General features: G+C 49.5%; 15 protein-coding genes, 1 long non-coding RNA gene and 2 other non-coding genes across 47 annotated transcripts; 8 read left to right on the top strand and 10 right to left on the bottom strand.

The window, feature by feature from the left end:
* Positions 1 to 1,981: 1,981 nt before the first annotated feature.
* On the bottom strand, positions 1,982 to 11,923 carry LOC104008612 (cystatin-A). Its single transcript, XM_087757439.1, has 4 exons — positions 11,013 to 11,923; positions 7,057 to 7,273; positions 4,509 to 4,610; positions 1,982 to 2,204 (listed from the first exon to the last, which is right to left on the bottom strand). Exons 2-4 carry the CDS (start codon positions 7,264 to 7,266, stop codon positions 2,076 to 2,078), a joined length of 441 nt encoding a protein of 146 aa, XP_087613565.1. The 5' UTR covers positions 7,267 to 7,273; positions 11,013 to 11,923; the 3' UTR covers positions 1,982 to 2,075.
* A 1,109-nt stretch (positions 11,924 to 13,032) lies between these two features.
* MIX23 (mitochondrial matrix import factor 23) lies at positions 13,033 to 22,379 on the bottom strand. Of its 7 annotated transcripts, none has more exons than XR_015704707.1 (6): positions 22,020 to 22,379; positions 21,189 to 21,314; positions 20,497 to 20,643; positions 16,868 to 16,987; positions 13,473 to 16,177; positions 13,033 to 13,326 (listed from the first exon to the last, which is right to left on the bottom strand). XR_015704707.1 is itself a non-coding variant. In XM_087757433.1 (5 exons), the coding sequence occupies exons 1-4, from the start codon at positions 22,377 to 22,379 to the stop codon at positions 16,907 to 16,909; spliced, it is 714 nt and encodes a 237-aa protein (XP_087613559.1). In that variant the 3' UTR covers positions 13,033 to 13,326; positions 16,868 to 16,906. The 7 variants fall into 7 exon arrangements, 3 of the variants coding, with proteins under 3 accessions (XP_087613559.1, XP_087613558.1, XP_087613560.1); XR_015704708.1 differs by having other exon boundaries at positions 13,473 to 13,645; XR_015704709.1 differs by lacking the exon at positions 13,473 to 16,177 and having other exon boundaries at positions 16,826 to 16,987.
* On the top strand, positions 22,260 to 31,051 carry FAM162A (family with sequence similarity 162 member A). Its single transcript, XM_087757438.1, has 5 exons — positions 22,260 to 22,393; positions 23,488 to 23,613; positions 25,955 to 26,063; positions 28,935 to 29,043; positions 30,793 to 31,051. Exons 1-5 carry the CDS (start codon positions 22,378 to 22,380, stop codon positions 30,886 to 30,888), a joined length of 456 nt encoding a protein of 151 aa, XP_087613564.1. The 5' UTR covers positions 22,260 to 22,377; the 3' UTR covers positions 30,889 to 31,051.
* A 5,140-nt stretch (positions 31,052 to 36,191) lies between these two features.
* Positions 36,192 to 90,792, bottom strand: KPNA1 (karyopherin subunit alpha 1). Of its 3 annotated transcripts, none has more exons than XM_087757429.1 (14): positions 90,702 to 90,792; positions 77,356 to 77,489; positions 74,328 to 74,435; positions 72,400 to 72,499; positions 71,725 to 71,819; positions 67,617 to 67,748; positions 59,466 to 59,554; positions 58,496 to 58,595; positions 57,789 to 57,952; positions 56,564 to 56,642; positions 53,348 to 53,473; positions 41,017 to 41,144; positions 40,159 to 40,337; positions 36,192 to 38,709 (listed from the first exon to the last, which is right to left on the bottom strand). In XM_087757429.1, exons 2-14 carry the CDS (start codon positions 77,482 to 77,484, stop codon positions 38,522 to 38,524), a joined length of 1,617 nt encoding a protein of 538 aa, XP_087613555.1. In that variant the 5' UTR covers positions 77,485 to 77,489; positions 90,702 to 90,792; the 3' UTR covers positions 36,192 to 38,521. The 3 variants fall into 3 exon arrangements, with proteins under 3 accessions (XP_087613555.1, XP_087613556.1, XP_087613557.1); XM_087757430.1 differs by lacking the exon at positions 90,702 to 90,792 and adding an exon at positions 82,859 to 83,003; XM_087757431.1 differs by lacking the exon at positions 74,328 to 74,435.
* A 5,408-nt stretch (positions 90,793 to 96,200) lies between these two features.
* Positions 96,201 to 109,227, top strand: FBXO40 (F-box protein 40). 2 transcript variants are annotated; one of them, XM_009461741.2, is made up of 4 exons: positions 96,201 to 96,324; positions 96,444 to 96,530; positions 103,702 to 105,600; positions 107,680 to 108,084. In XM_009461741.2, the coding sequence occupies exons 2-4, from the start codon at positions 96,522 to 96,524 to the stop codon at positions 107,875 to 107,877; spliced, it is 2,106 nt and encodes a 701-aa protein (XP_009460016.2). In that variant the 5' UTR covers positions 96,201 to 96,324; positions 96,444 to 96,521; the 3' UTR covers positions 107,878 to 108,084. The 2 variants fall into 2 exon arrangements, 1 of the variants encoding a protein (XP_009460016.2); XR_015704991.1 differs by lacking the exon at positions 96,201 to 96,324 and adding an exon at positions 109,118 to 109,227 and having other exon boundaries at positions 96,399 to 96,530; positions 107,680 to 108,181.
* A 6,905-nt stretch (positions 109,228 to 116,132) lies between these two features.
* Positions 116,133 to 121,670, top strand: TAPBPL (TAP binding protein like). The gene is made up of 7 exons (XM_087758618.1): positions 116,133 to 116,461; positions 116,729 to 116,977; positions 118,942 to 119,223; positions 119,680 to 120,021; positions 120,207 to 120,530; positions 121,219 to 121,308; positions 121,533 to 121,670. Exons 1-7 carry the CDS (start codon positions 116,395 to 116,397, stop codon positions 121,571 to 121,573), a joined length of 1,395 nt encoding a protein of 464 aa, XP_087614744.1. The 5' UTR covers positions 116,133 to 116,394; the 3' UTR covers positions 121,574 to 121,670.
* A 2,052-nt stretch (positions 121,671 to 123,722) lies between these two features.
* Positions 123,723 to 135,827, bottom strand: LOC148055605 (uncharacterized). Its single transcript, XR_015704992.1, has 9 exons — positions 135,695 to 135,827; positions 134,297 to 134,373; positions 134,026 to 134,130; positions 133,740 to 133,815; positions 132,459 to 132,513; positions 132,256 to 132,363; positions 129,770 to 131,122; positions 125,245 to 128,511; positions 123,723 to 123,857 (listed from the first exon to the last, which is right to left on the bottom strand). It is a non-coding gene; the product is annotated as an uncharacterized LOC148055605 (long non-coding RNA).
* On the top strand, positions 134,758 to 142,538 carry SCNN1A (sodium channel epithelial 1 subunit alpha). 5 transcript variants are annotated; one of them, XM_087758616.1, is made up of 14 exons: positions 135,182 to 135,363; positions 135,572 to 135,789; positions 135,901 to 135,945; positions 136,344 to 136,599; positions 137,486 to 137,673; positions 138,462 to 138,562; positions 139,240 to 139,403; positions 139,734 to 139,832; positions 140,002 to 140,119; positions 140,365 to 140,443; positions 140,752 to 140,809; positions 140,935 to 140,990; positions 141,558 to 141,633; positions 141,838 to 142,538. In XM_087758616.1, exons 2-14 carry the CDS (start codon positions 135,596 to 135,598, stop codon positions 142,162 to 142,164), a joined length of 1,761 nt encoding a protein of 586 aa, XP_087614742.1. In that variant the 5' UTR covers positions 135,182 to 135,363; positions 135,572 to 135,595; the 3' UTR covers positions 142,165 to 142,538. The 5 variants fall into 5 exon arrangements, with proteins under 5 accessions (XP_087614740.1, XP_087614743.1, XP_087614742.1 ...); XM_087758614.1 differs by lacking the exon at positions 135,182 to 135,363 and adding an exon at positions 134,758 to 134,882 and having other exon boundaries at positions 135,572 to 135,945; XM_087758617.1 differs by lacking the exon at positions 135,182 to 135,363 and adding an exon at positions 134,984 to 135,090 and having other exon boundaries at positions 135,572 to 135,945.
* A 5,649-nt stretch (positions 142,539 to 148,187) lies between these two features.
* Positions 148,188 to 153,468, bottom strand: VAMP1 (vesicle associated membrane protein 1). Its single transcript, XM_087758619.1, has 5 exons — positions 153,385 to 153,468; positions 152,684 to 152,813; positions 151,731 to 151,889; positions 151,428 to 151,479; positions 148,188 to 148,416 (listed from the first exon to the last, which is right to left on the bottom strand). Coding segments are annotated over exons 1-5 (357 nt in total). The 5' UTR covers positions 153,387 to 153,468; the 3' UTR covers positions 148,188 to 148,402.
* Positions 153,469 to 156,401: 2,933 nt separating this feature from the next.
* On the bottom strand, positions 156,402 to 157,126 carry MRPL51 (mitochondrial ribosomal protein L51). The gene is made up of 2 exons (XM_009461721.2): positions 156,803 to 157,126; positions 156,402 to 156,671 (listed from the first exon to the last, which is right to left on the bottom strand). The coding sequence occupies exons 1-2, from the start codon at positions 157,059 to 157,061 to the stop codon at positions 156,475 to 156,477; spliced, it is 456 nt and encodes a 151-aa protein (XP_009459996.2). The 5' UTR covers positions 157,062 to 157,126; the 3' UTR covers positions 156,402 to 156,474.
* NCAPD2 (non-SMC condensin I complex subunit D2) lies at positions 156,630 to 181,988 on the top strand. Of its 2 annotated transcripts, XM_087757680.1 has the most exons (31): positions 157,284 to 157,489; positions 157,586 to 157,661; positions 157,810 to 157,868; positions 158,326 to 158,507; positions 158,981 to 159,120; positions 159,461 to 159,588; positions 159,673 to 159,796; positions 159,878 to 160,025; positions 160,549 to 160,746; positions 161,281 to 161,415; positions 161,959 to 162,043; positions 162,667 to 162,841; positions 163,108 to 163,229; positions 164,216 to 164,425; positions 166,389 to 166,563; positions 168,029 to 168,113; positions 168,256 to 168,389; positions 169,734 to 169,866; positions 171,423 to 171,507; positions 171,611 to 171,772; positions 172,018 to 172,235; positions 173,401 to 173,512; positions 173,825 to 173,948; positions 174,153 to 174,308; positions 174,529 to 174,706; positions 175,768 to 175,862; positions 178,603 to 178,683; positions 180,418 to 180,604; positions 181,255 to 181,381; positions 181,524 to 181,682; positions 181,856 to 181,988. In XM_087757680.1, exons 1-31 carry the CDS (start codon positions 157,366 to 157,368, stop codon positions 181,936 to 181,938), a joined length of 4,200 nt encoding a protein of 1,399 aa, XP_087613806.1. In that variant the 5' UTR covers positions 157,284 to 157,365; the 3' UTR covers positions 181,939 to 181,988. The 2 variants fall into 2 exon arrangements, with proteins under 2 accessions (XP_087613807.1, XP_087613806.1); XM_087757681.1 differs by lacking the exons at positions 157,284 to 157,489; positions 157,810 to 157,868 and adding an exon at positions 156,630 to 156,771.
* On the top strand, positions 157,929 to 158,252 carry LOC148055604 (small nucleolar RNA U85). Its single transcript, XR_015705227.1, has one exon. It is a non-coding gene; the product is annotated as a small nucleolar RNA U85 (small nucleolar RNA).
* A 3,337-nt stretch (positions 181,989 to 185,325) lies between the features above and the next one.
* On the top strand, positions 185,326 to 189,465 carry LOC104009435 (C-type natriuretic peptide 2-like). Its single transcript, XM_087757682.1, has 3 exons — positions 185,326 to 186,953; positions 188,411 to 188,701; positions 188,966 to 189,465. The coding sequence occupies exons 1-2, from the start codon at positions 186,855 to 186,857 to the stop codon at positions 188,681 to 188,683; spliced, it is 372 nt and encodes a 123-aa protein (XP_087613808.1). The 5' UTR covers positions 185,326 to 186,854; the 3' UTR covers positions 188,684 to 188,701; positions 188,966 to 189,465.
* A 1,394-nt stretch (positions 189,466 to 190,859) lies between these two features.
* On the top strand, positions 190,860 to 194,859 carry GAPDH (glyceraldehyde-3-phosphate dehydrogenase). Its single transcript, XM_087758350.1, has 12 exons — positions 190,860 to 190,974; positions 191,396 to 191,439; positions 191,978 to 192,077; positions 192,330 to 192,436; positions 192,522 to 192,612; positions 192,810 to 192,925; positions 193,044 to 193,125; positions 193,280 to 193,431; positions 193,549 to 193,627; positions 193,876 to 193,959; positions 194,099 to 194,196; positions 194,558 to 194,859. Exons 2-12 carry the CDS (start codon positions 191,417 to 191,419, stop codon positions 194,625 to 194,627), a joined length of 1,002 nt encoding a protein of 333 aa, XP_087614476.1. The 5' UTR covers positions 190,860 to 190,974; positions 191,396 to 191,416; the 3' UTR covers positions 194,628 to 194,859.
* An 8,992-nt stretch (positions 194,860 to 203,851) lies between these two features.
* Positions 203,852 to 216,776, bottom strand: IFFO1 (intermediate filament family orphan 1). 6 transcript variants are annotated; one of them, XR_015704972.1, is made up of 10 exons: positions 216,073 to 216,776; positions 211,038 to 211,098; positions 210,857 to 210,952; positions 210,464 to 210,604; positions 209,384 to 209,568; positions 208,777 to 208,897; positions 207,987 to 208,079; positions 207,661 to 207,791; positions 206,847 to 207,041; positions 203,852 to 203,969 (listed from the first exon to the last, which is right to left on the bottom strand). XR_015704972.1 is itself a non-coding variant. In XM_087758501.1 (9 exons), exons 1-9 carry the CDS (start codon positions 216,774 to 216,776, stop codon positions 206,939 to 206,941), a joined length of 1,635 nt encoding a protein of 544 aa, XP_087614627.1. In that variant the 3' UTR covers positions 206,270 to 206,938. The 6 variants fall into 6 exon arrangements, 4 of the variants coding, with proteins under 4 accessions (XP_087614627.1, XP_087614628.1, XP_087614629.1 ...); XR_015704971.1 differs by lacking the exon at positions 203,852 to 203,969 and adding an exon at positions 206,270 to 206,685; XM_087758501.1 differs by lacking the exon at positions 203,852 to 203,969 and having other exon boundaries at positions 206,270 to 207,041.
* Positions 216,777 to 224,283: 7,507 nt separating this feature from the next.
* On the bottom strand, positions 224,284 to 229,963 carry NOP2 (NOP2 nucleolar protein). The gene is made up of 16 exons (XM_087756050.1): positions 229,724 to 229,963; positions 229,595 to 229,640; positions 229,424 to 229,512; positions 228,595 to 228,863; positions 228,255 to 228,298; positions 227,932 to 228,089; positions 226,947 to 227,146; positions 226,755 to 226,844; positions 226,588 to 226,675; positions 226,351 to 226,491; positions 226,034 to 226,173; positions 225,672 to 225,761; positions 225,257 to 225,379; positions 225,075 to 225,172; positions 224,853 to 224,983; positions 224,284 to 224,742 (listed from the first exon to the last, which is right to left on the bottom strand). The coding sequence occupies exons 1-16, from the start codon at positions 229,827 to 229,829 to the stop codon at positions 224,489 to 224,491; spliced, it is 2,067 nt and encodes a 688-aa protein (XP_087612176.1). The 5' UTR covers positions 229,830 to 229,963; the 3' UTR covers positions 224,284 to 224,488.
* A 195-nt stretch (positions 229,964 to 230,158) lies between these two features.
* CHD4 (chromodomain helicase DNA binding protein 4) lies at positions 230,159 to 252,322 on the bottom strand. 11 transcript variants are annotated; one of them, XM_087756038.1, is made up of 40 exons: positions 252,192 to 252,322; positions 251,079 to 251,240; positions 248,937 to 249,064; positions 248,553 to 248,744; positions 248,038 to 248,156; positions 247,374 to 247,615; positions 247,160 to 247,287; positions 246,904 to 247,039; positions 246,281 to 246,462; positions 245,908 to 246,147; positions 244,749 to 244,952; positions 244,432 to 244,637; positions 244,061 to 244,192; positions 243,659 to 243,755; positions 243,091 to 243,282; positions 242,803 to 243,003; positions 241,676 to 241,813; positions 239,510 to 239,631; positions 239,234 to 239,407; positions 238,798 to 238,939; positions 238,175 to 238,306; positions 237,943 to 238,060; positions 237,611 to 237,735; positions 237,080 to 237,317; positions 236,738 to 236,910; positions 236,394 to 236,574; positions 236,207 to 236,317; positions 235,948 to 236,054; positions 235,729 to 235,862; positions 235,089 to 235,233; positions 234,734 to 234,899; positions 233,828 to 233,937; positions 233,453 to 233,588; positions 233,121 to 233,198; positions 232,867 to 233,004; positions 232,660 to 232,768; positions 232,201 to 232,333; positions 231,051 to 231,246; positions 230,767 to 230,942; positions 230,159 to 230,663 (listed from the first exon to the last, which is right to left on the bottom strand). In XM_087756038.1, the coding sequence occupies exons 2-40, from the start codon at positions 251,173 to 251,175 to the stop codon at positions 230,646 to 230,648; spliced, it is 5,796 nt and encodes a 1,931-aa protein (XP_087612164.1). In that variant the 5' UTR covers positions 251,176 to 251,240; positions 252,192 to 252,322; the 3' UTR covers positions 230,159 to 230,645. The 11 variants fall into 11 exon arrangements, with proteins under 11 accessions (XP_087612164.1, XP_087612165.1, XP_087612173.1 ...); XM_087756039.1 differs by having other exon boundaries at positions 233,453 to 233,585; XM_087756040.1 differs by having other exon boundaries at positions 230,160 to 230,663; positions 235,948 to 236,036.
* On the bottom strand, positions 234,567 to 234,706 carry LOC148055603 (small Cajal body-specific RNA 11). The gene has a single exon (XR_015705226.1).
* Positions 252,323 to 252,621: the final 299 nt, after the last annotated feature.

The following is a 252,621-nucleotide window of genomic DNA, read 5'->3' as shown; positions in this document are numbered from 1 at the left end:
GCGCCGCTGCGAGGCCACACTCGATACCCTGGGAAAGGCCGCGGGCATCAGGGGAGGTCCCCGAGGACTGGAAGAAAAACGTCACTCCTGTGAGACTCTGGAGCACTACAGGCTCATCAGCCTCGCCTCGGTCCCTGCAAAGGCGACGGAGCAAATAATCCTGGAGGCCGTTTCCAAACACGTTCAGGACAAGAAGGTGAGTGAAAGTGGTCAGCATGGATTTACAAAGGGGAAATCGTGCTTAATCGATGTGATTGATAGCCTGCGACGGTGAGGTGAATACCTCGGCGGAGGAGAGCAGAGCTGTGGCTGTTGTTTACCCTGACTTCAGTAAGGCTTTTGATACTGTCTTCCGTAACAACCTCGTAGATGTAGTCCAGCTGGAGGTCAGGCCCCAGCGGGTACCCTGGGGCAAGAGCGGGACCAACGCTGCGTAACAGCGGCCTTCATGCCCTGGATGATGGGACTGAGCGTGCCCGCGGGGGGGCTGCAGGTGAGACGAACCCCAGAGGAGTGGCCGAGAGCCCGGGTGGCTGTGCTGCTGCTCAGAGGGGAGCCAGCAGGCTGGGGAAAGGAGCGGACGGGCACCTCGCAACAAAGGGAGAGGCACAGCGCTGCACCTGGGACGGAATAACGGGTACCGCCCGCGCGGCGGGAAAGCAGCTCTGCGGCGAAGGCGGCCAGCAGCACCCGTGGGTTGCGCTGGGAGGAGCGCTGCCAGCAGGTCCCGAGGCCGTTCTTCCCCCCGCCACTCAGCACCGGCGAGACCGCAGCTGCCGCGCTGGCTCCCGGTACAAGGTAGACACAGATGTACCAGAGACCAGCAAGGGGCTGCTGGGGGAGCGCAGCGACGGGAGCACGGACCTAGAAGGAGAGGCTGGGACAGCTGGGCTTCTTCAGCCCAGTGAAGAGCCAGGCTTGTCTCAGTAGTGCTCAGCGCAGTGGGGGGCAAGAGGCAATAGCCACAAACTGGAATATGTGAATTCTGTGTAAATACAGGGGAAAAAAAAAACAACAACCCCTTTGTTTCCCTCTAACAAGGGTGGTCGAACAGGGGACCAGGTTGCCAGAGAGGTTGAGGAGGCTCCATCGGTGGAGAGCACCAAAATCCTGACTGCAGGCGGTCCTCAGCCACCTGTGTAATTGACCTTGCTTTGAGCAGCTACAAGCGGTCTGTGAGTTGGTTGGTTGTTTTTTTTAATTGGTGTATTTGTTTAAGTATTACTGTTTATGCCCGCTCAGGAAACTTTGTAGCCAAGCTCGGCAATTTGTGTAATTAATTTGGGAGCTGGACAGGGGTGGTTGTTGTGCTCTGAGCTGAGGGGGAACAGCCCCCTTCCAGCTGACACCGCTGCATGTCCTTGGCCACGGACGGCAGAAACACCACCCAGCTTTGAGAGGAGAGGGCATGGTGAACTTAGAAGACTGCTTCATTGCAGGTGGCTGATGCTGCCAAAAAAAAAAAAGGAACGAGCTCCACGGGCCTCCAGCAAAGCACCATCCCTGAGGCAGGCCAGTCGCTCCCTGCTCCAGGGGCTGAATGCTGGGATTCAGCCATCCCGGCTGCGGCAGGGCCCTGTCCTCCCGCGCCTTCTGTGCCTGCCCCCGCCCTTCTCCCGTCCAGTGACGCTGCACTTAGAGGGGGACGCAGTTTGGCTTCTCACCTCCCTGTGCCAGAAATGATCCATCGATCTCGGCCGCTTTCTGAGGAGGGGCCAATAGCTTGTATTTAATGCACGTAGAGCAAACCCAAGCAGCCACCTGCTCAAGTACGTAGCCTGTTAGGCCTGAAGTAGACTCAGGAGGCCCAAGTTTTTGTCTCCGATGCCCGACTGTTTTGGAAAGAGGAGCTGAAATGGGTGTGCTCTGTAAGCAGCTATAGTACCTCAGGTGGCAGAAACAGCCTTGAATAGCATAGCAGAGCCTACTCGCGTTTTAGCCGGGCCAAGGCACGACATGCAGTAGATGAACTTAAGCAAACAGCTTTCCAAACTTATTTTATTTTCATGCATTTACTGAGGCGGGGAGAATCCACACGCGACTTGGAGAAGCGAGGCACCGTTCCTCATCGTCTCTCAGAAGTAGGTCAGAGGATCATCTCTGGTTTTGCCAGTCTGAAAACTGACAAGGCTGGGTTGTTGGTCCTCCTGAGGAAGGCCCTTATACACCCTTAAGTGGACGTAGTCATCATTGCAAACTTGGACCTAGAAGCCAAAACAGCAGGAAAGAAACAACAAAAAAACCTTGATCATGGGTTCAAAGCAGGTTCAAACAAAAGGATGCTCTGTACATACTTGGAAAACCATTTTTGCTCAGGAGCTTAATTTTAGGCGTATCTCCATTTTTTACTTCAGCAGCTCTTAACCCAAGCCTGGATAGTAACCGGTGGCAGAAACTGTCTACACCTGAAGAGAACTGTAATATAAAGCTTCAGACTCATGCGAATGGAAAATGAGCAGGACTGCTTGGGTGCGGAAGCCGCAGGAGGCACAACAGGAGAGAGGAGATCCCAGCACATCAGCTTATTACAGCTTGGGACACTCAGCGTAGGAGACGAGAGACAAGGAGTGACTCTTAGTGGCTCGGGGGTGGGACAAGATGCAGAAACAGCGTCGGCTCCTGGAAGGTACAGACCGATCTATCCACAACCAGCACGTGGTCCTGCAAAGCGACGACACCCTGAAAGCCAGGACCCCTTGTCTTCAGACTTACTGCAAACACCTCAGTGCCTGAACAGAGAACTTGACACGTTTTGGTGCTTGTGGCAGTGAGTGCGAGTGGCTGAAATCATTTTTAGAATAAACCCGCCTCCCCCTCCAGAAAGTCCTCACATAAAGACTTGCTCCGAAGTTGTGCGTGATTTTGTACGTGCGGAGCCAAGCACCACAGGTGCTACACTGACGGCACGCGGTGCAGAGTATCGAGGGAAAGTTTAATGCCTTCGGCTCTAAGAGGTCTCTGTGTGCTTTCTGGTGGCTGCAACACGGCGCTGCGTTTGTCTTGGGCTGGGTTACATCTCGGCTATAACTCTGCTGGTAAAATACTGGGGATGTGGAAAATTCAGCAGTAGCAAAGAATGAATCTTGTGACAGAGCTCATTCCAGTTAATGCTAAAATGAGTAATTGTTTCCTGTCAACTGTTTCCTTGCAAGATTGGGAAAGAAGAGAGAAATCACCCGTTTTCAGTGTTATAAATGGATTTCTTCCGAGTTCGGTAACATGTCAGTCTTCCTTTCTGAGTAGTTTGCTCACAGGCAGCAGAGGAGTATTTTACATTGCCTAGGTCAGCAATAAGATGGCACTAAGGGAAGAAACGCAGCCGGGGAGGGCTTCTGGCGTTACTGCGGCCTTCCTGTAAACTGGTACTCTGTTACTCAGCACCTTGTCCACAAAGTGAAAGCACATCTCACGGGAGCAAGGGAAGGACAAACATCTTTCACCTAAGACAGACTCAGAGTAGCCTGGTGCCCACAGAGCAGACATAACCGTTGAGAGTTATCTTGAGGAAGGACCTGGGAAAGAAGGTTTGGCAGTGTCTTTTTCCTGGGATCAACTAAGTATGAGAAGCGTGGAGCAAACGCTCATAATGTCTCTCTGCAGAATTACTATCCCCCCAGCCCCAATTTCTTTAATAAAAAGCTCCTGCCCCTTGTCAAGGGAGCACATCCTACCAGGCATCCGTCTGCGCACCTACGGGGTTAAGATGCAGCAGCCGCGTGCAACGTTTGCTCCCCTTCCAGAAAGCCAGCCCGCCCCTACGCAACGCTTTCCGGCCTGCGCTTGCAAAATACGCTCGGCAATTTCTTACGCGTTACTTTACAGGAAGTTGCTCAAAGCCACGGGTAAGGTTTTCTGGTAGGGGATGACCGGTGCTATCAGAAGGCTCCAAATTCAGCATTACCCCTTTTTCCTCTGCAACAGGAAGGGGGGTTTGAAAATACAGCAGGCGGGCTGTACCCCTGCAGCACGACACAGAACCAAAGCATCAACACACGTGCTTGCATGCAAAACAAGTCAGCAGAGTATGAGATGCTCGCATTAAATTTTTTTAGATTTTATTTAAATTTTAATTTAGATTTAAATTAAATTCACACTCTAACTGTCCATCAGATCCTCAGGCTGACTTCGAATTCATCATCATAATCACAACTGGAGGACCCAGAGGGAACGGAAAGCTACTTTGCCTTGAAAGGAGACAGGAGAGCGGGGTTATGACTAGTTTAAATAATTTGAGCTGATAAGACAAGCTGTAGTCGTTGTGTGAGGCGATCCTAAGGAAGTTACCGTGCGCATCTGAAGGAGCACAGCGCGTGTTTTATAAGTTTTTGTATCCCTGTTTTAACAGTAGTGCCAAATGGAGGAATTTCACAAGCATCTGGAGATAGTCCCTAACTCTCTCAGTCACATCAGATGGTTTTCTACTACATTTGCTTTCTTGCTGTAAGCCACTACGCAGGTCACCTATATTGCTTAACTACAAAGCACTCCCTCCTATAGCGTATACAAACCTTAATAAAGTAGTTTATCCCATTAACCACCTGAGTCTTATATGTTATGGCTGTAAAGGTGCCATACGTCCTGTTTTCCTTGCTTTCAAATTGTGGCTTCACCTGTAAAAAGAAAGGGAAAAATGGTTGGCAGGTTCATCTGCAGGCTTTTCCTTCACATCTACCACTCCAATTTCCATCCTTCCAAACACACACCCTTCATGAAAAAAAAAAAAAAAAAAACCAACAACCCAGAACGCCCAAAATAATTCAATGTACCCCAAGCCCTCCAGCCCTCTTCCCCAGCGTTGCCTCCAGCATTAAAATCCCGTTGGAACCAGACTCCACAGCTGATTCCCCCCGCCCCAAAAGCCGCCCAGCAAACCATGTGCCACCCAAACAACTGTAACAGTTACAGTGGTCCAGGACTAAACTCTCTACTTCCATCTCCAAAACTGGAAGTATGACCTTTAAATCGGGAGTCAGAAATCAACCCCAGACCTGCGCAAACATCATCCGTCCTTCGCTGCGTAGCAGCTGCAGGTAACGTGGTTCCCAAAGAAACAACGCTCTGCGCTGACAGCATTCAACACGCGTTTATGCACAGTACCCAGCTTAAGCCCTGTGGATCTTAAAATATGCACGGTTCTGATATCTACAGACTTTTCACATACATATTTAAAAAGAGAAAAAAAAAAAAAAAAAAAAAAGGTGTAACAGTTTTTCCTGAAACACACAAAGTGTAGGGCAAGTTCTAAGCTCAGCAGCAATTCCAGCGGTGCTGTCTTCTCGGAGATGAAATAGTTGCGTGATTACTAGGCTGAAAGGCAGAGGAGTAGCGGGGGAGGCGGCTGTGAGCAGCAGTGGAAGCCTGGCCAGGTGCCTGCAGCATCGCCATTTAGGTACCGGTGTTTTACTGTAGTCGTTTGCACCCGATGACACGAATTCCCTACAGAAAGGCAACTGCAGCAAAGGCTCCTCATCATCTCATCTCTCACTCTGCTCTTCTTCCGAACAGCCTCCACGGGGCTTCTGTCCCCAGGACCCGACAGATACACTTTCCACTCGGGAGCTGCTAACTCTGGCAAACCAGGAAGGCTTTAATTTCCAACCCTCTTCCAGCTGGATGGATTTGAGGGCTCCTAGGATGCTCCTAAGTGGCAGCTTTTGGTACATATTATTCCCCTCCCGCAACAAAACAAAACAAAGCCAGTTCTCTCCAGTTTTATGATCTCTCCCAGCCTCTGACCACTCTTTGTTATTTATGGACAGAGCCGTCAGTAAAATCAGGCAGGCAGACAGCTCCTTAATCCTCAGATGGAAAAGTTTAACATTCCTGAGCCTTCATCTAACAGTTCCTTGAACCCCAAACATTCCTCCGTTTTAGGCAACAGCTATAAAACAAGGAGACTGAATAAATAACAACGTTCCCCAGCTCCCTCCGGATGACTACAGGCAAGGCACAGGGGTAAGTAAATAATTACGTCATCCCAAGAGCAGCTAGACCTTGGCCATCCCAGGTGAAGATGCTCTTTGCAACTTCACTCAAACCACATCAGTTGCTTCTCTGCTTAGCAGAGCATGAAATCCCACAGAATTGCATCACGAAAAGGGCAACACCGTTACCTGGCTGGAAGCAGCGCAGGATTGCCCCAGTGACAGGTTTGTCTCCACAAGAATATCTTCCTTAGAGAAAACGATACCAAAGCCTCTGCAGCGGAGTGTGAGCTTTTTCAAAGGACAAGGCAATACTTCCTATTTTTGTTTCCTCAAGCAGGGCCTAGGTTACGCTTTGTGTGGTTGCCAAAGGGGGACAAGCTCGTCTTTCAGAGCCGGGAGGGTGGGAACACAAGATGGGAGACACAAAAGGAGCTTTCCCATGCCATGTTGTTCCCCTCCGGCTCCTCAGGATGCGCTTTACACTCTTTGAAGAGCTGCTGCACTGCAGGGCGTTAGAGGAGCCGCAGAGGTGGTGTTCACACCTTGCTTCCATGACAAGACCACTGTAACCAACCACCACGGCAACTGGCCTCACCCTGCCCGCCCTGTGCCAGGCTCACCTCGCCCCACCGTCACCAGCAGCCCCTGCATCGCAGCCGTGACCCTAGAAAACACCAGATGCCAGCAGAGAACGTGCCGTTTATCTGTCGCCTGGTCCCGGACCTATCCTTTTTTAGCGCATACCACACGGTTTGTCCTATCCACGTCCTTCAGCGAGGAGCTAATTCACCAGGTACAATCTTCTCCCTTCACATACACCGCCTTGAATTTCAGACCAGCAGCCTCAGTGCTGGCACAGTAGAGCTGGCCTTGGAACTACAGGCAAACGTTAACTGAAGGCAGCCAGCGCTCTGCCTGGCTACGGACAAGGATGAGACAGAAAAGCGGTTTGTCTCGGTCTTACCGGTACGCTGCCTATGCAGACTGCTGAGGAAATACTGACTGGCCATCAAGGGGATTCCCATTTCCAGCACGAGCTTCTTCGGTTCAAACACCGGTTCAGTATCAGAGCTTCAAGACTGAGCCCTGTGCACCCAGAGACTTCATCTTTAGTTAAGTTGCAACTCACCTCATCAGCAATATGCTGGACTTCGGGAGTAGCAGGCTTGGCCTCAGATAAGCCCCCAGGCATCATAGTGGCAAGTGACTTCTCTGAAGTGACGAGTGGTTCTGAAGAGGGAAGTGCAGCGCGGTCTGAGCAGAGTCGCCAGGCATCTCGTATATATACATACACACGTGTCATGGAGTCACATGACTTGTAACATATGGAATCTACCATTACTGCACTGGAGGAGGAGAGAAATGGGGAAAACGGGGAAAAAGCAATGTAAAGCACCGATAATATTAATAGTAAACGTAAAAAGCACTTTAAAATCTTGTGTATATAGTCTCCACGTCAATAAGAAAAGCAAACAACAGCCTCCAGCCACCCGCATCTTAAGACAGTTGGTTTGGGCTGAAACTAGAACCTCTTGCCTCCCTGCCCATGTGCAGATGACTGGTCCTGCGCTTAGGAAAGGGATCAGAGTCACACCCAGTATTTCCCAACACCGGGCGAGATCAGAAGCAAGCATGCAGTCATTTCCTTGGTGCAGGTCCTGTTCAACTTGAAATTGCATTGTCTCAATAGCCTTTCCGAGTGGGAAACAGAAGCAGACAGCGTTTTAGTTTCAGTGACTTTACCTCCCTCTGCCTGACCAGAAAGGTGCCAAGGTAAACACCAGAAGGGGAAAAATTAAATCCTAGGTTCAAGTAAGTACTGCAAGTAAGTTATTTCTGCTTCTTTCCTATCAAACCTATAGTTGCACTCAGGCACTCATAGCAACAACCGAATATGCAGTACCATTGACATTTGTATGGAAACTCCAGTGCCAATTTCCCGGCAGACGAAGTACGATCCCTCTCATTCCAGCCGTTGTGTACGCACAGCAGCTGCTCTACTTTCAAGATACTTAAACTACAGGCACTGCTGCAATATGTAACGTGCGGAATATATCGTCAGAAGTATTCATTCTGCAGCTACAGTCATAAACACACGACATATAGTCTTATTCGTGACTATATATGAATGTACAAAGCTCGAAACACATGCAACCTGCGGAGGAAAGGCTAGCAGCCCTGCCTGGTAAGGGAGAGCTAACCCTTCAAGATCACAGAAAAACTTCTTGCCGTCGGTATTCCTGCCATCCCCTCTCCAGCAAATGGGAAGAATGTTGCTCCAGTGCGAGGACCAGGCAATTTTTAGTCCCTAGGGATGGGTTGATGGGAGGGGGTGAAGCGTGAATATGTGCTGCACACAGGCAATGGGCATTTCTGCCGGGATCAGTGTTAGGGAATTCGCTAGAAACAAGCCTGTTCGTGGCCGCAGCAACGGTGACGGTGTAGCACGGGCTTATCGGTGTCCTCACCAGCCTGCTGACCCTCCTCACAGACGGCGAGGGATGCAACAGACTGTAAACAAGTACTTCATATCTAACTTCAAGGCCTGTTCTTGGGATAAAGGACTCGAGATTGAGAAACTGGGGCTGTAAAGGCCCTAAACTCAACCGTACGTATATCAAGGCAAGAGCGTGTTACTGATAAGGGTGTTGCAGAATTCCCCAAACTTGAGCAGCAGTGTTATGGGAGCGGACGAAATGCATTTGAGGAAAAACAGTTGTCCTGAGACAACATCTTTCCGAACACGCAGAAGAATGTTCCCAGTTCTTGGGAATAAAGGGAACGGGAGGTGTTAAAGCTGGAAGTCTGCTATTTTCTCCAAATTCACCGCGCCAGATGAGCAGTTCCTTACAGCCCACTTCGTGGAGTTAATAACAATTCAAGATGATGAGCTCAAACTCCTCCTTCTGCACAAGACCCTGCTGATTCACTCAAACGCTGATACCATCTTCCACCATGCTGCTACCATGCATCTTAGTTAGCTCATCTGTCCCGCTGTGTGACTAACTGGAAGAGCCAGCTCACCTTCCCGAGGCCAGAACGCGTCAGTGCTAAACCAGGACATTTTATAAACGTCTCAGCTCACCAGGATGCAGGTCTCACCGGCTCCCTTGGGAAGCGATGTTGATAAGATCCCCAAGGCAGCACCACCCCTCTGGAGAAGCCTTGATTCTGATGAGTAAGAAATACACTGAGCACAAAGACTGGGAGGGTTAATTTATAATCTTGGGAAAACTCTAGGTGCGAAACTAAAGACGTTAAGGTTGTGTGGGAGTCATTCATTGGACTCCGTATTCCTGGGTTTGCTGGGTTTTGACTTCAAAGCATAAGAACGCTTTTTTTCCCCCAGATGCACACAGTTGTGCAGAAGGGAAGGAAAACCAACGCTAATTGTCAGCAACCTGATGCTAAAGTTTACGCAGGCAAATCAGCCTCTTTTCTTTCCCTGGGAGTGCTAATGGCCATCCCAAAATCCAGTGACGTTTCTAAAATTGGGATGCAGTGCTCATCCTGCACACGTAGTTCATGAAGTCACTTTGAAATGCTGACGTTTCACAGACCTGCTATCAAGGATGATCAGTGGCAACGGACTATCCCAGGCCACTCTCAGCTACGCCTCTCTCTATTAAGCTTTGGATGAAACAGCATTTGGAACATCGCCTTGAAAAGACCCGCCGTCCTGCTGCATCTCTTGCACAACACCACCAAGCTAGCGAGCATCTCCACTTCAGTACTGGAGACGTGTTTGATAGGACATACCGTCCCGGCCTACGCTCACCGTTGGCACAGATGGCAATTTCTCTTCACGTAACCGTACTGCTGTTAGCTTGCAGAATCTGTGCTGGGAGAACAGCACTAGGATTCTTTATAGTTTTAAAGCTGAGTAACATCTTGCACTAGGTGCTATTCCAATAACGAAGAAACAAATCTTTACAGCTTGCAGGCCGCTACTCTCTGGTCCTGTATAAGCCATTTGAAGAAGCAGAAGCTATAGTCAATAAACACACCGGTACAGTAACAAAACAAAGCAAACAAACAAAAAAACCCCAGACCCCAGGGTTATCTATTTATGAATTATTTTTAAACCAGAAATTAAGCCACCTCTGTGGAAATGATTGTGAAAGCTAAGTCAGCACGTCAGTCTTCTGTTTTCGCAGTGACAAGACACGTAACCGTGACTGGATGAAGTGACACATGATCTGCACCAACGTTTAAGAGCTGACAAAGGAAAGCAGCCCTCCATCCACCAACTGAGGATCTACTCGTCATCGTCACAGTAACAACAGCCTTGACTTTCACCATGCTGGCCTGCAAAGGTTTCCCCTCCCGCTGCCCACCCCGATTTCAAGACTTCAGCAGCACAAAGTCATCATATCCCCGCCTATGCTGAGCCTATGGTGCCAGTAAAGAGCCTCTTCCCCTCGGTCTGCTTCAAGACAACCAAATTCTTTCCTTAAAAAAATTCCGTAAAGAGATTACCTATTCCATCAGACTTGAGCGCCTACAGGCTGCAGAAGGCAACAGCAAGGAGCATCAGAAAAGACCACCTCTTTCTGCTTCACAGAAGGAAACAAGAAGCGCACGCTTGAGAGTGCTTTCCACGGAACCGGGATCTGCCCACCAGTATTCACCATTTCCAAGCAATGGGAAAGCCCCAGTAGAGGGGGAAGCCACCTGCAGGAGATCTGGACTCCGGGCAGGGGCATCAGTTGTGCTTTTTGTTCAAGTGTACTTGCAGAAATAAAGTTAGAACCAGGAAAAGGATGAAATCCTAGTATTTGTGGGGTCTGTTATTTGATTCACATACGACATCAAGCAGCCCAATAATTTGGTGACTACCTTGATGGCAAACTTGAAGCAGGATTCCATCGCAGACTAGGCATGATCCTAGAATGGAGAGGGGTCACGAGACACAGAGATGTTGCCTGCCTTTGGTTAGCACGGCCCACAGCTCCTACCACTGCCATTTACACACCACCACAAAACAGCCCACCTCACAGGCAGATCTTTAGTACTCAAAAAATAGCACAGCCTTTTGCTCCTTCCCTGTGCCCCAAAGCACGGCATGCAATTCCAGTTACTCACCTTAACGTTCCGCTTAAGTTCAACAACAAGATTCAAACAGCCTCCGATCCACGGGATTTGCCGTGTACTGTAAGAGAGATCCCTCTGTGCTCAGAGCAAACCGAACAGAGTAATTCACCTTCTCAGGGCAACCCTCTGTATACAAGCTGCAAACACCCGAAGAAGGGACGTTAGGGACTCAGAAGCCTTCTTGTGGTGTCAGAAGGTTTTCATAGGCAGGTTTGCATAGATCTACTTGTTTGGCCTTATATTCAAATGAAAAATAGTGCTGTGTTGGGGTTTTTTTACATAGTTTTCTCCTAACAAATGCTAAGCTGGGCTACTGCAAAAAAAAAAAAAAAAATAAAATCTGTGTCTGCATCCCATCCATTTCACAGGTCTTTTTTCACAGCATCTGCTTAAGCGAAGAAGTTTTCCCACAACAGCTGAGCAAACATCTGGATGGACAGAGGAGGACAATGATTAATTCTCATTACAATCTCCAGTTTCTACAGAAATACAATACGAGCTGAAATTTCAAGAGTATTGATGCCAACTCTATACACGCTGGCAGAAGTTTCTATCATACAACTGGCTTAAAAGGAGGATTTGTCCCCGCAGTTGTAGATCCAAGCCCTGGAGAGAACAAGTATTTTAGACACCTGTCTTGGAGGTCAGTATTAGAGTATCGACCGTAAAATCAAAACTAACTGTTCTCAACATCTCATTTGTGGACCATCTCCTGTGGAAACTGGGTTACTGGCAATTCGGCCCCCGCCGTTCTGAGCCCTATTTGATTTCCACTTTGAGGATAAACAATTACAAGACTTTAACAGCTGAAGAACGAGCAGGTTTTCTGCTTTCAGAGTCGCAGAAAAACAATGAGAATACTTCAAGAGCAAGACGAGCGCTCCAACTGGAGTAAAGTTCTGCCTAGAGCAGTTGCAGTACCTTGGGAGAAAAGGGGAAAAAAAACAAAGTTTGAACGTTAGGATTTACATCCTCAAAGACTTATACGATATTTCTGCCTCATTCTCAAAGAAAAGTGAGACTAAATGACTCCGCTGCCTAAAAATAGAGGCCACCAAGTGGTTCGAGTCTCTACTGGACAAACAACTACGAAACAGCTGATGCTGCACAGGTTTTTGCCAGCGTTCAGCAACACAGGTACATTCCTCCCTTTACCTCCCGCCCCCACATATGCACAGCTTTCAAGGATGTGCGAGTGCGGACTCGCTTCAGTGCTGTAACTGGAAGTGTTTGCAAGGTGGGGCCTATATTTTTAAGGCTCTGTTCAAGTTCAACAGTTCTTAAAGACTTATCGCTAAGTAATAAAAACAGCTGGCAACCAAGCGGACCTTGCCATTTGACCGTCAGCCAGTTAGAGTTAATAAAAAATAAAGGTATAATTACAGCAATTCTGCTTTCCTCATGCTTAGCCGCTTTTAAAAGCGGTGCTGCTGCAGGGGCGTCGCATTTAAAGCTTTCTAAACACACCATTGTGGTCAGAATCAACAGGATCCGGTACGCACAGCTACCTTCTCAGTTCAAATGCAAGTCACCTATAGAATTAACTTTAAAGGTTCAGAAGGAGGGAGAAAATAGGGTCACTGGATAGTTAACTATTCCTGAATGAGGTATATCTTCACCTCCAACCCAAAGCGGTTTTAATCGACACCACGTTCCCTATTTAAATCAAAAAAACCCCCCAGAACTCGGCAACACAGAGCAAAGGACAGCACGGGACAGATGCTGCCTGTCAGCCCTGGGGGAGCAACGCCAAACCCGTATCCACATGAACTCTGAACCAATGCTGCTCGCGGGGAGTAGTTCAGAACAACGCTTGCTGATCATTCTGCAATTTTTATTTCCTTTCGGATTTTAGTAGATCATTCGCACAAACACACCGTGTTCCCTGACAGTTTGGCCAGCGCCAGTTCAGGGAGAGACCTGTCCTCCCTGCGCAGAGCTGGTTTTTACTGTTTCTTCCCCTCTAGGACTGCTGGAGCTGTAGAAGTTCAAGAAAGATGCCAGTTTCGCATTCCATTTGAAAATCATTTTAATACTATAAAACTCATTTGTTCGCGTATTTTGTACAAAAGATGAGTTGTTTTCTCTTAATTACAGGAGAATCATTTCAACCTTGAGATTTCAGCTAAGTAGGTCCAAAACAAAACAAGACTGGGTTCTACTGGTTCTGGAGGGTCCCAATACAGCTCACCCAAGGTCTCTTTCCAGTTTGGCTCTCATGGTTATGGACCACCTTGACGGAAAATACCCCACATCATTGACTCTTCGGAGGCTTGTAGTGAATTCGGCAACGCTCATTAAATACCTGAGACACCAAAACAGAAGAGCAAAAGCAAATCAGCCCTCATCCAGGAGACGGTAAGGAGTTCAGAACTAGTTCAGACAACCATCTCTTCACGTGGCACCCCTCTTGAGCTGCCCAGCCCTGCTGTACCAATAAATGGTACTCACCAAGGCATCTGGCTCCATTCACCTTCTCTCCTGGCTGTAGTGAATCCAAAGTTTGCAGCCTGATGCTGGGGGGCTGGACAGCACTAAAAATGTTCTCCCTCAGATAAGGCAGGCTTATAATCCTGGCAGTCTGTTATCCTCAAAGATGATGATGCCCCCTTTTTTTTTTTTTTCTTTTTTTAAAGAAAGAGGGAAATTATCAGTGAAAGGTTCCTGACCGGCTGGGTTCTGTTAAATTCCATCTGACATTCCCATTTGGACACTGTATTCTTCTCTTCCCTAGGCAAATGGATTTTACTTTGTTGTGACAGCTAAAAAGAGGTGCAAGGGCTCTTGGAAGCCACGTTCACCCTTTTGGTTATCTGACCGCAGGCGCTGATGCTGCCAGCCCTCCTACTGCAAAGGGCACGCTGCTCTCGCCTCACTCACCTCCGGCACCTTCGCTGGGTAAAACTTAGCACACAGACCTAGCGACTGAAGGTCATGTTCACGTAGCTTGAACTGCAGGCCCTGCCAAGCAGGCTGCTTACCCTAAGGAGGGCCAATAAATGTGACTATTTAAAGTAAGGCAGCCTGACTCGAAAGCACAACACAGGCTCACACCAAAGTTACAGGTGCTCTCTACAAGCGATTTAGTTATTTATCATTTTGGCTCCAAACTGTGTCCGGTGCGCGTCCTGGAAAGCGACACGAGCACCACCTAGCACCAGGCTGCGGCACTGGCGGTTACTGGTTCCCCCACCAGCACCCCTGCAAGAGCACGTTTTGCCAAGCTGCCCAGAGACTTTTTAGATCCGGATGCCTGCGATCTGCAGGATGTCAAGTTTTGTGAACTCTCCCCCTGGCTTCACAGGCAAAGCGAGGGGTCTTGTAAGTTTGGGAAAGTTATGCATCGCATTTATATAAATACATTATTTCAAACCATATCTTCCTAGAATCTTCTACTTCTACAGCTGATCTCCTTATTCAGAGTTCAGAACCTACGGCAACTTCAGCAAAATGCGGCATGCATTAGTTTTAGCATTGATTCTTAACAATTTTTGAGTCATTTTCAACTTATTTTCCGATTTACTTTAAGAAACAGACACGTATTAGAAACTGCTTCATACTGCAGAAGATGATAGAAGTTGCGATGTAGTTTCCTTCACACGCACGCAGGCAGCCTGTCCCACTACCTCACCACATGCAACGGCCGCCTCTGGAAGAGCCAGGAGTGTGTAAAGGTCTGAGATCAGGTAAGTGACAGAAGGAAGCTGTAGAAATTAAGAGCCACAAAGGGTTCCCATTCAGAAGCATTTTAATGCTAAACAAATTCTGTCCGTTGTCTGTCAAAGACATTTTAAGGGCATATGTGCCTTAAAGGGTACTGGAAAGACGCTCTAGAACACTGTAAGGGTCTCTTGCATCAAACAACACATCAAAAAAAATCGCAGCTTCCAGCTTGCTATCACGCAAGCTTGTAAAGCCTCTTTAACAGTAACTCTGCAGCCCACGGAAGGAAGATCAACCCCACAATCTTCCTAACGCTGCCTCCCGCTTTTAGGATCATCCACCCGCGGATCTCAGCGTGTTACTCAGGCCAACTAACTCCACCGGTCTCCCTGCGAAGTGCTGTTCCCATTTTTCAGACGGGAAAGCGGTGCCTGAGAAACCTTAACGTTCACGTTACTGAGCAGAAGTTTGATTTTGCTGTCTTTTACGTATTAATGCAAACCACTCCAACGACAAGGTCCAGTGGGGAGGTGCTGCACAGAGACTAACGCAAGTGTCTGGTTTTGGAAGTCAACTCCTTGCTTGGTATCAGCCAAACAAAATTCTGCCGCATGCATTTCCATAAAGCAGCATCTTTCTGTACGCCACTATCGCTACAGCTACCCAGAGTAAGCGTTTGAAAAATAACTTTCTGTTTCCTAATCAGATTTTTCCAATCAGTTTTCAGTGGGTTAGGGTTAACGTAAATACGTAAGCGTACTTTCCAACTAAAAGCCTGCAGCAGTAAAAAAGAGCAGAGGGCCTCACCTGCAAACCAATAACCACTTCCAAGTAACAAATTGCATTTGATCCACAACTATGACTGGGTCTAACTCCTTCAGTGAAATACTTTAAAAAGGCAGCTAAATGAGACGTTTATGCCTATATTTAGATGGAGACAATAGCAGAGCTGGAGATAAAACCCAGAAATACTTTTCTCTTCAAGCCCTACTTTAAACACTGGCAGGCTAAGATATCCCTGTATCATGCGTACCTCTATTTATAAACGAAATGTTCTCCATCGTCAGGAAAAAATGGACATTCCTGTCACTAGCAGAAGTTTAATGCAGCTGCAGGAAATCGCTGGCATCGGTGCCAACTTTGGTGCCAACTCAGGGCTTCGGAAAAGAGAGAGCGTGGGGTGGGTCTGCCCCCCACCCCTTTTAAATAAAACTGACGGCAGAGTTGCCATAAAATGTTTGCCACCGGTGGCCTGCAGCATTTTGTTAAGGCTGTGGTGTTGCTTAGTCATATTGAGTTGGCTTTAAATTAATTAAGGGCGTGATTAGCTTTGTCAGAGCGTACAGAGGCAGTACTGACAGCAAAGCATACCTGGAAAAACGCGTAGATGCCCATCTAATCGGCCTGCGTTGAGCTGTATTGTGCTGACTAGACCTCCAAGAATACACAAGCTGTATTGCATTTATGCCGATGCAATCTAGAGGACTAAAATCCTGAAGTAGAGATTAAAAAGGGAGCTGCAGCTAGTACTGGCTACTTGCAAAAAGCCTTTTTTAGGGAGGGAAGGAGGTTCTCTATACAGTACTGAAAGCTCTGAAAAGCTACAACAAATGAGAAAAGGATGCTAGATGTGAAACGCTGCAGCAACAGAATACAGCCACCTCAGAAGTTAAGCTCAATGTTAAGATCGCTTTGTAACAAGACAGCGCCTGGGGCCATCAATCCAGAGGGATCTGCCCCCTCGGCGGACACAGGAGAGCAAGGGCAAGCCTGCCCTCCGCGCCGGCAGAAGCTCCATCAGGAGAAGGTTCAGCTTCTACCGCCCCACCCTCCCCTGGCCTCTGCTTGCTCAGAAGCGCGAGCAGTACCAAACACAGCCGGATTTGCAAGACTCATCCCACTGACATCCTTAGAGGCCCAGCAAAGCTTTTCAGACAGGCCACCATGGAAAAGTCTACAAAGCCCTTAGCCACTGGGCAAGGCGGAGAAAGGGATCTACAGAGGGAGAACTCCACAGTCCTTCCTCCCCCCTAAATCAGCCGCTTTGCTTTCCTTTGCAGTGCAACGGAAAAGCTTTGCTCTCTGCGCCCAGAACCAGGAAAATGACTGATCTGAAACATTTCCCCCAGCACCGCCCTCACCTATTTCTAATTAACCTGCCTCATCAGGCACCGGTCCCCCACCTCCAATGCAGGACTGTCCGTGGCGACAGAACATCACGGCTATTTTAAATGACTGAGTACCTTCCAGCTTCTGTCGTTTACCACTTCTTCAACATTCAGCTCCGACTGCATCAATTTCAACTGCGGAAAGTAACAGATAAAGAGGTTATTGTCAACCAGGCCTCCCCGCAGCCTTCGGTATTTACCACCATTGCAACTTGCCAGATCACAACCCCAGTACCAGGCGCGCGTCCCCTCCGATGGTGCACACTGAAGGCTGGGATGCGCAACCATCCCGAAAGTCCGGCCCTTCCGTTCAGCCAGCGCTCGGGGCAGGCTGAAGCCGGCAGGGCACGGTGAAGGCGGACTCGCAACGCAAGCCTGGCAGAAGTAGTCCCTGATCACTAATGCTCCGTTCTTAAATATCGCCCATCAAGATTTGCTAGCAATTAACTGATCAACGTTAATGGCTCCACAGGCAAAAATAACTATACCTAATTCAAGCTCTCGGCACAGGGAATGCTGAGGGTTGGCTCTGCAGCCTTGAGTTGGCATTCTTCCCTACACACGTTCCTAGAGTCATACAGGGAGCCGGCAGCAAAGATAGGACTGAACACACAGATCTCAGGTTCTGGATGTAGAATTAAGATGATAAAGAGATCCCCTCTGCTTCCTTTGCCGTCTGCTCTGTGCACTGACCAAAAAAAAAGGTTTACAAGCACAGATCACGTACGTTCACGCTATCTGAACCTGTAAAGATGTTATGTGATCACAGCAGGACAAATCAGGTTTACGCGGATGCCAACACTCTGGCAAGAACCACCACAACGCGCAGCTCTTGAGCACTCACTCGACCCGTGAGAAATGTAAGAATCTGGTTTGCACCCATTAGAAACTCCAAGAGGCACGTTGAGACAGTTGTGACACATCAGGTGTCCTGTGGTAATCTGACAGACATTACTGAAGCAACAGTAGGAGATGTAAGAACCATCTGCCATTTTTGCTTACGTTTAGGATGTATTTTTGTTGGAGTCTTTAACACAACAGGCTAAGGATCAGAGTTGATCCACTTTAAATCCGTGGTTCCAGTTGGAGAGCTGGTGAAGGGGTGCAAGCTAAGACAGCAATCCCACCAAACCTTCCAAGTAAGATGTCCAGACACACGCAGCTAACGCAGTTGTTGGATCAACTTCTACCTACAATAGGACCCCAAACTGTTTGAAAAAACAAGCCAGCATCAACAGGGTGACGAGATGACCAGGATTAGTCTCTATAAAATACCCACTCAGAAGATCTTTAGCAGCTCCAGGAAAGGTGTTTCCTGCTGGCGGATGTGAATAGATTGCCAGTCATCTGGACTGTCACATTAATGCCTGTGACTCCAAGCCTACGCAAAACTACTATTTTAGCCTTTTCCTTAGCGTTGCAGACCTGAACAGCAACAGAGCGTTACTCAACATGGCTATGCAGGGGCGTTTGTTGTTGTTGTTTTTAAAACATACTCTGATACTTTAGCAAGCCTTACTGATTTGCTTGATAAAGCTAATAATCATTATGCTGTATGTTTTGGACTTCCAGAATTTATTTGGTTGGACATTTTATGACACTTCATTCAAGTAAACTAAGATGATAACAAATTAATACAATAATCAAATGTTTTGGTGTAGGTGGACTAAAAGAATTGGCTGCTGGACTGACACTACTCCCAAGTTTTCTTACTCAGTGACCCAGAAGTCATAATTTTGGATAAAGTCCTCCCGTTTGTACCATTCGCAGGATGAGAGAAATACAAATAACAAGAGAAAACAGATCTGTATTGCAACCAAGGGAATATATATTTGAAATGCATAATCTTAAATATAGGGTATGTTCTCTCAAGATAGCTTATTTGAGTACTAGAAAAAACACAACTCTCACAGAGAACAAAAAAAAAAAAAAAAAAAGGCAGGGGGACACCACCTCATAAAGTACAAGTGCAAATTTGAGGTCAGCTCATGAAAAAGATTTCTGGGATGTTTCCAAATCATGGATTGCTTTTAACATTTGAAATCACCTCCAATGATTAAACATTATCATTGTGAAACTCCTAGCGAGTGATAGGTTTTGGGCTCACTAAGTAAACAGCTTAAAGAATTGGCTCCACAAACAAAACCTGTAGAAAGCACTAAGCTACCATTCTAGTTTTCCAAACTAATATGGATGCTCGTTAGCAGTTCCATAAGCAAGGCTTTAAGAATAAAACCACTCACCTGCCACCTGGTTCTTTAAACCTGAGCTCACGACAGAGCACTGCTCTGAAGAGCACATGAACAAACAGTTCACTCACTCAACGCCTGGGAAAAATCAGATGCTCGAGTTCAAAGCTTCTGCTGAGGAAGCCCTTTAACTGCAACTGCATCAGCATCCAGCTGCTCTTTGAAACAGGGGCTACAACAGGCTCCTCGTGGAAGTGCAGGGGCAAGTGGATTTTGAGGAAGTTCAGCACTGCAACAGGAAAATTCAGGACTGATCTCTTCAAGGCTTCCAGTATTGCAGCAGGGAAAGCTGCACCAGGATCTAGGACACCATATATATATATATATATATGATGACGGAACATCTGGCTGTTACGAGGAAGGCTCACTAAACTGCTGAACACAACAGACACACCTAGGCAGCGTATGCAAGAAACGCAATAAGCAAGCAGTCTTATTTGGTACGCGCTGCAAGCGTGTGGCGTGGGAGAAAACGCGAAGTGATCAGGAGCCATGCAGAGCAGGTCTGGAAGAGAAATCAATGGAAGAGTTCGCATCCCTGCGAGAGTTCGCATCCACTCCTAGAGCTACACATCCTCTCCCCGGCAAAGGAGGCTTTGGAAGGGGGGCAAGAACCTCAGCGGGGTTCCCTTCTCCACTTCTGACGCTCCTAGATCACTGCTGGGGAAGCACACTTTCCATCCAGAGGCCAGAAGGTTGAGAGGGCGTTTGCTCATTGAAATTCCTTACGCAAACCCAGAAGTCTCTCTCACACCATCGCAAGGTATTCAAAAAATTAATCCAAGAAATACTAAACAACAAAAATGTTGGTTAAGTGGAGTTCAAGGTTGCCTGGCAGCTCCTCGTAGAGGACAGGAACTCCAGTTAACACACCGAGTAAGAACGATGCTCCTCAGGGCAATGATGAAAGGGGACGGCTTTAAGGCTGCATAACCGTGTGGTGCGAGAGACACACACAAAAGCCGTATTTTGTTATCTTCTGGTGTTCGCATCTTGGCACCCGTACTCGCCGTTTGCATATATATTAGTTTTACAAGATCTCAAAAAGGCAAAATGAACCTTCAGGCACTTTGAAAGGACTAAGCAAGCTGCAGGTAAGTTGTACGCTAAGTGGTGTTAGTCAGCGATGGCCAGAGGCCACCGCGGGGAAGGACACCTTCTTCTACAGCATTTGTGCAATGGGATCTCAGAAAATGCTCCGCCTGCAGGATAGAAGTGGCTCTGTCTTGTGGGCTAGGGGAAATGGTTCTCACAAAACGAGCCAACAAGAACCCTGGAAAAGACAGCCTGAGCCACGACCCCCGTCAGGTTCTCTCCATCACACCGGTCTTTCCATTTGGGAAGGCTACCCTCTTCTTCCTCGCTACGTGATCTCTAAAAAGCTCCACCACTCACCTTTGTCTGCTCTTTCCTGAGTTGCTTTAATAACGCTACGTCATCCTGGGCCTTTTCCCTCTCTTCTCTGAGAGTTTTCACTATGCTGGAAGTCTGAGCGATGCAGTTTTTGATGATTCTCTCTCTGCTGGTGTGAGCATCCATCAACTAAGTGGGGAGAGAAAGAAAGTCACAACAACTAGTTCAGCAGAGAATAAAAGCCTCGGAGTTACAAGTTTAAGAAAGACTTTCCAAAGTCACGGTACTGCCATGCCTATAGAAATCCCTTCGACTCTATAATCCACGTGTTGGAAGCAACACTGCTTTGAGCAGCAGCTACCAACTTGATCAAAATCCAAAGATACACGCGAGCAGGGGGTGTACTTTGCATACTACTTTGCAAAGTAGCACAAAAGTGTGCTAGCACCCATTTTTAGAAGGAGACTGGGCTAACGCCATCCGCTGAAGCCTGAAGCGCACCCCGAAGGATGGGTACTGCAGAACAAACCGGTTCCCCGCGTGGTTTTAAACCAAAGCGGCCGTTACATGTGCGTGGTTTAGCTGCGTAGAGACGTTGAGCGTGCCAGTTATGGATACATAAAGCACGATATATCAAGGCAGTGGTTCACTTAGAAACTGAGGATGCTCTACTGGCCCCTGCACATAATAAAACATCAGGAAGCGAGCTGGAAGTGGAAGGAGCGCACACTCACAGACTGGTACAGCTCTTTACACGTCTGGCCAGCATCGATCTTCCCCACAAAGGAAGCTGTTGGAATCGTAGTGTTTAATTCATGGACGATTCTGTCATCGATTGTCCTCATCACCCTGAGCAACTCCTGGATTAAAAACAAAATAGAAGTCTTTGCTTATATCTCTGAGAAAAGCTCAGTGCAAAAAATATTGTAAGTCTTTTCATAGAAAGTTACATCGATTGCTTACAAGCAGCAAAAAAACCCCACCCAACAAATAACTTCTGCACGCAGGAGTATGTGCTGCAAACCAGAGAGTTTCCTTAGCAGCACAGGCCGGAGGGCGGGCGGGGGGGAAGCGGCCCAGGCCGGACCGGAGGGAGGGAGGGAAGCGGCCCAGGCCGGACCGGAGGGAGGGAGGGAAGCGGCACCCCGAAGGCCCCGGCCCTGCCCCGCTCCCCGCCGAGAGCCGCCCGCGCCGCGGACAGGCCGCAGGGCCCCATCCCCGCCTCACACCGTGGGGGCTCTCACCGAGCTCCCTCCGCCCCACGGGGGCGCCCACGCCGCCGGCTCCCCCCCCGCCCCGCGCCCCGGGAAGGGACCCCGAGGGGGATCCCCTGCCGCGCTCCCGCCGCTGGGGGCGAGGGGAAGGCCGGACCCTGCCCCCGCCGCCGCCGCATCCCGACCGTTGCGGGGAGGGGTGACCTCGCCGCTCCCCCCCCCCCCTCTCCCCGCGGCGCCCGCTCCCCCGGCGCCGCGCAGCGCTGCCCGGAGGTGGCGGGAGCGGGCCGGGTGCCGCCGCGGGGGAGCGGCGGGAGCGATCGCCGCCCGCCCCGGCCCCACGCGTGTCACCTGGAACTCGGCGAAGTCCTCGCAGCTCGCCGCTCCGCTGGGCGCCGCCATACTGGAAAGGCCGAGGGCCGCGGCGGCGGCCAATCCGGCGGGGAGGCGGGATGACGCGAGGGGCGGGGCGAGGCGGGCCCTGCCCGAGGGCGACCCCTGGCGGCGCGGCGCGGCGCGGGGAGGGCTCCGGGGGCGGGGCCGGGCGGTAGCGCGGCCGTCCCGGTCCCGGTCCCGGTCCCGACGCGGGGTCCGCGCCTTCCGCCGCGCTTCTCCAATCCCGGGGCCGGGGCGGGGCGCGGTCCCAGCGGTGACATTGAGGGGCGGCGGGCAGGGCCGAGGCAGCGCCGCCGGGGCGGGAGGCCGCGCCATGTGGGGCCGCGCCGGTGAGTGACCGCCCCGGCGGCGGGATGGGGTGGCGGGGGAGCCGCCCGGCCTCTGCCGGGGCCGCCGGCGGGTGGAAGCGGCGTTGTCAGCCCCGAGGCGGCGCGGCGGGGCCCCGGAGGCGCCGGGCCCTGCGGGTGGGGAGCGCGGAGCGGAGCGGGGGGCCCGGCCCGCGGGCGGCCCCGGGCCTGCGGCGGGGCCAGGCCGAGCCTCGGCGCCCGGGCCCGGCCGAGCCTCAGCGCCCGGGCCCGGCCTGCGGGCTGGCTTGGGAGAAGGGCGAGGGATGGACTTGCGCCTTTTTCCCCTTCTCTGAAGATCTCCAGAAGGCTTTGGTGTCGCTGAGGGGGGCCGCCTGTAAACGCACGTTTATGGTTTTTTTGCAGAGCTGGATTGTATTTTGCCTAGAAAATAAAGGGCGAGTGTTTCTCAGAGGAGAGACATTTTCAGCCAGCATAAAGAAGAAAAAAAGAACTCAATTTATATTTTTAAAAGCGCCCTTTCGCCTTTCAGAGATTCTTTCCCCCCCCTCAGAATTTTTTCGTTCTGTGAATTAAAGACTTAGCAGCTCTTGCTTGAGAGCGCGTTTTCCTACATAAGGTGCCCTGGCCTTTTTGAGCGCGCTGCAAAGTAGGCGTCTCAGTACTGCAAAATTCTGCTTTTTTTTTCTTGACGCTTGTCAAGCCTGTGCCTTGCTTTGGGGATGTGGCACGATGGGTGGGACGCTGGCGCGCGGTCCGTGGAATAGCACCGTCCAAAGTGTTGCCGAAGCACGCGAATAGGCTAGTTCCCTGACATCGCGACGGGCATCGCGTGCTGGAAATTGCTTGTAGGCTGTAGTTTTGCGTTCCCGTTTTTCTGCATAAGGTTAATGGGCAAGCTCAAGTCGTAGCTGACAGAGTCAAGCTGTAATTTCTTTGGGAGACTCTGTTACAACCTAAATCTGGTGTTTCTTGCATAGTATTAGATTTGTACCTATTGCTTTTCTTTCTTTTTTCTCTTGTGTTTAAAAAAAAAACACACTTAAAAGCTAGTATTCTCACTTTCTACTGTTCTGAATTCGATTTGGCTCCTTTCCTTCCTCTGCTTTCTCTTCCAGGTAGCGCTGTTAAACTGCTGGGAAGAAATATTCCCTCAATTCTGAGGATGCCTAAAGGAGCGGATCTGAAGATAAGCAGAAGGCTTTGCGTTAAACCCCAGGAAGAAAGTCAACTTCAGCCAAAAAGTAAGAGTTTTTGGTAACAATCACGTTATCTTTCATACCACGAAATATTTAGGTATCCAGGCTGCAATCATCTGAACAGGAATTTAGCTGACATAGATGCTAATGTCTCTGATTTTGTGAGAGGGAATTCCATTCTTCAGACTAAAAAAACTAAGCATTAAATTTAGCAATAGATTCTTGTTTTCTTACAAAGCCAGGGGTCAGTATTTCTTCTTGTGACAATAACACAGCTTTCAGTTTCTAGCAGGTCACCAGTATCTTCTCTGACGTGCAGTCCCCCATTGAGGCTCTCCAGCTGTGCTCCGGAACCCACTGTTCAACCCCCACGTCAACGGTCGCTGTTTAACACCACCGTACGAGCGAAAATACCTTTGCAGTTTTTCATAGTGCCACCAGCTCCAGCTGCTCGCAAAACTGAACGTGCCCTGCAGGAGAGAGTCGGTCTGAATCGTTGGCTTAGTTCATGCTTAAGGGTGGAGTCGTTCAGGTGAAGCTCAGGCCACGAAACATTTTTTCACTATATATAGTGAAATATATATGGGACAGTTAGGATGCTCTCATCAGACTCCCTGTGTAGCAGGTCCCCTTCATGGCCTACTGATGCTAGATAAAAGGAGCACACAGATGCGAAGCATTTTGGATAATTCTGTGTTAAAAACATAATGCAGCTGTGCTGGGTAAGACCAAAGTTCTCCTTAACAGTGTCACCTCTCCTGTAGTGGCCGGTCAAGGAGGTCCCGTACGTTTTTGTGGAGGCTAATAGGAACGGTGGCCGATAGCAAGGACCTAGGGAGGAGTGCGGAAACAGGGCAAACATCGCGTTTCTCCCTAGACTGCTGTCCCAGAGGTGGCATCTTTGCGTTTAACGGTCCTCGCTGGATTTTTCTTTCATGAATTTGCCCGATCTCCTGAAGCTGGATGTATTTTTAGCGTCCACATCCTCTGGGAAGGAATTCCTCAGCTGAAACATGCTGTGAGCAAACAAGTACAGTCCTGTGTTTGTTTTTGAACCTGGCGCGTGCTATTTTCCATCCGACGCTCCTTTATTCAATGCCCCTTCCAAACCAGGATCTGTTCGTTATAACCCATACTGAACATCGCTTACAATTCCGGCGCCCTCGGTTGCGCTGGAGGGAGCCTCAGTTACCGCTTTTCCAGGCCAGAGGTCTCAGTCTGTGATATTGTTTCTTATATGGTGGCCATTCCATACCTGGGCTCGTCCTTACTGATTTTCTCTGTACCTGTTCTATTCCAACGGTTTCTGAGATGAGGGATCAGTATTTCACACGCTTTTCAAAATGCCGGAGTCGTGGTTTTATACCATGGCATCGTAACGCTTTTGGGTTGCTCTGTGTTCCGAATCACTGCCAATAATGCCGTTTCCCTTTCTGACCGTTTTGCCAAAAACTCGGTGAAAGCCCGAGGACTTGCTCCGCAGCAGTAGCGGTAGGGTTGGCGTCCGTCTTCTCCCTGTGAACTGGAATTGCTTCCCGCTCCTACACACGGGGTTTCGCTGGCCGTCTCGCTGACTCGGGATTCCCAAGCCCCGTGGCTCTTCGCGCTTAGCCCCTCTTTATGTTTCTGAATAACGTGGTGTTGCCAGCACACCGTCGATCCGCCCTGCTTCCTAGGTAATTCATGAAGCCACGAGGCAGCACAGAGCCATACAGGATACCCCCCGCTGTTGGGCTGGTGTTTTGGGTTTTTTTTTTTTTGTTGAAAGGGAGGTGGGGGTGGGAAAGCTGTCGATCTCTGCGCTGTCTTTGCTAGATTTTAACGGTACGGTATGTATGGAAACCTTCCCGCGTTACATTCTGAATGCTTTATATGGAGTTTGAAAGACTGAGCTGAAAACGAAGGGCCTATGGTCATCTGTTTGTTTATACCTCCAGATAAGATAAAAATCTTACATTCCCTGGAAAAGTTATCATTCCGTGATGCAGTGGTGTGGCATTTTGTTTTTTCTGTACCAGTTCCATTTGATTTATTCTTTAAACTCATTTAAATGTAATAGGAAAACTATATAATATCACAGCAGCTTAGGAAGCTTAAATGCTGGAGCAGGTTCTGCAAATTTAGAGCTGCAAATACAGAGGTCTTGGGCAAGATTTGGCTTTCCTGACGTGGCCTCAGTTTAATCCATCTTCACAGGTTTGTTAATCTGACTGTGATACACTCTTTGTTCCCTAACCAACTCTAGCAGTCAGACTTCAAATCCCGCATTGCTCGCCCTAACTGGTTTCATTACAGCTGTGGCAATTCATCTTCTCCGACTGTTGGTTTTGGTGGGGCGTTGGTTGGTTGTGTGGTTGTTTGTCTGTTTGTTTGTTTGTTTTTTTAGGTCGGTCTCTTTTGAGGGTGCCTGGACACAAGCCTACAGACTGGGAGAAAAGATTTTTGTTGTGGGCAGGCCATTTCAAAAAACACGAGGATATACCAGAGACTGTCTCGTAAGTGCCGGTTTTGAAGCTGTAAGAGAGACATTGTCTACGCAGGAATAAGTTACTTGAATGCAACTCCAGAATAACTCTTCTTAAACGGAATGGGTTTTCACAGCTGAGAAATCTGACGCTGGCGTGTTTGGGGTATCGTCTTGTAGATGAGATGACCTGAGCAGTTCTGTCTTGCTGAGATAATACAGCCCTTCTGATTTTTTTCTGAAGGGATGACTGGCATCGATCAGTTGTTTCATTAGAAAAACATCACACCTCAGTTAATTTTTACTCTTCTCTCCCAATCAAAAAAGCTTTTTGCAAATATTAGCATGAGCTTTTTCTAGTGCTTTTCTTTGTATGTCAGCCATGATAAAAATAACTGAAACTCATTTATTAGTATTGAATGTCTGGAGGGCATGGGCCAACTTACTTTACTCTTGGAATTTAAACTAACAAACAGTGGAAAGGCTCCCGAACAAAAAAAAATATATATATATAGTCAAAATTTCCCTGTTGCTGGTGGAGTCCAAATGTCAATGCTTTGCCCTGTGTGAAAAGTAGAAAATAAAACTGGATGTTGTAGTTTGCCTGTCTCAAAGGAAGATCAAACTTAACAACAAAAGGCGATTATTAGTTTAAAAAACATTCCTGGTGGTAGTATGGTTATCTTGTAAAACGTGCTTGTAATGCTTTTAAATATATATGTATTTATTTAAATTAAAAAGGTACAGTAAATCTTGTACTGCTTGGGTAAGCAAACCCCGTAGCTGCCCTCGAGAGACAGATGCTCAGTTTGTTTGGATGCGCAGTATGGGAATTGAAAACCCACCCATGTATCTAAGTTTTTTCTAAATGTATCACAATGGATAAATATGGTTAATAGTTAATTCTTCTATTTTTGTATTGAATCATTTTTCTTAAAATTACATTTGAAATACATAAAGGTGTAAATTACTAAAACTTATTATGTCAGTTCATACATTTTTGCATACCAGGCACTTGTTATGAGCGTTTTTAAGAAAACAGAGTTAGCAGAGCGATTGAAGTCATTTCCATGGTTTATTGAAAGGACAAACCAACTCCTGATAAAAGCTGACCGTTTTTGCAAGTGCACAGGGAATTCTTGTTTTTATTTAGGCAAATAGTTCAGCCAAAGCCAAGACGACGACTGAGAACTATAAAAGCTAAGCTGAATTAAGAGTGGCTTGTAAGGGCTTGCGACAGAAGTCAGGAATCTTGCAAGATGCGGTGATCGGAAGTAACTCATTTATGAAACAAAGGTTAATCTTGGCCACTGAATCGATTTAAAATGCAAATTGCGTTCAGAGAACTACCTTTTCCTCTTGTGCATTCTAACACACCCAAGGTACTTCAAAAATTAACTAATAAAAAGTTTTTTAAGTCCTACTTCTGTGCATTTCAGCTTAATCGCAGCCTGCGCCCACATTGTTCATCGCAGATGATTAGCAAAAACAACCTGGAAGGAAAATTTAACTATTACTTTCACGGTAGATGGACGTGTTCCCTATGATCAGAAATCTTGTACTGGGATCAGTACTTTGAACAGTAATCAAATCACTCTTGCCCTCCTCTTCAAAACCAAGAACAAAACTCCCTTCAGTTCTCAGCTCCTGTGTGATTTACCACGTTGAACTATTGTGGATCCTTCCCTATCTTTTTTTCCTCCACGTATAAGGGTCAAAACGTGGCAAAAGATTCCACATCCACTCACGTTTGCGTACAGTGATAACTTCCCAATTCCGTTACTTTCGCTGTCCCTGTTGCTTTGGGGGTATAATTGCCTAGTTTGATGCCTTTATTCTTTCCTCACGTGATGTCGATGCTTCTCTAAGTCATCTGTCATTTTAGAATATGACAAATTTCATCAGTGAGACTATTAGATCTCCTTGAGAAGGGAGTCAACTGCTCTAAATTCTGCAAGGAGAGTTGAATATATAGGGTACAGCTCTCTGGTTATTGTGGAGAGCCCATCTAAAAGCATTATGCTTCGTTGGCCCTTCTGGCATCGATACCTCTAATATGAACTTTGAATTTGCTGCAACTGGGATGTCATTTGGGTAAAATGATCTCCAGAGTTTAACCTAACTTAAAATAAATGACTTTTTGTTTTAACTCGTCATATGTACAGCTGGAAGGATACAGTGATACTCTTCTTGTGGAAGATGGCTGGTTTTTAAAAGATAACAGTACACTAGGCAGCAGGTTTCCCGAAGGAGTGGTATAGCTACTGGTGCGGCTAGATAAGCCCCCTGCAATAAAAAAAATTTAAAAATTATAAGATTTAAAGGAGTCCTCTGCCCAAAGCTGATGTTGGAAAGCTTACAAGCGTCCATGCCTCCTTAGTTACTTCGGAAAACAGATTGCCTTAAGGCTATCAACTCTAGCAGGAGGGAAGTGGTAACCACTGGTCTTTTACCAAGTCCTATTCAGAATTTCTGCGGAGGACTGCGTTCAGGAGCCAGCGTGTGAGCTGTAGCACTATCAACGCCTGTAGTAGGGGATTATTAGTAAATGCATCCCTCTCCTTTTCCTGTTCTCCCCATAGCGAACGCACGTATTTCAGTACGGCAGCCTCCCATCTCTGCAGGTCTAGAAAGGCAGCACTGTCTCTTAACAATTAAATAACCAAAAGTTAAAAATGTTGGGTTGGTTTCCAACTTTGAGAGGAGCTCCTTGGTGACCAAGCACCTCCCAAGGTAGCGGGGGATCAGCCTTTCCCGTTCTTGTAAAACCTTTTTGTGAGAAGAGCCAAGTACGGTTGGCTTTATTCCAGATTACATAGCATGCCGGGAGAAATCAAACAATTAGCCAAATGGTTTATTTGGGTCTCTCATAAAGTCTGTTCTTTTATTATTATTTCTTGAGGATCGAAACAATCAGAGCAGCAAAGACCACACTGCGTGTGAAGTTCAGCTACGTAATGATTGCCTTGACGATACTGGGATGCATACTCATGGTGATTAAAGGGAAGCAGGTAAGCACGGATTTTTTGGCTGGTGAGCGCAAATCAATCTTCACATAAACTCCTCGGTTCTTCCGACGCATCGTTAGTACTGGTTTGAGTTTGTTTGGGGTTTTTTTCCCATTTTATCACTGAGCAAAAATTAAAAATAAGTCCTCCTAGTTCCCCAGAAGTGACCGTCACTGATGGATTTCCAAGTCAGAAAAGGGTGATGTGACTGTTGGACCGCCTAGGCTTCCTTTAAAAGGGGGAAAAGAAAAAAAAAAAGAGTCTTTTTTTCTCAGTGCCATACTTAATTTTAGCTTGCGCTGTTTTGAACTCTTTTAATTTTGCTGACGGGCTGAGAGAGTTTGAAAGGAAGGAGCACCTTGCGTTGCGAGGATCCGGTAGGCAGGTAAACGCTCCTTGGGCCGCCGGTGTATTACAAATGCCCCTCTACGCGCTGCAACACTCACAGGCTCCATATAATGGAAATAGCAAATGAGTACATTTCCCCCCAGACTTGAGAATTCTCAAAGTCTTTTTAAACAGTGAGGAGATGGTCAGTAGTAATTCTGTGCCCTTTAACTGCACTAGAAAAGAGTCTTCCTTTAGTGTGGATGGCACAACTTTTCTCAAATTATGAGTTTTTTGATTCAACAAACAATATTTCCTAGAAAAGCTCCCAAGTCCTGTCGATGCCGAGTATCCTTCACTTGCATAGAATTTGGCAAGGTATCGAAGAAGCTCAGCATATGGCAGAACTAGGTCTGCGATTTAATTTGCACCATCCAAAGTGAGGAAGCGTAAAGTTTAAGATGCCAAGTGCAGCGAAGGTTAGTCATGCCTTAATTTTACGTGCTTTTTAACGTAGCTGGTGAACTATTAACTTCATGGTATTTCTGTAAAGAAGCAAGGAGCGCTTTTTGTGCACCGAAGCCAAGCTAAAGCCTCTCCGCAGCATTAGTCTCAAAGTCAAGGAATGGGAATACAATCTGGGCAGCGTGTTGTCGCGTCGCTTTTGATAAAAAGCACGGTGGTAACAGAAACACAGTCACATTCTTTTAAGGATGACTGGAAGCAGAAAACCCTGAGCCTAAAGCATCTACATGGGCAGAACCTTATTTGTATGCGGCCTTTCTCTGAAGCAGTTCTTCTGATGACAACGTTCAGGTCTGGCTTCTGTAGACTACTAAGTGTTCTAGAGAAACCTTAAAACTAGGCACAGGGTGTCAACCCCAGCACTGTGAACTATGGAAGGGTCAAGTGACGTTTCTACTTGTCAGCATTCCCCTATCAAAATGAAAAGGATGCCGCACTCTGACACAGAACAGCGGAAAGGTTTTCCCCTGGCTTTAGCAGGAGAGATCAAACACTGACGGTTCCCAGAGCATCTTCCTCTTAGACTGGAGTAGTACGGATGCAAACACCAGAAGGAGAGGAGGACAGCAGCTGGAAGCTGTTATGTTTAACTTCTGATTTGCTTCCAGTACCTCTGACTTCTGAAGACCAGCAATTAGTATTAAATACTGACCAGAAGCACAGACTACATCTGCTAGTGCCTTAACAACAAGGTTTAATTTATTCCCAGAGAAATAATGAGTTTAAGCCAAAATAGTCTATGGATATTTTATTTTCACCCTCTCTCTGGCTGGCATTAAAGCTGACAGAACTGTGCCTTGGTAAGGACAGGCCAGCTGTTTTGTAAAGTACTGATTCAAGTTTCATCTCCGTGGTCCCTTAGGTGATACTTTCTGCTCTTGCTTTGTCATTATGTTGTAGGCTGTAAAAAGGCATGAATCTCTTACGAGCATGAACTTGGAGAAGAAAGCTCAATGGAGAGAGGAAGCTACTCAGAGTGCCTCTGCTAAACCTTAGAGGGGGAAATGAAGAGACCAAGGGCTGGGGAAGAAAAGCTGATGTCCTTTTCAGCACTGGAAGGAGGATGCAGTCACATCTTTCCTGCATGTTAATTCTGTACTCTCATGTTCAAGAAAGAATGAATACGTTATCCTGTAATTATTAAAACCAGAAATACCTATTTTCTTTTCCTAACACTCTCTCCTTTCCTGAAGCTGTCGTCTTCACAGTTAGTGCAACAGGACAAGTGAGCAAACTGCATAGACAGAAGAGTTGTTTCCCACCTGTGCTATGCACAAGACTAAGCATCTGTTTTAAAAGACTGCAGGAGCTGTACCTGCATTCGTGGTACCAATCTCCCTTACAACGTCTTCTGCCCGCTCTTACCACTTAGAAGATGACTGGGACAGGAAAGGACAGCCCATTCGGTTCCCACTTGCACAGCCATACTTGTACAAACAAAATACCTCTGCCGGGCAGTCATCTGCTATCGCTGACTATTTCAGGTCCCTTCATGAAGAATAGTGCCATAGGTATTCTATATTGTTACAGGCTGCCTAAAATATTCCGTACGTTCCTCTCTGTATAAGAGAGAACAATTATTAGGGGAGTCCTTGAGTCAGGAATAATTGTATGATCTGCATTAACATCATCCGAATGATCGTTAAGTTATTAGAAAGCCTGCTTACCTGTTGGAGGTCCAATATATTCTGGCTGCATCTGCTTAAGTAAGTGAAGGATTACTTTTTGTGAAGAACTGCCTCCTTTTGATAAAAACCTAATGGTTTTTACACCAGAGCTGGTAGTGACATGAGAGAATGTCCAAGCTAAGGGAAGAGAGATGAGTATTTCGGGGACTACTGAGCAACAGCTTCAACCTGAGCTATCAGATTTACTATTTAGAGACACGCGAGTACGAGAAAGTCAATCAGGTATCCCTGCTTTCTGCTGCTGAGCTCTTCTTTCCAAACCTCATTTGGATTTGCACGTTTCCCCCTTTAAATTGTCATCCGTGCTTTCCTGATACTAGCTCGCTTAAAGATCATCTGCCTCGAGTTTTAGAAGCAGCAGACGCAGTAATACCTGCGAAGAGCAACTCCCACCAGTCCTGTTTCTGGCATTCATCCCAGAAGAGTCACATACTGTTCGTGCTGAACAGCCCGCTGCAACTGGAGACCAGTATTTTTCCTTCTCCTTTCAGTTTGTTTGGAAGGAAATGTAGATTGGGACTGTCAGGACTGTCTGAAACTGGGTTACTTCCCAGGACTGCCTGCTAACTGGGGACGCCACGAACAGAAGAGGCAGATGTGTTTGGCAGATTTAGTCTGTGAACTTCCTGATAGTGGGAAGCAGGTTTTTTTCTTTAAAACTTTTTCCTGATTTTTTTTTTTTTTGTACTACTAAAAATTAGCGCTATTGCTGAAAAAGCATTAAAAGCCCTACTAAAAAATGCAGGGTAAATCGTGTCTTTGTACCTGGAAAAGAGAAGCAATAAGCTATCCAGTGCAGTCTTCTCTAGTACTTTGTCCTTTCCTCTAGAGCTAGAAAATAACTGCTGCAGTCCGCTTTTTTAGGAGTTGCATTTCTGGGTATCGCTTGCATTGATGAGCTGTAAGCAGTCAAAAAAGCTGTGCAGCCATTCCGCCACAGAAGCTATAAACTTCAGACGATGCCACGAGCTGTTACCAGATCCTCTGTAAGGCAGTTATCGCAAGTGCGCTGTCAAACAGCGCGGGCTTCCACAGATCTGTCCGCTCATTAGCGCTGAACCTAAGTCACGCTTCATTCCACTGCAGGTATGCGAGCAGATCTTTCGCGACGGCTCTGCTTCTTTCCCACACTAGTAAGCACACCGGCGGGAGCCAAAAAAGCTTCCCAGATTGTGTGCCTGTGCTCATTTATGTATTAAATGAGACCAGAAAGGAGAACATGCGCTTCAGACAGTATTTCGGGTTACCATGAAGAGAAACTTGTGATTTGATTTATGCTTTGTGACGGCAGAGCTTAAAACCCTGCATCTCTCAAAAATATCCCCCTTCCAGTAAGCACCTCTGAGAGCACTCTGTGACTAGAGCAGGCAGGTACCTCATCTCGTTTTGGAAATAAAACTACTTGGACCCAGGCAGCTGGTAAAGCATTTCTAATAAAAAACCCTGTAAAATAACACTTAGAAAGCAACACCCCTGAGCAGCAATGATCACCAGTTTTTCACTTTACTGACATTTCTATAATTCTTTTGAGTTTACTCAAAAACTGAACTCCAGTCCAGTGGTTTGACAGAAGCTCCATGCAGAAGTCCTTCCTTCTATCACTCCGGTACCTCCACCATTTCAGGACCTACCATAAAACCTGTGCATCGCTGCGCACATTTGTGTTTTCTTTCAGCTGCCACATCGGTTCCAGAGCCTCAAATAAGAGCTGGAGCCTTTGGGCTTTGTGCTGCCTCCAGCTTGCTCCCAAACATTTGCAAGTAGGTGGGTACTAGAAAAATGATGTAAGTCTTTCTCAGGGAGGCAATGAAAGAAACCACTTCTTTCCTAGTGCGACGGCTTCCAAGAAAGCACTTCTAAACACAGACAATGGTTACAAACCAGCACGCGTTTCTGGCCTAAGCAGCCAGCGTAGCCAACTGGAGAACTTAATACACCTATCATCGCCCGATTAGCTCATAGCTTTAGCCTACACCCTTTTAATAGTGCCTGATGGAGAAGAACATACCAAGCCCTTAGAACAGTTTTTAGTTTTCTTTCTCCCCTTTGGCTCGGTCTGCAACACCATTCACGTTTATTCAAAAAAGTCAAATTACCAATCCACATGCCATATTGCTGTACCTGTTCCAGAGGCAACAGGTACTTCCCAACGCAATGATCCATCTGCCAACTTGAACGCTGCCTCAAAAGAGCAGGCAAGAGCCCCATGGACATGGCCGCAGCAGTACATAAAAGAGGTCCTGTTTATTTTCCTACTAAAACTCAGGCAATCTGAAGAAAGACCTTCACGTCTACTGGCTAAAATTGGCATGGGAAAAGTACTGATGATGTCTTGTGCCAATCCCCGAAGCAAAGGAAGCGCACAAGAAGACATGGGGAATTACTTAAAGCTGGCACAGAGGTAAAACAGCCGTTCTGGAAATCCTCAGGGAAGCACAGAGGTGCATCACCAGGAGCACTGTCACATTTAGGACTGGGTGGTGGGATTTGCTTCCTAACAGTCTCGGCGCTGATAGTTACAGAAATGCAGGTTCAAGAACATGTAGGTTTTCCGCGGTCAGTGCCTTCCTCCCCTCCCTTAAGGCTTAAGTGAAGGGACTCTGACCACCAGTAGTTGGTTGGCATTAAGGAACCAAGACAGGAATTTAAGAACTGGCTGAAGTCTCTAGGCAGCAGTTCCCTGTCTGTGCTGTCTTCCCAGGAGCCCCAAGCACTGGTCCTGGCTTAGTGAGCCTTCAGTAACCTTCTGCCCCACCATCTGTCGCACCCTCCTGAATCCAAGAGCGACCCTGCCGGCCACGTTCCACTGGGAGCTTTGCCAACTGAAAGAACGATAGCTCCCGTTTGCTGCCTCAACAAATACGCAACACCCAAAAGGCATTACAGGTCTGTGAACAGGACGGCTAGATAACAACTCCTGGGAGTCCCACATCTTCCATTCTCTAATGTCCAGTATAAAATTAGACATTGTTAAAACCTTAGTGTAGTAGTTTCACGTCGTCACTGATGCTGCAAGAACTCAGAGGTCCCTGGTTCTCATTAATCTTTACACCTTACCAGCTTGTGGGGCTTTTGGAAGGTGCTCAGACTGGATCTCCACAAGCAGACAGAAACCAATGCATTAATTTCAATTTTCAGGATAAGGGAAGAAGAAAATATGTGAGGTCGCTTTTCTGGCACTACACACTACAGGGCAGAGGTAAGAGAAGAACCCAAGAACCCCAACAGCTCCTTGGCCTATCCTCTACACACGAGACCACGTTGCCTCCTACTTACACGCAAAACAAGAACAGATCATCCAAAACGCAGTGTGACCTTCACAAAAGTGGAAGCTAGAGGCGTTCTCCGAGATAGTTCCTGTTGGAGCAGCAGCACATCCTTCGGGAAAGCAGAGAATACTGGTTTCAACGTTTCTAGCAGGGGACATAACCCTTGTTACTATCACGTCAGCCTAAAAAAGTGCCTCGTCTCTCATCTGAATGGAACTTACAACCTTTTTACAGTCATTGCTGTTCCCAATTTTTTGGCATCCCTTTTTAACTGCTGATAGCAACACCGAGAGCATTCCTGTAAAAAAGGGTTTTCACCAATGCCCAATATAAAGTTAATATAAATTCCCCCCTTCTACTAAAGATTTCTTTTCGTACCTGTGAGCGTTACACTAGCCACACAGAATCGTGTTAGGGAGTAGCGTTCAAGCGATAACGTATAATGATCCTCATGCTCTTCCAGCGGCACTTTTCCTCCAAGACAGAGTCCTTCACCTGTGGCCTGAATGTTATTTATTAGATGGGTAACGTTACACTACACGTTTGGCTCTATTAAAACGCAAATAGTTTACTTGCTCTTGGCTTAACAAGTAATTCTGATCAGTCTGTATCAGCGAGCTGTTCTTCTCATAATTCACAAGTCTGATCTCCCTTCCGTACCCACATAATTTGCAGCCTTTGTCAGAAGTAGATTTTGTTCCTTTTCAACCTATTAGTAAGGCTAAGTAGAGCAAGGCCAAGAACTGGTTGCTGGAAGATCCTGATGGAAATACACTCAATTAAGCACCGTTTAAAATTAAATTGAGACCTATGAGTTAGCCACATTTTAATCCATTTAATGTGTGCCATGTTGATTTTTGTATTGTTTTAGTTCTCAGTCAAAATATTATGCAGTACCAGTCAAATGCCTTACACAGTCTAAGTATATATGACAACAATATTACCTGTGTCAACCAGGCCTGTCACTTCAAACAAACATACCAAGTTTAAAGATTTATACTTATCTGCTCTGAATTCACATATCCACGGCAAAAGTAACAAACACTGGCCAGGCTCCTTACACAGGAAGGCACACCATTCAGCTTAAATGGACTCTTTTTTTTTTTTTAATTCGCTCATTTAGAGGCAATTGTCATTATTTTCTTGGGGGGCAGGGGAGGGAAACGCCAATGCACCACATTGTTTTCACTAGCCTGGAAGAGAAAACACTTATATATATATAGATATATAGATATATAGATATGTATATATACACACACATACGCATGTGTGTATATATATACGTGTGTGTGTATATATGTATATATACACACTAGTGTATATATACACAGAATATACATATATGAATATACAGAATATATGCACACACACTTTGCTCAGATTTGTTTACAAAATATGTAGCATTTTTATACCATCCAATAAGAGGTACATGATTTTAAACAAATCTTATAGAAATGACATGTTATTGGAAATTTACACGTAAAAAAATCCAGCACAAAAAAATCCAAAAGCTAAAACAAGATTTTGCTACTGATCAGTGCTTCTATCACCCTTCAAGAAAAGAGAAACACAGTTATTTATATGTGATGTAAAGGCAACATTGAGGGGTTTTTTTTGCTTTTTTTAAATTAACCACCAAATTTAACCCCCTAAAATTACAAAGAATCGAAGTCCATTTACAGATCAAGTGCAGTAAACTAAATGTTCCTTCAGCACAAAGCAGCACTAGAGAAAGTAAGGGGGAGAGGGAAGGTGGAGGAGGCCAACTGGCTTAGCTAGGGCGGCAGCAGGTGGCTTCTGCGGCGGCCACACAGGTCAGAGTCTCCATCCTGAAGCACAGACAGAACCGAAGACTGTATTTAAATAACGGTCACACAGAGCTGATGTTCGGGCCTTTGCCGAGCTTCTTTCAGCAGTTTGCCGAGCGATTTATAGATTTGCATCATTCTGTATCCAATGGGCTGGTTTTGCTTTTGCAGTGGCTTGTCACCGAGAGGAGTCAGAAGGAGGATCTTGCAGACAGCTCTGCCACTAACGTTTACCACAGGTACGCGACACCGCAGTCGTCAGTGGCGATTTTGAAATGTTAACACTGGACAAACGCGTGTTCCGAGCGTCCAAAATGGCTTGAAAGAACACACGATGCAGGGGGGAGCGGACGGCCTGGAAATCCATTGCATTTACAGAAACGGAACTGCCGCTTTCAATCAGGCGGCACGTCCCCGGGCGCGTGAAGAGCTGGGTGTCGATGTCCGCTGAACTCGGTGAGGAGCGGCTGGCCTTCGCATCAGACGTCTGCGATCCAAGCAGGTTGCGGAGCCAAGAACATGCTGCTAGCAGAAGGGCAGTCCACAGCTGCGGATGACAGCTGTCATGCAGTCAGCGATGCCTTGTAGATGTCACCTGTAGGAACCATGCGTTCCATGCTAAGTCACCTGAAGTCCCGTAAACAGCGAAAGGAAAAAATGAAACGAAAGGGCCAGGCGGATCCGGGGGTACTATTACTATCCTTTGAACGTAGTGTCATTTTAGTTGTTAAATAAGGGGCTTGACCAAAAGGACTCCGTTTTATCAGGTGAGCTGGAGAGGAAGCTCTTGTCTTGCGAGAATGAAAAGGAGATCAAACGCTCCTTGTGCTAAGTTTTACAAATTAAGATTTCTGTATTCAGAAGGTAATTTTTCAGAAGATAAATCTGTTCAAGTCACGCTGTGTAAAAAGGTAAAGAGGCAGACAAGAATTTTTCAGCCGTAACTTTAATACCAAAGACCAGACTCTGGAGCATGAAGTCAGGAAGGGCTTGATTTTTAAGGAAGGCCCGGCTGGATCATACTGTGCTGGCAAGCAGAAGTGGGGGTAGTTTCTCCGTTCTAGAAGCTGGTTTGGAAAGTCATTTCTGGGGAGGTGGTAAGAGTGACCTATTCACAGGCTCTTTTTTTGTGGATGGAGAGGGAAGACTGGGAAGGTATACAAATCTCCACAGTGGTCTGCAATCCAGCTTGGGAGCTCGCTCAGTGTTGAGAAGGGATGGGGCCAGATGTGTTCAGTATCCTTAAGAACCAGGAAACACGTCCATTGCAGCCTGTTGTTGCAGGGGACAGAGAACTTACTCCATTCTTTCTGACATGTTCTGTATGCCAATGACCCCAGCTGGCACATACAGCAAAGGAGATACATTGCATGTGAAGATTGAACGCATCTCACAACCATCCAGAGAGGCACCCAGGGAAGAGCAGGGGGAATGGATTCAGCTACGTTCTCAGAAAGTCTGAACGTCTCCCTGGACTGCAGGCACACACTGCAGCAAATACATGAGAAAGGCAGCCTTATCTTGGATGCCAGGAGTGTGAGGGCTAGTGGAGGAGGGATTATTTTCCTCTAATAGGAGCAGAGAATATCTCAAAGTATAGAAAGGTGCCTCAACTCCACGAAGACGACAGTGGAGAGGTTCAGAATCTAGAGGAGAAGGGTGATTCTGGTGACCCCTTGCCAAGGAGGGGGCATCCTGCCATGGAGAGCCAAAAGTTTTCCAGACGTATGTAAGAGCATGTGCACAAGGCAAGCGAATGAGCGCAAACAGGGTTATGGAAAACACTGAGAGAATCACTCCACGGGTGGCTTGTGGCTCGACAACAGGATTGGTTAGGTAGAGGAGCACACAGCACAGGGGCACCTCAGAGCTGGAAGCCTTCCATGGGAGCCTCACACTGCTGGAAGATGTACTGTTGCTGGTTGAGATCCACCTGTGGGGCAATGCTGCTGTCTTCATCCTCTGTTCCAAAGTAGTGCTCAATCAGATCAAAGGCCTTCTGATAAATCTCTTGATTCTCATGGCTCTGCAGGAATTCAATCTTGTCCAGGCCTGCAGAGAAAAGAAGTATGTAAAAGTTACAGCTTGGTGAAAGCATATGACCGTGATCATTTTCAGTCTGTTGTGAACATCAAGTTCCACGACAATTCTCTCCCACCTTCAGAAAGAACAGGTCCCTCTGTGGAGGCCCTTACCCTCTTGTACTCTCCCCACCCAAGGAAAAACAGGTCGAACTACAGAGTTCCCTGTAACTGGGTGGTGTGTTTCATACTTTCTGTCTGCCTCTACCCTCTCACTCAAACAATGCAGTCACAAGCTTGAATGTCTAAAGAACAAGGCCTCAAAGCCTTTTTCTGAAGAGACTTTGAGGACCATGTTTCCTGAAAGTGTGTTCACAGTGCTTTGTTTACAAGGACCATGACTACAGAATCACATAACTGCAAGTTGGAAGGGACTTCTGGTAATCATCTAATCCAATCCGCAGCCCAGGCCAACACCGGATTAGGTCAGCTGTGTCTAGCCAAGTCTTCAAAACTTCCAAGGATGGAGACTCCATCAGCTCACGTGTATCGTGTGTATATACAATGCAGTTAAACTCATGCGACCAGTTTTGGGGCAGACATCAAGCAGGTGGGCAAACTCAGGCCTTGTAGTCAGAAACAAATGAAAATACAGCAAGCTAAACTATCTTTGATACCTAGGAATGATGCTGTAATGAAATCCAAGTCTTAGCCACTCTAGTAAATCTCTAATATTGGGAATTGTAGTGGCTTTCTTGTCTGCTCCTTTTACTATGTGTGAAGACTAGAGGAAACAATTCTCTGACAGTCTATAGACAATTCCTGCAACACTGACATGAAAAAGGAAGTTAAAACCTAGAACTAGGCAAGAAAAAATCCTGTTCTGATATAACTCTTCCCTGGAAGTCAAGGTAACCGTGAAGGGAACCACGGTTCAAGAAACCATGTTCAGTGATACTGACCTCTTCTACACTGCTCTTGATAACCCATTTTTATTTTTCTTAATAAGTACTTGCCAATCGACACGGAAACTAACCTTAAGAGCAGCAGTAGCTCCGAACTGGGATGAAATGATGCTGGTACCTGCCAGAACCTCAGCACAGCAAAGGCAAACAAGGAAGCTGCTGCTGCCATAATTCTACAGGGCAGCAGAGAGGGAAAGGAAAGGTTTGAAACCCTAGCGACAGAGCAGTGTGCCTGAACTCTTATCTGCTGTGGAGGGAAGATACTGAGGCTGAATGACACCCAGAAGGCTCCCTCAGGGTCAAAAGAAATTAGGAAGATCTGTGCACGCTGTCTCCAATCTACATACAAAGATAACGTAAAAGATGGAGTACATTGGTAAATGGAGACTTGTCAAAGAACAGTTAATTTTCAGATAATAGTGAGGAGGGAATGAATAGAATTTGGTCCGCTGAAACTCTAATGGGTTCGTGATCATTGCTTTAACCCCTGCCTTCCACAGACGATTTGCTCATACCATATGCTTCTTCAATAAGAGCGCAGTAAGGATTGATGCCGGTGCCACTGCGTTTGGATTCCTGCTCTCCAAGCCTCAGGATGTTCTCCAGCCCATTCAGTGCTACTTGCACAATCTTTGAGTCCATTACTGTAAGGAGGTCGCAGAGTGGTTTGATGCATCCCAGTTCTACTAAATACCTGAAAAACATCACATGGAACCCAGTAAATTGTCTGCAAAATTAGAACTGGTGTAGCCATTTAAGCACTTAGCGTGAAGGTCTAAGAACCGAAACAATCAGATAAAATATCAACTCGACTGCAGAAACTGGAGAAATTATATACATCTATAGATAGGAAATAATAATTTAATTTTGTAATGTAAATTTATCATTCTATAACTATAATTTATAAATATTTATTAATATAACCTATACTAATCTCATGTCTTTATAATTTTATTATTTTATTTTATACAAAATTGCATATAAGCACAATGTACCGGTATAAGTTAAACAGGAAAAACAACGCACACAACGCCCTTGTCTGAGGGGCTGAGCTATTCCTCTCCAGGCTGCTAATGCACTTTGTTACATTCTACAATGACCACTACGAAATGAGTTTAAAGGTTGCATTTAGTTTTTTCACGTTGAAAGCAATGGTTCAATTAACGAAATAAGTATTACAGCTGAAATACTTATGGGATCTCTCCCTAAAGGAATGAATGCCTCATTCGCAACTCAATACAAAGACGTGGTCTCTCTGGCTACAAACACTGGAAGCATACAGAAAGGTTTTCCAGTTTCTAGGTTATTAATTTGATTTCTTGCAAAAACACTGATTCACTCAATTGCACTGAAAGATTTGAACTATTTCGTACTTGATCTGTTCAGCAGAGCCTCCAGATGTTGCATTTGTGATTGCCCAAGCAGCTTCCTTCCTTGTCCGAAACTCAGCCGTTTGCAAAATATTTATAAGAGCTGGAAAGATATGGGCATCTATGACTGTCTGCAAAAAGAAATAACATGTCAGGGTTATAATAAAAATTAGAAATAACTTCCTTGTCCTGAGCTAGTTAATGTCTATGCTCAGGACAACACATTAAACAATGAGAAGTTAACTTATTGAGGGGCAAAAATCAGTTTTCAGCTTTATGTTCACACCCTAGATATTGCCGGGGTCTGTGCTTATCCCAAAAGAATTCAAAACACGGTCGGATGGAAGCGACCACCGTATCTAATGTGTTACTTAATCAGACCTTGACAGCAAAAGAATGCCATACTTCCCTTATTTTTCCAGGTAGCGAACCACTCAGCTATTCAGTCAGTAAACCACTAAGTCAGTAAGATCCCCTAAACAGAGAAAAAAAACTTCATAAGCCTGTGTGTCATACGACATTTCCACTGGGTGAGACAACAGAGGAAAGAGAGAACGGATTGGAAGAAGTCCTCAAAAAAAGCAAGCGCCGATATATTCTTTCCTGGTGAAAAAACAAAGCGGCGGATGGTTCGGTAGTATGGTTAACTGCTTCGCTCACCAAAGTGATGCAAGTCAAATGAGTATTGAGTCAGCAGCTCCAAGGTTCTAGTAACTTCCGCTGGAAAGAGTCTTTTGCAATAAGACACGAAACCAGTTTAGTTACAGGTGTACGACAAGGACCTGAAATGCTTTCAGAAGGATCATTCAAAGAAGCAAGAGCTTAGGATTACATTTTTAAACTACCATTTTACAAATATAAGTCATCACGGAACTGGTAAAGGCAAATTCAAAGAAAGTCAAAGAGATCCTTCTCAAGGAGCTCCGCAGAAGAAAACTACCAGGTTACATACAGCAAAAAGCTATAGTCGGTTCACGGTGTGGATGGTTCCCCAGTGAATTTAAAAAAAAAAAAACAAAAAAAAACCCCATTTGATACTTCTTTTACCCTTCCTGTTTGCCTGGGCATCCACACTGCACCTACTCTGTAAATCTATACCACCTATCAGTGGCATCAGAAGTCCCATGAACACTGTCTCCTTTACCACAGCATCGGCACTTCTAGTACAGCAATCCGGGGCCAAACCACCGCCATGTGATGTTAGGTTTGTACTTTGCAAAGAATATTTGGTTAAAAGTCCTTAACTAAAATTTTTGAACATGAATGTTGGAAGTGGTAGGTCATAAACAGGAGCCAGCTATTTAAAAAAAAAAAAAGACAAAAGATAAAAGAAAATATCTTCAAAAACCAGGATGCATTTTCCCCCCTGACATATTTTACTGGGACAAAACAATTTTTAAAAATATACAAAAGCAACATATTGTAAGGGTACGTGGAATGCGAGAGCATCTGCTTCATTAAGGTTATCAGATCAAGGACCTTTCCAGCTCAAAGGGAGATATATAAATAACAGGAGAGTAATAAGTAAAACACAGGGTGACACAAACCTGATAGACAAGGGATAAGAGAGGCAATCACAAAGAGAGAGTCTCCAGTCACTAATTAATGGGCCATTAAGAAACTACAGGCACGGCTTTGCAGGGAGCCAGCCTGGATTTTGTAACTGGTAAGACAGGGACAAGCGGGACTGTGCAAAACTTAATAACGAACCTTTTCTTAACTATCTTACCACCTAACCACCCTCTCTAGCCTGCAGGAGTGCTGTAAAGATGAGGTGCTAACAACCGAGACCAGCATGAGTGAATTTGGGCCAGGAACTAGATCAGACGTCAGGAGAAACCCCCGTGTCTGTGGGGCCAGCAACTGGAGCAGCTGGGGGTCTGGGCATCAGTAGCTGAGGAGCCACGGACTAGGGAGCATGTTCCTGGGGTGCCCAGAAAGGGTGAATTCGGGGCCAGCAACTGGTGTCAGACCTTGGGTGAAGGGGCCTCTGCAACCGGAGCAGGTGAGGGTCCCAGCATCAGCCAGCAGGGCAGGCTCAAAGCCCATAGGGCACCAGCTCCGTGGGGTGGGGGGATTTACATTTTCCCCAAATGCGGTGGTGGGAGCGGAGGAGCACGGTATGCGTAATTTGCTGGCAAACTTCAAGCCGGACTAGGTTGCGAGTAGGAGGCCCAGGATGCAGGCACGGACAGAGGGCGTGTGCCGATATTCAAGGGATCCGCAATTGTGAGGATGCTTGAGACAAATGCGTGCATCTGTCCGCTTGCAAGTAGCAAGCTGGACGAGACCCTGAGTAGGAGAGAAGTATGGTGAGTTAAGCTAGCTCAGGATCCAGGCGTGGACAGTAGATGGGCAGATATTAGAGAGATCTGTGTCTGCACGTGTGTGCTTGTGAACCTAGAGAGCGAGGGCACGCGTGTTTTCAGTAGTGAACTTCAGTCCCGAGCAGCTGGAGAGGGGAAAAGGGCCTTGGCAGTCGACACTTACATTTTGTCAGCCCAGGTAGTGCTATACAGGCGTGGAGGTTGAGGTGGAAGCCGTAGTAAGAACAGCGTGTTAGGGGATGTTAAGTATTCTCTACCAAAAGAGCTTGATACAGATCTGGGATAGGATATGTCAAAACAACAAGTCAAAAATATCATTATTGCTTCTTAAATCCTCTCCCCAAAAGAAAACTTTTACATGAGATTTATTTCCTTCGAAAGTGTCTTCTTAAAACCCACTTCTTTAGCAAGTACTAAAATCAGAGCACGATAACGTGCAACTAAGTCAGCACATCTTAGCTGACAGGCAGTAACATACTTTGAGCCTTCTTAATGCCAAAGAAAAAAAAAGGTACCTTAAAATGTTTCGATTTAAACTTGTAAAATACTAGGAGAATTCCAGAACAAAGGCAACTAGCAATGGGAGGACGGCAAGGGGGAGAATCACAAAAAGATTGTTGTTGTTTTCCTTCCGGCTCAATTTTGAACTCTTTGCTTCAGTGCAAGGACTGGTGGGTAAAACTACTCTTCTCCGAGCGGAGAAATGTGCATTTGAACCTTTTCAGAAGGAACTGAATCCAGATCTCGCATCTCTTGGGTGAGTGCTCTTATTTCTAATTCTACTTTTTTCTATTTATTTCTTATTTTGTTGGATAAAAGGCTATGGCCACCTTGTTTACTTTCTGCTCTACAGTGAAGCTGGCTATCTTGACCCAAGCAGAACAGGATAAAACAGCTTAAAACAGGTTAAAAGAAAGAATTGCAGCCTCTCATAAGGCGCTTCCCTGAAAGACTAGCTCGAGAGAGCAGCAGATTATCAGTCACTATATTTTTATGTTTCCTGCTGCCTGACATGCAACGCAAGCGTTGTCACCACCCTCGCGCGAGTCCCAGTTAAAGGGACTTACCTGCCCCTCTGTAGTACAAAGTTTTTCACCTAGCAGTCTGTTGACAGTTGAAAGTCTCAGAGCTTAGATTTTTTCTTTTTTTTTTTTAAAATACATTAACTAGGTCAGAAAATAGTTTGCTTGAACCTTAACACCTTCGCTAGATTCCAAAGTCCAGTTAAGCTCAACAAGGGTGGAAACAATAAAGCATTAATACAGAGAAAGTGCGAGCAGAACCTATTCTTTACACCCCACGTCCCGCAGCCTGGCCCACGGCAGCTGCTTCTGAAAGCAAACGGGAATGCCTACGGATTCCTAGCTGTATGACATTTTGCATGGGAACGGCAGTTATGGTGGAAACAGACCACGTTCCCCTTCCAATTAAATTCCTTCGAAGTGATAAAATAGGAAACTACTGAAATAGAATTTGGTTTTGTTTTGTTCTTGAGGAAAAGCAAACCTCAGGCAGAGCAAAACCCTGAAGGACTGTGGCAGGACGAGGTACCTAAAAAGCCTGAGGATTTAGAAAGTGTTAATTCAAACTACTTTACTTTGTTAGCATTACTATACTGTGTGCCTGACATGTGGAAGTGGGTTGAAGACTGAAGTAATGTAGTGCATATAAAAATGCTCAAGATAAGCACAGCTTTCAAACAAAATGAACACAGTTAAGGGGTTTCAGTTCAACAAGAGCTTTAAAAACGCGTGACAGAAATAAAAAAGAAATGAAAAAAAATCAAGTTGTAAAAATAAGGATTGACGTACAAACTACTGCAGACCTCACTCTGTCACCTGTTCGAATGCTCCACTACGCCTCGAAAAACAAAGTGCCTTGGTTTTTCATGAAAATAGTGGGCAACCGCCTCATACGTGCCATGAAGTAAAGGATGTTTAACCATTCTTTGAGCTGCGCTTGCATTTTTCTATGCCCTCTACGTGTGACTGGAATTTTTCAAGCAGCGCAACAGCAGGCCAACAGGGTAACCAAAACGTAAAGAAACACTCCAAAACCTGTATTGTTTTATATAGATTTTTCCAAGCCAAATTACTCTTGTGCTTGCATGTAAGAACAAAACATCCTAACATCCAGCTTCCAACAGCCATCAACATCAGACACACCGGGAAGGGTAAACTCTAGTCAGGTTTCTTTTTCTCCTTTTTAAGTATTCGCAGTTGCAGCAATGAGTTTCAGTTTGACTGCACCTGTATGAGAAGATACCTTCTCGTTTGTCCTAAACGCAGGACCCAGTAATTTCTGATGCCTCTTCCTTCAAGGATCTTGCTCAAAACCAAAGGTCATTCCTCGTTCGCCTTCTCAGATGCCAGTCGTGTTGCTACAGCACCCTGCCACATCTCCCTTCACTCCTCAAGTCTACGAAGTTGTTCCTCATACGGAATCCAGCTGACGTTTTATGCTCCCTCCTTGCCACCCACTCCTACCATATCCTCTGATCTGGATCCACATACAGGGCAACATTGAAGATTAATACTAGAACAAGAATAAGGATTCCTTTTTTGGATTTTTTTTTTATCCCTTTCCTGATGATTTCTAATATTCACATTGGTTTTAGGCTGCTACTACTAGGCACTGAGGTGCTACCTTCAAAATACATCAGAAATCTCTGTTCTGCATAATAGGTAACCCAGAGCCCATCCTTTACTACATGAAACTAACACTGACATTTTTGCCCAACTGCATCCATTTGCATCTGTTGGAACTGAACTCCATCGTGACATGTAACTACAAGTCTTTCAGAAAACTGAAACTGAATTTTAATTGAAATCTGAATTTTCAAATTTAATTTGAAATTGAACTGAATTGTAACGCTCAGTCCTTCGGCAAATCCGGCCCTGACTTTTGAAGGGTCAGCTTTTTTTGGTGGTTGGTTTGGTTTTTTTTAAATAGATGGTATCCCCGTGCAGTGGCCATCCAAGAGGGTTGCCTGTCTCGTGGAAACACTACATCCTTCTTCTTGATTTTAATCAAGCTTCTTCACTTTATAGTATTTGATTTTTAAAGAGTGAAGCTAGATAAAAGTGAATTTTCACAGTCTTATTACGTCTGCACGGATGTTGAATCTAAATACGTTGTAGTCATTGTTAGGGAGCAGGTCTTCAGCAGTAGTATATTAAGTTAGTGTTTTGAGCTGGTCAATACCAAGTGAATTTGCTTCTCCTCCTTTGGGTTCCTACAAATACATCACTTGCAGTATGCAAAAATACACATATACATTTAGTACGCAAGTGTTGGCATCATGTGTCTACATATGATTCATCACATAAATGTGAAAGCAACCAAGTCTTACAGCATGACTGTTTTCCTGCTCCTGTAAGGTCTCTCATTACCTTTAACGAATCGAGACTACAGTCACCACCCCAGCTGGCAGCAGTGAATACAGCCCTACCCCTATGGTCTCCTCCTCCTGGCTGGAAATTTCAGTTCATAGATGCTTCTCAGTTACTTGTCTTCCAATTACGTTGTTTACTGATTCAACTTCCAACTGCTTTTTAAGTAACATAGCAAATACTGGTAAGCCAAAGCTACTTAACATGATGGCATGAGTACAAAACCACAGCCATCTGAGAGTCAGGAAGGAAGCACTTCAGATGGCAGTTCTAATGAACTTTTATGTTGTTGACACAGACGCCTAAGCCTCTAAACTCCAGACTGTGTATAAAGCAAACTTCTAGCCAGTTTACACAAGGTTGCTACTGCTGTCAGAAGAACCTGCACTATAATGAACAGCACCTTGCGGAGGTGTCTCCAGCTTTTAGGGTCTGTCGCACAAAAAAAAAAAAAAAAAAAAAAAAAAGGCAAGCAATATATGCTGCTGAGGTTTTCAGACAGAATAAAGAAATTAAAGGTATTCTAGCTCTGGTGTACTCGATGTGGTATGATGTCACAGGATTCACCACATGTAGAAGCCTGAAAACAGATTTTGTACTTAAACCTGAAAATGATTAATCTTTGACTTTTGCTGGTCCTCAGACAAATATGACCTTGTCAGCGACGCCATATTTTCCTCCTAATTGAGACACTTTTTGAAGTCCTGCCACCACAAGCATGTGAAGATTTTAGACCACTTGTGCAAACTATGGCATAAACCAAACACATTCCCATTGAAGTAATTTGATACACAGTTTGCCCGTGTAAACCACAACTCTGTGTGAACCATGTCACTCCTTTTCCAAGTCCCCAGTGTTACTGTGGTCTTTTTTTGAGAAGGGCCTCTGACAAATTCTTAGCTTGTATCTTTACTCCAATTTATAAAGATGTTTTTCATTCCAGAGTTTTTAAAACTGACAGGCAATGTATCATGGGCTACACTTGCCCACGTCACATTTCAGTAAGGACAGGAAATCCTAAAGGAGGAAAAAATACGGCACAGATCCTGCTGCTACCATGCCTAGCCATACTCAGGTTTCCAGATGTTCTCGTGAGAATTTAAGGTACATTAGAAAAGAAGTGATAAGTTTCTTAACCTGTCGACAGGAGAGAACTCCTATGATGTCTTCACTGTCAGATATGGAAGATTGTGTCTGATGTATTGCCTTTCATAGCTTTTCAACGGGTGGCGAGGTTAGACACAGAACGTTTTCTGAGGGATGTGATAGCCTTTCATACCCTTCAGAAGGGTCGACAGTCAGGATTTAGCTTCAGTTGTGCAGCTCTCCTTCTGACTCCCAGGAAGATGTAGTTCCCCTTCTCCCTGACTGGGGAAGCTATCCACTGAAGCACAGCAAAGCTGTATACAAACTAGGAAATTAACAAACAAAAACTATACTTAGTGACAATCATGACTGCATCAGGATATACACATCCAACCCAAACCTTAAAAGCACAGAAATAAAGAGGGGAAAGACTGCCGTATTCCACCACACTTTTTTGTTGCCTCGGCACTGTTGATAACACACTCTGAAAGGCTTTCACTTCCACCTTTGGTGGGGAAAAAAACCCAAACCTCCTGTGCTTTAATATTAGCTACGAAAGAAAGTTCAGCGCTTACTTCCACACATTTCATGCATGTTAACTTATACTGCCCTAACACTAGAAGGAGTTTGCTTCATTGTGTTTGAGTGCAAATCTAATGGTGAGAGGCTGCTCTCTTCTCTTTTAGAAATGGCAGTGAAAGCCTTTGGAGCGTGCTACCAAACAGCGCTGTAGGCAGTATGAGAGTGGAAATGAATATAGGAGTCCTTCCCTCTAACTTTATATTTCTATACTTCAGAGTGGGCGGATGGAGGGAGTGTAACCCAATGCAATCTTAAACAACACTAAATATAGCTCTGTCTGTTAATATTGGTTAGGTAAAACACCTATTAGATTTACCAAAATATTTCATTTTCTTCTTGCTGTGCAGAAGGGATGGCTAGACTATGGCTTGAGCACTACCCAAAGTTTCCATAGTATTTGAGCATCCTGACTGCCCCGCAGCAACAACCCGCTAGTTAGGTCAGCTGGTAACTTGCAATAACGCCGTTTACTATGGCGGGCAGACATTTAGCCTTCAGGAAAAAAATTACCATGTGCTGAAATTATTCTTGTCTGCTTTCTGGCTAAAGATTGTGCATGTTCAAAATCCAATTAGTATGATAGAGACTGGAATAGATCTGGCTGCAGTCTATGACCCCTAGTAGGAACTATCAAGCAATTTGGAGGGACTGAGGAGAAAGGAAAATAAATTACTGAGTTTAGAGCTCCATCTAGTATTTTAGAATTCCTTCTGTAAGGAAGACCAGTTCTCAAGAAGTAATGTTTTAATTCATCACAATGGGAAATCAATTTAGAGAAAGGAAAAAAAAAAATCAACTCACAGATGAAATAGGTTCATCCATGAACTTAGTTAAACCAGATATACTTCCCAGATGGGAATTATCCTTTGTCCTCACAGCTACTGAAAACAGACTGGGCTTTTATTCTCCATTTTAACATATGACCATCTTCAAGAAACACTTCACCAAACAGCATTTTCGAACTTCAGAAATTATTTTAAAGTGTTTTTCAGCTCAAATGTCTACAATGATTTTGACACTGAGTAGGAGTTATCTGAAGTAATACCTCAGAGAAGGAGTTTTCTGAGAAAAGCAGATGCACCAGCTCTGGAGCTGAAAGGGGGTTTCATCACACCGTGTACCTCGCGTGACATTCTCTAGGGTGAGACTAGAAACTAAAGAATTAGAGCCTTTCTGGAATTTGTTACATGTCTCCGACGAGACTTTCCTCTCAACGTGAGATAATCATTGCAATTACATCTGCAATTGCCAATTTTACTTCCAAGAAACAGTGGCCTCGAGATCTCTAATCAAGCGTGTTGTAAGCATTCTCCAATTTCCTTTACTTCACCACTTCCCTCTAATGGGCCTCCTTCTGCATTTCCAAAAATCTGAGCCTCATAAGGGACATGATTTGCAATATGTCATAATGACCTGGATAGTTACCTCCTGCTCAGAATCAGAAACGCTATTTTTTTAATCTCATTTTTATAACTGTCAGTATAGATTAAATTGGGCATGCACTTAGGGCAGTCGGTGTTTGGCTGTATAGCTTGTTTGTGCTCGGAGTTCAGAGGCAGCTCAATTACTCTGAATGGGGCCTGAGGGATTCTTAAAAGAACTGTAGCTTTCACTTTTGAGAAGCTGCTTCTCACATCTTTTTCCCTAGACTTGAGTAACACATCAACAAGTTTCCACACTTTTCTGTGCCATATCCTAGAGCAGCTGCTTTAAGCTGGATTCTTTTAAATCTACATGCATTTTGGTGATTTGGTCGACACTGTTTTCTTCCTCATGCAAGAATCCCAAGAAAGCTTCTACCCACACAACCACAACCACTATTTTTCCGTGCAGAGTTAACGGGTTTTTTGTACTTCTAAAGAATCACCTGCTAGAAAGGAAGGCGCAATATTAACGGCTCATAGCATTAATTTCTCTCTCCCTGCCTGCCCACCTCACCTTTCCAAGCCACAACGCAATTCTAAGTTGTTCTCAGTAGAAAGGAGGCTGATCTAAACTGGTGATAAGACACCCCAAAACCTTTAAAAACTACTAAATACCCACATGCATAGATGTACCTAACAATTTTGTTTAGCTAGATTAGGCAAATTTTGTTTTAACAAAGGAGAGACTACTTTATCCTTACTTGTTTTCAGATAAAGATACGACAACAGTTTCGAAGACAGAAGATTACCAAGGGTGTAGTTAAGACTCCCCAGATAAAGCCTTACTTTTACATGTCTGAGTAGTGGATACCAGGAGTAAGAACACTGTGCAAACAAGGACAGGCACTTACTCCTTCACTTGAAGAGGACGACATGGTACAGCGGATACTTAGGTAGAAGTCACAGAAGTGAACACACTACTGAAATAGCTGCTGGTGCACTAGAACTTAAGTTACCTCTAGGACTCTTCACAACTGTATCTTCAGTAGATCAAGAATATGAAAACAGAGATCCTGAAGTTTCAAAAAAAATGCTCTAATAACAAACTTCACTCTCTATTGCCACTTCTGCTACTTATTTCATTATAGAATGACTTGTACGGATATCTGATTTTCTCAAGCTCTTCTTTTTCTTAAGTCTGCAACAATCCTATGTGATTGTGCATCCTGAAGCGACTCTCTGATAGACTTGGGAAAAAACACAAAGTTGAGAAAATGTATTGGGCTGGATTGTTCCCCAGAAAATAGTCTTAGATTTCCCAGGAAAAGCAAAAATGGCCTCCTAGAGAGAAAATACTGCTCCTCTCTGTTTCTAAGGTGGTAGCAGCATGGATAAAGCAGCCAACAGATTCTCCACTGCAAGAAAAGCAAAGGCAAAAACATTTTTACCTTAGCACAAGCAGTAGTAACTACCTTCTCTGCACTGTTAATTGCACAGCAATTGCAATTGCTGATGTAGGAAAAAACAGCGGTACCACTGCTGATTTTACACAGCGCTTTTTGTTAGAAATTCAGCTAATCCACAGATTAACACACAAGCCACAATAAAGGCAGAATCAAAATTCTTGGACCTCTACCAAGGTTAGATTAAGTAACCATATCATTCTCTATACCTGACAAAAAACATCATCTTCGGGGGTAAAAGTAAAATCTTGACTGACAAAGCCGGAGCGAATACAACTGTAGGAGGTTTCTTTGCTCACAGTTCCACTTCCATCTTAGTCACATCCTTATATCAGACAAGAAGGACCTACACAGCTTTCCACCTTCGTAACTTTTGTTTTCTTGCCTACTCATTTCCTAACGTAAGCATCTCCGAAGTTCGATGAGCATTCGCCCTTAGTTCCAGGAAGCTGAGCTGAGACTGAGTTACATTCCACACAAGTATTAGCTTCATTTCCTGTGCTTTCTGAGATGAAGATGAAGACCTCACTCGAGGCATTAAGGCTTTACGCCGCCCCTGCAGCAGCTGGATGTTCTCTGTAAGGGAGAACGTATAACCAAAAGATTGCGAGTGCCACCTGCAAAGGATATAATACGCTTTTTCCTCAGGAAAAACATGCAGCCTTTGTACAATCTCCTGCAAGCTTTCTGCAAAAAAGAGAAGTAATTCTGTCCCTTGGGCGAAGAGGGTTAACCACATCATGTTAATTCCGATGAATGATCCAGAGCCATCAGAGAGAAGACTAGCAAGTGTCAGGCTGCCTTCCAAGGAAAAGGATAAGGAGGAAGGAATTATTCCTTGGCCGCTTTTGCCAATGGGTTATGGGACTTGGTTTACTTTCTGTGCAAACACACATTGTTTCTGCCTGGTTACTAATGAACGAGACAAATACTTCTACTGTCTAATATTTCTGCTATTTACTTCTACTCCTCCAAGAACAGATATGTCCAACTGGACTTCCACACATCCTCCGCAATCTCTGAAAGTACTCCCTGAATCCAGCGAGGAAGAAGAGCATTGAGAAATGTAATGTCAGAAGAATTCAATTTGATTTACATGAGGAGACTTTCATTCAACTGCCTTGATGGGAACCTTGTATATTTAGCAGATAAAGCCTGGTTTCACTACAACCTGTTTTTCCATCACTTCTGAAAAAGAGAAGGCATGAGGCTTTGTCCTTGGAAGCCAAGCGAAGAATGTCCCTAGTACAGCTGTTCTGAAAAAACTCCATAGCCAGGGAAAACAAAAATATATTTAGCAGTTTCTTCTTTATCTAGTCAAAGACAAAATTCTCCCTGGGGAAGCGATGGCCAAGCTCTCATTTATACCATCTGGAGACGAGGCCTGGGAATTCTTCCTGATGGCTGACACTAAGTCCAGAGTCAGAACAAAGATGTGGCCTTTTGGAGGCCTAATTGTAAAGACTGACATAAGGGAGCAAGACTTTCATTTGCTTCTGCGTGCTATCGCTCAACGTGAAGGGATTACAAAACGTGGTATCATCAGAAAGGCGAATCCCAGTGCAACATATCAGATATCCTCCATTATTGTTCAGTTTAAGAAATAGCAATGTTAGATTTGGCTAAGCGCAACTGCCTTTATCAGGAATTATAAGAAAATATAAACAGGAATAAAGTAAGTATTTTACAATGTAGGTGTCCGTATCTGATGGTGAAATCAAGCAACATGTAAAGTTATTTGATTCTCAAAGTTCGTAGCTTACTTTCGTACTTGAGAATTTCTGTATCTTAGTGATCGTCAAAGGCATGAAGCAAATTACTGAAGACAAGGTCTTCCTGAGCTTAGCCTCATTTTGTCATTCTCTAGCATGACCGTCTGCCCCCCTTCTAATCTGTAGATGATTATAAAATTAATTTGAATTTGAGAGATGACTAGGCAATTGAAATATTCTAATTATGCACAGAGCCTATAATATACTTCTGCTTATAGGTAATTATAGATCTGTGACTGTGTATACATACAAATATGCACTTTATACAGGAAAAAACAGTGTACCACCTGATGTGTGTTTCTTCTAGCCTGCAAGACAAAGATTACTGATCATAGGTGAAAAGGTTACCTGGATCTGGGCTCTGTTTCCAGCTGTTATATTAGATATTGTCCAGCATGCTTCCTTTTTGATAGATTCTTTCGGGCTGCTTAGCAAGTGTAGTAAACTCTGCAGGGCTGAACAATTCAGAATCACCTGAATACAAAAAAAAAAAAAAAAAAGGCAAACAAACCATACCTTAGAGGAAATTTAGGATAAAGAATCACAGGAACAAGGAATACAATGTCTTCAAAATCTAAAAAGCATATCCCATCAGATGATCCCAAAAAAAACAAAAAACAAAAAACAAAAAACCCACCAAACAAACTAAAAATCCCCACAACCCAAACATAAACAAAACCAAAAAAAACAGCAAGAACTAAGAAATGTATGTTTCCAGGAAAGCTAATGAGGAAAAAAACTGAGTAATTCAGGTAAGAGATCATGCCTTCATTATGACTTCAGCGTGACCCAAACACAAGAAGATACTAAGCCCATTATGACCAAACAAAAATAAGATGACGGTATTTTCCTGTTGTCTTGTTTTCTGTACTTTTGTATACTTCAAAGCTCCAACTACTTCTGTTTTCTGCATCAGCTGGCACAGTGGAGCAGGCTGTTGCCAGTGTTGTGTCCAGTGACATTACGAATGGGCAATTTTTATTAAAAAAATTGTAAAAACCTGCGATTTTACAGAGCAGAAAAGTTGCAAGGAAGTCTGCATTTCCAAAATCAAAATTTTAAGCGCCCAAAGTACAAGAGAAAATGTCTCAGAACAGGGATGTTACAAGACAGAATATTTGATTATGTCACATGTGATAGCGAAGGGCTTTTTGAAAGGGCATAACAAGATTTAATGACTGAAAAATTAGAGTTTTTAATTAAATTCCAAGTTCTTACAAGTCAGTCAAAAATTGGAAGAGCCTACCAAGAAGCATGGCAGTTTTGCCTTGTATGGCGAAAGCAGGCAGCTTAGAAAGACAGCGTGGAACAGAACTTTATGAGAAATTCTTCAGTCTGTGAAGGTCAAAAGGATGAGAGATTCAAGCTGAATCATGGTGATGACTTCGGATCTTGGAATCTGTGGACTGAGAATATAAGGGCATCCTTGCTTATATCCCTGCTCCCTCCCCTGCCCCCCCTTCCTGAAAGCTTTCTATTCCAAATGAAGATTAAAAAAGCAAAGATGATGGTTCAGGATTGCCTCAGGTATCTGCTGCGACAAGAAAGATTTATGTCTTCTTCACGCACGGTACCTATGTCTTCAGCCATCTCCAAGCACTGGCAATTGTTAATAGTTGGAAATGAGATTAAAGTAAAAGCAGGTTTGTGCTCTGAGGTTCTACAGAGAAGTTTTCAGGCAACTCTCTTGCATGTTGCTCATATTCAGAAATGTATCAACTGTCAAAGCTGGGCTCTTCCTTCCGATTCAGGATTTTGACGTGCCTTCTGTACCCCTCTTCAGCGTACAGCATAAGCTACAGGCAGGACTATCAAGCTATCCTACTTAAACACTTCTCTAGAATTTTAGGAAAGCTTATTGGAGGCTCTTCTTAAAAAATTGCGCGCAACAAAAAAGTTGAAACATTTTCTTGAATTAAAATCTAAGATTTATGCAGTATTTAATAACCTGCATTACATGTGATTTAGTGAGCCCTGGTGGTTTTATTCTTCGTGAAACTACGAAATCACAAAACGCACCTCAATCATTCTTGCGACTGATCTGCAAAACAAAATGTCTTTGTGAAGAACTACAGCCCGTGGGAAGGACCCGCGCTGGAGCAGGGCAGAGTGTGAGGAGCCGTGGGGTGAACTGACCGCAACCCCCATTCCCCGTCCCCCTGCGCCGAGGAGGGAGAGAAATCGGGAATACACCCCCCTATGCAATTCAGCTACAGAAAAAAATTTGTAACAATCAAAAAATTATGTTAAAACTCCTCCAGCAGGAGCGATAAGATATTCAGTGTCCTGCTGCTGCTAACTCATCTTTATCTCTGATCTCACCGTCACAGAACTACATAATTCCAAAGGATGTATTTATACAAACCAAGAAAATAAGCACTGAAAGAAGCCTCAAGATTAGGAACTTGTATTTTAACTTTGGCATAATTCACATGGAAGGAGTAATTTAACACTTTGCATGGGGAATTGTAAGCTTTATGCATCTACACCTCGCTGAAAGCATCTTTCTTCAAACTCTCCATGTCATCTCGCGTCTCTAACTGCTACCTCCTGCCACCGTTTCACTGCCTGCGCTGCACGCACCTTCCCATTCGCAGCTACTACCACTTCTCGATCCCATTTCTGCCGTCAGTTTTAGTAGAGCCAACAGCCCAGCAAGCCTCTTCGGGCCTGCCACTTCAATCCAATCTGGCTGTGCATTTGTCAGACAGCTTTGCACCACGCAGGCAGGCTTTTCAGTTTGTGAACAAGAGATGGAGGCCAAGAGTCAGTAAAGTTTTAAGAGCAGTAGCCTACTTTGTACTTTTCTTCCTCATATTACCGATTGAGCCTCACAAAAGGGTGTCAGAATGCACAAAGAAGTGGGGAAAACCCCCTAACATAAGGTACAACAGCAGAAGGCCGTAACTGGAGCTTCTGCTCTACATGTAAAAAGAGATTGCCACCAGCCAGTGGATCACAAGTAACACATGTATGCAAGGCACGGACTCTCTGCTCCCAGAGATTTTAAAAACTGGTAGGAGCTGCTGCCTCTTGCAAAACCTACCAAGCAGCAGGATGACAACCAGGTGCCTCTCAAGCATCAGGTTTCCTGGCTCCCAGTTGAATTCCAATACGGTGGTGGGAGTCGCTGCCTCCTACCGATGCTTCTCCAAACACGTGCCAAGACGCAGCTACATCCCATCCAAAATCTGACCAGACACTCGGGTTTGGTATATTCATCAGACTGTCAACAGCCTCAAATGTGACAGGCCTTCAACGGCCCTACCACGGCACATCATTCAGCATAAAATTCAGCCCGAGAGGCAGACTTGCTTTAAACAAACCAGACAAAAACCCCCTGAAACTCGAAGGGTACTGCACAAATCCCAGGCACGGCTACGTAAGAATCACCAGCAGTTCAGGACTGAACAGAAAAACTATGAAAACCACCACATTTTGAGGCAACTAGCGTCATCACTCCATCACTTTCAGACTTCAAAAGGAAGAAGAGGAGGTGAATAGGTTACCACAACTAACAGAAAGATGAACTGCAGTACAACACAAGAGAAAGTGAATCCGTACCTGGGTCTGGATATCATCTCCGGTGACGATGTTCCCAACAGCTCGTAAGGCAGGAGATACAACTTTGTAGTCGTTGTGCCTAAAATTACCAAGGAAAGATCTAAGCGTTAACCATCCTGAAGCACCTCCATCTTTACATCCTCAAGGAAGGAACATCCATCAGGCAAGCGAAAACTTCCCTGCTAAACCTGATTTAACTCTCACCATCTGAATCACAACCCTTTATTTTAAACTAATGCTAAGTCTTTCTAGGGCTTCTAAATATTTAGGCCTTTAGATATCATTCAGCAGCATAAAAATAAAACGTGAGATTAAAAGAATACAAGTACTTCAGAGTACAGGCATCCTCGGGAGGGAAAAAGTAGTCAGCTTTAGCTATGAAACACACTTAATGTAGGCACACACAAAGGCAGAGAATGAGACAAAGGAACATGGATAGAAGCTGTGTGTTTCACCCATACAGCTGTTTGATCATCTCCTGTCATCACATGCATCCCCCCATCATCATTGTTAAATCAGGATTGGAATAGGAAGGGTGAAGTCAGGAATTTTTTTCTCCGATGAAAACACATCTTTATAAAAAGGTACCTTAGGTAATACAGTCTATTCATTAATCCAGCATCAGACTTGCTTCAATCTTAAAAGCCTTAATAGTCTTTTTTTTATATACATCACTGAAAACCATTACTTCTTGTTCTGACATAACTGAACGCTCCATGTCCTTCCCTGAGACCTGAAGAAACGGCTCCGAACAAGGCCAGTATCCCTGACCCCAGCTCCCACAGCTGCACCTCACTGACCAAAGTGTGTGTATACTCTTCTGCAGTAAGGGTTTAGGAAATTATTTACGTTTCAAGTCCCTGGTACTGTCAATTCTAGTAAATTTTACTATTTCTTACATTTCTATCTTTGTAATTATGACATGGACGTCAATGGCACAGAAAAAATTCCAGTATATATTATGGATTTTACAAAAATGCAGCTGTTAGGTGCAGGAAAAAGAATCTCTTAAGAAATAGCAAGACTAGTACAAGAAAAGTTCCATCGTTTCTGTTACTCATGGCAAATAGAGAAAACTGAAGACAGACAGGTAAAATTAAAACTCAAATCTTGCTTTTTGGAAATTACTACATTTCAAGACATATCTAATTAAACTTCCTATTGCTGGAACCTTGATTTTAGGGAAAAGAGTGGATAGTACATTTGCTCAGAACAAATTTCTTACATCAGCAATTCCACAAGTCTTCTGCAGACTCCTGCATCGATCACAGCCTGGATTTTATCATTGGGGCCGTCAGACAAATAGGACAAAGCCCAGCAGGCATCAGCCAATACATCTGTATCATTGACAAAGAGCAGCCAGGAAAGCACACTAAGACAAGGTGAAACCTGCAAGACATTAAGAGGAGATACATACGTTGTGCAATTAAAAGGACCAGAAGATCTCGTACCATGTCAATTGATTTTGTATGTGACATTACAGGACTGGGCACTGGCATCTCAAGGTTCAATACGCAGAAAGTTTCAGACCTAGGTAGCACTTCTGTGCAGGGCTGTAGCTACACAAGTACGAAGGAGCGTGTCAGCAGAAAAGCACGACAAGAATTCTTCAGCCTCTACAGTACAACGTCTGGCAACTTAAACTCATACTTGTCCGCTAAAATGGGTCATACTTTGCACTACAGCAGCCAAGAGGCACAGAGTGTTGTTCTGCTGTGGGACGGTCATCTCCAGTACAGGAACAGTAACAAAAAGCTAGAAGGCAGCTATATTAAAACAGTGGTTGTGAACGTCTGCCCAAAGGACTACATACATTCAAAACCTTCATCTATAAGAAGCCCATACCCTGTTTCATAGAAATTCTTAAATATCTCTGCTATTTAGTTTAAGTTTCACCACCTCACAACGCAGTTCATTTCAAACATCTCTTACCTTGGCAAAATCTGGAGGAGGATTTTTCCCTCTGCAGAGGTTGGACAGAGCCCATACAGCATTTCGGGTCATAGTGAGACGGTTCTGTTTTGAAAGCAATCTAAAACAAACCAACAAAAAAAATTCCAACCTTTGGTTTTTTAAAAATCAGAGCCAGGCAGCCCCGTAGGGTCAACTGCACGAATCATTAAAATAAACTCAGGCCTACATTTTAACATACACCAGGGCAAAACGTGCTAGATTTTTTTTTCTATAAAAATACATCCAGAGGAAAAGCGTGCTTGATGGCTGGATACTAACACACATGCTAGACACATGAATCCTAATATCCCAGCAAGAACAATAACCATTACACTAAAAGTGTGTTTAATTTAATTCATTTAATTGCTTAGATACTGATGCGGCAGATTAACAGTCAAAAGGTGCAGGAACAGTGACAAAATTACTCTAAGTAGAAGGATGTGCAGGTAGTTTTGGAGAGTACTCTCTTTGCTGAACTGCATAGAAACATAGAAAATTCTGAAAATTCTGATTTGGTATCAGAACATTGTTTTTCACCATGCCATGGCCAAATACTGCAACAGGTTGCCCCAGGTGGTTACGGAATCTACCTTTGATATTCCAAATCTGACTGGTTAAGTAGTTGAGCAATCTAATCTGATCTCACCTGCTATGAAGAAAGGCTTTGACTAGATGACCTCCAGAGCTGCCTTTCAACTTAAATTATTCTATGACTCTATAATAAGCCCAGGCATCCACCCACTCTGTAGAATAAAATAGTTCCAGCTTAGCTGCTCCTAAAACACATTTCCATTTTAGCTCCATTACAAAAGTAGTTCAGGAGCCCTCATTAAAAAGTCTGATTAGTCCACAATAAAAAATTCATTATTATTCTTCAAGGCAAAAAACAAACTTCACTCTTATCCAACACTCAAGCAAAATTCTGGAAAACACATTAAAACAGACTTACTGCAATAAAGGGGGCAGGATATTACAGTCCAATACGTAGTCTCTGCACATAGTGCTGTCCCCAGCGATGTTGCCGAGAGCCCATACTGCCTGCAACGAAAAACAGGATAGTAATTGCTTTTATTCTCACAATTCAACCGGTTTAGTGTACGTATTAGAGTGGGAGATACTCTGCTCTCACTGTTAGATCCTGGCTAATGTACAGAAAGGGAACACATTCTGGCTGAGTATTACATATATACACCCAAGCTCATTATATGATTCAGGAATGTTTACACAGATCTAAGAGGAATACCAAAACAGCCAACGTGTACAGCTCCAAAGACTTTGCAGGCAGACATAACCTTGCTCTGTCCACAATTTAAGAGATGAGCTTATCTCCTCAGGCTTAGTAACATACTAATTCTACCCTCCTCCTGCTTCAGAGCTGGTTCGAGTCCAGAGGTTCATAGCACAGGCCAAGCAAGTTCGTACCTACCCAAAAATGTGTGTGTGGAACAGCCCGTATTAGTATTTCCTAAGAAGCCATAAAAGCATGCGTTGTTTACACAGTCATATTAAGAACGCTGACACCAACTAAGATGAAAATGAGAATCTATATGCAAGATAAACCAATATTGAGAATCAAAGAGTTCCGATGGGCATTGGCATATCTTCTTTAAGAGAAAACTATACAAGACAGAACCAGTGTTGTCTGTTAAGACACATGCATGATATTTTCTCCCTTGGGCATCAGTTCTACTGTAACCCTTCATTTTGAGAAGAAAAAAATCTAAAATACCAGAAGACAATTAAAGAAGCATGAAATCCATATTCTGTAATATGATGAGAATAAAAGATTTAATTAGTTTTTAACTTATACATTTGGGTCAAGTGGTGTTTTTGATATCACTGTATGTGAGCTATAACTGAAAAAAAAAATTAAAAGTAGTCTACACAAAGTATAAAAGCCATTTTATGAATCCCATGCGATTTACAGACAATATTTTGTTACACAAGAAAGCGTACAAAACTCACATTTGCTATATATTTCCAGTTAGCAGAGGGCTAAGTGTCATATCAAAGAGATAAGTGGATCTGCTTGTTTGGTAAGACCCATACACAACCACTGGAAATACTCCCAGTACCGCACACAGGACAAAAGCAATCCCATTTGTCACGGACATCAGCCGCATGTCCTCCCCAAATTTCTCTTCAGTTGAAGCCCAGGTATTTATTTGCAGTACAGCGTGTTACAGCGCGTAACTATTTCTCCAACTGAACGTATGTAAGTTCCCCACACAAAATAAACATGTTTTTCTCTCCGTATCTCTACTTGAAATAAATTACTCCTCTAAAAAACTGACAGAACAGGCCAAATTTGTTACCTAAAGGAAATTCTCAGATAATCTGAAATAAACTTATTCATTCATTATCAATGTGATGTCAATTGATTTGTTGCATTAGATTTCTACTGTAATGTTTTTAAACAGTGGCAAAAAGATGCTACTTTTAAAACAGCCTCCAGCCTCTAGAGGCCCAAAACCACTAGCAAATCCTGCAAAAATTAATACAGCTAAAACCAGATGTATATACGAAATGTAGAGACGGACGTCAGCTTGCTAGATACAAAATAAAAGGATTCCTCCTCTGGACCAGTATTACCAGTAACACCATAGACAGAGCGATCGCAAGTCCCTAAACTGCAAGTTGTTAGGAGACTGGGAGACTGTTCCAGGGAAGGATTAGTTTGGTTTGTGTTCCTGCTGTTTTCCAGGCTTCTGCTGTCAGGCACAGTCAGAGACAGGGCACCAGGCTGTACTGACCCTTGCTGTGAAGCAGCACAGCCACTACTACACAATGTCCCCCCCAAATCTCATCTTCTGAAAACTTACTTTTCATTCCCATTCTTCTTATTTTACAACTCTCGTGACAACGGTTTGTCTGAAATAAGAGTATAACCTTGGGTCTGGGTGCCTCACGGACTCAAGGCAGAGAAGGCAGCTACTGGAAAAATTCAGCTTAAGGAACAGGACATATGCCACCTCCTGCGAAACGTCATTTGTATCAGAATAAGAAAGCACGCCCGTTGCTCGCTGCAATGCTTGTATTTCTGCAGCAATGAGAAGCCCAAGGAACGAATCAAAGATGGCAGCTGGTTTTCAATAAACTTGTGGATCTTCTAAAAAAAACTTTTAGGGGTGAAAAAAGTTAGAATTTGCAATGATTTCCTTTTATCGAACATGTGGGTAACTTAGTATGAAGACACAATCTCCTTGCCTGGACACCCTTACACATTTTAAAACACCCCTGGAAGCCGTATTTCACTTGTCTGTGGACTTTGTTTCTGCCATTGTAGCAATATCTATTTTTAGGGTTGACAACAGTGATAATCACTTAATCCAAGAATCCATTGACCCCAAATGACAGACTGGTTTTGCAACAGCAAATCTCACATCAAAAAGTCGGACCTGAGGAGTCAAATAGCATCTCTACTGCTTTCCCATCCTTGGTTTTTTATGGCAACGGGAGTCTGGCCAAGTAGTCTGGTATCACAGGACCTGGTAACAGAGGATGTTGCAAGAAATCCTTGTAATGCTAACGACTGATAGTACCCAGGATGCAAAGAAATTGAAATATCCTTAGAAAAGTACGCAAGGTTTCGTTCAACAAGGAGGATCTTTCCTTAAGGAATTACTTCAGCTCTTCAGATAAGCGAGGAACATAAGTCAAGCTCATTTAAACTCTTCTCGTCAGACACTGCTATAAATACAAAGCTCTGTCATGGTTCCCACAGACGACGTGAACAATGACAAGCGTCTTCAGGGTTGGTTTGTCCGAATGATGTTCAATGATTTCCATTGCTTCTTTTGTGCACTCCTCAAGACGCAAATGGCTTGCTTGCCGTAACATTTTGGCTTCACTCTACACATCCTAAATGTTTGTGTCTTCTTTTCTGGATAGTTGCAGAGGTGAAAGGATATTTAATTCCATTAAATTTCACAGTTTATTAAATCCAAACAATATTTGGCTCTTGAAAAAAATTCCATTTCAGTATTTTCCAATATCTACATCCAGACCTGAAGATGAAAAGAACCTGTAATTTTAAGATTTGTAGTCTGACTTTTAACCAACATCTTTGGTAGCAAAGTTGCGTGTAAACTGAAAATGCAAACGCTGCCTTGTCAACTGACAGCGTCTATTTTTATACACCTGTATAAATGTCCATTTATTGCTAATAGCGGAGTAAGGATTGCTGCAGGTCTCCAGTTTATCTTACTCGTTATTAAACTCCAGTGTTTTTTTCCTGCAGTGCTGGACAACTTCAGTAGTCAATAACAGTAAAGTGCAAGTTTTGTAGAGTACTGTTGAGCCATATGGTGCCTTCTGTGAATAATCCAAGTGCTTTCTGACAACCCTCCACTTTCCCCCGGGTTCTGAAGGCTCTCAGCCATTATTTCATTAGGCCTTCGGGTATTTAAACCAAGTGCTAAACCAACCACCAACAGCGTGTAGAGTCTGGGCCTCTTGGGAGAGAAGAAATACAGAGTGAGAATCAACACTTTCCCTACTTTTCGCTGCTGACGTGGGAAATAGATCTAGTGCTGCGATGAAGACGGTGAAGATCAGCTTGCATACAAGTGCGATGGGGTAAATGGATACAAGGAAGGATACCAGAAGGCCAGATTCCTAGGAGATGACTTCTACTATGCCCCAACACAGAAAACACCTTTCTTTCGGTGGCTGGGGTGGTCATAGCTCCTTATTTCTCACTTATTTCTCACTTATTTCTCACCCAAACAGAGAAAGCGGCTCATACTCATGCTTCAACTGCTTTTCCTGATTTTGATTACGAAGACCTAGTTAGTAGGACTGCTGATGTAAAAGCCAAACAGAACTCGGACACCAGACTCACAGGTCACCTCTGCCAAACAAACGGTGGTTACCAAAAAGAATAGCAATACCACTAGAAATGGAAAAATACTGAGGGAAAAACCACATGGGTTGCTTTAGCGGAAAACACAGATGTTGCCAAAGGAGAGGAGGGCGGCTGGGGATGCTCCTGCCACCAGCTGTCCAGCAGAGCACAATGACACGTATCTGTCACTGCGAGATGATCTCAGTCGTCTCAGGGAGAGCAATGCCTTGCGTGGTGGTTGAAGGAAATTCAACGTTCATCAAGGAAACCCAAGCTGACACCTGGGTTTGAAATACCTCAGCGAGGGCATTCGGGGAGGACTGCAGCTAAGGCACTGCTGAAGCCAGATCAACCTTAAGCATGTCTAAAGGGCTTTGATGGAGTCCTCCACTATCAATTTCAAGCTGACGTATCTAAACTTCTACTGTCTTTTGGCAGAAAAAATTGTGATAAGTGGAAGAAGGCTAGGACATATGCCACTGACTACATCTAAAAATCAGTTCACCAAAAACATAAACTGGGGGGGAACGAGATGCAGCCAAAGACTTTTTCATAAATAATGGAGACGTAGCTTCTGTAATAAACTCCGTTTCTTTGGTAGGAAAAATGGATGCCAAACGGTTTAACCACTGATCACAGGGAACATCTGAGAAAGACTGATATACAATGCAAACAATGAAAGAGTTAAAGGAGGGTAGGGTAATTAAACATCAGCCTGCGTAGCTTAATGAGAAACAGATCTTGTGAAAAGACAAGATAACTGTTTATTAAACAACATGTATCTTAATGAAATTATAATACATGCTGTTTAATAAACAGTCAAAGATTCCCTCACACTGATTTCTATAAAACCAGATTTAGAATCACACCAGACTCAGAAATGAGCATATGCAAAAGAAAGGGTGCAACACATTAGATTAAAATTGGCTTACAAGTATGAAAAATAACTGCTGGAAAAGTGATGATCGGGTAAGGTAAACTGGTATCTGTTCCTGAGCCACTGCTAAGGGAAGTTTGAAATAAAAGATAAACTCAATGGTCTAAGTCTGTAAGACAAAAACCGTGGATAATGATTAGCCAGTAGGCCAAATTAAAGTAATATTAAATATGAATTGGTTTTTTGTTTATGCTACGATACATATTCAAAATTATATTACCACTTACTTTTCTTTCTACAGAATTACCATCCCACTTAGCACAACGAATGGCTTACTAAACACAGCCTTCGCTATTCCTTTTTCTCTTCATCCTTTACTATATCATCGTTGGGCTAGCTTTTGGCTTATCTGCCCCGACCATGTAGTTATATTTTCTGTATTTTTGTCATTTGTTGCAAAGGTAGCAAGAGTTGCTTGCAAATAATAATCTTCACAGTACTACTGTGAGAGAAGATAAGAATCATCATTTTACAGGGGAGAAAATTATGGCCAAATACCTTCCAGTTTCAGAAATCCAGCCTGAGAAGCCCAGATCTACTCAAAACACAGACCTAGCTACAAAAGTCACTTGCGAAAGCGCCGAGTTGTCCTCAGCTACAAAACAAAATGCAAATATTTCACATTGAGCATTCACAGAACCGCAGAACTAGTATCTACTTACTGAAAACTGATATAAGCAAACCGTCCAGCATCAGACACCAAGCGGTAGATACGTTTATCTCGGAAAGCAGAAAGATTAAGGCAATTGCCTTAATCTAAGAATCTCTTCCCTCTTCTCTCCTTCATTCACTACCACGTGTTCCAACTTTAACAAACAAGGCCACAGTGTGACAAATAAAAGCCTCCTTTACTACCCACTGATTTGTTACCAGGGAACAACCTGTACATATACTAATCAAGACGAGAGTCATCTGGAAAAACGCTATGCAATTCTGTACTAATGCTACCCTGTAACGCAGAAATTCAACAGCTAACATTTAAGTGCTTAATGCTTTTTGTTTTAGTAGATATTATGGTGAAGTGTTTGGGTTATTTAAAAGCAGCCGGATAAAACAATTTCTTTCACGTTGGCCTGCCTTAAACCCGAAGTCAGCTGTGAGCAGGGCTGCAAGCTTTAGAGCTGCAGCACAGAAATCCACCGTGAAAAGGTGCAGGTAACACTTCGCAGTGGTACGTATTCCTTTCTTAGCACAGCTTTCTACAGAGTAATTTGTAAGTGGTATTTAAAGACTTACTGGTAACAGAGAGATCACGGATTCAGGACCTGAATTACATCAAAAAATATTTTCCAGTAATTATAACCCACTCCGCCTGCCTGCAATCTGAACTTCAACATGTCAGCAGTTTATTAGGAGGCAGAGGGGGAAGGAGACAGATAAACTACTTAACTGTGGCCCCTAAGCTCTTCTGTTAATTCACACATCTTAAGGCTGAAGGCTGCACAACTCATTCTAAACAGGTTCGCTCTTCCCACCTGCTCTCTCAACATCAGCACCGATGATAACAACAACCTAATAAAAAAAGCCAAGTTAGCTCTTGCACAGAAGATCATCAGGAGCAAAAAAAAATGGAGTAGTCCTTACCACACTCAAAGCACTGATCATACTGCAGGAACAGCACTCTCTAAGTGATGGTTGAATTTGGAAAGTAGTGCTACCCCAAAAAACTCAAACCCTAAAAATCATCATATAGCCAAGTCTGAATGGATTTTCACATGGGCAGAACACAGCATTTATCCGCCATTGTGGCAAGCTCCCTATCACATTTCTAGTTTCTACAACAACAAAGACTCATTTCCTCAAAGAAAGCTAAAAAACAGACAAAAAAAATACTTATTTCCTTTAATGTAAGTTTCTCAAGCACCTGAATTCAATTTCTCTTAAAAAACCTTTTCCAAAAGAATTCAGCCTGAGACAGACCATTGAAAATGGAAAGTTGCGGAGTGGAAGAACTAGAAAGCTATAAGCAACTGTGGAAAAATAGAAATCTGTCTGTCTTGTGGAAACTGTTAGGCACCTTTAGGTACAGGTGGTACATTCTGAGCCAGCTGTAAGAGAGAAAGGCGAGTTACACAAGGAGATCCAGTGCTTATGAGTCGGGGCTCCTCCAAACATGCATCTCAATACAGCCAAACGCAAGGTCAGACATCTAGGAACAGAGAATAGAGGTCACACTTACAGGATGGAGAACTGAACCCTGGGAGTCAGTGATTTTGACAAGAACAATGGATCATATCGGATAATCGGCTTAACCCGAGTTCCGGGCCAGCTTCTGTGGCAAAGAGTCCGCAAAGACATCTTGGATATTTACAGAGCAAAGTATCGAGTAGAAATTAAAATGAGGTACTACCTCTGCAAACAGCATTGCTGGAAGAGTGCTACTGGAATGTCCAGTGCTTGTAATTTCACCACCACAAAAAGTTATTGAAACAAAGAAACGTTCAGAAAAGGGTCACCCAAAACCAAACCACAGAAATACCCTCATAATGATAATTCAGAGCTTAATTTCATTTGCTCAAGAAAAGCTTAAGCTATGGTTTGTAAGTAGCTATAGGAAAAAACAGAGAGCTTACTAATGGAGTAGACAATGAAACAAAAGCAAATACCCGGACCCAAAGCTAGTCAAATTTGTACAGTAAAGGTACATACTTTCAAGTTAGGATTAAGATTAACTGAAACTCTCTTTGTTAACATGATTAATATTTCATCACCCTAAGTCTTCAAAGCGAGATTATGTGTCTGCAATACACCCTTGTTCAAACACAAGCTATGGACCTCACGCAGAAATTACTGAGCCAAATGTTTGGTCTGTGCTTTACACTGATCCCTTCGGGCCTTAAAGAATATTCGTCTACTCGGTAAGGAACATAGAGAACAAACCGTAATTTCCACTCATGCTTTATCTTCAGGAGAAACAAGCATGAACTTTCCATCTCTAAAGCAATTTTTTAAACAAGGCTTCTTGAATGCCTCAATACACAGAAAACTATTAACCCGTTAGAGATCAAAGTGCATTATCCCATTGGCTGTGGTTAAATATAGCATTGCCAGAAAAAGAAAAATACAATACTCTCTTAAGATATTTTAACACATACTAGGTAGAAAGGAACTGTTGTGCAAAACTGCCAAACACTACATTTCCTCTAAAGGCTTGCTTTCTTACAGGATAGCCTTGTTCCTTTCTGGGGAAGGGGGAAAAAAAGCAAACTAGAACAAACAATACAAACAAAAAAACCAAAAACAAACAAAAAACCCCACCAACCCCACAAACCACCACACGTACACACAAAAAACCCAACACCGTTCTTAATCTTTACCTGTTCCTGTACATCTTCAAACTCTGAACTAAGCAGCTCTATGAAGATGGGGACGGCGCCTGCTTGGATCACTATTCGAGTCTGAAGAGAATTTCCCGAGGCAATATTTGTCAGCACCCATGCAGCTTCAAACTGGAAAACAAAATACAAAAGAAAGCTTACCAGAAGCCTTCTGTGCCACACCAAGAATGAAGACTAAATGTCTTTTAAAGACAGAAAGACCTGGCATAGGGAAAGCATGAGATAGTATTAGTTAACACAGACAATTTGCAAAGTAAGAATCAGAATCATAGAGTTATCGATATCACTTGAACTCAAAATTTGCAGAAGTTCCTTGTGAAAACAAGATCAGGTTTGCTGTGGCTTTTCAAATACTATTTTTTGCTATGCAATTATATTACCTTTGGACTGTTCTACTGCCTTTTCCTACTGGCCAAGACCAATACACAAAAAAGGAGTCTCCCCACAGGACATGGGATACCTGCACTCACTGAATCAGCAATGATATTCCTGAAGATGCACGAAGAGAGACACTATCAACATTGTTTCACAAAACTTGATGGATATAAAGCAAATAAAAGCCATGGAAAAAACAAGCAGGAAAGGAGATTTCATTAAAAAAAAAAACAACAAAAACCCCTTTGTGATAACAACCTGGTAGCACTCTGCAACTACAGCAAACTACTCCTCTCCAGCTCTGGGGATCAGTATTGCTGCCCAGCGTTACTAGTGTGTGACGTTTTTATTCAAGACTTGAAGCAAAACTGAGATCCTGAATTAACGCTTTGCATCTTCTAAGTGTTTTTGTAATTTATTTTTATTTTAATCTCAGCTTGCGAAAGCATTAACTTTTTAAGCTGAAACGCAAATTTTAACACTACCTGATACAGACCTCAGAAAATACAGATCCTAGAAATCTAGATTTTGGTAGATTTCTGCACACTTTTCAGTCCAAAAATTGTTACGCTGCATTAGCAAATTTAAAACCTATCAGATACATTTAGAATCTAGAGAACGAAAAGACTGCTAAAAGTTGAAAAGGCAAAAATCAACGAACAATAAAAATGGAAATTGTATGCTATAACTGACCAATTTTGACATTCCTAAGGAATTTTATTAAACTGATGTTGATCCAGAAGTATCCAGTGAAAATCCTGACATGCTTTCCAAGACTAGCTATCTCTGAAGAGCAGCAAGGATTTACATGTAGGATTTAATCATAAAAGTAAATCCTTCTAAGGAGATGCACAGAATCCTGAAATGGGCCTGCAGTAAGAACTCAACAATTAAGCCTAGGCTTGTAAAGCTTTTAATTTTTAAGTGTTATTAATTATTAAAGACTTCAGGTTTAAAAATACAGTTAATTCTGCCCTCCTGACCAACTAAAGGAGAAATCATCTTCTGGTAAGATGTGATCAGAAGAAACAATTCCAAAATACATGGTTGTCATACCCAAAGAGCATGGGCTCCAATAAGGCAGAAACACACAATGTCAAAAGACTCGTCGTTAATGAACTAGAAGCAAAACGTTCTGGTCAGAGCTTAAGGCCAACATAAAATGTACTTGCTTTCCTGTAACTTTACTTTCTCTGGAGTGAGTATCCAGTGTTTCGTGACACAGTATAACAGGATTATTAGTCATCTTTCAACCACAGAGGTTTCTTACTCATATTTTAGAACTTGCCCTTTGGCTTCCTAACGGATCCACCAGGTCGAACTGTTCACAACTCAGACTCACTCTCTCACCAGTCAAACACCCATAACGGAGAAGAAACATGAGGTATAAACAGCTTAATCAAATTTAAGACCAAATAGCAGGTACTTCTTGCTCAAATCTGTACTTCAAATATTTATAAAATAAGTTTTGCTTATGAGCTAAGCATAAGATCTCCCCATCTTTTGTGGAATGAAGTTCCGTTAAACTGAGCTCTTCCCAACATCTAACTAGGACCAAGGGCAAATGAGATGATGCCCTTGTGCGAGCACCACTTAACGTTTCAGACGGCCTAAGTTACAGAAAGGTTAGCTGAGGGACAGCTTCCTCCTCCCTCTCCACTGCAGACACCCGATGCTCCAGGATGTATAAACTAAGGAACAGCCACATGCAAACAGCAAAGGACAGAAAACCAAAATACTTTATGATAATTGAAGTTAATTAAGTAGGAAGAGGAAGAAAACCTCATCCAAGGGATGATCTCGGTATCTGTGTGGTATTGTTCCTTTTTAAGATTTCCCTTTCCATCACAAAAAGATTTTGCACATGAGACAAATTTTCTTGTTCACGTATGGTTTAGGTGAGCATGGAGAAGAGGGAAGCTTTTTTAAGTCTCGAAATTGCCTGAGTAAAAACTGGACAGAGGAACTCCAAACCAATTAGGCCTTCCTACCACTGATACCAGAAACCCAGTTTTTACTGAATATTCTATTGACAACACAGAAGAAAAACGGAGCATAAAGTCACATCAGGTTCCAAGTTCATCAACATGGAAGAGTTTCCATATTCAATCCCCCATACAAGTACCTATAGTATCTGAGCAAAAAAATGTTGCAGTGTTTCCAGAATGAGTTGAAAATCCTTTCCTTTTACAGCCAGGCTAGAGTCAGGAATGCCTAGAACGGGAAGCCCAAAATCTACGCCCGTGCCAAGGAACACTCTTGGAAACACTGACAGAGTAAAAACTAATATTAAAAAGTGAGGTCAAGAGGAACTTCCTAACTGATCACAGCAAAAAGTTCTACCTGCAGACCCCGGGCTGCCAAGCGGGCAGACAGATTTGGCAAGATGAAGGAAAATTAGCCAGTTAGAACGGAATATCAAGAGCAATGTGCTCGGGTTTGTATTTTCAATGCTTTGTTACAAACTCTTTAGGACAAGCTTGGAAGTTTCAACTTGGACTGACTTTTGCTCTTTCCATGTAAAAAATCAATACAACACATGTTACACCAGTAAGCCCATCAGAATTTGACTCAGTGTACGATTGCTTTTGAAGGTTTTTTAAACTAGAGATGTATCTGCATTTGATGAAGTATCTTCTACCCTTATCTTCCCTTCCTATTCAAATATGTCCATCAAATACTAGGAACTCGTTTCACTTTATCTGCCTGTCTTAGGCTTCCACACCAGAGCCCTATAAGTAATAAAAGACATTCCATTTTTTTTAAAATATCAGACTTACAGATTTATCAGATTACAAACTTTCCACTGGAGTTGTAAACCAATAAACTAGGTCAAATCTGATACATACTCCTAGTTACTGTCCACAGCCTCCTCAAAGGCAGCTAACAGACCTTTGGAATTCTGTGGCTATCAATTTGAAAAGTAATTCCTATAAATGATACCTTTACCTCTAATGTGTAAGACAAGAGTATCAATTTTTTGCACATATCCACTCACCAAAATTTGGATTTCACATGGCATTAACAAACTTGTTGCCTTATACACTGTGAAAGAATATTGATTCTAACCTATATATTGTATTTAATGGTTACCTGTTAACATTTTTTTCTTTTACTAGATGATTCATTTTCTTTCATTTTCTACTAGCTCAGAAGAAAGAACTCTGACCAGAAAAAAGGACAGCTGGAAATGAGACAAAGCTCCGAGAAGCAAGTCCAAGGCAAATTAACCACCATTGTAGCAGACGCAAATTAGTTTTTCAAACCAAAACAAGTTTCAAGGTTTCTATGTTTATCCTTATGGATTGTAATTCAAATTCTAAACTTGTTTTAATTTAATCAAAAATTTAAGTCATAATTCTAAAGATTTACAACTGTCTTCAATTAGTACAAAAAAAGACAAACACTAAAGTTTAGTTTAATAGCTTTTCATCTGTTGAGGTCCAAATTTCAAACTCTGTTTTTGTTACATGACAAAGTGTAAAGACCCCATCGTAGCAATCACACAATGCAACTCGGACGTCTCTCTCTCCCTCCTGTCCCCAGGGGTCGTGCTAGAAACCCTGAAGATAAAACAGCTTTTTTAACCTAGGGAAGAAAAAGTGAGGAAGTACATCCAATTAAACAAATCACTGATTTTTTTTTTCTACCTAATTTGCATCACCAAATGCCTTCGTAATATAGGAAGACAGATATATTTGTATTTGTTTACCTGTAATGTACAGTTTTCTTTTCGTTTGAGGAACTCCACAAACCTGGCCACCACTCCTGGTGTGCTTATGACTTCATCTATTGGGGGATTTGGTTCTATTTAAAATAAAAAGCAGAGTTAGATACATTCATTTCTTTGTAGGGAAGTTCTCAAATTACCGCATCAAAATAATATCCAGTGACATACCGACTCCTCTTTTCTGAGAGCGTGTTCTTTTTCTACAATACTGCTTTACCTTTACTAAAAGGCAATGGATTACTATCTGTCACCGTAAGAAGACTCCAGCTTGAATTTGGAGGTAACGAGGTAACATGATTCAAAAGACGAATGTACTCAGTAATTCGGGCAGACCAACTTCACAGCAGCAGTCCTGTGCAGTCCCTCTGGCGTGCACACATGCAGAGGAACTTTGGTATGTCAGCATATTTGAGCCATAGAGACGCAGCCTACAATATTTAAACTTACTTTCAAGAGTAGACATCCCATCTGCGTCACGTAGTAGTTATACAGATTTCAAGAAAAGAAGTGACTATTACATACACCTAGCTGATGTTTTCCAAAACAGAGCTTCACCCAGAAATTTCTGTATGAAAAACTCAGTCCTTATTGCTGTCAAAGTAAAACCATGTGCCAGGGATGCTTCTACATTTTTCTCCAAGTAATTTCAGCCCTTACCTTTAGAAAGAAGCTTTCGGAATTTCTGGGTGGCTGAAAGCTGCTGTTCTGGACTATTGGAGAAAATCATCTCAATCATATCAGAGGTGATGACTGCACTCTAGGATTCAGGTGGAGGAGAGAGAATGAGAGTGACAGAGAGGAAGAGGGAGAAGAAAATCCGGGATTAGTGGTAAAAAGGATACAACATTTGCTAAACTGCTATCAATTTTATCTTTTATTGAGTAAAACCCAAATAAGACTAGTACGGGCAACAAATGCGTCATCATACATGTACATCTACATAAGCAGCATCATTCTGAAGTGTAGTCTGTCTTCTCTGGAAGCCAAAATTCAAATTTTACTTAAGCTATGGCACGAAAATTATTCTTCAGAACCTCTCACCGGTATTCTCTCCCCTTTTTTTTCCCCCTATCTCCCCTCCTCTAAAATAAATGTAAAATTGTCAGCTTGAGGAAAAGGTAGTTTAAATTGGAATAGCAATTACTGTTATGCAAGAACAGATTATGCTATCGTTTAGATTTCTGCAACATGTACATTTTGAGTCATTCTCTTACACCGAAATGGACAGGACCTGTCATTTTCACCAGAGTTGACAAACCTAATGCTTGTCATTGTAAGCAAATAGAGTATTAAATTTTCCATAACACTGACAGTTTCCACTAATACAGCTAAATTAAATCAGCAGCCTTTCTTATGCCAGGCAAAATCTGATATTCTGTTCATCACACATGTAAACCCATGTAAAGAAGCATAAGGAAAGTCAGATTTTTTTTCTTCCTCTTCTTCTGATCTAAATCCTTAGATAGATCTGATCCAAACCCTCAGACAGATACGGAGACAGATGACAGTGCTGAAAATACTTAAGCTTTGTCTGTAACAGCCAGCAGCTCCAACTCTTAAGACCCTGAAATTAACGATACTTAAAATAGTAAACTGTATAATGGTAGTATCTATCTCAATTATATAGGCTCCTTTCCTTACTTTTTACTATCTATTCATTTCATACAAGCTTCCATGCAAATGATTAAATGGTACTTACGACTTGTCTGACGTTTAAAGACTATTTTGAAGAGTAAAACAATACCTTCTATTAGTGCTCTGCCACATTGTTTATAGGCAACGCTCTTTTTCTCAGGAATTTTCAAGGCTGGTATAACATCCAGCAGAAACCAAGCCCAGCCTGATTTCTATGAAAACATCATTTGCCTACTCTGAATACAGACACAAGTGTGAAGATCAGTGGTCAGACTTTTAAGGGCTGCACTGTCCTTAAACCTCTCTGTTACAGCCCGAATCTCTTGCCATTTTTCTTTCCAGGGAGAAGACTGTGGTAAAGAAACAGGGAGAAAGCAGAAAAGTCTCATTTCCACTAAAAGGTTTTCCTGCCAGATGAAATTCCAGCTTGGAAAGGAGTTTAAGGACACATGCAGATAGATAAGCTAGGTCTAGCTGTGTTTCCAACACTGCCTAAAAACAGTGCCACCTGAAAGTCCTCTAACAAAGTCTTCCACTGAGCTCCTTTTTACTCTGTAAACTCCAATAACACATTGCCGGGTTTGTATTTTCATGTTTCAAGCATTATGAATTTCAGATTAAAAAAACCCAACAACTCTGTGCAACAGTTGATAAAATCAGCCGTAACGGTGAACATCAAAGCCAGGAAGTAATCAGCCTGCCTGGAACAACGACATTTTATTTCATTTTCTTGAAAGCATATCCACGGAGCAACCACTCACTCTATCCATAACTTTCTTCTCTCATGTCATCTGTTTCAGGGCAGTTCACCGAGAAAGGTGTTTAAGAGCTGTCCATAAGCTCTTTGAATGCCGTTTTCCACATTTTTCTGCAATTCCATTCCCCTCAAGTCACCGCATGACAGGCTTGCTCAGTTTCAACAAACACTGTATTCCTTTCTCATCACTTACAGAAGTCATCTCCATGTTGTTCATCTGAGCCTCATGGAAGCCACCATCTGACATGACTTCCTCCTCCGCTTCTTCCTCAGCTGTTGCAACATTTCGGCGTTTAAACAACTAAAGAGAGAAAGCATTTAATAGATATTATATAGCCAATATATACACAGCATGTCACGTTAGGCTGCAATAAAAGTGACGTACGCTGTCACCTGAAAGAAGCCAGTGCCCTGGTTTCAGCTGGGATAGAGTTAGTTTTCTTCTTAGGAGCTGGTATAGTGCTGTGGTTTGGATTTAGGATGAGAATAATGCTGCTAACACCCTGATGTTTTACTTGTTGCTAAGCAGCATTTATACTAGCCAAGGACTTTTCAGCTTCCCATGCCCTGCGCGGTGCATAAGGAGCTGGGAGGGGGCACAGCCAGCACAGCTGACCCAGACCGGCCCAAGGGCTACTGCATACCATATGACATCATGCCCAGTATATAAACTGGGGGAAGAAGAAGGAAGGAGGGGATGTTTGGAGCGATGGCGTTTGTCTTCCCAAGTCACCCTTATGCATGACGGAGCCCTGCTTTCCTGGGGATGGCTGAACACCTGCCCGCCGATGGGAAACAGTGAATGAGTTCCTTGCTTTGCTTGCGCGCGCAGCTTTTGCTTCACCTATTAAACTGTCTTTACCTCAACCCACGAGTTTTCTCACTTTTACTCTTCCAGTTCTCCCTCCCATCCCACCGGGGCGGGAGCGAGCGAGCGGCTGCACGGTGCTTAGTTGCTGGCTGGGGTTACACCACAACAGCTAGTGTGCTGGCTACAGGCCTCCTCCAGACAGTAAATGGAGAAAGTTTAGTTATGGAGTAAATGAAAACAGCGATGTGATAGAATACTGGCTCCCAACATTTCTGGAAAATCCTCACTGACATTCCCTTCTCTTCTCCATCGTCCCCCTCCAACCTACGAGCTCTCGCTAGCTTCCAGACAATTGCTTTCTTGCAAATGAGTGGCAGAGGACGCTGGGGCTCAAAGACCTGAAAAATTGCTGCGCATAACAGATCTCTGCAGAACACCTGCAGAGGCTGGGGTAATTGAGTTGCTGTGGCAGAGAGGGCTTTGGAGGATGATCACATGGGATTGGTCTAAAGAAACGACACTGGGATGAACAGAATTTGGTTGCTACCACTTAGAGAAGGTGCCCAGTTTGAGCTGTCACGAGGAGAGCTAGAGAGGCTACAGCTTCTCCCCTTAACCCAGCTGTCTCATTGGAAGAAGCATTAGCAATGACAAGATGGGTTTGGGGGTGCTGCTTGGCCTGTTGAGGTCAGGAAAGAAGACTCCAGCATCAAGCCATGTCCGATTTGCACCACTGCAGACAGGCAAGGCAGAGCCCTGGGGCAGACCTGCTGTTACTCTTTCTCTCCAGAGAAGATGGGGAGGAAACAACATGCAAAACTGCTGAGTCTACAGCAACCCTAGGTCAGTGACAGGCATCCTTGGGGAACGCTGTTCCTTCAAAGCTACTCTATGATGTGCCGAGTCAAGCTCAAACGTGCTCAAATACGATCTTAAACAAAAATTCATACGTTGGCAAGTTACGTGAAAATTCAGAGGCCTGAGGCTGGTTTTGTGGGGTTGTTCAGCTTAAAAAAAAAAAAACAAACAACACACCACAAAAACAAAAAACGGTATTTAAACAAACTTCAATGGCCTATGTGCCAAATACATAAAAGAGAAGAACCTGTGCAATGTCTGAAATTATAGAGTGGCAGATTCTGCTTGCAGCTCCACTTCTGTTCCACTGTCAGTCCAGTTAGGACTAACAATTTTCCTTCACAGAAGGAAATACTGCCATACACTTTATTGAGCCAACCTGTAGTAATCAGGTCCAACGGCAGTCAGAAGCACAGATAGGACAGAAAATGACTCATCGTTTTCCTCATTTAGTAACGGCTTTACAACTAAGACCGACGATGTTCTATGCTACCAGTAGTCTGCAAGTGCTACCTGCGGTTACTGAGCAAAATCCAGAAGTATTGCAATTCCTGACTTTCCTTGAAAGCATCTGACACCGTGAAAGCGACATGAAACAGAACAGATTACCCACCTGACCCACCCACAAGCATACTACTATCTTCCTTCTAACTCCAGAAACCTCAACACTGATGAGGAAAGCTTCATTACAACTTTGTTTGAAACTGAACCAATCCCTTAGAGCTTCCAATGAACACAACTAAGAACAAAAGGGAGAATTGTTCAGTGCTACCTCATTTTGTCAGAAGATGGTTTGCATCATGTCTTGTCACGGCTGCTGTTTCCCGATTAAACCTGCAGAGCACTTTGCAATGTGAATGAAGCAGTAAGAACTAGCAAGACATGAGCAGGGAGAGAAGCTTCTTTTCCAATAATTCTTCTCCATCATTTTGCTTACAACACATACTAAATCCACTACTCAAGGTACCAGTCTTATGGGCACAAGCGTAGCATGAACTTTTGTCAATTCATAAATTAACTGAAACTTAAAAGACAGAAAATTGAGAAGAATCAGGTCAACAAATTATTTCTTCCCTCAAGAAAATCATTACTGCAACTTATAAGGACTTGGTCAGACCTTCTCCTCCTCTTATTCTAGCTCTAATGTTTCCTTCCATTTCACGCCAGCTTGCCACTCTTTGAACAGAGATTAGAGCCACCACAACTCAGGTAGCAAAACCACAAAAACACACCCACCATAAACAAATAACAAACCAGGAATTCCTCAATCACCTTCAGTGCAAGGTGAGACAGCTTTGTTCAAAACACCTTTATCGCCAGGCTGCTCTGGCCGATCTTGCACTGGAGCGAATGAGGAGCACTCACACTACGTTTTGTGGAGCTTGCAGAAGAGGCAATAAAGTCTGCAAGTGACTGATTTCAGACTGACTACGTATGACTCTGTCAGGGCAGGAATGACTAAGAAGGGCTTGGGAGAAGCAAAGAGCTAGAGACGGTGCAAGGCAAGACTGTTTCAGGAGTGGCTGCAGTTATCACAACTGTAGTACGGTACCTGTTCTTCTCTCTTTTGCTTCCGTAGTTGAAGACCCTCTTCCTCCCGCCTGCGACGCATCTCATCAGGGTTTAGAGATTTGTTCTTGTAGCTCTTCAGTCGGAAATTCTCTTTTCCTGAGGTCGTCATGATTCCTTTACAATGCAATTAAAGAGAGAAGTCAGAAAACAATTACTCTTCTGCAACACATCATTTTATATTCTGTCTCCGTCTCTCAATCTCTGTAGCCGTGCACTTCCAGCCACTGCCCTCCATCTCCCATCACCTAACTTCCAACAACTTAGACGGTGTAAAGCGAGATTTCACAGAATTGTCACTTCGGTGTGCCAGTTCTTCACAGACTAACAAACTTCTATTTTACTCACTGAGGCTGCAAGGCATGAATAAGTTAAATATTCTATTAAGAAAGAACTGAGATAGAGAAGGCAGAGGATACAGCCTGGGCTGAAAAGAAAGCTGCGCTAATAAATCTTAACATTTCTCCATGCAGGGAATTAGCCAAACTAGTTATTTTCCCCTGTCTTCCCTTAAAAGTGAAAGGGTCTTAGCAGCTTTTTAGCTTAATTCACTCAGCAAGTTAGTACAGGTGCTATTTTGCACTCCAAGCCCACATTTTAAGTTAATTCAATACAATTCTGTGTTCCTTCTATCCAGACAAGACCTACAAGAAAAACGAAACGGAGAGAGAAATTTCAGGTGAGGATGGCTTAACCACTGAAAATGCTCACTCCTGCAAAGCAAGCAGTGCTATTCTTCCCCTCCTCCCCACCGCCAGCCTCTAATCCTGCCACTGCTCAGGCAGGAGGGCCTTTTTTCAGTCTAGGATTTCGAAGTACTGTCTTGTGCAACTCAGTGGATCGGCATTTATAGCTGACCATGATGATTTTCACATGTATTGTGCTGCACTTTGGAGCTGCTCCGCATAAAACAACAGCTATAGAACTGTGCGGAAAGACCACGCCACCCTTAATCAAAGGGCTGTGGATCACGCCTCTACTCTTAGTCCTCCATTCTGCTGCCGCTTCTCTCCTTACATCCCCCCTTTAAATCCGAAAAAGGCTGGGAACCAAATTCAGAGCATCTCGGTATTTCCATGCATCTTCATACAGACGCAGAAGCTCCAATACGTTGTTAATACCTGCAAATCCGTAATACAAACTTTAGGAAACTACACGATATAAGAAGTTACTCTACAGGGCTTTTAAGGGTCTCTTTCAAATGCCGTAACATGTTGTATTAAATATGCTACCTACCTCAAATTCCCTAAGCACAGAATCACCAGGTGATAAATGATCTCCTGTGCACTTTTTACTTTAAAATGGAGCAACATGAGTGTATGCAGACTCTAAACAGCTTAGGTTTCCTATTTAAAATACATCAAACACATAATCGAGTCTGATCTAACCTCCTCTTCTTTCAGTTAGCACAGAGACTAAAAAAAAAAAAAAAAAAAAAAAAAGAGGATACCCAAATGTGCTTCTCATTAGAGCCTCTTTTTAAGTTGCGGCTACCTGACAACCGTTTGTAAGAATCCTGATGATCAGAACTGACTTTCACAGAAGACATTTCAGGCATTACCTCAAGCATTACTCTGTTCTGCCAACTGGGATTGAAAAAACTGTTAAGGGACACAAAACTACTGTTATTCAAGATTCGTTACTCACGGACTGCACTGAATGCAACACAAAAACCTAGCATATAGGCAAGTAATTCAGCAGCCTAATTCTGCTGAAAAGGCTCTGGCTGAAATGGCTTTTTTTTTTAAATAAAGGTCCTACAAAAAGATAAATCTCAGAACGCCAGAATCATAGAATTGTCAAGGTTGGAAAAGACCCTTAAGATCATCGAGTCCAACCGTTAACCCAGCGCTGCCAAGTCCATCTATACCATGTCCTCGAGCACCACATCTATCCGTTCTTTAAATCCCTCCAGGGATGGAGACTCAACCCCTTCCCTGGGCAGCCTGGGCCAACACTTGACCACCCTTTCGGGGAAGAAGTTTTTCCTAATATCCAACCTAAACCTCCCCTGGTGCAGACTGAGGCCGTTTCCTCTCGTCCTATCAGTTGTTACTGGGGAGAAGAGACCGACCCCCACCTCGCTACAACCTCCTTTTGGGCAGTTGTAGAGAGCGATGAGGGCTCCCCTCAGCCTCCTCTTCTCCAGGCTGAGCACCCCCAGCTCCCTCAGCCACTCCTCATAAGACCTGTGCTCCAGACCGTTCACCAACTTCGTTGCCCTGCTCTGGCCACGCTCCAGCCCCTCCATGGCCTTCTTGGGGTGAGGGGCCCAGCGCTGAGCACAGCACTCGAGGGGCGGCCTCACCAATGCCGAATACAGGGACACCATCACCTCCCTGGTCCTGCTGGCCACACTATTCCTGATACAAGCCATTGGCCCTCTTGGCCACCTGGGCACACTGCTGGCTCATGTTCAGGTGGCTGTTAGCCAACACCCCCAGGTCCTTTTCCACCAGGCAGCTCTCCAGCCACTCCTCCCCACGCCTGCAGCGTTGCCTGGGGTTGTTGTGACCCAAGGGCAGGAGCCGGCCCTGAGCCTTGTTGAATCTCATGCAGTTGGCCCAGCCCAACGATCCAGCCTGGCCAGGGCCCTCTGCAGGGCCTCCAGCAGATCAACACTCCTGCCCAGCTTGGTGTCACCTGCAAACTGACTGAGGGCGCACTCAATCCCCTCATCCAGATCATCAGTGAAGATGTTGAACAGGACCGGCCCCAACACTGAGCCCTGGGGAACAGCACTGTAGAAGTTCCCTACATCACTCTTAACAGCTTAGAGACCCCTTTCTTCCTGTGTTGAGGTGTCTGAGCTTAAAGTGTTCACGTTTCTTGCAATACGCTTGGCAATGACGTTTTCTTCCTGGTTTTAGTTTAAATGACTACTACCTGTATATTAAACACACAAACGATTTGGGGAAGCCCTGGATTTTAACTGTAAAAAGAAGTTCAGGCTAACAAATGCTCAGAGCACAAAATTTCTTCTGTTTCTAAAACATTTTGGAAGAAATATTTGATGTATTTTAGAACTAGCAAAATGAACTTGAACACCAGATGGAGAACCCTGAGCTAAGAGGACCTGCCTAGCAGGAAAACGGCTTTGCGGCCACTCCAGTCAATCGGCCCTTCAACGTGAGCAAACATGGGCAAACACAACAGCCCAGGTAAGATCTCAGGCCTTCCGTGACATTATTAATAATTCTCTATTTTGGGCTGAAACACGTCTTCTCAAACTCACAACACTATATTTGCCTGCATTTGGGATTTCAGGACTTCGATAGCAAATGTGGTCATTTCACACCTTCGCTTTCAATCCCTAAAAGTTCTTAATTTAAAAAAATCCTTGACAGGGAACATCTTCATTTCTTAATACTGAATTTCACCTAATTTCTATTATATAGGCCCTCTGTATGATGTTCCAGCGTTTCTAAACATCAATGACACCATCCAGCTTCATCACCAGCCAGTTTCCTTAGCGTATTCTTCCTTATCGTACTTACCCAGTTTCCCCTCATCTCCCAACTTGTCTATTAATTTCTTCCAATGAATTTTGCTTCTGACTTTAAGGTGGTAATTTTCATTTTTCCTCTCAGAGCTCTATTAGCCCTCTCCCATTGTACATCATATCATCATTTCATTTATTGAAAATACAGGTACGGGATTTATTTGAATTCTCTGATTTTACCTCAACCCCTCTACCTAACGGCTTTACAAGAATTATCTTCTATTTATTACACCCTTCACAAGCTTTAGCTGCAACTTTTGCCTATGTTCATTTCTGACTTTCCAGACAGCTCGCTTTGCTGACTAACCCCTTCCCTTATTTTTTGAATAATCTGTACACTTAAAATCCTTTCAAAACAGCATATTGTGTTTTACCTGGGAGTAAAGCCTTCCTACAAATTCCTACCACCAAATGACTGGGAAGACAGTTTCTTCTATTAAAGGTTAAAAAAAATTAAGCTCCTTTCACCACTGAGAAGTTACCATTTCAACTAGTAATGAGTTCAATAATTTATTTCATAGTAGTCCCTCACTGGTACTAAATAAACCAAATCCCAACACATAGACACATATCCATTTTATACACCTGCCTACCTAACCTGTATAACTATTAAATCCAAAGTTATTTTCTGAAAGCAGCTTTTGTAGTATCCTCAATATCTCCTAAAATCAATTCTTCCTTCATCATTCTTTTACTGGGTCCCTGACTACTGGTGAAAAATTCAATGACCACATGCAGGATTTCGTCTAACCCACACCTGCTGTTAGCATCTTTAGACCTATTCAGCGTGAGCACACGCATTATTTTTTTAGGACTGAAAAATATAATAATCCTCTGTTAGTTGTTACGGTCATCCAAGGATTGTTTGCTTCAAATCTCCTCTTCCATTTTTCAGGATGCAGCCTTTCCCTCAGACTAAACCACAGAGGCAAAACAACTTCAAATTGCCTCACTCGTCTTCAGCAGTTCTGTTGTGGCTTAACCGAAAATCTTTCGATGGTCGCTTTAAATTCGCCCGTGGTAATTTCTTCACAGCAAACAGCAAACCCTGGATCTTCTCTGCACTATCAAAATTAATGCTACTTCTGGTGAAAATCTGTGGTGGTTGTCATGGAAATGTTCTACCCAGCTTTTCTTTCCTAAAGATAGCATAGTATTTTCCACATTTTTTGGATACTCCTGTCTACAGATAAAAACCTCTGGCAACCTGGTGAGGAGTTTTCATGCTGTATTTTGGGGGTTTTTGTGCAGCACCACTAAAACCCCATATGACACCTTCTCCTCCTCAGTTTGGCTGCCATGAAAAAATGATTTATAGTAAAATTTAAAACACCGCCTATTCCTGAAGGTCTGCATTTCCCTAAGGAAATCATTCAAATTTTTCGCTGATCAAGACAAGTACCCGACCAAACATGGATGTGTTCTAGGCACACACTTCTAGGAGAAAGGAAAAGTACTGCACTTCTCCTTGCTTATCAAGTCAAAGAAATTCAGAGGCACTGGGAAACACAGAGTCACTTACTGCAATAACCTACCTTGGCCCAAGCAATCATCTAGATAGGAACAAAAACGAACTCCCTGCCTTCTTAAATCAGATATCACTGTCACTAGAATTCAGGGCTTTGCCAGAAGGAATGCCACGTGACTAATACTCTCGGATATTCCACACGTCAGAGGTATCCAGATGGAAAAATAAAGGCCTTACAAATCAAGACCTGCATAATGGTATATATAACCCAGATGACTGAAGCGAAGATGACCAAATGCATTGCTGATATTAAAGACTGTTAGAGACAAACCTTCCTTCTTTGGAATTAGGGGTGGGAATAAGAAGGAAAAAAAAAAAAAAAGAATGTATTTCAGAAGTGTAGACCTGTACAAGAAATTCTACCTTCCGATGAAAATACATCAGAAGAGGAAGACGTGAAAGCGAAGGCAGACAAGGAGGTTGAAGAGAAACGGTGTAAGTGATAAAAAAAGTTACCTTGAAGATCCACAATCCGACATCCTACCAGTCTGCATTTCCGAACTAACAGGCAGTCGTCAGAAGGAACGGATTCACTGGAGGCATACTTGTGAGCTCTACTGTACCGTCAAACTGCTGTCCCTCCTTTACATTGCTGCCAGAGAGACAGTGAAAAGATACGAGAGGCACTGCCGGCCCTGAAAGGACAACCCATGTTGGAAACGGCACTGTCAAGACGGAACTCTAAGCACTGTCAGAAGCTGGAATTATTCAAGATAAAAAAATGGTTCAGCTACGCTACAAAACCTTTACTTCCAAGGAGATTTTTGTTTGTTGGCTCTGCCATAGGACTCTAGACCTCCTAGAGAATTAAAGTTTCCTCACAATCATGCTTCTTGCCATCACGCCAAATACCTGCAGCACAGCCTGGACAGATGTTTGAGCAATTCCCTGGGCTCTGGTTACAGGATGCATCATCTTCTGACGCTCTTCGTGAGGGACCAGAAAACCCACCCAATTTAAAATACTACCCTGAAAGCAGCACTTGGTCATTCGTTACTCTCATCAACACACTCCCTACAAATCCAACATTTTGGCCGCAAATGTGTTTGGGTTTTTTTTTTTTCCCCCCATGAAGTCTAGATTTTGGAAAATCCTTCTAATATGCTTTTTGACAATTCTAAGGCAACAGGTTCAGGATGCTAACAGAAGTATTTAAATCTTGTGGAAATAAACTGTCAGCTTTCTTGGAGGTGACAGACAACGAAAGGTCTTCATAATAAAACCATGAATAATATATGGCGTAGAATAATAAAAATATCACCTGGGATTAATCCTATTTCCCTGGAAAAAAACTTCTAGAGCAACATCTTACATCTGCCATCATCCTAGAGAGATGAAAACATGTCCACCAAGTCTCTACACTGTTGACAGTGTTATCTAAGGGGGAAAAAAGAAAATACAGCAAATCAGCAGACTGACTTCTCTCTTCACTGCCACCTCCTGTTGTTTGAAAAACTGGCTCGATCAGATAAATATTTTGGTGAGGCTGTATCTGCTTCTTTTGCAAAATGATTTGACAAAGCATACTGGATTATAGGGGTCTATGGGAACGCCCGTGAGTAGAAACACCCCTATCACCTGAGGCACAAGGGTGTTACTTCCCAATTTCCAATGTCTTCAGACTCTTGTAAAGCTCAGCACATCTAGAGGAAGGGACATTTACCCGTCTCAACTACAAGAAGCCATTGTTCAAGCAAACACAGGCGATTCCTAAAACCTGTGCTTAACTTTCTCTAGCTGTAAAATGGGATTGGGAAACACGTCTCACAGGCACTATAAAATTAACAGTTACAGTATTTGTAAAGACCTGCAAAGTAAGTTTTGCTGACGATAATAGCAGAACCTAGTGCTAACAAGGACACAAACTAATTGTGTGAATTTCTGTGGCTGGGGAAAACTGCAGCAGCAGGCACGAGTGCCATTCACTAGCAGGAACGAGAGACTTCGCTTTATGCGGAAGAGCAGGGACCCACACTCCTGGGGCAACCATCACACAAGAAGGCTGGAGAAGAAACAGACCCACCACCTTCTGCTATCCAAATGGCCAGACAATTAAAGGAGCTTCAAATGTAACATAAGAGTCGTAGCTAAACATGGATAGGACATATAGCCTTCAAACAGGGTTCAGACTTTTAAGGACTTTCTGTCCCAAACTGGAAGTAAGAAGGGGACTTCTTAATGGCATCACTACCCATCTCCCCATCTTTCAAACCTGCTTTATTTTGCAGGCTTCCTAGTCCTATTAGGTTTTTTCCATGCCCAGTAGCATGCCTTAATTCACAACTGTTTCTGTTCTAGCACCTTTATAAACCCGTGAAATAGCAAACCAAGTACTAATCCAGCCGATCTATAGCAAGTTTGGCATGTTCTAGTTCTACGCCACTCGGCAAGTTGGACTGGTACTTGCTTAAAAGCGAGAACAATCTTAAAACAATTAATGCAAGGCCTGAAAAGACATACAATTTTGTACAATATGGAACGTGATATTACAGGCGAATTGAAAGCCTCAATACTGACTGCTGCTTAAAAGCAAACAAAAAAAAGAGAAAAGCAAACAGACTGCGTTAGCTAAACACTGTTGAGGACAATTCCTGAAGGAACTGATACCTGATGTCAAGTTTGTAGAGATGTCACATTTCAACAATGTGACCTCCTCATCTTCCACAGAAGAAAAAACGGCTGAAAAGGTGGTTACAATAAAAATAAACAACCATCATATCAAAGGTATTTCTGCAAAATGACTTATCTCGAAGGGTCAATTGAGTATACCCCCAGTAACATTCAGAAAGATCTTCTGTGCTTACAAAAAACAGGGGTTTTTTTAAGAGATGTGCGTAAAATCAGGCCAACACCAGCTGGCCAGGCTCCTGTTCATCCCTTTTTACACTAAAAACACACCTGAAAGAAACAAAATAATTAAGAAAAAAAATCAATAAGAGATTATACACAGCATATCTAGCACTTCACTATACATTTACTATCACGAAGATACTTCCATGATGTTTTGAGTTCCGTTTTTTAAAGGTCCATTTTGACTTAACAAGGCAGCAGATACAGCTTTCAAAGTTCCAGAAAGCTTTTAATTTGAGCAAGAAGGCAAAAAAACCTGACTCTCAAAGGCAGGTCAACTTAAAAGGAAAACATCTTCAAAATTGTCAGCTGAGCCTTTCTGATTTCAGTTGCAAACACAAAATTCCTTTACTGCACTCAAACTCGTTGCAGTGCAATAAATCTGCTTAAATGAAAAAACCTCACCCTGATTTCTAGAACCCCACCGTCCACAATCAACCTGAAACCAAAAAGTTCCCACAAGTCATAAAACAAAGCAGCTAGTGATGGGGAATTAAAACTTTTCAGCCGCACAGGATTATACTAACATTAAAAAAAAATAACCTCATGTTAACGTGCCTGTCTACACAAAATAACAGAAGTGATTACTCCTGTGTGCCAAACTAAAATGCAATCTGTTTTTCTTTTAAAGCAGAGATTCATCTGTGTTTTGATTACATCCTCCCTGCACCTACAGAATGAACTGATCCACAATGTATTTTCCGTAAGGTCATATCTAAAAACCGTTTGAAAAACAACAGTCATCTCTATTATTCGACAGTCATCATCTGTCAGAAAAAAAAAAAATCATCTTAACATTTCTAACATCCTAACGTGCCCCACACATTCGTTACAAGAGAACAAGAGTGCACCTTTCAGCGTTTCATATCATGCAAATAAGCAATCCCAGACACCATACTTCAAATTAGGTTAAAAATAAACTAAATTATTAATTAAGTTGACTTTGTAGTTTCAAGCAACTTTTGTTCGGTGTTGTGAGTATCAGAAGGCACTGAAACCAAACCTGCCTCCCCGATGACAAATTTGCCTTCAACAAACGTATTGGTTGCTGTGACTCAGCATTATAGAAGGTACGTGTGCGAAAGCACAAAAATAACAGTAAGTCAAAATTCTACTGGTTCCATACTAGCTTTGGACATCAGCAACCAAAAGAGCGACATAATACCGATGTATCAGCCGCCTCAAGCCAAAACCCGCAGGAGCTTTAAAGCCTGATGAGGCTCGCTGCCTCCCTCGTCCCGTTTACACCTAGCACCCCTCCTGCCAGAAGCTCCCAAATCCACCAGGCAGCACATTCACAAAGACACCTCGTTTCCTTCTCATCATTTCTCAACACAAAAAAAAGCAAAACAAGAACACATCGGCAGCTAAAGAGGTGATCGCGTGGAAGCTATACAAAGGAGTCCTGCATCTTTTAAGAGGCAATCTCATCCTGCTTCAGACAAAAAAAAAAAAAAAAAAACCAAAAACCAAACACATCACAACAACCTAATGCTAACCACAACATTATTACCTGACTTTGCTTAAAGGTAAGTTGTGGTTTGTGTGCCATCAAAAGGTGGCCTGTTTGCCAAAATGACATTTTCATATATCAACAGGTGAATTTGCTTTCAATTAGCACTAGATTTGGTAGGCTTACAATGCCTGGTTTGGAGATAAATACATCCAGGATGTTTAGCCACGGGATATTTATTTCTAAAATCAGCATATCACTTATCTATAAGCTCGACTTTATGCCCAGGCTGTAATAAAAGAAAATCAAATAAACGAAGATCTGTGTGTGTCACACCAGTTAGTTTCTCGCAGAACATATGAATCCTCCTGCTGAGCCTGGCAAGCAGTCTGAACTACCAAATAAAAATAGAAAAAGAGAAAATAATTACTCTAGATCATAAGGAAGCTTTCAGCAGCTGGTGACTAGCTACACCTTAAGTCTTATGGCACACTCGTAAAACTCAGAGTCTATTACTCTCTATATACACCCAGGAACACAGTCGTATTTCTTTCAATTCTAATGCTTTTAGCTTCTGCCGCCTCATGACATTAAGCATTAATTATGTTTCAAGAAAGTATTCACTTTATCCCAATTTAAAATTTCTTCTATGTCACTGAACTCCGTTTACTCCTGTCTTACACGAATGGATCAACAGCAGTAACAATGCCATGTCCGATCTACCACTGCTTCCTACCACTTTTTCATACCCTCCTCCTGCTAGCATCCTTTTTAAACCAATTCTCCTGAAATTTACTGTCTGTCACCTGCCTCAGACTACCTCTACTTTTTATCCTCAAAATTAATTATTAAGCCTGCATAACGTTTAATGCAGCTCACGACATTCATGAGGTGGCATAATATAATTTCCAGCCCTACTGTTCTACAGATTTTATATTTAGCAGAGGTTTTCACTGAGTGTTTTGTTTAAACTTACCCTTGCTGTTTTTCCAGAGTTCCTCTACCTTCTTCAAAACTATTAAAAAGTACTGATATTTCTACGGGCCTTGCATCCTACTGCTGGCATTTTGTATTTTGAAAACCCCACATTCATTCTTGGAAGTAACAGAGAGCAGTTCAATCCATTACTTGCTTGACAGACTTCAAAAGCTGTAGCAGACGAAGGATGGGTTTTTTTTCTTCAGAGCAGAAGAAAAACTGACTTGCTACCATATCGCTGCCCCTTATCTCTGCAATTTACATCAGCATTTTTTTTTCATTAGTATTATTATATTCTTTAAACAAGAACTTCCATTAGGCTTTAGCCCCTTAGTCGTATCAGTTCAGCTTGCACTCTTGTTCTCTGAAAAAAGAGGCGGCCTGGTCTTTCTAACTTGTTGTTTGTCCATTGCACCATCCCAGAAGCTCCTGTTTAGGTATTTCAGCCACTCACAACATTTCATCGAGTGAGTAATTCCTTTAACATCTTTTATTTTTCTTGACTTGCTCATAGCCTACCAGGCTCCCTCACACCCCTATTCCCTTTGACCTTCAGAAGTATTTAAACGAATCCACTAAATTCAGCTGTTTGCTGCTGCTCTTCTATTTCCCCTTATGTTTCCAATTTCCATTAAAGCCCCTAACCCTAAATCACATCGCTTTTTTCCTTCTTTTTTATCTGCTATATTTTATGCTTTTTGACATAGACTTGATCTCCATCTTTCTGGAGGGCACTGCTTTACATCCATTAACCTCTCACCTCTTGCCACAAAGTGAGGTTTTGCAACCTAGCAACTTCTTTACTGTTGCCTTTAAAGGTACAGTTTCCTTTTGTGCTCTTAAGGATATGAGTTGAGCCCCCCATCTGCCCCCTCCAGGGCTTGTAAACACTTCAGAAGAAAAATTCCACAATCTTGGGGAGAGACAAACAGAAGGATATCAAAGCAAGCCTGCCAGATACAGGACAGTCTAAAACAAAACATCCCATTCTGTTCACTTTAGCTTATTCAACAGAAAGGGGGGGGAAAAAAGAGCACTGTATGGGAACAGTGAAGTTGAAACAAGACTATCAAACAATCTGGTTAAGTAAACATTTACACTTAGAGGTCTCTATAAAGAACCTTTCAGAAACTGCTACAAGGTCTGACCGTAGTACTTTCAGTTCTCAGAGTGTCTTTGGTCAGTGCTGCTGCCATGGGCTGTTGCTGCCTTTCCCCTTCCAAATGGGCTAAGCTGTGACTTCTCCCGGAATCCGCACTCAGCTGAATATACAGGACCACATATGCAAGCCTGCTCTGAAGACATCACCACAGGGAACATAACATCAGGGGGGGGGGAAAAAAAAAAAATCTAAAAAAAATCAATGGATGGCGCACACTGACAGCAAAAGGTAAGCATCGTGGTACAGTGTTAGAATGAGTGATGGGATGTAACGAAAACTCCGCTTAGAAGTTTTAGAGAGGGGGAGAAAGAAATTCCCAAGCCCTCAAAACAGCCATGTTTCTTGGAAGTGAAGCATCATTGCAGCTGTTTGAAAGATTATGACAAGGGAACCCATTCTGAGAAAAACCTCTACCTCACATGTCATCTTGTGTTACCATGCCTCAAGCTACTCTTCATCTTCCCTCTGCCTGTGGGTATGTCTAAAGGGTAATTAAAAGGTGCAACCACAGCTCAAGTAGAAACAAACTTGTTTTGAACCAGCTTGTTCACATGTCAATGCACGTGGTAATGTGGCAGGGACAGCAACATAACGAAGTTACAATGAAAACCAGGACAGATACGCCACAAATCAGTTTGATTCAAACTATTCATTTACACAGCGTTCTATTAACTGTTCTATTCTAACTATTAATTGCCACAGGTATAGACAAAATAGCTTTAAAAACGCCAGTTTCTAGGAAAAAAAAGTTGCAATCCCATTTCTGGATAGCTGACAGCCGTATCCCAACTTTGTTAAGTCTTTCGTTAACGTCAAGCAGCCAGAGCACAAAACAGCGGACAAAAACATCCAGAGAACCGGCAGCTTGAATAAAGGCTAAAGAGACCATGAAACACAACCATTCAGCACCGTTTGGGAATTCTGCAGAAACAGGAGCCCAGTATTTTCACGGCTCATGACCTATCTTTGCAGCCTAGAGTTTCAGTTTTCACGAAACGCCCTCAAGAGGCAAAGCTTAAAATCAGCCTTACGTGGATTCTTGGGTGAGCAATCCGAATTTAAAGATTATGAATGGGACGAGCTTCTGCTGGCGGTAAGGCCTCCAGAGACAGGGCAACTGGGGACGGCCAGCATGGCTACGGAGAGAGCACGAGCCCTTGGTGGCATACAGGCAGGCAAAGCGATCCTGCTGTGGCCGGGGTGACGCGAGGCCACGAGGCGACGTTTGCAGGGAGCAGGCACAGCTTTTACGGGATCAGGAGGGGAAGGACAACCGGGGGAGCTCGGAAGACCCAGGAGAAAGCTTCCCTTCCCGCCCCCGCCGGGATCCGGCGCTGCCCCTCCTCTCGCCCCGTCCCGCCACAGGACGGCGGGGCCGGGCCCGCCCTTGCGGCGCGGACCTCTCCGCCTCCCCGCCGCCGCGCTTCTGAAGCCGGAGCCCGGCGCTTCCGCAAGCCCCGCCGCCCCACCGGCCCCGCGGGGGGCCCCCGGGGCAGGACGGGCCTCCCGGGAGCCCCCCTCTGCCCCCGCCGCCGGGCCCGGCCCCTCAGCTCGCCCCGGCCGGGCGGCAGGCGACCGGCCCCGGCTCCCGCCGCGCCGGCCGGCCCCGCCCCGCCCCGCCCGCCCCCGCCTGTTGCACGCGCGCAGGCCGGGGGCTGCCGCAGCCGGCGGCACCCCCAGCCCCGGGCCTCCCGCACCCCGGTCGCCGGGGACCCGTCCCTCCTCCCGCAGCCCGGCCCCGCTCACCGCCCGGCTGCCTTTATCCCCCCCACCCTCCGCCGGCTCGGGCTCGGCTGGGCTCGGCGCGGGCCCGGCAGCGGGGCTCCCGGCAGCGGCCCCCCCCCCCCGGCCCGTACCTGCTGCCGGCGCGGCGCGGCCCGGCGCTGTCTCCTCACGGGGCCGAGGCGCGCGAGCGCCGCTCCCTCCCTCCCTCCCTGCCTGCCCAGCGCTGGCTGGCGACGCCAGTGCGCATGCGCCGAACACCCTGCGTCACTTCCGGCGTCCCCGCAGCGCTCGCTGGGAGGCAGAGCCCTTCCGCCGGGCGGGGCGGGGCGAGCCCGGCCGGTGGCGGCGGCCGCCCCCGGCGCGGCAGCAGCGCCCACCCCAGGACGGCGACAGCGGCGGGCCGCGGCCCCGGGAAAGACCACAGCTCCCGGCGTGCGCCGCGCCCCCCGCGCAAGCGGGAGGGCGGTGGCGCGCCGCGGGGCATGCCGGGAGTTGTAGTCCGCGCAGCCGGGAGGGCCTGGGGAGCGGGAGGAGGCGCCGCCTGAGGGGCGGTGGCGGCGGCCGGGGGGGTGGCAGCCGCCGAGAAGGCGGCGATGGCGGGCGGGCGCTGCTCTGCGGAGCCTTAGGGCGGCGTTAGGCCGCGGGCCGTCAGCTGCCGCCTGTCCGCGCTGCCGCAAGGGAGCTTCGTGACAGGCAGCGGCGAAAAAGACAGGAACCCCCCCCGGGGGCTCCCGCAGCCCGGGGTAACCTAACGAGCTGGTGTTCCCGCCTTAACTCATGCCTCCCGCCGTGCGGGGTGCCTGGCCGTGGCCTCGGTGGCACCGCGGCCCCGCGAGCGAAGCTGCGTCGCCACCTCACCGGCGATCGTACGGTGTCAGAGGGAGCGCGGCAGCCGCAGACGCGGCGGTGGGCGCGGGTGGTGTCGTTGGCACGAAAAGCCGCAATGGCTGTAGCCAACCGTGTACGTGTTGAGATAGATACCTACGTACGGTCGTGTGACAGCAGCTCGCCTGCACGCCCGCAAAGGGAGACGACGGCAGCACCCTGCCGGGCTGCTCCCAGCCCGTCCCAGGAGCCATCAGCCCACCAAAGGCCCATCTCCGCCGTCCCAGAGGAGCACAAGGGCACGATGGCCGGCGGGAACCCAAATTACGGACTCGGAGGAAGGGAGGCCCCGTCCGGGCCCCTCCCGGGGCTGTCCCAGGGGAGCCTCGGGCCCCGAGCACCTTCAGGGCCGGGGGGTCGCTGCGTTCGGGGGGTGGGACACACGATGGGATGCAGGGGGAGAGCGTCGGGATCGCACGGGACTCGTCAGGGGAGGAACCGAAGGCGGGAAAGGGAGGGATGCAGGCGATTCGTGGAGGAACAGAGGGGTACGGGAATAAAAAGGTGCGGTCGCGTGTCGATGGTTTGTGACGGTTTGCCCGGCCGTGCCCGGCGCTGATCAGCGCGGCCTGTCCCGTCTTCTCATGGAGCTCCCTTCCCGCTTTGCCCTGGGCGAGGGACTCTCGTTACCACACGCAGGAGGTGCGGGGGGAGTCTGGGTGCCGGCGGCTGGGACTTGTGCCCATGGGACAGCACCTGGCGTGGGCAGGCAGGCAAGCGTGTGAGCGGCAGCGAGGATGCAGCTGAACCAGCCGGCGAGGGGGCCTGGGGGCTGGGAGGGGGCTGCGAGGGAGGAGCTGGCTGCCAGGGGGACTGGGGGGTCCTGTCCAGCTGTGGAAGAGGCTGGGGAGCCTGGGGGTCACAGAATCACAGGATCGTTTAGGTTGGAAAAGACCTTTAAGATCATCGAGTCCAACCGTTAACCCAGTGCTGCCAAGTCCACCACTAAACCATGTCCCTAAGCACCACATCTCCCTGGCTTTTAAATCCCCCCAGGGATGGGGACTCAGCCCCTGCCCTGGGCAGCCTGGGCCAGGGCCTGACAGCCCTTTGGGGGAAGAAATGTTTCCTAGTATCCAACCCAAACCTCCCCTGGCGCAGCTTGAGGCCGTTCCCTCTCGTCCCATCGCTTGTTCCTGGGGAGAAGAGACCGACCCCCACCTCGCTACAGCCTCCTTTCAGGCAGTTGCAGAGAGCGATGAGGGCTCCCCTCAGCCTCCTCTTCTCCAGGCTGAGCACCCCCAGCTCCCCCAGCTGCTCCTCCCCAGCCTTGGGCTCCAGCCCCTGCCCCAGCCTCGCTGCCCTGCTCTGGCCACGCTCCAGCCCCTCCATGGCCTTCTTGGGGTGAGGGGCCCAGCGCTGAGCACAGCACTCGAGGGGCGGCCTCACCAGTGCCCAGCACAGGGGGACGATCCCTGCCCCGGTCCTGCTGGCCACACCGTTCCTGATACAAGCCAGGATGCCATTGGCCCTCTTGGCCACCTGGGCACACTGCTGGCTCATGTTCAGCTGGCTGTCGACCAACACCCCCAGGTCCTTTCCCGCCAGGCAGCTCCCAGCCGCTCCTCCCCACGCCTGCAGCGGTGCCTGGGGTTGTTGTGACCCAAGGGCAGGACCCGGCCCTGAGCCTTGCTGACCCTCACCCAGTGGCCTGGGCCCATCGCCCCAGCCTGGCCAGGGCCCTCTGCAGAGCCTCCCTGCCCTCCAGCAGATCAACGCTCCCGCCCAGCTTGGTGTCACCTGCGAACTGACTGAGGGTGCCCTCAATCCCCTCGTCCAGATCATTGATAAAGGCATTAAACAGAACCGGCCCCAGCACTGAGCCCTGGGGACACCACTGGTGACCAGCCGCCAGCTGGATTTGGCTCCATTCACCACCTCTCTCTGGGCCCGGCCATCAGCCAGGTTTTACCCAGCGAAGCATACGCCCGTCCAAGCCCTGAGCAGCCAGCTTCTCCAGGAGGATGCTGTGGGAAACGGTGTCAAAGGCCTTACTAAAGTCCACTTTACTAAAACACCCACAGCCTTCCCCTCATCCACTAAGCGGGTCACCTTGTCACAGAAGGAGACCAGGTTGGTCAAGCAAGACCTGTCTTTTGTACACCCATGCTGGGTGTATGAACCGATCCCCTGGTTGTCCCATATGTGCCGCATGATGGCACTCGGGATGATCTGCTCCATAACCCTCCCTGGCACCGAGGTCAGGCTGACAGGACCGTAGCTCCCCGGATCCTCCTTCTGGCCCCTCTTGTAGATGGCTGTCACATTTGCTGACCTCCAGCCAACTGGTCCCTGGGGGCAAGGCCACCACGGGGGAGCTGGCTGCTGGGGGACCAGGGGGACTGGAGAGACAGATCAAGGGGCAGCTACTGGGCAGACTGCCTGAGCCCAGCTGCTGGAGGGAGCCACGCTGTACATATGTGTGTGTGTATATATATATATGTGCTCAACAGCAAACCTCCATCCTGCTCAGCCAGAGAGGGAGGGTGGGATGAGGCCACCGGCGCTGCCTGCGTTTCTGTGAGTGCTCTGTGTGGCCGGCTGTCTATATATGTATATATGTGGTGTATATGTGTGTTTGTGTATGGGTGCCTACTGGGAATACAAGCTCAGCCTGGCTGCTGGTTGGGGCTGAGGACCTGGAGCTGCAGCAGCCTCACCTCTCTCAGGCTACCAGATCTGGCCCGATTTTCCCATATTGATAGATAAGTATATTTGTATACATATCATATGTATACATATACATATGCATATACATATACATATACATCATATACATACATATACATAAATAGACGTATCACACACATATAGATAGGTATATTTCATAGGGCTTCTATATAGCACAGTGTTTCTACTCACAGAATTGAGATAAGGGAGATTAAAGCAGACAGGCAGCAGCTTTCTCCCAAAGCATTTGCATCAAAAAATAAAGATCAGTTCCACTTTTCTTTCAGAGATTTCACGTTTCCCGCACCCTACCAGTAAGCACATCTGTACTGCAGCAGGAGGTCTGGTTACGTTATTGGCTGGCATTCCTGAGATACCTCGAATCAAATCAGCACAGGTCAGGACGGCAGCGGAGATCTGCAAGTTCTCCCATTTTTGCCGAGAGTCTGGTTTCGGGTGCAGCTGAGCTAATACAACGGTGTGCCGCAGGAATTCCCGTTTCCCATCGCCTTCGCTCTTCTGCTCCCTTCTCTCCACCATATCCGCATTTTCAGGGACGGTGAACTACCTTCATTCTGCACGTCTTGCGATACCCTGCCCTAAAAGGCCACCATCTGTGGACACCTTTTTGCCTGCAGGCAAGGATTTGTGAAGCCTGGGGGCTTGTGTTACGTGAGGACGCGAGGCAGGGTACCGAAGAGAGCGAGGCAGGCCCAGGGCAGGCTGCTTGCCTCCGCGGGATCACCAGCCAACACGTAGAAGCAGTAAAAAGCACCACCAGAGTTCAGACTGTCTGGAAGCCTGGAGATCTAAAACCAGGTTGACATCAGAAGGGTAGCTTCATTTCTGACAACAGCTACTTCTGAAGCCCTAAGTATTTTAGTAATCTGGGTTAATTCAGCTGGAGGGAGTTTACTCCTAAACCAGTAATACAGAATTTTGAGAATAATTTTTTTTACTTCATATAAAAGTGAGGCACGCAAGCAGCGTGTTCTTAAACACAGTCTAAACACATGACGACAACATTGAAGGCTGAAGAATGACCCTGAACTGGGGGGGGTGAGGGGTGGAAGTGGACAGGGATCACGTTGTGACTGGGTGAAATTCAGGTTTAGGCATATTACCACTGGCCCCTGCTTTCCCCAGTGCAATGGGATGACAGAAAATGGTATCGCGATAATACAGCCCTATCTAAAAAAGGCCACAGAGCCAGACTGCTAACCATATTTAGCACTACTAAATTACGATTGGCACCAGCAAGCCTTGGTTGTCACCTACTGACATTTTGTTCAGCCCTAAAAATGAAAACACAGTTGCCTGCACTGTTTCAAACGATGAGAGTCACTGGGGACTCGCAGATAGGGAAAGAGAAAGATAAGGCAAAGCAACAAGCTCATCGTGACTTAGGGTCTCAGTGTCGCCACCGCCACAGCCAAAAGCTGTTGTTCTGTGTTTCTGAGGTGGTGAAAAGTGGTCGCGCACGGCAGCAGGGTCACGAGAGGCGTCTTTGCAGCCAGGAGGGGTGAGCAGCCACCAGGGAGAAGCAGCGCCCGCCCCATCTGCACCCCTGCACCTCACTGAGGTGTAGCAGTACCCCTACATCTGTGCTCACCACGAAACTCATGGAACTCACCATGAAATGCTTTAGTGGGTCCATGCTGACGGTAAAACGTGACTGCTCGCCTTTGCCTCCTCAGGTTTGGCTGAGGAGGGGTGACACAGGGAGCTTCACCCTTCAGGCTTCCTCCCAGCGGCTGCTAGGACCCTGTCACTGCGGAGGGGCCGGAGCCGGGGGGTCTCCTGGGGGTCCCTGGGAGGCGAGCGGGCAGATCTGCCCGGCCACTCAGCTCTGGGCCATTCCCGCTCTCCTTCTGCCCACCCCTGCCCAGGCAGCTCAGAAACCCGCCGTCGCCGTCTGCGCCAGCGGCGAGTCGGTGGCGATGGGAGCCAGGGGCACGGCGACAGCTCCAGCGGCAGAGACCGCAAACTGGCGTGGGCACCGAGGGGAGCTAAGTCGTAAAGGGCAAACCTCCGTCAGAGAGCGGCAGGGAGCTGATACAGGGCTCTGGGAAGGGTTTTTGATCTTTTCCTCTCACGCAGGGGGCACGGAGTATTATTGGTCCTGCCTCTCACGTCTTCTCTGTGAAGTATCGCTCCAGAAGTGAGAGTGTTAACGAATACAGTGGAAGAGGCTGCTCTGTAAGCTGAGCTACACGGTCACATGCACGGGTTTTATTTTTAACATCTCAAAACTCCTTGATGTTTCTGCCTGGGCTTGCTCCGTGTCCTCCCATTCTCTCCTCTTTCTTTGCTTGCAGGTCTCCCTTACCCACCTCGCTTCAACCCAGCTGAGCACAACCAGGAGGGCAAGTGTTCGGTGCACGCACGGGGGCTCTATGATTAAGGTAAGGCTTTGTAAATAGAGTTGGAGTCTTTATTGGCCAAACCTTATGCGATGCAACGGTTACTGTAGCGAGCTACGAAAATCAAGACGTCTTCAAAACAGCCTTAGTAATTAAGATGAAGTAGAATAATCAGACGCAAGATGTCTTAAATGACACCCGAAAACAGAGGCAGCTGGTAACTGTGAACGCTTCTGTAACATGCTACTCTAAAAAAAAAACCCTCTGTAATATATTCAGAGGTTTAGCCATAGTTTGCAGCACTGTATCTGGGGTTGTAAAAAACTAAGATGCTGATTCTAAGAAGGGAGCTTCACTAGCAGGACAGATGATAAATCAAAAATTCAATTTCTGTAATTTTCAAGAAACTCTGAGAGAAGTAAGACAAGGAGATACAGGAAGGGGCAGAGGAGAGGCAAGAGCAATCTTCTGGCAAAAATGCTAAGACTTAAAATCCACTGAGTTTTGTAGATTCAGACTGCAAACTGTGTGTTTGCAGGCCAGACTGAGTAACAAGATGATGAAGGAAGAATCACAAGTGTTAGAGGTACCACTGTACCATTTAGAGTTGCAGCTGATTAGCAATTTTTATTCCGGAATCTTTTCTCTTTTGTTTTTATGACCTAGACCTTGAGCAATAGCTCTGAAACTCTCTATGCAGGGCATCTGCCTTGGGCTGGGTTTCTTTTGTTTGGCTTAAAACCATTCACTTGATTATCTCGAGAAGTTTTCAGAAAAGTATGGTAATGAGATTGGTGCCAGAGCATAAAATAGAACCTGAGCTCAAAGAAAAAAAAACACAGTTTGGACCATTCTTTTATTTTTTTCCCCTCAAACTGCAACTAAACTGGAACCTGTTATTTTAAAACTCTTGCTGAACTCGCACCAAAGCCAAACCCATTTCCCCGTTATGGATGCAAAGTGAGAGTTTGCCTGGCTGTGTCCCTCCCAAGGACAGCACAGGGACCCTCACACGGACAAGGAGCAGCGGAGCAGCTCCATACCCCAGCTCCCCCTTCTCCCTGCCCTGCCTGTCTCCCACACGACTCCCCAACCTGCCCAGCACAAGACCCTGCTGCTGGGCTGCCCTGCACCGTGCTGCCAGCCCCAGGGACCACGTCAGCACCCGCAATTTTGGGGTGGGTTTGTCTCAGGTGAGCCATGGCTATGTTGCGCCAGGTAGGGAGGAGCAAGAAACATTGCTGATCTCACAGCGGGGAGCGCGGTGCGGGGTTTCTACCAGCAGTGCCCCGTGTTACCCGTGCCTCGCTGCTCAGAACTCTCCCCTGCTCCTCCCGTAACAGCACCAGTGCGTCGCTCTGGACAGAAATTGCACTAGCGAGTTTTGGTGCCTCTTTACTGCACCCATGCTGCCGATTGACCAGGCAAGGGGGAGGCCTGCTGGTTCGACAGCTTCTCTTGAGCTCCACGGTCCTGCACGCCAGGCTTAGGGTGCTGGAGAGCAGCTGATGTGCTGCTGCGGGCACCTGAGCAGCACGCATGCTCTGAAAGGAGAGCAAGGAACACGCCTGACTGATGCACTCTACTGTGGACCTACTCCATCCCTGACATTTGAAAGCATTTTTTTTCAGTATAAAGCAATTCCAACTGTTCAGTAACTCTGAAGCTGCGGTTATTGCCCTGAAACACCACAGGCTCAACCAGCGGATCCCCAGCTAGAAAATACGGGGAGTAGCTCCCTAGTTGTCACAGCCTCATCCTTCCATCTTTGGGCTTATCTAACGGGTCGGTTGTCTCACGGAAAACCTTTTCACTCTGCATGTCTTATACCGGGGGTTCACCAGAAGGGTTGTCCTGGAATCAAAGTGCCCCTATAAAACCCATGTGAACTTCTCCAAGGTCTGAGCCTCAAAGAAACTATGTCTTGCACATGCTTGCTAGAAATTTGTTAGTGCTGTTGATGAAGGACGGTGACCCGCTATGCCTAACACCACGGCGGTCGCTCAAGCTGTAGCTGTCCCTGCTGTGGGTGTCAGGATGTGGGGCTTGACTCACTTAGGAGTCATCGTGATTCCAGGTGCTGGCATTCTTGGGTTTGCTTTTTATTTTCCGTCGAAGGACAGGACTTTAGAAAAATTAAGCTCCCGAGACTCATGTACAAATGCGGTACGGTGTGGTTTCCAATGGCATAGCATTTTCTTCCTCAGCTCCAAGAAATAAATATATCTGTGTAGCAACAGGAGACCCAAGCCTGATTGCTCGCTGAGGTTGTTAAGTCTGTAGGGATTGAGGAAGAGCGCTGCACAAAAAGAGAAGAAAATCTCTAGTGTAAGGAGACTTAAATGCTCTCCTAGAAAATGTGGTTCTACAGCTGGCTCTGCCAGGGTTTTTGTGCAGGAGGCATGCAACTGCAAGTGAAACATCAGAACCCGAGCATCTCCATGCTCGGTGTGTATATACATATACATTTATCGATATAAAATATTATATTTAATTCTATTTCTTTTCATCCTTCTATACTTTAATTCTACATCTGCCAAATAGAAGTAATTGTATCTTTTATCCTCGAGTGCACCTCTAGCACCGCAAAGATAAATTCATTACTGGTTGTGAACTAAAGATACTTTCTAAAGTCAGATACTGAGATAGTAAATATATTGAAAAACCCTATGAGGAAATTAATAACTCTGTATTCAGCTCAGGATTTAAGTATGATGATAAAAATGAGATAAACACCACATACCGGGTAACAAGCATTAAAAGAAACAGAGAGTATCTCCTATCTGCCCTATACACTTCACCAAAAGTATTCACATTCCTTGAAAATACTTTTCCGTTGTAACATTATATGTAACTTTAACATTCTCGGCTCCAGCATGTGGATGCAAACTTTCCCGAGATTTTTTTTAATAGCTCCTTATCACGTCGTAAATCTTAGAAAGATTGTTTTATGTTCATTTGCAGTCTCATCTCAGAGGCGCTCTTCAGGGGAATCACCTGGGGCTTCTGGTGGCCCTTTTTGATGGCTCTTTCAAACGGGAGGCATCCCTCGATTCTGCGCAAAGAGCTCAGACATGATGTGTAACCTCAGTACGTCATGATCAGTCACATATAGCTAATACCAAACACGAAAACAGTTGTATTGCTTTGGCTCATGGACTACAAGTGAATTAAATACATATTTACTGAAAATAAATTGCAATTGGTTTATAAACTGCAAGTTATTGTGACTGAGCAGATCTGCTCCAGACACAGACATATCTGCAGTTAAAATAGCAGCCGTATATTTTTAAACCTTACTTGATTTGCTGGCATGACGGTCTAAAAATAAAGATTTACCAAAGTGGACAGACTGTGGACTGTAATTTGCATCCTTTCTTTCCACAGTAGCTGGAATATGATTCAAGTGAGCATTTCTGTTTTCCTTTTTTTTCCTAACTCAGCTCGTAGGAAATTTTGCAAGTTGCAGGGAAACAAGAAGTGCACAGGTTTAGAGAAATGTTTCCTCCCCTGAGATATCTGTGTGTCGCCTGCCTCGGGATGCCAGGTACCAAACTTCCCGAGGCAAGAATTTGTAAGCTTTCCGCTCAGCCTTTTGAAAGTTGTGGTTTGTGTACTGACAATAATACCATCGACTAAACCACAGAGCCAACTAGATCATCAGTTAAAATAGAGAGCTCCTGATTACCGGCCTGTCAGAACAGAAGAAGCATTCAAACCTTGATAAATATCAGAAGAATTTTCTGTCCCTTCTTCCTGTCCTCCAGCTTCACCGATTTGACCATGAGAAGAGAGGCATAGAAATCATTTGTCTGAAAAGAACAGCATATACAAATTAGAGGTGAGGTAAACTCAACTAAAAAAATACCTGAATAATGATGAAGACTGATTCTGGCCCTGAGTGCTCTGACAGGGTCACTTTTTTCATAAACGAAGCATGTATTTTCTTTCTCTACACGTGATTCGGATGGGGTTCGTTTCAGCACACAGCAGTGCGAAAGCAGGCTCCTCTCCAGAAACTTTGCAATCAGTCCTTTCTGTGTTTTGGAGACCCATAAGGCCTGTGCCTCTGATGTATTTTTATTTATCAATTATTTCTCTCCGAGAGTTACTTTTGCAGTGGAAAGTATTGTTCACGGGTTCATGTTTTTGTTGCGGTGTAATGTACCCAGCCTTCCTCTGACCTTATGCAAGTCATAGCTGGGACTATTTTTAGAGATTATATTTGCAGCAAAATGTTACAAGAATGAGAGCAGCAAGGATGCTGCCAATGTGAAATAAATCCATCTCTATCTCCTGCTTCGCTGAGCTGCATAAAAGTAGATGGAACTAAAACAGCCTAAAGCAGGACAGATGCCACCCTAAACCACGCGTATTTAAGGGCTGGATGCGGCTGGGGCCACCCTGGCCGGCACCCTGGTGTCACCCCTGTGCAGAAGCCCGTGCTTCCCAAGACAAGGCAGAATGTTATAATGGCTACTCACAAAATATTATTTTTCTGCATTGCTGTCTCGAGCTCTTTCCACGCAAACAAAGGTGAAGGTGCCTGAGCCTTATATGTCAGAGTGTAAGTTTGTCCCTGGGTAAAGGGACCGTCAAGGACATGTTCCTTTGCTCTGCAGGACCGAGGGGGAATGGGTTCGATTCATTAGGAGGTGTAAAGATGTACTGGTCAGCACTGGAAGTCACAAAGGATGGAACAAAGATGTGTTGAGCAATTAATGCCCATCAAATTTCAGAGCATGTCCAAAGAAGGGCAACGAAGTTGGTGAAGGGTCTAGAGAACAGGACATACGAGGAGCAGCTGAGGGAGCTGGGGGTGCTCAGCCTGGAGAAGAGGAGGCTGAGGGGAGCCCTCATCGCTCTCTGCAACTGCCTGACAGGAGGCTGGAGCCGGGGGGGTCGGTCTCTGCTCCCCAGGAACAAGCGATGGGACGAGAGGGAACGGCCTCAAGCTGCGCCAGGGCAGGTTTGGGTTGGATATTAGGAAAAACTTCTTCCCCGAAAGGGCTGTCAGGCCCTGGCCCAGGCTGCCCAGGGCAGGAGCTGAGTCCCCATCACTGGAGTGATTTAAAAGGCAGGTAGATGTGGTGCTTGGGGACATGGTTTAGTGGTGGGCTTGGCAGCGCTGGGTTAACAGTTGGACTCGATGATCTTAAAGGTCTTTTCCAACCTGAACGATTCTGTGATTCTATGAAACTCAAACATGAGCGTGTGGTCTTGTGGACTGCAAGAACCCAGACACCTTTCCTTCTCCGGCGTTGCTTGTGACTTCCATTGCCGGGGTGTGAAAGTGTGAAAGACAAGAAGTTAAGGCAGTACCTTCAAGAAAGAGAGGCGAAGCAGCTTCACGTAGTATCTCTTCCCCTTGAGCTTGAGCCTAAGCCTAACTCTCTGCAGCACAGCCCTCCTCAGGGCTAGGTCACTTAAACCTGGGGTTGCAAAAGCACTCATGTCTAGGTAAATGATGCTACTGTATTTTCTTTACCCTTAGGAAAAAAAACAGAATCAAAATTATTTTATTAACAATGCCTATTTTTTCCCAGAGCCAAATGAGAGTCTGCTGGACCTATGGTAGTTCCTACCGCATGGAAAGTGCGGTGGGAAGACTTGTCAAAAATCTTTTTTTCATTTTCACAACAAAAAAAAAAAGTGCCCTGGGTCCTGTTTGGAAACAGAACTCCAGTTCCTGCTTATCATTAGCTTTTTCCCTTCCCCAGAGATCTGCAGTAGGCTGAACCAAGCTGGAATGCAGCCCCTGCAGCAAGGAGCAGAGAGTCAGAAGTTGGGACTTTTCTACTTGCAGCAGCTCTTCTTTGGGCCAAGTTACTGATACCAGTTGAAGGCATTCAGGGAAGTAGCTCCAAGTAGTGACTGAGCCGCCTCTAGTTCTCTAATCCAACAACTGTACATGAGGGGAAAGGACCACAGGAGGTCCTACGTGTTCCCCCTAAACAGCATCTCTTATGGGTATTGTCGAAGAAGACTGCTGGGCTGGGTGGACCACTGGCCTGACCCAGAACGTCGTTTCTTATGTTCTTAGATTCTTTACAATTATCGCAAAGGTAGAGATATTACGAGCAAGGGGAACTGCGAACTTTTGGAAGCAGGCCTCATAAGTGCATTATTTTTACGTTAAACTGATTTAATTGACTTACTGGGAAAGAACGAAAAACACAATAATGAAAGCAAAGCCAATGGCTCGTTGTGACACAAAGCTAGTAATCTGGCAGTGATAACGTTTTATATAAGGATCTTCACACATCATGTTCTCGTACTTCTGCTTTTTGTTGTTGGGCCTCAGAAAAATTGTATGTCCTTTTTATATCAAAGGTTTTTAAGGGGAGGAGAGAAAAAAATTGTATATATTTTGACACTGCATTAATATGGAAGTGTGAGAATGGAAATGCGGTCTTCCTTAAGAAAACATTTAGCCCGTTTATATAATAAAGCTGGTTGAAATTTCTGAAACATTTGCTTTGGCAGCCTCAACTTGTTCCAGGTTTTGACACCTGAAAGTAGACGTAGCAAAAAACCTCCCTGAAGGGAAGTCCCCCGCAGTCTCTGTGCCACGATAAGCAGGCATCATCTAGGAGCCTAAGGGTAAATCAGGAAAGCAGAGTAAGGAAGGCCAGGCAAATTAGCCTTTACCCAGGCTGGTTTCCACACTGGGAACTGGGATCGTGAAGATAATCCTTGCTCTCAGCCTTGCTGGTGCAGAGCAAAGGGAGGTTCATTTGTGCAACGTTCATGTCTTTATGGGGGGATAACAAGACACATAGGCCAAACAACCAGATAATTTTTCTAGAGGTGAAAAAGAAACATCATCTTCCCTACTCAAACAGCATTGAGGAAGTGGGAAGGTCCCTCACCGTGCCTCTGGCAGTCTTGATTTCAGCAGCTTGGTATAGATAGACCCAGTGTAAATACCGGGACAGAAAACAGCTCACTCCCAAACCCTGGCTGCCTCTGCTGGGCTAAGGAGTGAGGCCCTTATCTCTATCTGTGCTGCTATCAGGCCACGCTGTACCGCGGGGATCCGTGCCGATACGTGACTGTATGGAGCTGGCAGTCGTTTGCCCCCAGCCTTATTCCTGCTAGAAGTGCACGTGAGCACCTAACATGGAGAAACCAAGCGTGAGCACGGAGGGTCTGTGGCCATCCTGGCTCCTTCAGGCAATAACTCTTGTCTTCTTGTCTTTGCTACCCACAGCGCCGGGCTCAGAAAGCTCCCCCTGGGCAGCACAGGCACTGCGAGCAATGCTTCAGCCGGCACTGCCGCGCACCGATTGAGCCTTCCATCTCCTGCATGGTGATCAGCTGCCGCCTGCACTGCGGGGCCACCTTCCACATGTGCAAGGAGGAGGAGCACCAACTGCTCTGTCCCTTAGAGCAGGTCTCCTGCCTCAACTCGGCGTACGGCTGCCCTTTTTCCATGGCCCGCTTTAAGCTGGCGAAGCACCTCCAGGTCTGTCCAGCCAGCGTTGTCTGCTGCTCGATGGAGTGGAATCGCTGGCCAAACGTGGATTCAGACACAACCCTCCACGAGAACATTATGAAGGAGACCTTGAACGAAGAGTGTTTGGACACAGCCTTGGCGCTCAGAGACCAGAAGATACTTTTCAGGACTTTGAAAATAGCTGACTTGTTTCCAGAGTGGAGGAAAAAGGATGAAGTGGAAGAGCTAATGGACGAAGCCGTGGGTGGGGAAGAAGGTGCTGTGGGAGGAGTAGCCTGTGGTTCCCAAGAGGGCAATGACCAGTTGTCTGAGCTCAGCCAACGTGAGCGTGAAGATTTGGCAAAGGACAAAGAGGGAATGGATCTGGGGAGTTACCAAACCTGGGAGAACATTTTCAGCAAAGAGCTCCTGGCTTGCAAGGTAACGGGCTCAGCAGCCAGCAGAGGACAAAAGACGGAGGAGGCTTCCAAGAAAACAGCGTCAGCCCCTCATGCTGCCAGCTCCACCGAGAAGGCAAAGGAGGTACCTGACGGTGCAGAAGAGGCAAAGGACCAAAAGCCTGAAGAAGTAACACCCCACAGAGAGATGACAGGACTGGCTCCCTGGCAAGAAGGGGTCCTGGAGAGGCTGAAGAAGGAAGTCGGTGTAGGTGATTACAACATGTATCTGGTACATCATGGGGGAATGCTCATCCGCTTTGGCCAGCTAGCTGCTTGCACTCCCAAAGAAAAAGACTTCGTCTATGGGAACTTGGAAGCTCAGGAGGTGAAGACTGTCTACACCTTCAAAGTGCCAGTTAGTTACTGCGGCAAAAGAGCACGACTAGGAGATGCACTGGGCCACAAGATGCCAACTTCAGATAAGTCAGTGGATACCTCAGAACTGGGAATAAACGTAGAAGAACTACCGAAGGCAAATATAGTTAAAGCCACACTGCTGTGTGCACTGGAAAAAGAGCTGAAAGGCCACGAGATCTCTGAAGCAAGGGGTATCGATGGACTCTTTGTGGATTTTGCAACACAGACATACAGCTTTCCTCTGGAGCCCTTCTCCTCCAATGCTGTTCTAGCAGATATTCTGGATGAAAAAAGCCCACCAGAACTCCACGTGGAGCTCTACACTGAATGTGTAACCAGAAGACACAACAAAAGCAGTTCAGCTTTCACATTCACTTGCAGTCATTTCTTCAGGAGAGACGAGTTCCCGTCCCACTTCAAGAACGTGCATGCTGATATCCAGTCATGTCTGGACGGATGGTTCCAGCATCGCTGCCCGCTGGCCTACCTGGGATGTACTTTTGTTCAAAATCCCTTCCGCCCTGATGGACTTAAGGCCAAGGTTATATACAGCAAGCCTCTCAAGACATTTGCTATTAAGCCAGAGGTGGACACCCTTCTTGCTGAGTCAGGGAAGTGCAATTCCACAGTGCCTAATCGAGGGAGAAATAAGGACTCACTGAGCAGCCTCCCAGTGGAAGTGCTCAAGTACATCGCGGGGTTCCTGGACAGCTTCAGTTTATCTCAGCTATCGCAAGTGTCGGTGCTGATGAGGGACATCTGTGCCACTCTTCTTCAAGAGAGGGGAATGGTCCTGCTGGTCTGGGAGAAAAGAAGATATTCCCATGGCGGTACTTCGTGGAGAGCTCGCAAAAAGGCAAGTGACTGTGACACTGGGGAAAAGACAGCCACGGGTTCTCTCCAGATAAAACGCAGGCATAGCAAGGGATGCTGCACATAAACGTGCAGATGTGGGGAAGGTTCGTGAGGTTGTAGTTTGCACCACGACTGTCAGGGCTGTAAAATGCAGTACGTCTAGCAAAGGCAGGAAGGTGTAAATGGACATCTTCTGACTAGCTGCCAGTCCCCACCCAAGCTTGTCTTGGGTAACCTGTTTGCATGTGCACCGTTTTTAGGCACTGGGAACTGAGAATTCCTGATATTTAAGGGTTACACATGGATTTCTGAAGAACTTGAAGTTTGTGCTTTTTTTTGTTCTTTAGAAGACAATCTAGGATATGTCAAAACTCAAACACGCTTTAGAAAAATGCCAAAAAGGTAAAGAACAAGGAGAGGTGGCTGTGAAAGGAGCTCAGGCATTGGCATCAGCCCCCGAGGGCTTTCATGAACAGCAGGTCACAGGGTTGCCATGAGGGCCTGACGCATTGCGTTGTGAGCCCCTGAGGGAGCAGCACGGGGATAGGAAGCCTTCTCCAAAGCTGGTCTCCCGCTGTTTGTGCTGGAAAATTACCACCCTGTTGGCTGTTTAGGCAGTCAGAAAGAAATATGTAACCATAGCTCAGCCTAAGCCCTAGTTGAACAATAGTTATTACAGGTTTTCTTCTAGCTGATAGCCATGCAGCTGCTCTAACGTAAAACTGTTTGAAAGAATGACATGAGAAACTCCAGCATGACGGAGCAGGCAAGACAGAGATCTAGGAACAAATAATTTAGAGACCCAGGGAAGGCTCCCAGAAATGATCTAAGGACCTGGCTTTCAAGCAGACCCCTGAAGATCTCCACCTATTGATTCTTATCAAATGGAAGCTTAGCAGTTTATGACTCTTTATTAAGAGAAAGCATGAGGCATGGTGAATTCAAAATCTGTGTGACAACGTCTGGTGGCTGCAAGTTGAATTAGAGCAACCCAAAACAGGAATTAACCACTGAAATAATTTACTGAAGGATGTGGCTTCCTTCAGTAAAAGGAAGACATTCCAGCTGAGCAATCGTATAGCAATTAACTTCAGTTATTGTAGAGCAATTTCAAACCAGCAGCACTGAATTTAAGGACAGTCTAACCCTTTCCATGTCAGCTTTCTGTACTGACCACACAGGAATCTTGTTTCCAGTGCACAGTCTCTGCCGAAAACATTCTGTAATTAGTCCGAATTTCTTGACTGCTGTGTACGATAGCTATGATTACTTAGGACTAGGACAGGGCCAGGTAATCTTAAGTGTAGCACATACTGCCCTTCTTCCGCAGGAAGAAACATTTTTAGGGAGAAGAAATCTACTCTGACTTTAAAAATTCATTTGATTTAGTGGTACACAGCAAATATTAAAATTACTTAGTCACAGTCTTATCACTACATGCTAGTATATCACTAAACGGTACGTGGTATCACTGCAAACAGAATTGGAAAATTTTAACTACCCATTTCTATTTTTTACAAGCTTTTATCTCCTCTAGGAATAACTTTAACCTTAGATTTGCCAGGCATGTTCTGGGGTGGGGTGAATAACAGCAGTGTTGTAGTGTTCATTACTTTGAAGTTGCTGATGGATGCTTTGGAAGGTCTTTCTGAAGTCAGGTTCCTTCGAGATACACATCACACAACCATGCTGTAGTCACTCTGCTTCACAAACATCTTGGCTGCAGCTATAAACATCTTGGATCACACCGTACATGCGATGGAGTTTTCTGGAGAGGCGCGGTGGTCAGATTTCCTCAGGCCCGCACTGGCTTGGCACAGAAACTGTAGGAAGATACTTTCCTGTTAAAAATGGCAGGTGATGACTAAAGCAGCAAAACCAGCAAGCGTGAGGTACATAACAACACGGACCCCATTTTCACTTCTTATGCCAGCCCTGCACAATCAGATGCTCGCTAGCCTGTCTGGTACGAGTAATGCAAAACCACTACAAGCATATATAGATATTTTTAAAATCCTCTTCTATTTTTACTGATGTTCCCATTTTCTCTCCCCGATTTCTCGCCCTGTCCCCGCACTAGATCTGGCAGTTCAGCAGCCTGTTCTCCAGAGTTCACAAATGGCGGCGCAACGACGTGGCGTGCATGTCGGAGCACCTGAAGAACTGTCCCTTCTACCAAGTGGAGCCCAAGACAGACCCCGTGCTGCTGACAGGCATGTGTGAGTCTCGAGAGCAGACTCAAAAGACTTTGGTTTCTACTTTCAAGCGCAGAGTCTGAACAACCCGCTTCCCCTCTGCCACGCTCCATTCAGGGCCCTTGCAAAGAAGATGGGGGAATTTGGGTGCAAAGATTGTTGCTTCCAACTCTCCTTTGGACGTACAAAACTGGCTTCTCCCCGGCCGCGTTTGGAACATCCTGCATCTTTTTTTTCCCCCCCTGCATTAATTTAATCGTTAAAACTTCATCCGCTGCTCACCAATATGACGTGCTTTCTGTTTATGTTTCTGTTCCTTGCTTAATACAGCATCCTGGAGAAAGCAATAAGGATCTCGTTTGAAAGAGCATCTTGGCAACCTTGAAGGTAGGCTGCTGCTCCTGTGCCATGTCCCTGAGAGGAGCAAGAGCAGTTAACGTACCTAGCTCGACTAGGTCTGAAACACCTTCGTTTGGGCTGGAAAGCCAAGTTCTGGGAGCACAGGCAAATGCCGTCCTGCCTGGCAGACCTAGGGCTTGCTAACCTGTTCCAAGACGTGGGCAAAAGAAAAGGAGCCCCCAAAGTCAAGTGAATTAATTCGGACTCAGGCACAGCCACAGACCATCGTTTAGGGCCCCGATGCAGGCAGGCCTGCCTAGTCAGCACAGCGTTGGAGCGCAAGCCTAAAGCTGAGCTCATGGGAACATTCAAACCAAACCAAAGCAAACAAACTTGCTCTTTGTTAGAAATAACCAAGTAGTAAAAAGTTTTAGGAGTTCAATTGACTTTTTATATTTTTCGGTTAGTAACTTTCTCTGTTTTATTTAAAAATCCATTAAAGCCATCAAAAAATATTTTAAGACGTTCTTAGAATGCCTTACCTACTCCGTTTTGCAAGTGTAAATTGCAAATTGTAATTGTAAGCAATTGTAAACAATTTGTCAAAGAAAGATTTTTTTTTTTTTCCTGTAAAAGAAAAAGCATTTGGCAACCTATTCGGTAACAGCACGGATAACATTTGCTTCAGTTGGGCTGGAGTATAAGAACTTTTTCTTTTTTTACAGAGCAGAAGAGTGATTAGCGTTTAGTTATTTTCAAATAAATACACTAATTTAAAAACAGAATGTGCTTGTTGAGGCAACAGACGAGGGACAGCGGGCATGTCACCAAGAGCGCCTGTCTTATGACACTATTTAAACCCATTTCAGAGGCGCTGGTCAGAAATGCCGTCCTTGCGGTGGGGAGTGGGATGCCTCTGAAACGGCCGTAAACTGATTCGGCACAGCCACAGCGGTGCTGACTCACGCCCCTTTCTTTTTTAAGCCGGCAGTCAGAAGTGCGAGCTCAGGGCATGAGGTCTGGCTTTCATCTCACCATCTCAGGCAGGAGGACCTCACCGGGAGCTGGGACGTCTGCTGGCCTGGACCACCGCTCTCCTCGCCTGGGCTGGCCAGGTGAAAACCGGCCCGGGTGGACGGACAGACGCTGCACTTGGCAGCCCCGGTCTCAGTGCAGATCTGGGGTGAGGCAGGCTGCGCAAGAAGGAGCCCTCTCCTACCCATAAAGGCTGCGGATGAGCCTGAGCTGAGCGCTTGGTAATCGAAGGCATGAGTTGCGTGGTGACCAAAACCACGCTGAGTGCCGCTCGTCCTCGTCTATGCTTGTGGCTTAAGTGGTCCCTGTGAGATTTATAACCATAGGAGGATGTTTTTCTTCTCCAGACACACACCCTCAGGAGCATATCGTCTGAGTTGTGGGGACAGCGAACTGGTCCCAGGAGCAGGAGTAGCAGCAGTTACAGATTTATTTATTTTTTAATGCTATTCTGTTTTCTGTCCCTAGAGATCCTTTCTGGGAAGTCTCATAACGCTTTACACCTGAGAATAAACTTGTCTGCGCAGGTATCCTGTGGAAAGCATGACCAATAGCATCCCAGGTTTATGCAGAGGAACCTGAAGCAAATGAACACGGGGAACCTAAGCTGGGCCAGGAGCAGTTAAAGCTGGGATCAGACGCTCTGATCCTTCATCCTGTGGCTTAAGCCACTGCGCAAAACCGAACCGGCCATCCTTTAAAGTTGCTTACAAAAACTCATCCATCCTCAAAGCACCCCATATAACATAGGCCCCCCAGTGTTATCACTCTGTTTTACACAGGGAAGTTGGCAGAGGTGAGAACATCCAGCCAGACTTCCCAGACTGGCCTCTGCGTCAGGGCCTCATCCTTTCCGTATCAGGTACCTGCGTTTGAAAGATGCTGAGCGCCCAGCTGCAGACCAGAGTAGCTGCAAACGCACGTCCAAAAATTGGGTGCCAGTATCTATGCTGGGTCCGTAAAAATGGAGCCACTTAAAATTATGGATAATTTGGGGAGGGAAAAAAAAAGACCCTTAAATGATAGAGTCTCAGGGTGAGTCAGTGTTCAAGGCTGGTGTAAGAGGCCATGAAAAAGTTAGTTCAACCTGTGAACCATCTCTTGCCTGATCAGCCGCTGAGCTGCTGTAAACTGGTGTAGCTGCCCTGAAACCGTGGCTTATGTTAGGTGTGAATTGGGCTCGGTTTACCTTCAGTGCCAGTGTCACCGGCACCGCTGCTGCTCCGCTTCTGCCCTCCTTCTGGCGATGCCAGAGGATTTTGTTCTTGTGTCTCCCTGCTCCTGGAGATGGCGTGACTTCAGTTCCAGCCTCATCACCACCGATCCTGCTTCTTCCCTGCGCAGAAGGTGCCGGAGTCAACCTTTGCGAACGTGGTGGCTCGGAGTGCGGGTCGGAGATAGGAATGTGACAACCTCTATCTGCTGGGATCAGCCGGGGTGTACATACAACGCCTAGGAGACTGGATCGTTCTCCTTCTGGTACTGCTATAGGGTACGCTGGCGAGACCCAGGCTGTTAATTCAGAGAAATTCAAATTCGCCCCTGTCAATATACACAGATACTTCTGTAAACTGCGCATTTGGTTAAGAAACCTTCAGCATATACAGTAGAAGCTGAAAATCCACAGTCGTCTTCAGGTTAGGCTGGTTAACCCGCCCCTGCATGTGGGAAAGCTGTACAGGGAAGCGGAGATCACCCGCATACCGGTGCGTACCCACTTGGCAAACGCCAGCTGGTAGCCACTTCTACTTTATCTCACATTTAACACTAGCGGAGAGCTGTGGCCTGGTGTCAGATGCAGTTTAATTAATCAGAGGATGTGTGCCAAGCTCGCTCAGCGTTGATGGTCCTGCTCATTAGCAGAGACAGCAGAAGCTTTGGAGACCTGCAAGGAATGGAGTTTGCCTGCTCTGATCATCTTGGTAAGGACAACGCCGGCTTGGTTAAAAGGCGAGAGGCTTCAATTTGGGCTCAGCAGGTCCTTAGGCTCCTAGTTTAAGCTCGTAACTTGACTGGTGGAAAGCTAAAATTCTTCCTAAATTTCAGCTTGAGAGATTTGATTAGAAGAAACTGGGCACCTGGTGTTTTTCAAAACAGGTCTTTTGCTGTGGTGGGGTCTGAACTGGAAAAGGGGACTCATGTCCAGCAACTGAGGTTGCTCTCAGTCCAGATCACACACTCCAGGCCTTCACGGCTTTGATCCCGTTTGTGCTGCCCACGCCTTGTGCAGGGCAAGAGCAATACTCCACACGCTCCAGGCTGATGTGTCTTGCAGTGTTTCTGCTTGTTGGAAGAACGGGACCAGAAATTATGGCATCGTGGAAATCAGAGAGGTCTGAGCAGGGCAAAAAGGCTCGGGACAAGAGAGCGAGAAAGATGGGAAGCAGGAAAGGTATTGGGTTTGGATAGAGGAGACCCACCTGGTTGTAGGTGTCATGGGCAAGTGGCGATGGGAAGAGAAGGGCAGTGGGATGTGGAAGAGGTGATGCAGCTGCAAATGCTTTAGGAGGAAACAGTTCAGACGCTAGGAGAATAGGAGAGCACGTTTAGGAGAGCAGAGACATAAGGGGAATGGAGAGGTTATTTTATTTGGTTTCTACTGACAAAGTAAGATATTTGGATGAGCGTGGTGAACTCAGTGAAATGCAGACTCTGGTTTGAACTGGAATTTATACAGTGGACCTCACTCCGTGGCACAACCTCTGTTCTGGGTTAGACCATTCAGCCAGCGGGTTGTTGAAACGTGAGCTGAGAGGCCATGGTAAAACCACGGAGAGCCACAAATTTCGATGCTCCTGTACGCTCATCATTTGCTGCCAACAACAGACTTTCTGGATAAATGCTTCTCCTTGAGGAAGGGGCTGGAAATTCTCAAGCAGTGTTATACAGTAACATGGGACAGACGATAATTCTTAAGGGGTGAAAGGGACATGTACCCTAAGTCCGGGTTGGAGGGAGGAATTACTTGCCAGGCCTCCGACTCCCAAAACTGAGTGAGCACAGATAAGGTGAAGTTTATCTGAACAGTGTTTGTTATTTTGCAAAACTCTGTAACTGCTTGTTGCTTTCTGAAGAATAAAAATTATTACGGTTTAAAAAAAATCCAGCAAAATCCAAGTCTTAGCTTGCGTTCTTAGTTTCGTCACATTAATGTTTGCTTTGCTTTCAGATCAGATGTGGTGGTTCCTGTACCCTCATATTCGTTACGCTCCTTTCCTCTGCTCCACTCTTCACTATAATTTTCCTGGTTGAAGACTATTATTTGTATTCATTATTTACATTTATTTTATATTTATTTAAATTTAACAATTATTTTTATTTTTGACCCCATCCTCCTTGCATAGCCACTTTTCCTGGTTCAGTTATTTACTTATATGAAAAACTTTCTCTTCTTTTAAAAATCCATTTTCCAGACTGATGTTACATTATATCTACAAGCACGTGAAGAAAAGTTTTCTTTGCCGATCTCTCTCCCTGCTCTTCACCTTGTGGCCGTTCACCCAGGCAGCTACAGAGGGGTTTTTGCCTCTTTACTTGGGGTTCCACAGCCACAGTGCATCTCTCTCAGGAATTCTGGGCATCTTCCATATCCAGTTTCCTTACCACTACAGTCCACGTTAAAGACTTCTTAATTCCTTGGGTTTTAATTTCTTTTGAAACAAAACCTGCATGTACACTACAGGCCTATTCTTATTTAGCTTCCCGCTTAATTTATGTGTAAGGAAATTATGATCACACCCTCCAGATTTATTTTTGATGACCACCTGCTCTATGACTTAATTGCTATTTACAACTAACGAATCTTTTGTAGGTTCAGTGATGGTTTTGTGAAGGAATTTGTCATCTGTCATATGGAGAATTATGGGCCAAAGGCTCGTTGTGGTCATGAGAGATTATTCCCTGGTCCATAGCTCTGAAGTTAGTTTCCCCATGGCAGCATAGCTCTTACTGGGATTTAGCTCTTTTAATATTAGCTCTCTCCCTACATATCCAGGGATGAACTTGAGCAGTTCACAGCTCACTCTGGGCGGCACCAGAGAAAAGCCTCTTTTAACTCTCTGAGTTTCATCTAAACAACCTATAACATCGCTCATCTGATGCTAATGCACTATTTTTATCTTCCTTTCTATCAGTCCTGAACACCAGAATATTTCAATACCAGGGATGACTGTTGTTCTACCATATTTCTGTTACTTGCACGATAGCTAGTTTACACCCCGTATTAGTTGCTCATGTTTCTTTCCTACCAATATCTGGATGGTAGTTACAAAGATAATGGAGCCAAAGTCTTCTCAACAGTAGCGGGCGATATAATAAGGGGCAATGGCAACACGTTGAAGCTTGGCAGGCTCAGGCTGAACTTCAGGAACAACATTTTTACCAGAAGGGTAATGCAGCGCTAGAACAAGTACCCGGAGAAGCGGCAGTATCTCCACCCTTGGAGGGTTTCCAGACTTGGTCGGACAAAATCACGGAGCCCTGATTGAGCCAGGGGTTGGATCAGAGACCTCCAGCGGTCTCCTCCCACCATCACTTCTCTGATTCCACTGCATCACCTCAGATTCCCAGATTCCCCGTAGTACACAGGCTCCTGCCTCCCTGCCCTCACCTGCTTCCCACAGCTGAACTCAAGAGCCTTTGCCTGCCAGCATTGTCCGCTGCTGCTTCTCTCATCACAATTAGTATATTCTTTCCCCTTGTTGTCTAGGCCTCTGCCCATCGGTACTGCCTTACCTGTCGTCACGTAGTTATTTAACTGGTTTTCACCTCCCTGCGCAGGAAAACAGATACACAGCTCCCTCCCGGCAGCGGCAGCCTCACCGAATGGCGCTCTTGAACACGATACCTATACGGTAAAGTTATATTTACTGGATAGCTTGCTAAGTTGCACAACTTTTGACCAGAGCTGTTCCTTTTAGCCAGGCTGATCCAGCGTGCAATGGGTTGCAGCCCTGGAAAATGGAAGAGTCCCAGCTTTAGCAGACACCCGGAGGGATTTGGTTACAGTCGGAGCGGCTTACGGCTCTGCGAAACAAAGTCTATCCCCAGTGCCGTGTGGGAGCCTCTCCGCAGGCGCTAACCCGCTGTTAGCAAATCGTTAATCGAGGCTTTGAGTATTATTGTGCATTTAAGAACAGTTATTGTACAGGGTAATTTAGAAAAGAGAAATTACATGAATTGTATAACTACAGGTGTTTTATATTAATCTAAGTCCGTGCTACACTGCTCATTTTGTCCCTGTATAGCCCTATCCCATGGCTGGATTAATCACCAGCCGAATTAATCAGTAGATAAAGATAGATGTAGTAAGAAAAGATGAATAATTGAACAGCTGATTAAGACATTTTAACCGATTTAGACATTAGATGAGAATAAGGGTAAGGTAAGCATTCATAATATAAGTTAAGAGGTCAGATTCTTAGAATTTCAAGACGGTTTTAAACAGAGCATTGTGAAACTAGGCATAGAAGGGAAATAAATGACTTTTATGATCTTGCATGGGACCAGTGGTTGAAGCGGCCTGCGTGGTCGATAAACAAGAATTGAAACGGACCGCAAAGGACCGGTTTACCGATGGAAAACCAAGAACTTTCTTCTGACCAGAAGAATGAAGAATTGAGAACACAGTGGAAACCTTACGGAGACTTTGATAACCATGTAATTGTTATGGAAACATATATAAGGTGACAGCTGTAACACTTAGTTGCCGCTCACTGAGGTGATGGCCCAACTCCGAGTTGTTAATAGAGCAAACCTAGTTGTTAATAAGCAAAATCCCCACTTTCTGGTGAAAATTCTTCAACACCCGCGCCTCGTTTCACAGCCACAGCACAGGCTGCGGACCTCCCCCCGAACAGCTGACGGGCCAACCTGCCGAAACGCGCCTTGGGCTCCACTGGAGCAGGTATAAACACAGGTCAGCGAAAGGAGTCGTGCCTAAGCTGCGCGCTCTGTTGCATTTGCCTGGGGTGAAGGAGTTGCACAGATGCCTGTGCTCCGCTTCGCTGGCTGACGGGAATAACGTGGGTGCTGTCGGAGAGCACAGATAATGCCGGATAATACGATAATAGGGCCAGGGGAGCGGAGATGAGCACATCTCGGACCGAAGGGGGATGTGGGGACTCGCAGGGAGCGCTGGTACATGCGTGATATTACCCCGGTGAGGCAGTGGGAGAGCTAGTCAGAGCGGCTGGCCGCGTCCGACAGCTCAGGGCTCCTAAGCATAACTTCAGCAAGAAGAATTACTATTCCTTGTGAGGCTTTTCCAAGTAGGACTGAAGTGGTGAGGGTGGGATCGGGATGCAAGGGGCAAGTCTGCATCAAGAACCCGTATCTGGCCAGCACAAGGGGCTTCTTTGGCTGGGTGCCTGGGAGTTGTTCTGGGAGAGCTGGGGTGGGGGTTATCGCCGTGTCGTGCAGATGTGTACGCACGATGGTAGCGGGGCACAGCAAGGGTAAGTTGTGTTACTGCAGGGCTAGCAAGACTGTGAAGACCAGAAGAGTGAACAGACCAGCAGAGAAGCAGCCATTTTCTCTCCGCGTGTCTGAAAGACGGGGAAAAGCAGGAGTTACAACACCGTCAGAACTCACCCACTTCCTCTCTCATGGCTTGATTTGCTTCCCGCGATGTTTTTCCCCACGAAGCCAGGGCTGATTTGGCGGCTGGCGGGGGCACCGCAGGCCGCCGGGCGCGGGGGGCTGGCTCACGCCGCCGCGGAGCAAACCGGCTTCTATGCAGTTGAAGAAGGGGAAGAAAAGAAAAAAAAAAAAAAGAAACAAACCAGCTTCAACCTCCAAGCCTTTCACAAAGCTAAAGTCTTCTAAAAATGGCAAGCGGACAGAGATGTGGCTGCTTTCAGAGGCTGCTCAGTGGGTCCAGAGGAGATAAGCTTGCACGTGGAAGCGCGGTGGGAAAGACTGATATAATATTGACTTAAAGAGGGACCTGGTAAAAGCAGCCCCGCCGCAGGTTTGGGGCTGCTCCTCAATCCCAGCTGATCGCTCCCTGCTTCCCTGCTGCCTCAAGCCTCCTGCCTTCCGTAAAGCAAGAGTTAACTGGTTTAAGGGTTGGGTTTGTTTTTTTTTTTCCCTTCTGCTTTGCCAGAGCGAAAGCGAAACAAAAGGCAGCAGCGCTGCCGCCAGCAGCCGGGCAAACGCGGGTTTGGTTCCTGGGAGGATTCCAGGGCCTGGAGGTGACCGCGGAGGCCGCTGTGCTGCGGGGTGGGATGGCCGGGGCCCCGGTGCTGTGTGGGGCCGCGGTGCTGTGCGGGGCCCTGCTGGCCCTGGCGGCGGGTAAGTGGTGGGGATCGGGACTCCTCCTGCCCTCAGACCCCCCATCCCACCCCTTCAGTGAAGGTCGGGAAAACTGGGGTCTTCCTAAAGGTTAATGCTGTTGCCAGAGGTGGGTGGTGCGGGGCTGGGGGGGGTTCGCTGCCAGCAGGGCTGGGAGAACAACCCCAAAGTGGCAGCCAGCTCCCAGCCTCCTGATTATTTATCCCCCCATCCCAGAGAAATGCAGCGGGCTTCATGCATTCAACTGGTTCTTTTCCCTCCCTAAAGGGCCAGTGCAAGCGCCCGCACCAGTGCCCCTGTTTCGCAGAGTGGACATCGCCTTGGGCTGCTCCTACGTGTGGGAAGATGTCAGGGGCTTGCTGCGTGCCTCCGGCGGCTCATCCTCCCAGCATCCCGCTACCCTCGTCCTGAGGGGTATCAGCGTCAGAGATGACGGGAACTTGGACGATGTCACCGAGTACGAAGTCCCACAGGGAAATCCTGACTCCTCTTCTCCCATTGTCTTTGAAGCCTCAGGTGAGTGGGAGAGCTGGGGTGGGAGAGCTGCCACCGGGGTTTTGGCCACTTACCTGCACCAGGCTTCTATGAGATTTTCCTTTAACTGAGTTTAGACCATTAATTTTTGAATGGCCACTAAAGTTACACGCGTGAGTCCCCAGCAATTGGGACTTTAAGAAAGGAACTTTGTGGAAGATGTTAGCAAACGCTGTTGAGGCACCTCTCTCCTACTGGGGCTATCCTAGATTGCCTATTTCTTGGGAAATACTTTGTCAAAAACACATCAGGAATTATTCCACTATACAGTATTATTGCACCCATAAAGAGCATTCACATCTTCAGTCATGCAGGTGTTTTTTGCTAGCATTGTGGTAAGCAGGCATGAAGCAGGGCTGTCCTGCTCAGCAGGCCGGCTGTGCGTGACTTGGCTCTCCTTACTTCACCCATGGGTGCCCACCTGCAGTCCAGCCTCCCTTCCACTTGCTTCGCATGTAACTTTGCAAACACAGGCAAGCAAAGGTCTGAGCCTGTACTTCACTGCGGTCTTGTTCACTGCCTACAGTGCTTATCTGCGAGCACAGAATCATCAAATCATAGAATGGTTTGGGTTGGAAGGGACCTTAAAAACCATCTGGTGCCAGCCCCCCCGCCACGGGCAGGGACACCTTCCACCAGACCAGGTTGCTCAAAGCCCCATCCAGCCTGGCCTTGAACACTTCCAGGGATGGGGCATCCGCAGCTTCTCTGGACAACGTGTTCCAGTGCCTCACCACCCTCCATGTGCTTCAGTATGAGCTTATTCAAGGCTCTGAGACATTTTCAGAGCAGAAGCTGAAGGCCCATCAGGATCCATTAGCCTGGGTCCAAACTCTCTTTCAAGTGGTGTGAATGGACTGGGCCTGGGTGAGTTCAAGCACCCTACAGCCAGGCTACTGTCAAGCATTGCAGACACGGAGTTACTTTCCAGTGATGTCCGTGAGAAGCACGGAGGTCACCAGGATGCTTATGCCTCCACTTAAGCCCATGCTGTGCTCAAAGGCACAGATACGGTGTGCATCCAGTACATCCAGCCATGCCTGCCTCCTTGCCACCCTTTCTTTACTTACCTGGGATGCTTCGGTGTCCCCTTTCTTTCTGGATTCAGGCTTAAACCAAATAAACATTGCAAGCCTTTGCTGGGCATTTCACATACACAGCTCGCTGGGCACACACATACACTGGGCATACGCAGCCAACGGGAATCTGTTCTGTTTATTCGCCTTTCCTAACAGCTTTCTTCACCCAGAGTGAACTCTGTGCAATCTGGCAAGATAAAATACAGCCAACAGGCTGAGGGATGTCATGACAAACCTCTCATATTCTTTGCAGGCCTTCAGCTATTAAGCCTAGCCTGGCATTTGGAGCGTGGCCAGAGCAGGGCAGCGAGGCTGGGGCAGGGGCTGGAGCACAAGGCTGGGGAGGAGCGGCTGGGGGAGCTGGGGGTGCTCAGCCTGGAGAAGAGGAGGCTGAGGGGAGCCCTCATCGCTCTCTGCAACTGCCTGAAAGGAGGCTGGAGCCAGGGGGGTCAGTCTCTGCTCCCCAGGAACAAGCGATGGGACGAGAGGGAACGGCCTCAAGCTGCGCCAGGGGAGGTTTGGGTTGGGTATTGGGAAAAACTTCTTCCCCGAAAGGGCTGTCAGGCCCTGGCCCAGGCTGCCCAGGGCAGGGGCTGAGTCCCCATCCCTGGGGGGATTTAAAAGCTGGGGAGATGTGGTGCTGAGGGACATGGTTTAGTGGTGGGCTTGGCAGTGCTGGGTTAACGGTTGGACTCAATGATGTTAAAGGTCTTTTCCAACCTAAACGATTCTATGGTTCTAAGATTTCTGGGCTCTGACTGACCCCTGCAGCACATGATGCTTCTCCAAAATAATGTGTCTCATCATCTTGCACTTTCTTTTCCCTTTTGGATTCAAATGGTTAAACCTCTTCCTCTGTCCCCACAGCCCAGTCGGTATCCATCCCGCACGCAGAGTCCCTGCTGCACGCGGAGTGTGACGGGGAGGAGGTGAACTGCGAGATCTCCCCGTACAGCTCCCAGCAGGCTGGCGAGGGGCTCTGCCGTACCTCCTGGTTCATCGCCACCCTGCAGCTCTCCGGCGGGATCAGTATCACCTTGGTGCTCAGAGGCCCCCACTGCAGCAGCCGGGAGGAGAAGGAGCACGATGCAACGCTGCACCCAAAGCTGAAGATTCCTATGAGCAAGGAGAGCACGGTGCTGACCACAGGTGACCAGGCGGCCCAGGGTGCCCCCACAGCACCAGGGGACATGAGGGGAGGAGAGCCTGCCTCCCCAGGAGTCCTATGCCCCACCTCTCACCAGGACCTGAGGGCTGTCGGGAGCTGGTGCTTAGGGAAAAAGGGGTCATGCGTATTGCCCCTCCCATGCCTCCTCTCAAGGTTTCCCATGCCCCAGCCCCTGAGGATGACAAGCACCTTCAAGACCATGACGTGCACTTGGTGTCCACCCGTCTCCCTGCCCTGCTAACCCCACCGGGCTGGCTTCCCCCAGCTCTTCAGTCCACATCGCCCCTGGGGCATCACAGAGGGTGCCTGTGCCTCCTCCTCCTCCGGGTGGGGTGAACTCCGCCAGCCCTTCCACCAGCCCTTCCCACCCAAGGGTGCCTTCTTTAACCACATCTGTTTAACTCTCTGCTTGCCTGTGCCCTTCTTTTTGTTTCTAGTTGAATTTCAGTCGTCATCACGCAACACTTCCCTGCACACGCATCTTGGCAGCTCAGTCACCCTCGACTGCCGCTTTGCCTTGGCTCCCAGCTCCTCGTTCTCCTCGCTGGAGTGGAGGAGGCAGCACCGAGGCAGTGGCCGTAGCCTTTTCCAGTACCAGGTGGGGAGCACAGGCCCAGCTGTGCAGCCAAAAGTCCACGTGGATGTGGCAGAGCTGGTGGGGAGTGGAGATGCATCGCTTAGCCTGCAAGGAGTGAGCGTGGAAGATGAAGGGACGTACATCTGCTTGGTGTCCACCCCGCTGCACCAGGCCCAGCACATCATCCAGCTGCATGTGGCTGGTGAGGAAGGGAAATACCTGGGGGCAACAGGAGTCCCATGTCCCCAGGCACCGAAACTTCGCCCTGCACCCTTATCCCATCGCTCCCAACACTCACTGTCACAGGCAGCTCATCTTCTCTCCCTTGTGGACAGGGACTTTTGTATTCTGCTAACAATAAGTCAATTCCCTCTTTATCTCCTCCAGAGCCTCCAAGAGTTCGTGTCATTCCAGCAGTGGTGTCATTCGAGAGAGATGTGACGACTACTCTGACCTGCACTGTTGCTGGCTATTACCCCCTGGACGTCTCGGTGAGCTGGACACAGAAGACTCCTGAGGATAACGCGGAAATCCCTCTCTCAAACGCACGTTTCTCCAGCCACCGGCAAAGCCAAGATGGCACGTACAGCATCACCTCCTACCTCAGCATCAGCTCAGCCACAGCGCAGGCACCAGCCACCTACAGCTGCCATGTTTCACACGTGGCCCTGGCAGAGCCCATCTCTGTGAGCAGCCATCTTAAGGCACCAGGTAGGTGTCAGGGGCAGAGGGGCGAGTTCTTCATCCTGCCCAGACCACCTCCCACCTCCTCTACCCACCACTGGGATCAAAACCTCTGAGTCACACCACATCTGCTTGTTTCTCCATGCTTTCCTTCTGGTGTCCTCTCATACCCATCCTCTCTGTCCTCCTCTTCCCTTTCCCTTCCTCAGCTTTCATTTCACTCCCTGAAGCTTTTGGTATCTCATTTCCTTCAGGGGAAAAGAGATTTTACGACCAAAAGTGGAGCAACAGAGCAAAAGTTTGTAGCATGTGGGCTGGAGCCCGCTGGACAGGCACAAGAAAACAGCCGTGCCCCAAGGAGTCAGACACCCAGCTGGACTTGATGTTCAGCTGGAGACTGATCATGCTCGAGAACTATAGCAAAAAATCCTTCTCCCCGTTGGAGCCGTTGGGGTTCTCACTCTCCCTGCTGATGGGAGATTGGTCCCTGACCCAGCCAGGAAAAGCAAGCAATACTGCAGTTTGACAAGTTACGACACGTCAGCCCGGCCAGTATAACTGGGTCTGTGTGGCTTTAGCTCACGTGTGTCATGTCACACCTGTGTACCTGACAAGAGCGTGCACACGGGCAGCTGCTGGGGGAGCTCGGTTAACGGTGGCGACTCGCTGGCTCTTCAGCCAACCTAACATCGCTGATCCTCCTCTTCCTCTGCAGAGCAAACGGGATCGGAAGGACTGGTGGGGGGTTTCATGGCCACCATCATTTTCATCATCGTCCTCTTTGTCGTGCTCAGGAGACGAGCAGGTAGGAGTTTAAAATGCTGAGCCACTTCCCTCGTGGGAGAGATGCAGCAAGGAGCATCTTCCTCCCTTGAGGTGGAGGTCAGGATATCCCAGGATCCTGGAGGGAGAGGTGGGGAGCAGATGAGCTGGAGACTCATTTCTGGTGGAAGGCAGCACGAGGTGATGTTTTGCACTGCTTTGGCCTTCCTGCACCTTACTTCTTTTTTTTTTCTCTCTCCTTTTCAGCTAAACCAAAGTCTGAGCAACTTCTAAGGGCTCCAGAATAGAGGAAACCCTTGTGTCACCCACCTGCAGTCCTTTGTCTCCCGTCCCTCGACGCATCCTGCTCAGGAGAGCCAAATACCTGTCCAAATATTAACAGAGCTATCGGTGGGTACGGGAGGGGTCGGGCTGCCCTTGGACGAGGAGCCGCATCACCGTTCAGAGGTGGGCTTACAGGAAAACACGTCTTCATCTTGGGAGGGCAACATCAACAGCCTCAGCTCTTCGCTGGGATGCAGGCAGCATGCATACATTTTTCGAAATGCCTCTTCTTTGGTTTCAGGGAAAATTAAGTTGTATATAGATGAGTGTTTGTATGATTGTATACACGTATGTGTGTATACAGATGTATGTATGTGTACATGTTGTAAGTAGGTAAACACCATTTACACACGTATGTATCTGTGGATGTATATAGGTACATTTGGTTAATGCCTACGGGGCATGTATTTAAGTAAGATACTTAGGTATGTATGTGTTTTAACTGTGAAGTTGTGCAAATACGTAGCCAAAATTAGTACTTCAAAATGGTAAATCCTCAAACAGAGGAAGTTACGGGTTAAACTTATTGCAAATCAAGCAATTGGAAAAATATGATTCTCCAGGAGAAAGCTACAGTAAAATTTTGAATAGAAACTTCCCTGCTAGGAGTTTACAAGATGGAGAAGTTCTGTGGTTCTGTAGTTGTGAAAAAGACAGACACAATTAAACGCTTTTCCTGCCTACGAGGGAATTTGAAGGTAACACTTAGAAATCTTGTACATAACCAACAGGGAGGAAAAAAGCAGAAGGAAGGTGTGGATGGAAAGGAGGTATATGGCACACAATAAAAGTGAGAATTTATGAAGCATACAAGGTGATAAGGAGTGTTCAAAATAATCTGGAAAAACTGGATTGCTGCAAGTGCTAACGGCACTTGGAAGGAGTTTTTTCAAAATACACTGAAAACCAAGAAATGGTAGCAATGGCCTAGGCTCATGCTGGGGGATATAGGTAAAACTGTCGATAGAGGAGATTTTTGGTGGAGGCTTTTTGATAGAGAGGATAGTTTGTATACAGAGAGAAAGAGAATTGGGTATTCATACTACGTGAGGATGGCAAACAGCTTCCTAATCTGTTTGCGAACTAAGGAAGGTTATAACAGCACCTATTAAGTGTAAGTATTTTCAGATCAGTAGCCAATAAAATCTGCATCTCTGAATCATAAAAGACTTGGCTGAAGAGGCACCTGGCCCAACGGAGTTAGTTAGGTATTTAAAAATCCTGGCACACCAAAGAAATCCCAAGGACTTGGAAGAGCGTGTTCTGCCAGTGTTCACACAGAGAAAGCGAGATGACACCGACTGTTCGACGGTTCCGTAGCAATAATCGTAGGTAAGAGTGTCAAGTTATTACAAGTTAGCTAACAAGGGCCTCCGCAATGAAAATAACATTAATAATTTAGTATGTTTAAAAAAAAAAAAAGTTGTGAGAAACAAATCTGACTTCATTCTTGGACAAAATAATACATATGGTTGATAAAAGCACTGGTGCAGATTTAACAAACTAAGAAATTTGTAAATTCTGAAGAAAAAATAGTAGTGTATTTATAGATCATAATTTGCACTATATGGATTCATTACTAGCTAACAGACAAATGGCAAAATTTCATTGTCCAAAAAGAAGCAGCAATCACTGCTGAAAGTGTGTGCCTCTCTGGAAGAACTGTGCTGTTTAATGTTTGCATCAGGAGATACAGCCGTAAAAAAACATTGCTGATAAAATTTGCCAACGGCAAGAGCAGTAGCTAAAGCAGAGGGGGTCCTTCAGATCAACACAAGTCGCCTGGCCAGCTGAAGACACTCAAGGAAGATAAGCTGCTCAGCAATGCCCAGGGAGTCTCCTCAGGTACTGGACCACCACGCTGGCTCGATGCTGTTGATCCATGAATCCCCATCAGTTGCCTGACCTGTGGGAACACCTAAGAGTGACCATGGGCAGAAGGTAACTGCTGGGGGAAGCAGGTTTCTCTTGTATCATTTCCTCTTCATTTTTGATGTGTTACCAATAAATAAGTATTTTTAGTTCCAACAGTTGTCTTCTGTCTGTGGACCTCCCCCACCGCTCGGTGGAGTCAAGCCTACTGCGTGGCTCCACGGCCGGTGAACAGGCGGGCTGAGCCCCGCGCAGAGGGGGAATCTGCCTGGGACTTGGGAATGGGCGCTCCAAGGGACCCTGGGTGGGTCTTGCTCTGGTCTTGCTAAACCAGTATGTCTCAATTACACCACAGAGTACTGGTGGCACCGTAACCTGCAGAGAAAGGCACAGTGAGAATCAACAGCTGCAAGTTATATTTAGGCATGTTCAGAGCAGAATAAGACATAATATACTCAACGATGAGGCTCATTGTCCTAGCCACCTGTCGGTAAAAATGGTAGACTATCTCTCAAGGTCTTCAAATAAAGGCCACGTTACTTTTTTCAAGCTGTCCTTTAATAATAATTTAAAAAAATAAGTTAATGGCATCAGTTAAAACAGACACTGGGTAAAATTCCAAGGCCTGCATTACACATGAAGGGAGAGCTGGTTGGTTGTCTGCCTTTTTGGCCCATAAACTGACATAAAGGAAAGAAAAAAATAAGGGTGAGATGTAGGAAGGAAATGCGTTAGGAGCGGCTGTATTCCCCGTAAGGAGAAATAAACCACGGCACATGGTTTCGTTCCACTACCTGCTCGCCGATGCTCCGCACTAGAGTTGCTATGGGGAGTCCACAATTACTGTGTCCCTGGAGGTCTCAAGCTGAATTTAAACCACAAAAACAAGTAAAACGTATCACCCAAAGCAGAAAAAGTAATACTTACTGATAAACAAAGTGACATCGTGTTTAACAACAGTGTTCTTTATATTTTAAATATAAAGCACTTATTACAGAAAATACCACTAAGAGACTGAAAGTTCATCAAAGATAAACTTGATTTCATTATGAAGACATGCATAAATAATATTATATGTTCTGCGTCTCTGGAGAGACCTTCCAAGGTCGAATTTGCCGTGGCCAAGTGCCACATGGCATCGGTGCCTGGCCACGTGAACTGAGAGGCAGGAATCTGGTTATCATCTGATGAGCTGCTAGTCAGGCCAAGCTGTTACAAGGTACACCGTGTCTCTACAAATAAATATTAAAGGTAGGTGTTTTAGACAAGTTCTTTAGGAGAATTATTTGATGTAAGGCATGAAATTTGACAGGGATTTTGTCAACCTGCAAAACATAAGATTAAGTTATTTGCACTTGAGTCAGCACAAGATTACTTAGGGGCTGTGGCTGCATTGTATTGTGAATACGGACAAGCCAAAACGTCTCACGTGGTATCGAAAGAGCAGTCATTGCAATCGGCAACGCCAAGCTCAAGATCATCTTTTCCACATAGGTTCCCCTTGTTTGATTAAGCCTCTGCTCATTCAATTTAAGCTAGCAAAATAGATCCAGCAGTCTAACTGCATTGGTTTAGATGCACTTTATGAATATAGCTGAAGCTCAGGTATGTGCCTCAAAGAGAACGTGTGCTAACTGGAAGAGACAGTGAAGTGCCTAATGCACTTCAAAGCTAAAGGCCCTCTCCCATAGTCCACCAGGCAATGACGGACAGTAACTCCTTCAAGCCTAGCGTGCAACAAGAAACAGCTTCCCACACTGACCGTAGAAAAGATACCGAACTTTCCCACATCTCCCTCATCTTGGTCAATGAACTGCAAGGAATCACTGCAACCTGCTTGGTAGAGGTGGGCCAGGACAGCATTCATGCTTTCCTACTGTTCATTTCTTCCAGATCAGAAGCTCGAAGCAGCAAGCTCCGTTGCAAGAGCTTGGCATCGCAGCCCTCCGTTGCAGGGGGGTTCACACATGTACACAGTAAGATGACTCCCACATGGCTGCATCTTCCTGAAAGCCCACGGACATCAGGTAGTTCTTCTCAATAGCTGGATACCTCTTTTCATAGAGAAGGTCATCTCACACCTATACAACGGCTGCTTCTCCTCCCTAGCACTGCCTGCAGGAACACCGCCCCTGGGCTTCTCTCTGTGAAGAGTATGAAATGCTGACCAAAGACACGTCTTCACTAGCACCGTGCGTTTGCTTTTCTTAGTAACAGCAATCTTCTGCATTGATCGCTTTCTCTGGCCTCTCCTTCATCGGGACTTTACTGACAGGAGCGACGACAAGCTACAATGGGTAATGAATCTCCTGTGATATTCTGCACACTCCCCCTCTCAAAAAAAAAAAAACAATTAAAAAGAAAAAATGTGAAAAGAAAAAAAGGGAAAGGAAAAACTGTGAAAAGAAAAAAAGGAAAAAGGAATGGGCTTTTCTTTTCCCAAAGCCTCCAGCTCTGTTACAACCACCCTCTAACTTGTGTCCCAGACAAAAGCATGGGACACATGCTTGCCGCCACAGCATATGTGTCGTGCTAAATCAGTCCAGCTCCCACCCACTGCAAAAACGTGCTTCTCCTCCCAGGTCAGCTGAAAATTCAGCTTCTCCCAGCACACCGAATGGTGGGTTCCCATGCATCTACTTCAATGGATGATGGGCAGATGCTGAAAAGAGGCAGATGCCCCCTCGGGGTGAAAAATTAGCTGAGAAGCTCAAAAAGCACATCTGGAGTGGAGAGGGCCGATTTCAGCCTCCAGGACCAGCAGCAGTTGCCAGCAGTTCCTGGTGAGGAGAGACAGCAGAGGAATGAGGACCATCCCCACTCATGTCCCCAGGTAGATGCAATGGTTGCAGCGCTGGGAGCTCCTTCTCTCATACTCTGCCCCTACAACCCCTGAATCAGAAGAGGAGAAAGGAGAGGGCCACCACCAGCAACTTCATTTCTGGTGCTGATACAAGCACACCCCTCTGTCACTGCTGCTGTCCCCTTCACCAGCAGCTGGGTGGAAGTGCCTGGACCGCAATACCTGTTGCATCCTACAGCGAGAGCCAACAACTCTGCAGGTCCCAGCTGGCTCCGGTGCTACCAGGCAGCATTCATCCAAGCATGCATCCAAATCTTCAGGAGACGGACAACAGCACACACCTCCCTTCAGCTGGCGAGATGATAGCATGGATTTCACAGCCCACTGGGGACACAAGCATCATGGAGTGGTGTTCTGGCCTCAGGCCTTCTTCTAGTTCCTCCAGACCCTCTTAGAGTCTAACTGTGCTTACCTCTCATCTTTTTATTCATGCTGGCTTCATCTGAAGCCCGAACAAGTCCCAGAACCTCTTCTGCCACCTGCCCCTGGCCAAACTGGCCACCTGCAGCTCCAGGAGGATGTTTGATTGCAGGGATGTTCCTGGTGATTGCACAGCCTATTTCTATTCCCTTGTGCTGTTACAACTCTATGCAGAGGATCACAGGGCATCATCCACCACCTGGCAGCCTCAGATGCCTTCAGGAAGCCGTGGGTACTGCTGCAGACGCTGTGCTCTGTGAAAGTTTCTGGTTTATGTTTTCACCTTATGCTCTCCCCCTCTTCACTCATTCCTCACCATAAACATGATTTCTCCCTGATTTCTCTTCCTCTACCCTCCTCCTCTCTGCTTCTCAGGGAGAGCGCAAGATGAACAGGGCAAACATATCATACTTCTCATTAATACCCTTCCAGCCTTCAAACATTTTCAGGTCAGGGACCTCCTGACTGGATGTGGTTTCTGCAGTTTATTCTCTCTCTGTAGACTTCTCTTCCATGAAGCTGTCCATTCTCCCCTTGATCCCATGTAAAGCCTTTAAAAATCGGCACCACATTCACCCCTTTCCCCTCCTCAGGTACCACGGTGGCGGTAAGCATGAGTTACGCACTGCTCGGAGCAGTTCACCTATTTTATTCTTAAGTTCCTTTAAGACTCTTGGACAAATGCCATTGCTCCCAGCAAGTTGTTACTGTTTGCTTTGTCAGTGTGTTGAACAGCCTTTTCCAGAGCCGCTTCAATTTCAGACATGTTCATTGGTGAACCCCACCCTGCTGAAGAATGGGTTCTGCTGCGATGATCTCGTCACTCAACACTCAACGCAGATGCAGAGGTTTCTGCAATGGCCTGCAATGGGGAGACCCTGTGCACTCCTCTCACCGATTTGCCCTTCAGAACATCTGCCACATTCCTGATACGCTCAAAGAAAGATCTAACGTTAGTTTTGATTCCTTTTGCCAGTTGTTCCTTGAAGCTTTGTTTGACCTGACTTACTGTCTTTCTACATGTAATGTGCCAAAGTTTATATCCTTCTCTATTTTCCCATTTGTAGGCAACTTCAGTTTTTCTTGACAGATGCTTTTTGTGACTTCCCTTACCCCACTGGACAATGGTTTCTGTATCCCACATGAAAGGTGCTCATCCCGTTTTTCTTGAGCATGCCCGGTTAGGGAGGATAGCAAAGGGTGACAGAGAGTGAATTCAGGCGATGAAGACGAAAATATAAAAGGGGTGGCACTTTTGGACAGACAAAAGCAAACAGTTGTGGCAGGTGTTGGTATAGGCCATCAGTGCTGGGCCACGGTTCAAAATGACAAAGTCTGCCAAAGCAGAACGGGAAGAAGAGAAGTGGCTGGAAAACAACAAGAGGTAGAGGGCAGGATGGTAGCAGCAGTGAAGACATATGGTGGGAGAACAGGATTATGACCTTGAGCCTTGGGATGCCACATTGAGCGGAGGAGTGAGAAGTAAGAGGGAACGGTGACATTGCCCCAACAGGTACGGTTGATGTAGTGACGTAGCGTTACAAGAGGTGGCAGAAGGGGTTACGGATGACGGTGAAGAGTAGAGGCACAGGATTGTATGGTACAGTAACATTGGCGTGTGCTGGGTCAAAGCAATGACTGTCAGTTAAGCAGGGCAGCACTGGACAATGCTGGCGGACAGCCGAGGAGAGGCCCCAGATAGGTTGGGCCAACGATGATAAGGTGCAGCAAAGGAAGGGAAAATGACTGCAAAGGCAGGAAAGGCAATACGTCAGTGTTTTAAGAGTTTGTGGACTAAGCTCAGCCTCCTGTGCTGCAAACTGGCTGGCATGAGTCATCCTCTGGGAGATATATGGCTTGCCAGCACGTATTTCAGTGTCACTAGGCAGTGCAGGCCTTCCCACCACAACCAGGCGCAGTTTGTGGGGAAGGAGGGCACGGTTTTCTTCTTTTTCTGAGTTCATTCACTGCTGTTCTTTTCATTCAGCTCCTTCTCCTCCCCCTGTTTTCAACAGTATTTTTCACCATTTCCTTTTCCTCTTTTTCAAACGCTTCTGAAGTCATGAGTTTGCTTAGTATTGAGTTCTTTCTGAATGGCTGTTTTTCTCTTCTTTTATACTTTTGTATCTATCCAAATCATATTCACACACCTGCCCTCCCATGAAATACCATCATCGTCTTATTAAGTCCTTAGCATGAAAGATCAATTGCCTCAGCTGATAAATATGCACAGCCTCATACCAGGAGGTATGCTGCAAATACTTTGAGATCCTTTACTGGCAGGGGATTTGGAAGGCAAAAGGCCCCAGACTCAGTGAAATGAACCATTTTTCAAGCTACAGGGGAAGATTCTTTCTCTCAAAAAACCCCAGCAAAATCCACCACCCCCACCCCGTGTGTCTTACTTGAAGAAACTCCCTTCCTGACCCCAAAATATGCCCAGGAGTATAAACTTCTTGATATGTGAGATGCATCTGAAACAGTTTCAGTCTTGATATAGAGTTAAAAGAAGTGACAGAACGGGACAGTGAAAAATCTCGTGCTTCTCAGTATCACTAGAAGTGGTCACATGGCTTGACTAAGATTCATGTTTTGTTGGCCAACCTCTTCTGCTTAAAAGAAAGGATGAAAAGCAAAAAAAAAAATAAATCAAGCTACATCTTGAAAAAAATGTAGGTTCTTTGCCTCATGAACCATTCCAGAGCTTCACGTCACTGCTACCCTGAGATCTTCTGAGGGTTCAGAGTGCCTGGGAAGAGATAAAACCTCTCAAGCAGAGGAATGAATTGAACACGTCTGAACAATTAAAAAGGAGATGGGAAAGGGGGGTGAAGCCTTCTGCTCTGCCTTTTGAGAAGGGTGTGGTGGGAAGTGTTCCCTCAAGCCATTTGGCTATGAAATCTGGCCTTAACCATAAAAGAAATGGGATTTATGGATTAACTTCTCTTCTTAAGGGCCAAATTCCCTGTGGATTCCCTTTTTGAGGGCATAACTTCTAGCTTACCTTCCAGAGGAGGAGAGGATCACCATCACCAGAGCAGAGCCAAGACGCAGAAGCAAGATGAAACCACTGAGGTGGGAGTGACTGAGGGGGGCACCTGGAGAATTACATGGGGCGGTGTCAAAACTGGAGATAAACAGCAACGAGGTTGTCCTAACGCCAGCTATAGCAAAGCTCCAGGTGGGCAGCAGCAAGCATCCGCGTCTACGAATCCAACACCCGCTGCGCGGTGCCGGGTGCTGCGTTGGGCTCAGAGGGTGACCTGTGATCTCCATTGGCCGGGGAGCAGCAGGCGTCGGAGGAAAAACTGGTCTGAGGTGGCTGCGTCTGCCTCGAGTTTCCAGGAACACGCAGAGAGAGAGCACGAAAGGGGTGGGGACACAGGCCTGGGGAGTCAGGTGGCTGTGATAATAGTGCTATTGTTAGGGCTGGAATGAGGAAATTAAAGATTTCAGCTGGGGAGAACAGGGTGGGGGGAACTCAAGGAGGCTCCATCTTGATCTCCCTGCTCATTAATTGCCCCTCGGGACAAAGCAGCCAGAAAAATCACTGGGTTTGACATCCTATAGCTTTGCTCTCTGCTGTTCCCAGCCTGGACTGCACACCCAGCTTCCAGACAGGCATTAGTCTTAGCTTAGCTATGCCAGTGGGCGGGAATTTTCATCTGGCCATTTCCACAGTTGATCCTGTTGCAATAGGACTGGATTGAGATCGGTATCTGAGGAGCTGTTGATCCGGCTGAGTGATCCTAGATGAGACCCTGGGCTTAGGGAAGATGCAGCGGAGGTAGAGCTTGAAGGCCCGTTTTCAGCGCTGGGTGACTTTCTCATGGAGGACAGGTCGCTAGTAGCCAAGGTGGCAACTGACTCGGACACGTCTGACTCGGACGTATGGCTTACGTACCGCCTGGTCTGGGTCACTGGGCTGTTTCAGCACCCAACCTGATCCAAGAGGTGATATCCCTCCTCCTGCAATACAGGCAACCGATGGGAGAGAGCTACATTTTTGAGGAGGTAATTCAGATTTGCCGGCTGAGGCAGAGCGTGAGCAGCCACTACACAGGCTCTGCTCCAAGCTTCGTACTGCATTTCAGCCTGCAAACAGCAATGAAAGAGGATCCATAAGGGTCTTCTGGAGTTCACTCATGCTAAATTCATTCTCCTAGGAAGAGAGACTGGGTTCCCTCCACGCAGTTTCCAGCAGGATTTGTTCGGTCCTACAATATTATTTTCATGAGCTCGACCCTACGGCCTCCCACCTTTCATGCGGAAAGACGGGGATAACACACACTGCTTTGGTTCTCCCCCAGAGCTCCCTTTTGCATCACCAGCACGGCTCTCGGCAGCCACTCTGCTCCTACAAGGTAAATATGAATAAATACATTGAAAAGCAGCCTCCTCGGGACACAAAGGTGTGGGAGCTCTCGTTGCTGTAGTATCGCTGGCTATTTGGGACAGACACCACCGCTGCCTAGCAGGTTACATCGGTAGCAAGCGAGAAGGCATTCAACAGCCCTTGGTTTGCAAATCCCTGATGGCTTTTTAATAACGATCCTCTTTAGAGATCACCACCTCTGCCTCAAGGGAGTCCACGAATCCTGGGTAAATAATTCCCTGCTGAAACGTGACAGCAGTACAAAGTGTAGCCTCACGTCTGCCCATCTTTATCAGCTACAAGGCCGGTGTTTCTTTGGCCAAACGCTTCAGTTAAACTTATAGCACCATCTGGGCTGCTATTCCTTGGCAGTTTGGGTTGCTAATTTTAATGCAGAAAAATATAATCAACTGTAGCTAATCCAGAAGTAATCCAGAAATAATCTCTGGCTTCTACCTTGCAACAGAAGGAAAACAAAATTGCATATATGCATATACAAAAGAACCACACTGATCTAGGGTCTTTCAAGTAGTTAAAAGACGTATATGACTTGTTATACTCAAGACTGATCAAGTATCGGAGAGACCATTCTTTTTTTCCCACCACAGTAGCACTGTGTTGAAAACAGATTGTTCTATTTTCAAATGTTGTGTGCGTTATAGATCATTATCGCATTCCTATCGGGGCAGATAATAGACATAGCTGGTAAGGAACATTTCAAATTTGATGCCATAAAAAATGATTCATATTTACTCGAAGGTTGCTCAGTAGCAATAAAAAGCAATCATGCGTTCGGCTTGTGAAGGTGTAATACACAGAAGCACTGCCCAGAACAACAGGGCGCATCCCATTTCAAGAGAAGGACCTAGTGACAAGCATCTGAAGGAAAAGGATCTCTTCAGCGTAAAGCTCCTTGGATCCCAAATGTTGTTAGAGGTGAAGTAAATACTACGAATCGAAACTTCCACAAAGGATTTGTAGTGCCTGATGGAAGATCTTCCATCCTAACGTGAGACTCGGGATTTCAGACCATTTACCCTGTAATTGCTGAGCCTGAATGGGGGTGAGGGAAATAACCACCAGTGTCGAAACCAGTTCCATCAGGTGTGACTCACCTTGATAGGTCAATCCATCGAATCAATATCCAGAAACCTGTGGATGGGCAAAATGCTCAGAAGTCTCTTGCAGTGAGGGAAGCTCGAGACGGGAGTGTATCTCATCACCTAAAATATCAACAGGAATCGCTCTCACGAACCACGCTACTAAGTCCACGTCACTATCTGCTGTCGCACTGAAGCATGCCTGAGGAAAACACTACCATTTCTGACTGACAATCTTGGCCAGAAGACGGTCACTCGAGTCGTCTAGTTCATCTACGCATTGGAAAAAACACAGAACAAAAGCTAGGAAGACGTAAATAATAAAAAACCCCCCAAAGAGTTAGCAAATTCTGATGTTTTGCAAATGGCGATTGAGACTGGCAGCTGAGACAGCAACAGGAGATTTGTCGTTTGCATCGTTTCAAAAGTATTCGGGGAATCAAGCGGTAATTTTGGTTGTAGAAATGCTAAAAATAAAGTTTTAGTTCCTCTGTGAGCTGGCAATCAGTCTGCAGCACATCTACGGGACCACGGGAAGGTAAAGCCACGGCCAAAGCGTGACATCCACATGACTGACATGACTGGAAGTCACCTCCGGGCCGAGACGCGCTCCGAGGTGTGCCGCAGCAGCGGATCACGCACAGCAGCCTGGGCAGCTCACCGGCGCGGGAAGGAGGGAAAGGGGAATTGCGTAGATGATGGCTGACACGACAGCCAGAAATGGTGAAAGAGCCAGCGAGTGTTTTTTTAATTCTCTAGGAAAAAAATACAACATATGTTAAAAGTCTTCTGAAAAATGAAAGAAATATGTATCTAGATGTGCATATAGAGCTACACAGATATATGATGTACATCGTTTCTACGCATGTAAAAATAAAACATGCGATACATGCACCCACACCCTAATTATCTGCTATTCTTGTCCAAACTGGCAAAGGCCAAAAGTTCTCCCGAGCAACGTGGCGATGGAAATCGTCAGCCATTGACAAAATGCTGAGAAAACTCCTTGACTGTCCTTGGGATACAGCAAATCAGCCCAGAGGTTTGAGTTTTTCATCATTCCTCAAGTCAAAAGACATCAAAAAATGTAAGTTACCTTTGTCTCACACCCAGCAAAAAGGACGGTGTTTCTGAACTCATTTGCAAAGATCAGCTGGAGGCAGTTTAAAATGTTTTTAAATACTGTGGAAATCAGCGAAGGCCTAACTACCAGCACCACCAAATTCAGCCGTAGTTGCTTTGTGGGTACTGTTAACTTAAATGAGCATAAACCCAGCATTTTCAGGGGCAAAATCATTTTTGTCATTCCAGTAAGACAGAGGCACAATTCCAGGAAGGCGGTTTTGGAGGGTGGTCTGTTAGCGTAACTGAGTAATTTCAGGAAATTACGGAAATGTACGTCAAACAAGTTATAAACCTGCTCTCTGTGAAGTGACTGGATGATAGCTGCATGGGTTCCACGGGTAACCGTAACCGCCGATGCTGTATAATGTCAGTACCTCGGAGTACGTTCGCAGAGTTTAAGGCGCAGGCTCCAGGGCTGGTTCAGAAGGCTGACGCAGGGATTCTCCGGGTCTATCCAAGTGCATAAAACACACAAACGGCACAAGTAAAAAGAGACCGCGTCCCTCTGCTAAATGGCGTCTCCCATGGCACTGCCCCGGACGGGACAGGGAGCTGCCGGGGTTGCTCTGACCCAGAAGGGCATTTCCAGTGCTCTGAGGAAGCCGCTTTAAATACAATATTATTTCATTCCCCCCATCCCTCCCGCTTTTTGCAGCTCACCTTTGATGAAAGCCCGAAACAAATGACTTGAGATAGAATTTAAGTTTAGGACCGCAGAAGTACCCGATGCTTTTGCTTCGCGTTGCTTCTCGTCACGGGACGGAGCTAGAGGAAAGCCGTACGTTGGGGCGGTAGGTTTGTAACAAGCGGCTGTCACAAGGCTGTTCTGGCACCGAGCCGCCGGCCTCATGAGAGCGCTCCTTGCCATTTTCAAGCATGGTATTTTGCAATATGAAGAGGTAAAAGTGGCTGTGTCGTTTGAGTCACTAACCAAACCGCTGCTGACTCCAATAAGGATCGAAATGCCGTGACGGGTGACTCCGAACAAGGACTGATCTGAAGGAGGTCCTCGTAAAGGAAAGAAAGAAGTGAAAACCTCAGACAGAGCTAGTTTGGGAGAAAATCGTTTGGAGAAAGGATTGGGAAAGAGGGTCCGCTCTTATAATGGCAGGGGCAGGGGGTGTGAGGGACTCCTGGTCACGTCTGGGCACGGGTGTTCATTTCTGTGGTCCGAGGAAACGTGGCGAGGCTTTGGGTAATGACGGGAGGCCTTCATTTCCCCGGCACGGATCAGTGGAACACGTTCCCGCTCACGGCTGGGCCAGGTAGCTCTGGATACTAACGATTTCTGTAGTTAATGAACCAGCAAAGGCAATGCTACCTCATGCGTATCACCGAGTCGCCTTCCCTGCCCCAGCCCCATCCCTCTTGCAAAACTCACCCCAAACTCTCCCGTCTACCTCGCCTTTGCCCTTGGAAAAGCAAAACTTGGCGCTTAAAGCCCCCTGCGAGCCCTCGCCGCCTGGGTGTGCGCACCCCATCCCTGGGCAGGGCAGGCTCCTGCCGCCCCCCGGGAGGTGGGGTCCCTTGGGATAAGCGCTGCCAAATTCCCTTCTGCATCACCTCTGCTGCCTGGGGAGGGTGCGAGGAGGAGGAGAAGGAGAAGGAGGAGGAGGGACGGGCCGTGCCGCAGCCGTACCTGGCCGGGGCAGGGCTCCGGGGAAGGACCGGGCCGGGGGGGGCCCTGCTGCCGCCCGCGCCTTCACCCCCGCCGGCGCCGCCGAGGTCACCGCCCCGGCGCGTCCCGGGGCCCGCGGCCGCCTCAGCCGGGCCGCCGACACCCGAGAGCTGAAAGAGGCTTTTCTTCCCCGGGGGAAGGGGCAGGGGCAGGGGCAGGAGAAGGAGAAGGAAGGAGGGGCGGGCGGGGAGAGGCTGGCGGGGCTGGAGCCGGGCGGGTTGCTGGCTTGAACTGGAAAAGAACCGGTCCCAGCCCAGCCGGGGAGGCTGCAGGAGGGCAGGCAGCGCTCGGGGAGAGAGCACCGGCCCCGGCCCCCAGCGGTGGGGGGCAGCGGGAGGGACGCGGGGGCTGTTCGTGGGGGGATCTGTCCCCTCTGTCACCCGTGGGAGGGGACACACACACGGCTGGGGACCTGCAGCCTGGGGTGGGGGTCAGGGAGGAGGGTTGGGGAGAAGGGGATGCCGAGGCGGTTGTCCCCGGGGCCGCGGTCTTGCAGGGCTACCCCCTGATTCTGAGTTTGTGCTGTAGGGTGGGTCTGTGAAGACAGGGAAGATGCCCGACGGGGAGAAAACGAGGCAATGTAAGCAAGAAGAGGAGCAGCAGCAGAAAGAAGAGGAGCGGGAGGGTCTCATCGAATTCTACGGTTCCTACCAGGAGCTGTTCCAGTTCTTCTGCAGCAACACGACCATCCACGGGGCTATCCGCCTGGTGTGCTCCAAAAAGAACAAGATGAAGACAGCCTTCTGGTCCGTTCTCTTCTTTCTCACCTTCGGCTTAATGTACTGGCAGTTTGGGATCCTCTACAGGGAGTACTTCAGCTACCCTGTCAACCTCAACCTCAACCTTAACTCCGACAGGCTGACGTTCCCGGCCGTGACGCTGTGCACCCTCAATCCCTACAGGTAAGAAACAGACTCCCAGAGCTGTCGACTGCCTTGACTTTTGCGGGCGTAGGATAAAAGCACATACTCTCATTCTCCTCGTGGTCCTTGACGGTCCCCTGCAGTCGCAGTGCTGGTGGAAAGGACACTGTTCACAGGGCTGTGCTGTTGCAGGGCACGCGCAGCAAGGCACGTCAGTTTAGGCAGCTCTGCTTGGTGGTGTACGTTAGCAGGATGCGCTGTAAACTGTCCCCGGGCAAAAGCAGATGGGTTTACTTCTCTCCTACAAGGATGGTAGCCTCCAGCAAGGGGTTGGATTTGCAGCTGGTGGCAGGAATGTCCTGGATCACCCCAGCAAACTTTACCGCATGTTTTATTCAGAGCTGTTTATGCGCATCTTCCCCCCCCTCCCCATATAGATACAGCGCCATCCGGAAGAAGCTGGATGAGCTGGACCAAATCACCCATCAGACGCTGCTAGACCTTTATGACTACAACATGTCTCTGGCACGAAGCGACTGGTCCACGCTGTCCACGCGAAAGCGTAGCTCAAGGAGCCTGCTCCATCATGTCCAGCGCCATCCGCTGCGAAGGCAGAAGCGGGATAACTTAGTCAACTTGCCAGAGAACAGTCCCTCAGTGGACAAGAACGACTGGAAAATTGGCTTTGTTCTGGTGAGAACCCTAGATATCCCGTGTCCTACCCACACCGGTCTCTGCCTAGCTACTTCTGTCTTGTTAGACCCTTGGCCATGCCCTTCCCTACGTAGAAGTCTGATTAAGCTGCACTGGCTTTTGCTAATGACAGATAAAGGTAGAGCTGAAGGCTTTGCCCAATGCAATCCTGCTCCCCAAGTCCTGTCCCTGTCCATGTGGGCCCCAGGAGACTTGTCCACATCAGTGCCCATCTTTTCCTAGGTAGGGCAGGGAAATCTTGTCCTTCCCAAAGGCTACATCAGCCTTGCAGGTGCCTTTGGAGAGTCACTTATTAACATCAACCGCAGTGTTGCCCAGTAATAGCAAAGGGGAAAGTATTGGATGGCTGTGGGCCACCTGAAATGTGGTCATGGTCGCATTTGCTCCTAGGTAGCAGCTTCTTCGCCCTAGGCTATCTGTGTTTGCATTTAAAAAGGCACTGAAAGACTCAAGCTAATCGCTTGCCGGTTAACTGGAGTTCCCACAGGATCACAAACGTTTTTCTGGACACACCCTGAAGGAAGGGCTCCCCAGGCAAGAATTTAAAGCTTCTGGTTCTATTCCACGTAGAATTTATGTGCTGTAGATCACCCCGCACGCCTCACTGCGACTTGCTGCCTCCTGGGTTTTACTCAGCCGTGCTCACTCAGCTGGCGTTGCCCTTCCACCCAGGAGCTGCCCTGGGTTTGCTGTTCCCCATCCTGTTGATCACCTTTTGGTCGAGCGCAGGAGCCCTGCGAAGCTCCTCCACTCCCTCAGCTTCATCTTCTGCCCGTGCCAAGGGAGCACAGCTAATCCGCAGCCACAGCCTCACCTCCTGGACGAGACTTCCCTGACGTGGCTGTTTTTCTCCTCTTCTTAACAGTGCAGTGAAAACAACAAGGACTGTTTCCACCAGGCGTACTCCTCAGGGGTGGATGCCGTGCGGGAATGGTACAGCTTTCACTACATCAATATCCTGGCGCAGATGCCTGATGCGAAAGCCCTGGATGAGTCTGACTTTGAGAATTTCATCTATGCTTGCCGCTTCAATGAAGCAACCTGTGACAAGGCGTAAGTGGTGGAAACGTCCCACCGAGTCTTCCCGAAAACACCCCTATTTTGTGCCTTGAGTCCAAGGGGAATCAAGAAACCCACATTAGAGAACCAAGGTGGGATCGTTCCTTGTTCAGTTCCTCTTGTCTCAAGTGATGTTTCTTGAGTCTTTCCTGGGGGTTGTGCTCACCAGGGTCACAGTTTCTGTGGGTCTCGGAGGATGGTTTCTCCTTTGCCTGGCTTTCAAACGAATGAAATAGTTTTATTGGTACAAACCCCAGAGTGGGTACGGATGTACGGTGTAGAAGTCTCTTTATTCTGCTCTCTGCAGTGGTGAAGTGGTACGGATCAGCCCACACAGAGGGAGAGGAGAAGAGAGAGTTGTTACAAAAAGACAGTAAAAAAAGATCCCACTTTCCTGCCTTTATTGGTCAAAAAGCCCCAAAGAGGTAGTGGAATGAAAGCCATCGGCAAGGGAGGAAAAGGAGTAGGAAAAGCTAAGAGTTTTGTGAATATTAGGAAGATAATATAGTAATTGCTAGGACTGCTAAAACCCACTTGGGCTCTCAAGAGTTAGCAGCATGAAAAACCTGGTGTAAAAACCTGCCCAGCTCCAGGACATTTTTTATAGCACATTTTAATTGCTTTTCCCATTCGGGCGAGTTTACATAACAAATACTGCCCATCTGCTGTAAGCCCCTCTCCCTGCAGGTGGAAAACAGAGTTGTTCCTTCCAGAAAGCCCTTCCCCTTGGGCTCGCAGCCCTTCTCACCCACCCCGTCTGGATGTTTCTCTTCCCGTCTCAGGAATTACACCCACTTCCACCATCCCTTGTACGGGAACTGCTATACCTTTAACGACAACAGCAGCAGCCTGTGGACGTCCTCGCTGCCTGGGATCAATAACGGTGGGTGAGAGGCACTCTTTGGTGAGTAAGGAGGACAGCTCGGCTCTGTTTTCCCCAGGAGTTAGGGGCGCGCTGCTGTGCTTAAGGCTGGTGGTGGCAGATCGCAGCCCCGCTCTGTCTCGCCTGAGCTCTGTTTTCCCCCACGTGGAGATGGCCGTCTCATGGACACGGCTGGCCCTCGCTGCTGCCCACTGAACTCTCTCTCCCATCAGTGCCTGATCCTTCTGTTCGTTGCTCCCTCTGGACCTGTCCTGGCCCTTCCTGAAGTCCCCCGTTGAGCTGTGCTCCTGAGAGCCTGGTCTTCACCTCCTCCTTCTCCATTTTCCTGGTTCCAGCAACTGACCTCTTTGTGGTCCCAACCCCCCCGAAACCTCTCTAGGCGCAGTCTTCAGGCTTTTCTTCCATTCGGCTCCGAGTCTCTCCATAAAATCTCTCTCAATTCCCAGTTCTGCTTTCTCTAAGCCACAGTGAAGAAATCCAGTTTTCTCTGGCCTCTCCTGGAGCCTCCAGCTTTGTCGCTGGCCTCCCTCCAGCCGCCCTCCATTGCTGCCCAGCTTTGGTGCAGCCCCGGTTGATGTTTCCCGTCCTTTATCTTACGGACTCACCTCTAACCATTCTCTCTCCTCTCCTGCACGATGACCAGCCGTGACCTCTCTGGCTCTTTGACGTTCCCTCAGGTCTCTCTCTGGTGGTGCGCACCGAACAGAATGATTTCATCCCTCTGTTGTCCACGGTGACAGGAGCCAGGGTCATGGTCCATGATCAGAATGAGCCGGCCTTCATGGACGATGGGGGTTTCAATGTGCGTCCGGGTATCGAGACCTCCATCAGCATGAGAAAGGTGAGGAAGCAGCAAGGGTAGGAGCTGTGGACATGAGGTTAGGGGGGAGGTTTAACTTGGTGGGTAGATGGGTTGTCATGGACCCAGAGGGTGTTTAAGGGAGGGGATTAATGACAGGGAGGGGAAGAAGAGCAGCTTGCTGGACTAGACGAGAAGCATTTGGCTGCAATTTATCAGTGAACAAGGAAATGGAGGAAAGCAGGGGGAGCTGGCGTCCCGAGGGAAGCATGAAGAGGAGATACTGATGGACAAGCAGCATGTGGCATGGAAGCGTAGGAAGAGAAGAGCAAAGTGCCAGTCCTTCTGCGTGATGACTGTTTGATGTTCTAGGAGATGACTGTGCGTCTTGGGGGCAGTTACAGCGATTGCACGGAGGATGGCAGTGACGTGCCAGTGCAAAACCTGTACTCCTCCCGCTACACCGAACAGGTAACCATTATCGCTGGTCCCGTGCCAGCTTGTTTCCCTACTTTCCTGAAATGCCTCAGCCCCCCAGCAGCCACGCTTGCCCGTGGGCTCTGTTAATTGTATGATGTGATACAGGCTGCAGTGGGTTTGGTTCCCTTCTTCAGCCTTTTCCACCTCATATGCCTCCCAGGTCTGCATTCGCTCCTGCTTTCAGCTCAACATGGTAGAGCGCTGTGGCTGTGCGTATTACTTCTATCCCTTACCCGCTGAAGCAGAGTACTGTGACTACACAAAGCACGTAGCCTGGGGTAAGTGAGGAATAGTAAAGCTCATGCCCACCTGACCCTGTTTGGCCCACCTCATGTCCCAGTACGTCTCCTCATCGTCTTCAATGAGCTTCCTGCTGTGGGACATCCAAAAGACCCTCTCGTTTTGGATGGTTAGTCCCTCCGAGCTTGCTGAAGGAAACCTCTGGATTCTCCTCGCTGTCACACATCACCTTTTGTGTAGAGATACTGTGAGCTTACCTGGATTTACTTTCTCTGCTGCTCAGGCTACTGCTATTACAAACTCCTGGCTGAATTCAAAGCTGACGTGCTGGGCTGTTTCCACAAATGTCGGAAACCTTGCAAGTAAGTGTGATCGTCAGTCAGGTAGACTCTTTATTCCTAGAGGTGTTGGAAAGCATTCGCTGACAAGGGCAAAAGCTTGAGTTGAGCTGAGCTGCAACCCGAAATGGTATTTCTCCCTTTGGGAAGCCGAAATGGCTGAGGAGCATCGGTGTCGGCTCGGGGGTGAGCTCCCAAGGACTGTGCAGGAGCTCGCTGGGAAGTGGGGAGAACTTCAGCGGGGGGGAGTTTCTAGGTGTGCCTGGGGATTGACAGACCTGGCCTTGTGGCTCCTACAGCTTCAACAGCTAACGCGGCCTCTTGTCTTCCAGAATGACGGAATACCAGCTCTCAGCTGGATACTCCCGCTGGCCTTCTGCTGTCTCAGAGGTAAGGCGCGGATGTCCTGGCTCCCCAGCACTGCTCTGACCTCCTGTTTAGTCCTTCCTTAACTGGTACTAAACCTACAAGGTGACTGTCATCACGTAACGCAATTTATTACACTTTCATTTCAGGACTGGGTTTTTTACATGCTTTCCCAACAGAACAAATACAATATCACATCCAAGAGGTGAGAGGCCCTAAACAGAGGTTGTGTCCAAACCAGAAACCATCCCAGCAGAGTGTGTGTGTCGGGGGGTCAGAGTTAAGATTAAATCGCTGATCGGATGAGATTAGGCATGAGATTAGGCATGGGACCTGTGGACAAGGCCAGTGGATTTGAGTCAGAGTAGAGAGAAACTGAGACTTCAACAAGGACTGGGAATCCCAGTGAAGAGTCTGAAAAGGGTCAGCTGCTAGTATGAAAATAGTAAGCCCGGGGCAGCTGCTGCGTGATCGGGAGCCATGGTAAGGGCTAGTGGAAGAGCGGGAAGCAGAGCCATGCAGGAGCTTGTGCTGAGCCAACGTAGGATGCCACAAACGTTGGGTTTCATGGCGCAGTCTCAGAAGCGCACTCTAAGTACCAAAGATCGTATTTCGTGCAGAGTGAGGGAACTGCGGAGATGGGGAAAAGCCTCTGGGTGGTATACGTGTAAGGATGATGGGGGCAGAAAGGGACAGAGAAGACAATTGAGCTTGGTGCAGAAATGCAGGGATTGCAGATTTGAGGTTACTGACCCCCATCTTTCACTTACAGGAACGGAGTTGCCAAGGTGAATATCTTTTTTGAGGAGTGGAACTACAAGACCAATGGGGAGTCTCCAGCTTTCACGGTACCCACTTTACTGCCATGTCCTCTCTAGTCACCCGTTCCCCCAGGATGTCCCTCCACATTGGCAGGTGTTCGTTCCAGCAGCGTTGCTGGCTATCCAGTCTCTTTTCCCGTGGGAGGAACTCCCCAGCACCGCGGGGGCAGGCAGGGAGGCGAAAGACTCGAACCAGGGCTGTCCTCACTGCCCCTTCTCCGTCTCTTGCAGGTAGTGACTCTGCTGTCCCAGCTTGGGAACCAGTGGAGTCTCTGGTTTGGATCCTCTGTCCTGTCTGTGATGGAGCTTGCAGAGCTGATTCTGGATTTCATCGCCATCACCTTTCTCTTGGCCTTACGCTGGTTCCGTTCCCGGCAGCAGCCCCCTCCACCGGGACCCCCTCCAAACAGCCACGATAACACGGCTTTCCAAGACGAGGTGCCAGGTCTCAGCGCCCCGCACCGCTTCACTGTTGAGGCTGTAGTGACCATGCTGCCATCCTACAACAGCCTGGAGCCACGCGGACCGAGCAGGGACGCTGAGGCGGGACACGAGTGAGGCAGTGGCTTATTCCACAGTTCGGATGGGTGGCAATTGGTGTGGAGGCTGCGCACTTTCTCCGTGGGACCTGCGTTTCCTTCTTTCTGGGGTGCTCTACCTGGACCAGAGCAGAAGACTGCACTCTGGTTGGCCTGGGTTCATTGCTTTCACTACTGCAGGGTGAATCTTTCGGTCTCATAAAATACTACTGCTCTGGGGATCACCAGGGATGAGAGCTGATCTAGCGTATGCACGGGGGAGACGTCCACTTGGTTTCCTTACGCTCCTTGCCTGTGCACACCTACACATACACGCATGCTTTCTTTTCCCTGCAACAAGGATGCTGCCACAGTTCTGGTCTGTCGTTAATTAAAGAGGTTTGGCAGGCGTGACCGGCCTCCTCTGCGGTATGACAAGGGACAGGAGTGGAGTCTCAGCTGAGGTACAAGTCTCTCAACAGGCTCAGCTTTGTTAAGCTTTCCCTAAGGTCCCTGGTTGCTCTTTCCTAGTTCTTAATGTCCAGCTGATCCCAAGACCAAGCCCCCCACACTCTCCTCCCCCCGGAGAGAGGCTGCTTGTATAGCCCTGAGAGATGACAGCCACTGACGTCATCTCCATCTATATTATGCGCAATACTCTGGAGAGTGGCTGACGCTTGCTGTCGCTCCCAGGTCAGGATAAAACACCCCTGGCAGAATAAGGTCTCCCTTTTTAAGCTGCCTACGTGGCCCTGGTAGATCTCACCCGCGTAGCAGTCTCCTTCCTTGTGATACACCGTACGCATGTACGTTCAGCCATTTGATCATTTGCCAGAGCGTTTGGGATAAACTGATCCCTACCTAGGAGCTATGGAAACAAAGTGGCTATGCACACCCTCAAAACCACCCCAAACAGTAGCTCTGCTGCCGTGACAGCCTGCAAAAGAGGATCAGAGTAGCACGGGTCAGGCAGCGCCGGCTCCGCTGGTCCCTTCGCCGGTTCACCCGCAGAAGCTCTGCTGAGGACTGCGAAGCACAGAAGCGCTGCAGGCTTTAATCGAAGATCCTTTCAGGGTAAGCTTTAGCCTATTGCAATGCACGGCACAGGCAATCAAGGCCGGGACAAAGATGCTCCTCTTCCCAGGAACCGATTCGGGGATCTTCGCGTAAGAGCACACATCTTATTTCTTGCGCTAAGCTTGCCGTACTACTTTTTACAAATACTCAGCCTTCTGCTGCAGTGGTGTTTACACAGCACTTTATGGGGTATCAGGAGAGCAAGGGTGATGTCCTTCACAAACAGGATTATCCACTTGACTGGACTCAAACACAAACACCAGAATTTAAGCATTTAGGTTAGGCGAAGACCTATGGTACCATGTACCAAATCACACTGCAAACAGCCTCTTTGGAATTTAAAAACTAGTTAATCATAACAAAAGAAAAACTTCAGATATTTTAAAAATTGAGGTAGATGCACTGCCCTTGGGAAGCTGGAGGATTTTACTGCAGTGTAAATCTGTTGCCTAATTCTTCCCTCTGAGACGTTAAACACATGCTTCTTGTACTGCTCTTGCCTTCACTACCTAAATGCACTTTTCACTTCCCAGCAGAGAGTGATTTTCTTTCTCCTCACAGACATGAACGCTATATTCTTTTATTACGCAAATATTCACGGGTTTTCAAACTTCATCCCAGTGCTCAGCTGCTGCCCCTTGTTTGAAAGAGGAGATGATGTCTCTCTGCTGGGAACAGAAGCGAGCAATCTGGGGGGTGTCCTTCAGCACGGGGGGCAGCCCAGCAGAGGGAGAGCCCTGCAACCACAGGCCCTTAGAGGTGTGGGAACACGTATTCCCTCAGGAGGCCCCCACTGGAAAAAAACAGGACTTCTACAGACGTGGGGGAAAAAAAAGAAAACCCAAACCAAACACTTTCTGTGTTTATGCGAGATTTTAAAGAAGTAAAAACCTGACAGCGGACACATAAAGCTGTTTGCTTCACAAAACCACCTCCAAGTCAAGAAAGAGCAGGAGCAACATTGAAAGCAACAATGAGGTCATGGTTTAGTGGTGGACTTGGCAGTGATCGGTTAATGGTTGGACTCGATGATCTTAAGGGTCTTTTCCAACCTTAATGATTCTATGATTCTATGATAAGGAGTCTCTGTATATCATAAACATACTATTATTCATACATTGAGCATAATCTTTCTGGAATATCCAAAGAGTAAGACATGATTCTTCACATCACGCAGTACCTTGCAATAACCCTAAAATGGATGAGACCCACTGCATCACGCATAGTTGAGTAGGTAATTAAAGGAAGATTAATCAGAGGCAGAACTACTTGAAACATTAAATTCTCTTCCAACGTCATAAAGAAATATAGCTGTAGAAGGTGGTGATGTATTCCCTAGGGGAAGCTTGCACCATATTCTCTCTCTCTTCTCTAAAAGTGGTAAAAAGCAAAAAAAAAAAAAAAAAAAAAAAGGGTTTTGACTGATGAACTTGAAGTAACAGCCCCATTCTGGGTAGCTGTAAATCCAGAGTTAAAAGCCTGTACAACCATGAAGCTGTTACACAAGTTGGTAAATAGATTAGCCCTCCCTGTCCCAAGGATCAGTGCAAAAATTGCCATCTTGGGAAAAACAAGGTGAGCCTCCCGGGAAGATCCCTACGCTTCTTGTGAGCTGCCAAGACCACAAATCATCAGCTCAGCAGATGTAGGGTGAGCTCGGGCTGGCCGAGAACAAGAGGCGAGTCCGGCAGCGCCGGAGCGCGAGTGCGGAAAACGGAGTGTTTCACAGAGAATGTGAAATACGACAGAAAAGGGGAGAAAGCGTGCGTTTAGAGGGATTCGTCGGTCAGCAAAAGGCGAATTTAAGGTCTGAGCTGGGGTGAATTTGTACAAGAGGAGAAAGCCGAGTGGATGCAAATGCTCAGTAGTCCTAGGTACGTTAAAAGCATAGCGCAGTTACTTGGAGGACGTGGGAAACGTGGAAGGAGCTCCTGTAGGTCAGGACACGGAAGAAAACCAAGTTGTGTCTTTTTGGACTGGGAGCCTCTGTCATGCAGGGGAAGGCAGAGAAGCTGGAATACAGTGCTTGAAGGGGGAAGGGAAGCGCGGGAGAAGAAAGGGCATTTTGTGGATCAGTTGGAGTATGAGAGTGGTTTGTTTTGTGGGAATAAGCAGCACGGAAGCGGGTAGTTCCACGTACTTAAGGAGAAGAATGAGGATGAGAAAAAGGAAGGTTTATATGATGGGGAAATTACAGAGGAAGAGGAAGGATGAGTGTTTAGGAGCTTAAAAACAATAGCAGAGGATTTGTGGAAGCGTTTGGTGCTGCTGAAATACAAGGGAAGAGAGGTGAGCTCTTTTGGAATGTGGAAGAACCCACAGAGACGGGGCGTAAAGGGCCCAGGTGCCTGTGGGACTGTGGTGGTGGCAGCCATCTGCAAGTTGAGGGCTAAGAGCATTTGGAAGTCGTGTGCTAGCAGAGAAAAGGGATACAGACAGGCTGGGAAATGTAGGGACACTGACGTTTCTGAGTGTGCCAACCACGAGATCAGATGAATCTGGAGGATCTGAGAACCCCCGAGAAAGGTCAGAGTGTAGCGGGACTGGGGAAATGGGAAAAAGTACTGCAAGAAAGGCAAGAAGGGGCCAGCCCCTCCAGGAAGGACACAAACTAAGCACAGGGTGGTTTGAGAAGGCAGGGCAGACTGGGGCAGGGACAGAGAGCCATGAGCAGGCATACCCTGCTATCTGCTGACAACTTATTCCTTGAAAGTGTGACAGTCACACTTTGACAGATACCAAAACTATTTTTTTCCGTAAGAATAAAGGTAATAGAGGTAATAGAGGTAGGTAATGCCTACTTATAATACCTACTGTTACCTAGGTAAAGGTAATAAAGGTAATAGAGGACATGCATGGAAACACAACATACGTGTAAGTGTCTAGAGAAGCTAGAAAATGAGAAAACCACCACTTCAGAAAATACATTTAGAAGAACTAAACTCTGCTCGCTGGAGTCCTTAGAGAAGCTGGACAGATGGGTGCAAGGTTTGCCTGCACAGATTGAGCTCAAACCTAGAAGGAATTTCAGGAAAGGGTTACCAGGCTCTTGGGAGAGGCTCAAGAAGATCTAAGGGCTGGAGATGTGCTACATCAAGAAATGAAAAGGGCAGCAGTGCCGTTGGTGAAAGGACGGAGGGGAAGCAGAGAGATGAGGAATACACCGGAGGGATGGAGGCGTTCAGTCTTGCAGTTCTTGATACTTCCCCACGAGCGGTATTGAAAGCGGTCTTGGGAGCACAAGAGAGGAAAGTGCCTTCAGCTTCCAAGTACCCGCTTAAAGGCAACGAACTAAAAAAAAGCTTAGTATCTGGAGATTATGGCAAATGTATTAAAAAAAACCCAACAAAACAGTGCAAGGGCTTTTGGAAAAGAAGCCTGGGAGGAGAGAACATGAAAAGAGTAATTTTGGCCTCTGCAAGAATCATTTAGTGGGTCTCTGTGCCGAAGGGATGTGATGGGGCTGTTCATATTGGAAACCTGGGGTGCAAATAAGGGTGATCTGAAGAACCATCTCTGGCAAAAAATAGGTCGAAGATTATCAGAAGTTTGGAGGCTGAAGTGCAACCTTATTTTGGCCTGCAGAACGGGAAGTTTTGTGAAGGGACCCAGGTACTTCTTCCAAGAGGAGCACTGTAGGTAATCTGGAAGAAACACCAGGCTGAACTCACATACCCAACAGACACAGCTCAGTTGCCTATTTTGTAAAACCTATATCCTTATCTGTTACATCTCTCAGACAGTAATTATTTGCTTAGAGGTCAGAAGATAGATAAAACTTTACTTCCCCATTATTGCCTCTCTCCACCAAGTTAAGGCTTCCCGCCTCGGAGCGGGGACCTGTCGCTTCGCAGGGAAGCGAGGTCCACGAAACAAGTCTTGATGCTGCATTCCTACTCCAAAGGAAAATCTTTTGTCTTCCCCACCATCATCCAGTTACTCTCCAGCCGAGACAACACAACAAACCCCCCCCCCACGGATGAGAGCATACTTTGGTCAGCGTGTAGGAACCTCAGGAAAGGCCAGAGCAAGGCCTCGGACACCTAGAAACGTGAGGCTTTACGACATACCCATTTAAGAGCAGCATAGTTGAGGCCTTTCTCACTACATCTGAAGGTGTCAGGATAAAGCAGTTAATAGGGGAGCTGCATGTTTAAAGGCAGAGCTTGAATTTCTAATTAGACATATGACGAACTACTCTGCCAAAGCCTTGGCCTTGCTTTTAGTGCACATTTAAAGCCATGTTTTGTCCAAGGAGCAGCAGAGGTGCCGATGCGTTAGAGGATGGCACCTCAGGAGGCGAGCTCCCAGCCAAGCACGGTACTTTAAACACCTACCGGAGGATTTCTGGTTAGACAGGCAACTCTTTTTGCAAAAAACTTGCACAACGTAGTCAGGCACAACCCTGGGGCAACTTTCAGCAGCAAGCTGAGCCCCAGCTCTGTGTTCCAGAGCAGTTGGCCTGCTTTGGAGAGTGAGCAGTCGAGTCCCTAGGCTTGGCTAGGGGCTTAGACGCTCCGTAGTCAACGCTCTGGCAACACAGCTGTTCCAAGAATAAGGTTCCCCCCCCCCCGACATGAACAAGGCTGAGAATGAACAGGAAGACAACGCACAACTTGGCAGGAATTGTAGCACGACGAGTTCATTCGGGTTGCGCAGGCCCGATCTGCGCTGAAGTTTCGACTGCACACGCTGCTTTAATCCACCCTCCTTTCCCAGGAAGGCTTAGCCTAGCTGCGCTGCTCCAAACTCACCGCTGACTGTACGTTGTTCCGGTATGATTTTGGTGATGTTTAAGATTGGACAAAGATTGGTTGTAGGGGAGCCACAGGGAATACCATTTTATAGCCTACAGTTTGTAACAGCGGGGGCAGGTGTAAGGGCACAAGTACCTCATTTTAAAATACTTCCACACTGGACAAATCTCCATCATTTCTCTTTAACGAGTTTCAAGTGTACAGTGAAGCAAAACAAGGGGACACTTACCTTTATTCCAGCCATGCTCCAAGATAATGCCATGAACAGCATCCTACTCTCAGAAGTCATTTGGATCATGAACACATGTCCTGGCACCAATGGAGAAGCGTTTTCGGGGTTTAAGGACCTGAGGATAGGTTACTGAAGCCCAAAGGCAGCACAGCCCAAGGAACTGGAGCTATCAGCAAGACGCCCTCCCGTCGAGGGGACTGCCTCCCCACGCGTCAGTGGCTGGGCACTGGGTGGATAAAAGGAGAGCGGGATTGAGCAGCCTCTTCCCCCAGAGCTGCTGGTCCATACATCTTGTTCCAGACTTACCACAGAGCCAGACCAGCACGTGGCTCCAGTACAGCTGGAACTACCACCAGTGCAATGGCAGACCATCCACTGCTCTGAGGGCCAGAGCTTCAGGGGGGTGTGTGTATAGCATGGAAGTGAGCAAAAAAAAAAAAAAAAAAAGAAAAAGATCCAAAAAGTGTGGTATCCCAGCCCCTCCCCACCCCCGACAGACCAGACAGACTCAGTGAGGTGGTGAATTGTGTTTCTTAGAGACCATTTAAAGTACATGAGCTGATTACTATAACATGCCAGAGGAAATTACAGTTGTGTTTATAGAGGAAGGAAATAAACTGCACATGCGTGAGTGGCTGTAATGCTGTGGACAGCAGAGTCCCTTGCTTTTACTCAGAGGGCCTTGGTGTTTGGTTTTTTTTTTTGCCCATGCATAGAGACACAGAGGAGGGGAAAAGGAGCAGAAGAAGAGGCAACATACAACATCTAAGAGAAAGAAATGGAAGAGACAGCCTAGGGGGACCTCAGCCCCCAGAGGAACAGGAGGAATGGGGCACCAAAGGCTTGTTTAGAAGAGTTCAAAAGAATTGCTGGTCTGGGGGCCTCAAGCTTGTATGCCCACCCCCTAAAATGATAGCAGTAAGTAGTACAAGCAGGCCCTGGCTCCTCTTCAGTAGATGCACTTCTGACCGTCCATCACATCTCAGTTCCACAGGGAATTAGGGAAGTGCTCAGGGGACGAGGGCTGCTTCACTCCAGATCTTCATCTCTGCCCTCACCCAAGGTGGAGAGGGATGGAATTGCAGGGAGATGAACTCAGCGCAAATGAAATGCTGGGGCATGGAAGTGAGCATGCAAAACCTAGCCCCTTCCCAGATGCCCTGTGAGAAGGAAAGGGGCTTCCCCGGCACGCCCAACGAAACAAAACATCCGCTCCTCCCATCTTTTGTACTACACTCCCATCCGGGAACTCCAGTGATGTTCTCCCCTGCCTCCTGGCATCATCTTAAGTTTAGACAGGTCCCGGTGTATTCTAGAACTGAGGCAGAGATTTAATTCCTAATTAAATTAACTTCCTAAATTAAAGGAGTGCCCTCTTCCCAGTCTAGATGACAGGCTACAGCTCAGGTTGTAAAAAAAGAAGATGCACATTCCTCAGAAGACTCTGCAGAAACTGAGGAACAGGGCAGCTCATTTAACCCCAGGTTTGACAACACGTTCAAGCAACTAGGGGCTCCTGTTATTATTGACGGAGGAGAACAAGGAGATCGCTTACGGAAAGCCACAGTGTTCCATGCTGCCAGTTTACTTCCAGCAGAGACCATCTTGGATCTAAAGTCAAGAGAGCCCCTAGCAAGTGGGAGGATTTCAGTTTGAGAGGCAAGATCTCCAGAGATCTAAGCTGCCAAACTGGGACATCTGATGTCGCTTTGCAGTACCCGTGCCCGGAGCAGCATTTCCCTTTGAATCCCTAGCTAACCCTCCCGAGTATTTCCTAACTCCTGCTGAAAGTTAGGGCTTTGTGGTAGCAAAAACAGAACAGATACTCGCAATCAGAAAGCTGCGTGGCTCCATCAGTCTCGTCTGGAATACCTCCAGTCTCCTCCACCTCCATCTGCTACATAGCGGCCTTCCTCTGACATTCAACCCCGTAACGCAAAAGCAAAACTCCCGCTCTGCCACTACCCCAAAGCTGGCCAGAAAGCTACCAGACAGTAGAAAGCCACAGGGTCCTGGCTTGTGTCTGCATAGATGAAAGGAATATTTGACACCCCCCACCAGACCCCTTACTCTTGTTCTTTTCTTCCCTCTGGCAGGAGATTTTACTCCTACGCGTGCCTTTTAGATCGTAAAAAAACTCCTTTCACTTAACTGCGTTTAGTTTGTTGCACTTGACTGAGGTAATCATGTAGGCTCTCCTCTATAACAACTGAAATGGCCATGTTCAGACAGCAAGTCATCTGAAAATAAGGACAGGCAGAATAAATAATTTCTTTAATTGCTCACCTCTCCACGGCTAGAGAAATCTAGATGACTACCTCTAGCTCGGCCAGATGGCTCACGGTCACCGACCAACGCAAACCAGCCTTTATTTCAGAAGCTCAATGAAAAGCTTAAGTCATGCTGTGACCCTTTTTAGGCAAAACGCTAAAGAATCTCACATGCTGAAGTCCTTCATCCCCAAAGGCACTGCGTTAAGGCATTCTTATTTTGCTAGAGTCCACACAGGCACTATTTGACAAGCTCACACCCCAAAATAAACCACAAATTCCCTGCAGAAGAGCAGGAGCAATAGCTACCCACTCCTCCTCTACTTCCCCTTCCTCGAAACTCAGATGACCCTCCCTAGAGCTGCAGCAGCTGTTGGAAGAGTCTAACCATGTTCAGTAGAGCGCTTCAGAGTCCTATACAGAAGACAAATTAAAACCAATAAAGAAATCAATGAAGAAGCTAGGTGGAAAGGAAGGGAAGGAAAGATTCAGGGGCAAGAAGAGACAGGCAAGGTGACAGGGGACAGTAGGCTGCAGACTGAAGGAGCTACATTCAAGTAAAAAAGTAGACTGGAGACAAAGCAATAGGAAAAAAAAGGAAAGAACAAAAGGGCAAGTTACACCAAAGGTCCCCCAGAGAGCTCCAAATCCCCCACCAGGGAAGGGACTTGCCAACCCACCCACGCCAGGGTAAATGCCCCTCATACTCACAGGTTGCCCTGACCTGGCAGACAGAATTTCCCATTTCTACAATGATGGCCACCCCCAATGCCTTCCGTTACTACCTAAAGCACAGTATTCCCACAGTAAGCGTGGGACTTCCAGCACCACCACCTCCCTTCCCCAAGGACTGAAGTTAACACTTATGCAACCAAGACCCTCCAGATCTCAAACCAAAAAGGCAGAGTTTAAAGCACTCTCGAGTTGGTGCTTCTTCACCTTTGATCCTGGGCTGCTCGGTACTTACTTACAATCACCACCACCACAATGGCACAAATCACTCCCATCATGATCATCATCTGGAGAGAGAGAGAGAGATTGTCAAAGAGTAATACTCAGAACAGATTGGCAAGTTCACATCTTCCCTGACAGCCAGGGAACATAAGCCAGACCCTGAAGGCAGGACAGCCAAGGCGTCAGTCTTTCCACAGTGAAAGAATCCTAGGCATCTGAAAGAGTTATTAAGCCCCAACCACCCTCTCAAAGCCCTGCAGGAGAGGAGTACCCCATTTCCCTCTAACGAAGGAGAGGAGGGCACTAGGAAACTCACCTTGCAGTTCTTCCACCAGTACTTCCTTTTGAGTTTTGCTGCGCTGCTTTCAAATTGTGAGGCGCCGGCCTGAAGTGCATCTGCCCGGTCATCTAGCTCTGACAGTTTCTGGTCTCGTTCCAGCACCTTGTCTACGTTTACACGCATTATATCAACCACCTGCAGAAGGAAGAATAGCAGCAGCAGTTGTATTGGTAAAGAGAGTTGAAAAAGTAGGAGCAGTAACGTGGCCAATAACTAACGCTAAGGCACTAACAAGCGAAAGCCCTAAACAAAGAAAAAAAGGTCAAGATATGAAACAGCTTCCAAGTCGTTGCCTACTTTGAAGTGGGGGGGGGGGGGGAAACCCTGTTAAAGTATCAGTTCAAGTACGCTTAAACCAGGTCCTCAGCCCCATTCTCCCCCGTTTTTAAAAAGCTCTCAAATCCAGCAAGCCTAAGGCACCCTCCTCACCAGAGTCATCTTATGCTCACCCCCGAGCAACTGCAAAGAGCACTTAGAGCTACATGTTGCTGCCCCAGTGAGGCACAAAGGCGTTACTGCATGGCAGCAGCCACGCTACGCTGACCCTGGGAAGTCAGGCAAGGTTCCCCTCACATCCCACCTTCAGCCTGGACCCTTCCCTTCAAGCAGCAGGCAGGGACCGAGAGCTGTTCTGGATGCTGTAGAGCTTTCTTTCCATAACAGATACGAGGCACCAACAAAATCGAACAGGCCTGCTCCTTAGAAGTCCTATCTGGAATTAAGCAGCTTTTAAACGTAAAGCAATTTCGTCTCTCCCCCGAGCTCTTTATGGGTCTGGCACCGTACTTGGAGTATCGGGGATTAATGCACTGCTGGTAGGGGCATGAGGAGAGCGCCCAGCCCCTCAGCAGCAGCCGCCTGTCGAGAGCAGCGCTGCTGCAGAGCAGGGGAGCCCCGGGGAAGCCGGCGGGGCGGGCAGAGCTACCAACCTCCTCCACTTGGGCCTGCGTCTGCTGCAGCCGGCGGTTACTGCTCAGGTTGGGGGGCGGCCCGGGGGGGCCCCCGCCAGGGGCTCCTCCTTCTGGGGCCCCGGGGACGGGTTGCTGAGCTGGGTCAGACCTAGGGAACACGCAGAGACAGGGGCGCGGAGCAAACCCAGTCAGCGGCTTGAGAGAGAGGACCCCCACCCCCCAAAACCCACCTGAACCCCGCTGCCCCCGGCTGGGGTAGCGGCGGCAGCAGCCCCGGAGGCCCGCACCCTCCCCGGATCCCCCCCCCCCCCGGACGGGGAGCGGGCGAGCTCAGGGGCAGAGCCCGGAGCAAGGAGAGGCCCGGGAGGGCCAGCCCCGGGGCGGGGGGCTGCCGGGCTGCGGGCGTGCCCGGCGCTGCGGCCTCCCGGGAGCCGGGGAGGGGGGTGACGGCCGGAGGTGACCGGGAGGCGGCCCGCAGCGTGCCGCAAGCGCCGGGAGGAGGGCGGGGGACGGGGCCACGCCGTCGGGGAGGCAGCGATCCCCGGGGCGCGGGGGGGGCGGTGCGGGCAGCCCTGCCTGCGGCTGCTGCAATGCGCCACTCGGCCCCGCCGCCGGCCAGGACGCGGAGCTCCGCGCTGGCCCGTTCCCTCCCGCTCCATCCATCCACCGCCACGCCGCAGCCCGCCCGCCCGTCCACCCGCGGTGGGGCGGACACTCACATCGCCGAACCGGACCAGGACACCCGGGCACGCCGCAGCAGGCAGCTCCGACCCGCGCCCCCTCCGCTGCGCGCCGGTACGGCCGCCGCCGCGCCCCCGAATTTATAGCCGATGAGGCCCCGCCCTTAGAGCCAACAGCCAATCGAAAGTGTCCGCAGGCGGGACTCGCCGGCAGCAGCAAATCAGCGCCTCCTTTGGGTTCCTCCGCAGCCAATCAACGCTCCTCGGCCCTGCCGGAGCGAGGCGCCCTGTGAAGGCGGGGATTTAGCCGAGCCCCGCCCCTCCCTTGCAGCCGCCCAATGGGAACAGAGCCCGCCCACGCCCCCCCCACGCTCGGCGTGCGCGAGCCGCGCGGCGCCCCGCCCCTGCGGAGCGGCCGGCGGCGGGGGGGGGGCCCGGGGCCGCGGTGGTTCCGCGCCGCCGCCCCCCCCCCCCATCCTCCCGGTCCCGAAGGGGCCTGGGCGGCCGCCGGGGCCCTCCCGCCGCCTGCCGCTGAACCCGCGCACCCCTGCCGCCGCACAGGGCCTGAGCACGCTCACCTGCCCCCTCCGGTTTTCCCCCTTGGAGCCCAGCCGGTGCCGTTACGGCGGGGGGGGGGGGCTGCGGAGAGCCGCCATAGCTCCCGCCTCCCTCTGTTTGTTGGCTCCGGTTAAGCCGCCGTCCCTGCAATTAAGAGATGGCGTTGCTGGCCCGCCGCCACCCCACAGCACGGCCCAAAGAGGGACCTGAAGGAGCCCCCGGGGCGGCTGGCGGGGGAACGGGGGGGGGGGGGGTCCGGCAGCCGCCCCGGGAAAGGCTGCGTGTCGGGGCCTTCCCCTCCGAGGGCTGTGAGGAGCCTGCGGGACCAGAAGGGAGGACCCTTCCCCTCGGGACAAAAAGGGAGGCGAGAAGCCCCTCCGTACGGTGAGTAGGGCGGCAAGCGGCTGGTTGACACCTGCGCTTTCCTTTCGCAGGGCGATGCAGGCCGTTCATAGAAGTTTTCGGTGTCAGATCTGATAGATTAGCAAGATACACGAGATAGAGACGCTCCAGATAGCGTGGCCAGCAGGACCAGGGAGGTGATGGTGCCCCTGTGCTGGGCACTGGTGAGGCCGCCCCTCGAGTGCTGTGCTCAGCGCTGGGCCCCTCACCCCAAGGCGGCCATGGAGGGGCTGGAGCGTGGCCAGAGCAGGGCAGCGAGGCTGGGGCAGGGGCTGGAGCACAAGGCTGGGGAGGAGCGGCTGGGGGAGCTGGGGGTGCTCAGCCTGGAGAAGAGGAGGCTGAGGGGAGCCCTCATCGCTCTCTGCAACTGCCTGAAAGGAGGCTGGAGCCAGGGGGGTCGGTCTCTGCTCCCCAGGAACAAGTGATGGGACGAGAGGGAACGGCCTCAAGCTGCGCCAGGGCAGGTTTGGGTTGGATATTGGGAAAAACTTCTTCCCCGAAAGGGCTGTCAGGCCCTGGCCCAGGCTGCCCAGGGCAGGGGCCGAGTCCCCATCCCTGGGGGGATTTAAAATATGGCTAGATGTGGTGCTGAGGGACATGGGTTAGTGGTGGGCTTGGCAGTGCTGGGTTAACAGTTGGACTTGATGATCTTAAAGGTCTTTTCCAACCTAAACAAGTCTATAATTCTAAATTACAGCCTGGGAGCCAAAAGACCACAACTCCAAGGAAGGTAAAGACTTAATACAGAGTTGTGACTACAGGCAGATGGTTTGCAGACAGGACTGCTGAAGGTTAAGGAGCAACCTAGCGCTAGCCTCAGCAGAACTGAAGGTTTTCAAGCTGTGCCTTCAGAGAAGCTGCGAAGGGACAAGTCTTGGAAGAAGCGTCCGTAGCTTGGCGACCTTCCCGCCGCAGGTTGAGGGCTGTTCCAATAACCATTGCAATAACAGAAGATGGAGCTTGTGGAACTACGGGCCCACAGAGCCCTTGCCAAGTTGGTGCTTAGGGATTAAGAGCTGACAAAGGGTACAAGATGCTTTTCTCTGACACTTTCCCAGTTTCTGACATGCTTTCAGCCAAGGGTTTGCTACACCTGTGGTTTACGTGTGTAATAACCCCCAGCCGCTCTCTTCCAGGTGCTTCCTCAGTCTCCACATGTCCTGAATCCTCACCACCTTTTAGCAAGAGTCCCGCAGGGCTGCCACCCTGCTCCTGAGAACATGGACTCCGGCTGCTTGAACACAGACTTTGGCTTTGCCTTTCTCAGGCTTCGACCTACAGAAAGTTCTTTTCGTTCCCTGCCGCTTCCAACCGAGTGCTTCTAAAGCATTGCTCTGTAACAGGATACATAAAGTCAGCCCAATTAACAACTGAGGGAGAAGAGAGAGGCAGATGTTTGCTCATCGCACAGATTTTTCTCAAGTGTATAATGGTCTTTGTGATGCTGGACTAGAGGGATGCCAGCTTTGACTCACCACAACTTCTCCTCTAAAGGAACCAGTAACGGTTATGGAAAACTAGAAGCTAGAGTTTTTTTAAAACAGTTAAGTGCCTGAATTACTTTTGTGAAGCCTGACTAAATTATAAAGAAAAGGCCACTGGGTCAGTAAGGGCCATTCGTATGGGGTTAAGTCATCATCAGTGTGAAAGAGAGACAAATCCTGTTCTAAAGACAGGTTTTGATGCATTTCAACTGACATTTGGATCATTCACACTTAATATTAATCACAATTAAACGGAGGGCAAGGCGGCAAGCAGCGAGCAGAAAGAGGTATTGGCAGGCACTCTTATCACGGACTTGAAAATTTGGCTGGGAGGAAAAAACCTAAGATGGAGTGTACTGAAATGGTCAAGTAGGATGTGAGAACCTGGGGCTCAGCGAGACCAAAAGGATGCTAGAAGCCTGGCCAAAAAGTAGAGGGCTCTCGGGCCAAGTTCAGGGATGCAGGCTGGAACAGATGCCTGCGAGCAGTACGTCAGAAATGACTGAGGGGGCAGAACTGGCAGAGAGGAGCCCAGGCCTGGAGCAGCAGCAGGACCTCGGGTCTGGGCCAGAAACGCACAGCGAAGGTTGCAGAAAGCACCGGGGACCCAACTGTGTGAAAGCTGCCTTTATTCTGACCATGCCGCCACAAAACCACGCTCCGCATGCCGAACCCACGGTCGCTCCTAGCGGTGCTTCCCGGTACGATTGAAGCGCCTGTACAAGTACCGGATCCTCTTGTTGAGTTTGTGGTAGTCCTCTACAAACATCCGATCGCCCACCACCTGCTTCTTGCGGATGCACCTCTGCAGCTCGTTCCCCCGCCAGCCTCGCAGCCACTTGGGCCCCACGATCAGGTTCTTCGGGTGGATCTGGAAGTCACCTGAGAAGAGAAGGGCGGAGCAGAGAGGATGAATGAAGCCAGGGCCTGGAGGAGGCCTCCCCGCCGCCCTCCCGCTGCTGGAGGAGCCCCTCGCCCGCAGGTGGGTCCGCCCTCCCGCCCCGGGGCCTTACCCAGGATCCCCACGTTGTCGTAGACCCCGAACAAGGCCCGTTTTTCCGTCCACCGATCCACCTGCTTGGGCTTCGGCGGCTCCTTGATGCGGAAGGCGCGGGTGAGCCCTGCCAGGGGCGAGGAGAGGGGCACGGGGAGGCCGGGCCGCACCGGCCCCCAGCGCCTCCCGCCGCCGCTAACGCTCCGCTCGGCCCGGCGCAGCAGGGGCGCGGCCCGGCCCAGCAGGGCTCGCCCCGCCGCCCGCACCAGCGCCGCCATTGGGGTGACCCCGCGGGCGGGGCCGGGACCGGTGCCACCGCCCCGGTGCCTCCGGCCCGGCCCCTTCCGCCCGCTGGGGCCGTCGGGAAGCGGAAGGACGGTGCGGTGACGTCACGCCAACGGTCGACGAGGGGGGGAAAAGGGAGCCGGCGATTGGGCGAGGCGCTGGCGCGCGGTTGCCCTGCTGGGCGCTGATTGGGCGGGGGGGGGAGAGGCGGGGCCCGCGCGGCCCGCGCGCGCTGGTTTGAGTGCCCGGGCCTGAGGCAGCGGCAGCGGCGGCGGCCGGCGGGGTTGCGGTGGGGCCATGGCGGCGGCCTGGGAGTTCCAGCTGCCCCTCGCCCCCGCCGACCTCCTGCGGGACGGCGGCCCCGGGCACTACGTCGTGCAGGAGGTGCTGCCCGCCCGCGAGCTGCCGCCCGCCCTCACGGGTAAGCCTCCACCCCGCCCGGCCCGGCCCGGCCCGGCCCGCTCCCGCCGCCGGCTCAGGGCCGTGACTCCCCGCTCCTCTCCGTGTTTCCCCGCAGCTTTCCGGGCCGCCTTCCGGGCGCGGGGCGCGCTGGCAGTGCTGCAGCACTTCGATTCCCTCTACAGCTTGCTCCAGTGAGTACCGAGCGACGGGAGCGGGGCCGGGGCTCCGCGGGGACAGCGGGAGCGGGGAGGGTTGCGGAGAGGCTGCTGCGCCCGGGCGCTCACGCCTCTTGTTGGGGGTGTTTCCTCGCTGCTCTCATGCCCTCTGCTTGCCCTGCAGCCACTTCCGAGCTGTGGGGACTGCTGTCAAGGAGGATGCCCTGGAGCTGATGATGCAGGGTGGGTATCGGCTGTTTCCAGCTGAAGCGGGAGTAATAGAGAGGTTGCTCTCCTTCGGCAGCTCAATGATGATATAAAGGCTAATGTGACTTGACCAGCTGGGTTGCACCCTCAGCCCATTCCTGTAACATGGGTCTGTAATCTTGGTGGACAATGCAGAGCGGTGCGTGTTCGCTGTAAGGGCAGGCCGACAGAAAATCCCCTTCCCCGCGTCCCTGGAAAATACGTCTTTGGGATGCATCAGCTCCGAGCAAGCGTTTCTCTGAGCTGACGGGGGGCTGTTGGGGATAGGATAGGACAGCGCGCCTGAGGTTTGGGCTGCAGGGGGTAGCCCACGTTACAGCTGGCGAGATGTGAGCACACGTCTTTGGTAATCTGATGACTGCTCAAAGTCTCTAAAGAGAGGATGGCTGAGGGGCCTGGCAAGGAGTCCTCACGACTTTCCGCCTCTCTTCAGTGGTGTCCCATCATTCCAATGAGCTTCCTGGCATCCTGGGTGATTCTGGGCTGAGCCGCGCAGACCGCGTCGCTCACCTCAACGCTCTCAAGATGAACTGCTATTTGCTGGCCGGCCTGGTGGACGCCTTTGAAATGGAAACCTGCAAGAGTAGTTTGCTGGAGGTGGACCTTGCTGGGAAGGTAGGCGAGGGGACTGGGAGGAAAACAAGATGATAAAAGCAGAAAACGTGTAAGTTTGACTCTGTGCTATCCGTCAGATGTTATAGCTGGATTTATTTAAACACGATGCTGACAAGAGCAGTGCATAATGCGGAGTGCTGGGATTTCTGTGAAACTGTACAAGGAAAACAGCCGAAGGGACAACATGTGTCTAAACACCAGCAGGGCCTCAGATGCCCAGGCCTCTCTGTTTCACTCCTCAGTGTCTGGCTGGTACTTAGCGTGCCCGTAATTTCTCAAGAGTTCCCTTCTGTGGTCAAAGATGACAGCAACGGCCGTTCGATGCGGGCGTATAAGCTTCTCGCGCATCTCGCCGTATGTCTCTTAACGCTGTAGGATTTAACAGTCATTTTCTTTTTTGAGGGAAGCAGGGTGGTGATGGTGTTTTTTCTGTTGTCAAGCTGCTGATGTATCACATCGCATAATATTTCTAGAACAAGAAGAACCGTACCAAGACCCCTGGATCCTTGTGGGAAGAGGAGAGGGAGCCGCTCTTACGGCTGCTGACGCAGTTGCTGCAGCTGGATCTCCGTCAGCTTTGGAGTGGTTTGGTGGTGGAAGAAGAGTTTGTCAGGTACGGGATGGAGTGGGTGTAGAGGTGGGATGGGTGACAGCGGTTTTCTGGAAGGGAGGGTTAAATGTTAAATCTGCCAGTGAGGTGGCATTACAGCCCTCAGCGGGGTGCAGATCCCTGGGAAACTGAGGAAACCATCTTGAGGCAAAAGCGATGTGTTTAGGAACCTCTTCCTTTTCTCGTGTAGGCCTCTCAACTTCAGGTGTTGTTTGCTCAGGTTTTTAAGGATACCGGAGAATCTCTCTGGTTTGAGAGAAACGTTTGCGTAGTGCAGTGTGCTAGAATGACGGCGATGCGAGTTGTGACAGTGAGGCTCACTGTTTCTCTTCTGTGGCTTTAGCTTAATGACAGGAAGCTGCTACCGTATCCTGGAGAACCCAAGTATCGGTCTTCAGAAGTACCGGGCCACACGGGAGGCTGTGACACATCTGCTTGCTGCAGCTCTGACTCACTATGATCATATGTTCAGTGAGTTCCTGCTCCTTTGCCTTCTTCCTGAAGCCATTCCCAGTTACTTTCCCTGACCTCTTTCTTCCTCTTCACGTGCCAAAGATGCCACTCTGAAGATCACACAGATGCTGCAGCACTTTGAACATGTAGCCCCGGTGTTTGCACAGGCTGTGAGCCTCTGGGCTACGGAGTATGGTCTGAAAACCCTGGTGGGCGAATTGCTGAGGTGAGAAAAATACCCCGAGGCTTGTCCTTCTGTCACTAGCAGCTTGAGGCACCCCATTCCTTGTTTCATCTTTCTGTGCAGGGAAATCGGACAGAAATGTCCGCAGGATCTGGGCCGTGATGCTTCTGGAATCAAGGGTTATGCTACCTTTATAACTGAACTGGCTGAACAGATTCCAGCTCTGGTGCTATCCAACATGAGCGTTCTCCTGCATCACTTGGATGGGGAGGTACATTTCTACAATATTACCTGTCTGGAGAAGTCAAGAGGTGGAGGTGCTGCTGTTCAGTTTTTCTGTCTGAAAACAGAATCTCTTTCGCAAGGATCAAGTAGCCAAACCCTGCCCTTTGGAATAGCTTCTGCCCTTACCTACAAGACGCAAAGCAAACAGAAACCGTGACATCTACTGTCTGGTTGTCACTCCCAGATACCAGAGAACGGGAGACCGCTTACTGGTCTGAGATCCCAGCTGTTGTCCCTTGTTCTTCAGTACTTAATGAGTTTGTCGTTGTGTTACCTTTTCTTAAACTGCCCTTAAAAGCCATAAGTGTTTCTCATACCAGTTCTTGGCTTCTGTGGACCTAGCTGGGTCGCAGGGTCGGATTACGCTGTCTTGCAGGCACAGCCATGTTCACCCAAGGTTAATACAAAGTCCGTAATGGAGAAATTCACTTCAGGCTGGAGCCTGGGACTTTGCATATCAAGTCATGTCTTTTTGTCTGTTCCTGGTTCAGCAACTCTTCTTTTTGCAGAGTTACATGATGCGAAATGCCATTCTGGCAGCTATGGCCGAAGCGCTGGTGCAGGTGCTGAATGGTGACCAGCTGGAGGAAGCTGCCCGTGGCACTCGGGACCAGTTCCTGAACATGCTGCAGGCCCATGTCTGTGACATCAATGGCTTTGTGCGCAGCCGCGTGCTGCAGCTTTTCACTCGAATCGTTCAACGCAAGGTAAGTCTGTGCTGGGGAAATGGCCTTGCCTCAGTTATCCGTTCCCTTGTTTCTTCTAAGGGATTTTCTGTCACCCTGCTCTTTGTTTGCAGAGACTGAAGTTTAACAGAGAAAGGTGTTGTCCTGTGTGTCTGCAATTCCCTTTTCCCAAGAGACCAAAGATCCTAGGGGCGAGGGAACCGGGGAACAAAAATTAAATGCTGCTCTAGGCTAGAAGGAAGTTAAATTAAATGCTTCACAGGCTAGAAGGAAAAGCACGCTACGCAAGCTGGTTTTGGACATTGGTGTGGGAAAACATCACCCTCGCTAGATATACTAAGACTCGACTCAGTGGGACCCTGGATAACCTAATATAAGTCCTTGCTTTCAACACAGGTTGGACCAGATGATGTCCAGAGGTCCCTTCAGGCCCAGAATTTCCTATAAATCTGTAATCTCTGCCTTGTAGTGCATTCATATGTCTGCAGTAAAATAACTTCTCGTGAGTCTCTAGGCCTTCTTGATAACTTTGTCTATGCTCTCGTTGTGCTCTAGGTTCTGCCTTTGACTCAGTTTCAGTCTGTGGTATCGCTGGCTGTGGGGCGTCTCAAAGACAAATCTGTGGTAGTAGTTAAAAATGCCATCCAGCTCCTGGCTGCGTTTTTGTCCAACAATCCCTTCTCCTGCAAGGTAATTCTGACCGGTGGGATGGATATGCTAGGTGTCTGTTTGCAGGCTGAATATCCGCAGTGTGCTATAGCCAGGGCAGCAGCCTTTGGGCAGTCTTGTGGGAGGGACAACGCAGCCTCTCGCTCTGTGGGTGGAAGCTTTCCGCTTTTCCTGGATTCAGATCTTGCTTTCTCTGGCTCTTCCCTCGCTTGGTGTAATCGGTAGGTACGCTGAAGGCCAGGAGGGATGCGTTTGATTGTGGAAAAACCTGCAGCAGTTTGAATCCACTGTGGGCTTTCTTTCCTTTTAGTCTTTTAAAACATTCTGCACAGAGCTGCAGCTCTTTGTGTTGAGCTGCACCTTCTCCTGAGCCTCGTACTGGCAACTTACAGCAGTTCCCATTCTAGGATGATGGCCAGAGTCTACTATTCCAGTTTCCAAAACCAGAGTTCTCCGAGGGGACTTACAGTTTAAAGCAGGGAGTGGAAGAGAAAGGAGAATTCGAGCATTTCAGAAAAAGGTGGATAAGTAACATCTCTCTCCTTCTCTTCCTGGCATCTTCAGTTAAGCTGTGCTGACTTGGCCGAGCCACTGAAGAAAGAAGTAAAGAAACTGCAAGAAATGAGGGACCGTGGCAGATCTACAGCAGGTAATTTCCCTTTTTCCTCTTTCCCCTTCCCAGGGTGTACCAGGGCTTATTTTTCCTCATCTTAAATTTGCTCCCAGGTTTGGTGGCTTTTGTCTTGGATCTTACTCGTGTGAGACGGTGAGGCCAGAGAACTGGGATTAAACTCACAACAGTCTTTCATACAGCGGTGTTATAAAAGGACAATATGAATGTCCGTATCTAGATCAACAGCCCAGTTAGCTAAATATCCTATTTTCAGGGTAAGAACCAAAAATACCTATGAACACCCTCCCGAATTTCCATTTTCAACCATTTAAGGACTGCCTGAGCCATAATTTTGGTCAGATATTAATTTAAACTTGCTTAAGTTGGACCTGGTGCTGCCTACAAAACAATAAATAGCGAACGACAGTTCTCTTTTACCTGTCTTTTTTTTTTACCCCCAGTGATTTTTTTAATGCCAAAGAGTTCTTGTCTATTCTTCCTGCAGTCTGGGTGGGATTGGCAATGGGAATGGTGCCTGCCTGTGGGGAAAAAAAAAAAAAGTAGAATTCCTAAGCTCCAGATGGGTTTCTCTCCCCATTTAAGGTCTCGTTTGAGTATTCTTCATTCCATCTTGGTTTTGTTTTTTTTTTTTTTAATAGCTCCAGCGATCACCCCAGAGGAAGAGTGGGAAGCGATGCTGCCAGAAGTCAGGGCTGCCACACAGCAGCTCTTTCAACCGCTGCAGGAAGGGGAAGAGGAGGTGCTGGAAGTTGAGGAAACGGTGGAGAGCACATCGGAGCAAATCACTGGGCTGCTGAGGAAGCTGAATTACAAGTAAGAAGGCTCTGTAGTTTGAGATTTGTATTTATCCTAAGGGATGTTTCAGTATCTCGTTCTCTGTTCAAGAAAGGTTTGAGCTCCAGGGTAGAGGGATGCTTTCTAGTAACGTTACTCTGTAGAAGAGATTGACGTGGACAGCCAGCACAAGATGCTGGCAGGAGCTGGTTTCCCAGGTGCTCAGGGCAAAGTTGGATGGTTTCCCTCGTGTTCCGCCCGAACGGGTTGCTGATGTTCTTCTCTTGGGCAATGTCCTTGTCCAGGAGCGCAGCCCGCCTTACGCAGAAGGCCCTGTGTCGCTTCCAGGGGAAGGAGCCCTTCAGTGGCCCCGCAGAGGAGAACGAGGAGGCAACAATCCTGGGTGTTCTGAAGAGACTTTACACAGGTAACTACTTCAGATCGCTCTGTCTCTTCCCTAAGTCCAAGCTGATGCCAGAGCTAGACCAAAATCCTCTGGAATGCCCTGTCCCTCCTAACCCACAGGGCTTAGTCTGTGTGTACTTGACAGCTCATGGAGTTGCACCATCTCCGGATCATTTGCTCACCTAATGGCTTGGCATTTTCCCTAGATCGCATTACTCCTGTTATTTCGTTTCTGGTCGGGACAGTTCCACGTTCCCGCTAGAAGTGCATTTCTGATGCTTTAACTGACATAATATCTGCTGAGGGGAGTGAAGCCAATGTTATCCACTTGCACCCTTCTGTCCTGTCTGAATTTGTCAGGAGTTCTGCTTCCTCAACAGGTGGTGGCACGTAACACTTACCCTCAGTGGCCTCGACTACGTATCTGATTCAAGCAAAGCCTTGCTTATCTGGGGCTCAAGCCTCTGGGCGTATTTTTAAGACTTCATATGCTTTATCTTCGGTGTTTGTTTCAGAATAAGGTTTCCTAGCCAATCCCCTTGAGCTCGTTATTTATCAAAAGGCTACCGTCTAAATAATTTAATCTTCTTAACTTTGTCAGCTCTCCACACTTGCACAAACTTTGCTAGAAAGTAGTAGTGCTTGCCTTCTCCCTACTCTGCTCTGATTCCCTTTTAGGGCCTCATCCCTCTTTGGGGAGCCGTCAAGTTCAGATTAACCCCTTCAGCATTTTAATGGAGTTTACCCCAACTGGACCATGCCCTTCTCCACCCCTGTATTAAGTTGGCATTTCTCTGGTGCATCACATTGTAGTACTGGAACTTGCTCTACAGTGTGCTGAGATTTTGTCTTTGTAGCTAAGTCTGATGGCAGAATTTGGATTTTTGTCTCCTGGCTCTTGGAAGCTGTCACTATGGGGTGGAGAGAGAAGGGTTAAAATACCCTGAACCGTGCCTGTTTCTCTTGTGCCTTCAGTACTGCTCACAAACAAGTGTTCGTGCTGTGCAGGTTCGTGCCCAGGTGAGAACAGCGAGGATCCTCCACACGGCAACAGTTGTCTTCAGGCTGAAGAAGCTGTACCAGAGGAGCAGCCTCAAACGGAGCTGGTCAAACAGGAGATGTTGGTGCAATACCTGCAAGATGCTTACAACTTCTCAGTGAAAATCACAGAAGCCCTGAGCCTGATCAGCAAGATGATGTATGAAAACTGTGTCTCAGGTGTGTGAAGTAGCCAGTGGGGCCTTTTCTCCCCCGTTCAGAGTTTCCAGATCTTTCCCCTTGCTGAAGAGGAGACGTGGGAGTGGTGGAGCTCCAGGGGAAGGGGAAAAGGTTGGAGGAGCTGCTCCTCGCTGAGCAGATGTCACAGGCACTGCCAGCATATTAGAAAAGCAAGCGCCGTCTAAATGGGCATCGTGAAGAGGTTGCGTTAGGGCATGAATGGGCTTTTTAGGAATCCATGTTTTAAATATCAAGGTTGAAAATGTTTTTAAAAGCCAGGTGACCAAAATGACTTAATGTATGGAGGCTCCCCCCGTCCTGTGGGAGGGGATGCATGTTCACCATCTCAGCCAAGGTGCTCCCAAAGTAAGCACAGCCAACGAAGCTGCGTTCTGTTACCTGCTCCGTGCCCTGATGCAGCCTCAGGTGCTATGCCGGCCCCGAGAGGGGAACCGCGCAGCTCGTCTCCTCCGCCTCGCCTTTCCTTAAACTTTATTCTGTAGCTAAAACTGATCCTGATCAACAGGTTCTGTGGCCTGGTCCTCTTCAGTGCCGTGGTGAAAGGTGGTGACGAGTAGGCCTTTGGGTTAATTCAGCTATTCATATTTAATATTAGAACTACTGTAAGCAGTTAGGCTGTTTTTTAAGCGCCTGTCATGAATCAGCACCCCCGAGGGGGCGGGGGCGTGGAGGGGCACAGCTCCCTTCTCTCCCGTCCTTCCTGGCACATCCGCTTGCCAGCCGCTCCCGTAGCTCTGGGGTACGGATGGGTTTGGGCACTGGGGTGCCCTAGCTTCATGCAGACGCTTCTGAGGCTTCATCTGTACTGGGAACTCGTATGTTACCCATAATAAGCCTGTGGGCTTCCCCAGCAGGGTTTGGATGTCATTAGCTGTTTGCACACACAAACATGGCACTCCTGAGTTCAGTGTCTTTACAGGTCATTTGAAGTTAAAGGCTGAGAGGGTGCCCCTCACCTGATACTTAAACACCTGGCTTTTGGGTTATTTTTTTTATGGTTACGTGGATTTTTACTGACTTTCCGGCTGCCTCTTGTCCTATGCTGTAGTGTGAGGAAGGCAAGTTGGGTATCTGGACAGGCAAGACATTTTTAGACATTGTCTCTGTTTGGAGACAGTGTGCTGCTGGGTAAGGGGGTAGTGGTCAGGGATGTCTGTGCTCAGATTTAGACTTTTTAATTAAAGATTTAAGATTTAAAGCTTTCATTTTATTTTTTTCTGTTGCAAATATGTATCCTTTGGTGTCGCTGGGGGCGGAGGAAGCACACCAGCTTATCTAGGTACAAACACATGTCTGATAGGGAATCTTTATTCAGATTTATAAGTTGAGGCTTATACTGGTGTAAGCTCCCACCGAACCAGAGGTCAGACTCTATGAACTGTTCGTTGTACAGTCCCTCTAATTGTTACTGTGGCTCTCCTGTGAATGTTCTCCAACTTAATTTTTTTTTTTTTTTCTTGTCTTACAAGCAGAAGGGTGGGCCGTATACTTCAGGATTAGTCAAGATGGACCCAAATACATTATTCTTTACCCCGTTTGTACCTCAAATAGCTTAGTGCTTCTGGTTACAGCATCGCACTGGTACTTACATTCAGCTGCTTTTATCTCCTGTGACCACGAGATCTTTTTTTTCCTCCAAAGCTACTGTTGCCCAGAAGAGATTTTTTGTTCTTTCTCAGACACGGTCTCTGTGCTCTTCTCCTAAATGTATGGCGTTATGTTTAGCTGTAATATTGTTAACCTGTACCCTTTTCCTCCAGGACATCTACAGCTTTGTACTAGTGACCCCGTTCTGATTTGAGCCCTCTGCAGACAGCAGCAGTGATCTTAGATGCTTGTGGGGCTTGCTGTGAGAGCAGTACGCCGATGAATTTGTCTTAATGGCCTCCCTAATGGGGATTAGGGAAGAACTGCACTAACGCAACTGTTCTTCTCTCTGCAGTGGTGCAGGAAGCCATTGAGTTCTTTGTGACAGTCTCGCAGTTTGGTGTGCCCCAGGCGCTGCTCGGAGTCCGCAGGATGCTCCCCCTCATATGGTCAAAAGAGCCTGGCGTTAAGGAGGCCGTGCTGAACGCCTACAGGCGGCTCTATCTGAGCCCCAGCGGGGATTCAGAGAGGTATGGCTCTTCCTAATCAGAAGGTTTTTTTATTCCCCCCCGCCCCGTTTCTTCTTTTGGGGAGCTGTTGGGAATTGGGTATGGACAGGAAGAGAAATAACAGTTGCTGCGCTTCATGCTGAGCTGAAACATAAAGTTTGTGTCCACTAGTAAAGATGCTTTCTCTTTGAGCTGTTACCAACACTTGTGCAGTTCCGAGGTGGTTTTATATATCTGAGTATCCCAGTCTTCCTGTGGGACCTACTGCTGAGCTGCTGCTTTTGGTTCGTCATAGTGTTCAGGTGTAGGAAATGCATGCAGCAAAACTTCATGTGAGACCTTACGGAAGGAGAAAATGAGAATTATTTTAAATGAAACAGTTACCGGGCACTCACGCTCAGCACTCTCATAAATGTCACTCTCGTACAAGGCACTGCACCGAGATACGTGTGCCTAGATGATCTGGGCAGGGCCTGTGTGACAGGGAGCAAGGGGTGTCAGTTGTGAGTGTTCGTCCTGTCAGCTGGGTTCTTGGCTGGCAACAAGGAACTGGTTTTTTGGTTGTTTTTTTTTTGGATGGCTCTTTCAAGCCCTTTGGGAGTCAACTGTTGCTATGTCCCATGTCTAAGTGTCTTCACCCTCTGGGCAAAGTTGTTGCCTGATGTCTGTTCCCTCCCTTTAGGTTTCTTACGGCTGTAGTCGCTCATCCCGTTGGGATAATAAGAGGAATGGGTATACGGTGTGGTCTAAAGTGAGGCCTATCTTCCTGTTACCAGAGCTCAGGTCTCTTGTTGACAAGTCACGCGTGCTGTGGCCTTATCCGAGCGGAGGCGTTCTGCTTCTGATGCAAGTGCCACATTCCTCAGTGTTTACTGCTTTTCTTACTGTCAGTTGTGTCCTTGATCTTTCAGTATACGCCGTTTCTTTATCCCTCGTGCTATAAAGTTCAGTTATTGTTTGGGTGCTTTCACACACATTTCTATTTCCATTTCATTCAGACCGATCTTAAATCTTTTTGTAACAAATCTCTACGCGTGGCAGATGAGGATGTTAATGGGGTCTGTTGCTGATCCTTATTGAGGATTTGGGGGTGGGAGCTGGGTACCGCTTGCATGCTTGTTTCTTCTGCACTAGAGAGGAGCCGTGTCTCCTCTCTACTGTGGCACTCGCTCTTTTTTCTTAGCGCTTGCCCACACGTAAATCCTGTTGGATACACGTTCACTAAGATAAGTGTGATCCCTGGTGAGATGCACCGTGCGTCACCTTCGTTTTTACCATCAGGGCAATAAAAAGCACTCGCTGCTGCTTATTTCTTCTTGCAGAACTCCAGCTTGTGGAAGGGGAAGTTTTCCTGTCCCCAGGGACCACCTCTGTTACCTACAAGATGTCCTCAGCTCTCTGAATAGGAAAGTAATTGTGACAGTTGCTTTTTCTTTACTTTTTATTTTTTTTTAAAATGATTCTCTTTTATTTTCCCCCCTCAAAGGGCCAGGGCCCAGGGCCTGGTGAATTCTCTCTCTCTCATCATGGTGGATGCGTCGCTAGGAACGATACAGTGCTTAGAAGAAATAGTGAGTACTTGCCTGGGTTTGGACTGTATTTGTGATCTTAGATGTCTGTTATATTAAAATGGTAGTTTTGTAACGTCCTTGTTGGTTTGAAGTCCATCCTCCTCTGCCTCCCCCTCCTTGTTTTATTGCCTTTCTTTTCCAGATCTCGGAGTTTGTGCAGAAAGATGAAATAAAGCCTGCTGTGATCCAGCTGCTTTGGGAGCGATTCACAGAAAAATCCCAGTGCTCGTCACTAGAACGCCGCGCTGCTGTGATGCTGCTGGGGATGATGGCACGGTGAGCCCAGGGCCCCGCCTAATTCTGTGAGCGGGAGGATGTACAGGGAGTTGATTTTTATCGAAGAACTGTGGGTGCTGCATCAGCTGACCCTTTGTTCCGCGGCTTCAAAATTAGTAACCAGGTCATGGGGTAACGAAGCCTGGAATTAAACGTAGCTGTGCTGGGTCCCACCAGCACGGTCTCGGAATGAGTATGATGACATTACTTCCTTTGTGTTCTGAATGTCCATCCCTTCTCAGGGTTTACCATGTCACAACTCTGCAGCTTTGTCTGTGTTTGGATATGAACAGCGAGAAGCTGCTGAGTAGAGATGTCTGGAGCCTTTACTGTGGAGGGAAATGAATCGGCTTCCCTTTCTGGGGCCAAAAAGAGTGTAATTGCACTATAAGGTGTTCATTTCCTCAGTTTCCCAGCCCAGTAACCCTTTGGCATGTAGCTTACCTGCTGATTTCTTCTTGCTCTTCCTACTTCGGTCCTTCATCAGTCGAAACCAGGTCTGCATAATGATGATCTTAAAGCTCTTGGCTCTAGCGTTGGAGCCACTTCTGGAGCTTACAGCCAGTTCTGCAATTTGAGGATCAGATATTCCTTCCAAGATATTTCTACCGCCCCATCCCACGTACTTGCAGCAGAATTGTAGACGTTGTCTCAAAATTAATATCCTTCCCTAAAACCATGGAATTTAAAGAAAACTGTAGGTTTCCGGGGTATCCCGTGAGATCCTGTGTCAAGTCCATGGGTATGTGCCTGCGAAATAAGAACAGTGTTGCCTTCTCCACAAATCTGCTAAGGGAGGTGATTTTGCTTTTGTCCTATAGATGCCCGTTATGAACTTTTTAGATTCTCTTTTTAAATACGTTCGATTCTGTTCTTGCCTTCTTCACCCAGTTAATTGTATATTCCTCGCGCCAGGCCTGCATAATTCTGCCTTTCAGAGGAAGAAAGGGAGGTGTGTGTGTGCGTGGTTTTTTGGGAGGGGTTGTTGTTGGGTTTGTTTTGTTTCCCCCAGAAGGGGAGGAAGTGTCACACATCATCAGTCCTGAGCTGCCGGACTCTTTTCTGTTTTGCAACATTTTACTTTGTCTTACCCTTTTAAGTTTTGCTCCTTTCTGATAAGAAAGAAGAGTCGAGAATCTCCTTTCTTTACAAAGAGACAATATGCCCGTGCTCAAGATATGCCTAGCTACATCTTGAGTTATTGGATGGGTTTTTTTTTTTTTCCACCTCCTGCTCAAACCACTGCCTTCCCGAAGGCACAATGAGTATTTCTGTTGGTTACGCATACTTCTGTACACTTTCATCAGCAACTCGTGTAATACCCCCATCCCTTCCGTTCCACAGAGGGAAGCCAGAGATCGTAGGTAGCAACCTGGATGTCTTGGTGACAGTAGGGCTGTCTGAGAAGGTATGTGAAGACTATCGCCTGGCTCAAGAAGTATGCAACGCCATCTCCAAACTTGCCAGTAACCGTAAGGTAAGACTCTCAGCTTGTTCTTGAGGTCATCCAGAAACAGAGTTATCCAGAAATGAAGAAGTGGGGGGGGGAGGGGGGAAGGTTTGTATTGAGAAAAGAGAGAAGTGATTAAGTTTTTACTGATTTAGAAATTAAGTAGGTTGTGACCATTCAGCAGCACTGTCTGGAAAGCTTAGCACACATCAGTGAACATGCAATAAAAGAATTTTCATTAGGCAACAGGCTGAATTAAATTAGTAAAGAGTTCAGTGCACAAGAAAATCTGTTTTTCTTTCAATTCTCTTCCTCAGACTCCCAGTTCTAAGCCGATTTGTGTTTCCTCAACCGTGAAGCCCTTTCCTCTACTGATGTTTTCTGGTGTTGTGATTCTTTTGCCCTCCCTATTAATTGATATTTGGGAGTTGTCAGCTCTACAGCTGAATATAAAACATGAGAGGTTTTCAAACCTGTCCACGTTGTACTTAACACAATGGTCTATGGCTTCTTTGTCTGGGGAACAATTTATACTTTTTTTTTTTTTTATGCACTTGAAAAAAAAACAACCTCTTTGTTTTTCGACTCGAGCGTTTAGGGCATTTTGGTTCAGGAGTTCCAGCATAAAAGCAGCCCTCCTTCACCGTCATTCTGCATTTGCCCCTTCCACAGGGGACGTTACTGCAGGACCTTCGTGAATTAATGTGTGTTACAGCATTCTTAAATGTTCTGAAGACGCTTGAAATTCAATTTTAGGTTGACTTAAAGTTAAGTTTGTATGGGAGAAGGGACGGAACCGTAGATACTTGAATGACTGTGGTAGCTCTTCCTTCCCCACCGCCCCCCCAGAAATTCCGTACAGAGACAAGGGTTGTAGTGAATTCAGAAATTTTGTTTCCAGCTACTGAAAGCTGATAAATCCTCAAGCAGTAGCTTGTTTTGGTCGAGTATATCTTGATCAGGCAGCCACAGACATGCTGGGATATCTCAGGCATTGTCATACTTGGTTTAGTAGTGCTCTGGGTTATCTTAATCCCAGCCTAAAATGTGGTGGGACTGATAGAGAGCATATGCAAGAGCCCGAGTGTGCGGTGGTGGTGGATCCAGAGCTATCCTCTGTTCTTTCTACTGACGATATTTTGCTTTTAAACAAAACCTCACGGTTCTGGAGTACCCCTAGGCAAGGGCGTCTAGTTAACTTACTGTTGATAACTCTGAAGATGCTCTAAAGGGTTCCCTCTTCAGTCCTTCTGGAGAAGGAGTAAATAATATCAGGGTTAAAAAGAGTCATTTTGAGACTTCAAAAGAGTCATTTTGCTTTAAGGTGAAATAGTGGAACTGCCTGGGTTGGCCTGGGATCATAATTTGGCCAAGCTTTAAACCCACCCAGTGCTGCCACCGTGCCTTCCAAAGTGACGGTAATGTCCCTGCTGTGTGTTTAGCTGCAGAGCAGTACTGACTGTCCCTGCCGTGGGCCCAGCGTGGGTTTGACGAGCATTGTGCACGGAGCAAGGTTAAGTCCTGGGAAGGGCATGGGGGGGATCTCTTGCGTGGTAAGAGTAACTCATCTGTTCTCTCTGCAGCCAGCGCTGGGGAGGAACAACGCGCCTTTTCGACTGCCACAGAACCACGTGCTCTTTGGGTGCCTGAGTGAGACTGTGAGTAAAGGTGAGCTCAAGTCAGCAGCAGGTTTGGAGGAGATGGAGCTGGGCTGTGAGACAGCCTGTGTTGTTGCCGGTATGCGTGGTACATGGCTCCCTCTTCTCATCAGGCTTTGGCCAGCCAAGTGGTCACTGGATCCCCTTCATGGAGGCAGCGGTAACGCTCATCTACCAGCTGGCAGAAGGGGCAGAGGAGATATGCGCTCACGTCCTGCAGGCGTGCAGTCAGCAAGCTCTGGAGAAGCTGCAGGAGGATGATGAGCAGAAAGCTGGTGAGGAAAAAAGCTGGTGAAGGAAATCTGTACCCGTGATTTCTGGTGCTGCGATTGGGTGGCCTAGAGTAACTGCAGGAGGAGAACGGAGCTGAGGGGCTAGTGGAGGTGTTGGCGTGGAAGGGTGTGAGTGCCGTGAAGGAGTCTGTGGAGCGTGGCAATGGGTTGTACAGTGAGACTTGGCAGTAACTGATGGGGGAAGAGGTCTGGATCAGCACTGAACTGTGGTAATTTTTCTCCACTAGATCCAGGGGTTTCTCCCAGCAGAGTCTCTGATGGCGCTAGCAGTCTCCCCACGTTCCTGCTGATGCACCTGGTGTCCCTTGTGGGACAGGTGGCACTGCAGCAGGTAGTGTATTTGGAAGTGTCAGTGAGTGCAGAGCTACGCAGACGACGCATCCTCAGAGAGGAGGAGAAATCCAAGAAGCGTTCTGACAGCAGCACGAAGAAGCGGAGACCCCAGGTGAGAACCGAGGGGGTTTTTTCCTGCGGGCACCTCTTTTAGGGTCCCAGCTACTGCTACAGCAAACTTCTGGAGAATGCACTCCTACGGATGCATGAGGTCCAGGGTAATGCGTGCTTTGGGAATAGAAATGGATATGTGTTGGTCAGGATGGACAGGGAGAGCCGAGGTCCTTGAATGACCCTGTTCAGTCAAACTCTCACACTGTTCTTGGGTTTTGAACAGGCAGAGGAGTGGGAATGGAGGGTGATGTCCTGGCCACGTTTATCTTCCTGCTTCAGGCAAACATTTCATTTCCACTCATCCCCTCCTTTCTTACCAGTGCAATCTTTAGCAATTGCTGCTAGCGGTGAAGAACACCCATTTATGCCCTGAGTTTTGGAAAAGGGCTTCTGGAACCTTGGTGGGGTCCTATCCTCTCTCGGGTAGTAACGATGGAAGTTTAATAGTAGCCTTCTTAATGGGATCTGTATGATAGAAATACCCTGTTTGGTTAGGTCTACCTCAGAACGTCCTGCAGAGCGTAGTGAGGCTGTCTTGCTTGGGTAAGAATTGAGAAAAAAGTTGGGTGTCCCTAGGTATCCAGTCTCTATTAGACGCCTACAGCGCCAGAGAAGTGTGTAGTTCGTTTCCTCACCCACCCTGCTTATCAGCGTCACCACCATTTCCCACACAGGAGGAGGTTACGATGAGATTTTTCCAAGAAGCGGCAGTTGGACGCAGATTTGGTCCCCGTGCAACGCCCGTGTCTCTTTTCTTCCCTCGTGTTGCTTTTGCCTTGCTATAAGGTTTCCCATAATCTTGCTCACAAGACCAGCAATTCAAAGGGCGCTTTGAACTTCTCGCTTTTAGGATTTGCACATCCCTTGAGTTGTGCCGGACTCGGGCATTGATGGCAGATGTGTCCTATGTCTTGGCTTAATGGCTTCAGTAGCTTAGGCTTTCTTTTCACTAGTGTTCTGTGGCACGTGGACTGGCAAATCCTGGACTACCCTTCGCAGCTTCATTCAGTTCTCAGGGAAAAGTGGGTTATAAAACTCTCCGTCAGTCTCTGGTCATGCTGCTGGCAACAGGCATGCACCTCTTGCCCGAGAGAAGAGTACTTTGTGAAGGAAGGGGTTATTGTTGCCTGTCATCTTTTTTTAGAGTCTTCCTTTCTGCACAGAGCACAGGAAACGAGACCACTATGGAGGAGGAGCTGGGCCTTGTGGGAGCCTCAGCCGACGACACCGAGGCCGAGCTCATCCGCAGTATTTGTGAGACAGAACTTCTCGATGGTAAGTGGGGCTGCCACCGAGGAGCGCTGGCTCCGTCTGCCCGTGCGAAAGAACGGGTAGGGCGGGTAACAGATCCAGAAGGAGGAAGGCTGTTTCCTTCAGAAGGAAACACTGTCGTTTTTGTCCAGTGTCAGTTTCTACGTAGGCTGTCTGTTTCTTCGCTCTGCCTCTCTGGAGGTGGGTTTTCAATGGTGAAAGTGAGTCTGCCAGTTTCTGTAGTCTGCAGGAGTTCTGGGATAAATTGAGTAATTGTTTTTAAAGGGACGCTCAAACAGCGCTCTCATACTTGCGGTCTTTATCCCTGCTCTCTAGGCAAGCACCTGTTCTCTGCCTTTGTTCCACTGGTGCTCAAGATCTGCAACAACCCTGGGCTCTACAGTGATCCGGCACTCTCGGCTGCTGCAGCCCTGGCTCTTGGCAAGGTCTGCATGATCAGGTAATGCCCAGCCGTGCCGGTGTTCTCTTCCCAGCCTTCCTCGTACTAAAGCACAAGCAAACATTGCGACTCCTTTCCTGTGGAGAGAACAAACACAAAAGATCATTCATAGATTTTGGGTTGGGTTGGTTTTTTTGTCTCACCGCTCTCTGAGAGATGGAATTTTGGTATCTGTGCCTTCTTTTCTGTACCCTGTCTCATCAGCTCTGAGTTCTGTGATTCCCACTTGCGCCTGCTGTTCACTATGATGGAGAAGTCCGCTCTGCCTGGTGTGAGATCCAACCTCATTATTGCAGCAGGAGATCTGGCCATTCGTTTCCCCAACCTGGTGGAGCCTTGGACATCGCATCTCTATGCCAGGTAATGCCACGCTCATTGCTGGGAGACGACGGGTGATGAGAGCTCTGCGGAAGGGTGACACTGGGTCTCTGGAAGGTGAGAATGACCCAGGAAACCAAGTTTGAAGGTGTGAGTGCAGGGAGACAGCAGACCTGGGCTGTGGAGCAGGCTGTCATGGGTATCGGTAACTTAAGAGATATTCGCTCAGCCGCTTTCTGCGGTAACTGTATGTTTCCGCCAGGCTGCGGGACCCCTGTCCAAGCGTGAGGCAGACGGCTGGACTGGTGATGACTCACCTCATCCTCAAAGACATGGTAAAGGTGAAGGGCCAAGTGAGCGAAATGGCGACTCTGCTTATAGACCCAGAGGAGGCAATCGTGGGAGTGGCTCAGAACTTTTTCAGTGAACTCTCCAACAAGGCAAGTGGATGCTCAGGCACCTGAGTGCAGGAGAGTGGGGAAGGGCTGGGGGAGGCTGGGTCAATGACACAAGAGTTGAGTCCTGGAGAAGGTGTGTCAGTGGTGTAGAGCAGCTGCCTGTCCCTCTCTGTTGCCTAGAAGAGGGTAGGTAAGGGAAATTTTGCAACACGAGCTGTGCTTCAACCCTGATGTCACTGAATTTGACCTCATCCGTTCGCGTTGGAAGGCAGGCTGCAAACCAGCACCTTGTCCCTTTGCTCTCTTGTGTACGCCTAGCACAGGCGTGGGAACAGGTTTCTGCAGTTTAACTTTAGGCCTTACAACAGAGTTCCCTGACCTTATGGCTCAGGCAATGCATCATCTCTGAAACCTTTCAAAGTTGTTCTTGGCTGTGTGACATTGAGATACTCAAATTGAAGCAGTTACAGCCCAAGCAGGTAAGAACAGTAGCAACGTTTCCCCCGTACGCTGTTTGTTCAACATGAAGGCTGCTGCGGGCCCTTCAGAGTTTCAGATTTACTGCCTAAGAAGCTGCAATGATACTGGGGCTTTACTATCTTGGCTTGCTCCATGGAAAGCCGAGCCGGCCACCTGACTGCACTGACTTCCTATCTCTGCAGTGTCTGTGACAAAACCATGAAAAAGCAGTGGGAAAAGGAACCTGGACTGGGCCTTTTCAGGCAAGATGGGAGGCAGTTCCTTGAGCTGAACTGCTGTGTACGTTTCCTTTATCAGGAAGCTTTCCTGTTGGGTTGCGACAAGGCTGGAAAGCAAAGAAACGGCATCCAAGTCTGCCAAAGAGCAGAGCTGTCGCAAACCAAGGGTTGCAGTTGTTAGCTTCTTGGTTGGTTTTTTTTTTTTTTTCCTCCCCTTAGCTTCAGCCAAGTGTCCTGGATAGGTTTGGCTGGCTGTCTACAGCTCGTTTCAAAAAGCTGATGTCTTCAGTCAGTAGATTTGGGGTGGGGAGAAAGGAGGTAATTTTAAGCGGGCAGCTTATTTGGCTTGACTCGAGCTGTCCTTCGTAATTCCATATCTCATGTAGAACCTTGTATCCTGCACAGGGTAACGCCATCTATAACGTGCTTCCAGACATCATCAGTCGTCTCTCAGATCCCACCTGCGGCGTGGAGGAGGAATCCTTCCGCACTATTATGAGGTATTCTGGGGTTAAAGAAATATCTTTTGACCAGGGCCACATTTATGCAAAGGGGGTGCCAGATCCAGGGAAGAGAAACTACAGTGACATATACAAAATGCATTTTCAGTTGTTCTCCCTGACCTGACTTTTTCAGTCTGCACCTGAAATGGGAGTCATGCTGAGGGGAATCGATTCTAAAGCCACATAGTTGGGGGCGAGGAGAGACTCCACAAAGAGTTTCCACTAGCTCATTCAAAATGACTTTCCCTCTAGAAAAGGAAAACAGTTGGCTTTATGCATGGGAACATGGGTGTGCAACATTAAGAGAACACAACAGGTTTTAAATTCTCTGCCACCTTTGTCATTTTGGTGGCCTACGGGATTTTTGTAGGCAATTTTAGTAAAGCTGTAGTTAAGGTAACAGATTTGGTTTGGGGGGGGGGGGTGGATTTTATTTCAAGAAAGCCTTACTCCGTAGTATAGAGCCATATTGGAATATTTCAATCTGAGGGTATTGGTTGCTCATAGACAACACAAAGCATGTCTTTAGTGGTAAAATACAGACATTTCCCTCTCATATCTGAAACTTAACCGCATGAGGGTTTTTCTGAGTTGCCTGACTCCCCATGGATTACAGAGGGGAGCGTTGGACAAAACAAAAGTATTGCTGTTGCTGAAGAGAACCATAAAATCTCCAGTGATTTTTCAACTAGTCTTTCTGTCCGTAAGACTCCAGTGCATTTAGGAAAAGGGATGGAATTTTGGACAGGTAGGAATTGCAAGGCACAGAAAAGGTCTATTGGTGAGGCTGACATCGAGACTGAAAATAATGTATGGCTGCAAACGTATATGGATGTTTTGCTTCAGCTTTCAGTAAGGAGGGTAATGGGAAATAATGGGAAGTACAGCATGTGGCCACTGACAGCATGTGTAGAAGGGGGAGCTAGTGTCTGAAGCGGAAGCAAACCATCACAGAAACAAGAAAGCGGCATGTATAAAAAGAACGGGACATAATTTTGGAATTTTCAGTACAATTTCTAATAAATGTCAGACTGGAGGTGTTACCACAGACCTAGAGAATAAGAAGTGTAGCGCTTGCACTGAAGTGTGGTTAAGACAGCTATAGGTGGACTTTTCTGACTTCCGACAACGTACAGGGAGAGAACTGGAGGTGCCTGGCAAATAAAAGAGAAGGCAGTGTTGATTTAACAAAGTAGACAGGTATCAAATGAGTCTAAAGCTAATTAATGTTGAAGAAGACCTGATCATCAGTTAGCACACTACATCATATCCTTTAAACGGGAAAAAGGGAATAGTAGTGGAAACTGAACTATTTCCCCATGTAGCACTACACAAAATGCTTACATTGCGGAGAAGCTCCGGTTTAACTCGGAAACCGTGGTGGACAAAAGCACAGGCTAGGAAGGACGTAGTGGCTGATGCTTGCCAAACCGGAGAATAGGGAGGTGTAAAAAAGATAGGGGTAGTGGGGGGAGCATTGCTGTTAAAGGACTGACTCGTGGAGAATGAGAGGGTTACAGTAATAACTGCGATGAAAACGAGCAGAACAAACGTAAGGTTGGATGTTTAGAAATTGTTTAACCTCTTGTAAAGCTGTGGCTCAAGTTAGAGATGCATTCCGCTTGCTATTTTAGCAGTCAAGTCATTTCTGTTTACGTGTAGGGAAGCGTTGGTAGCGCTGGTGAGACCTTGCCTGGAATGCCGCCACGGTTCCGGTCACTTAAAGAAAGATGCATCGGTGCTGGAACAAATGCAAAGGGAGGACTATTGAGGATACAGTCTCTGTTCCGTATCTTAGAAAAGAAGTTTGGCGTGGTGGTTGTAGACATAACAAAGACTGAACAAGGATGTGCTTAGAGCAGTTATATCAAGGCCAGTGGCAAGCTGACTGAGCTTAAGTTAGCAGAAATGTTGGTACAAGAAAAAGGGAGGCCAGCAGGACCTTCTTAATAGGTAGAAGTTATTCAGTGATTTCTATGAGGATATGCAAAATGCAGAAGTACTTAACGGCGTTAAAGTCCACGTCTCTCTGTTCCTCAAGAAGCGAAGAAAAATGTGGGATCGTGTTAGCATTTAAGTTTTGTTAGGCTTTGTTCCCGCTTTAGTGCAAGGTAACGCTCGCTTTTGCATTGATCCAAAATACAGCGACACACCTTCAGCAAACTAATAATGAAAAAAAAGTCACAGGAACGGTTTTGAGGGTGGGGGGAAAAAAATACTGCATGCCAGCCTACTCCCCTCAAGGTCCGCTTGTCAGACGTACTAGTCTGCCAGCGCAACTTTGTGAAGTGAGGAGATTGTCTGGAAGTCTTGCGTGCTCTTCCAACTGGATGGAAGGAGCTGATCGCAAGCCGACACTGCAGCCTTTTCAGCGTCCCTCCTACCTCAGACCCTGCACGGACATTAGCACTTCTCACTCCAGACCTTGCAAGGGTCTTTGCTTTAGCTGGCTTTCTTTCATCCTAGGCAGGTGCTATTATGCAAACATGCAGTTTTAATTAAAAGTTATGTCACAGCAGCGGTGCCCAACAGGGACTGTGGTTACTCTTTGAAATATGCATATGCTTATAGCTTCTCCTGAACTAAGTCTGAGGCATGCAGAGCTCTCTTGTCTTCTTTTGGAGGACACTTCTTGGAGCTGATCACTGGATAGGATAGCTGCAGGCATCCCATGGGGGAGGCAGAAATGGGGTTTCCTCTCTAGGCTCTCAACTTTGCCATTTTTTTTCCTTTACAGACATCTCTTTCCATATATTACAAAAGACAAACAGACAGAGAGCTTGGTGGAGAAACTTTGTCAGCGATTCCGGACTGCCAGGTGGGTTGTAATCCTAATTTTCCTGACAAGCAAGTCTGCTTCTTAGGAATTGTTACAAGAAACTAGCTTGTATACGGTGGTTGTAACAGGTTCCCATCATATTCTTCATGTGGCAAAGTGACAAATGCTGACATAACCTGGATTAGGTCCCTTTTTTTTTTTTTTTTTCTCCTATCAGCTATCAGGCTGATACAGGCCTGTCCTTGTTCTGTGTGCGTGGGCTGCTCGGTACTAACTCTGTACCTGGGACTCCATTTTCTTAGTCAAGGGCTTGTGCCACTCCCCCTTTATGCCTTTGCCCTGCTCTATCTGCAAGGTGATGCTCATGGTGGTGATTGCAGAGTATAGAGCGCAGGACCCATCCCACGAATCTGGGATAGCGTTTTGCCTCCTGAGTTTTGAGGGGTTTTTTTGTTGTTGCTCCTTTTCCCAAGCTGTAACTTCACCGACGCAGACGTACGCTTCCCTTCCCCCTCCAGTAAGATAGTAGAAATTTATCTGCCTCTGTCATGTAGTGGTATCTTCATTTTACTTTCCACTGGATTTGGTGCACCCTGCCTTCCTCCATTCCTGTGGTTTTCCTTCTCCATCATCGTGGCTTTGCCCTTGAGGTTTAAGCTGTGTCTGCTTATCTTGGCCATTTGTACACAGGGCCTGGGCACGTGACCTGCTCAGCTGCCTCAGGGAGTTGCATATTCCCCAGAAATATTTGGATTTTGTTTCCTGAGCTGGAGTGCAGAGTGGCCCCTCTCTCCAAAATTGCCTCCCAGGAACACTGGTGAGCTCTTCACGCCACGTTTGTAAAGAACCACCTGCGTGTAAGCCATGTGTAGCCTTTCCTAAAATGCCCTGATATGTCTGTACCACAAAGATGATCAGTTTAATCCACACTAGTGGTATCCTAGAGCAAGACTCTCACTCCAAGCTAAAACAGGAGCTTATCAGAAAAGATTTTTGCGGCCACCATCACCCTCCTGAGCATTTCTGGAGCTCTAAACATAGCAACATGCCAGGCATCGTTCAGACTTGAGATGTGGAAGCACCTGGATGCTGCAGCTTTGTTTTCAATCTGTCTGTGTGTGGACAGTGCAGTCTGAGAGAAGACAGGCTTCCCGACCTCTGCTTCGTGTATATTGATAAGAGGGGCTTTGCCTAGGGGTTTTTTTACCTTTTTTTTTTTTTTTCTCCCCAGTAACTTTTGCTGGAATTTAACTGTAATCCTCCTTTGAAACAGCAGTTGTTATTTGTTCACTTTCTATCTTAATGAAAATGGCCTTCTTTTATGTAACTGACCTGTAACTGCCCAGGAAAGAGAGAGTGAACATCAAATAAAGCTTCTGCTTGACATCCTCTCAAACATGCAAAAATGAGCAGCCAGGGATTTTTATTGTTCAGTTGAAATAAGGCCCTTCAAGAAGAGTCCTCACCTCACTGAGTGTATTTTTCCCTCCTAGCCGGCAATAACTTCTGACACTTCTTAAACAAGTGACTGTTTAACAGTGAAGCCTTCCTATTTTTCTGACAGACGCTCAGTCAGCGTCTCTGACGGAATGCAGAGATGGTTGTGACGAGATTGGCGTGGTATGGCGCGGCACTCTGCAAAGCACCTGTAACAGCAGCCCGCATCTCACGTTCTGCAGGGTGGAAGCACCTGCAGGAAACGCTTTATCCCCCTGTGCTCATCCTTACGCACCCCGTTTCGTGAGAGCTAAGGGCAATCTTTGTCTTTCCCAGAACGGAGCGTCAGTATCGGGATCTGTCCCACTGCCTCACGCTGCTTCCCCTCTCGGAGCGGGGCCTTCACAAGCTGCAGGACAACTTTGACTGCTTTGCAGACAAGCTCCAAGACCCAGCTGTCTACAGTTGTTTCCAGACTGTGCTGGCTCGATTCCGCAGAGCAGCCGGCAAACCTGAGACTAAAGTAAGGATGGGGGGGCAAGTCTCCAGGCCGGGAAAACGATTCCTTTTAGGCATGATGATTGGGAAGCCCTGCAGCTCTCCATGTTAAGCAGGCTACTCCTCGCCCCCAACAATTTATCAGAGAACCTGATGGCAATTCTGCTATGGATGTAATACTTCTCTCCCCCCCCCCTCTTTCTCTCCTTCTCCTCTCCTTCTCCTCTCCTTCTCCTCTCCTTCTCCTCTCCTTCTCCTCTCCTTCTCCTCTCCTTCTCCTCTCCTTCTCCTCTCCTTCTCCTCTCCTTCTCCTCTCCCTCTCCTCTCCCTCTCCTCTCCCTCTCCTCTCCCTCTCCTCTCCCTCTCCTCTCCCTCTCCTCTCCCTCTCCTCTCCCTCTCCTCTCCTTCTCCTCTCCTTCTCCTCTCCTTCTCCTCTCCTCTCCTTCTCCTCTCCTTCTCCTCTCCTTCTCCTCTCCTTCTCCTCTCCTTCTCCTCTCCTTCTCCTCTCCTTCTCCTCTCCTTCTCCTCTCCTTCTCCTCTCCTTCTCCTCTCCTTCTCCTCTCCTTCTCCTCTCCTTCTCCTCTCCTTCTCCTCTCCTTCTCCTCTCCTTCTCCTCTCCTTCTCCTCTCCTTCTCCTCTCCTCTCTCTTTCCCCACTGTGTTACATCTCCATCAGGCTCTGGCTGAAGAGCTGGAGCGGAAGCTGTCTGCCTCCCATAACCGAGGGCTGGATTCGGCAGAGCCGTGCCAGGAAGGCAGTGGAACTCCAATGCCAGAGCCAGCCAAGCAGAAACCAACAGCAAGTATGTTCCTTTTGTGAGACCGCGGCCTTCCCCCCGATCCTGCAGTCCGGCAGAGACACCTAGGGACTTTCCCTCACCCTTACAGTCAGAATGGCTGCTACCTTTCGCTTTTTTTTTCATTTGGGTTTTTTTTCCTTGGCAGGTGCATGCCGCCAGCCCCTGAGCACAGCTAACAGGGGTGAAGATTTTGTCACGCCTCAGCCTCGCACCCTCCGAAACCAGAAGCGTGCCCAAAAGCGCCCTCCGCCCAAAAAAGCTATTATCGTCTTCTCCAGTGATGAGGAGAACAGCTCTGAGGACGGTAAGGCGTTGTACGTGTTTGCTCAAAAGGTGAAAGTGGAGAAAGACTATAGGTCTGACCCTTTGGTAACGGGCAGGCGGCGTGTAGGGCTTCAGAGCGCTGCTTAGGTTGCCCGTAGCTTTGCCTGTTCAAGGCAGCGGAGTGCTGGTTATTGACGTGTTTTACTCCCTTAGAGCTATCGGCAGAATTAACAGAGGAGGAAACCCCCACCAAAACAACTCCCATCACCAGATCTTCGGCTCGCCGCCTGCGCTGAGGGAACCATCTGCCGCTGTCTTGAACTAAAAATAAAACTCGTTTTATGCAGCAGTCGTCTTCTCTTGTCTGAACTACCCCGTAATATGACAGGGCTTTAAATGAGGACAAAATGGAAGTTACGCACCAGGCTAAAGCAATTCCAAGCCTGTCTTTTGATATCTCCACAAAGAAAGGCAAACTAACCACCGAGTGCAAAATACTCCTTGTATGTGGTTATAAGTACCTCATTCAGCTTCTCTTAACACAGGACCGGTATGATTTTTTGCTGGGTTTAGGCCCTTTTATGTTTGATCCTGTTTGAAGCTCTTGCCCTGCAAAGCCCAGCAGGGTTTTGAGGGAAAGTTACCTGCATCTTTTTCTTGTGCAGATCTCCTCAAAGAAGAGTTGAGGGATTTGGCGGGGAGGAAGGCTAACTTAGGCTATAGCTAGAGCGCTTCCAGAGAGAACATGAAAAGTGAGTAGGAAAAAAATACAACTTTAAAACGTTTCTTTTAAAAAGGGAAGCAAACAAACAAAAAAACCCTTTAGAATTATCTTTGCCTAACTCTGATTTGCACAAGTTACCGAGTCTACTGGTAACATTGGTTGTCTCCCTGTGCTTTTTGGCATGTATTTGCTGCGAATCCAACTATGTTTCAACCAGGACTGGCGCTTAAGCTCTTTCCTTCCAGGAATGCCACATCAGCGTTCAGGTCGGTCCTGGCACTCCTCGGGTGGCCATGTGAACGTGGAGTGCCCTAAATTTGAATTCGTTTGAACTGACCTTTAACCTCCTGTCTCACAGGCAAATTGGCATCTGTCCCAGCGCTGTTAGTACAGAATTATTTCCTCCTACCTGTCAGTTGCCTCGAAAGCAGAGCAGGGAGTAGCTGGGCAGGAATGGGAAGGTTCCCCCTATCAGCAGGTTCCTGCAGATCTTCCGCATTCTCCGTCTCTGAGGATCCTGCAGTCGCTGTGGTCACCCTTGGTTTGCCAGCAAGTGGAGCCTGCTGCTCAGTTCTCCTCTGGCCTGGCTGCATAAGTAGTGATAAAAGCCTACTGTAGCTGATTTTGATTCCTATATATAAAAAAAAAAAAAAAAACAAAAAAAAACCCAAAAAAAAACCCAAAAAAAACCATTAGAAATTGCATAGCTTTACAGTGGCCTGGGAATAGTTTGTTTTGTTCTGTTTTTTTAATGCCAATACCTGAATAATAATAATAATAAACATGTTAGATGCTTGCAGAAACAAGGAGACGAAGGAATGATGGGACGACAGGCGTATTTACTGGGCTGGGACATGGCAAGGGGCCCTCGAGTCCCGTGATTCACGGGAAAGATCCTTGCCGCCACTGGTGTAATAGCCAAAATACCCCCCCAAATCCAGAGCAGCCTGGGAAGAACAGGACAGGCACGTGAAATACAAAGATCAGAAGGCTACAGCGGTATTGTCCCTCTTGCCCATCCTCCCTGATAAAATACTGAGCAAAGGCTACGAGAGAGAGGCAGCAGCTACGGCGTTAACAGTAAATAGGACGGAGTCAGGCACGCTGTAGGCGATCCCCCGCACCCACAGGGTGTGTCACTCCCAAATGGGAAGGGAAGGGAAGGAACAGCAGATAGGGATTTCTATCCAGGCTCCAGGCTTTACGAGTCTGTGCAGTGAATTTTGCCTGTGTATGAGATTATATGTTGATGATACTGCAGCGAGGGAGACACGAACGGATGGACGGAGGAAACAAGGTGGCCGTAAAACTGAGCATTGGCTTACTTCAGGCCACGCTTTTCTGCTACAGCTTTTTCCTTCAGGAGAGCCGCCCTTCTGAGACGGAAGGAGGGTTTGGCAGTCTGGGCTGAGACGGTGGCTCCTTCGCTGCTTTGCAGGTCGTCTTTTGCTCCTTCCAGGGCACAGCTCGCCCCGGTCAGGTGAGAGCGGAAGGGCAGTGAGCGGCCGCTCCTCTTGGTCCCTTTCTGCAGGTGGAGCGGCCCCCTCTCCTCACTGGCCTCTCCTGGCTTTGGAGGAATTAGCAATCCCGTGCCGTGGACGAGGGAAGCCCCGCAGAAAGATGAAGCAAAAACCAAGAGGGGTTTGAACGGCTACGCAGTGGCTGCTGCCTTAAGCAGCCAGTCGCTGCGATGCCCAGGAATTGCTACCGAAGGAGTAAACCCGCTCCCTCGCTTCCGAGTGCCAAGATCAGTGGAGTTTTCCATCCTCTGAGGGACTCCTGACCTCAGCAGGCTCCAGACTCCTACACGTAGTACCAGTGGACACGAATATCATCCTTGCTTCTAGAGCCTGCAGCAACCATCGGTCCATCACCATGGGCCAGGGGGTGTTCCCCCCCGGGTACTTCACCCTGTTCCTAGTCCTCCCGCTCTCCAGTCGCCCTGCTCCTTCCCTTTACGAGCAACTGTTTGTAAAAGACTGCTTGTAATTCAGCAGGAGACCACTTTTCTGGTGGTTTTGCAAGCTCTAGAATCAGTCCCCGGCATCAGAGGGGGAAGGGTTTTTACAGAGGAAACTCGTTAGCACCAGGGAGGAGAGAAGGACAATAACCTATTTGAGTCTGAGAAAACTGGGGCAATCGGGGACTCGTCGTCTGCCCAAGCCTTTTCACGTCACAGTCATTGCCAGGACGTGTCAGAGCAGCTATTCAGTTCTACTGCAGTCCCAGCAAGGATCTGGGATGCAGAATAGCTGCAACTTCACGGCACCTGAGTCATTAAGCACCTGCAATTTATCCAGGCTTTGCTGGATTTGCAAAATTTGCAAGAATTTGCATGAAAATTTGCAAATTTTCTACAGTCCCCGAAGTTTCTTGCTTGGTACGGGACAGTGATGACGCCTTCCCTCCCAGCCCCAGCTTTTGCTGAACCCGAGGAGGGCACCCATCACTCGAGAGCTCGGAGCCTGTCCGTCCCTGCAGGGCCCAGCCTGCGTGCCAGCGGGCTGGAGTCGGGAGATGTTGCAAACACGTTTCTGGCATTCTTTTTGCGATACGGGGGCCACCACGTTCAAGGGATGCCAGATCAAACCACCGCTACGTTTCCTATCGAAACCAAGGCGTTGTTGCTTTTGTACTTCCCTTTTGCTCAGGAAAGAGCGGACTCCTGGAACCCGCGCGTTCAACCTGAGATGCATCTGCCTGCAGCTGTCTTGCCGGGAGCATGAATGCTCCAGCAGACTGACTCAGCTGCTTCTGGATGGTCGGATGTGACTGGGAAGCGCAGAACAACATCCCCTGAGACATCTTGCATGTGGGAGGAACACGTGCTCGCTCCCCATCCTCCTTCCTCTCTTTCCCACCTCTCCGAAACTCTGACACCGCAAAGCTCCGTACCCTACCGCATCCAGCACGTGGAGGGGCTCCTGCTCCTCGTGAAACGTCGGTCGAGGCCGTCAGCCAGGGGCGCAGGGAGCTCCTCCGCTGGCCCAGGCGAGGGGTGACAGGGCACCGCCAGACAGGATCACCAGAGCATCGCTCCGGAACCAGCACCACCCACGGGCCGCGGGTATCAGGTGGAGCTAACGGACTTGGGTGCCCCCGCCTGCGCAAAGCCTCTCCTGCTTCCAGCGTCGGCGCTCCGGACTGAAGCCCTAAGCTTGCTTTTCGTGAACTGGGAGCGAAACGGTTCGTAAAACTTTCTGGCTCCTTGGGCAGGGAAGAAAGGGACCCACAAATCTGCAAGTGCAAAACACTGGGGAGGGAAGGAGGGAAAGAAAGAGGGCAAGTATCTGAACTGTGACTTTTGTTATCTCTGCAAGAGACTTCTTTTTTTTTTTTCTGATTTTCTTCTTTCCTTTAAAAAAATAAGCAAAAGCAGCAGAACACTGCCTGTCAAGTTTCGACCCGATTGCTTTGTGCAACAATGCCGAAGAAAGGGAAGCTGACGGTGTTATTAAACTCACCCAGCGCACCCACTGCTAATCCTGCACGGGGTCCAGTCCCCCATTCCTCTCCCCCGACAAACTTTGCTGATTAGTTTCTGTCTTCACACCCAGGCTGACTTCTGCACCCTGGTCTCCAAACAGTGACCTCATTGCCTTGTTCAACTGGTGAGAAACTACAGTAAAATGGGAGAGGTAAACAAAGCGGGGGGAACTAACGGGCGGAAGATTTAGGAGGGAGGAATCTGCTCCTCGCCGTCCCGCTTCCATTGTGCGCCTGAGCTTGAGAAAGTGCAAGCTGAGCCTCGACGAGCTCTTTTCTCTGCTGGTTCCTCTGGAAACTCAGCCCAGCCCTCCAGATGGTGTATGTTGAGTGACTCGGGACAACCAGCCTGCAAGTTGTACGCCTGCTAGTACTAGACCCACGCTCCCGTCGCCGCTACAAATCTCGTAGAGTTAGCGCTGGAATTCGCACCCCTTCTGCAGCAAGAGCTCTTCATTCCCAGGCCAACCGGCTCTCCAAGATATTAAAAACGAGAGCCTGTGTTGTCACAGAGCTGAATTCGTGTCAGCTCTGTGCAGCCAGCAGCGTGACTACCGCGAGTTAATGCTCACGCCGATCAGAGAAATAGCGTTAATGGCACTCTGCCTACGAGGAGTATGCTCAATACCGCTCTACAATGCAGCCTTCGAGATCCTCCTTCGGGATGTTTCAAAGCATCACCCCGCTCCTGACCCTGACGGGTACCTCCAGGCCCCGGCCAGCAGCAGCTCAACTCACATTTGTCTTCCCAGACACTCAGTCAACACCTTTGTGTCCTTTTTCTTTAGAGGAAGGGGTCTTGCTGAGCTCACTCTGAAATATATCACCCCGGACAAAAGGGCTGAAAGGTTAAGGAGCTCTGGGGGGTAGCGCAGCAGAGAGCTGGGGGCCAGGCGCCTGCCAGAACCAAAGCTATAAAGGCAAAGAGGGGCTAGGGACGGCATCTGAGGCAGATGCTGCAGGTCCTGCCTCGCCTCCCGCAAGCCCTGGGATAAGAAGAAGATGCTGGGGCTCCAGTCGTGGCCTCGCTCGCTTTTCCTCCTCTTAGTTCTGCTCTCTGCCAGCGTTCAGACTGTGTCCTTACCAGGACAGAGGCTACAGGTAGGAGGGACTGGGAGAGAGCTGAGGGAGGTTTCAGGAGTAGCAAGGGCAATTTGGGGAGGTCGTGTCTGAACCTGGAATAAGTGGGGGGGCCAAATTCCAGCTACCGGAGGCTGCTGTCTGTTCTCACTGCTCCTTCAGTCCCACAGCCTCAGCTCCGGGGTGAATCTTTACAACCCAGCTCCTAAGGAGCACCAGCACTACAAGGCAGCAGACAGACAGCAGCTTTTTAGCGCTCTCCGGCCTGGGGCAGGCTGCCTGCGGGACTCCCCACGTCGCCTGCAGAGGCTTTTAACAGTAAAGAGACTGGTCCCATCTAACTCTGCCCTGCGTCAGCAGCCACCAGAAATGACAGTCGTGCCCGTCGTTGCGTTCGGTGTCCCGGTTCTGACGTTTCAGAGGGAAGGCTCATCCTATTAGGTCAGGATTTTCACTCCTAAGCTCAGTACTACCCCCCAGTAGCCCCTCCTTAAGGCCAAGAGCCCCCGTCAGGATGCCACCTAAGGGCTTCTTCACTCGAGTAAATCTTTTACCCTCAGCAATTACAGCAATAATATTTTGGCTTTCAAATCTATCCAGCTCCCTCTTACCCAAACCCTAACCTTGGCCCCAGCACCTTGCCTTCACGAAAGCTACAGGGAAGTAGTCCGGACGTGAACGCGAATCACAAGACCGATCCTGCTATGACTCACCGCTTTCGCTCCTCGCTGAAGATGCCCGTGTCCGCTTCAATTAACTCGCTACCGAAAAGAGCTGCACAAAGGCACCTTCAGCCTTAGCTCAGCACCCACGTGAGGGACAGACGTGGAGTGGCTCCCGCAGGCTGCTTCCTTAGGCAGCCGTGCCATGCCTCCACCGTGCCCAAGGCACCTCCCAGCCCTTGTCTCCCTACGGCCGGAGGCTGCGATCCGTCGATCGGCAGGTGCCTGCTGCAGGGGTAACCTAGAGGATTCCCAGCGGATGGGGAGCCCCCCTGCCTCATACCTGCTCTGCTCCTGCCTCCCCCTCCCCCTTAGCAGCAGGTATTTGGGGCAGGTCCCTCCTCCCCACCAGCACTCTGGAAAAAAAGAAAGGCCGCGCAGCAGCCTGAGCACACGGAGGTGCTCAGCATCAGCAAAAGGACCAAGGGCTGAAGCCTCAGTCACCTTCCAAGTACGGGGGGGGACACACAGTTTGACAAGAGCAGGGCAATCCGCACTCAGGCGGAGGCTCACGGCAGCTGCCTGCTTGCTCTTTTGGACAGCAGAATCACTTCAGACTGCAGGAGCTGCTGGTCCAGCCCTTCCCTGCGTCTGGATGCGATGCCACGGGCGCGGTGCAGGTGTGCAGGCACCGTTTTCTGTCCCGCCCGAGCCCTAGGGAAGGTGTGGGCAGTGGGGAACGAGGGAGTGCAAGGCTTTCCACCAGAAGCCCAGGCAACCCTGCCCTCACCCCCCTCACCCCTCTGTTTATCCCAGATGCTCCTTTCCCAGTTGCTGCCCCTGGAGCCTGAGTCCACGCTGGCCGAAGAGGACACGAAGGAGGGGTCCAGCTTTGGCCCTCAGTTACTCTCCTCCACCCTCCCCTTCCTCCCGTCTGGGGCCAGAGCTGCCCGTCCCTCTCTTTGGCGCAAGACCCTCGCCACTCGCAAGTGGGCACTGCCTGGAGATTGGGCCTGGAAGGCCGTGCCCAGGGGCTGCTTTGGGCTGAAACTGGACCGGATCGGGACCTTCAGTGGTTTGGGATGTTAGCCTTGGAGGGGCTCCGAGGTGAGAGGGCCGGCGGTGAGGGCTCGAACAAGCAGGCCGGGGAGAAGTAAGGGGAGACATGAGAGCGTGGATGGCGGGGAGGACCGGGAGCAAGGGGACGGGGGCAGTGGGGCAGGCTGTGGGGCCACCGCCTGCCTGCAGCCGGGGCGAAGGCTGGGATGCGGGAGCACCCCTGTGACCGGGGTCGTGCCGGGGCCTGGCTGGGGCGCAGGAGCAGGCAGGCTGCACGCCGCTGGGCGGCTCACCAGCCCCGCTTCTCCACAGCCGGAGGAGACACAGGCGCCCGCGGCACCGGCTCAGGAACCAGCACGGCACGTCGGCAGCCAAAACCGTGAAGCCCCTGCCCCGAAGGAGAGCGGCGGTGGCGAGGAAGCGGCATGGCGGTACAAGGAGGAGCTGCCTGGCTCCGCGGCTGCCCTTTGGCTGCAGGACCCCTGCTCTGCCGGCAGCCCCCTCCCTCCTCTCCGCGCTTGAGGACTCGCTTGCTAATTAAACAGAGCTGTGCTAATCGCCGCATCCGAGCTCGGCGTCGGCGCATCCACGAGAGGCCGTGGCTGACCCCAGGCCGGGGGGGCTGGCGGCGGGGGCAGGCTGGGAAATGGCGGCAGAGCCCGCCGCCCCCCGGCCCCCGCGCGCGGGGCCATGTTGGGCGCGCGCCGCCATTCCGGGTGGGCCGGGCGGCACGCGCGGTTGCAGCGCGGTGCTGCCGGGGCCGCGACGGTGGCGGGGGAGGGGGGTGGCGGGTGAGATATCGACCGCAGGCTGGGCGCAGGGGCAGAGGGGCCACGTTGGCTCATCCCAGCCGCACTCTGCCCCCCGGCACAGGGCACCCGGCACTGCGGTGTTTGCCAAGCAAACACAGGGGCCTCCTGTTTGTGCAGAAGCTGGCCCCGAGAGTCCCCCCGGCCCCTCGGTGGGCTGCGGCCGGGGCGCCACGAACCCCGGCACGGGCTTGCACCCCTCCAGCCCCGCCGCCGTACCACGCGAGCCATCATCCCCTGGCCTTTAAGAAAAGGTCGTAACCTCGGCCGGGGCTAAACTTAGCCGCCAGCCCCTCGGCAGCACCGGGAATAGCAGCAGGATAAGGAGAGTTGGGTTACGTTCGAGCTGCGTGACCCCTCTCTGTCCCCCACCCCAGTACCTGCATGGCTCCCCCAGCCCGCTCCTCCCTCCTCATCCTCAGAGCCCAGCTGGAGCCCGGCTCTGCTGAGCAGCCAAGAGGGGCCGGCCTGCTCCCAACACCCCCTGCCAGCCCGGATCTGCATCCCCGCCATTCCCACGCCTCCTTTGGGGACCCCCTCCCCAAGGGACGGAGGCTCCCCGGCACGCTCTGGGCCTCACGCGGGTTTGCCCCGCAGCGCCCGGGCTGTGCAAAGCCCTGCGCCAAACCGGGGGGGATGCAGCCCAGCGCGGCTCAGGGAGCCTGGCACGGGGGGCAGCGGCCATGCAGGCAGCGCTCCCTCCTTGCAGGCGGGCCGAGGCGGCAGGCGCGGGCAGGATTTCCGCCGTCACGTCCCGCGAGCAGCAGCAGTGCCGCAGTGCCCGATTAAAATGGTGCTCACGCTGCGGCGTGTGGCCTGCCGGGGAGGCGGCCGGGCCGGTGGCCCCATCCAGAGCCCCCCTGGTTAAACCCACCCGGGGAGCCAAAGACACGCAGGGGGTCCCCAGCATGGGGGCGAGGGAGCTCCCAGCCTCTTCGCGCTGGGGGGAATGGGAGACGCTTGGGGACCCGCTGCTCCCGGGGGTGCCCCCAGCATCTTCGCCCTCGCCGCCATGCTGGGGGAGCAGGGCGGGCGGGGAGAGGGGCGCAGGCTGCAGCCGGGGGGGGGGGGGGGGTCTCTCCTTTGTTCCCAGGTGAAAGCAGCCCCTCGGAAGGCAGCCGCTCTCCGCCCGCCACCGAGCCCCTTCCCGCCTCAGCCGCCCTGGGGACACAGCGGAGGAGCGGCCTTCCTCCGGCACCGGGGCACCTCTCACCCCCACCGCCGCCATCCCCCGGGGGTGGCCGGCGGGGGTGGCCGGCAGGGACGGCGCCGTTGCGGACCCCCCCCAGCCCCCCGGGGGCGGCGGGAGGGGGGGGGGGGGGGAGCGGCGGGCGCCCAGGCAGCCGCAGCCGCAGCGCGGCCGCACGTAGCCGCCGGCCCGGCCCCCGCGTCCCCATTCGGCGGCGGCGCGGCGGGGCGGGCCCCGGCCCTTCCCCTCCGCGGCTATAAAGGGCGGCGGAGCGGGGCTGCGCCACCTCCTCACTGCGCGCCGGGGCGGCTCAGAGGCAGCAGGTAACGGGCGGGGGGGGGGGACGAGCGAGGCGGGGGGGGGTTCCCCCCCCCATCCCCACCTACCAACCCACCGGGGCCGGGCGGGGGGCGGCGGCGGCGGGCGGCGGCAGCCCCCGGGCGGAGCGGAGAGGAGCGGGGCCGGGCCGCATGGCGGCGTGGCCGGCGGGCACAAAGGCGGAGCGCTGCAAGATGGAGGCGGCGGTGCGGGGTTTGGGGGGGGGGGGGGGGGCCGGAGACCGCCTGGGGGGCTCGGAGCGCCTGCATCCCCTCCCCCCACCCCGCCCCGGGCGTGGGCGAGGCGTTAACGGTGCCCAGGGCGGGCGGGCGAGGCGCGGTTGCCGGGGGCGGTTGCTGGCCGCCGCCCCCCCCCCCCGCCCTCCATCCCCGCTCCGGTCGCCTCACCGACGGTCTCTGCCCGCAGGAACATCCCGAAGAGGCGAAGATGGTGAAAGTCGGAGTCAACGGGTGAGCGGCGGGGCCGGGCTGCGGCACCGGGAGGCGCCCGGGAAGGGGGGTGAGGGGAGGCGGGGGGGGGGGGCAAGGGCGCCTCAAGGGCGCCGGGGGGGACGGCGGGGTGCGGCCGGCCGGTGCCCCCCGGGGCGGGCGGAGGGGCCGCGCCGGGCCGTGCTGCTGAGTCACTTCCCGCTGCGGGCCGGGGGTGAGTCACCCCGCCACCGCCGGGGGTCCCCGGGCCCCGCCGGCGGGCTGCAGCCCCCCCAAAGGTCGCCCGGTGGATCGGGTGTCGGCGGCCGCGGGGGACGTGACCTTCTCCCGCCGGGCCGAGGAGTAACCGGATCCCCGGCGCCCTCAGTAAATTTAGCGCTTGACCTTTCCGGTGCGGGGGTCGCTCTTAATCTTTAACCGAGGAACCTCGGCCTTTGGCCGCGGCCGGTGGGCTCCCTCCCGCCCCGCCGGGCGATCCCGAGGGAAGGCGGCGGGCCCTGCCCGGCCCGGCGGGGTCCCGCTTGCCTCCTCCTCACCCACGTCGTCTCTCTTCTCTCAGATTTGGCCGCATCGGCCGCCTGGTCACCCGGGCCGCCGTCCTCTCCGGCAAGGTCCAAGTGGTGGCCATCAACGATCCCTTCATTGATCTGAACTACATGGTGAGTGGCCTTGCAGTGCCCCCTCGGGGCTTCTCCGAGTAGGGCCGCTCTGGCTGCGTTCTAGTAGCTTCCCAAGAAAGCGGGGTGTGGGGTAGAGGCACGGGGCTGGGAGGTTCGGCGGAGCCGAGTACAAGCGCGGCGGTCGGACCAGGTCACCGAGGAGGTGGGGAGCTGAGAGGGTGGCGTAGGCAGAGCAAAGGTTGGGGAGGTGGCAGCCGGGGTGCCTGACCTTCCTCCCGCTCCCCTGCCCAGGTTTACATGTTCAAGTATGACTCTACTCACGGTCACTTCCGCGGAACCGTCAAGGCTGAGAATGGGAAACTCGTGATTAACGGCAATGCTATCACCATCTTCCAGGAGTAAGTATTCCTCTCCCTCTTGCCCCTCTGGAGGATGAAAGCGGGCGTCTTGCGGAGCAGCTCTTACGGTTTTCTCCCTCCTCAGGCGTGACCCCAGCAACATCAAGTGGGCGGATGCTGGTGCCGAATACGTTGTGGAGTCCACCGGTGTCTTCACCACCATGGAGAAGGCCGGGGTGCGTATGCCGCAGTGGCACGTGGGAGAAGGGGTGGTGCTGCTCCCCCCTGTGGGGCGCATCGCCGTGCACAGGGTTGCTCAGGATGGGGCTGGGAGGGAGAAGAGGTCTTTTGCAGACCTCTTTTTTGTTTTTGTTTTTTGTGAGTTGTTGGAGGGATTCTGGGTTATCTAATCACCTTTTCTTTTTTTTTCCAGGCTCACCTGAAGGGTGGTGCTAAGCGTGTTATCATCTCTGCCCCCTCAGCTGATGCTCCCATGTTTGTGATGGGTGTCAACCATGAGAAGTATGACAAGTCTCTGAAAATTGTCAGGTAAGGAGAGAGGAAGATGCTGTCCGGCCTGGAGCTCTCACCAGCTGCAGGGGGTCTCATCTCACTGCCGTAGATGCGTTGCCTCTGGCTGATGAGCCTTCCTCTCTCTCTCCTCCAGCAATGCCTCTTGCACTACTAACTGCCTGGCGCCCTTGGCCAAGGTCATCCATGACAACTTTGGCATCGTCGAGGGTCTTATGGTAGGTCTGGAGCTTGCTGCTCAGGAGGGTGCCCTAACCCCAGGTCCCCTCACGGGAGAGGAAAAGCTTCTGTGCTCCCGGTGTCCCCTGGGATGGGGAGGAGGTGCCTGGGATGCTTTTTCTGGAGAATATCAGCTGCGCTCTCTTCCTGCAGACCACTGTCCATGCCATCACAGCCACACAGAAGACAGTGGACGGGCCCTCTGGGAAGCTGTGGAGGGATGGCAGAGGTGCTGCCCAGAACATTATCCCAGCATCTACTGGGGCTGCTAAGGCTGTGGGAAAAGTCATCCCTGAGCTCAATGGGTGAGTCTTGGCCCTCCTTGGGTGTCGGGAGGCGGCAGCTGGTGCCTGGCCGGCTCTGACCTGTCCCTGGCAGAGGGGTGCTGGCTGCTCTTCCCTGCTGACTCGCATCTCTCGCAGGAAACTTACTGGAATGGCTTTCCGTGTGCCAACCCCCAATGTCTCTGTTGTGGACCTGACCTGCCGTCTGGAAAAACCAGTAAGTGGTGTGGACAAAGCCCTAACAACCTCCAGACCTGCCCCTGCTTCCTTGAAACTCCTTCTTTTACCTGGAAATGCCCTCTCTGCGTTCCCCTCTTCCCTAAGGAGATTTGATGTTGGTGAAAAGAGCACCTGCCGTGCATGACTGGTGCTGTGGTGCTCCCGTCCGTGTGTCTCCTCCCCGCCCCCGGCGGACATTTTGTGTGAGTTGGTGTCTGACCATCTTAAATGCGTCTCTCTTCTCAGGCCAAGTACGATGACATTAAGAGGGTAGTGAAGGCTGCCGCTGATGGGCCCCTGAAGGGCATCCTGGCGTACACAGAGGACCAGGTAAGCAACTCCCAGTCTCGTGGCCCGTGGCTATTTTCTCATTTTTCTGATGGGAGCAGCCTTGCTGGGGTCCGGCTTGGGGCACTTCTGGTCCAGGCTGTGGGTAACCGTATGCGTTACAATTCCGTCTCTGTTCCAGGTTGTCTCCTGTGACTTCAATGGTGACAGCCATTCCTCCACCTTTGATGCGGGTGCTGGCATCGCACTGAATGACCATTTTGTCAAGCTGGTTTCCTGGTAGGTGCGGCCTGGGGGTGGTGGGGCAAACTGGGCTCGGGGCTGGCAGCCACGTTACAGACTTGGCCTGTTCGTCGCCGCCAGGCTGGCGATGCAGGTGATACCCAGACCCCTGCCGAGTAGGGTGGTTCCGACACGTTAAAAGTCTCTTTGATTGAAATTGCTTCTTACCTGAAATGACTGCAGCCTTGTCCTTTCCGTATTTGGAGGGCGTACGGGATGCTTCCTGCTTTCTTTACTGGAAGGGAATGGGAAGCCGCCTGCTTCACTTGGGTGGCGTGGGGCAGGGGAACAGGAACGATGGAGGAAGGGGATGCAAGAAACGCGTCAGTCCTGACGGCTCTTCTGTTTCTGTCCCCAGGTACGATAACGAGTATGGATACAGCAACCGTGTTGTGGACTTGATGGTCCACATGGCATCCAAGGAGTGAGCCGAGCACACAGCCCCCCTGCTGCCTAGGGAAGCAGGACTCTCCTTCGTCGGAGCCCCTGCCCTTCTTCACCACCGCTTAGCTCTGCATCCTGCAGTGAGAGGCCAGTTCTGTTCCCTTGTCTCCCCCACTCCTCCAACTTCTCCCCGAGCCTGGGGGAGGTGGAGAGGCTGATAGAAACTGATCTGTTTGTGTACCACCTTACATCAATAAAAGTGATCACCATCTGAAATGCCTTGTCTGCCTGTCGGTGGGAGATGGGAGAAAGTGGGGGGGGGCAACGAGCAAACATAGGTGCCTGCTTTGAGATGGCCGCCAGGTTGAGGCTGTGGACGCAGGCGGTGTGGGAAATGGCAGCAGAGGCGTTTGGGTGGCTCGGGCTGTGCGTAGGCACGGCGCGGGCCTCGGATACCCGACTGGCAAAGAACAGCGAGGGCCAGGCTGCCCTCAGCGGAGCGGCGGTGTGCGGACTGGTGAGCTGCCGGTGCCGGGGGTCAGGCTCCTGCCTCCGAGCCGAAATCAGGCGTGGTGCAGGGCTGCGCTCGCAGGACTGCTGCGGGGTAGAAGGGAAAGCGGCTCTGCCGCTCCGTCCGCCTTCCAGCTCTCCAGATTTGCCTGTCTGGTGGGTGTATGCAGAATGAAGTGCTGAGCAGATGACTTTTTTTGCATTTGGTTTGGCACAGCGGCACAAGAAATGGGAATTCTTTCTTCTTGTTCCCTCTGCCTTAGCAGAAATGTTACAAGGAGGATTTTTCATGTGCTTTTACCTTCAAAATGAGTCAACTTTCCCTGGAGGAAATGGCTGCCTAGGGATGTGTCAGAGGCTGGTGTTACCATGGTGGTAGCTTGTCTTAATTCTGGCTTAATTCTCTGCGGAAGGAGGGGTGGCTGTGTTTAAGCTCCTGAGCAGCAAATCTCCGCAAGGTGAGCGTCGGCCCTCTGCCAGGGGCTGTGTTACTGCCTCCTGGAAGCACCGACGCTGCCAGGCGGGGGCCGAGCCTCCGGTGGCCTAGAAGCGCTGGGGCGGAGAAGCGATGCGCAGCACAAAATCGCCGGGCCCTCCATTTTTAGCAGCTCGGTTTACTCTCGATGTGTCGCTGTCTCCCTGGCAGGCAGGGTTGGAGCTATGGTCTAGACCCCAGCTGCTTTAGACCCTGATCTGGAGCAAGGACTTAAGCCGGAGGATTTAAGCTCCCAGGATCAAGGTATGTTAGACAGTGTCCTGCAGCCGCTTATCTCCAGCGGTTGGGCTGCGTAAAAAAAAAAAAAAAAAAAATTAAATGTTTACAGGACTAGAGGGCGATGACTCAAAATTGCTTTGCAAAGAGAAGAAGGTTGAATAACCTGCCTCTGGATAGGAGCTGGGACGCTGAGCAGCTTGTTAGCCCTGGGAGAGCAGCAATACCTGGCTTAGCCCACAAACGGCCCTGTGGGAGCTTTAGGTAACTCTGGGGTTAAATGGGAGCTGCCTGATGCTGGGACTAACTGGAGGCAACCTTCCCGTGGAGCTGGGTTTCTGCTGGGGAGGGGTGCAGCCCGCAGGCTCGTCAGGCTTACAAATGAGTCTTGGGTTGGTCCCATCCTGTCCTCGATTGCTGTGCTTGGGTGCTTTGAACGGCTGCGCTGTGCGCCACTGCCCGCGCGCTTGCGTGCGTGCCAGCGAGTGCCTTGCTCGATAACCTGGAATTGCAGAGAGGCTACTGAAACACCTGGGGGGGGGGGGGGGGGGGGGGGGAATGTCTGTTTTCCCATGTAAAACAAAGATATTTTAAACTGGGTTTAAAGTAGGAATGTTCCAAGGAGTCACCTTTTTCCTCTCAATAAGCCTTGTGTTTCCTGAGCAAGATAAAGCTGCCTGAAAATTCACCTAGAGCAAAGGACTCGTCTTATTTAACAAGAGCGAGCCCTATCCAACCTGAGATCAAACTGCTGGGGGGTGGAGGAAGGGTGCGTGCTCTCAGACCAGCAGTTGCTGGGAATGGCTCAGATAAAGCTCCGCTGTGTTTTAAAAATACTGTGATTTCAACCGGTTTACAATCTTGCTTGAAATTCTTGGAAAAACGATGTGGTATCTAGGTGGGGCGAGCCAGGAATTGCAGAATTTAAAACCCGGTTGCTTTTGTATGGAACCAGGAGGAGCGGCAAACAAGTCCTGCAGCTTCTGGACCGCCTGGAGGGCTTGCTTTCCTCTCTCACGCCAGCTCCCGAAAAAAACGGCTCTTCTCCTCAATCCTCATTTCGCATCCAGACGCTGTGCCTGCAGATGGCACCACAGCAAGGCCCCTCCGGACAGACGGAAAAAGCCACCTCGGTCGCCAGCCTGGCCAAGGACTTGCAACCCTGTCCTAAAAATCTTTTTTTTTTTTTTTTTGGTCAGTTTGAAAAATTGACGTATGTGAGGGTGGATGGCATTGGGATAAAGATGGGAGATCTGCTGTGGCAGCTGCTTCTCTCTCTAGGGAAGCGTTTTCCCCTACGTAGGGCACTCTAGGTTTGCTCTTAAAGCATTTCTAGGGAAAAAGGCTGGAAATGCTCGGCCAGGGAAGGCAGGTGCTCAGGCAGACCTGAAGAGGCTCTTGTTCAGCAAAGGAGCTAAAAGCCATCGTGCCACTCCGCGGGGACAAACCGGCTCCAAGAGCCGCTGCGGTAAGTCAGAATCCCTCCTGGTTTGGGAACGCCCCGCAAGGGGAAGGTATAGAAAGACACGGATCCCGGCTGAAGGCTCGACTCTGCCGCCTTCGAGTGGCCGGGGCCCCCGTGCTGGGCCGTCGGGGGAGAGGGACGCACCCGAGACACGGGCTCGCTCCTTCGCGGGGCCGTGCTGACAGAGCAAAGGGACGACGTCTCCGATGGGCAGCCAACCATTTCCAGGGGTGGTAAGCTGCACTTTTTGTTGTCTTTTTTTAAGACAGAGGAAATTCAAGTGATGCTGCAGTGTGGTAATTAGCAGTGGCGTTACAGGAAAATTCCCTTTTATGGCAGCTTTGAATGTTTAGAGACATTATTTTATACTTCATTGGCATTTGCGCACACCACCACGCGTGCGTTACCCCCCCAAGAAATGGCTGGTTGTCCTCAGACCACCTTCTTCTCGAGACGTCAGCGTGAAACTTCAGCGTTAAGGAAGATGCCATGTAGCGAAAATCATCTTGAGCAGATACGGAAACTAATTAAGGTTGCTTGAAAATAAATCACACCGAAATGGTGACTGCACAAGCACAGTAAAAAAAATCTTGGACATTTAAAACATACTCGGACCACTTCTGGAGTAAATGAGTCTTTGAGCAAAGCATTGGACAAGATCTGTGCAAGGAAGAGGAGATACAGATCTCTGATAGGAAAGGCTATGATGCAAAGCGTATATTGGACAGTCGTATAAGACAAACATCTGAACCGATAACGTTCCAAGCTCCTTTGTAACAGATGCTGTTCACAAAATGCAGGTTCAGGACTTAAACTCAGGGTATGCAAATACCCCTGCGGGCAGCGCTCGTGGAGAGCGGGCATTTCATCCAAAACGAGCTGCCCGCCTTTGGGCGCTTGTACTGTGCGCACGCTGCAAAACCAAATCATTTTACTTAAATCTTCTGAGCTGAATGGGATTTCTGACTACAGGACAGCTAACTTACCTCCGTGTATTATCTTACTATAGAGGTGGTGTCTTCTTGAGGGAGTTATTCTCAATTAAACGTTCCTGGAAGGAACAGTAGTGCTGAGGTATACTTACTGCGTAAGATTTGAAAAGGCAGCGGTCAAAAAGCCGAAGCTGTAGTCAAATGAAAAAACAGAAGAAAAACTCACAAATACTAGCGAATTAAAGAACCTGAAAAGAAGGCAGATTTTTAGGAAACTAAGTGACAGAACAGGTAGTACAAAAACCTTTTTCAGATGCATCTTGGAGACAAGCAAGCTGCCAAAAAGCTGTAAGATGGTGCGGGAGCGATTAGGGAAGCTGAGGCCGTGGTGGAAAAGTAAACCTGATGTTTTGCCGTCAGAGGAGCTTTGGGGTATTCCCAGCCAAGAGATGTTCCTCAGCAGCAATGAGACGAAGCCGCCGTTGCAAATGAAAGCGTCGGGACTGGAGAACATGTCCGTGACGCGAGGGTGGTCTCCAGCATGAAACGGACGGACGGACAGGTAACCGTGCCGTCCGTAATCACCACTCACATCAGCCTGCACGTGATGAAAAGCAACGGGATTTAGGAAAAACCAGACAGGCAAAGATGTTCAAAGAACCTGAACTGCTCCGGGACAGGGAAGACCACACTCTCCAGGCTGAAAACTGGTGGTGACTGGGAAAGAAGGTGCGAGCGGCCGGCGGCTGGGGACATCTGCCCCATTCGTTTCCATTCAACACCTTCAGAACAGTTTGGAGCATGGGGTGCCAAGGATGATGCAAAACGATGCAGGCCACTCCACATTGAATCAGCCTGCGGAAGGGTGCAGAAGGCTCTTGCGATAAGCGACGGGGTTATTAAACCGGTGGGTGAAATTCAAGGTTGCTGAATGGGAAGTAACGCGTGGGGGGGGGGACGGGACAGCTCTGACATTGCAGGTCTCAAAGCCCTCCTGTAACATTACCCAACTCTCCACCAACCACGCGAGCAACCTTTGTTGGCCTTGCTCTGAATCCTGGGACAGAACAAAAAAAAAAATAATGGTGGGTTGTAGTCTCTGTAATCTCCAGCTTTTTAGTTACCGAGCTGGGGCTGGAGCCCAAGCAGACGCTGAAATCCCACTGAACGCACGTGGCCTCCAGTTTCCCCAGCTCCTCGTATGCCTTTCTCAGCCTGACCAAACTGCCATCTAGCCCATCCCCATCAAGTGACTTTAGGCACTGTGCAAAAATGCTCACTTGCCCTTTATTTTTTTTTTTTTTTAAAGGAGCAAAATAACTAAACTTTTCACTCTCAAACCACTGATCTCCAGCCTGGAATCACGATGAAGCGTCTTCGCTCCATCATCTACCCCAACTTGTGCTGCAAAGCAGGACAAAGCGCACCGATGTCACAGGGGGATAAGAGACGGGCAAAGAGGCCACCAGCTTCAGCGGCTGGCTCGGCGCTCAGGCGAGGCTGCGGGAGCCCTGCTCCCGACATCTTTCCAGCCCTCCTGTTGTCCTGGGGATGGTTAGGCACAAGGAGTTCCTGCTCTTAGATGTAGCTATGCATAGCTTAAATATTTGCTATAGATGTATGGCAACAGAACCTATGTTTTGACTCTATTTAAAAATATATTTTAATGCCTTTTGGCATTTTTGACTGAGATATTTGCTCCTTTTGAGAGGCTATATCATTTCTACGTATCAAAAACGGTACCGGTTTTGTCTGTCAATTCCTTGTCCCTCCATAAACCTGTGCAGATTTTTTTCCCTTCCGTCGTGATTTCTACCCTCCTCCCCCTCCACTGGTTTCTCATTGGTTTTCGGAGGTGGCCTGTCAGACTAATGACCGACGTCATTTGTTAACCCATCCACCCAGTCTTTTTAAAATGGCTTCCCCAATGCATTTAAAAACTGACATCAGCAAAGCATGGATTTCAGCAGCCAACGGTTTTTTTCACCACCACCGCCGAGGTTAGAGTGCTGTGCAAAACACCGTTCGCAGGACCGCAGCGACACCACCGTGGGGTTTTTTTTTCTTTCTCTCCCCCAGCATCACTTACTCCAGCTCCCCACGCAGCCTCGGGCTTTGTGCGGTGCCTCCGTCACCGCTACGGCCCCGCGCACCTCTCCGCGCGCGAGGTCATCTGTGCCTGGAAGTGCAGAAGTGTTCATTCTGAGAAGATCCTGTCAAGGATCCTCCTTAACTGCTAATGGCCCGAAAAGTGCTTCATCATTTCCCTCTGACCACATTCTGCTCTTTCCAAATACAGAACAGACATATCTGGTGAGTACTTCTCTTTTTTTTTTTTTGCCTCATTTTGGCTTCCCCCCCTCCACATTTCAGACAAGAAAAAAGGTTTATATTACTGCTAGGATTGATTTTTCTTTAAATATAACTAGAACAACTTGTTAGTGTCCTTAGCCATCCAGCTATTGTTATTTTTTTCTTGAGGTGATGAGTAGCTGAAGACCTTTTTTTATACAGCTGAATTATTTTGTTGTCCCACTATTCCTTTTTCCCCACCCACAGCTGCTGTAGTTGTTACAAGGTGTATTTTTCTTAATTAAGGTCGGGGTTCCTTATTATTTTTATTAGTTATTCTTATTTCTGAGTACCATTGTCACATGGCCACTTATTCAGGGAAGCAGTTGACCGACAGCTATCTTCTCACACGTACTAAATCACAGCTTTTTGGATAACTGGAAAAACTCTTTTCTTTCCAAAGATCTCCCACTTAGTCATACTTTTTTAATACTTCCCCTAAACAGCTCCACCGTAAGAAAAGGCTACGTAACACCGCGTGGTTCTCTGTTACGGCATTTTTGTCCTGGGTGATGTCTTGATTTGTTTCTCAGTTGATCCCTTGTCTTTAGGCAACCATCAATCCGAACCCAGTCTTCATCTGTCGTAAGGACATCTGAAATCATTGCCTTACTTGGGCATGCCATCATTTGTAAGGCGATGAGAAGCTCTCCACGGCACAGCGTATTCTTCGGTATCCCCAGCCCAAGTCTCCCACGACAACTTCATTTTCCTTTTCATACAGAGAGGTTCTTTCTTACAAAATAAATCACCGTGTTTTCTTTGGGGATTCAGAAGTATATAAAAGACCCTGCAATGCCTTGACGAAATTGAGGGTCAGAGCATGTTGTTTGGCTGTTAGCTTTAGAGTGAACGGGATTTTTAGCACAGCCTGCAACCCCAATTCACAATTGCTCTTGCCTGTTCCCCCTTTACCCAACGGGTTAGACTGGTGAGCTACCAGCGCTACGATGTGGCCGTGAACATTAAAAATATCCGTTAACCACATTTCTTCCTACCCTGAGAACTTCTGTTTCCCCTTGCACCTTGCCCAGATGCAGCCTGCTGTCGAAGCTGAAAATGCCGCCTCTTCCCAACTGTTGTGATATTGGTTCAGCTTGATCATGATGCCTTTTGGTGGCCGCTCGAGCTCCTTTTCCACAGCATTACCTTAGTGCCTTCCCCGCTCTTACAGCTGCTCTCCAAGCTATGAAATCCATACCCCCCTCTGCCAGAGGACCTAGAGCATCCTCTCCTTGTCCCCGTCCCAAGAGACAGTGGCCCGAGCATTTAGAAAACTCACATCTAAAACACCTCTCACACATCCACTGGAAGATTTTTCAATGGTGACTGGGCTTCCCTAAAGCTGTTTGTAGCCCATCCAGTTCTCCATGCTGTCTTATTATCGCTCCCAGCATTAATCACCACGCGTAGGGGCTTGCCAGATGTTTTCAGGAGCCTGTCCACGCATCATCCAGGTGCATCTCCAAGGAGACAGCACTTCACCGTGTTCTGCGTTAATTCTGACCTCTCCTCTCGAAAGGAAGTTTCTTACCCGTAACCAAAGGATTTGACACACTTGATCATCGTGTGCAATTCTGGGACGCTCTGTGCCACAGGTACCCGAGATAGCAACAACCATAAACATACAAAGAGTATGGCCTTCTCGAGAACAAACGAAGCTTGTGTAGGAGAGGTACGAGGCTTAAGAAAGCCAATCTCCCAGCTCAAAGCTAGAAACAAGAACAACTTTCTATGCAGCTTTGCTCTCTCCTACCTCTTGGCTAAGAAACAAGATAAACAGAATAATAAACAGGTTACCAGGGAATCAAAAGTTGCTCCAGCAAAGGCTGTCAGCATCACATTTAGGTCCATCTAAGGAATCCTGCAACGGGGAAAAGCGAACTCACACACAAAGCCGAGTCGCGTGGGACAGCTGACAAAGCACCTTCAGCAGAAGGGTGCTGGGTGGAAAATACAGGACCTTAACTGATCGGACAGGCAAGTCAGACTCTTTCAGTTCTGAGATACGATCTAAAATAGATGGGATCCTGGAATGAGTGAACGGAGGGAGCGGGTTTGCTTAACACAGGGAAGGAGAGCTGGGCTCCTTAGTGGTTAGGGTGATTGAACCCTCTCCAGAGCCAGGAAGAACATCCCACGTCCGTGTGGTGAGGTGCAAGGAGGGCGATGCTCCCCGCCCTCTCTGTGGGAGAATCTGATAGTCTTCAAACTCAATCTGGTAGTCTTCATCAAGAAACTCAGTGGCCCTGGTCTCAGAGCTACCTTGCCAGACAGGGTCTCCGAGGATGAGAGCTCACCTTTCAGAGGAGCCCTAGGGAACTTCACCAGGGAAGGGGCAGGGCAGGCCACGCTGCATGCCACGGGATCAGAAACAACGCATTCAGCAGGGAGCCAGGGCTCGCTTCTGCAAAATGCCTGGCACCGTCTGTTGAAGCCCCTTGCCAAGAGGCTGATCTCGGCACAGGGAGCGTGGAGCACAGCGGAGAACTGCGTCTCTCGCCCCAGCTCAAAGGCTGATTGTGTCCCTCAACGCCTCATGGAGCCAGGATGCTCACAAGTGGGTCTGTCCCAGCCCAGGGACAGCTCTTGCCTCACGGGAAGGGTTTTGTGCCACTCCCTCTGCTGATCTCAAAGTTGTGCCTGTCCTCACCTAGACACAAGAGTCCATATGTTGGGGAGGGAGAAGCCAGAGCGATCATTAGCACGTTTCCAGGCTGCCCAAGTAAGTCTCTGCCAACATGGACTTCTGTAGGGCGGGGAAGCTGAACCAGCCTGCCTAAATATTCATTGGGAAGACCTCACTGCCAATCCAGAGAGACATGATCCTAAAAGGATGGTCTTGGACAGATGTTCATGGAGGTCACCAGACAGCAGCCACAGTCCCACGATGGATGCTGACAGAGGGACTGCCTGGATGCCTTCTGCCGTGGAACCCCATTCAGTAAGACACAGCCATGCTTGGACTGTACTTGGGCAATAAACACTCCCATTAATGCATGGACACCGAGTGAGACAGGACTTTGTCCCCTGCATGCCAAGGTCTCCTCTGGTGCACTAAGGACCATACTAGACTCAGCTGCAACCTGCTCACAGGTGAGCACGGTCAGCTGGAAAGAGTAACTAACCCACTCCACCAAAGTTCATGTCATCAATTCGTCGTCTTGGTCAAGAATAGGAAAAGGCCTGCTCCATCCATGGCCAAGCTGCCCCTGCAACCAAGTCTTTCAGAAAGTTTAGGCCAACAAAGATTTTTGAATGGGCTGGGGTCTAAGGGTAAATGAGATACGATTATTCCCTGTGAGGTGAATACAGACCAGGAGGCGTTCAGAAAGATCACGCAGCCAGGACCTGGGTCTTCACTAGACGATTTCTTCTGATATTGCTTCCTGAGCAGGCGCTGCCGAGAAGCATCCTGGAAAAAGGACAAGGTGAGGGACGTGAGAAGCAACACAGCACTGAGCAGTTCCTAGACACCACAGTTCCCAGCAGGGCTCATGGTGGAGAAAAGCAGGCTAGATACTCCCCAAAGAACGGAGAGGAGCCCACAGAGAAGAGTTAAATAGATGGAAGGTCCACATCTCCTCATATTCAGCATCAAAGATGTGGGGTCAGCCCTGATGGACAGGCAGATGCAGGGGAGATGGTCCGGTTACACTGGGGGCCTTGGGCCGTGCTTCCCACGCTGAGAAATTGCTGAGGCAAAGTATCAGTGTTGCGTGTCCAGCCAGTGAGAGCTCGGGGGCTGCTGCACGGCGGGGGAACGGAGCCTATTGCTGGTGATACCGTTCACCAGAGAACGGCATCTTGCACACATGGGCGGGCGAGCTCTCGGTTTCACTGCAAACGAAGTTCTGACGAGCAGCGCGGGACTGGGGTACGGGCGTCGGGCAGCACCAGCTGCTCCTCTGAGCAACGACTGCTCGAGGCAGAGATGTGCCTCATGCTTGAAATCTCTCAGGGTATGTGCTCTACAGTCCTGTGGGTTTCTTAAGCAGCACTCAGCGGCCAAGGTACACACGTCATGGATTATGCATGGCGGAAGCCAGACTTAGCCAGCCACTCAGAGAGATCTTCACAGCAGAGCAAAAGCAGAAAATGCTGCAGAGACACGTATGGGAAAGGGGATTTGCATGAACCAGAAGAGCCTCCAGGCAGGATAGAAAGTGATCCCTGATCTACTGCGTGTGAGGCACCATCACTCGATAGAAAAAGCCCAGATTAAAGTATATTTCCTCTGGCTTAGGTCTTTTAGGAAGAAAAATCAAAAGAGAAGAGGGAAGCAAACAGGAACAGTCCGGCAAGGCGGTGTAGAGGTGAGGCCCGCGGCAAAGGCTCTGTCTCAGGGCAGGCACTGAGGCACACACCGCCCATCCGCCTGCACGGCCGCAGGCAGCTGGGGCAGGGGGAGCACCCCAGCACCCCTCTGCTGCTACCCAGCACCCTGCTGCTCCTGTGAAACACCCCGCTCTGCTCCCTGAAGCTCTCCTGGCTTCCCCGGGAGAGGCGAAGACGGCACTCGCGAGTCGGAGCCCAGCCACAGCAGACCACCGGCTGAGGAACCGCCATTTCGCGGTGCCAGCAGCAGTGCCCCAGCTGCGCCCTGGCCTGGAGGTTTCCTCAGCTGCTAACTTCTGCCATTTGCAGGGCCTCGCCTCCCCGCCGGCTCTAACCCATGCTGAAACGCCAACACATGCCTGAACACATCTTGCAGGCACAGGCAGAGGACCTCGCCCTGCCCAAACACCGGCCCTCTGCACTGCGGCGCGCGGATGCGCCGGTGCTTCCAGCTCAAGTGCACGGCAGCATCAGCTACCCAAGCCAAACCTCCGGAGATGAACTGTTGCATCCCTCAGCCCCCATTTTATTGACCTTACCTAATCTCAGAGACGATCCAAAAACTCTACTGCCATCTACTTTCTCTTCCCTTCAAGACCTTTTGTGAGAAGTGTTTTTCTCTGGAGCTCCACCCGCCTTGGTTGTGCAGCCTGGGCCCACTGCTCAGCAGACGGCACTGCAAAACGCTGCCTCTCAGCAGGCTGCCCACCCCCTCCTGCCACCCTGCCCGGCCCCAGCCTCCCCTCGCCGGAGGAGCACGAGCAACGGCCAGCCAGACAAACGCTACAAGAGATGGTGGGACAAGGGAACCCCCACCATGGTTACGCCAAGGTTGGACATGGGACTGAGGGCAGGCAAGAAGACGCTCCGGGATACCCTGGTGTGGCAGAGACCAGGCACTGGGAGAGGAAGGTCCACAAGTCATGAGCCACATTCGGCTTCGTTTCCAATCCCTCAGCCTCAGCATCAATGATGCTCCAGGTTAAGAACAAGACGGCCCATGAAGCACCGGTGCTACACACGGCCCGCTGAGGGCCAGCGGCTCCCAGAACAGGGATCTCGCCACTGTCCCATCTGCCAGTCCCATCTGGCACAACCAAGGGACGGGAGTTTCCCATGGGAGGCCACCATTGATGTGGGCTTGGGGGTCCGGTGGAGGACACCCCCCGCCTCAAGGGGTTGAGTCTCCATCCCTGGAGGTATTTAAAAGAAGGGTAGGCGTGGTGCTCGAGGGCATGGTATAGATGGACTTGGCAGTGCTGGGTTAACGGTTGGACTCAATGATCTTAAGGGTCTTTTCCAACCTTAACGATTCTATGATTCTAAGCCGCGTGGTGCCCACGGCGGCGCAGGGAGAGCCCACACCTGGCGAAGCTGTAGAAAAGGAAACTGTCCCATTTAATGACTCCTTGCCCCCATAACACAGTCGCGAGCGCACCGCTGACATGCGGCAAAGCAAAGTGCACGGTGAGCGGGACTCGTCCCCTGCCCCAGAGGAGGCGGGGGGGCTCGGGGTGCCCGGCCCAGCACGGGGACCAGCCGGGCGCCCGGCCAGCAGCAAGGACAGAGAGAGCCCCGGGCTCGGTCCAGTTGGCACCAGTGTCAGGTCCAGTTTGCAGGGAGGTACAGCTCTCGTTCGGCTCCGTGTGGCGCAGGGAGGGCACGGGGCAGGTCAAGTGTACCAGGACGGAGGCTGGAGGAGGTGGGTCTGGGGGTGGCCTGGGGACAGGTCCTGGAGAACGCCGCCGCGGCAGGTTTGGAGCCTCCCTGCCCGAACCGCGGTTTAACCAAAGCTAGGGGAAGGGAATAGAGAAGGGGCTGGAGGCTGAGCGGCCCGGGTGAGGGCCCTCAGGTCTATCTAGCTATTCCCATTTGCAAGATATCCGGTGGTGGTGGGGTGTGGGATCTGCCAAGCACCCCGAAACGGGAGCGAGCCTGGGCGACAGATGTTTACCAGCGGCTCCACGTCCCTGACAGTCTCTCCCAGGCGCGGCTCAGGCACCCCCATGCCAGGAAGGGGGTCCGAGGGAGCGGGGCCTCCCCTCATTATCTGATGGAAGCGTCGCTGGGGGGGTCACGGTCGGACTCTTCACTCTCCTCGGTCGGGGCTGACTCGCTGTTGGAGGCCGGGGTGAAGGCAGGAGACTTTCTGCGGAGAAGAGCACAGGGCAGCAGTCACAGCACTGCCCAGGGGGAGGGAAAGGACCCAGTTTGGTGTGGGCAGGGGGCACCAGAGCAAGGAGAGAAGCTGAAGTGCTCCTCTTGCTCCCTTGGGGCATGCGTGGGTCCGCGGGAATCCTTGGGTGCTCGGAAGGGTGTCCCAGAGGACACCAGACGAGAGGTCCAGAGCATGAAGGGGGAGATGCCGGAGGAGCCCGTCCAGAGCAGGACCCTGCCAAGGCGCGTGAAAAGGGGTCAGTGAAAGCCCACCACAGAGCTCCCCAGCCCAGAGCCACCCTGGCTCCACGTGCCTGTGGGGACCTATACGATGCCCCTGCGCAACGGCAGCTCCTCTCTCCATCGGGGGTGTCTGGCTTCACCCGTCAAAACTGACCCCTGCGCGCAGCCCACCTTCTGCAGAGGTGGCACCACGACCTGTGTGGGGGCTGGCCACCAGCAATCCGACAGCTTCTGGGAACTGCCCCCTCTCCATGTCGCACCGGGGCAGGGCAGGAGGACTACCCCGTGCTTCACCTCCCACTCACCACCACCCTGGCTCCAGTCCTTGCCCAAAGCCCGGGTGTCCCGGGCCTCCCGCTGAAGCTCACCTGTCCCCAGACTGGGTGATGAGCCGCCGGCAAGTCTCCATCTGCACGTCCAAGCCTCGCTTCATGCTGCACATTTCCATGTACTCGTGCAGGTGCCGGTTCATGTCGTTCTTGGCCGTCGCCAGCTCCAGCTGCACAAGGGAAACGGTGCGGAGATAGATGAGCCTGGGGCATGGTGCGGTGCAGGCCAGGGGGCACGGCCGGACCCGAGGCTGCCGCCCCCCATTACCAACTACCGGCTCCAGCATGGTGTCTCCCTCCCCCGAGGACCCACTCCCCCATTTCACCCCCTTCTGCGCCACGTCCTCCCCGCTTCCTCCTCCCACCTCTATTTGGTCGATGGTTTCCTGGTACTCCTTCTCACGGCTCTTGAACAGCGACTCCGTGTCCTTGATCACCTTCTCCAGGCTGTCGTCCTGCTGTTGGGGAGAGCAGACGGCACGTTTAGAGGCAGGGAGGCGTCCAACATGAGGAACCAAAGGCAAGAGAGAGAGAAATCAGAGAAAGAACTGGCAGCACTGGGAAAAGAGGAAGAAACATAAGCGGCGTAGTATAAATAAAGCACGAGTCAGTCCTGCCAACACGGGGTAGAGAGACCCAGGACTCGCCACACTGGGCAGTGACCACATCAGCCCAGAACGGGCCCAGCAATGCACAGAAGCTTTGGAGAGCACAGACCGTCCCCAAGCACAACGCGTCCCCAGGGGACTGCCGAGTGCCAAGGATGCGGGATGGCTTTGGCCAGGCATTGAGGCCTCCGTTCGGGCATCATTGCTGCGCGGCGGGCAGGTGCGCTGGAGAGCCCGAGCAAGGGACCACCAGCGACCAGCCCCAGCCAGAGGAGGTCCACGCGTGTGGACCATGCCCTCAGCACATCTTTCAGGCTACAGGTCCCCGGTCTGTCTAATAAGGAGACCTTCACAAGGATGCGATAACGTATTCGCATAGAGAAGATGGGGTGCAAGATGGGGTGTAGAGGGGAAGCATCTGTACCGGCCTGCAAGGGATGGAGGGGGCTGAGGTCTGGTCTTTGAGGAAGCATCTTCCCAGCCTCAGGCAGGACCGAGTGTCCCAACCCAGGGCTGGATCCCCGAGGGGACCTGACACCACCGTTACCTCCCCCTGCACCTCTGCGGCTGCAATGGCGTATCCGGAGAAGTCCTCCCAGAGGAGCAGCGTTTCTTCCGTCTCCTCCCAGGTGAGACTGTCACAGTCATCCTCAAAGTCATATTCCCTCCTGGGGGTAAGGGAACAGCACGTCAGCACCCAGCAGGAGAATCCCAGCAGGCAGGGCAGGCAGGGGGCCGCATCGGTGCCAAAAGCCTCGCCGCTGCTCACAGGCAGGGCTGCAGCTCTTGGAGGTCTGGCCAGGGTGAGATCAAATATGCACAGACCCAACAGCTGATGGGGAAGGGGCTGGCTTTATGGTCAGGAGCCCCAGCAAATTCAGTCAGGGGCTCCCGAAAGGTGGGAAGGGGTCAAGAGGAGGGGAGCTGGAGCAGCTCTCACCCACGGCACGGGTGGGCTCAGGTCTCCCGGGGAGGATCAGTCCCACCGTGCCGCAGAGCACAGGGTGTATGCACCCTGCGGCAGCACCTCCCATCTCACCCTCCCCCTGGAAGAGGAGCCGCAGCCCATCCCTGCCCTCCCCATCCCGGGCGCCAGCCTGGTGCCGGAGCCTCGCTCGACGCCAGTGGCAGAGGTGCGGAGCAGCCACACTCACAGCTGGTTCAGCATCCTCTGCATTTCCTCATTGATACTCATGGCCGTGGTCTCGTCCTCCTCTTCCTCTTCAGGTTTTCGGGAGGCATCGCTCTCCGACAGCGAGGTGTCTTCATCGCTGACCTGCTTGCGCTCCCGCTTCCGCCCCACCGAGGCTGGGACCTTAACGGGAGACAAGTGCAGAGACTACAGAAACGAGGCCGGGTCCAAGGTCGGGAGCAGGTAGTTGGGAGGAGATGGAGGGGGAAGGAATGGTGGAGGGACAGAAAGGCAGGGAAAGAGAGAAAGAGAGAAAGAAAGGAAGGAAGGAAGAAAAGCAAGAGAGAAAGACGGGCTCGTTATGATCAGGTTAAAGATGGTGCGATGGATAAAACATGGTTTTAGCATTTTCTAAAATTAAAACCGAGCAACTAAAGATGGAATCTATGAATCTGATGAGAAAAAACAACGTGGTTTTACTGCAGAAGAACTCAAATCGCCCACCACCCCAGTCCAGAGACAGGGAAACACAGCGACAGAAACAGGAAAAAAGAGACAGAGTCTGAAAAAGGTGAAATATGTCAATATTATTTATAGAAAGTTTAAAATTTGTACGCTTTCCCAACTGAATGGAACTAACCAGTTGCTTCTGTAGGGACAAAGAGAGCGAGACAGAAAGGCAGCAACATCCAGAAAGAGAAAAGAGACAGAGAGAGAGAGAAGAGAGACAGAGAGAAGATGACGGAGAGGGGAAGGGGAAGGAGAGAGATGGAGTTAGAGACAGACACTCAAGCCGCTCGTCTCCCTCCTGCAGCTGCTCCCCTACCACTGCGGGGTCCCTGGGCCCAACGCAACAGGTCAGCGAGAGGCTGAGGGGGCTCCCGACGCCCAAAGCAACACCTGGAGCTTTCCACCTCCTCTCCATGCCCTTTCGCCTGGTCCTCCCGAGACAGACAGAGAGCAAGGGACCGCAAGGAGTGAGGGCGAGGGTGACCAAGCGTCTCCCCTAGCAGGGGGCTGGTGGTGTCTCTTCTACCTCCTTTGGGAACTCTCCTCCCCACAGCCAGCGGCTGAGCCTGCGGCAGCAGCAGGCGCTTCTCACCTGAAACATCTTGATCATGTCCTCGCAGTTCCGCTGCTGCGCCACGTCGCACAGCTTGGCAGTGATGTCGATGCGCCGGCAGATGTCCATGTCCACCTTCATGGCCTTCTCCTGGATCTTGGTGTCCAGCTCCGTGATGTTCTGAACCCACAGCGCCACGGCAGGGGGACGAAGGAGGAAGATTAGGCAAGGCAAATGGCAACCGGAGTCCCCACGTTCCCTCCTGTGCCGCAGGACTGCATCCACATCCCCAACTTTGCTTGCCGCACCCCGGACCAACCCTGCCAGATCACCTCTGTGCTGGACGCGCCCTACCAAGGAACTCCTTTTCTACACAGCCCCACCGCTCGGGTAGGACACTGCTGCCAGGTCGGAGAGGGGTTAGGGACTCACATTGCTCATCAGTCCCTTGAAGACAACAAGCTCTGCCTTGAGCTGCTCCACCTTCATGGCTAGCTCCTCCTGGCAGGCTTCAGCCTCCTGGGCTTCCTGCCCCGGGCAGAGGGAGACGGGCAAATCAGCATCAGCGCGGGGCGGCTGGGGTGCAGGGGAAGGGGGGGAGAGCGACGCTCACCTCCTGCAGCTCCATCACCCGGTCCTGAAGCTGGACACGCACCGTGTACTCCTCTTCCCATCTAGGGAGACAAAGGCGCTGGTCAGATCCCACTGGCCTCGCCGGCTGCCGGAGAGGAGGGAGCGGCAGCTGCTCCCCCCAAAGCTATCCAAGAGGGGGTGATGACAGCAGCGGGGCGGGAAGGAGAACGTGCCCAGGAATGCATCGCCGCTTCTTTCCAGACGACGGCAGCTGCCAAACGCCCATCAGCCACGGCCGTGAACCCTGCCCCACCACGCTCTCCGCCGTCCCCGCCACGGGCTGGCCAAGGGCTGCCTGCTCTGTGTCGGGGGGAGCTGGGGACACCAACCACGGGCTCCGCATGGCAGCTGCGCTGCATGCCCTGCCACGACGGGGCTGGCCTATGGCCTGACACAGCCCACGGGCCTCCCCATCTGCCCCCAAGCCCCTTGGCCTTGGGTCACATTAGATTCAGCTCCAACGCTCAACAACTATTGCAGAGTTGCCCCCGTCTGCATCGTATTTGTGACCGCATTTGCGTCACAAAACCCAGCCTAACACCAAACCACGTTACCGCGTGAGCGGCCATGACGTGCGCCAACATGAAGGGCTGCTTCTTCTGCCTGGACCAGTGCAGAGGGCCACGCTACCCAGGCAGGGGCACGAGTCTCCTGGCTGCGCTGCCGCGTAACAGGTTGGATTAAAGAAGATTGTTTCATCCTAGAAAGAAGCAGGATGGATTGTCCCAAGTTATGCCAGGTTGGCCGGTGGGGACTGTATTAGGCTCTGCAGCTTTGCAAAAGGCTGAGCTGCAAGGCGCCCGGCCTTGCTACACAAAGGCGCATCGCCTAGCAATTACTGTATTTCGCTGCATGAGATCATCGTCTTGGGCCACGCTGCGGTGTTGGCCCGGTCCACGGTCTGTTGGGAGGCCACCAGGCTGCACTGCTCTTTGCTAAATGACTACCCCATAGAGCAGACGGGCTGGCACGCGCCGCGATGCGGCACGGGGCAGGGCTGCTGCATTCTCACCCGGCTCCTGACTCTTCTGGGAGAGCCAGATTTCTCCAAGAAAGCAGGATTTCTCTGGGAAAGCAACCGGAGCTGGGCCCTGCCTGGTGCTGTGATCTCTGGTTTCTATTTAACGCTTGCAAGCACTGACACAGGCGCTGCGACCCTGCACGAGGACGTGAAAAATCTCTCCCCTCGCTTACTCACACCAAGTCTGAAAAATAAATCCTAAGGTCTAGGAGACCAGAAAGCATATGAAACGGCCTCGCACTTGTTATCTCGAGGTATCAGGACAAGCTGACGACACGGGAGAGTCCTGGCTTACGAATTTCTAAGCTCTTAAGGCTGGCAACGCTGCTCCTTACTCAAACAAGGACAAAGCGTGCAGTCCTCGTGTTGGCGTTGGCTCCATACCACAGCTACAGAAGGGGAGTCAAAGGGGGTTCCCGTCCCTCGGGGGGAAGAGGGAGGCAAAGAGAGAGGGAAGGAGAAAGTTAAAAAGTAGAATTGCCCTTATATGGGAACCGTTCAAACAAGGCCTCCCTCCCCGGGGAGAAAAACGCCTTCCAACAGAAGAAAAAATTTTCAGCATCTTTCTCAGCGTGGCGCTTCCTCTCTTTTTCCATCTCCGCCTCCCTCCGGGTCTCTACGTAGCCCGGACTTACTGGGGAAGTAAAGCACAGCTGCAAACCCTTGGAAGAATTCATTTCACACCAACGCTACGGCAGACGAGCGCAGATCAGATAAACGCCGATTTAAAGGCAGGAGGCAACAGCGATTCGCCCCGCAAGCGGCGACTCTGCACGCCCATCCGTTACGAACCGCTCTCCCGCTCGCCTCCTGCACGGCTCCTTCTTCCCTGCTCCCTCCTGCAATGCACCACTCCTAATAATAACCTGCCAGCGGCACTGCGCCCGCAGCCCGGCGCAGCCGGCGGCCGCTGCCAGCTCGCTGCCGGCTGGAAGCAAGGCCGCCCCACACAACCCCACGACCGCCGGCGCACGCCAAGGGGAGACGCGTGTCCTTCCTGCACCGCCGCGAGGCAGCCCCCTGCCCAGCGGCTGGAATACGGGGAGAAGGCAGGGAGTGAGGGCAGGAGGGTGCCAGCAGCAGGCAGACCTGGCCCTCTCCTTGCCGGCTACAGGCCGGCCCTCCCAAAGCTGGGGACGCGACGAGATGCAGTGCTGTCCCTACGGCCCCCCGCCGGGTGCGTCCCCGCGAGAAGTTCACTTAGGAAAATAAACAGCCCCTCACGTCTCTAAAAACCCTGCTCGCTGCCAAAGGCACGGGGGCGTCGCACCCTGCGCTGCACGGTTAGCGCACGCCGGTGCTGCGGGGCAGCCTTTGGGCTGCTCGGGGCTTGCAGCTGCACGTTTCCCTCTCTTGCCATGTTTGAGCTTCACCTTAACGGGGAAGGCCCTGCAGCCCGGTGCACCTCCGTGGAGGGCAACTACAACAACAAATGACCTTCTTGCGGCCCTTCAATATATAAAGGGGGCTTATAGGAACGACGGAGAGAGACCTGTAGTGACAGGACGAGGGGCAATGGTTTTAGAGTGAAAGAGGGTAGAGTTATATTGGCGATTAAGACATTTTTTTGCAATGAGGGTGGTGAGGCACTGGCACAGGTTGCCCCAAGAAGTTGTGAATGCCCCATCCCTATAAGCGTTCAAGGCCAGGTTGGACGGGGCTTTGAGCAACCTCGTCTGGTTGAAGATGTCCCTGCCCATGGCAGGGGGTTGGACTGGATGCTCGTTGAAGGTCCCTTCCAGCCCAAACCGTTCTGTCACCCTAACACGCTGTGCCATAACACTACTCACCCCATACCTCCAGAGCGTGCTTGCAGCATCCAAGATAAAAACCGCTTGGGAATACGGAGGCAGTGGACAGCATAAACCTGAGGAGACGCTCGGATCCCCAGTGCTTGGTGGCTCTGTACGATACTCACAGGCACCCTTTGCCCCTCTCCAGACCACCTAGCCTCAGTCTGCCCTTCCCAAGCAGGGCTCCTGAGAGCCTCTCTCCTGCTGCATCTCTTCTCCTCCCGCCCTATGGCCCCCGCACCCCTCCTAGATCCCAGACTTGAATTTCAGGCCCTGCACATCCAGCGAGAAGCTCCTCCTGCTGCATCGCTCCGAGCGCCGCGGGGTGCACGGCGGCAACGCTGCCCTGAAGAAAGCCCAAGCTCGAGCACCCAAGCCGTGAGAACCGGCAAGCCCTGCGTTAACAGGGGCTCTGCCCCCAGGCAGGTGGCAAAGGGATGACACCGGCTGTCCCCACGGCAGATCGCAGCCCGCCAAGGCAGGGAGCTCTCTGCTCCCAGGGGATGTCGGCGTCAGCCCTCTGCACGGGGATGGGTGTGGAAACGGGATCCTCCTGTCCCATTCCCTTGTTCGGGACCTGGCTGCACCCGTCAGAACGTTCCCAGTGCCGGAAAGGGTCTGGGGGTGGGGTCTGCTTCTCCCCCAGCCCCTGGTAACACAGGCCAAAAATAGATCCCACCAACAACATTGGCCCGCGGCAGCTCGTGGTGCCCCCCTGCCCGCCCCCAGCGTCCCCGCTCCCTCCGTCACCCCCCAGCCTCCCCCAAAGCCCGCTCGCCAGGGCGGGACAGCCCCGAAAAGCTCTCCTTCCTCCCAAAGTTTCAGCAGCACCGACAAACTCGACTCAGTCCCCTCCGGCTGAACCGCTGGGAGCAAGCGAGGCTCCAGCCCTCCGGGCTCCAGCTCCCCGCTGCCTGATCTGAAAACACAAGGCAAGGCGAGCTGCCCGCCCCTGGAGAAGGACCCTCGGCTTAATAATAAAAGGCCTCAGGTACAGGCAACGATCGGTGGGAAAGAAGAGATGTCAACTCTTCCTTTCCATGTGCCTCGCTCGATGCCTTCGGAGCATCCGACAGGCAAGCTGCTCAGCCAAAGCCTTATAAAGCCAAAAACATAAGGTGTCACCGTGGAGCCCCAGCCTTGATCTTGGCACCGGAGCCCACGGCTGTGAAGCCCAGGCCAGCAGCACGGCTCACGGGTAGAGCGCACCGTTCCGCTCCTTTGGGTACACAATCAGTTACTTTCTAATTGCTTCTAAAGCATCATAAAGTAACTTTTCTTCTGGGGGAAAAAAAAAAAAAAAAAAAAAAAAAAAAATCAGTCGCTCGGGTGGTGTCGGTCGCCAGCGGCTTCGCCCGGCCCCGCGCCCTGACCCAGCGACGCCAGCCCGCTGCCTGATCTCATCCTACGTGCGGATCCGGGAACAGCCTCAGAAACCGGCCTGGAACAAAAGCACCGCCGGGGCAACGGGAGAGCGGCGGCCGCCCCGCATGGGAAAGAAGAACGGGCCAAGAGATTAGCTCTGCATTCTGCTTCGCCCTTCTCTGAGGCACGTGCCGAGCCGCAGCTATTTTGGGTCGGGAGGAAAGCCCCGGAGGAGTGGGGGGCTCCCACACGGCTCGCTGCTGCCGAGGCGCCGGCTGGGAGAGCGCCGGGGACGGAAAGGGCCCAGGGGAGCCAGCCGCCCTGCCGAGGGGCTTCTCGGCACCATCCTACACGGCCAGAGAGCCCTCCTCCTCCCGGCAGCCTTTCCCAGCCCAAACCCGCTCACTGCTGCGCCTTCGCCTTCCTCACCTACTTTCCAGCTGCTCCTCCGAGATCCCCTTCCCTTTAAAACACCAGCTCCTGGAGTCATGTTATTTCTTCCCTGCTTGGAAAGGCATTTCTAGTCCCTCATGCCGGGTTGATAAGATGGAAAAAGGCTCAGCGAGCATCCCGAGAGGGCTCAAACACCAGGAGGCAAGCGAGGAGACCCAGGCGCAGACGAACGCTTTCAGGGGTCCGTGTTTTTGCCTCGCAACCCCACCTCACGCTGCCTGGAGCCCGCGCTCCCGGGAAGTCAGGCCAGGGCTGCCTCTTCCCTCCCGCCCGCTTCTCCCGCACCGTTGCCCACCGGGTAGAGCCCCGCAGCCTCCCCGGCGACGGCGTCAGTCCCTCGGGGGATGCAGCTCGGGCCCCTCGCTCCCGCCGCCCCTTCTCACCTGCGCTTGTACTCGTCGCGCTCCCTCTTCACCTTGGCCAAGACGTTGTAGAGGGCTCGGATCTCCGGGGTGATGGTGTCGATCTGCACGCCCACCCCGTCCGGGTGGACCCAGGAGACCCCCGGTCCCTGCACCAGGGTGGTCTCCGGCCCCGGACCCAAGCGCCGGGCTTGCGAGAAGGACCAGATGGTGCCGGGCATGAAGCGGGAGGTGGCCGGGAAGGGAGGAGGTGGCTGGGCAGGGGCTCCGGGCCGGCAACCGGGGGAACCCAGCGTCCGGGCCGGCCCCAGCCCCAACCCCAACCCCAGCCCCAGCCCCAGGCTGCGGATGGGGCCGACGAAGCCGGTCTGCACCGCCTGGTCGCGGCGCGGGGGTCCGCGGCCCCGGCCGCCCCCTCCCTCCTCCAGCGCCTGCTGCAGCTGCTTCTCCAGCTGCCGGTTGCGCCGCTCCAGCTCATGGACCTTGGCCAAGAAGCAGCGGAACCGCAGGTTCAGCGTCTTCAGGACGCTGATGTTGGAGCCCAGGTCGTTGCGGAGGGCCATGGCGGCGGGCGGCGCGGGGAAGGGGCCGGCGGGCGGCGGGGCGGCCAGCTCCCCCCCCAGGGGCTCGGCGGGGCGGGGGGCGGCCGGCGGCGGCTCGGGGCCCGGCAGCCCCTGCTGCTCCTGCGGCAGGAGGAAGAGGTTGGGACCGAAGAGCGGGTTCATGGCGGCGGCGGCGGCGGGACGGGGAACGCGGCGGGGGGGGGGGGGGGGGGGGGGGGGGAGCCGAGGCCGCCGGCGCCAATCAGGGGGCCGGGGTCGGGGGGGGGCTGCGCCGGGCCCGGCCCGGCGGCGGGGGCGCGGCTTCCGCTGCGGCGGGGATGCGGCGGGGCCCCGCAGCCGCTCCCCCGCGCTCGGCCCCGGCGGGCGGCCCCGGGCGGAGCCAGCGGAGGAGGGGACGCGGCAGAAACCGCCCTTTCCTCCGCCGGCCCGGCCCCCTCGCCCCCCGCCGGCCGTGCCCGGGCTCGCTTTTTTTTTTTTTTTTTTTTTTGGAATTATTACGATCTTTTTTGCATAGCCTTTCGTGCCGCCCCCCCTTCAAACCGGCACGACCTCCCCTCTGCCCCCCGTTAGCCCCCCTGCTCCATCAGCAGCCGCCCACGGCGCGCTGCCGCCGGACAATGGCGAGCCGGAGGCCAGCGGGGGCGCGGAGGCGGCCAGCGCCGTGCTTGGCTGGCGACTGGCTTTCTCCTTCGCTGCTCACAAAGCGGCCTCGGGTCTCGTTTCCTACCCCCTGTTTTAGCCTTCTGTAAGGTTTTTCCTACAGTCCCTCTCCCCCGATCTCAACCCCAGGGCGCCGCCGCCAAACGCACCGGCGTGGGCCCTTATCCCCGTTATCCGGTGGAAGGAGGCTGCGCACGATGCGGGCACGTTCATGGAGGTGGGCGCCTGGGTTACCTCGCTGCCCGTGCGCTCGCAGCCCGTTCCCCCGGGACTTGGCGCGCAGCACTTGCGCAAACCAGCCTCCGCGATCTCAGCTGAGCCGTCAGCGAGGGATGAGCGAGCGGTTAAAGGAGATGCCCAGCGCTGCGCTCCGTCGAACTCCGTGGCAGGAGGCAGGCAGGCTCCAGCTGGGTGATGTGCTGCAGCCCATCCCTTGGGGTCCAGCTCAGTCCCCGCTTCCCGAAACTTCCCAGACCCGCTGAGGATGGCCAGCTTCGCTCGTCTTGACTGGGAGCCTGCCTGTTGCGTTTTCCCTGCTGCTTCTCCTCCAGACCTACAGGGCTCCTCCATCCCTCAGTTACTCCTCTGCCGCCTTCGCCTGGGAGCAGACCAAACCAAAGTTGTTCCCCTCTGCTGCCTTGCTGTGTCCAGCACCAGTTTTGTCCTGTGACCTGCCTGTCTCCCCCTGTCCTGCCCACGACGCTGGGCTCCCCGCAGCAGCCCCTGTTTGCATTTACAGCACCACCGCTAGAAGTCATAACCAGATTTCAGTCCCTCCCGTATAGGCACAGGGTGGGAAATGAAGTGAGCTTTCCTTCTCCTTTTGTCTCCTTCTTTTTAACGTTTTCCCTCCTCCTAAGTGGCCGTTCCCTTGCTCTGCCTCTGACCGGAGAGGCTGAGCCATGGCAAGCAGTGCTTTTGTCAAGGGAGAGGAAGGCGGGAAGGCTTTCCTCAAGCGTGCGGGAGATCCCCGTCTTCCAAAAACCCTCGCTGCAACAGCAGGAGCCGCTGGTAGGGAGCCACATGCCCAGCAACGATACTACCAGGGAAAAGGGAAGGACAGGCAGACAAAGAAGGATCCCAGTCAACCTCCGTCCTGCTGGGGAAACCGCACAAGCGGAGCTGATTAATGAAACGCCAGTGGAGGGAGGCATTGCCATCCATCAGGAAAAGCTTTTTCACAGGGAGGCCGGGGCAGCGCTGGAGCAGGTGGTGGCATCTCCATCCTTGGTGGTTCTCAGGGCTCAGCTACGCAAAGCCACGGCGATGTGAGCTAGTGCCGGGACGGTCCTGCTTACGGCAGCGGGCCGGGATACAGACCGCCAGCATGGCTTCCCACCAGCACCCCTCCTGCCTCCTGGAGAGGCCAGGGCAGTGTGGAGCTGCCTTTTTTTCCTAGCTTCCCTTGCTCTGGATACTTGCTGGGATCAAGGATTCCTCCTGACACAGAAGATGGCTGGGACAAAGAGCCAACCTCTTCTACTTACTCCTGAGGAAGCTCAGAGCCTAGAGACAATCCTGCTACCCAGGGGACCACGATGCTCCTCCCTGGGCCTCAACCTCACCCCAGCACAACAGCTCCTCCTCCTCCATCCTCCCTTCTTGGCTCACCAAAACCCCTTGCACTTCTCCGGAGCCTCCCACAGCTCCTGCCCTGATTTTATCAGCTCAGGCTCGGCCGCGGCACCGCTGGAGCTCACCCGCTGACACGCAGAGCTGCTCACTACGCCTCACCGCAGCTCTTGAAACTGTACCTGTAGCCAACGTAAAAATAAGACGCTTATTCACAAACGTGCTGGTATTTATCTTGCTCCCACAGATTTTAAGGCCGAGAAAGACGCGCTGCGTTTTCTGCCCCCGTGCAAAACACACGGTGCAAGTTTCTGCAGCTCAAGTCAGGTGCCTGTGTGGGGCTGTCTCTCTAGTCGCTGACGGCACGGTAAAAAGAGATTGAGCCTCTACCATTACCCTTCATAGGCAAACCAAGGTAGATTCCCCAGGTGGCTCACCGCCTATGAAAATCACGCGCCTTGCCTTGCCTCTCGTTTGCATTTGCCTAGCTTTAGCGTCCGTTGCCAGTTTGCGATGCTCCCGCTTCTCCCAGCTCACAGAAACTCTTCCTGGCTAACACACCTTCCTCGCAAAGGTGCTTCATGGGTGAAACCTGGTCAAATTAGCTCCGCAGCTTTCCTCGAGTGTCTTTTTTTAAGGCATAGGTCACATTAGCATGTGTGTACCCCACCTCCTTCCCTCTGAGGACCTCAGCGGCACCTTCTGCCTTGCACCACGCTGCTGGAACATTGCAGCGTCAACTCTCCAAGTCTTCCACTAAAACCAACCCCTAAAATCGCTTCTATCCGCAGCCAGGTGCTGCGGCAAACACGCCACTTTGGGGCACTTTGCTGCCCAGCAAAGCCCAGCAAAGCCGGCAGCCTGGAGCTGGCTGCCTCAATTTGGGTGCGAATGGGGCGAAACTGGCACAGAGGAGCAGCTGCCAACAGGAGCTGGGCGATCACCACGCTAACCGACACACAGAAATGTCCCTGTCTAACAGCAAAGGAGGGAATAGATTTAAAAAAAACCAAACCAAACCCAACCCAAACGCCAGTCCAAGAGGGAGTTTTGTAGCCAGGTCTTGCAACGTAAAGGCAGTTGTAGGTACTCCAGCCAAGAGCCAGGGACCTAACTGGCCTTACTCTTCTCAGCAATTCCCCGTTGGCTAGGTCAGGCAGGTAGGACGTGCAGATACCCTCTTCGAAGCTCTCGGCATCCTCCCTAGCAGGGATGGACAGCTTGGGGGAGCAAAACCTACTGATGCGACCTTGGTCCTTGGAGTCTGCCCCTAGAAAAGCGTATAGATCCATGGGGTTACGTGCAACGGAACGTGTGCTCAAGGATCTAAATTTTATACCCACGGCCCTGAAATTTTATACCCGCGTTCCCTTCCTCTGCCACGCCAAGGGCGCGGGAGCTGGCCGTCTTAACCGTAGCCTGATAAGGCTTCTCCGATAGTCGTTCCTCTCCGTTTGGGGAGGAGGGGTTGAAGAATCCCCACCGAATTCAAGATCTTACACCGTGCGTGATAGTTCTCCCACCACCCTGACACAGAACCTCACCTCTTCCACGCGCCAGGTTTGTTTTGCACGCCTTGTTTAGCCTAAATATACAGCGCGTGGCAACTCCATTACAGAACTGCTTACCCTTTTTTTTTCCCTCCAAGTCATTAAATGCCACCCCAGTGACGGTTGCGCACAGCGCAGTGGAACAGACATCACGACATATTACGCCGACTTCTCTCAACCAGCTTTTAATTTACGATGGCGTTTTTACTCCTCAGATCTGCTTTCAACCCTTGCTTTGCTCTGCCTCAGCTCTCGCCAGCCGCGCCGTCAGCAGCTTTGAGATATTCAAATACATCAAAGGAAGGTACTGAAAGATGATCCGGGAGTCACATTTTCCCAAAATCTCAACTTTCAGGTAACAAAAGATTCCCAGAGTATTTGCAGCTGCCAACACAAGTCTGGTGTGACCAGCAGCCTCGTACCAGACGCAGAGGGAAGCCACCAACCTTCGTCCCCAGCTGCTGCGTCCCCGGTACCGCCTCCGAAGCCCGATGGCATTTCAGTGTCGCGCTCGACATTCTCTCTCTGAGCAGCGATAACTGCAACGGCTGAAATAAAGCACAGAAGGGGAGCGAACCACCAAAGAGAGCTGAAAGTTTCCTCTGTCTCTCCCCAGCTGTAACGAAAGGTTTGCAGGCAAGCAAAGCGAGCGGAACGATGCTCGGTAAGAGAGGGAAGTTTTATTGATGTGGTTAAAGCAGCTTCTATTCCCCACCTTTCGGATGGGACTGACATAATTTGGAGATCCACTGGGAACCTGACGGTCACATTGGGATCCCAACCAAGAACTTTCTGTCCCTGCCGCCGGGGTTATCAGGATAAACTGGTTATCAAGCTGAGACTTGGATACACAGGAACCTCAACAGGCGGCAGCGGCAAAGCGGGAGAGGTTAGCATCGCTCCCGAAAGGCCAGGCTCACGGCTTGCCAGAGGTAAAAACCCTTCTAAGTACGAGCCACCCCTCGGCTGGAAGAGCGCCATACGGCTCCAGTTTTGAGTTGTATGCTAAAATCCTGTATTTCATCGCTCCTGGGGAAATCTGCTGGAACTGGAAAAGAAATAAGGCTAGAGGAGCAGAGGCAGGGCTCGGCCTACCTGGGGGCTGCGGTTGCCACAAGCACCGCGAGCCACGTGTGGCGAGGACCCCGCTGAGGGGAACGGGGCGCTAGGCAGAGCTCAGGACCCACCTCGGGAGCACTAAGGGGCAGGCGCAGCAGCGGGACTGCCTCCCAGGGGCGCAAGAGCCGCGAAGCTGGCTCAGACCAATGGTCCATCTAAGCCCAGGAATCGGTTTCCAGCACGGGATGAGGACAGAGGTGTTCGTGAGCAGGGCAAGCGAGCAGCGACCCCTCCTCACGACGCTCTCCCAGCCTCTACCAGTTGCCAGCTCATGGGTCTTCTGAGCCAGTTGCATTTACCAGCCCTTACAAAACCCATTTTTCCCTTGTGCCTACAGCTGGGTCAACCCGCGTAAGCTTCTAGCATCCACCGTACCCTGCAGAAAGGGATTTCACAGCTACCTACACCTTTGGTGCCTTCGATGGGTCCGAGGGTTTTTGGGTTGTTTATAGGAAAAGAGCAAGCGGTTGTTCCCCGTTCATCTTCTCCGTGCCACTAACAATTTTACACACCCTTATATCACTTCTTTCCCCACGGTCTCTTTTCTGAGCTTAAAAAGTCCTAGATTCCAGCTGTTGCCCTTGCAGAAACCGTTCCGTAACTCAGGATACGTTTGTCCTCCCTGAACGTTTCCCAGTTTTACAATCCTTATTCAGATGGAGGGCACTAGAAACGCAGCGTTGAAGCGCGTGTATACAGGGAGGTAATTTTATACAGGGAGGGAGTAATTTCCTCCATTTTGCTATCTAGTAATTAGTTTCTTAACAGCACCTAGCATTTATTTAATTTTTCTGAAAGACCCCAGAGAACTTCCCTCGGGTCCTGTATGCCAGGCAACGCAGAGACCTCGCCAGACGAGCCTGGAGTGAGACGTGTCGTGTTCAGAGGCTCCTCCTTGCCCTAATTCACTAGGAAGCATGGGGAAAAAGTAGTTTTCAACTATAAGGAGATTTAGTTAATGGCTATTCAACACAAAAAGACAAAACCCCCCAAAATGGAGTTATAATAAGTTAAACACACAGATACATAAGGCCTAAAAAGCAGAAGATAACACGGGCTGTAACGAAGACCGGGACTCCCGAGACACTGACAGATTGAACCATTGCAGGAACCACTCGAGCACAACCTGGCAGAGATTCAGCCAGCAACTTGACAACTGATAAGCAAGCAAAATTATCACGGGCTTCAAGGGAAAGAGCAAATTTATTATGGGATGTTTGAGAGGAATTGCGGGACTGTGTAAAAAGTTTATCGTGCAATGTTTTAAGGAAGATCGTGGGAGCAAAACTCGCTAGGGGATGTTTGGGGGAAGGATTGAAGGAGGGGAAAGGGAGGCATCAAGCTAGATCAGGGAGAAGCGAGCATGGGAAATGGAGAGGAGGAATAAATAGAAGGGGCCAGTCACCCAGGGACGGGCTGCTGGTCAGCGGTGCCTGCCTGGCTGAGCCCTGCACCCCATCACCACCATCTGTCCTGGCCTCGTATTAAACTAATCCTCCCGGCTTCCTCTGCACGCATGCGCGTTTGCCATCTGCTAGCAAACCGCAAGCTGGAGTAGCCCCTGCGCAGGGTACGAGGTCCGAGAGCCCAGACGGACCGCAGGCCTGAGGAGCGGCTACCGGTGATCCATCCAAGCGCGTGCACGCGATCCACCGGCACGCTTGAGGTTTGATGGGGCGGGGGTTAAGAACAGGATTAGGCCTTTTTTGCCATTTCGTGTTTTGCGAGTGCCATTTGTGTTTTCCCGCGCACTCACCACAGCACTTTTCTTCGGTTTCTGCTCGTCGGCCTGCGTCTGGTTGCACCTATAGCGCATGCACACGGGCGTCCAGGGAGTTTCTGAAGTTCACGCTCAGCCCGGCGACTTGCTGAGCCTGCTAACGTGGGAAAGCAGCAGCCTCGCGCGTAGCAGACCAGGAGAGAAAGGACTCCCTAGATCCTACAGTCCACCGCATTCAGCTGTCCTGGACACCAGACGCTGGAAGAGCACATCAAGTTCTGCCACGAACCCAAAGCTCGGCGAGGAAAACAAATCAAGGCAAAGCCTCGCGTGAGTTGAGCTGGCAAGACAATCACAGAAACAAGAGTTACGCCTCAGGTCTGCTGCACACCCAACTCCACGCACGCAGCGGTGGAAGAGAAGCTGGAGAGCGTGCTTGGTAGAAAGCTTATTCACGAATCATCTCTAGAAAAAGATTCGTCCACCGGAGAGCAGAGCCAAAGAAGATATCAACTCACGCTGACGAGGGAAAAGGACCTGGGCTGATGTTTAAATCGAAACAGCCCAGACCGCTGCTTGTTACACCTCAAGGAGAAGCAACCACACCTTGGTGAACAAAGAGGCGAAAGAACGTGATCGTACAGCTCCAGGAGCAGCAGCGATCCCTGCCGCAGCTTGGGAGGCCAAGGACCAAGGGACTGCTGGAGACCAGCACGAGGGCGAAACGGGGACAATCGCAACAGTGAACCGGACAAGCACACAGTGACGACGGGGAATTAGGGACCAGCATGGGACCCCCGGCCCGGGAGCCCCAGCCCTGCCCTAGCACCCTGCTGACAGGCACCGCACAATACAGCCTTCACCCAGGCAGCCAGGATTTCAGCTCCTGCTGCTGCTTCACAAAGATCCGTGTTGCAGAGCGTAAGAACGGACACCAGAAATGCCAGAGCATCAGATGGGAGCGGAAGGGGTTTCTGCTGCAGGGGAGCAAGGGGACACGGCAGAATTCTGTATTCCGTGTTCAAGGGAAAAGGACAAGACTCGGAGCAAGAGTATAAAACTTTTAATGGGTCAGCGCATCAGTCCCTGATGCAGAAGGAAAGGAGCAAAGGGGGCTGTAGCTGTCCCAGGTCTCAGCGCTGTAGAGATGATCTGCACAGAGCGGGAAAGACAAGGCGGCACGTGCGTAGCTGCAGCAGCCCCCAGCCTTTGCTCTCCAAGGAGAGGCCGACCACCTGGAAAAGCAGTTCCTCTCACTGTCCATTTGGTTTCGCTCTGTGCTTCTTCCTGGTAGGGACTTGAGGACGCGTCATTTTGGCAGCGGGCCGGCCAGCCTTCAAGGGTCTCCTCTGTGCCTGCAACAAACGCCTCTTCTTCAAATCAGGCTGTGGCAGCTTCTGCTCTCTGTCAGCTTTTGATCCCTCAAGTTTCTTCTTTTTTGGCTGAGGCTCCGTGGCGGTATCAGGGGCAGCAGACGGAGCTGCGGCTTCCACAGCAGGTTCTTCATCTGAAACACGAGAGAAAGGTGACGTAAGAAGAACCCGCGTGGCTTCTGCAGGGGAAGCAGCCTGTGGGAGCAGGCCCAGGCAGCCTGGCTGCGCTCCAGCACTAGCTTACCTTTTTGTGCCTGGGGGATGGCATTGGAGAATTTCTTGAACTTGGCAACGAAGAACCCATCCATATTATGCGTGTGGGGATAGAAACGCCGCGTAGACTTGAGGGAGGGGTGGAAGCGACGGTCCTTGAACCTGGAGGAGGAAGCGGGGTGAGAAGCGATAGAATGCCTCTGCTCAAACTTCACCCCCAAGGAACGCATGCAGCTTGTGACCTGGCACGCACCTGGTGAAGCCTTCCTTGCCAAAGTCCAGGCCTGTGGCCACCAAACGAACGTTGCGTTTCTTCAGGGCGTAATCCACAACCCACTCGTTCTCCTCCACCTGCCAAAGACTAAGCGTTAGGATCCAAAGCTCAGCAGTCCCCCGAGTAGGAGATGACCGCAGCAGAGCGTGGAAGGAACTTACCATGATGGAGCAAGTGCAGTAGACAATGTAGCCCCCCGTCTCTGAGGCAGCGTTGACTGAATCTATAGCGCTAAGAATCAGCTCCTTCTGCAGGTGAGCACAGCGCAGGATGTCTTTCTCATCCTGAAAGAGAAAGACAGGTTAGGATAGCAGAGGCACAGGGAAGCACCCCAGGCCTCTGTTGTGGATGGAGGGACGACAGGAGAGCAAAGCACACATGATATAGAAGATTCTGGAGTCTTCTGCAGAACTAACCTCAAAAAAACCTAGCTCTGGGACAACACACAAAATAGGAAGGAGAAGGAAAAATCAGCGTCCCTATTGCAGGCATCTCTCGAGAACAAAGCTGTCCCAAAGTCCTTCCTCTCACGAATCATGCTTGAGTCCCCATCTTGTGTCCCCACTGGTCACTCACCTTGTTGGTTTTGACAGCAGGATCCTTGGAAATGACGCCCGTTCCGCTACACGGAGCATCAAGCAAGACCCGGTCAAACCCTCCAAGCACCTACAGGCAGATATATGTTTGGAATTACGCTCACAGGTGGGGACTCGGAACAAGACCAAGACTAGAAGGGGAACCAGGAGACCGGGAAGGCAGAAAAGATCCCTCGCTCCTCCCTGCCCACCTTCCCATCTCCATATCAAATAACAAACACGCTCCCCGGCAGATCTGTGTGCCATGACAAGTGGCTTTGGAGAATGCAGCTTTACTAAAGGGACAGCAGAGCAGCTCTAGGTAGGCACAGTAAGGAAGCCTCAAAGCAGGCAGGAACGTACCTTGGGGAACTGGCGTCCATCACAGTTGCTCACCACAGCATTGGTGACTCCCAGCCGATGCAAGTTCCCTACCACGCTGTGTAGCCGCTCGGCATTGCTGTCATTGGCCAAGATCATACCCGTGTTCTTCATAAGCTGAGCTGCCGGAGGGAAAGACGCATCAGCAAGGGGCTAAAAACTTCATGCGCTTTTGCCCATAGGGGCAGCCGCCCCCCTCCTTTCCTCGAGTTCAGTCCCCCTCTGTTCCCTCTTTCTGTATAGACCAGTGGAAACTCATCGCTTCCCAGAGCCTCCCTCCCAAGGCTCCAGGGTGGTACCTATGTAGCTGGTCTTGCCTCCTGGGGCACAGCACATATCCAGGATGCGTTCGTTCTCCTGTGGAGCCAGAGCCATGACAGGGAGGAGACTGGAGGCTCCTTGCAGCATGTAGTGCCCAGCCAGATACTCAGGGGTGGCACCTGGGCAGGGAAGGCAGAACAACAGAAGATGACACGTGAAAGAAAGGGAGCCAAGAGGGGGTCAGCTCAGCCCTACGACAGGGAGGGTGATCTCACCGATGGGCACAGAGGAGTCATAAATAACAAGTCCCGTTTTCGACCACTTCCCCAAGGGGTCGAGATTCACACCACGGTTGATTAGAGCCTGCAAGACAAGGAGATGGGACTGAGACACCGCCCTGCGTGACAGGCGGCGCAGGAGACAACCGCAGGTTCCTGCTCACCTGCGCCAGGTCCCGTCGCCGCGTCTTGAGTGTGTTGGTGCGAATGGTCACAGGGCGGGGAACCTCATTGGCTTCCAGGAAGTTTATCAGCTGGATGAAAGAAGGGACAGCGAATAGAGATAAAAACGAAGACCAGAGGAGGCAGCCAAATCCTCACCAGTCAGCAAAGATACGGGCAGGGCAGGATCCTACCTCAGGGAGCGGGAAGATATCCATGAGCTTCGTGAGCAAGAAGTCACTGTAGGAATAGTAGGCAGCCATGTCCCGGCGCAGCAATGCGAGGTACTCCTGTCGGGTGCGTCCTTCCTCCCGCTTCACCGCGAAGTCCTGCAGCACCTCCATGTTGCCCTTGATGCGCTGGTGAATGATGTGCAGGTCAGGTGGCTCAGCAGGTAGAAAGACTGTTAAGGAATCGTAAACAGCTGAGAAACCCGCACACAGGCTCTTTACAAGCACGATCGGTCATGCAGGACTTCTGCATCGCACCAGAAAGGCCTTGTTGGAATACGCTTTCATCAGAGCTCAGCAGAGGGGAGGGATTCAAAGGATGGAACCAGACAAAAAAGTTCACAAGGCAGGAACTACAAGGTATTTAAAAGAATTTGGCCAGTTACTTTAGATAAGCAGAGAAAAATAGGAAAAAGAAGACAACAAAAAAGTCTTTTAATCCTGAAAACATTACCTGGAGCAGAAAGGAGACTAGAAGTTCCCCAAGGGCAACTAAGGGGTACAGAGGAGAAGGAGGAGAGGCAAGATTAAATTGTACTGGGGGGCAGGAAATTAAAACCACCAAAGGCCAAGAGCGAGCGCTTTGGCTGCTGGAATCGCTATCATCAGAGGCTCTAGGAACGGGTTAGACAAACACCTGCCAGGAAAGTCAGGGTACAGAGGAACGGACTACGTGGCAAGATATCCACGTACATTTAGGACTAGAAAGGAAATCGGGGAAGGCTCCAAGCTCCATGCAGGGCGTAACAGACTTCCTAATGGTGCTGTACAGAAGCGCAGCATTGTATACTCTCTATTAGGGCAACTCATCTAAAAATACTTTGTCGTGCACAAAACGCTCTTGCTAAGCAATGCTCACGATAAAGCGCAAATAAAGCTCTTCAGTTGTATCCAGGCCCCATGCTGCTGCACACGTACGGCTCGTGGATGTCACGGATAAAAAGGATATCCTCTCTCTCAATCTGTTCGTTACTCGGCAGTTTAAATTGTTCGTCTATGTCCAGGTTGAGCTGCAGATCCGGGCTCTCTTCCTCCTTCTGTCCCATTTTCTGCCCGCTCGCCTCCTCTGCCACCTCCTCTTCGCTGTCATCTTCACTAAGGCCTCCCCTAAGGACAAAGAACAGGAGGGATGTTTTACACCAGCACAGTATCACGCAGGCGCTTCACAACTACCGTTTCTTAGATGGCAGAGAGGCCAGAAGAATAAACAACACCGGCTCCTCGTCGAACCAGGAAAGACTCTGCGGACTAGGGATGTTCTCAAAGCCTCACCTGTCAGCCTTCCGCTTCAGGGCAGCTTTTTCAATAGGCAGCAACTAAACAGAGACAAAAGATTAATGAAACAACGTCCCCAGGCGCCCCCCTTACTTCCCACCATCTGTGAAATTTTATCTGCTCTGTTTAAAAAGGACAACAAACAAAAGCACCGCATGCTACGCTGGGATCAGTTGCTAAACTTGAAATTGTTCTTGTGAGGGGAAGAAGGGGAAAGCTCTCCCCCACCTCACCATCCACCCCCCAGTAACGTCACCCTTTTCCCCCAGGCCTGATGGTTCCTTTCAGCCAGCAAAGTCAAGTATTTCTTGCGTAAGTAAGGGCAAAAAGCTCCTACCTCTTCTTCCTCTGATGATAAGGCACCATAATCATCCACCATCTCCTCGCTGCTCCCATCCTCCTCCTCCTCCTCCATCTCCCAGCTGCCCTCTTCCACCTCACCATCGCTGGATAACTCCAGGGTGTTTCCTTTGGACGGGGTTTTCTTGGCTTTGGCCGGAGCCAGCCATTTTGAATTGTCATCACTGAAGCCAGACTGCCCACGAGGGGCTTGTCCTGCTGCCTTTACGGCACGGTTCTCCTTCTGTGGGGGTACCTGCTCTTTAACTAGAGGTAAAAGAAGTGGTTAGAAGTTCAGCGTTGTTCTCAAAAGCAGCTGCCCTGTCTTTTTAATTGTTATACAAAAGGGACCTTCATCCTAGCCCTGAGCTGCCTGTCCAAGGGAAGGGATGCTTGCTCCCCGCAGCAGTCTTCTCCGTCATAAACAAGGGCACGTTCTCACCTCTCCCCCAATGAAACCTCGAAGAGATCTAACCAGGATCACCAAAGAAAAGCACAGCTACAAAGCTCTTATGGCATTTACTCCGACACAGTAGGCCGCCCTGCTTCCCCGGTCTCTGGCTATCCTTCCTTCTTCCCACTGCGACGGCTTCCCAGGCGACGCAGGGCGCGAGGCAGCGAGCCGCAGAGCCTCAGCGACCCGTCCGCCTCGCCGGGAGCGGAGGTAGGGTCACAAACGGCTTTAACGTATGGGAGAGAGGCCTTTTACCGCTTGGTTGCCAGGCAACGACCAGAAATGAGGGGAAAAATCGTTTAAAATAGTGAAATTCCATCTGTTCCGTGCCGTAACGAGGAGGCGGGGGGCGGCAGGGCGGGGTGGCACTCACCTGCCGGCTCTGGCCTTCCTCCTCCTCCTCCTCCGAGCGGCCTCCTCCCCGCCGGGGCGCTGCCCGCCGCCAGCCGCCTCTTCGCAGCCCTGGATCGGGAGGGGAAGCGGCGGTCGGGTCAGGTCAGAGCCGGCCCCGCCGCCCCGCCGCCCCAGGCCGTCCCCCCCTCACCTCTTCCTCCCGTGACTGGAAAGCTTCTTCCTACCGGTCTCCGGCTCTGAGGAAAGACACGCAGCGGGCGGTCAGTCAGGCGGGCGGGGGGGCGGGCGGCCCGCAGCGGCGGCACCGGGCCGGACTTACCTGGCGGGAGGAAGCGGGCCAGCTCCACCTCGGCCCCCCGCTGCTTGCGGGCCTTGCGCCCGGGGCCGCGCTTCCCCTTCGCGCTGGGGTCCAGCTTCCGCCCCATGGCGCGGCGGCAGCGGTCGGCGGCAGCGGGCCCGCCGCCCCACGTGCAGGCCTCCCCGCCGACGGCGCATGCGCGGGACCCCGCCCCCGCCCTCACCCCATTGGCCGATGGCGCCGCGCCTGCTCGCTGAGTGGCTCGGCCGGCAAAGTCAGACGGGCGGTGATGGCGTCACGGGGAGAGGCGGGGCCTCGGCTGTGAGGCGCTTCCCCCCCCCCCCTTAGCAGCAACAAAATAAAATACAAGGAAACTTTATTTTTCAGTTTTACCAAGGTTTTGCTCTGTTTTTTGACTTTTTTTTGTTTGTGGTTTTTTTTTTTTTTTGTCTTCAAGCTGTTTATTAGTGGACAAGTCCGGTCAGTTTTTGTATTAAAAAGGATCTTGATGGAGGTAGCTTTGTCTCTGTCCTGGCTTTCGCTTGGTCTTGCCTGCGCACTCATCTCTCGGTAAACAAACGCAAAATAAAATTAAAAAAAGAAAAAAAAAAAAAAAAACCCAAAAACTGGAATTGCAGGCGGAGGCAGCGAGCAAGGCAGCCAGGGTCTCCGTGTAACAGACATGGCGCTGCGGCCTCCAGTCACTATGTACAGAGTCCGTCATCCGTCCCCCTCTCTCCTAAGCACACTCCTTGCTCCGAGGGGCTGGCTGCAGAGGAAGGAGTCCCTTCTCCTCCCGGAGACCTGCGCGGCAGCTTCCGTAGGGAGGGAAACAGCACCCAGTCAGGAATGTCAGGCGGAGGGGTCGAGTGTGAAGGGGTGGGGTGGGTGTAGGGGGGTCACTTCAGCTTGGCCGAGAGGTCAACAGCACCGGGCCAGGGACTCACTGCTGCTGGGCCACCTGCGGGGCGAGAGAAGAGGGTCAGGGACCCTGGGTGACCAGGGCAGCTTCCCCCCAGAGCCCCCCGAGGTAACTCTGCTTACTGACCAGAGAGGGTACGTACTTGTTGGGGAGGCGGGGGCGGCGGGGGCTCGCTGCTGCGGTTGGCCAGCCGGCTGAGGATGTTGCGCTCCGACATCTGGAGGCGGACGGCCACGGGTGGGATACGGGCGATGGTGGCGGGCAGACGAGTCACATCCGCCTTCATGTCACTCAACAGCTCCTCCAGCTGCTTCAGAACTGGAAGAGAAAGAGGAATCTGTTCAGAGGGGAAAGGGACACCCCACTGGGAAAAGACGAGTCAGGACAGCGATGCTGACCCCACCCTTGTTCACCACACCGCGTTACCTTTGTGCAGCACGGCGTTGGCTGGTTTATTCCCAGCCATCGACTCCTTGGATAGGTGCTGGTGGCTCTCAGCCAGGCATTCCACCTCCGCGAAGCGCGTGTTCAGAGCCATAGAGGGATGAGATGGGTCTTCCGACATGTTCAGATAGGCAGCTCGCCGCAACTGCTCCTCGATCACCAGCGCTTGCTCCAGGAGCTGCAAGATGGGGCAGCAATGAGACAAAGCCTTTCAGCAGTTGCCCAAAAAGCAGCCTGTTTGCACCCCCAGTCTCTCCCGAGCCCGTTCTCCACTGTCTCCGGAGGCGAGTTTCTGCAGCTGAACCTCCTTTCACCAGCTTCTGTTTATATTGAGTGAAGCCTTAAGAGCCCAAACCAATAAGGGCTCCATTAAGCTAAGCCAGGTACACAAGGAAACCAGGCTGCATCTAGTTTAATAGAAGACCACCATCAATCCTCTAGGATTCTCATTCCTCCTCCGATTCTTTTTAAAGACCAAGTTGTTTGCTATTTTACTCTTTCTTTATGGAGCGAAGGGGATGGAGCTTTCTCTTTGAACCCCAGTGAGAAGTATCCCATGCTACTTGTAGGAAGAGTCTAGAAACTGCTAAGCACATCAGGGACATCTGGAGAAGTCAATCTGAATCCCATCAGTGCAGAACTCGATCAGCCAGATCAGTTTTAATGTTTTGCTCCCAGACTGGAGTTTGAGTTGGCCTTAAATCACTCCCCACAACTAAGCTATGGTCACTCCCAAACAGGTTGAGGCAGAGACTGGAGGCAACCCTTTCACCAATCCATACAGCGTTTCCGAGTTCCGCTTAGGCACGCTGAGTGGGCTGGAGCACACCAAGCAGAAACCACGAGGGGAAAAAACCACTTGAACCTTAAGCCTGCTGCCTACCGGCTGTTCAAAAAACCTTTGGAGAGACGGCACTGAACCGAGCTCCTCAATACCATTGCTAGAGTAAAGGGGGCTCCTATTGCGGAGCTACTGCGTGATCCTGAGTGAGATTACTTATTTTTTCCCCCTAAAAATGAAAGGCACTGCAGAAGCCTTCACTTTCTTAGCGGAAACTCGGAAGAGCAAGCTCTTGTTCTTAGAGGTCCAGCTGCCTGAAAGGCACTTACCACACTGAGGAGAAAGCCTTACCTTGAATCTCCTTGCCAAGAACTTATTCTTTATTTCCAGGAAGTTACCCCTGTTCATCTCACCCTTGAAGGGTTCATTGAGGATGGCGTAACGTGGATCATTCTGAATATCCTGCCAACGGGCATAGCCATGACTGAGATGGGATGAGCTCAGGCAAACAAAGGCAGTGAGAACAAGGGAATACGCAGCCCAGGCAGATACAGTTCCCAAGAGGGGGTGGGGAAGGGGGGTGCAGAGAGGGGAGGAACAGGAGCCAAGGAAAAGGAATGAGAACTATGTCCTGCTAAGTCCTAACTATGCTGGCAGGAAACTCCTCCTCCCACCACCACTTTCACTCTCGTGAAAGAGGTTAAAGCACTCTCTCCCTTAATGTACTCCAGTCAGACCCAGGACAGTCACCTTCACCGTGATATGGTTCATGTACAAGGGGAGAAAACTGGTCTGTCAGGGTAAGGATACTTGATAATTCCAGCAAGGAGCCAGTAGTCATGACGCCGATGCCAGATCTCATAGGTCTTCTTGGTGACAGTTGCAGCTCGCTCTTCATTCTGCCACAGGGAGTGCAGCTCTGGAAAGGCAAGAGACACCGCAACAGTCAAAAGTCATTTCACCGACACAAGCAGGGGCATATAAACCAGTTCAAGCATGTAAAAAGATTTCTCCTACCAGTGAAGCCACCATCTGCTATGTTGAACATGAAGCGCTGCTTTACTGCCTTCTTGTGCCTTTCGTCTACTGACTCTTTCAGCATCTCTCCGTTCTGCAGCATCACCAGATCTCTCTTATCATCCTCCTTTTTCTCATCTGTACACACGGGAAATTATTAGAAAGAACACGGCAGACACCGCAGCAAGTCGGACCCACAAGGAAGCCTTGCGGGAGAGGGGTTAAAGGAAGAGAATGGAATTATCGTGACTCACCTTTCTCATCCAGAGTGATTATAGGAGGTTCAGGAGGATTCTCAATAGGTGCTCTGTCTTCCACTTTCTCCACATCAGCTGCAGGAGAGAAGGGGAACATGAGACACAGGGGAACATGGCAAGCCCCAGGTTTTGTTCTTCAGCCTGTGAAGCCTAATACTGTTCCCTACCTCCCTGTTCAAAGTCCTGGAACAGCCCCACTGATTGTCTAGATTTACACCTGTTTCTTTAGGATAAAGTGCTGAAGCAAAGAAGATACAGCTTTAGGAAAATAATGTTGGGGGGGTTTATTGCTGTTCAAGGTATTAAAAAAAAAAACTCCCTAGAGATACCTTTGCTTTCCACTTCCATTGGCTCATCTGGTCTTTCCTTCACCTCCAGTTCCTCTACTTTTTTTTCATCTGCTTCTGTGGGGTTCACTGGGGATTTTGCTTCCTGTGGCGGTGTCTCCACAGGCTGGGCACACTGCTGAGGACAGAAATCAATGAGAAGCGAGGTAAAGCAGCGCGTGGAAACAGGAGAGAGTCACAGCAGTTTGGAAAGCAAAGATGCAGAAAACTGTCAGGCCAATTCCGAGGACCCGACAATTATCTTTAAATATCGTTCCGAGAACTTGCCTCTGTCTCAGCAGCTGAACAACACAGAAGAGCGGGCAGAAGCAGAGACATTTACAATTGCATGAGGCAAACGAGCAACCCACCACTCACCTCCATAGGGACCTCTGTTTCAGTAGCAGAGGCACTGAGCTCTTTCTCTGGTTCAGATGACTCTCCTTGCTCCTTAGCACTGGCTCCTTCTTCTACTTTTACTCCTTCTTCTGTGTATTCCCCACCCCAGAGCGGCACAGCAGACAAAAGAAGAGAAGCCATCAGTAAGGTCTTCCCCTCAGCACACATCTTTGCTCCCAGAGATTAGGCCCATCAAAATGGGGCCGACATCACTCAAGATCACAAGAACACAAGTCTTATGAGGAGCGGCTGAGGGAGCTGGGGGTGTTTAGCCTGGAGAAGAGGAGGCTGAGGGGAGACCTTATTGCTCTCTACAACTGCCTGAAAGGAGGTTGTAGCGAGGTGGGGGTCGGTGTCTTCTCCCCAGTAACGAGCGACAGGACGAGAGGGAACGGCCTCAAACTGCGCCAGGGGAGGTTTGGGTTGGATATTAGGGAAAACTTCTTCACCGAAAGGGCTGTCAGGCCCTGGCACAGGCTGCCCAGGGAAGTAGTTGAGTCTCCACCCCTGGAGGTATTTAAAGAACAGATAGATGTGGTGCTCGAGGACATGGTATAGTGATGGACTTGGCAGCGACAGGTTAACGGTTGGATTCAATGATCTTAAGGGTCTTTTCCAACCTGAACGATTCTATGATTCTAAGATGACCCCCCGTTTCCTGCCCACTACAAATGCTGGGCTTCTCTTCTCACTGACGGCAGCACATCCAAGGAAAGCTAGTGTCCTCTCCTGCCTTTAAGGGCTCGCACATGTCTTTGGCAGCCCTCCTAACATGAGAGGGAAGTTGATCTGCGTCCACCCCCAGGCCCCACCACCACAGCTCCGGTGAGGGGAACGGCCAGGAGGGGGTCAGGACGCAGGACAGTACAGGAGGAGAGTTCTCACCAGGTGGAGGGACGGGGGCAGGCGTATTTGGCTGCGTATCCCCTGGCGTCGAAGGAGTTGGGGTTTTGGGAGAGGGTGAGCTTGGCTGTGAAAGTTTCTTGTTCTCCTCTATCTCTGCCAGTTCTGGCATGCTCCAACGGCCGTTCACGTGCTCGAATTCCTGCACCTGCACGAGAGGGAGAGAAAGACATCTCATTGGAGTAGTCGTACAAAGCTTGTCCTCAAACCAGAAAAGACAGACCACTCAGCACGCAACAGAAATAGGTGTGAAAGGAGAGGTAACACACTAGCTCAGGACCCCAGTGACTCCAAGTTATAGGGAGAGCAAAGGCTACTCGCTCTGCTAGGCACCTACCTTTTTGCGTATAAGTGACATGACCCCAATGCGAGTAAGGACATGCTGTCGAGAAAGACCTTCCCGTGGGACCCCATCTGCGAAGGTCTCTGCCCCATCAGCTCCAGGTTCACATAAGTGGCGCATGAACAGCGAGACATAGGCCCTGGAGCAGTTAAGAGACAAGCAATTAGACTACAAACCAGGTTAGCTGGAGACATTCATTATCAGACCCCTTCCAACACATACGGGAAATCACCCCGAGACTCCTAACCCATAGCAACACAAGTTCTGGGGTTCCAGGCTCCAACAAGGGAGAATTTCCTGACAGAATTACTACATACATCAAGGACACACAGCTGACTCAGAGTCCTGAGCCAGAAACAACCGTAAGCCCAAAAAGGACTCCAGGAGAGCATTCGTTACATGGCCATCCTACTCCTCTAAAAGCATTTGCTTTTGGTGACTGATGAGTCAAGTCCAAGGAAGGTAGCTAGGAACAACCCCCTAGTCTCTCCCAGCTTATACTTCATTCCCCCACAAAACTAATACATTATGGAAATGCAGTCTCTAAGGAAAGGCCAGAAAAGGCCGAATTCTCATTCTTCCCCAAAGGGACTAGACGTTGCCAGTCTTCCATCCCTGCCTAACACAGACTCACTTGAACTCTTTCTCTGACTTGCCACGGAGGTCCCGGACAAGCCACTGAGTGGTGAAGGCATCCTGAGGTGGCATTCCATAGCGCATGATAGCATTGAGGAAGGCTTTCCGTTGGCGGGCATTGAAACCCAAGACCTAGAATGGAGGAGAAGGCAGACAGATACGGCAAAAGCCATACAGAAGCAGCTAGGAAGCAAACGCCTACCCTGGTACTACTTACCTCAATGTTCCCTCCCACACGGGCAAGTAAGGGAGGCAGAGGCTTATCCTTATCATTTCTCAGGCCTTTCCGGCTAGGCCGACGAGCTGCTGAAGAGAGAAATGCAGCTAAGGAGGAGAGACAATGCACAGCATATTGTTGTGTGAATATTTCCCTTGCAGAACAGCACCACAAAGTGTAAAAGTCACCCAAATCAAGTCCCAGCTGTTCCCACACTCGGAGAAAGGGACCCAGGAACTCTGGCTTCACCAGAACTTACCTTCAGACCTCTCATCAAAGTCCTCATCTCCTTCTTCAGAAGCAACTGAATAGTCTGACTGATTATCTGACTGGTCATCCTGCCAGTCTGAAAGAAAAACAGCACGTGAGCCTGAGACGCTACTCCGTTACTTCCCAGCAACATATACTTACACCCATTTCTCCCTCAGGTTCCTGTGGATTTGTACCTCTATCCTCCTGCGAGCCATCGTTGTAGTTAACTTGCTTGCGAATACGTTTGCCCTTGCCCAGATTCCTGGCCAGATCCTCCTGTTGCTGTTCATAATGGTGACGCAGCAGTTTCTCCCAGTAATCGGGATCCACTGACTCCTCCTGCTTAATGATCTCACGTTCAACCTCCTCTTCCTCCTGCCACAGAGAGGTAACAAATTTAGAGCCCCCGAGCTCCAAATCCCAACCTGTCTGAGCAGATATATGCCTGCTCGCCCTTAAAAGCGTCAGAGCTCAATTTGCTTAATTGATCCTACATCGTTCAGCAGAAGATACTAGCTGACATCCACCTCACACTCACCCCCATCTCCTCTTCACGAACCACATACTGGGCCACCTTGAAGGAGCTGAGATACTCATTCATGCCCTGAAGTTCCGTGTCTTCTGTTTCATCCTGGTTCCGATCCAACAGACGCTCAATTGCTTTGTCATCATAGTGGATGACGCTGCTGTCCTCACCTTCTTTGTTATCCCCTGAGGGAAAAGCACAGGGACAGTTGCTGCATTGACCTCAAGGGACTAGGAAAGGGAATGCCACCCTAGACCCCTCTGTAGAGCTATAATCAGCACTGTGCCTACAGTCGCTTGCTAAATAAGGAGCCAGACCTCCCCACGTCCTTCAGTTCTACTCCCAGGCACTCACCCCCCTCAGTAGCCTCATCCTTGAAGAGCTCTTCAGTGCCAAATTTGAGAATGTCATCAAGTTCCTGTTTGGACATGGAGCCTGTCTTGGAGCCCAGCCCTGGTCTCACTACCAGATGAGTTAACATCATTTTCTTCTTGGCCACCTGAGTGATACGCTCCTCCACTGAGGCCCTTGTCACAAAGCGGTATATCATCACTTTCTTGTTCTGTCCAATTCTGTGTGCACGACTGAAGGCCTAGAAAAGAGATGTGCTCAGAACAGTCTAGAGCTACACAAGTAGTAGTCTGATATGCCCCGCCTACCTCCACGAGTTTCCCAGCTGCCTTCATGTTGGCTCTTAAACATTAGTGAAGGCTGGGCCCTGGAAGAACCCTCCACTATTTCACTTCCCATCTCTACCCATCCTCACTGCTCTAATTTTGCGTATTTCTAGAGGGGAAGTCTCACATTCCTTCACTCCTCCTGATGATTTCATTTCCCTCTTCCTCAGGATTACTCCCCATAGTGAGTGGTCTCATTCAGACTCACCTGGATATCATTGTGGGGGTTCCAGTCTGAATCATAGATAATCACAGTATCTGCTGTGGCCAAGTTAATACCAAGACCCCCAGCTCGAGTTGAAAGCAGAAAGCAGAACTGCTGAGCACCAGGAGCTTAAATAAAAGGAGAGAACAAAAGTAATCAAGGGAGAGTGCATTACTCCAACAAGGATTTCCCACATCACCTGAGGGGGAATCACTACTAATCTAAGATTCCAGGAGAGCAATGGAAGCCTTGGGCCACAACCACCCCATGTTGACCGCTAAAGCACATACAAGGCAACGGTTTTCATTTTGCAAAGGAAGCAGGAGACTCCATACCATTGAAGCGATCGATAGCTTCCTGACGCATGTTCCCTGTGATTCCTCCATCAATCCGCTCATATTTGTACCCTTCGTGTTCCAAAAAGTCTTCTAGAAGGTCCAACATTTTAGTCATCTGCATATCAGAAAAACACCACCACAAAAGAGTGAGGGCCAAGGGGACACCAGGTCAACAGGCTCCTTTCTCAGAAAAAGGAGTTCCCAGCCTTAAGGTTTTCCCCCCATATACCTGAGAGAATATGAGCACCCTGTGACCTCCCTCCTTAAGGTTCTTTAACATCTTCTGGAGCAGCAACAGCTTTCCAGAGGCTCGAATAAGGGCACTACCATCATACATGCCATTTGGCATTTTTGGAGCTTCCTGAGAAGAAAAAAAAAAAAAGAGAAAAAGAAAGGGAGTAAGGGGTGGGGTGGGGGAAGAAAACAGCTTGAAGAGATGCAGCTCTGTCTTTGTCCCTAGCTGTGTTCATCAGATGCTGACTCACATCTGGTCATTTAGCTTGGCACAACCACAGCATGTAGCACTACTTATATGAAACATCAGTGCTACCCTGTGCCTCTTCTCTTGCAATTTGACTGCTAGACGCCCTCCTCTTTCTTACTGACCTAATCCCTACTCTTACTGTCTCCACCATCTTGCCTGCGTCGCAAGATAGCTCCTACCTGCCATACAAAGACACTGGAAAAGGAAAGGCCTTCCAGCATGTCGGGTCTCCATAAAGACAGGACAAAACAAACACAGAAGCAGAAGGAGAGGAAGAGGAACCCCTCCATGCTTCGCTAGGGAGCGAACTGGCTCCCTGATAACAGCCAACAGGGAATTTGCTTGTAGAGAACAAGTGACTGACATACCATAGCAGCCACAGGAAAGAGGTAGGGGTGGTTACAGCACTTCTTCAGATCCATAACAACATTGAGCAAGGAGACTTGGTTACCACCACCCCGTGCATTCAGTGCCTCAAAGTTTCTTGTCAAAATGTATTTATAATATTTCCTGAAAAGAAAAAAAAATTACAAGTCAAGACACGCCCCCATGAGAATGACTAACATACTCTCTTGCTAAACCCTGCACAGCTCCTGGCATTACCTGCCAGCAGCATTCACTATCTCTTTATCCCTTACATTAGGATTAGTCCTCCCTCTGCTATAGTGGCAGCAGGAAATCCTCCCCCTATCCACTGTGTAGTAAGCCCTATAGCGAGGATGAGGCTGTTTCAGCATCCTCTTTGGAAGGAGAACAGAGCAAGAGCAATTCAACACCAGGTGCTCTCTTCATCCGCACACTCACTTCTGCATGGGGCTCAACTCCACTCTGACAATGAGTTCAGTCTTCGATGGCATATTCTTGAAAACATCAGCTTTGAGGCGCCTCAGCATGTGTGGGCCCAGCATGTCATGCAGCTTCTTGATCTGATCCTCCTTGGCAATATCTGCAAACTCTTCTAGGAAGCCCTCCAAGTTACTGCAGAGAAACAGACACTCAGCAAAAGCCTCGAAGGAAAAAGAACGAGGAAGGGGATTAGGGTGACAAGACAGGCAGGCTGACTTGCACTGCAAGACATACTGGAATCTCTCCGGCGTCAGGAAGTTCAGCAGGTGGAACAGTTCTTCCAGGTTGTTCTGCAGGGGAGTTCCCGTCAGCAGCAGCTTGTGCTGGAGGGAGTAACCGTTCAGCACACGGAAGAACTGGGAAGCAGATAGCAAGGACGAAAAGGGGGGACCAAAACACACAAACACGTCAAAGGCTTATTAAGTCATAGGCCTACAAAAAAATAATTTCTCCTAGGAAAAAAAAAATTGTCATCAAGCTAGGGTTCAGTTTAGATCACATCAGCTGTTTGGACAAGAGCTCCAAGTAGTTCACATTCCAGTCAGGGTCACTAGACTGATCTCGTTTGGATCATCGCTCTGCATAGCTAAACCATGACTGCAGCAAATCCTACAAGCCATCAGGTGCTGGTAGGTTTCCTTTGCTCTTTTAAGTTACAAGCTCTTTCAGACCACCAATCATTTCCAGAGTGCTATACGACGTACTTTTTCTTGCTAAATTAGTGTTCCACATTCTTACAACTGCTCTGCCTTGAGAATTCTAGAAATAACTAAGTCACTCTTCCTATTCATATCAACCCTGGCAGCGTTCCAGAGCTCTGAACAAGCAGAGGAGAAAAAGAGCTAAGGGTTTGCCAATGTGTCTTTAAGGTAATTTGTGCTAGTTTTCACAACAATGAAGCAATTCCAGACAGAGGTAGCGAGCAGTTGAAGTACTGAACTGAAAAGCACAAGTGTACCACATTCACCAGCACAAATTGACAATAAAGCAGTAATTTATTTACAAGCTTGGGCATTGCTTTGCTTATTTTACACTTTGCATGATACAAGGTCAAACTTAATGGAAGTAGCTTGTACTAGATGGCAAACAAACAAAAAAAGAAACAAAGAAGAGAAACCCACCACCACTTCTGTTTTGGTTATCGCACCAGAAGGATTTGTCTAGTGGCCTCCACGGGGATTTATCTTTTGACATAGTTACCGTCAAAAAGCATTCTCACTTTGCAATCAGATATGGAAGCTACTGATTATATCTGCAAAACTTTGGTAGAAAACCAGGGTCTGTCAAGAAACATCTGACCGGTCTTGCAGACCTGAAGCTGTCCTTATGGGACAGGAAACTGCTCCAGAAAAAGGTAGATTTAATGGTCTCGGTGGGTAACCAATTGTAACTATCAGTCATAGCGTAACCATGAGCCTTTAAATCCTCTATTCAATTAACAAATATTAATAGTAAGCATTCATTACTACTTCCAATAATTTCAATGCTAAGCATGGAATGGCATCCAGTCTTAGTGTCGACAATAAAAAAAAAATCTGGGAACTGGACTGCAAGCACAGCTGTGATGTCTCCGAAAGATGCCTCACGCTAAGATCCAAAAAGCTAAAGCCATTTAAAAGAAAAAAAAGAGAAATCAAGAGGCAATTTTGTCTTACACAGTCTCCAAGAACCTATAAAACCAGATTTCCAATAACAATTGTTTTTAGCACACTGAGCACTAGAACCCAGCTGAAGACAGACAAATCAATACCAGAATTAAGGCACAAGGGCCTAGGGAGAGGCTGGATTAAGAAAGTACAGTCAAGTCTACTGAATTCAAACAAGCTTAATTAAGGTGCAGCCTTTTATAGCAGCTATATGGCTTTCAGCGTCTACCCAGGCATTTTTGACCACCTCTGCCCACCTCTCCCATTTCTATAACATCTAATTAGTTCTGCTACAAAGTTAGATGAATGCAGACAGCAGGCCTACTCCGGAAGCAGGATAATTGTGCTCCTGCAGCTTGTTTTATGTTCAGTATGGCAAACCTCTCCAGAATAGAGGTGGTGCAGATATATGATCTGCTTTGAGAGAAGCCAGTTTGTATTTGAGAGCGACCACGACATCCAGGTTTTTCTCTTTTCCAGCATACACCAATTGCCTATTCACCCACAAAGCTGTTTTAACCAGTGATACGTATACACAAGTTAAGTTGTTGCCAGTGATAATCAATACCCAAATTAAGGCTGTTGGATATTTTTTGTTAATAGCACATCAAATTTACTATTGAACAAATGACTAAGAGTTGGCAGAGAAACTTATGCGCTTAGGAGCAGTTATATTTAGTCTTCTCAACACTCTCTTGCCCATTCCCCCCTGCAACATAGGCCATGCTTATCAACCACCTATGCTCCTCTGTACCTTAGACTGATTGTTCTTCAGCCGGTGAGCTTCATCCACAATGAGACAGGCCCAGTCGATAGAGCCTAGTATGGCCATGTCAATTGTGATCAGTTCATAGGAGGTGAGAAGCACGTGGAACTTCACAGCAGCCTCCTTCTGCAAAGGAAAAGGATGAACGTGGTAACGGGATAGGGGAATGCCCCAGGACAAAGCAGATGTGGTGTTTCTCCATCAAGTTATTCTCATGAGCCCCGGTCAAACAGCACATCAAAAAAACCCAAAACAACAAATTTTTCACACCCACAGTTTCCCGTCACAAGATTCAAAATGCTACCCAAACCATGCTAACCTTTTAATCCCCTATTACTCTCTTAACACACGGAAATCTCCTCAACCCCCTCAGTACCTGCTACTTCTGGACAGCTGCCAAATATTGTACGAGAAGTTTAACAAATAAGCAGCGAATAGAGGCATGGGAGGGAAACGAGATTTGGAGAAGAGCGGCTCATCAAAAAGCTAAGACTCAAAGATAAGCAGTTTATCGTGGAACTTTAAATTACTGTTAGTACTTAACGCAGTTCAATTTCAAGGGAAGCAAAGGAGTCCTATCTCTGCCAATGGAAAAGCTTCAGCTCCCATCTTGCTTTTCCTAGGAAGACTAGAGTTCTACAAAAACTAGCCACCTAGACCAGGCTCTTCCTTCCTGTCTGGGCACAGAAGGCAATTTCTCAGATGTCTAGGTATGGCCTCACTGTCAGCTAGTTCCTCGGAAAGATTAGAGACTTCAGACTTTTTTCTGTTTGTCTTTTTCATACAATGGCAATTCTGACACTGACTTGCATCTGAAGAAACGATGCACAACTTCACAAATTAAGTAGAAGAGAGAGGGACTTGCCTATGGTCAGTATTACCTTAGTCAACTCTTTTTCCAGTACCAAATTAGTTCAGACTAGTAGGAGTGTTTAGACAGTCTAGAGCAGGAGTCTAAACGCCCACTAGTCATCCATTTGCAGTTATTGCCCCTTGGAAACTACAAGTATAATCAGTTCCCAGGGACATCAGAGCATCTGAACCTCAGCTGCTGACAGCCAGTCCAGTGCATCTCTTCTTTCGGTTCAGGCTTGCGTTACAGCAGAGTTCTGTACCTTCATTCTGGATGCTTTTTTGCCTCCACGGATGGCATTATCCTCGAAAGTGAACTCATTCTCACGGATGATGGCCCGGCTGTCTTTGTCCCCGACGTAGGTCACTACATACATATCTGGGGCCCACATCTCAAATTCTCGTTCCCAGTTGATGATTGTGGACAGCGGGGCACTCACCAAGAAGGGACCCTTTGAGTGGCCCTGTGAAGACAGTCAGTAAGAGCATGAGATGAATGCAACCACGAACGCAGGCAGGATCTCCCTGGGTAGCGATCTCCCAGCTCTCACCTCTTTGTATAAGGAATACAGGAACACAGCTGTCTGCACAGTCTTTCCCAGACCCATTTCATCAGCCAAGATTGTATCTGTGCCCTGGGCCCAAGAGAAGCGCAGCCAGTTCAGTCCTTCCAGTTGGTAGGGATGCAAAGTTCCCCCTGTGACATCGAGGTACTCCGGTTGCCGGTCATATTTCACCGTTGGCTACAGCGGAAAAAAAGGAAGACTTGAGATCCTTTACCTTAACTAGACAGTTACCAAGACTCATTTCCCAGTCACCCTAGTGCAGATGAGACTTCACAGATGACAACTAGCACCAGACAAAAATCCCAAACGGCCAAAGGTATCCACCAAGAAGCTTTTTTTTGTTTTTTAAACCCTTTCACCAAGAGCCAGGCAGTGCCTCACCCAACGGACAAGGTGGGCCTTTGTCCGAGGGCTCTATAACCCATTCGTTCTTTGGGCCAGGAAGGAACTCTAAGCCACGTGCTCTTCACTCTTTGGTTTCCTCTTTACCTGCCTCCCTCCCCAAAATAAGCAGCTGTTTCAGATGGCTCCTAAGCAATAAACAGGAACTTACATCTACTGTGGGAGTCTCAGGGGGCCTTTCCAGTTTCCGCATCTTCACCTTCTTTAACTTCTTACCAGGCCTGCCCTCTTCACCTCTCATCAGCTCCCTAGGCAGAGACAGGCCCAAGAACGTGCAAGTTTCATGGGTTTTGTAACAGATCGAGGGAAAATTATTGCAAAGAATAGGAGGGCAATCACCCAACTCAAACAGGCTCAAGAGAACAGGGCTGGAACCTTCATGAACTGGTGGAGAGGCACAAGGTCCCTGCCCAAAGGGATAAGGAGCCAGCAACAAGAAGATGCTTCTTGGCTATCTCCATATATTAATCCAGCCAGTGCTAGGGGCTGACGTAATCCGGTATCTTCTCTTGAGGGAAGGGAAAGGAAAACAACCTCCAAATACTTCTCTTACCTGTGATTCCAGTAGGCTTGCTTGTAGAGGTCATAATCTTGGATATCCACATCTTCGCTTTCCCAGGATGCCTGGTCATAGGGTAGGTCTCTCCATTTAATCAAATAGTGGACGTTCCCCTTCTTATCCACGCTGCGGAAGAAACCAGTAAGCCGTAAGCACAGTGAAACGACAGTATTCACCCAATCCACTCAAACGGGAGAGAAAGAAAGGATCTCTTAAGAAAGCAACAGAAACAGAGGAACTGTGCTTGTCATACCAACGGAAGAACTCCCACTGTTTCCCCCAGTCATACTGCAGTTTAGCTCAACCACTCTCCCTTAGCCCTGCTTAAGGTCTTTGTTGAAAATCCTCTTTGCTACCTCCCCTACCTATGATTAAGGATCCTGTGGATCATCATCCACTCAGGCTTGATCCCGTATCGATAGAAGCGCTCCTCCATCTCAGCATATTTGGGGTCCTTGTTTTTTCTCTTTCGGCTTTTCTCCTCCTCCCCTCCGAAGTCCCCTGAGGGCGGCTCATCCATATCATTTTTGCGTTGGTAGTTACGGAACATGACCTGGCAGTGCAGCTCCAGCTGGAGTCAGGACAGAAGCAGTTAGTAGGTGTTTCCCCCCCCACCCCAGCTATCCAAAACATCTCCCCCCAACTATCCACCCTTACGACATGCTTAGAGTCCTCTGCTCACCTGCAACTCCGACACCCAAGAGCAGTGCCAGTAGGACATGCCCTGCCATTTGACAAAGAACTGCCTTTCGGGCCGCCCCTCCAGGGGCTTAGGGGGAGGAGCGTTAGGGTCTGCATCAGGCGGACGTGGCGGTGGGGGGCCAACCGGGGGCTGACCCCATTTCCAGATCAAGATCTTCTGCACCTTTCCTTTCAAAGCTGGGCACTGAAAAGGTAAGCAGAGCTTGTTACATCAGAGCGTACGTGCTCTAACACAGAAGCGCTGAGGAGTAGAAACAGAGAGTCACAGTTCTCTTCCTTAGTTATAGCTTTACTACGCAGATGGAATTTGCTTTTTGGACTTGGAAGCTTTCATCCTCTTATCTCCGGGATTTCTTTGAGCTTTCTCCAGTTTTTCTTTTTTTTTCCTACAACTGACAAACCCCAAACTGAATTCAGTATCTCCATTTAGTTGTCTCCCCAGGGCCACACCAATTCAGAAATTCTACATTAAATACAGAAATTGCTCGGCTTGACCAGCCCAGCAGTCTGTCCAACAACTCCAATCAAAGTTTGTACAGAAAACATTTTGCTGTAGAACTATTGGCCCAGCATAGGGATATGTCCTGAAGCAGCTTTTTTTGTTCATCATCTTAAGTCCTTATCACCTAATGAAAGCACCTAACGCTATTTATAATACGTCATTTCAAGAACTTCCTGGAAGTGTGACATTTCTCCCAACTGTCTGCTAAGAAAGGGCTTGGCATTAGAGCTTGCAGTTCAAAAAAAACCTGTTTGGCTCAGCACCAGTTTAAAATTTTTTTTTTTTAAGCACTGAATTTGCTTGTACTCATTCTTCTGCGCCTACATACATGCAGGATCCAAGAAAATTGCGCCTTGGCATCCTAGACCCAAAACTGCCCCAACTACTCCGCACATAGGCAAACCTCATGAGACTCAGAGGCTGTCACCCTGTCCTTCCTGCTGTCTACAGAAAGCAGCCAACCGACGAGGCATAATCCAGCCACAAAAAGCCAGGCCTTGATGTTATAAAACATCAAGTGTGAGAGGAGATAGTCTTCGGAGGACTAAGCATTTCTGGAAAAATATCATCATCCAAAGGGATTATTAAATCGATCATCTCTTGTAGGCATAGGAGAATGGTACGAGCAGAAACTTACCGTGCAGCGAGGACAGAGCCACTCTCCGTTGGGAATCTCTGGCAACGGGGGATTCAGACAGTGGATGTGATAGGATGAAGGACAGGCATCACAGCACAGCAGCTCTCCTCCGTCCTTGCAGACTCTACAGAACTCCATATGGTGGTCATCCTCTTCCTCAGCATCCCCCACAACATCCTCCAGGATTTCCTCACCTTCGGAGTTATCCTCCTTTGCCTCCCACTGAATGCCCTCTTTTTCCTGTAGGAGAGGGAAATCAGAAAACCAAAGTCACTCATTTGTGATTATTTTATTACCGCGGAAGAGCGGCCCCAAGTCACTTGGCATCCCCCTCCGTGATTCCTGGCACAGTTGGGGGGAGTCCAGCACTCACACAGTGTGGGCAGCTCCATTTGCCCTCTGGGGCTTTCTCCATGTCTGGGTCCAGGCAAACCATGTGGTAGGCACGAGGGCAGGTATCGCACAGTATAATTTCTCCTCCCTGCTGGCACACCTCACAGTAGTCCTGGTGATCGGTCTCATAGCCATCCACAGCCACTGTGGAGTCCTCCTCACCTGCAGAGGGTGGTGAGGAGTTAGAGCAGTACAGGCCACAGGTACAGACTTCCAACAGCAAGGGAGGGTACCCTCCCAACAGCCTATGTAGTAATACAGAGATCCAGAATCCCAAACCCTTGCTCGATCTATGTAAATAAACAGGGCAGGGAACAAGAGCTGGAACAGGATTAAAACAAGCCCTTTTGGGCCTCATTCCACTTGTGAAATCAAAGGTGTAGTTGAGGCCAGGAAAACACAGCGCTGTGTCTGTCTCCCTACCAAGGTGAGAAAGAACTCCTGAAAGCTTTTTCCTTATTAAAAATAATATCAGGTTCTTCCTTCACAAACAATTCTCCCTCAGGTATGCTGTTAAATACCCAAATTCTACACAGACATTCCTCTCATCTTTCTACATGCTTAGCTGCACCTCTGTCTCCAACTGACAGCAAGCATCGATACCTTTCTTTTTCTTTTTCCCAGCTTTGAGTTTTTTGCGACTGCGGCTACTACGGCTTGTAGATCCATCTGAAACGGAGTAGCTGTTGATGCTGGCGTCATCGAAGTCTGACTCCACATCCAGATCATCATCTTCACTCTGAGGTAGGTAAGAAGCAAAGCTATGCTACTCCGGCACGCGTGCTGGGGGCAGCGATCAGACACGCATCCCAGCATTTCTAACATCTCCCTGGAAGGTCGAGGAAGGAGCGCCACTTACTGATGATCTTTTACGCTTGGAACCAAATCCTCCCAGTTTTATTTTCAAAGGTGCCACCTTCTTTGTTTTAGGTTTCTTGATATCGGGAATACGAGGACTGGCCTTCGGCTTCCGCCGGGCATTGGGTCCTGGGAACAGAGGAGCCTGCGAGTCAGGAGGACTACTGCCTTCATACCACTCACCCCCTACAATCCTGCCAGATTCTTCACCTCACCTTTGCCCTCCTTCGTCTTGGCTTTCCTGAGTGGCACATCTACAGGGGGCTGCGGCAGGACAGCGTCCACGTTTGTCACCATACTCTCCACTACCGCAACAGCCGCGGCTGCAGCAGCTGCCACAGATGCACCCGAACTTCCCTTGAAGGGGTTGTTTGTGCTAAACTCCCTCCATTTGGCTCCCAGTACCATCATCATCTTCGACACTGCTATTTTAGGGTTCTTGGCTGCAATAAGTGGCCTGCGTACAGTTAAGGAAGGAAGAGTTACCGAACCACCCTGAAATCCAGATCATTATTCCTCCCCGCCGCCACCCCTATCAGCACCTCTATCTCAAACTACATTCCTCTCTAATCTCTGCTCTCAGCAGCCAACGAATCTCGCCACTCCGTCCTTCATTCTGCGTGGAGGATGCAAACGCTCAGGGCCTTGGGAAGTGACAAGGAATTTAGCGTACTAGGGAAGAAAGGGGACTGGGAGTGAGGACTTGCATCATCTCCATCACTGAAAACAAAAAAGGTGCGAATCAATTATTTCACTCCTGCTCTAGGTAGGACGCTAGTGTCTCTAATGTGTCTTGAGGTTCCAAAAACAAGGAACCTAGTCCTTGTCACATCTCTTTTTATGCTCCAGAGTCCTTCCAAGCGCAGGCCTGCAGTTCACCTGACAAACTGGCTGAAAGCTTTGTAGTTGGTGAGAGTGCGGTAATCCTCCTCGGTGAAGATGTGATCAATATCCTCCATGCCCCAGTCTTCCAGGAGCTGAGCAGACGACTTCGGCTCCTGTGCAAAGAGAATTGCAGCAACTCTGAGAAAAAGCTCTAAGTTCTGCTCTAGGAAAGAGAACTTCCACACATCTACAGGACCCAATGGGGTGGGACCAGGGGATTTCCCCCCCACCCTGTCCACTTAGCACTGCCACAGGACACAGCCTCAACAGAACATCAGCGGAGGTGGGAAGAGTCTTTGGATTCAATATACATTCTAGGACTGTTTAAGGCAGAAGAGGGGAAGGAATGCCAGGTGGGAAAATGGTCAGGTTAAGCAGGTCTAGTAGAGGAAGAGGAGACTAAACAGCCCCAGCTCCATGTGCCATCACAAACGGAGAGCACAGTGACCCCCAAAATCAGATACGCAGGAATGAGGAGCAAGCAGTCAGTCAGCAGGGTAGCTTCTCACCTTTGAGTCATCATCTTCTTCCTCTTCTTCCTCCTCCTCCTTGCGCTTGGCTTTGTTTTTCTTTTCCTTCTTGGGCCCTAATTTCTTCTTTTTCTTCTTCCCAGGAGTGTAGTCACTGCCCTCACTGTCAGAGCGCAGAACCTCCTCTTCCTCCTCCACAAACTCATTCCCCTCACCAGAGCTGTCCCCCAGCTGGGGAGGGAGGGAGAGAGAAGATCAGGCAGCTGTGAGAAAATACCCTGGATAAGCACTAAACACCACAGTCTCCCCGAGCTCTAGAGGGTTCGTACAAAGGATTGCTGCCATAGGCCAACAACAACAGTAAGCGCCCTCACCCTGTATGTCCATATTTTAGAGTGTGACCGTAGGCTTCCTTTTCCTTACCTCCTTCTTCTGACGCTTGCTGAGCTTGGGCACTTTGGGTTCCTTTAGTTTCTTGGGCTTCTTCTTCTTCTTGATTTTGGGCGTCTCAGCCTCTGACAGAAGCTCTTCTTCTGGCTCTTCTTCAGGCTCTGGAGGAGAAGAGGCAACACGTCTCATTCAAACCCCATCTGCGCACTACAGCATAGCCCACTTCTCACAGAGATCGCTGAACTCGTCTACCTCTTGCTACACGCTTACAAACGTAGAAGCCTTTACAACTGCTTACTCTGCTACTGTTCACAACGGATCCTAGGTAATCCTATGGTAAGTTACCACTGCACATGGTTTTCCCCCTCCCCTCAACACCGCCTATTTTCCACAATATTCCTTCTCCAAGCAGAGCTGCACTCAGATCTCGGGGACCAGGAGTTTGCTATAACCCAACTGGAAGAGGAAAGAGCACGGAATAGATGGCCACATCTGAAGGAGACAGAACGGTGAATACATTTGAGAACCCAACCAGGATACTGCTTCAGTCCACAGGTCTCCAGGAGAGAAAGCCACAACTCTCTAGCTCTTTGGTGGTACAGAGCATCCTACGGCCGTATGCAGAATATGGGCCAGTAAGCCACTACCTGTCCCCCTCCATAGGAAAGCTGTTACTCAGCAACTCTATTCCAATCCGGATTTGACACAACCTTCCCCCAACCCCTTGCCTCCGCACCAACAGCTAAGCGAGCTCACTGCCCGGCCGGCGGGACGCACGCCAGCTCCCCACCGCCCATCTGCAGGCCCCCCTTCCCTGCCTGCCCCCCGCCCGAGGGGCAGGGGCGGCCAGACAGCCCTGCCCTTTGTGGCAAGCTGCGGGAGCAGCCGGGCCACCCGCCCTCCCCCGCCGCCCCGCCCACCGCACACAGCCAGAGTCACTCCTTCTCCCTCCAAGGGAAAATGGCCTCCTGACCACAGGAGCTGGGCAGGATGGAGGAAGCCACAGGTCAGAGGAGCTACGGCAGCCGGGGGTGAAACGGGTCGAGCTCTCGCAACCCGGGGTCCCGCGCCTGGCCCCTGCCAGATTCCCAGCCGATGGATGTCTCTTTGCTCCCACGGTCCTGCAACACCAGGTCCTTCAGCGATCCCACCTCTTCTTCTCCCCCAAGTTCTGATTTAGAGCTGTCCCATCCTTTCCAAAGCTCTCCGGTTCGCAGGGATTTTAACAGTTTTTCTTCACCAAGATTCTCCTTACAAGGCTTACCGACAGTCCCCTTCTGCCTAAGATTTCAGAGGTGCCAGAAAACCCTGGAGTCAAAGCTTCAGAAAAAATGCCAAACAAAAGACCAAAAAGCCCACAGCACCATTCTCCCTTTCCAGTTGCAACATTTCTCTTATACGACACTACAACACTACAGCATGAGTTAGTAGGAAAACTCAAACTTGTCTTACGATCCAGCGCATCAGGATACACATTATTCCTTTTCACAAGGAAGCAGAGAATCCAGATGTGGGTCCACAGAGCAAGTCATCAACCACAACAGCGGCAACAACAAAAAAACCCCCAAACCAGAAGAGTAGCCCAGGCTCTAACTCAAGTCTCATGCTGACGATGAGGATCCAAACACGAGGGGAAAAGGCGAGGTACAAAAACGACAAGAAAAGCAAAGGTGAGCAAGCAGCAGGGAGCGAGAACCACAAGAAACCTCAATAATTGGGTGTGGTGATGAAGGAAAGTGGGTCACGCAACAGCCCAGGGCAGTTTGCTCTGGACGTCAGCTGGTCTGAGCTCCCAGATGAAAGGCCGCCAGGCACTCTGCCCTTTCACGTACTGCCCCCCTCCCCATTCACAAAATAACACAACTCGCAGGCATTTTGGTACCCCGTCAGAACTGGACGTTCGGCCTCCACCCCTTATGCCTCCCTCAAAGCACGGGCCCCGGCAGCCTGCAACGGCCGTGAACAAAGTCAGCTCCACCTGACACAAAGCCGTGAGCCTCGCACTTTGAAGCAACCCTAGGACTCGGCTATCAAAATGAAAAACATATGCGTGACTCGTAGGTAAAAAAAAAAAAAAAAAAAAAGGCATTCCCCAGCACATCACGTATTTCACACATTCAGGTTGAGACCAGCGTTGCCGCCGTTTCGCACGCGTGCCCTGCGGGCTGTCCGTACCTGGATGCTGGGGGATAGCGTTGTTCAGCAGGATCTCCATCTCATCGTCATCGCTGCCCCCCGAGCACGGGGACGGAGATCCGATGCCCGACGCCATGTCCTCCAAACTGGGGGAGGCCTGGCTTTACACAGGGTGCCGTCTTCTTGCCAGTCAAGCCAGTACTTCATCGAAAAGTGAAAAAAGAGAAAGTTACAGCAGACCTGAACTCTGTTTTCCCAAGCAATAGTGTTACCGAGAGGATCCGTGAGAAAGCTTAGACAGCAACTCTACGGGATTTGGAGCCTACGGATAATAGGAACACTGGCAGCAAGTATCAGCTCAGAGTTGTGATGAGGCAGGCTTTGAAGACACTGGATATTAAACTGAGTCAGCAGCTCATCTCTGGCGAGGGAGCCAAAACAGCTGTCCTATGGGAAAACCCTCCCGTCCCCTGCAGCCGGGCGCCCTCGGTGATGGCTACCGGGGGCTGGGCAGGCAGCTGGGCTGCCGGGGCGCTGTCAGCGAGCCGGGGGCCCCGGGACGGCGGAGCCGGCGGTCCCCCGCTCCGACTTGCGGCGGGCGGGCAGGGAGGGAGGCCGGCGTCGCCCTCCCGCTGCTCCTCGGCCGCCGGCCCCACACAAAAGGCAGGGCGGGCGGGCGGGCAGGCGGCAGGCAGGGCGGGCAGCAGGCAGGGCCCCGCGGCGCCCGCAGCCCCGCTCCGCTGCCCGCCGCACCCGCGCCCCCGCCCGGAGCGGGGCTGCGCGGCGCAGGGCGGGGGCGGCGGGGGGGGGGGGGGGGGGGGGGGCCGGGGCACGGTCTCCCGGGCGGGGGCGCGGGGCGGGGCCGGGGAAGTCCGGCTCCATGCGGCGAGGGGGCCGCCGCTCCCCGGGGACGGGAGCCGAGCGGCCGGGGCTGCGGGGACCGGCGGGGCGGCCGCTCGCCGGCGCGGCTCCGGGGAGGGGGGGAAGGGACGGACGGACGGACGTCCTGCGGCCGCCTGGGCAAGGGGACGGCGCGGCCCCGAGGAAGGTGGGGAGCTGCGGCCGGCGGAGAGGGGCGCCCGCCGGCAGGGAGGGACGCCCCGGGAGGCGGCGGAAGGCCCTGCCCGCCCTCGTCCCCGCCCGGCTCCTCACCCGGCTCCAGACCCCGGCTCCTCTCACCGCTGCCGCCGCCGCCGCTGAAGGGAAAATGGCTCCAGCCCCGGCACCGCCTCTTAAAGGGGAAAAAACCCGGCCAGGCCCCGCCCCGCTCCCGCCTCCATCCCATAATATGCCCCGGGACCCCGGCAACAGGCCCCGCCCCCGTCTCCCCGGCAACCACCCCCCCCCGAGACATCCCATAATACTCGCCCTCCCCTCCGAACTTCCCACTCGCTGCCCGGCCCGGCATCCCATAATAACAACCCCTCCCGCCGGGAACATCCCATAATACGCACCCCCCCCTCCCTCGAGAAACATCCCATAATACTCCCCACGCTCGCACCCCTTCGCTCCGGCATCCCATAATACTCCCCCCCCCCCCCCAGCTCGGGACCCCGCGCCGGGGCGGGGCGGCCCCCCCCGC

This window comes from Nipponia nippon, unplaced genomic scaffold (genome assembly GCF_047370975.1).
Source record: "Nipponia nippon isolate SJK-2023a ecotype South Korea unplaced genomic scaffold, ASM4737097v1 scaffold_2, whole genome shotgun sequence".
In the NCBI taxonomy this organism is placed as follows: domain Eukaryota; kingdom Metazoa; phylum Chordata; class Aves; order Pelecaniformes; family Threskiornithidae; genus Nipponia; species Nipponia nippon.
The sequence above is the reverse complement of the archived record's forward strand: the minus strand, read 5'-3'. Positions and strand labels throughout refer to the sequence as shown.

Coding starts and splice junctions, on each gene's coding strand:
- NOP2 (XM_087756050.1), bottom strand. CDS start 229,829: ATGGGGCGGAAGCTGGACCCCAGCGCGAAGGGGAAGCGCGGCCCCGGG. Junction 229,513..229,594: donor TCCAGTCACGGGAGGAAGAG/GTGAGGGGGGGA, acceptor CTCCCGATCCAG/GGCTGCGAAGAGGCGGCTGG. Junction 226,492..226,587: donor TGACTCCTCTGTGCCCATCG/GTGAGATCACCC, acceptor TTCCCTGCCCAG/GTGCCACCCCTGAGTATCTG.
- FAM162A (XM_087757438.1), top strand. Junction 23,614..25,954: donor AAGTCAACTTCAGCCAAAAA/GTAAGAGTTTTT, acceptor TTGTTTTTTTAG/GTCGGTCTCTTTTGAGGGTG. Junction 26,064..28,934: donor GATATACCAGAGACTGTCTC/GTAAGTGCCGGT, acceptor TTATTTCTTGAG/GATCGAAACAATCAGAGCAG.
- MIX23 (XM_087757432.1), bottom strand. CDS start 22,379: ATGGCGCGGCCTCCCGCCCCGGCGGCGCTGCCTCGGCCCTGCCCGCCG. Junction 21,315..22,019: donor AGGACTTCGCCGAGTTCCAG/GTGACACGCGTG, acceptor TTTTTAATCCAG/GAGTTGCTCAGGGTGATGAG. Junction 20,644..21,188: donor GTAAAGAGCTGTACCAGTCT/GTGAGTGTGCGC, acceptor CTCCCCACTTAG/TTGATGGATGCTCACACCAG.
- VAMP1 (XM_087758619.1), bottom strand. Junction 151,890..152,683: donor CGCAGGCCCAAGTGGAGGAG/GTTGGTAGCTCT, acceptor TTCCTTCTGCAG/GTGGTTGATATAATGCGTGT. Junction 151,480..151,730: donor ACTGGTGGAAGAACTGCAAG/GTGAGTTTCCTA, acceptor CTCTCTCTCCAG/ATGATGATCATGATGGGAGT.
- FBXO40 (XM_009461741.2), top strand. Junction 105,601..107,679: donor CGTGGAGAGCTCGCAAAAAG/GCAAGTGACTGT, acceptor TCCCCGCACTAG/ATCTGGCAGTTCAGCAGCCT.
- LOC104009435 (XM_087757682.1), top strand. CDS start 186,855: ATGCTGGGGCTCCAGTCGTGGCCTCGCTCGCTTTTCCTCCTCTTAGTT. Junction 186,954..188,410: donor TACCAGGACAGAGGCTACAG/GTAGGAGGGACT, acceptor TGTTTATCCCAG/ATGCTCCTTTCCCAGTTGCT.
- TAPBPL (XM_087758618.1), top strand. CDS start 116,395: ATGGCCGGGGCCCCGGTGCTGTGTGGGGCCGCGGTGCTGTGCGGGGCC. Junction 119,224..119,679: donor GAGCACGGTGCTGACCACAG/GTGACCAGGCGG, acceptor TTTTGTTTCTAG/TTGAATTTCAGTCGTCATCA. Junction 120,022..120,206: donor CATCCAGCTGCATGTGGCTG/GTGAGGAAGGGA, acceptor TATCTCCTCCAG/AGCCTCCAAGAGTTCGTGTC.
- NCAPD2 (XM_087757680.1), top strand. CDS start 157,366: ATGGCGGCGGCCTGGGAGTTCCAGCTGCCCCTCGCCCCCGCCGACCTC. Junction 173,513..173,824: donor TGAGACAGAACTTCTCGATG/GTAAGTGGGGCT, acceptor CCTGCTCTCTAG/GCAAGCACCTGTTCTCTGCC. Junction 173,949..174,152: donor GGCAAGGTCTGCATGATCAG/GTAATGCCCAGC, acceptor CTGTCTCATCAG/CTCTGAGTTCTGTGATTCCC.
- KPNA1 (XM_087757429.1), bottom strand. CDS start 77,484: ATGACGACCTCAGGAAAAGAGAATTTCCGACTGAAGAGCTACAAGAAC. Junction 72,500..74,327: donor ACAACATGGAGATGACTTCT/GTAAGTGATGAG, acceptor CCTGAATCCTAG/AGTGCAGTCATCACCTCTGA. Junction 71,820..72,399: donor CCGAAAGCTTCTTTCTAAAG/GTAAGGGCTGAA, acceptor TATTTTAAATAG/AACCAAATCCCCCAATAGAT.
- IFFO1 (XM_087758501.1), bottom strand. CDS start 216,776: ATGAACCCGCTCTTCGGTCCCAACCTCTTCCTCCTGCCGCAGGAGCAG. Junction 211,099..216,072: donor CGCGACGAGTACAAGCGCAG/GTGAGAAGGGGC, acceptor TTGTCTCCCTAG/ATGGGAAGAGGAGTACACGG. Junction 208,080..208,776: donor CCGCAGAGGTGCAGGGGGAG/GTAACGGTGGTG, acceptor TCTCCCCAACAG/CAGGACGACAGCCTGGAGAA.
- GAPDH (XM_087758350.1), top strand. CDS start 191,417: ATGGTGAAAGTCGGAGTCAACGG. Junction 192,078..192,329: donor TCATTGATCTGAACTACATG/GTGAGTGGCCTT, acceptor TCCCCTGCCCAG/GTTTACATGTTCAAGTATGA. Junction 193,960..194,098: donor TGGCGTACACAGAGGACCAG/GTAAGCAACTCC, acceptor TCTCTGTTCCAG/GTTGTCTCCTGTGACTTCAA.
- MRPL51 (XM_009461721.2), bottom strand. CDS start 157,061: ATGGCGGCGCTGGTGCGGGCGGCGGGGCGAGCCCTGCTGGGCCGGGCC. Junction 156,672..156,802: donor CGACAACGTGGGGATCCTGG/GTAAGGCCCCGG, acceptor TTCTCTTCTCAG/GTGACTTCCAGATCCACCCG.
- CHD4 (XM_087756038.1), bottom strand. CDS start 251,175: ATGGCGTCGGGCATCGGATCTCCGTCCCCGTGCTCGGGGGGCAGCGAT. Junction 244,193..244,431: donor CACAGGATCCTTAATCATAG/GTAGGGGAGGTA, acceptor TTTCTTCCGCAG/CGTGGATAAGAAGGGGAACG. Junction 238,307..238,797: donor TCTTTCCTGTGGCTGCTATG/GTATGTCAGTCA, acceptor TTTTCTTCTCAG/GAAGCTCCAAAAATGCCAAA.
- SCNN1A (XM_087758614.1), top strand. CDS start 135,596: ATGCCCGACGGGGAGAAAACGAGGCAATGTAAGCAAGAAGAGGAGCAG. Junction 135,946..136,343: donor TGCACCCTCAATCCCTACAG/GTAAGAAACAGA, acceptor CTCCCCATATAG/ATACAGCGCCATCCGGAAGA. Junction 140,810..140,934: donor GGCCTTCTGCTGTCTCAGAG/GTAAGGCGCGGA, acceptor CTTTCATTTCAG/GACTGGGTTTTTTACATGCT.
- LOC104008612 (XM_087757439.1), bottom strand. CDS start 7,266: ATGGTAGATTCCATATGTTACAAGTCATGTGACTCCATGACACGTGTG. Junction 4,611..7,056: donor TCCAGCATATTGCTGATGAG/GTGAGTTGCAAC, acceptor TTCTTTTTACAG/GTGAAGCCACAATTTGAAAG. Junction 2,205..4,508: donor GGATAAACTACTTTATTAAG/GTTTGTATACGC, acceptor TTTGGCTTCTAG/GTCCAAGTTTGCAATGATGA.